We start from the raw sequence: 242,694 nt of genomic DNA on the forward strand, positions 1-242,694 counted from the left end.
GCAGGAACTTATTAGATTTTGAATTGAGCTGTTAAGCCACACAAAATTTTCTTAACTTCAGCATACATAAACAGTTACACATGTAAAATATTTACAACAACGATTGGCACATAGTAAGCACTTGATAAATGTCATCTATAATTTTTATTTTATTTTTAGGATAATTCTTTTAACTACAAACTTGCCATGAAGCCAGTTTTAATCCCCGTGATGTGCCAGGAACTAATTTTTAATAATGGCTATCTTACCGGTCTGATTCTTGGAGTCAGGAAAGAACACTTTAACAGGGATTGTTGGCGATCCCTAGCAGCATCTGACCAGATGGACAGGTGCTTGAATGAGCATAGGCCATCCTGTCTCTATAGCAATTCTGGGAAATCGTCACCAGTAACAGTTAGTGCACATGTGCTATGTGCTAAGAACTGTAGGTCAAAGGATTGGACTTCTTAGTTATATATAAAATGGTTATCAGCATTGTTTTTTAAAAGGTATTTTGGCAACAGCTTTATTGACATAGTTTGCATACAAAACCCATGTAAGATGTACAGTTAAATGGTTTTTAGTACACTCAAAGTTGTGCAGTCATCACTGCACTCAGTTTCAGAACATTTGTGTCACCTGAAAAAGGAAATTCTGTACTGTCTAGCTGTCACTCCCAATACCCTCCCCACCCCACACTATCAGAGTCCTAAACAAACACTAATCTACTTTGTGTCCCTATATTTGTCTATATTGCCCATTTCATATAAATGGAATCATATAATATGTGGTCTTTGATGACTGACTTATTTCAATTAGCATAATATTTCTAAGGTAGTACCATCATTTTGGGCTTCCTGATGGCTCAGACTGTAAAGAATCCGCCTGCAATGCAGGAAACCTGGGTTTGACCCCTGGGTAAGGAAGATGCCCTGGAGAAGGAAATGGCAGCCCACTCCAGTATTCCTGCCTGGAGAGTTCCATGGACAGAGGAGCCTGGTGGGCTATGGGGTCGCAAACAGTCAGACAGACTTGACTGAGCAACAAACAGACACACATTTTAAGAGAAGTGTTCCCATTATGGAATGGATACTAGCTGCTGCTGCTAAGTCGCTTCAGTCGTGTCCGACTCTGTGCGACCCCATGGATGGCAGCCCACCAGGTTCCGCCGTCCCTGGGATTCTCCAGGCAAGAACACTGGAGTGGGCTGCCATTGCCTTCAATGCATGAAAGTGAAAAGTGAAAGTGGAGTCACTCAGTCGTGTCCGACTCTTGGTGACCCCATGGACTGCAGCCTACCAGGCTCCTCCTTCCATGGGATTTTCCAAGCAAGAGTACTGGAGTGGGGTGCCATTGCCTTCTCTGGAATACTAGCTAATTGTATAAAATTTGGAAAATATAGAAAAATAGAGTGGTGACAGGAGAATCACTGTTAGACTCATCTCTGAAAATAATTATGTCAATATTTAATATATTTCTTCTTAGTAAACAGAAACTAAGAAAGAAACAGAAAATAAGAAGGGAGACACATAAAGTAGAAAGTGAAAGATTCCTTTTATCCTAAGCCAGTTCCATTCTTGGAGAGAAAATAACTGTTCACAATTTTATGTGTATCCTTCATGTCATTTTCTTATGTATTTACCCATGCTGTACACACACATACAGTGGAGGAGGGACTACATAAATGAAATTTGGTTATATTATTCTGTAACTTGCTTTTTACACATAATAAGGATCTTGGAAATCTCTTTCTGTTGACATACATTGATTTTTCTCTTTGACAGCTTCATAGGGTACCACAATATAAAGGGAAATACCATATCTACTCTTTTTTTTTTTTTTTTTATTAGTTGGAGGCTAATTACTTCACAACATTTCAGTGGGTTTTGTCATACATTGATATGAATCAGCCATAGATTTACACGTATTCCCCATCCCGATCCCCCCTCCCATCTCCCTCTCCACCCGATTCCTCTGGGTCTTCCCAGTGCACCGAGCACTTGTCTCATGCATCCCACCTGGGCTGGTGATCTGTTTCACCATAGATAGTATACATGCTGTTCTTTTGAAATATCCCACCCTCACCTTCTCCCACAGAGTTCAAAAGTCTGTTCTGTATTTCTGTGTCTCTTTTTCTGTTTTGCATATAGGGTTATCGTTACCATCTTTCTAAATTCCATATATATGTGTTAGTATGCTGTAATGTTCTTTATCTTCCTGGCTTACTTCACTCTGTATGAGGGGCTCCAGTTTCATCCATCTCATTAGGACTGGTTCAAATGAATTCTTTTTAACGGCTGAGTAATATTCCATGGTGTATATGTACCACAGCTTCCTTATCCATTCATCTGCTGATGGGCATCTAGGTTGCTTCCATGTCCTGGCTATTATAAACAGTGCTGAGATGAACATTGGGGTACACGTGTCTCTTTCAGATCTGGTTTCCTCAGTGTGTATGCCCAGAAGTGGGATTGCTGGGTCATATGGCAGTTTTATTTCCAGTTTTTTAAGAAATCTCCACACTGTTTTCCATAGTGGCTGTACTAGTTTGCATTCCCACCAACAGTGTAAGAGGGTTCCCTTTTCTCCACACCCTCTCCAGCATTTATTGCTTGTAGACTTTTGGATAGCAGCCATCCTGACTGGCGTGTAATGGTACCTCATTGTGGTTTTGATTTGCATTTCTCTAATAATGAGTGATGTTGAGCATCTTTTCATGTGTTTGTTAACCATCTGTATGTCTTCTTTGGAGAAATGTCTGTTTAGTTCTTTGGCCCATTTTTTGATTGGGTCATTTATTTTTCTGGAATTGAGCTGTAGGAGTTGCTTGTATATTTTTGAGATTAATCCTTTGTCTGTTTCTTCATTTGCTATTATTTTCTCCCAATCTGAGGGCTGTCTTTTCACCTTACTTAGAGTTTCCTTTGTAGTGCAAAAGCTTTTAAGTTTCATTAGGTCCCATTTGTCTAGTTTTGCTTTTATTTCCAATATTCTGGGAGGTGGGTCATAGAGGATCTTGCTGTGATTTATGTCGGAGAGTGTTTTGCCTATGTTCTCCTCTAGGAGTTTTATAGTTTCTGGTCTTACATTTAGATCTTTAATCCATTTTGAGTTTATTTTTGTGTATGGTGTTAGAAAGTGTTCTAGTTTCATTCTTTTACAAGTGGTTGACCAGTTTTCCCAGCACCACTTGTTAAAGAGGTTGTCTTCATATCTACTCTTAATAGTAGAAATTCATATTACTTCCAATTTTTCTACTGTAAATAATGTTACAATGAACATATTAGTGAACATATTTTAGTGCAAATGTGTGGATAATTTATATGATAGATTCCTGAAAGTGTCTTTGCTGGGTCAAAGGGCATTGCACATTTTTCAGTAACTTGCCAAATTTCATTTAAAAAGAAGTCAATGACAGTCTCAAAAAAGAAAATAAAACAACATCTGTTGGTAATTCCCTGGGAGCAGTGGTTCAGACTCAGCACTTCCACTGCAAGGGCTTGGGTTCAGTCCCTGGTTGGGGAACTAAGATCCCACAAGCTGCATGGCACAGCCAAAAAAATTTGTTCCCTTCACATCTTCATTAATACTAAATGCTGGAAAAAAATTTTTTTCTGATTTTAATTTGCATTTTTCTGTCCTGAGGCTGAGCAGCCTTCATAAATTTATTGATCATTGATTTTTTCTTTGGTGAATTTCCTACTGATAATCTTTTTCAACTGGATTTTTAGAATTTTTCTTACTGTTTTTTAAGTAAAGCTTTCTATCGTACAGATGGAAATTATTTGTTTTTAATTGATTTTGGCTGCTCTGGGTCTTCACTGTGGCACAGACTTCTCTAGTTGCAGGGCATGGGCTTAGCTACAGTATGTGGGATCTTAGTTCCTGAGCCAGGGATGGAACCTGAACCCCCTGCACTGGGAGCGCAGAGCCTAATCCTGGACCATCAGAGAAGTCCCTTGTTTTGCATGTTGAAGTTACCTTCTTCCAACCAGTTACTACTTGCTTATGGTATCTTTTGTTGTAAAATTTTTGTTTTCTTTTGTGTTTTCTAGGATTTCTGTCTTGGGTAGGAATTTCTTCCCTGACCCAAAATTATAAAATACTCTCCTACATTTTGCTTTTGATGTTTATTCTTTTACATATCAGAACTTACCTATACATGATAGTATGACATAGGAATTTATTTCTGTATATTTAGTCTAAATAATCCATTGTTCCAATGTCATTCCTTCCTTTGTCCAAACATTTGAATTGCCATCTTTATCACATAGATTTATATTTCTACATATTAGCACTGTCTGTGTCTATACAAAATTTGTTTCTAGACTTCAGTTCCATTGATTATTGTTCTATTGTTGAGCTAATACCACATTTTCACTTACTGAACTTTAAAAAGAATAGGTGTCACAATGACTAAATCAGTTGCTCTGTCCTTCCCACCTCCACCAACATCCAGACTCTGGTTACTGTTTTGCACTGAAAAGAACCAGGGCTCTTTTAGGACTCCAGACCTGATTCTTGGTCTGGAGTGTGAAATAAACAAAATGACCCTGGGTATCTTGTCACATCTTGTCACATCAGAAAGTAAAAAAGCTATCAAAAAATACTATGGACATAGCAAAAGGACTTAGAAGCAAATCTGAAGACTAAGCAAATCTTAGAAGCAAAACTGGGACAATATGAGCATCACGATGAATAATAGTGTAGTAAAATATTTTAAAATCTGTGAATTAAGTTGATAGAAAAACTCAATGTATAATGAAAGGAGTCACTCATACTTCTATTTTGTGACTCCCAGACCCATGTACTCAGGATATAGGGAAACTATGGCATATAATGATCCCTGATTTGGCATGCTGCAGTCCATGGGGTCGCAAAGAGTAGGACACAACTGAGCAACTGAACTGAACAGATTCAAAGCATATACTACATTCTTTAATATTGAACCTCATCCTTTTAGATTTTATCTACTGTATGACTCTGTAACTGAGTCTTCAGTAAAGCCATTTTACCTTTCAATTTGGCCAACTGCTTCTGGGTAATGAGGTAAGCAGGGAGACCAAATAATTCTATAAGCATGAACCCAGTTCTATACTTCCTTTGCTATGATGTTAGTTCCTTAATTAGACCCAAAGCTATAAGAGAATCTTTTGTGTTCAAGTATGGCCATGAAGCCAAAAGCATTGCAGACATTGAAGGTGAAACCATATCTAGAATATATACCTATTCTGATGTGAACGAATCTCCATACCTTTTATGACTGTAAAGTTCCGGTGTGATTATCCTTCAATGAGTGATCAGTCCCTGTCAAAGGGGACCTCCAAGGCCATACCCAGTTTCAGTAATTCACAGAAAGAGTCACAGAACTCAGCAGATAATCTACTCATGGCTGTGATTTATTATAGCAAAGGAGATAAAGCAAAATCAGCCAAGGGAAAAAGGTGCATGGAACAAAGTCTGGGGAAAAACAGTCACGAGACTCCACGGGTCTTTTCCAGGTAAAATCACATAGGATGTGCTTAATCCCCCCAGCAAAAATTTGTGACAACAATTACGAAATGTCCATGATGGGAGCTCATTGAGACTCGGCTCCCAGAGTTTTTATTGGGGCAGATCACATCGGCAGCCTCTGCCTGGCACATATTCAGCATAAACCACTTATTTGTACAGTTTTGGCATCATAAGCCACTCCTATCAGTTCTGGGGATAATGAGAACCTTCCTGAAATCCAAGTTTCCAGATGCTAACCAAGGCCAACCTTGTAAGCAGCTCTTCCAAAGCACAGTAGTCAAGCCTGCTATGTTACGTCCCCCATGGTCAATGGTCTTGAAATATATAAGTATGCCCTTTTCCCCAGGTTGTAGTCACCCAAACAAATAGCTGTATGTTTTGAGGAGGAAGGGATGGAGAAGCCATTACTGTGTACATTTGCTGAGATGTTGCAGAGTGTGATGTGGAAAACTGCCTCTGTGAATTTGTGCCAAATCAAATCTCAGGGACAGAGTTTTGGGTGAAGTAAAAAGAACAGCTTCATTGCTTTTTCAGGCAAAGGGGGACAGTGGTATACTATCATCCCTATTCCTGCTGGGAGCCCTAGTTCTGTAATGACCTCCCTACCATAAGCCCTGGCCTACAGAGAAGAGCTATAACTGAGCTTAGTGACGTAGGTGCCCTTCTTACCAGGACATTCATCTGGAGAACTTTCCCCTTTACAAAGTATATCCACTTCAGCATGCTCTTTTTTTCTGAGACTTTTATCCCTTTCTCTTCTATTAGCCATGGCAAGTGTTGGATGTTACTTTTTCTGTTTCTAGAAGGCATGCTGGGAGAAAGTTGGCACCACCTCCTGAGGTCTTTGCCAGAGTATTAAATACAATATCTGTGACAATGTTCCCAAATCAATAAAGTTTCCTCATCCAACCTTATATTCTGGCTTGCTGATCCAGCACCTTTAGACATCAATAGTATGTCTAATCCCTGAGACCCTGACAGCACATCCTGGAAGTCCTGCAGTTCCTTTTGGAATATAGTCTCTTTTTTCCATTATCAGACTCAGCACCTTCTTGACTAGGTTATATTGTGACTTAACCCTAGTTAAGGCCAAGAAGGACAGCACATGTTGCCTTATGAGGGGAAAAAAAAAATTGATATCATCAACAAGCCAAGGGAGATGTGTGAGTTCTTAATAGGGAAGTGTGGACTTCTCAGCCGCAGAAGGTTCAGGGGAATCTGGTAATTCAAGACGTTTTTAAGTCATCAAACTAGATGACTTCACTCCATGTGTCCATTCTTTCTCATTCAGGGCCTGACCTTGGCATAAAAGACCTGCCTTAGAGGGAGTTTAACTCTCTTGAAGCCCATTTAACCTAATGATTAAAGTCTTGGCTTTCTCTATCATCTGACTGTAGGAGATGAAAGCCTCTTTGTAACGTATCAGAGAACCTTCTAGATTTCACACTTACCTTCCAATTGGCAATTAATACTCTCAGCTTTGCATTTTCATACTCTTGTGCTAAATGATAGCCACCCAATGCCACTGTCCTTATACTTAACTATAATTACCCATATAGTTAACACATACTACTCAAGTGCCTTATATATCACACCAGCTGATGCATTCTCTTCTGGCATATATTCATCACTCAGGAAAGTTTTAACCTTTGATGGTGTACTTATCATACTAGTAAGAAGTGATTCCATTTCAAAACCTCATTTTAGTTGCTGTTCTATTGAAAACCTCCTGTAGCAACTATCACAGGATGTATGACTATGAAGCTGTCTGTGAGACAGAAAGGAAGCTGACTGTGAGACAGTTAAGCTGAGATGTTGAGGCCTTTATTCCTTTTTGTTGATAAGTTGCCAGAGATGGGCCCTCCAGAAGAGGTGTGGCCTTGGGTATGGCTTTGGGTGAGGTGGCTCTGCATCTGAGGCAATTCCTGAGGGAACTAATGACTGAATGTAGTCTGCTGAAATGTTGGACAGCAGAGCTGGTGCAATAAGTCCTTCACAAGAGGGGATCAGGATGGGATATCTCAATGTCCACCATAGAAACTTATAAGTTAAAAGAGATTTAAGGGATATATCAATCATATGTGTTATATTGATCATGTGAACCTGTTTTAACTGTAAAGAAGCATTTTGTGACAAAGGTGAATGTGAAACAGTGATATTAACACATTATGTTGAGTTTTAGGTGTGATAATGGTATTGTTAGTAGAACCACTGACTGAAACCACCCATCCTGGCCAGGCATCATAGTAACCACTTGCATGAGTTATCTTCTAATAGGAAGTCCTGGTAAGGAAGAGGAACTAACAAACTACCACCAACCAGAAGAATGTGGGAAAGATCCAAAGGAGAGAGGAATCTTCAGTCCATATGTCCTACCAACCTTCCAGAATCCTTCTCACTGGAATTCAACTTGGCTGAGAGATGCGTGCACCAGCAGGTAGGACCCTGAATGATTGGCCAGAGACAAACTGGAAACTAACCCCACTACCATAACACCTGGGACTGTGAGTCACGTGGCAGAGCAGTTCTCCTGCATTTCCTTGTCCTGCTGCTGTCTGCCTGGGCGCCTCTTCCCAACAAAGTCTCTGGCTTTGTCAGAATGGGTGTCTCCTCAAACAATTAATTTCTGAATATTAGACAAGAGCCCACTCTCGGGCCCTGGGCAGGGGTCCCCCTTCCTGCAACAGTATTATAATGGTTTTTAAATGGTGTCTTAATGTTTTAGAGATACATACTAAAATGCTTATGAGTGAGATAATAGGCTGTCGGGAATTTGCCTCAAAGTACTAGATTAGAAGTGGATTGGAGTATACATGGGGCAAGAGTGACTATGAGTTGTTGCTGTGAACTGAAGACAAAATAATGCCTCAGATGTTCATGTCCTAACTTTGATAGGGTTAGACTAAGATAGTTATACAGGTAGTTGTAGAAGTCCCAGTGGGGGACTGTGAATAGAGGGAAACAAGAAAATTTGGCAGACCACTGTAAGTTATGATTGCTGAAGAAAGCTATCAGAATATCATGGCACAAAACAGATTTGTTTAACTATAAAACCATAAATGAAAGTCCAAGATATTCTGTGGGTCATCAGGTGAAAGAAAAATGTTGCCACCCTTCAACTAATTTGAATAAGTACTATGATAATCCTAGTAACATCTACTCAAAGAAGGCCATCTTTTCCCCCTTTCCCACTTTCTGTTGATTATAAAATTCAGTTGTCTTCATTTCTTTTCATTCTTTTTTCTATATTTTGTTCTGCAGCAGTGATTTCCACCATTTTGTCCTCCAGGTCATTTCTTCATTCTTCTGCCTGCTATTGATTCCATCTAGTGTATTATTCATCTCTGTTTGTTCTTTAGTTCTTCTAGTTCTTTGGTAAACATTTCTTGCATCTTCTCTATCTTTGTCTCCATTCTTTTTCCAAGATCCTGAATCATCTTCACTATCATTATTCTGAGTTTTTCTCTGGAAGGTTGCCTATCTCTACTTCATTTAGTTGTTTTTCTTTTTTTTCATTTAGTTGTTTTTCTAGGGTTTTATCTTGTCCCTTCGTTTGGGACATAGCTTCCTCTTTTTTCATGCTGATTAACTCTCTGTAATGTGGTTTTTGTTTTAGTCACTATGGGACTGTGGTTCTTCTTGCTTCTGTCTGCCCTCTGATGGAGGAGGCTAAGAGGCTTGTGTAAGCTTCTTGATGGGAGGGACTGGTAGTAGGAAAAACAGGATCTTGCTCTGATGGGCAGGGCCTTGCTCAGTAAAGCTTTAATCCAATGATCTGTTGATGGCTCCATGGTGGGATTAATGTCAACCTCCAAGAGGGTTTATGCCAAGGGGGACCTTCCCAGACTGCTGCTGCCAGCGCCTCCATCCCCGTGGTGAGCCCCTGCAGACCCAGTCCTCCACAGGAGACCCTCCAACACTTGCAGGTAGTTTTAGTTCAGTCTCCCGTGGGGTCACTTCTGCTTTCCCCTGAGTCTTGGTGCATGCAAGGTTTTGTTTGTGCCCTCCAGGACTGGAATCTCTGTTTCCCCCGGTCCTGTGGAAGTTCTATAATCAAATCCCTCTTGGCCTTCAAGGTCAGATTCCCTGGGGATTCCCAGCCCTGTTGTCAGAACCCCAGGCTGGAAGCCTGATGTGGGGTTCAGATCTTCACAACAGTGGGAGAACTTTGGTATTATTGTTTTCCAGTTTGTGGGTCACCCACCTGGCAGGTATGGGATTTGTTTTTATCGTAATTGTGTCCCTCTTACCATCTTGCTGCGGCTTGTTCTTTGTCTTTGTATGGGAGCTATGTTGTTTTTTTGGTTTTTTTTTTTTTGGTGGGTTTCAGTGTCCTCCTGTTGATGGTTGTTCAACACCTAGTTGTGACTTTGGAGCTCTCACAGGAGAAGATGAGCGCACATCCTTCCACTCTGCCATCTTGAACAAGAAGCCCTTTTCTCCCCCTTTGTGCTTAGCCGGGTTTCATGTGCTCACAGGGGGCCACGTGCAGAGGCCTCACGCCCTGCTCTTCAGACTGGAGTTCTTCCCGTGGAATGGCTGCTCCAGCACCTCAGCTAAGTGGTTTGCCATCCAAGATGGCGGCCGGGGCTGTGCTGTTCCTCTGTGACAAGCGCTTTGGGCTGTAACACCTGGATGGGAGACTACATTGGAAGGGATAAATCTAAAGTCATAAGTGCAAATCTTGACCAAATTGTGTGGATTTTGAGTTAAGAGTGGAATTTTGGATAACATGGGAGTTAGAGACATCATCTCAGGTTTGGGTCTGAAGTGAGTCAGGCTGCATCAGCCCCAACCAATACCCCTCTGGGCTATATCCTCCAGATTGGGAGAAGTTCAGACAACAGAAATTAAAAAGAAAAAGAAAAGAAACGTATTAGGTTATGTAGGCTTCCCTGGTGGCTCAGATGGTAAAGAATCTGCCTGCAATGCGAGACCCAGGTTTGATCCCTGGGTCAGGATGATCCCCTGGAGAAGGGAATGGCTACCCACTCCAGTATTCTTGCCTGGAGAATTCCATGGGCAGAGGAGCCTGGCAGGCTATAGTGCATGAGGTTATGTAATCAGGTTTGGCCACAATGTGAGTTACGAAGCCAAGAAAAGTGGCCAGTAAACAGGTCCCTGAGTTATGATGCTGTATTGCAGTGGTGGCTCAGACAGTAAAGAATCTGCTTGCAATGCAGGAGACCTGGGTTCAACCCCTGGGTCAGGAAGGTCCCCTGGGTCAGGAAGACTCCCTGGAAAAGGAAACAGCAACCCACTCCAGTATTCTTGCCTGGAGAATCCCATGGACAGGCCACAGTCCGTGGGGTTGCAAAGAGTCAGACATGACAGCAACTCACACTTTCTTTCATATTGTAGAAGGAAATTTAAATGAAATGAGCTTCTGAGTGTTCAAATTTTCATGGCCTGTATTTAGACATTGAGACTGAAAAGGAATTTAAGGCGTATGTATCTTGGGGGATAATTCCAGTAAGGACACAGCAGACATTTTACCTGATCTACACCACAGGGCCATCAGATAATCAAACCGTCCACAAGGAGGCGCTGCTCCTCCAGCTAGAGCTACTCCGCAATCACCAGGTGGTGGCCGCTATACCAGAAGCAGCTGTGGCTCCAACAAGGGCCACACCTCAGGTGGGAGCCCCCATCTCCAGCCGAGGCTGTTTCCCCAGGGGAAGACACAGCTAGGAATGAAAAGATATCGCCCCATATTCAGGATCCTCTTCTTTTTACCCTGATTTTCCCAACGGGCCCATCCTTAGCCCAGCTAGCATTTGCAGCAGAGTAAGTTACCAACTGACTGCCCCTACAGTTATGCCTCTGAGAGCAGTTCCTGATGAAAATCAAGGAACAATAAGAATCCCCGTACCTTTCTCAATGCATGTTCTAAGTATGGCAGAGGACAGGTTGGGAAGTTTTTCTGAGGATCCTGAACCTCTTACAAAGGGGTTTACCTGACTAGTTAGATCTTTTGATCTCACCTTGGAGGACTTACAGATCTTACTATCCCACTGCTGCTCCCCTGAGGAAAAGCATCGTGTGATACTAGTGGCCAGATCCCATGCAGATCAACTGGCAGCTCAAACCCGATAAAACCATGCCGTGTGTCCAGTGGGAAATGATGCTGTCCCTGAGGCAGATCCCCAGTGGGATTACCAGGTGAGTTCTATTGATAGAGATAGACGGGACCATATGATTATCTGTTTAATAGAGAGCATGAAGAGACTTAGAGTAAAGTCTGTTAATGATGAAAAGCTGGAAGAGGTGCAACAGGGACAGGATGAAAGTCCTGCAGTCGTCCAAATGAGACTAGTAGAGGCTTTTAAGAAGTATATAAACCTGGATCCCTCCTCCCTCAAGGGGCAGGCCATTTTGGCTATGCATTTCATAGCCCAGTCTATCTGAGACATCAGATACAAAATTCAGAAAGCAACTGCTGGTCCTCAGATTCCAATGAACAATTTGCTCCAATGGACTTCTTTGGTTCTCAATAATAGGGATGTGGCCAAAAAGGTCTAATGCACCCAAAGAAATATGCAAAATGCCCAAACGATTGCAATGGCTTTGTCTGCTCAGAGACCACCAACTGGGAGGCTAGCTTTTCCAGGCCAGTCTAGCCGTGGCAGACCACAAGGCCCATGGGTACCTATACAAGGCCAGTGTACTCTGTATGGACAAAGGGGCACTGGAGGGAGGATTGTGACTGATGCATCCTTTGCAAATAGCTAGGGCATTGGCAGAGGGAAAGCCCCAGTTGCCAGAGAGTGACAGGGACCCCTCAGTCATTGATGGTTTTGCAATCAGAAGACTGACAGGGCCTATGGTTGAAAGTGGCTCTGTCTAGAGATACCATCTACATAACTAATGTCAAGCCTCAGGTGGTCATCGATGTGGCAGGCCACTTAATAGAATTTCTTATAGAGCCTGGTGCAACCTTCTCAGCCTTAACCCAAAGGATTGGAAACTTTAGCAGTCATAAGGAATACTTAATGGAGTTGTCAGGCAAGAGACAAGGGCACACTTTCCTAGAGCCCCTTATGTGTAACATCAATGGTTAGCTGTTTTTACACTCCTTTACGTTTGTGCCTGCTTGTCCCATCTCTTTAATTGAAAAAGATTTATTAACTAAGCTAGGGGCCACTCTGTTTCTCAAGGGGCAAAGGAACCACCCTCATCACCAAATCGTTCTAACAGAAAGCAGAAAGGAATAGATTGAATCTGAAGCTGAGCTAGAAGCCTTAGTAGACCCTGGAATGGTTTACTGGTTTTGCATATTTTATTGGTACTCTGTCAGTCACCAGGTAATACATTGATATTGTGTGTGTGTGCATGCACTTAGTCACTCAATCATGTCTGAGTGGACTGTACCCGTGGACTCTAACCTACCAGGCTCCTCTATCCATGGAATTTTCCAGCTAAGAATACTGGAATGGGTTGCCGCTTCCTTCTCCAGGGGATCTTCCTAACCCAGGGATCAAACCCACATCTCTTTCATCTCCTGCACTGGCAGGCAAATTCTTTACCTATGGGCCACCTGGGAAGCCCCAATACACTGATATTACCCATTCTTAGACCTACTGAGGAATATCTATTTGTAGAAGATCTAAGGTTGTTAATGAAGCAGTGGAATCCCTCTAACCTATTATGCCTAATTCTTATACTGTCCTGACTTAGATCCCAGGAGAAACCAATTACTTTACTGCACTAGACTTAAAGGATGCCTTCTGCATTCCATTATCCAAAGAATCTTAGTTTATTTTCACCCTCCAATGGACAGACCCAGATAAAAAGAAACCCAACAATATCCTTGGACTTGACTCCCCCAAGGATTTAGGGATAGCCCACATATTTTGGAGAATGCCTTGGCACAAGACCTGAGAGAATTAAAATTAACAGATGCTGTTATTCTGCAATATATAAATGATCTTCTTTTTTTGCTGACTATATTTTATTTGTCCTTTGTCTTCAAACAGGATAACCAAAGATGCAGACAGTATTCAATAAAATAAAACAGATGAAATATAGACTGTGATGCCACATGCTACAGTTAACCTAATTTTTTTTTTTTTAATGCTTTCCTTGGGATGGGGAATAGATCATTTGGTAAAAACACAGAGTAAAAACAAAATATGGCTTATCATGTACAACTTTGAGACTATAATAATGTTGTACCTTAATTACTTCCATGAACACAAGTCTAACATTACAGTTGTTTTTTGTTTTTTGTTTTTTTTAATAAACACAATTAAGGTTTCTAGGGTAAAGGTTTCCAGGAGCATTCTTTAACAAAGTAATTCCTAATTTTTCTTTGTAGATATATCAAGCACCTCCAAAATATGAATCCCTATACACCACGAGCACTTTACTTACAATGAATTCTTAAGTAAATTAAGGACAGCCTTAGGATAAGCTGACATTATATATTCAGCTAAGTAGGCAACAAAGCATAGGCCAAATGGAAAAAGTGTATTTGCAAATAAACTTCAAAAACTAAGTTAACATTTTATAATTAAATACAGAAAATATACTGATTTGCTAAAATAAATAAGATGTAATGTAGTAATACTTTACTATAAAGCATGCATACCTTTATTGTAAACTATTCTTAATAAGATTCACTCACCATTTATAAATGTTCTGTAGATGATATTTTAATAGCAAAGTTTTCAAAGAAGGCATTAGATGAGAACACTGTTAAGATTCTAACTCATTTATGGAAAAACGGTTATGGAGTATCTAAGATGCAAATTTCTAAACAGAGGGTTCATTATCTGGAATGCATGCTTACCCCAGGGAAGAGGTCTATATCTGCTGATAGAATGGTTTTAATTCAGAGATTAAGGTCACAAAAAACAGTAAAACCACTTAGGGCCTTTTTGAGGGGTAACTGGATATTGCTGGATTTGGATTGCTGGTTATGGACTAGACGCCAAACCATTATATGAGCTCCTAAACTATATGACCACTAAACTGGGGAGACATAGAAGAACAGGTCTTCTAAACTCTTAAAATGAAAATTATTAGATCCCTCTGCCCTGGGATTGTCTAATTTAGAAAAAAACATTTTTTCCCTTTGTGACTGAAGGAGGGGGTATGGCCCTTGGTGTGTTAACTCAGCATTTAGGACCCACATATCAGCCTGTTGCACATCTATGTAAGAGCCTGGACCATACAACAAGATGGCCACCTTGGCTTCGGGCAGTGGCAGCACCTGCCTTATCAGTTATTAGGGACTGCTAAGCTGATGCTGGGCCAAAGGACAACAGTGCTCACACCCCATCAGGTGGCTTCTGTTTTGCAAACAAAGGGAAACCACTGGATGACCAGAGGATTCATCACTAATATCAGGCCCTTCTTCTAGATACCCAGAAGTAGATTTGAATGTATATCAAGCCTTAAACCCTGCAACTTTTCTGCCCAATTTGCATGTATGAGGCGATCAGGAAGAGGAAGTTTTGCTTTGTGATTGTGTACAGGCTATCGAACAAGTATATTCTAGCAGGCCTGACTCAAAGGAGATTCCCCTTGAAAACCCTGATGTTGAATGGAATACAAGTGGAAATAGTTGCATAGGAGAAGGATAAAAGAAAGGCAGGATATGCCATAATAAGTGCTTATGATACCATAGACTCAGGACCTCTACCAATGGGACTTCAGCTCAAACGGCTGAGCTTATAGCATTGACCAGGGCACTTAAACTAGCAAAAGAAAATGAGCCATAATTTATACTAATTCTCAATATGCTTTCTTGATCCTCCATGCTCATGCCACCACCTGGAAAGAGAGAGGTATGCTGAGCTCAAAAAATTCCCTTATTAAATATGGCAGAGAGATTCTTGAATTGTTAGAGGTAGGACAAGATCCTCAAGAAATAGCTGTAGTTCACTGTGTGGTTCAGTTGGTAAAGAATCTGCCTGCAGGGTGGAAGACCTGGGTTCGATCCCTGGGTTGGGAAGATCCCCTGGAGAAGGGAAAGGCTACCCACTCCAGTATCTGGCCTAGAGAATTCCATGGACTAGTCCATGGGGTCACAAAGCGTTGGACACAACTGAGTGGCTTTCACTTTTTTCACTGTAGGGGACATCAGGCTCGGATTCTGGGTCTGAAATTAGAAAGGGAAATCCCCAAGTTGACCAAGAGGCAAAGAAAGCAGCTTGCATACCAGCAGATAAAATAGAGACAGTTTTTAAAGTCCCAGGCTTGATAGAGGAAATGCCACAAGCTTGCTATACCAAGGAAAAAGAGGATTGGGCTAAAAATAGAGGTTTAATAAATCAAAGGGGATGGTACATGTTAAATGAAAAAATTATGATTCCACAAGCTCAGCAATGAAAAGCAACCAAGGCTTTACAGGAAGGCATCCACTATGAATGTGAAGCTCATTGGAATTTACCGCAAAGCTTGTGGGTAATGGAATAAAAATGGTGGTGGCTCAGTTTACCAAATCATGTGACACATGTTTACAAAATATCCTAAAACAGCACCACTCTCTCCTCTATTGATTAAACCTATTCAGTGCCAGGTAAGCTACCCAGGAGAGAATTGGCAAATTTATTTTGTACAGATGCCCAAGTCCAGAGGATACAAATATTTATTTGTAATGGTAGACACATTCGCTGGATGGGTAGAGGCTTTCCCCATATGGACAGAAGAGGTAACAAAGAACTTGATTAAGGAGATAATCCCACATTTCAGAATATCTCAACCTATACAAAGTGATAATGGACCAGGCTTTACCTCTAAAATTACCCTTCAAGTAGCTAAAACCTTGGGCGTAAACTATTCCCTTCATGCAGCATGGAGACCCCAGTCCTCAGGGAAAGTGGAAAAATGAACGATACTTTGAAGCAAACTATAGTCATAATATGCCAACAGACTCAGGAAAACTGGGTCCAAATACTACCAACTGCTCTAATGAGAATAAGGGCATGCCCCCAAACAAAATCTAAGACTCAGTCCCTATGAATTAACGTATAGGAAATCCTTCTTAATGAATAACTTTTTATTAGATAAAGAAATAGCTGTTATTAGAGATTATGCTGAAAACTTAGGACAAGTACAACTGACTCTCATAGATTATGGGCAAAGCGACTCAACAAAATCCTGTTAGCAACAACCCCGGAGATTGTGTTTTAATCAAAAGCTGGAAAGAGGGGGGGTCACTAGATGATCAATTAGAACCAAGAAGGAACGGTTCTTACAAAGTGATATCAACTCCCACTACAATGAAAATAGAGGGACATCCCACTTGAATCCACATCTCAAGGGTTAAACTATGTAACTCTTTTGAAATAAACCTGCTTACTCTTGTAAACCTATCTAAGATTTAAATTCTTGTTCAAAGACAGCCTTAGATAAGATATGCAGATTACTTCTGGAATACCAATATGGATGGGAAAGATTCTCCTGCTCCTTGCTCTGCGATCCCTTCACTTACCTGGATATACTGATTTATTACAATTGCTGGAAGAGAACCAGAAGAGACCACGTTACCACCTCAAAACAGATAAGTGTTCAGCAAGAATTTCTATATCAAAAGCTATACCATGCTGCATGGTTGTTTATACAGTGTTCCTTTGGCGAGGGCCAAGGCATGTTCTATTTTCCTGACTCTGGCTAAAGCTTATGTGGATTTTACTAATAATTCCAGTTGTTGGCTATGTGGTCAACTTCCCCTCTCCAGTGCTTCTGGATTGCCACGGTGGATTTCCCCATTCCAGGGGGTTGATTGGCTGGGATTAAGAGATTTAATCATAGAAGAAAGAAACGCAAGCCTGACTTTGAAGGAGAGGTCCATTACTATACAGGACCCCCCTTAACTGGCATATAGCCTCTGTTGTACAAAATCATGGGCATTCTTTGAAATTCTCACATAATAAAATGGTCACCCAAGCCCATCAGATAGCATATTCCATGGTCAAGGATAAGAACACAAGACTGTGGGAATACAATTTGATTCAAATTTGGGATGGATTCATTTGGTTCACTCCAGGATATGGTCAACCAAGTAACTAGGTGCTCCCTTATGTTGGAACAGAGAAACCATTCTTGAGTGCTCTGGGAAAACAGGGCTAGAAACATGGGATGGTTATCTAGGGTCTCTTGTCACCACATTAGGATCCTTAGAGACATTGGTTAGGAATAGATTGAGAGAGGAGACCAGGAATATACTGGATAGCTCCTAATAGCACCCAATGAATATATGGCAGGAATATCTGGCTGTGGCTTCCACCAGGATGATTTATTCCAGATGAATCTGCTAATGTATCTCAATTACTGAGTCACATGCACAGATAGAAGCCCTAAATGACCCTCTCCCAGATTTAGGAACTATTTGGGGGAAATGGTTTGAGTCCCCAAGATCATGATTACAATCTCTCTTAATGACTCCTTTGATGTTCATTGTTGTATTTCTCTTGATCTGTTTTTTTATAGACTTATCCTACATTATTTAACCTCTATGATAGCTGTAAAAATAATGTTAACCAGAGCAACATTGCCTTGTTAGCAACATTGCTAACAACATTAGCCAGAGTGTGCTAAGTTGCCTCAGTCGTATCTGACTCTTTGCAACCTTATGGACTATAGCCCACCAGGCTCCTTTGTCCATGGGATTCTTCAGGCAAAAATACTGGAGTGGGTTGCCATGCCCTCCTCCAGGGAATCTTCCTGACCCATGGACGAGACCTGTATCTCTAATGTCTCCTGCATTGGCAGGCGGATTCTTTACCACTAGTGCCACCTACAGCCCTCCCAAAAGAGAAGGGACAGTTAGCCAAGTGTTTTTCTGCTTTCCTAGTCAGGCCAACGTCTAGTCACAGCAGAAAGTAGTTAATGAATGGTCATCACCCCATTTTCCCCTTTAAGCATAAAAGGGTAAAACATGGCAGGTGGGGAGGTGGGGAAATGATAGGGATAGAATAAGATAGGTATACAGGTAATTGTAGAAGTCCCAGTAGGGAACTGTGGATAGAGAGGGAAACCTAAGAAACTTTGGAAGACCACTGTAAGTTATGATTGCTCAAGAAAGCTCTCAAAACATTGTGGAACAAAGCAGGCTTGCTTAACTATAAAACCATAAATAAAAGCACAAGATATGCCCCAGGTCATTAGGTGAAAGAAAAATGTTACCACCCTTCTACTATAAGCACTGTGATAATCCTAGTTTGACCTCATAGGGTTAGACAGTTTCCTGCCCGATACAAAGGAGGAGCTAGTGATATAAGCCTGACATCTACCCAAAGAAGGTGGTCTTTTCCCTCTTCCCCACTTTCCTTTGATTATAGAATTGTAGCCACTTAATCCTCAGGGCAGAGCCCCTTCACCTGTCAGCTTGCATCTCTCACAAGTGTGTTCATCCCTCAGTCATGTCTGACTCTTTGCAACCTGATGGACTGCAGCCTGCCAGGCTGCTCTATCCACAGAATTCTCCAGGTAAAATACTGGAGTGGGTAGCCATTTCCTTCTCCAGGAGATCTTCCCGACCAAGGGATCAAACCTGGGTCTCCTGCATTGCAGGCAGATTATTTACCATCTGAACCACCGGGGAAGCCCATCTCTCACACATGTCCTATATTAAGAAATCTACTTCTTGCCTATCACTTTGCCTCTTGCTGAATTCCTTCTGTACCGAGACACGAAGAACCTGAACCTCAATAAGTCCAGGCACCAGGTGAGTGATTCTAATCAAGACTGGATTCAGGTCCCAATCAGAGTTTTGGCCAGATTCAAGTCCCAGCACATGGGTTCAAGTCCCAATCTGAGGTGCACGGTTTCAATCTCCAGAACCTGTGAATATACTATCTTACTTGGCAAGCAGAATTTTGCAGGCCAAGGATTAAGTTAAGGATCTTGAGAAGGAAAGATTGTCCTCCCACTATCCATGTAAGGCCCCATTATAATTACAAGAGTCATAAGAGGAAAGCGAGAGGGTCAAAGTCAAAACAAAAAGAGCATGTGGTCATGGAAGCAGAGAGAGCAGAGTCAAAGGGAGAAGATGCCATGTTGATGGCTTGGAAGATGGAGCAAAGAGCCACCAGCCAGGGAAGGCAAGCAGCCACTGGAAGATGGAAAAGCTAAGAGAAGCTGAGTACCTATGGTACCTATTTTTACCTATGGTACAAATGGTAGGACATCCCTGGTACGAATCCTTTCTGTGTCCCCCATTTCTTATTGTAAGAAATAGGCTTCATTCAGCTTCCTTGACCTTCTCTGAGTTCCAAAGGGCAGAGTCAAACAGTTGCCAATCAGGGAAGGGAGGGAATGCAGAAACAAGGAAAGAGTGGTCAAAAAACAATAGTGGTGGTTTAGTGGTTAGGAGTCCACCTTCCATTGCAGGGGACACAGGTTCAATCCCTGGATGGGGAACTAAGATCCCATATGCTACAGGACAACTAAGCCTGCACACCACAACTAGAGAAGCCCACACACTGCAATGACAGCTGTGAATGCTGCAGCTAGACCGAAACACAGCTAAGTAAATCAAATAAACACAAAAGTATTTTTTTAAAGACATTTATAAAAAAGAAACAATAATGCAACTTTGGGGAAAGGTCTAGGTTCCTCCTCAAGGAATACTGTATACATAACAATGTCTTTGAGTTCTTTTGCAGGAACTAATGCCCCCATCCAGGTGGAAGATGGCAACTTCAGACTGAGCAAAAGATTCCTAGAGCACTGCTCACCGCCAACCAATCAGAAGAAAGTCACATTCTCTGAAGCCTTCACTCCACATTTTGCCTATGAAAACTCTTCCCCTGAAAACCATCAGGGAGTTCGGGGCTTTTGAGCATGAACCACCTGTTCTCCTTGCTTGGCCTAGCAATGAACCTTTCTCTGCTCCAAATTCTGACATTTTGACTGGCCTCACTGTGTGTCAGGCACACAAACTTGTGTTCAGTAATATAAGGAACAGTTTCTTTCTTGAAAAATTTGGAAGAAATTCAGCCTTTCTAACACCTGGATTTTAGACTTCTGACCTCCAGAACTGTAAGAAAATAAATTTGCATTGTTTTAAGCCACTATAAGCCACTAAATTCATGGTAATTTGTTACAACAGCAACAGGAATCTAATAAAGTATACACATGGAGCTTCATTGTGCTTTTTCCTACTCTTCTGATATTTTCTATTTATTTATTTATTTGGCTGCACCAGGTCTTAGTTGTGGCACACAGGATCATCTGTCTTCATTGCAGCTTACAAAATCTTTAGTTGCATTATTCAGGATCTTTTAGTTGCAGCATGCAAACTCTTAGTTGCAGCATGTAGGATCTAGTTACCTGACCAAGGGTTGAATCTGCCCACCCCCGACTGGGCCCACGGAGTCTTAGTCACTGGACCACAAGGGGGAGTTCCTGAAATTTTCTTTAATAAAAAGTTTTTTTTAAAAAGGAAAACCAACATTGAAAAAGTAACATAGCATTTGATATATAGTTGGACAAGTCCTCCTTTGCTTTTTAAAATTATTTTTTGTTGTTCGTCCACATTTTTATCTCTCAAACCCATTTTAATTGGCTTGTCAAGTTTCTATAAAAATTATGTATTTTATTATAATTTTATTGAATATAGAAATTAACTTGTGGAAAATCACATAAAAGATAGATGTAGCAGGATGTCCCTGCTAGTACAAGCTGATTCTTGTATATTCAGGGCCATCATCGCTTCTAAGTTGCAAGAGTTAAGGGAGGCCTGGAGTTCTCTAACTGCCCCACCTACAACTAAGTGAGCAAGTTCTATTCAGAGGGGAGAGAGAGAGAGAGAGAGAGAGAGAATATAGTACTTAACTTCCTTTCAAGACTTATTTCCCAGTATAGCTTTACTGCCATAATTTAAATATTTTAAGATCTGTTTGTCTCCTTACATTTGTTCTCAATTGGCTCCTAATTAGCATTTCTAAGCACATATATTCTCTGAAGTCACCAATACATTGTAAGTAGTCAACTAAATGATGGACCTGAAGAACACAAGCAGAATTGATTCCGAACATTTTGAACCAAAACAAAATAAACAAACAAAAAACAACTGAGGGGGAAGAAGTGAAGGCCAGTGGAAGAAATGGCAAAATTTAGGTATTAAAGTTGATGTTCTCTCACTGCTTAGACTTGTGATGCCTGGGAATATTTTAGTTTTACAAGAAATAAGTTACTAACCAAAAATACAGCAGGACCCATCTATTGTACTGTAATTACTAGGTTGCTTTGGCACAGCAAAAATACTCTGACAATACACTTCATATATAATTCAATTAAAAATTTGAGTTTCATGTAGAAGGTAACTTTCTAATTTTGATTACTAAAATATTACTTTCATAGTCCATTCTTATCTTGTAAATTGTCTAAACTGAGAATTTAAAAATAAGGATTTTTAAAAGATAGTTGCTTGAATTAAAAATATTATATAATTAAAAAATAAAATTCTGGGACTTCCCTGGCAGTCCAGTGGTTGAGACTCCTGTGTAGAGGTTACAGGTTCAATCCCTGGTTAGGGAACTAGAATTCTGCATGCCACATGGCATGGTCAAAGGCATTTTTAAAATAAATAAAACTTTTAAAAATACAATTCAGGTTAGATTAAGTCTCCAAGTGATAGCATTAATAAAGTGTTAAAACTGGCCAACATCTGCTAATTTTTGTTCTACCTAGCATTTGACTAGACAACATAAAGTTCTTTCCCGGTATTGGTTAAGTGAATAACTGTGTAATGATAACTGTCTAATGAAACAAGTATTAGAAGTGCTGGGATGCCACCAAGTGTTTCTTCCAGTCTTTTACAAATCCCTTAAGATGAACAGTTAACGTGACCTCCTATGGCAGCTCCTGCCACTGTAGCTAGCTGACATACCACTAGCGGAGAGATAGTGAGATGCTGTTTCTTTTAGGTTTGTTTGTTTGTGCCACACCACATGGCATGTGGGATCTTAGTTCCCCACCCAGGGATGGAACACATGACCCCTGTATTGGAAGCATAAAGTCTTAACCACTGGAGCCCAGGGAAGCAGGAGATGCTGTTTTGAACACTTTCCATCACAGCTGCCACAAGCCCAACAGTGGTTTCTGGAGGACTCCAGAAGGCAAGGTTAGGCAAGGTTAAGGATCTCAGAGTTAAAATCTCTGACTTGTCTTCTCGTTTCATGGAGGAGAGCTTGCAACTACTGGTGCATCTTCTTATTGGGAGAATAAGAGAGATTGGATAAGCTTGACTTGTGCACTGGAGTAAAGAGGTCTAGAGGATAAGAAAACAGGTCCAGCAAAAAAGTTCAAAACCTTGCAGTCATCTCTGCAGTAGCCCCCCGTTTCCTATGTGAAGAGAGTTAGGGTACATCATTAGAGTAGGGCAGGGGAGGGTCACTGCTGTGGACAGAAGGCAAAGAGGAACTAGAGTTCGAGCCTTCTATGAAGCAACTGCACAGGAGCTAAGAATCAGGTCCAGGAGTGAACGTTCAGCCTCACAGGACAAGCAAAACATGCCTTGAGTATTTGTCTGTTTTTTTTTTGTTTTTTTTTTTTTTTACTGAAATCATCCTTCAGACAAGAAAAACATTAAATCACAGATCTGAAGACTTGGATCTAGTGCCAGTTCTGTCAGTCAACAAAACCAGCTGCTATTGGTGGTTCATGTGAAATGCCAGGCTGGATGAAGCACAAGCTGGAATCAAGATTGCCAGGGGAAATATCAATAACCTTAGATACATAGATGACACCACCCTTATGACAGAAAGTGAAGAACTAAAGAGCCTCTTGATGAAAGTGAAAGAGGAGAGTGAAAAAGTTGGCTTAAAACTCAACATTCAGAAAACTAAGATCATGGCATCTGGTCCCATCACTTCATGGCAAAAGATGGGGAAGCAATGGAAACAGTAAAAGACTTTATTTTGGGGGGTTCCAAAATCACTGCAGATGGTGACTGAAGCCATGAAATTAAAAGACACTTGCTCCTTGGAAGAAAAGTTATGACCAACCTAGACAGCATATTAAAAAGCAGAGACATTACTTTGCCGGCAAAGTCCATCTAGTCAAAGCTATGGTTTTTCCAGTAGTCACATATGGATGTGAGATTTGGACTATAAAGAAAGCTGAGAGCCGAAGAACTGATGCTTTTGAACTGTGGTATTGGAGAAGACTCTTGAGAGTCTGTTGGACTTCAAGGAGATCCAACCAGTCCATCCTGAAGAAAATCAGTCCTGAATATTCATTGGAAGGACTGATGCTGAAGCTGAAACTCCAATACTTTGGCCACCTGATGTGAAGAACCAACTCATTTGAAAAGACCCTGATTCTGGGAAAGATTGAAGGTGGGAAGAGAAGGGGACGACAGACAATAAGAAGGTTGGATGGCATCACTGGCTTGATGGACTTGAGTTTGAGTAAACTCTGGGCGTTGGTGATGGACAGGGAGGCCTGGCGGGCTGCAGTCCATGGGGTCACAAAGAGTCAGAAACAATTGAGTAACTGAAATGAACTGAACTGAACTGAATGTGACCCCAAGCAAGTACATAGCAAACAAGTTAGTCAACAGAACAAGTTGGTTAAAATATCTATTTATTCTAAAAATCATATATCTGACTGATGGTTTTTCAAGAATTGATCATTGTGAAGACTTACAGTATTTTTTAAACAATATTGTTAAACTTTGTATGCTTTTGCTCTTTTTCAACATTAGGTGAATATTGGTTCCATAAAGAGACTATTATAAACTCCATGTTATTTTTTAAACTTTTTATTTCATGTTGGAGTATAGCCAATTAACAATGTTGCAATAGTTTCAGGTGGACAGCCAAGGGACTCAGTCATACACATACATGTATCCATTCTCCCCCAAACTTCTCTCCCATCCAAGCTGCCACATAACATTAAGCAGAATTCTCTGTGCTATACAGTAGGTCCTTGTTGGTTTTTAAATGTAGAAGGGTGTATGTTTTCCATCCCAGATTCCCTAAATATCCCTTCCCCTCATTCTCCACCCCACCCCACCCCACCCCCGGCGACCATAATTTTGTTCTCTTAAGTCTGTGAGTCTCTTTCTGTTTTATGAACAAGTTCATTTGTATCATTTCTTTTTAGATTCCACATATAAGGGAGTTCATAGGATATTTCTCTTTCTCTGTCTGACTGACTTCAGTCAGTGTGAGGATCTCTATGTCCATCCATGTTGCTGAAAATGATAAACCCCAGATTATTTAATTATGAATATAATTGAGGCATAAGCTTTAGGCATTAGTTAGCAATTGTTAATGAAGGACCTTGAAAGAACAGGTGACTATTCACCAGTTGCTTTGAGAAAACTAGCCCCAAACTAGTTATTAAAATTTGTTCTTCAGGGATTTCCTTGGCCGTTCTGTGGTATTCATCTATGCAAAGTGCACAGAACAGTGTCTGACATATAGTAAGCATTATATATGTATTAGGTCTTATTACACTTATTGAGCACTTACATTATACTTTATACATATTATCATATTTGATCTCTGCAATAACTATGATGCAGATGCTACTATTTCTATCCTAATTTTACAGATAAGGAAACTAAGACTCAACAAGATTAGTAATGTACCCAAAGTCTCTCACAGCTCCTATTTGGTCAGACCTGTTGGGTTCTAAAGCACATGTTCTTGAGGGTTCTCATCATTAGTACATATGAAAATCACCTGGGATACTTGGAATAGGCAGATTTGGGGCCTCATTCCTGGCCTATGAAATCAGAAGCTTCACAGGATGAAGCCTGGAGGTCTGCCTTTTTAATAAACACTCTAGGTTATTTTCCAGCAAATTTGGAAAACTCAGCAGTGGCCACAGGGCTGGAAAAGGTCAGTTTTCATTCCAACCCCAAAGAAAGGCAATGCCAAAGAATGTTCAAACTACCACACAATTGCACTCATCTCACACGCTAGCAAAGTAATGCTCATAACTCTCCAAGCTAGGCTTCAACAATACGTGAACTAAGAACTTCCTGAACTGAGATGTTCAAGCTGGATTTAGAAAAGGCAGAGGAACCAGAGAGAGATCAAATTGCCAACATCCATTGGATCATAAAAAAGCAAGAGAATTCCAGAAAAACATCTACTTCTGCTTTATTGACTACTCCAAAGCCTTTGACTGTGTGGATCACAATAAACTCTGGAAAATTCTTCAAGAGATGGGAATACCAGACCTTACCTTCCTCCTGAGAAATCTGTATGCAGGTCAAGAAGCAAGTTAGAACCAGACATGGAACAACAGACTGGTTCCAAACTGGGAAAGGAATATGACAACGCTGTATATTGTCACCCTGCTTATTTAACTTATAGGCAGAGTACATCATGTGAAATGCCAGGCTGGATGAATCTGGAATCAAGATTGCCAGGAGAAATATCAATAACCTCAGATATGCAGATGACACCATCCTTATGGTAGAAAGCAAAGAGGAACTAAAAAACCTCTTGATGAAAGTGTAACAGGAGAGTGAAAAAGCTAGCTTAAAACTCAGCATTCAAAAAACAAAGATCATAGCATCTTTGGCACATAGATGGGGAAATAATGGAAACAGTGACAAACTTTATTTTCTTGGGCTCCAAAATCACTGCAGATTGTGCACTGCAGCCATGAAATTAATTAAAGATGCTTGCTCCTTGGAAGAAAAGCTATGACCAATCTAGACAGCATGTTAAAAAGCAAAGACTACTTTGCCGACAAAGGCCCATATAGTCAAAGCTATGGTTTTTTCAGTAGTCATGTATGGATGTGAGAGTTGGACCATAAAGAAAGCTGAGCACTGAAGAATTGATGGTTCTGAACTGTAGTATTGGAGAAGACTCTTGAGAGTCCCTCGAACTGCAAGGAGATCAAACCAGTCAATCCTAAAGGAAATCAGTCCTGAATATTCATTGGAAGGACTGATTCTGAAGCTCTAATACTTTGGCCTCCTGATGCAAAGAACTGACTCATTTGAAAAGACCCTGATGCTGGGAAGGATTGAGGGCACAAGGAGAAGGGGATGACAGAGGGTGAGATGGTTCGATGGCATCACCGACTCGATGGACATGAGTTTGAGCAAACTCTGAGAGTTGGTGATGGACAGGGAAGCCTGGCATGCTGCAGTCCATTGGGTCACAAAGAGTTGGACATGACTGAGCGACTGAACTGAACTAGGTTATTTTGATTGTAACTGATATATTCACCACATTTAAGAAACCCCTTCATATGAAAGAGTTAACTCTAATGAATACACAGAAAACAAATGAGAATAAAACAAAAAGTTGACAGTGGATTGATTTCTTAGGAGGTGGGAGAGAGAGGAGGTTATAAAAAAAACTTTCACTTTCTAACCTAGGCAGCATATCAAAAAGCAGAGACGTAATTTTGCTAACAAAGGTCTGTATAGTCAAAGCTATGATTTTTCCAGTAGTCATGTACAAATGTGAGAATTGGACCACAAAGAAAGCTGAACATTGAATAATTGATGCTTTTGAACAGTGGTACTGGAGAAGACTCTTAAGAGTCTGTTGGACTGCAAGGAGATCAAACCAGTCAATCTTAAAGGAAATCAACCCTGAATATTCACTGGAAGGACTGATGCTAAATATAAAGCGTTAATACACTGGCCACCTGATGCAAAGTGCCAACTCACTGGAAAAGACTATAATGCTGGGAAAGATTGAAGGCAAAAAGAGAAGGGGGTGGCAGAGAATGAGATGGTTAGATAACATCATTGACTCAATACATATGAGTTTGAGCAAACTCCAGGAAATAGTGAAGGACAGGGAAGCTTGGCAGTACTGCAGTTCACACGGTCACAAAGTGTTAAGACACGACTTAGTTACTGAACAACAACAACAACAACAATTAGATCTTCTTCAATGAGCAGGTTATTTTCAAGATATTTTAAATGAATAAAACGTAAAAATTTTTTCAGAAGATCTGAAATAATTTTTACGTTTTATTCATTCTTACAGTTTTCCCCTATTCAGAGTAGGAGATAAAATTATAGTTCTCTTTATGTTAGAATCATAGTACATATGTGGAATTTTGCATCTTCTATTTTCATGTATAGTTTGAGCATTTTCTCATGTAATTAGCCTTCTATGAGTTTTTAAATTTTATTTTTAATTAGAGTATAAATGCTTTACAATGTTCTATTGGTTTCGGCTGTACAACAAAGTGAATAAGCTCTATGTATACATGTATCTGCTCCCTCTTGGATGTCTTTCCCACCCCACCCCTCCATCCCCCCCATCTAAGTCATCACAGAGCACCAAGCTGAGCTACCTGTGCTATAAGCAGCTTCACACTAGCTGTCTTGTTTTGCACGTGGTGGTGTATAGGTGTCAATGCTATTCTCTCAGTTCATCCCACCCATTCCACAAGTCCATTCTCTGCATCTGTGCCTCCATTCCTGCCCTGGAATTAGGTTCATCAGTACCATTTTCCTAGATTACATATATCTGTGTGTGTGTGTGTATTAATATACCATATTTGTTTTTCTCTTTCTGATTTCACTCTGTAAAATAGACTCTAGGTTCATCCACATCACTACAAATGACACAATTTTTTAATATATACATACTACTTCTTCATCCATTCCTTTGTTGATGGACATCTAGGTTGCTTCCATGTCCTAATTATTATGATGAACATTGGGGTACATGTGTCTTTTTGAACTATCATTTTCTCAGAGTATAAAGATGACACAAACATTGAGAGATATACCATGTTCTTGGATTGGAAGATTCAATGTTGTGAAAAATGACTTCACTACCCAAAGCAATCTGCAGATTCAATGCAATCCTTATCAAATTACCAATGGCATTTTTCACAGAACTAGAACAAAAAAACTACAATTTGAATGGAAACACAAGAGATCCCAAATAGCCAATGCAATCTTAAGAAAGAAAAACGGAGTTAGGGGATCAATCTTCCTGACTTCAGACTATACTACAAAGCTACAGTTATCTCAACAGTATGGTACTGACACAAAAACAGAAATATAGATCAATATAATAGGATACAAAGCCCAAAGATAAACCCATGCACCCATGGGCATCTTATCTTTGAAAAAGGAGGCAAGAATATACAATGGAAAAAGACAGCAACTTCAGTAAGTGGTGCTAGAAAAACTGGACAGCTCTGTGTAAAAGAATGAAATTAGAACACTTCCTAACACCATACACCAAAATAAACTCAAAATGGATTAAATACCTAAATGTAAGACCAGACACTATAAAACTCTTAGAGGAGAACATTCTTTCACTTAAATCACAGCAAGATCCTCTTTGACCAACCTCTTAGAGTAATGGAAATAAAAACAAAAATAAACAAATGGGACCTAATTAAACCTAAAAGCTTTTGCACAGTGAAGGAAACTATAAACAAGATGAAAAGACAACCCTCAGAATGGGAGAAAATAATTGAAAATGGAGCAACTGACAAAGGATTAATCTCCAAAATACAGAAGCAGCTCATGTAGATCAATATCAGAAAAGCAAACAATCCAATCAGGAAATGGGTGGAAGACCTAAACAGACATTTCTCCAAGGAAGACATACAGATGGCCAATAAACACATGAAAAGATGCTCAACTTTGTTCATTATTAGAGAAAGCAAACCAAACTACAATGAGGTATCACTTCACACCAGTCAAAATGCCCATCATCAAAAAATCTGTAAACAATAAATCCTGATGAGGATGTGGAGAAAAGGGAATCTTCTTGCACTGTTGATGGGAATATGCCACTATGAAAAACAGTATGGAGATTCCTGAAAAAGCAAGGAATAAATCTGCCATATGACCCAGCAATCCCACTACTGGGTATATAACCTGGAAAATCATAATTCAAAAAAGACGCATGTACCCCCCAATGTTCATTGCAGCACTATTTACAGTAGTTAGGATTTGGAAGCAACCTAGGTGTCTATCAATAGATGAATAAAGAAGTTGTGGTACACATATACAATGGAATATTACTCAGCCATAAAAAGGAATGGATCTGTGTAAGTTGAACTGAGGTAGATGAACCTAGAGTCTATTTTACAGAGTGAAATAAGTCAGAAAGAGAAAAACAAATATTGCATATTATCACATATATATGGAATCTAGAAAAATGGTGCTGATGAACCTATTTCCAGGGCAGGAATAGAGGCACAGACATAGAGAATGGACTTGTGAATACAGCAGGGGAAGGATGGAGGGGATGAACTGAGAGAGTAACATTGACATATATACGCTACCATATGTAAAACAGCTAGCAGAAAGCAACTGTATAGCACAGGGAACTTAGCTCGGTGCTCTGTGATGGCCTAGGAGTGAGGTGGGCAGGTGGGAGGGAGATATGTATACTTACAGCTGATTCATGTTGTTGTACAACAGAAACCAATATAACATTGTAAAGCAATTATTCTTCAATTGAAAAAAAGTAAAAATAAATACATTGAGATGGGAAAGCCTTGGGGAGAAGAGAGAGAAACACAAACAGACCAGTAAAAGTTATAGTGATGGCTGTTAGAGAAGAAAGAAGATGAGAAGTTACGTTTTCTGTATTGTCAAGGTGAAAAGACCATGTGAGGTAGTTGATTTTACTGGGGCCACTGCAATGAGGGGAACACTGCAACCCCAAAGATTAAAGGTAGTTTCTTAGGTTGATTTTGCCTGGAGGAGCAGCCAAACTATAGGTGAGGTGATTTTGTAACTAAGCAGAACCCTATCAGACCTTCCCAGAAGAGACCTCTCCCCTACGTCCTCTGCTTTAGCTCCTCTCTGAAGTAAGTCGATAATAGTATCTGATGTATATTTCCTGAGTTGTTTAACAGATGCTAAACCATCACCACGTGGAAGAAGTTAACCGTTTGAGGACTAAGAGCCTGTAGCCTCCAGACCAACTGGTGGCTATGGATTGATAATATTAACCCCTGTGACACCACCCCATTACCATTAACCAATGAGAGAACTGTGCATAAGCTGATCACGTACCCTGGGATTCCCCTCCCTCGCTTTGTCTTTAAAAATGCTTTGCTGAAACTCATCCAGGAGTTTGGGCTTTTTGAGCACTAGCTGTCCCTAACATTTTGCTTGGTGCCCTGAAATACTGGGTTGGCCAAAAAGTTCTTTTGGAAAGCCCAAATGAATTTTTTTGGCCAACCCAATAAATGCTGCTCTTTCTTTCATCAGAACCTGGTATAAGTAGATCGTCTTTACTGTGTGCAAGTGAGCAGACCCAAGTTTGATTCAGTAACTATAGTTAGAGTTGTTTTTATAATCTGGGACTCTCTACTAGTTAGCTAAGCAAAAAATGTTTATCTCTGTGTCTAGAGACAGTTTCAACAGAGGACTAATAGTTCAGCTTATCATTTATGAGAACAAGAATGTGAACTTGGAGTGTCTATGTCTGGCCTTATCACAGGTAAATGAGACAGCCACTTGTGAGTCTTCAGGGAGTCATGAAAAAAGAATGGACCCTGCTGGTCCAGCAGTTAAGAATCCCCCTGCCAATGCAGGGGACAGGTCTTCTGTTACAGGGAAGAACAAAATCTGACTCCATGTTGGGTCTGTTTCCTTTACTTTAACCTTTACTCGCCATTGCTTTTGTTCACTAAAAGGATACGGTCCATACATAATGTCCTGCCTCAGAGGACCCTGCCCCTCTGCCTGAATGTTAAACCAAAGTGCCTTTGTTCAGGAACCTGTCCACCTGTGGATGGCTACAGGACGGAGGAAATTAACACATTCCCTCCCTGAGGCTGGTCATTCCAGGAGATATTCGCAAGACTTATGATCTTTTAGGGCTTCACCAGTGGCTCAACTGGTAAAGAATCTGCCTGCCAGTGCAGGAGGTGCAAGACACCTGGGTTTGATCCCTGGGACAGGAAGAGTCCCTGGAGAAGGAAATGGCAACCCACTCCAATATTCTTGCCTGGAAAATTCTATGGACAGAGGAGCATCTCCTCCCCTTCTCTGTTCTGTAAAAGAATCTGGCATCCAGACCCCAATAAGGTAGGTTTTTTTAGAGACACTAGTTGGCCATTCTCTCGTACTGCTGGCTTTCCAGATAAAGTTGTATTCCTTGCCACAACACCTCGTTTTTTATTCACTGGCCTGTCGTGCAGCAAGCAGAGCAAGTTTGAAATCGGTAACAAATCTGATGAGCCAACCAGGAGACTTGCTGCTTATGGCTAGCCAGCCCCAGTCAGGGAATATTAGGACAAGGCCCTAGTAGGTACTGGGACCATTTGTCCTGTGTATCTCCCCTTCAAAACTCCCTAAAGCAGCACTGTCTGCCCCAGAACTTGGCAGTTGAAGCAAAGAACTGACAAACTTCGGCAAGTTAATGGACTCGATTTTGTAGGGTATGTCTACCCAATTCAGCAACCAGTTTGTTGGTGTTATGTCTTGGTTTGTGAATCAATGGACCCAGTTTTGTAGCATAAGTCACTCCAGTGGATACCGGGAACATATTCGTCCCTCAGTTTGGACTTTTTCTTTATGGAACAAGGCAATTTAGTTGCAGTAATCTGTTGGAAAGGCTTCCCTTGTGGCTCAGCTGGTAAAGAGTCCACCTGCAATGCAGGAGACCTGGGTTCAATCCCTGGGTTGGGAAGATTCCCTGGAGAAGGAAAAGACTACCCACTCCAGTATTCCGGCCTGTATGGGGTCACGAAGAGTTGGACACGGCCGACTGAGTGACTTTCACTCACACACTCACTCACCCTGTTGGAGAGTGGAATTGTTGTTGGACTCTACCTGAGTTGGAACCAGTTCACTGGGAACTAATTCATTGGTTTTTATAGGGTAAGCCTACAAAATCAATCTGGGGACTAGTTCATTGGTTTTTGTCTTGGTTTTGTGTGCATCACTGCTGAAATTTGTGCCTTTTGTATTGGAATTTGTTTGTGTCTTTTGCATTTTGGTGTTACCAAACTTATAAAAATGGGAAATATTTCATCTCTTCTGAAGGAAAGCTCTTTGGGGCATATGTTAGAGATGTTAAGATCAGAAGAACAATGGCCCCTAACTGGCTTACTTAGTTATTATACAATCTTGCAGTTAGAAGTGTTGTGCAAAAGAACAGGAAAAGGAAATGAGATCTCATACATAGAAATATTTATGCTATTCCATCTGGAGGAAAAGAAGTCAGAGGGCACCCACTTGGGACCAGAAGCCACTTCCATGGCAGGACAATTTCTCTGTGCTAAAATCCTGCATGAGGCCGGGTGTCTCCCCTAGATGTGAGGTGTCTGATTCTAATTTCACCACAGGAGCCCTGGGTAACTTTGACAGTGGGGAATAAGATGACTGACTCTCTGACACCACTCTCCTTTGTAAATTAAATGCTCAAGTAACGTTTTTTGCCAGAAGAGTTTGACATCAGTGTCCCACCAGGGCATTTTTGACTTTTGCTCGAATATGGGGGAACTTCAGTTCCATTTGGGGAGCTTTGGTTCCAATTTGGGGAGTTCTCCTCTGAAGGGAAATCCTATTCGGCACTTTGGACAAAGGTCACAGGACTAATGTGATTGGGAAGTCATGTTTGAGGCCTTTTTGCCATTTGACTTTGAGTGTGACTTTTTGATGATGGGGTTTTAGTTTGATCTGGTTACTTTGGTAATGTACAGACATCTGGTACTAGCTGCTCAAGCCAAAATGGGAAGTGCTTCCTCTAAGATTCCACCCTGACCTGGGAGCCCCTTGGAAAATTTTAAATGACTGATTGCCTCAAAAGTATTTGTAAATAGTTTACCAAAATGGGCTAAATGAAGAAAAATAAAATTTTCCAACATAGGTAAATATGGCTGAGGTAGCCACTCAATTCTGTTTAAAAAAAGAAAAACAAAACTGTCCTTGTTTTATAGTTGTAGTCTTTACAGGACCAGAAGTATGGTTCCAAAATAATCCTAAACCCACCAATCCTTTTACCACTCCCAAAACCTTCCATGTTTATCTTAAAAGGCTTGTAAGTATTAAACAAAGGGGAAACAAAGTCATCCTAGGAGAAACTTGCCCATATTTTTGAGATGCAAATGTCCTATCTGGTCTTCTCAGGAACTCTTATTTGTCTGTCTTTTTAAAATGCAAATTTTAAAAGGAGGGTAAACTTGACTTGTTTTCCATAAATGTTAATAAAAAGGGGGGGGGGGAACCCTTAAAATTGCTTTCTCATTCCAACTGTTATTTATAAACTAGTGAGTTTCATATAAACTAGTGAGTTTATATGAATTCATGACTAAGTTTGGAAAATGAAGCTATGAGATCTCCCATGTCTGTATGGATATATGCATGGCTCAGTATGTGTCTTTGTCTTTGGATATTATCACTGAGGATAATTTGTTAAAGAGCTCTATTTAATTGGCTTAATGAAAAGTAAGTGCTTGACTGTTTCTGAAGACTGCCTGCTAGGGACCTGGAACTCAGCGGGGCCAGCAGAGAATGACGATTCCCTGGGCTCTTTCCTCTTTCCAGTCACATTTTACCATTCCTCAGCATCCCACCACCCTGCTTGTCCCTGCCAAAAACATCCCAGCCCCTCGCCTTCCCCAGAAAGCTTTGAGGTCTGCTCTGCAAGCTCCCTTCCCCAGGCAAACCTCAGTCTCAAAACGGGGCTCACAGCATGTGCAGCAGAAGGGTTGGTCACGTCAGTGCCACTCGATGTGGGGACGACCAGCCCCCACCAGGCAAGGGGAAGGCCGGCCACATGTGGACGGAGCTGCAAGTCCAGAGAGATGGAACCTGAGTGCTTCCCCTGCACTTGCTAGAGGGAGGCTGAATTCCTAACACCCACTGATGTGGAGCTCCTAAAGCATGAAATGCTGAGATCAAGCCCTGAACTTTGAAGTGGGAGCATTGACTCCAAGACCCTAGAGTACCAGAGAACTAACCCTAGGGAGTATCAAATAATGAGAATTCCCACAAATGAAACCACTTGACCCTGCATCACCCAACCACCCGTAGCACCCTGTGTAGGATGCCTCATCTAAACAACAAACAAAACAAAAATATAAACCCAGTCATCAGCAGACAGGATTGCCACCTCACTCAGCCTTGCCCATCTGAGGAAAAACAAACAAACAAACAAACAAACAAAAACTCAGCACAAATCTCACCCTATACAAAGCTTACACAAACCACTGGACCAACCTTAGGAGGGGAGAAACTAAAAGGAAGAAAGAATTCAACCTTGAAGCCTGGGAAAATGAGACCTCAAATACAATAAGTTAAAAAAAAATCATGAAAAGGCAGAGAAATACTACACAAATGAAGGAACAAACTGAAACACAGAAGTTCAAATAAATGAAGAGGAAACAGGCAAACTACCTGAAAAAGAATTCACAATAATGATAGTAAAGATGATCAAAAACCTTGAAAAAAAAATGAAGAAAAAGCAAGAATCAATTTACAAAGACCTAGAAGAATTAAAGAATAAACATACAGAGACAAACAATACAATTACTGAAATTAAAAATACTCTATAAGGAATCAATAGCAGAATATCTGAAACAGAAGAATGAACCAGTGAGCTGGAAGATAGAATGATGGATATAAGTTCTGAAGGGCAGAATAAAGTAAAAAGAATGAAAAGAATTGAGGATAGTCTCAGAGACCTCTGGGACAATATCAAATGCACCAACATTCAAATTATAGGGGCTCCAGAAGAAGAAGAGAAAAAGAGTATGAGAAAATTTTTGAAGAGATTATAGTTGAAAATTTCCCAAACATGAAAAAGGAAATAGTCAATCAAGTCTAAGAGGTGCAAAGAGTCCCATATAGGACAAACCCAAGGAGAAACACACCAAGACACATACTAATCAAACTAACAAAGACTAAACACAAAGAAAGAATATTAAAAGCAGAAAGGAAAAAGCAACAAGTAACATAAAGGAAAACACCATACATATAACAGTTGATTTTTCAGAAGAAACTCTGCAGGTCAGAAGGGAATGACAGGATACATTTAGAGTACTGAAAGAGAAAAATCTACAACCAAGATTACTGGGTACAGCAAGGATCTCATTCAAAACTGATGGAGAAATAAAAAGCTTTTCAGACAAGCAAAAGTTAAGAGAATTCAGTACCACCAAACCAGCTTTATAACAAATGTTAAAAGGACTTATATCGTCAAGAAATAAAGTGAAGAAAACGATCTACAAAAATCAACCCCAAACAATTACGAAAATGGCAATAAGAATATATATGTCAATATTTACTTTAAATGTAAATGGATTAAATGCTCCAACGCACCAAAAGACACAGACTGGCTGAATGGATACAAAAACAAGACCCATATATATGCTGTCTACAAGAAACCCACTTCAGACCTAAAGACACATATATCCTGAAAGTGAGAGAATGGAAAAATATATTCCATGCAAATGGCAAGCCAAAGAAAGCTGGAGTAGCAATCCTCATATCAGACAAGGTAGACCTTAAAATAAAGAATATTACAAGAGATAAAGATGGACACTACATAATGATCAAGGGATCAATCCAAGAGGAAGACATAGCAATTATAAATATCTATGCATGCAACATAGGAGCACCTCAATACATAAGACAAACACTAATAGACATAAAAGGAGAAATTGACAGTAACACAATAATAGTAGGAGACTTTAACACCCCACTCACACCAATGGACAGATCATCAAAACAGAAAATTAATAAGGAAACACAAGTCTTTAATGATACAGTAGATGAGATAGATCTCATTGACATCTTTAGGACATTCCATTCAAATGCAGACGCATACACCTTCTTCTCAAGTGCACATGGAACATTCTCCAGGATAGACCACATCTTGGGTCACAAATCAAACCTCAGTAAATTGAAAAAAATTGAAATCATGTCAAGCATCTTCTCTGACCACAATGCTATGAGACTAGATATCAATTACAAGAAAAAAAACTGTAAAAAACACAAACACATGGAGATTAAACAACACATTTCTAAATAACCAACAGGTTACTAAGAAATCAAACGGGAAATTAAAAATTTCTAAAAACAAATGACAATGAAAACATGACAACCCAAAACCTATGGGATGCAGCAACAGCAGTTCTAAGAGGGAAGTTTATAACAATGCAACCCTACCTCAAGAAACAAGAAAAACATCAAAAAGACATCCTAACTTTACACCTAAAACAACTGGAAAAAGAAGAAGAACAACAACAAAAAAACCCCAAAATTAGTAGAAGGAAGGAAATCATAAAGATAGGAGCAGAAATAAGTGAAAAAGAAATGAAAGAAACAATAGTAAAGATTAATAAGACTAAAAGCTGGTTCTTTGAGAGGATAAACAAAATCAACAAACATTTAGCCAGATTCATCATGAAAAAAAGAAAGAAGAATCAAATCAACAAAATTAGAAATGAAAAAGGAGAGGTTAGTTACAACAGACAATGCAAAGGATTATAAGAGACTATTATGAACAACTATATGGCAATAAAATGGATAACCTGGAAGAAATGGACAGATTCTTAGAAAAGATCAATCTCCCCAGACTGAACCAGGAAGAAATAGAAGTTATAAACAACCCAATTACAAGCACTGAAATTGAAGCTGTGATAAAAAAAAATCTCCCAAAAAACAAAAGCCCAGGACCAGATACTTCACAGGAGAATTCTGTCAAACATTTAGAGAAGAGTTAATGCCTATCCTTCTAAAAGTCTTTCAAAAATTACAGAGGAAGGAACACTTCCAAACTCATTCTACGAGACCACCATTACCCTGATACCAAAACCAAAGACAACACCAAAAAGAGAACTACAGGCCAATATCATTGGTGAATATAGATGCAAAAATCCTCAACAAAATTTTAGCAAACAGAATTCAGCAACACATCAAAAAGCTCACACACCATGATCAAACTGGGTTTATTCCAGGAATGCAAGCATTCTTCAGTATATGCAAATCAATCAATGTGATGCACTATATTAACCAACTGAAAGATAAAAACCATATGATACTATGGCTGATTCATATCAATGTATGACAAAAACCACTGAAATGTTGTGTAGTAATTAGCCTCCAACTAATAAAAAAATAAAAAATGTTTTAAAAAAAACATATGATAATCTCAATAGATGCAGAAAAAAACCTTTGACAAAATTCAGCACCCACTTATGATTAAAACTCTTCAAAAAAATGGGCATAGAAGGAACCTATGTCAACATAGTAAAAGCCATATATGATAAACCTACAGTAAACATTATTCTCAACAGTGAAAAACTGAAAGCATTCCCCCTAAGATCAGGAACAAGACAAGGGTGTTCACTCTCACCACTATTATTCAACAAAGTTTTGGAAGTCCTAGCTACAGCAATCAGAGGAGAAAAAGAAATAAAAGGAATCTAGATCAGAAAAAAAGAAGTAAAGCTCTCACTGTTTGCACATCACATGATATTGTACATAGAAAACCCTAAAGATAGTATCAGAAAATTACTAGAGCTAATCAGTGAATTTAGCAAAGTTGCGACTACAAAATCAATACACATAAACCACTTGCATTTCTATATACTACAATGAAAAACCAGAAAGAGAAATTAAGGAATCAATCCCATTCACCATTGTAACAAAAAGAATTAAATATCTAGGAATAAACTTACCTAAGGAGACAAAAGAACTGTACACAGAAAGTTGTAAGACACTAATGAAAGAAATCAAAGACAACATAAACAGATCGAGAGATATTCCATGTTCCTGGGGAGGAAGAATCAATATTGTGAAAATGACTACACTACAAAATGCAATCTACAGATTCAGTGTGATCCCTATCAAATTACCAATGGCATTTTTCACAGAACTAGAACAAAAATTTCACAATTCATATGAAAACACAAAAGTCCCCAAATAGCCAAAGCAGTCTTGAGAAAGAAGAATGGAGCTGGAGGAATCAACCTGCCTGACTTCAGATTATACTACAAAACTAAAGTCATCAAGACAGTATGGTCCTGGCACAAAAACAGAAATATAGACCAGTGGAATAAGATAGAAAACCCAGAAATAAACTCATACACCTATGGGTACCTTATTTTTGAGAAAGGAGGCAAGAATATAAAATGGGGCAAAGACAGTCTCTTCAATAACTGGTGCTGGGAAAACTGGACAGCTAGGTTAGAAGAATGAAATTTGAACACTCTAACACCATACACAAAGATAAACTCAAAATGGATTAAAGACATAAATGTAAGACCAGAAACTATAAAATTCTTAGAAGAAGACTTAGGCAGAGCACTCGACAACAAATCAAAGCAAGATCCTCTATGACCTACCTCCTAGAGTAACAGAAATAAAAACAAAAGTAAACAAGTGGGACCTGATTAAACTTAAAAGTTTTTGCACAGCTAAGGAAACTATAAGCAAGATGAAAAGGCAACCCTCAGAATGGGAGAAAATAATTGCAAATGAAACAACTGACAAAGGAATAATTTCCAAAATATACAAGCAGCTCATACAACTCAATACCAGGAAAACAAACAACCCAATCAAAAAGTAGGAAAAAGACCTAAACAGACATTTCTCCAAAGAAGACATACAGATGGCTAACAAACATATGAAAAGATGCTCAACATCACTCATTATTAGAGAAATGCAAATCAAAGCTATAAAGAGATATCACCTCACACTTGTCAGAATGGCCATCATCAAAAAGTCTACAAACAATAAACGTTGGCGAGGCTGTGGAGAAAAGGGGACACTCTTGCACTGTTGGTGGGAATGTAAATTGATACAGCCACTATGGAAGATGGTATGGAGATGCCTTAAAAAGCTAGGAATAAAACCACCATATGACCCAGCAATATACCCAGTATATCCCACTCCTAGGCATATATCCTGAAGAAACCAAAATTGAAAATGACACATGTACCCCACTGTTCATTGCAGCACTATTTACAATAGCTGGAACATAGAAGCATAGAAGCAACCTAAATGTCCATTGACAGATGAATGGAAAAGAAGTTGTGGTACATATGCACAATGGAATATTACTCAGTAATAAAATGGAATGCATCTGAGTCAGTTCTAATAAGGTGGATGAACCTAGAACCTATCATACAGACTAAAGTAACTCAGAAAGAGAAAGATAAATATCATATTCTAATCCATTTATATGGAATCTAGAAAAATGGTACTGAAGAATTTATTTACAGGGCAGCAACGAAGAAACCTATATGCAGGTCAGGAAGCAACAGTTAGAATTGGACATAGAACAACAGACTGGTTCCAAATAGGAAAAGGAGTAGGTCAAGGCTGTATATTGTCACCCTACTTATTTAACTTATATGCAGAATACATCATGAGAAATGCTGGGCTGGAGGAAGCACAAACTGGAATCAAGATTGCCAGGAGAAATATCAATAACCTCAGATATGCAGATGACACCACCCTTATGGCAAAAAGTGAAGAGGAACTAAAAAGCCTCTTGATGAAAGTGAAAGAGGAGAGTGAAAAAGTTGGCTTAAAGCTTAACATTCAGAAAACTAAGATCATGGCATCTGGTCCCATCACTTCATGGGAAATAGATGGGCAAACAGTGGAAACTGTCAGACTTTATTTTCTTGGGCTCCAAAATCACTGCAGATGGTGACTGCAGCCATGAAATTAAAAGATGCTTACTCCTTGGAAGGAAAGTTATGACCAACCTGGATAGCATAGTAAAAAGCAGAGATTACTTTGCCAACAAAGGTCCATCTGGTCAAGGCTATGGTTTTTCCAGTGTTCATGTATGGATTTGAGAGTTGGACTGTGAAGAAAGCTGAGCACTGAAAAATTGATGCTTTTGAACTGTGGTGTTGGAGAAGACTCTTGAGAGTCCCTTGGACTTCAAGGAGATCCAACCAGTCCATCCTAAAGGAGATTAGTCCTGGATGTTCATTGGAAGGACTGATGTTGAAGCTGAAACTCTAATACTTTGGCCACCTCAGGCGAAGAGTTGACTCATTGGAAAAGATCCCAATGCTGGGAGAGATTGGGGGCAGGAGGAGAAGGGGACAACAGAGGATGAGATGGCTGGATGGCATCACCGACCTGATGGACATGGGTTTGGGTAAACTCTGGGAGTTGGTGATGGACAGGGAAGCCTGGCGTGCTGCGATTCATGGGGTCGCAAAGAGTCGGACACGACTGAGTGACTGAACTGAACTGAACTGAACTGAATGAAAAAACAGACATAGAGAATAGACTTATGGACATGGGGAGAGGGGAGGAGCGGGTGAGATGTATGGAAAGAGTACCATGGAAACTTATATTACCATATGTAAAATAGATAGCCAACAGGAATTTTCTGTATGTCTCGGGAAATGCAAACAGGGGCTCTGTATCAACCAAGACGGGTGGGATTGGGAGGGAGATGGGAGGGAGATGGGAGGGAGGTTCAAAGGGGAGGAGATATATGTATATCTATGGCTGATTCATGTTGAGATTTGACAGAAAACAACACAATTCTGTAAAGCCATTATCCTTCAATTAAAATATAAATTTTTTTTAAAAAGTAACTGCTTGCAAACCAAACAATTCTAAACACAAGAGAAATTAAGCTAAATGAACTAGGAAATAATATTAATTTAATACCAGGTATTAATGTTTATTTATTGATACAAAGTTATCACAAGAAAAATAACTTGATGTGAAGAAACTTTTAATGAAAGAAAATGCAAATGAGATAAACAATTCAGGTGAACTTTTAGAAATAATTATATTTTAGGGTCTCTCCAGATATTTGACAACTTGAAAGTTAGAATTGCACTAAAGTAAGTTAAGTCATGGAAAGTTTACGGACCGTGGGCCTCAACAAAAGAGTTTTGTACATGATCAATCAGGACTAAGTTTAAAATAAGTTCAGTTGAGTAAATAAAATTTAAAAGTAAACTGGTGCAAAACTTGAATTTGGCTTTTCTCTCTGTTAAAAAGACAAGTTTTCTTAAGATATTGAACTGCCTTTGATAACAGATTTTAAATTTCTTTTCCTTTTAAGTGATTGCTTCTGTATTTGCCTTTTAAATCTTTATTATCACTTTGGCTAAGTAAACAATCATTGTTTCACAGTCACTTATCATCCTGTTGTGTTTTAAAACCCTTTTGATTTTTTTGAAGTCAAATTATAATGAAGCTCCTTTGACCTCTAGCTAATTTTGGGATGCTTCAAAGAGCCCCTAAAACACCCACAAAGGGAGATATTAAACTAATTAGGTCTACATGGTATGTTAAATTACATACCAAGTGTTGTCAAATGAGTAATAAATCTTTTTTGATTATATTGTATGGTAAATGTTAGCTATTCTTGAGGTTATATGGAGTTCCTAAAATCTGATATGCCCTAGTAAACTAATATTTGAAGTGTGTTGTATGTAACAGCAGTAACTGAGTTATTAATACTTTGTCAATTGTGTTGTATCAAATTTAAATATGACTTCTTAAGTCTTTTATCATTATAGACAGTTATGGTTTCACTTTGATGCCTTTGTAAAAATGCCTCCTGTTCCAGAAGATTTATAAAAAGGACTTTTGCATAATAGAAGTTTCTGACTTTCAGATCATAATGCTGAACTGGGTAAGAAACTGAAGAATTGTAATAGAAAAATCTGATGGCTTCATAAAGCTGTTAACAAAAGGGTCAGTTACATAGCACTTAGTCAACTGGTAAATATGGGTATAACTTTTATGATTTCTATATAAAAAAAAATTTACTGGTTTAAATCTGTGTTTTCCAAGTGTAAGGAAAACCTTCCCCTTTAATTATGACTTAACAGTAATTGAATAAATTATACCTTTGTAAGCACAATTGAAACATTTATATTTTTCTCTTCACCTGGTTGATTCTGCCAGTAGCACATGCTTACCTCAAAGATGAAGCCATACATATCTAAGTATGCACTGCCAGTACAGTGAAACTGTGGATAACTCATTACATCAGTTATGGCTCATTTGGTCAGTTGATTATTGCTACTGGATTACTACTAGTCATACTAATATACTAATCATTGTCTTAATTTGTTCTTTGTTTTCAAATTGTTTGTGCTTTTGTGTCTCCCTGCTGTACTGTCTTTGTCAATGTTACTAGCTACATTACTTGTATCCCCCTAATTTATGAGATCATTGTCTCTTATAGTACCCAGTATGTAATAAGGCCTCCAACAAAACTTTTATAGCTAAGAATTTTGAGGAAACGGATCACATTTATAACATAAAATAATGGTAATAGTGTGATTCTATGTATGGGAAGAAGCAACAAGAGAAAATGTTTTCCGGGTCATAATTAGACATAGGATCCAGAGGTGAAAGTGAAGTCGCTCAGTCATGTCCAACTCTTTGTCACCCCATGGACTGTAGCCTACCAGGCTCCTCTATCCATGGAATTTTCCAGGCAAGAATACTGGAGTGAGTTGCCATTTCCTTCTCCAAATCCAAAAATTAACACTTGGATTAATATATCAAGAATTTTCACCTGATCTGGGATGTGCTTCCCACTACCATGGGACAAAATTTGATCACAAAATATCTCCCAAATATTGGTCAAATTCCTTATCAAGAGGGGAGGATCTGAGAAATGGAATGTTTTCTGCCACTATAAGCCATCAGCAATTGCAGCCCTCCAATGTGAGCTGGTGAAACCCGAGGAAACTCAGGAAGGAGAATAATACCTGCCATCTAGCAGCCATCAGACTGCAGCCACTATGTATAGTGAACTCTGAAGAAACTCAGGATATGAGAATACAGGCCCCTAGATAGCTGAGGTGCATATCACGGGAATGATTTCAGTCATCCCTGACACTTGCTTCTGTATGGGATACAGAAAAGTGCTAAGTTCTTTAACTTGAAATGCTGCCTCCTGGGTCTGAAGTCCTCAAAAATTCCCACTGAATAAAACATTACTCTTAACTTTTAGGTTGTGAATATTTTTAAAGTCTACAGATGTAAAGTACATACTCTCCACATAGAAGCAAAAGAAGCAACATTTGGAACACTGGCATGGATGGTGGGACATTCCCAGAGAGATCCATCTGACAAGATACAACAGGAAGCAGTTAGAATGGTCATCTCCTGCTTTTCCACAAGATTGTAGAATGGACATTGACAGTGGGGAATTGTTACAGGGAAGAATTGACTCCATGTTTCTCTTACTTTAACTTTTGCCTCCCATTGGTTTTGTTCACTAAAAGGATACTGTCCATACATACGGACATGTGTCCATACTGTCCATGCTGTCCATAATGGCCTGCCTTGAGGAACCCTTAAAGTTAAACAAAAGTATGGTTTAGGACTCTGTCTTCTAGTAGATGGCTATAGGGTGGAAAAAATTAACACAGTCCCTCCCCAAGGCTGGTCATTCCAGGAAATATTTGCAAGACTTATGACCTTTTTACTTTCTCACCTCCTCTCCCTCTCTATTCTATAAAAGAACCTGGCATCCAGATCGCAATAAGATGGTTTTCTGGAAACACTAGCATGCCATCTTCTTAGGTCTGCTAGCTTTCCAAATAAAGTCATATTCCTTGCCTCAACACCTTGTGTCTGATTCACTGACCTGTTGTATGGTGAGCAGAGTGAGCTGGGACTCAGTAGCAGTTCAATCCCTAGTCCAGGAAGATTCCACATGCTTCAGGGCAACTAAGCACATGCTCCACAATTACTGAAGCCTCTACACCCTAGAGTCCATGCTCTGCAACAAGAGAACCCACCACACGAGAAGCCCACACACCACAGCTAGGGAGTAGCCCCTGCTCGTTGCAACTGGAGAAAAGCCACGTGTAGCAACAAAGACCCAGCACAACCAAAAATAAATAAATAAATAAAAGAAAAATAATTAGATAAACAAAAAGAAAGAATGGATAGTCTAAGCCATATGCAGATGGGTCTTTCTTTGGCATAAGCTGTCTCTGGAAAACAAAGTTTGGTAGGGAGATTACCTGCCATTGTTTTCTAGGAGCATAGGGCTCATGTAAAGATTAACAGTGTCAGCATGTTATACTTGGTATTTGTGAGATCCCAAGTAGAGAGGACAAGCATGTGACTGGGTATACGAGTCAGGAATCCAGGGGAGAAGTTCAAGTCTGGAAATACATATTTGAAAATTCTCAGTGTTACAGATGATATTTAATACTATGGGACTTGGTATGAAACTAAAGGAGAAATTGTATATAGAGAAAAGAAGGACCAAGATAGAGTTCCAAAGAACTATAACAATAAAGGTTAAGTAGAGGAGAAGGGCACAATATGAAAGAGACATAACCACAATGTAGGAAACAGGAGAGTTTGGTATCATGAAGGTCAAGAGAGGAAAGTGTTTCAGGAAAGGGAAAGTGGAAAACTGCACTAAAAGATGTTGAAAATTAAAATCAGGGCAGTGACAACTAGAATTGATGAGGGAGTTAAAGGAAGGATTCTTTTCTTTGGAGATGAAAGATGCTTCTAAACTTTAAATATACATATATATGAATGAAATAAAATAGGAGGCAGGGTGATAATACAAAAAAGGTGAGGGATGGATGGTTCTTGAAATAGGATCTCGGACACAAGTAGAAGTACTGGGCTGGAGGGGGGCCCTGGCCAATAGCACAGTAAGAGAAAGGGATTAGAAGCCCGAAGGACAGAAATTTTGATCTTGAAGAGACAGCAGTAAGCAGTGGTTTGAAGTGAGATCTTAGTTCTTTCCTGCCCAGGAGTAGGATCTAGGTAGCCTGGATAAAAACCAGGAATCCTAACTGCCAGTCTAGCAGGGGGTAGAGGCTGGAAGTAAAATTCCTCTGACCCTTGCCTCCATTGAAAAATGCATTTCTCAAGGAGGCAAGACTGTAAAAGTAGGTACAAAGTCATTACTAGAGACACAGCACAAGTGGCAAGCACACAGAGAAACAGTTCAGTTAAGACAGAAGCAAGGCAAAGAGCAGGGATGGGGCATCCTCCCTAATGAGAAGTGCAACTAACAGGCAGTTAAACCACTTACATAGGGCAGTTCTTCTGGGTCTTTGTTTACCTTTGGCCAATTGTCTGTTTCTTTTTTCCACACCTGACCCACCTTAGAAGAACCCTTCCCAACATGCACGCATAAATTTTTTCCAAGGATTCCAGCCCGGAGGTCTACTATGGGGGGCCTTCCTGGGCATGTGAAATGTCTCCCTTGCCTCAAGGAGGGGAAACAGGTGACCTCTTGATCTTTTACTCAAACAGGGATTAGCCCCTCTCTGTCCCTGCCATAACTATTATCTCAAAGTGTCCAAAGGAAACAAAGCCCGGTTTTTTACACTGTTTCTGTTGTTATTTCTATTTCAAAGTGCAAATAGGAGGCTGACTGTACATGCCTAACCTGGAGCTCACCTACCTCCTGTCTTAGGAAATGCAAACAGGGGGCTAGTTTTAAGCATCTTGCCCGAAGCCCATCTATCTCCTGCCTCAGACTGAAGATTTTGTAGGAGAAGAAAAGAAAGATGCCATTTATATTTGCAACACAGTAGAGATGGAGGTAATTCACTGAGGAGGAGGAAGGGGAGTAAGTGCTTATAAAATAAAGCAGGTGTACTAGGAAATGGAATGGAAGAGCAAGCCTACTAGAGAAAAATAGGATAGGACTGTTGGGTAGTGTTAAGTTCCCATTTGAGCTCTGAGTCTGAGTCCAAAGTAAAATCACTCAAGCCAGTTTTGAGCTTCTCTAGCAATGCTCAGCTACTTGGGTGTAGGCATGAAGAAGACAGAGAGGATTTATTGAAAGGTTCTGTTTTTACTACTTACGTATGACAGAGGAGAAAAGGGACTAGGCTGTTGCAGATATTTTTAAGAAAGTGACTATTTAACATGTATAAATTAGACTGGGAATTTCACTCCTGACCATTGTCACATGGGTGAAAATCTTAGGGTGGTTCTCTCCAGTTTCATAAGTTGCTAGTAGGGATTTCACTTCCTTACCTCTCTATTCTCCAGCCACCCATCTCGTCCAGGGTGTTTGGGGCCATGGAAGAGGAAGACATCCAAATAGAGTAGTCCTATGGGCTGAGCAGACTTAAGGTACAGGTGATTGCCAACAGGCAATATGGAGAAGGCTGCTGCCTCTGAGATAGTCTCCCCCAACAAATACAACTAATACACCTGTCCACACTGACAATGTGTGGCATCCTCTGGCACAGCAAAGAAGGAGTTTCTGGTTTAGGAATAAGGATAGAAATTGATAAAGGAATACAGTTAGATTCCAGTTACTGTTAGGCTTATGGCTGGGTTTAGGGTTGGCTTTGTGGGTCTTCCTGGTGCCAGGCAGTCATACAGTTTTTTGGGGTGAACTCTTCTTTTTCTCCATGTAGTACCCAGAGGGTCTAGGAAGCCCCAGTGGCTATCTTCCCCTCTCTCCCACTCCAAAATCTTGAAAAGCCTTGATGCTCCATCTAGTGTTTTACCAGTTATTTAATCAACAGGTTTTTTGTTGTTTTTTTTTTTAAATTATTTATTTCTTTTTGGCTGTGTTGGATCCTAGTTGTGGCATGCAGGATCTTCTTTGTGGCATGCGAGCTTCTCTCTAGTTGTGGCTCATGAGCTCCAAAGCAAGTGTACTCAGTAGTTGTAGCATGAGGGCTTAGTTGCCAGGCAGCATGTGTGATCTTAGTTCCCCAACTAGGGATTGAACCCACGTTGTCTGCACGGGAAGGTGGACTCACCACTGGACCATCAGGGAAGTCCTTAACTAATAGTTTGTTGATTAAGCTTCATACACCACCTTTATATGTACAAAGCTTTGTTTTTTCTTCTTACAAATGAAAAGCTTTGAATTTATTGTTGTGCTAAAAATGGACTTCAAGAGCCTATTTTGGGAGTAACAGTCCCAAACTTCCTGGTAGTAACAGGTGCTTTATGGTCTGCCAGTCTTGCTTGGATTTCTATAAGGAAGTGTGAAAAAAATAAACACAAATATATTTTTCAGATTTATATCATATAGCTGAGTGGGAAAAAAGATGTTAAGTGTATAATTGGTATGAATGTTTATATATGCAGCAAATGTCCTAGGGATTCACAAGAAATTTATAATTGTTATTTCTGAGTAAGGGACAACGGTTGCCTGAGGGACTGTGGAGGAAAGGAGGTCTATTAAAAAAATGTCCCACAACATTTAATTATGAAAAATGTTAAACATATAGACAAACTGAAAGATTTTACATAGAGAACACTAGTTAATCCATCTCAGATTCTGCCATTAACATTTTTTACTATAATTGCTTTGTCAACTTTTCTATGCAACCATCAATCCATCTTATTTTTTGATACATTTCAAAGCAAATGGTAAACATAACTTCAGTTATCCCTAAATTCTTCAGCCTGAATATCATTAACTAAACTCAAATGCTGTTTCTGCTTTTTCTTTTGAATGAGATGCAAAAATTTTAATGGTACACTGACTGGGTTTTGACAAATAAACAGTGGTAAAAATCTGCCTGCCAAGCAGGAAACATGGGTTTGATTCCTGGGTTGGGAAGATCCCCTGGAGGAGAAAGTGGCAATCCACTCCAGTATTCTTGCCTGGGAAATCCCATGGACAGAGGAGCCTAATAGGCTACAGACCATGGGGTCACAAAGAGTCAAACATGGCTTATTTCTTAAACAACAACACAATAACAATACACCTGAGTAAACCAAATACCTACCACAATATAGAACATTACGCTAGGAAAGGGAAGGAGGCTTACTTTTAACTGTAATCCTTTTAGCACCTTCTGAATTTTATGTTATGTGATTGTGTTCTCTATATTTAAATAAATAAAATATTTAAATATTTTAATAATGATGGTTTACAGAAGCTAAATTGGGTGAGAAAGAAAGTGAAAAAGGAGGGAATGATAGAGACCAAGGAAGTAGCGGGGTCAATGGAATGAAGAACTCATTTGAGGTCAGACTGTAGCAGTGGGGATTCCAGAGCAAGCAAGTTTGGAGAAAGGAATGTCTTGTTAGACAGTGGGATATATGAAACTGAAAATTCAGAAGTAGTCATAAGATTCAGAGTGTGATTGTAGGAATAGTACAGGATAGTAGTCCCTTCCAAACAACATGCTAGGAACAACACATTGTATTTTACCCTTGTGGTATTTATCACAACTCCATTTCAGCAACATTTGATTCATGTAACTATGCTTAATATCTAGCTCCCTTATTAGACTATAAGCTCCAAGAGGACAGAGGTCTTATCTGTCTCCTTTAATCCTAGATTTCCAGTGCTTAGTACATAACAAGACACTTGAACAGGCATTAGATACTTAACTACTTAATAATGAATTCTTTATTCAACTGCTCTATTACAGTATGTTGCCTAACTTTTTAATGGTACATAGTTATAAATTAATCAACTTACACTTTGCAAATAAAGCAGTAGAGTTGGACTAGGGTTGAAGACAACCCACTAATCACGTTTAAACGGGAGTCTGATCATACCACTCCTCTGTTCAAAAACCTGCAATGACTGCCCATCTCACTGAGAATAAGAGCCAGTCTTGGCTGTGGTCTACAAGGCCCTATAAGGCCTTCTGTTCTTCTTACTCTCTCTCCGCTCTAAACACACTAACCTTCTAACTGTCCCTCTGAAACTCTGGGCAACTTGCCACCTGTGCTCCCCCCTATAGGGAATGCACTCCTCCCAAATATGTCCTGGCATTCTCCCTCACCGCTTTCAAGTCTTTTTGCTCAAATGCCATCTTCTCAGTGAGACCTACTTGGATCCCTCTGTTTAAAACCGCAAACTGCATCCCTCTTCTCTGCTTTATTTTACTCTATAGCTCTAACTTCTCACATATTATGTATGAATGAACAGTTCGGAAACGTGTAGAATACAATACTAGGTATATTGCAGGTTCTACATATAAATTATATTCCCTTTATTTGGCCAGTGGTTTGAGGTCTGAAGGGATAAAGCTTAGGGGTCTTAGGGTATAGGATGTTCTGTTATACCTGATCAAGCTCTTAGAGGTTATTTCAGTGCCAGGCCCTCTTGAGTAGAAATATTAATAGTTAACACGTTCGTGCATGGATTCATTGATTCATGCAAACAAATATTTCTTGGGTCCCTTAATGCACCAGGTCTTGAAGACAGCTATTACAAGCATTTCATTCCAGATAATGTCTTTTCCGTAACCTCCCCCCAGCACACGGCAGCGGAGGGAGGAAGACATATACTCCTGCCAGCAGAGGGCGTGCCCCCGCCCTCGCGGCGGGATCTCGGCCCACGAAGCTTTCAGGCTCCCACGCTCGCTCCCGAGCGCGGCCCCGCCCGCCGCGTCACGTGACGCGGCCGCCGAACCAGAGCGGCCGGTCCCAAACCGAGCTAAATTCGTTGCCAGTGGTCTCTGCGGGTGCCACCACAGGGGCTCATCTGAAGGAGTGGGGAGGCTCGTGGAGCCGATGCTTCCTCTTCCGATTTCAGGTCGGCTCCTGTTCCCTCTCACCTTTCGCCGCTGCCGTCTCCCTGAGTGTTTGCATGAGCTCTCTCGTAAGGAGAGGCCCCGGTGACCATGTAGGGAGGGAAGAGCAAGGAAGCTCCGGGAGTGAGGGACGAGGTCAGCGCTGTGTGCACGCCGGCGCCCACCACATCCACAGTGCGGGCCCGGGGGCCCCTCGGCCCAGGTGGGAAACTCGGGCCTGCAGTAGTGTGGCCTGGCACCGAGCGCCACGAAATCTCGCGCGGTCTCGCGAGAGTCTAAGTTGAAGGAACATGGCGACGTCTAATCTGTTAAAGGTAAGACCCTTGGTCCGGCTTGGACTTCTACTCCGCGAGCGGTGGGTTCAGCTCTTGGGGAATGGCTCGGTTCTGGTTTAGCGGCGAAATGGGGGTGTGTTCAGGGGTTGTCTACCGAAAGAGAAGCCGGGGAGGCAGCCGCCGAGGAGCGGAATGCGGTTCTCCGGCCTTGGGGTCGAGAGGCCCTGGTTGTCCCTCCTGCCGGTTGCCCGGTGTGTGAAAGGCCCGGCCGAGGGCTGACGGCGGACAGTGGTCTCAAAGGGCCAGCGCTGATCCGGGACCCCAGAAGAAAGGTTGTCCCGCGTCCTGACGGATCGGTCAGTTAGTGTCCTTAGGGTCTCAGATTCTTCTGAAGCGCGAGTCTTGAGACGCAGAGACAGAAAATCCCAGAAAATGTTGCTAACAGGTTTTGGCGACCGGACCCCCACCTCAGTTTCTCTTCTGTCTGCGCAGAATTCCATGTCAGACGGCAGCGCCTGCCGCCCCACTCCCTCCCTTAACTGCATACTACACCTTCCCTTCTGTTCTTCCTTTCTTGAGTTCGTATTTTTACCCTTTTTTAACTTAGGAAACTGTTCCTCAACCCCATTACAGCACACAACCAGATGACGGCAGTGGAAGCACTGCTGTTGTTTTAGGGCTTAGGAAAGTTGCCTTATCAAAGAAAACCGTTAAAATTAGTTTTATGTATTTGGGATAGCAAGGGGGATCTAGGCCCAGAGAGGCAGATTCTCTACCATGAGTTACAAAGTTTAGAGGAGAAGGAGGAAGACATGCACTAGTTTCTTCTATGGTATGTTTGTAGTAGGCAATACTTTATACCTTAAAAGTATTACTGAAATGGGGGTAGTGGATGAACTACTTCTCCCTCAAAAACCCTGTCAATTAAGCCTTCAGACAGTGTTGATAGAGAATAGAAAATATGTTAAAACTTAGCTGTAACCTCTTGTCTTCTTTAGACTACTAATACTAACTGTATTAGTCCCTCTAATTTTACTAATTTTAGAGGCAGAATGTCGTCTTTTAGAGAAGGGAATGGCAACCCACTCCAGTGTCCTTGCCTGGAGAATTCCATGGATAGAGGACCCTGGTGGGCTACAGTCCACGGGGTCGCAGAGTGACACGACTGAGCAACTAACACACACATATACCTACCCCCACCCCCCCCCCAACCCGCAACTCCGCGTCTTCTTTTTAAAAGAGGGAGGGACCCAGAACTAGACCGAATTTCTGCTACTTAGGTTTTCTGCTCCATGACTTTGGGCAAGTTTCTAAATCTCTCCGTTACTGAGTTTCCTCATCAATATAATGAAACCATCAATAGCACTTGTTTCATAGGAGCTTTGTGAAGATTGAGTTGGTATATATATAATCTTAAAACAGCGACTGGATCGTAACTGGTATGCAATACACATTAATTACTACAGTTACTACTGATGTTTCTCTAAGAAAACAAGTTCATGGAAGTTGAGTAATTCTTTTATAGCAGTATAGCAAAGTTCTAATATATTAATTCAGAAAAAAACTTCAACTTGCAAAGACTCCTGTTAGGTGTATCCGTGCATTTACATAACCAATAGTGTATGTTATTAATTGAAATGTGTTTAAGAAGTAATTGTGAGTTTTTGACTACTTGATAACGTGGATATAAAGCAAAGTCTTTTTTCCTCCCAGATTTGTGTCTCAGAAAAGAGTGAGTCACTTTATTCTACTCCATACAAAGCCTTACAAAGCATTGTTTGAAGGAGATATAAGTCTGAAGCTCCTTCATTCAATACTCATAAGTCGTTACCTTGTAGAGATTATGAATCTATATGTATAGCACACACCCACCTATAAAATGAAAAAGATACCTGAATGGATAGAAATGGGTGTTTAAGACTTGGGTTAAAAAGATCGTAATTTGAGCATTTCTGTAACTCAAATAACTTTTACAAATAAAAGAAAAGTGATAATGTTTGACAAAACTGGTAAAAGTCACAGTCTCTAGTGAATATGAAAAGATGACAGATACACTGGAAAATTGTCAATAAAATTATTTAGTGAAATTTTGAAAAGGGGGAAAAAGAATTTCTCAATGTTTTATGTAGTATGATTTTAAATACAACTAACAAAATGGATATTATAAGTAGACATTTGATTCTTTTATCTGTATCACCAAAAGTTTCCTTATTCACATTGGTCAGAAAACTTTTTTTCCTTTTTTTCTCTCCTCATTGAAGTGTGTGTGTGGGGGGGGGGGACGGGGCGGGGATTGTCTTATATTTATGCCTTTAGAAGTAGTTAATGAAAAAGTAGGAAGTTTGTCTTGGAGAAATGGCAGGGAGACCCTTACCAGAATTCATAGGGTCATCTGAATTAAAGTCTGGAGGAGGTTGAAGGGAAGGGATGGACTGGGAGTTTGGGATGAGCAGATGCAAACTACTGTATATATAGAAAATAGAACAGATGAACAACAAGGTGCTACTTACTGTATGGCACAGGGAACTATATTTAATATGCTGTGCTAAACCACAGTGGAAAAGAACATTGAAAAGATTGTATGTATGTATAACTGAGTCACTTTGCTGTACAGCAGAAATTAACACAGCATTGTAAGTAAACTGTACTTCAATTAAAATATAAGTAGATCAATCAATAAATTCAGGTCTGGTAATACCTTGATAGTGATAGATCTGGCTAGGGAATGGCCACGTTAGCCTCATTTCCTTTTTTGACAGGTTTAATAGGCTGGTTCACTAGACAGATGCCTTGGACATGGTGCAATTAGATTTCATCAGAGCGCATTTGACAGAATTACCATGTCTTATGGTCAAAATTGAGAAGTGTGGCCTAGAAGAGAATACAGTTAGAATTTGACTATCAGGTAAGCAGGTGTATCTGAAGAATGATGAGTAATGTCATCAACCCTGAAGGGAGGCCTTTAGTGTTCTGCTGAAAAATAATGCCCTCTTCCTGTGTACCAGTAAGAAGTTAAGTTTATTGAATTTGTGGGTGAAGAGTTTGGAGGGATAGCTTATTTGTTATGAAAGATAACATGATTCAGAACTTTGTTATGAAACTTAAAAGTAAGAACCTAATGCAATAGAAACCACCTACTTTTTTCATGTTGGAATTTGATTGTATTAATAATGTATTCACTAAAGCAAGTAGACCTTTGCTGGATTTTAAAACTCTTTTGGATATACAAAGATTTTGTATATTTTATATGTATATGTATACAATATGTGTTGTATATTTTGACATATGCAATTACCAGTTGCTTGTGGGCTTGCCAGGTGGCTCAATGGTAAAGAATCCGCCTGCCAATGCAGAAGACACAAGTGCCTTGCGTTCAACCCCTGCGTTGGGAAGATCCTCTGGAGGAGGAAATGGCAACCCATTCCAGTATACTTTCCTGAACAATCCCATGAATGGAAGAGCCTGGCGGGCTACAGTCCATGGGGTCACAAAGAGTCAGACACTGACTGAAGCGACTGAGCATGCATCATGCATCTTACTCCAGATAGCCATTCAAATGTTTTTTGTTAACCCTGTTCAATTCTTAGCACATTATCTAGCTATTTGAATGCCCTTACTTTCCTTGGTCAGTATCACAGCGTTTTCTAGTTTCCCCTGTGTTCTCCTCTTTCCAGGGCACCTGCTCCATTGCGTCCTTCCGCTTGTTCTTATTCAGGTTTCATTTTCCCACCAGGACTTAGCAGCTGGTCCCCTGTTATTTTGTTTTAGTCTTCTTTATCCTCGACTCTCTTGTGTTTTTCACCAACCTCCCTTCTCTCCTTTCCCAATATAATTATTTCTCAGGGTTTAATCTTCATCATTTCTCTATTTTTGTACCTTCCTCCCTGGGCCCACCCCCCCCCCCCCCGAAGTCAAAACTCCCATGATTTCACTATTTTTATCTCTTAACTCTGATCTGAGAGCTAGACCAAAACACAGTGCTGACTGTATCAGTTTCTTGCTTATATACCTTTGATAGTTCAAATTCTTTGAGATCTTTCTAGTGAGGTCTTCTCCCTAATATCTCTCTCCTCCTCCTTCCCCTCTCTCCACCTTCCTCCCACATGTGCATGCACTTGCAGGTGCATACACATACATTCTTTCCCTCCCTCCTTGCTGCTTACTTTTTGGTTTATTATTGTGCCAGTCTTCAAGACTCTTTATGTTTGCTGTTTCTTGTGTTAGGAATATCTGCCCACCGCCACCCCCCACCCAACAACCTGTTAAAATCCTATTTAAGTCATCAAGACTCAGCCCAGATACCTCCTTTTTTTCTGAGAGCTCTCATTTGGAATTAGTTGTTGCCTACTCTGCATAGCACTGCATCAGTATCTTCGAGCACTTACATGTTGCCTTTTATGTTAGTTACAGGATCTCTTTGCATATCTTAACTCCCTTTCTGGATTGTAAGCACTACTAGTTTAGGGACTTTATAATTTGTTGATGCTTTAACCATTTAGTGTGGTGATTATTCATGGTTCAGTTCAGTTGCTCAGTTGTGTCTGACTCTTTGCAACTCCATGGACTGCAGCATACCAGGCCTCCCTGTCCATCACCAATTTCTGGAGTTTCCTCAAACTCATGTCCATTGAGTCGGTGATGCCATCCAACCATCTCATCCTCTGTTGTCCCCTTCTCCTCCTGCCTTCAATCTTTCCCAGCATCAAGGTCTTTTCAAATGAGTCAGCTCTTTGCATCAGGTGGCCAAAGTATTGGAGTTTCAGCTTCAGCATCAGTCCTTCCAATGAATAGTCAGGACTGATTTCCTTTAGGATGGACTAGTTGGATCTCCTTGCAGTCCAAGGGACTCTGAAGAGTCTTCTCCAACACCATAGTTCAAAAACATCAATTCTTCGGCGCTCAGCTTTCCTTATAGTCCAACTCTCACATACATATACGACTGCTGGAAAAACCAGTCTTGACTAGACAGACCTTTGTTGGCAAAGTAATGTCTCTGTTTTTTAACATGCTGTCTAGGTTGGTCATAACTTTCCTTCCAAGGAATAAGCTTCTTTTTTATTTCATGGCTGTAGTCACCATCTGCAGTGATTTTGGAGCCCAGAAAAATAAAGTTTGCCACTATTTCCACTGTTTCCTCATCTATTTGCCATGAAGTGATGGGACCGGATGCCATGATCTTAGTTTTCTGAATGTTAAGCTCTAAGCCAACTTAATCATGGAAGGTGCTCCATAAATGAGTTACAGTTGACTGAAAAGAGAAGTCCAGTGCAGTATCCATGCATTGTAGATGCTCAGTAAATGAGCGTTGGTTGGTTAAAGGGAGGAATTTCTGACTTTATTTCCTTCTAATTAGATCTGGAGAGAGGGGGAGAGAAGGGAGTAGAAGTGTAAAACCAACCCACAGGACAGTCCAAGCTTACAAGTGAAATGTGAAGCACTACTTTTTTCAGTGGAAACCTTTTTACTCTTTGAGAGGAAAGAAAATGGAAATACAAAAGAGTGGTTCAAAGTGTGTATAGAATTAATTTTTATTAAAATAATTTTATAGACTCATGTGCAAGGTGCCAGGATATAAAGAAAATGGAAAACAGTGTCCATGCTCTTAGGGAATTGACCAGATATTAAAGGTTTTAAGGCAAGAACTTTAGAAGTGTTACCATGTGTTCGATCAGTCTCTCATAGACAGAGGAGATCACTTCTGGTGTGATGATCAAGGAAAGTTTTATTTAGAAAGCATTGGAGCTGGATTTTGAAGAAGGGTAGACTTTTTGTTGGTGATGATTAGGGGAAACTTTGGTAGAACATGCTTGGCAAAGAATATGAGTGTGATACCCAGATTTGAATAATGTCAGTGAATGTGATTAAGATACACAACTGGAATTCTTTTTAATGTCTATTTAAACATAAATGAGAGCCTCATTTAGAACCTCACTTTTCATTGGGTTGATGGAAATTGCCCTTTTGAATGAGCATCTAAGGGGAATGTGATCCTTAGGGCCACGTCCTTCACTCCAGTGGCCTGACCTAGAGACCTGGTTACATTTGACACTCACAGCTGAGGGAGAAAACCAGTTCAAGGGTGCATATATTGGCCATGGGTAGGGGTGGGAGTGGGAATAGAGGACTAAATCATATACTTATTATATGTGATACTTACTATAAAACTGATAAATATAAGTGTGAAAATCTATCATGTTTTGTGAAAATAAGTGAGTGAGCAGTTACCGTAATCTGGAGGTGATATATTACTTAAAGCTACTCACGGGAAATGACAGTTTAAGATAAACTGTGAGAGATCCATCATTTATCAATGGATTAGAAGAGAGGAATTTTACATTGCAATGAGATTTCAAGAGGACACCAGGCATCCAGCTGGTGGACAGAGAAAAATGGAAAAGAGAGACAAAGACAGGTGTTTCTTATTAGGTATTTCGCAAGGGTCCTGGTGAACCTAGTTATATTATAGAAAGTCACGGCTCCTGCCTTGGTGTAGTGTATACAGTAAGTTGGTGCCTAATCAGTTCTGTTCACTTCAGTTCTTGTCTGACTCTTTGCGACCCCGTAGCCTGTAGCACTCCAGGCTTCCTTGTCCATCCCCACCTCTGGGAGTTTGCTCAGACTCATGTCCATTGAGTTAGTGGTGACATTCAAACCATCTCATCCTCTGTCGTCCCCTTCTTCTCCTGTCTTCAGTTTTTCCCAGCATCAGGGTCTTTTCCAATGAATCAGTTCTGTCTCTGCTTTTTAATATGCGTCTAGTTTGGTCATAACTTTTCTTCCAAGGAGCAAGCATCTTTTAATTTCATGGCTGCAGTCACCATCTGCAGTGATTTTGGAGCCCAAGAAGATAAAATCTGTCCCTGTTTCAATCATTTCCCCATCTATTTGCCATGAAGTGATGGGACTGGATGCCATGATCTTAGTTTTCTGAATGTTGAGTTTTAAGCCAGCTTTTTTCACTCTTCTCTTTCACTTTCATCAAGAGGCTCTTTATCTACTCTTCACTTTCTTCCATAAGGGTGGTGTCATCTGCATATCTGAGGTTATTTATATTTCTCCCAGCAATCTTGATTCCAGCTTGTGCTTCATCCAGGCTGGCATTTCTCATGATGTACTCTGCATATAAATTAAATAAGCAGAGCGATGATATACAGCTTTGTTGTGTATTCCTTGTCCAAATTCCGTTCGCAGCTTGGAACCAATCCATTGTTCCCTGTCTGGTTCTAACTTGCTTCTTGACCTGCATACAGATTTCTCAGGAGGTGGGTAAGGTGGTCTGGTATTCCCATCTCTTTAAGAATTTTCCACAGTTTGTGTGTTCTACACAAAGGTTTTGGCGTAGTCAGAGTTCTGACAAAACGTTGTCCACTGGAGAAGGGAATGGCAAACCACTTCAGTACTCTTGCCTTGAAAACCCCATGAACGGTATGAAAAGGCAAAAAGATATAACACTGAAAAATGAACTCCCCAGGTCAATAGGTGCCCAATATGCTACTGGAGAAGAGTGGAGAAATAATTCCAGAAAGAATGAAAGGACAGAGCCAAAGCAAAAGCAATGCCCAGTTGCGGTTGTGACTGGTGCCTAATAGGCTCTGTAAAGAAACAAGTTACAGCTCAGGTTAAAATATAGATCATTATACTTGGAGTACATAAAGGTAATATCAAGGATATTTGATCTGTATAACTGGGCTTGTTCATTCCACAAATACATTAGTATCCCCTCTCTGTTGGAATTTATTTTAAGTGTCAGTAATACAGTAGTGAATATGATAGACAAGGTCCCTAGTTCTTTGGAGCTTATATTTCTAATGTGTAAATACTGACACTAAAGGAATAAGTAACATATTGGGTAGTTTCTATAGTAATGAGGTCTGTGATAAAAACAGTGTAATCAAGAGTGCTCAGAAGATGGTGCCACTATTTTGCTTCCTTATTTACAACAGAAAGTCGTTTTTCCCATAAATATAGCTTTCAGTTACATAATATTGAATTGTCCTTCCCTGCTATTTGATGACATTTCAGCCAGATCCCAGAGCTTTCTGGGTTTTTTTTCCCCAAGTACTGTTTAGGGAATTCCCTGGTGGTCCAGTGGTTAGAACCCTGTGCTTCCACTGGGAGGGGACCCTGGGTTTGACACCTGGTCAGAGAACTAAGATCCCATAAGACGAGTATTGTGACCAAAAAAAAAAGTACTGTTTAGTCTGAATTAAAATTTCATTCTCATGGCCAATCAAAGTAGCTGTTTCACTGCCTTTAGATCTTGGCTCTGGATTTGCAGAAAGGAAAAGGGAAGGGCATTTTCCTTAGGTTGGCTTGAGAAGGCCTCTCTGAGGTGACACTGACCTTGAAACCTGAATGATCTGCTTTCTAGGAAAGGTCTGAGGTGCGGTGGTGAGCTTGGCATATTTGAATAACGCCTTTAAAAGGGTGGTGTGGCTGGAACATAGTGAGAATTGCCAGTATGCAAATATGTACTGTAGTTTTGTGGTTCTTTTGGTTAATGGGGATTGCAAATGTGGTTTCAAATCACATAACTGAGAGCAATAGTGGCTTATAGACGTTATGGGAACTCACACATTCAAATAGCTAGCCTCATAATTTACATAAAAGCCCTAAAATATACAGATTTGTTTCCTTTTGAAAGTTATTAGAATGCCATCATTGGATATAATCCACATTCAATAAACTAGGAACTTGTTTTTTTGCCACACTGCGTGGCATGCAGGATCTTAGTTCCCTGACCTGGGATCGAATCCATTGCCTTTTACAGTGGAAGCAGCGAGTCCTAACCACTGGACCACCAAGGAATTCTAAACTAGGAACTTCACAGAGGGAACAAATAAAAATATTAAACAACTAAGCTCCTTGTATTGTGGTAAAAATGTTACAGGCGTGAAAGAATACGGGTGACAAAAAATAATTGCTATCAGTTGTGTGAATGTTATAATTTCTTGACTTGCTTACAGCTTCTCCTTAACTTTTCTTATATTTTTGTCATCCATGAAGATGTAGCAAGAAGACCTATAGCAATAATAATTACATTCTTTGTTTCCTTCTAAATATGCAACACTTGACATCATTATAAAATACTGTTGTAAAATTGTTTGCACAATTTGGTGGGGGTATGTATGTTTTGTTTTATATGTTGTATAGGAATTTTTGTACATTTTCAGGGCAAACTGATAGGTCAGTGTTTGTATTATTTTATTGGAAAGTAAGTGAGTAATTTAAAAATGACTCTGTTGGGACTTTGCTGGTGATCCAGTGATTAAGACTGTGCTCCCAGTACAGGGGGCTTGAATTCAGTCCCTGGTTAGGGAACTAAATCCCATATGCTGCAGCTAAGACTTCGCATGCCACAACTAAGGAACCTGAACACCACAACAAAGATGGAAGATCCTGTGTGCCGCAACTAAAAACCTGGCATAGCCAACTAAATTTTTTAAAAAATGACTCTTACTTTTAAAACATTTTGCAAACCAGTGGGGTTTTCTGTTTTTCTTGTTTACTGAAGCACTCCTACTTCTTCAGTTCAGTTCAGGCGCTCAGTCGTGTCGAACTCTTTGCGACCCCATGAATCACAGCACGCCAGGCCTCCCTGTCCATCACCAACTCCCGGAGTTTATTCAAACTCATGTCCATCAAGTCGGTAATGCCATCCAGCCATCTCATCCTCTGTCGTCCCCTTCTCCTCCTGCCCCCAATCCCTCCCAGCATCAGGGCCTTTTCAAATGAGTCAACTCTTCGCATGAGGTGGCCAAAGTATTGGAGTTTCAGCTTCAGCATCAGTCCTTCCAATGAACATGCAGGACTGATCTCCTTTAGGATGGACTGGTTGGATCTCCTTGCAGTCCAAGGGACTCTTCAAGAGTCTTCTCCAACCCCACAGTTCAAAAGCATCAATTTTTTGGTGCTCAGCTTTCTTTTTTTTTTTCACTTTTTAATTCTTAATCTTTGATATTTTATTTATTTTTTTTCCATTTATTTTTATTAGTTGGAGGCTAATTACTTTACAATATTGTAGTGGTTTTTGTCATACATTGACATGAATCAGCCATGGATTTACATGTATTCCCCATCCCGATTCTCCCTCCCGCCTCCCTCTCCACCTGATCCCTCTGGGTCTTCCCAGTGCACCAGGCCTGAGCACTTGTCTCATGCATCCAACCTGGGCTGGTGATCTCTTTCACCCTAGATAATATACATGTTTCGATGCTGTTCTCTCGAAACATCCCACCCTCGCCTTCTCCCGGTGCTCAGCTTTCTTCACAGTCCAACTCATATCCATACATGACCACTGGAAAAACCATAGCCTTGACCAGATGGACCTTTGTTGGCAAAGTAATGTCTCTGCTTTTTAATATGCTATCCAGGTTGGTCATAACTTTCCTTCCAAGGAGTAAGCGTCTTTTAATTTCATGACTGCAGTCACCATCTGCACCGATTTTGGAGCCCAAAAAAATAAAGTCTGACACTGTTTCCACTGTCTCCCCATCTATTTCCCATGAGGTGATGGTTCTTAGCATGATACAAATTTTATATTTGTGCATAAGCAGTTACATATCTACTCTTTGTTGAGATTAAATAACATGGTATTGTAGTTAAACTCATTGCTTGAAAAAGCAGTTGTGAATTTCAGTAGGAGGTGTGCAGAGTTTTAAAGCGATGATATATTCTAGACAGATCTATAAAGCATCTTTCATTTCTGACCTGTAACACCTCCACCCACTCCAGGGCATTACAAAAGTTTATTTTTTCTGTAATTTATTTTCTAATGCTTGTTTGTTTGAAACAACCAACAGGGCTATAAATATGAGATTGTGGAACTTCATCGTCAGTCTGTTTTAGAACTGATTATTCTACTAGGCAGTGTTTTTCAGGTAAAGCTGAATGTATTTAGTTTGAGTCTGGACAGCCAACATGCTGTGTTAAGAGATCCTGATTCTGTGTACTGATTAGAGCTGGGAAAGGGAACTGAACCTTTGCTCACCTGTTTTTCTTTTCATCTTTGTTTTAGTGTTTTTATTCTCTGTCTTCTAATTGTTTGTGAGAAACTTTACACTGATTTTTTTCCCCCCTCAGCCCTCAGGGAGAGATCTTAAGTAAAAAGCAGTTCAGTAGTAGATAAGCTTTTATCTTATGTAAAATAAAGAAGGCAGAACACAGGAAAAAAGAATATGAAGAGTTATAACTTCAGTATTTGCTTTTATTGGACAACATCCAGAATGCATTGCCACTTAACAAACCTTCCAACTCAAATGCGTTATTCTCCTGCCATTTCTTCGGTGATGAGTGATCCCACCAGCCATTCATTAAAGTCAGAGACACTGTACTAGAAAGTGAATCACTTGAGAACCTTTCATTTATGTGTCCCAGTGACTAGCATAATTCTTCATGTACAGTAGGCACTCAGATGTTTGTTGAATGAATTAAGTGTAATAATAAATGATAAAGAACCCCAATAAGTTCAAACTCTTTCATTAGTAGTTATCTTTTCCTCCTTAAAATTAGTTGTTTGGGTTTTTAAAAATACAGGTAGCATCAGAATTTGTGTAAAAATTTTTTTTTACCTCTAAAAGAAACCTAAAAGCCTTTTTTTTCTTTTTTTTTTGGCTCCCCATTTATGGGTCAAAAGAAATGTAAAAGTTTTAAAGGGAAGCATAATGTGAAATTTTTCATTTCAGTGGAAAAAAATTAACTTTTTGGAAAATAGTGTCCTACTTCCCCACCAGGTTTAAAGAGAAATACGTCTTTTATGTATTGATGCTTTCACCTTGTGACTTCTAGATAATTGCCACTGAATTTTTATAATCATAGATTTTTTCCCCCTTCAATTTATAAGCCTGATGAGATGAAGCTAAGGGTTGAATCTGGCCCATAGTTTAGAAGTCCCACCAGTCCTCTTCCAGGAAGGATCCAGGGAGTGTTTAAGAATGTGACAGAACTAAACTGCTTGGACTTGACCCCTTGCTCTGCACTTGGTGCTTGTAACCTGAGGGAAGTGATCTAACCCAATCTCAGGTTACAGTGTATAGTTTTCTCACCTCTAAATGTCACCTAACACATAGGGTAGTTGTAAAAATTAAATGAATTAATATTTGTAAGTATTCAGAATCCAACACATGATTAGCAATCAGATATTTAAAGTAAAATGATCACAGTGATGGGAGTGATCTATATTGAAGTTAAATGATAGAGGGTAAAAATGGCTGAACTCATATTTTTTCCCACAGATCTTAGATAGATGGGGAAACAGTGGCTGACTTTATCTTTTTGGGCTCCTTAATCAGTGCAGATGGTGATTGCAGCCGTGAAATTAAAAGGTGCTTACTTCTTGGACGGAAAGTTATGACCAACCTAGACAGCATATTAAAAAGCAGAGACATTACTTTTGTCAACAAGGTCTGTCTAGTCAAGACTATGGTTTTTCCAGTAGTCATGTATGGATGTGAGAGTTGGACTATAAAGAAAGCTGAGTGCAGAAGAATTGATGCTTTTGAACTGTGGTGTTGGAGAAGACTCTTGAGAGTCCCTTGGACTGCAAAGAGATCCAACCAGTCCATCCTAAAGAAAATCAGTCCTGAATATTCATTGGAAGGACTGATGTTGAAGCTGAAACTCCAGTATTTTGACCTGATGGGAAGAACTGACTCATTTGAAAAGACCCTGATTTGGGAAAGATTGAAGGCAGGAAGAGAAGGGGACGACAGAGGATGAGTGGTTAGATGGCATCACTGACTCAATGGACATGAGTTTGGGCAAATTCCGGGAGTTGGTGATGGATAGGGAGGCCTGGCATACTGTGGTTCATGGGGTCGCAACGAGTCAGACACAACTGAGCGACTGAACTGAACTAAATGTTTGAGCTACCCGTGGAAATGTAAAGGAAACTATTTGAAGGTAAAAGGAAATGCTCGTTTGTACCACATTTATCACAAATACAAGATTTATTGGCTTGTATAGCCACATGCCTTATATTCGTTGTTTTATTTATTTGGTTGTGTGAAGTCTTAGTTGTGGCATGCGGGATCTAGATCCCTGAGCAGGGATCAAGCCCGGGCCCCTGCAACTGGGAGTATGGGGTCTTGGCTACTGGACCACCAGGGAAATTTTTTTCATTCCAGTTTCAAGCACCATACTGTTTTTCTAACTCAGTCTAGTGCCCCTGTTCTGATAATTCAACTCTACTACAGTCTCCAACTCACTGATTCTGCCTTATCGTTTAATGTCTTAAGTCTGTGGGTTTATAGTTTTCACCAAATTAGGAAACATTTTGCCCTTTATTTCTTCGAATATTCTCTGTACCCCAAGATTCCGGTTATATGTAGGTGAGGTCATTTGAGGTTGTCTCACAGCTCACTGATACTCTTTTCATTTTTAATTTTATTTATTTATTGAAGTATAGTTGATTTACCGTGTTGCTTTAGTTACAGGTGATTCAGTTACACACACACGCACACACACACACACACACATATATATTCTTTTTCAGATTCTTTTCCCTTATAGGTTACAAAATATTCAGTATAATTTCTTGTACTATAAAGTAGGTCCTTGTTGGTATCTGTTTTATTTATAGTAAGTGTGTATATGTTAATCCCAGATTCCTAATTTATCCTCCCTGATACTTTTTTGAATACATCTTTTGTTTCTGTGATGTTCATGCTTTCTACTATCTTATTGTAAATGTGTTGAGTACATGTATAATAGCTGGTTTAGCATCACTGTCTACTAAAACTGTCATCCACGCCATTTCAGGATCAGGTTCTGTGGTTTGGTTTTTCTCCTGATCATGGGTTTCTATTTCCCTGCTTCTTTGTCTGCTTGATAGTTTTTTTTAAACTTTTTTTTTATATCAGAGTAGGTGGCTCAGTGGTAAAGAATCGCCTGCCAGTGCAGGAGAAACAGGAGATGCATGTTCAGTTCCCGAGTTGGGAAGATCCCCTGGAGGAGGAAATGGCAACCCACTCCAGTATTCTTGCCTGGACAGTTCCATGGACAGAGGAGCCTGGAGGGCTACAGTCCGTCCATAGCCAGTTAACGATGTTGTGACAGTTACAGCAGCAAAGGGACTCAGATATATGTGTACATGTATCCATTCCCCCCCCATACTCCCCTCCCATCCAGGCTGCTACATAACATTGACCTGCTTAATTATTTTTGATTGGATTCCAGACATTGTGAGTTTTATGTTATAGGACCTGGAGTTTTAAAATTTCCTTTGAATATTTTTAGATTTGGCTGTGACATAGTTAAGTTACTTGAAATCAGTTTGATCTTTCTGAAGCTTGCTTTTATTGATGAGTTTTATTAGAGTGGGTCTGAACAACACTGAAGGTAGGGCTACGTTGGTATCATTATAGATGCAATACTTTTCTGAAGACTGTTGGATACCTCACATGTTAAGGAGTGTTTCCACTCTGGCTGATGGAAATGTGACCTATTACTAGGCCTGTGTGGACTCTGGCGATTGTTCTGTTTCTTTCAAACAGTTGTTTCCCCCGACTCCAATAGTTTTCTCACTCACATGTGTAGGTCAATATTTAATAGTCAGAGGCTTGAAGGGACTCCTCTACATATCTCCAGAGCCCCCTGTCTGTTCAGTTCTTTTTTCTCATACTCTGTACCACACATTTTCGTCACTTTGGCCTCCCCAAACTTCTGGACTCTGTCTCCTAATCTTAGTGAAACCGCCAGGCTATTTGGGTTCCCTCTGGTTATGCTCAGTCCTGAAAACTCTACTCATAGGTAGCATGCTTGGGCATTTGTAGGGCTCAGCCCCATTTGTGTACCTTTTTAGGAAATACTGTCCTGTATTGCCCTTTGGCTTTCCAGTCGTTTAGGCAGGAGGGGAAGTCTGGCATCCCAGACTTGTTATTGCATCCTGGTTGGAAACACACGTCTCTGTCTTTCATCATCTTGTTGTCCTTTCTCTTCCCCTTACCTTCCTAGTCTAAGTTTTTTATTCAGTCATTATAATCACTCCCTGAAATACACTTTGACTCCTTAGCTCCTCTCTCGTTTCACTGGGGAAAACCACACCCTGGTTCAATCCGTTTCTTCACCTTTCAGTGCCAGCCTCTATGCAGTTGAATGTTGCAGGAGTAAAAGATCTACACCTGCTACTTGCACTTTAAATTCGTAACCACAAACTATAATAGAGCCCAATCACACTACACTTCCATAGTCATTTATTCTTCCACTTCCCTAGATGTCTATTTCATGTCTTTCCTGTCAGGCCTTTGGCATCTCCCCCATCTTTCAAATTGTGGTGCTGGAAAAGTCTTGAGAGTTCCTTGGACTGCAAGATCAAAACTGTCAATCCTAAAGAAAACCAGCCCTGAATATTCATTGGAAGGGCTGTTGCTGAAGCTCAAGCTCCAGTACTTTGGCCACCAACTGCAAAGAGCCAACTCATTGGAAAAGACCATGATGCTGGGAAAGATTGAAGGCAAAAGGCGAGGGGGGTGGCAGAGGATGAGATGGTTATATAGCATCACTGACTCAATGGACATGAATTTGAGCAAACTCGGGGAGATAGTAGAGGACAGAGAAGCCTGGCATGCTGCAGTCCATGGGATCGCAAACAGTCAGACACAGCTTAATGACTGAACAACAAAAAGTCAGTTTACAGAGTACCACCCTCTTTATTTACTTGCCACCTCTCTTGTTGCTTTCTTTTTCCTTTCCTAGCTCTTACTCTTCTCCCCAACTCTTAATATTAGGTACATAAGGACTCAGGCCTGGTTCTTTATATTTATTCCCTTTGTGGTCTCATCCAGTAGCAAATTTTAAAAACCTTCTGTTTTTAAATGTACTCTGATGACTTTCAAATTTTTATTTGCTGGTTTGATCTTTCTTTTATTCTTTTTTTTTTTTAATTTTTTTATTTTTTATTAGTTGGAGGCTAATTACTTCACATGATCTTTCTTTTAAATTCTAGATTTGCTTATTGAGCTGCCTAGTCAGCATCTTCAAAAGACTGTTTGATAGACATGTCAAATGTAACTGTCTGAAGCTGAACTCCTGAGCTTTCCTTCTTAAGCCTGTTATATCTGCAGTCTTTTCCATTTCAGTTGATGGCAGTGCCATACTTCTTGGACATGTCAAACCACAAAACTAAAACAGTTTAGTAAAGAGTTTGATGTCCTTCAGTCAAAGGAAAATAATCAGTGGATTAGAATAGTAGAGTTCCTAACAAGCAGTGGAGTACTCTTCCTGAAGGATTTTTATGGAGTAGCAAGTTTTATATAACGTTAGAAGGGGTAGTACAGAAACAAGGCATGATTGACTAGGAGGTCAGGGATTTCATTTTGAGGTTAACTGGTGCTATTTTTTTTTACATAAGTTTAGCTAGATAAAGCTGAGTTGAAGGATTGTGATTGGCATTATGTTTTCTTGACTGTGAGATGTTTACCATATGTGCAGGCTGATTTAGGTTTAGATTTTTGATGTGGTCTAGGCCAATAGAGTGGCCTCCCATTTTGTGGGTCCCAATATACAAATTTATCAGACAAAAGCCTTAGTCATGCTTTCTTTCTTTCTCTCATCTCAGATATTTGCAGTCAGGAAATCTTGTTAGCACTACCTTTAAAACAGATACAGATCTAACTGCTACTCCCCACCTCCACTGCTGCCACCCTGGTCCGTATCACTGAGATTTCTAACCTTGCCTCCTACACACAGCTGTAACGCTTGCCCCTTATAATGTATTCTCAACATAGCAATCAGGAGATTTAAAAATATAAATCAATTTGTGTCACTTCTTGCTCAGAATCTTTAATGGCTCCCCATCTCACTTACAATAGAAGCCAAACTTTTTACAATGGCCTTCCAGACCCTATAAGATCCAGCTGTGTGTTGCTTCTCTGACTTCATCCACTCTCTCCTCTGTCCTTACTTTTCTCTACCTTGAATATATCAGACCTGCTTCTACTGTGGGATCCTTGCAATGGTTGCTTTCTCTGCCTGGAAAATTCTTCTAGTTATCCCCCATCGGCTTCTCCATGATCCATCTTTGTGTTTGAGAAGAAGAGTGCCTCTGAGGGAATTAGTTGTGTTGTAAGAAATGAAGGATAGAGGGACTGGGTTTTGGCAAATGTTGAAATCCTGTTGGTAAAAAAGAGCCAGTGGGTGAGAGAATCCTAGACTTAGTAGCTATTCTGAGTGTAATGAAGAATGAAAGCAGAAGAGACTTGTGGCACATCAGTAAAGGTGAGGCAGCCTTTCATTAGCCATTGGAAACATTCGTAAATCAGAGTTCATAGTTTGAAGGTGTCTTTGCTTATTAATATCTTTCATAGATAGTAGGTTTGGTGTCTGATGCTTAACTGTGATTTAATGATGTGCTCTTCAGTTTGACAGAGAATAGGTCAAGGAACTACTTGAGCATCATTTTTGGAATCTACTATAAAAGCTTGATAGGAAAATTCAATTATTTAATTCCTCCTTTAACTGGGTATTAGAGGAAAATGTTTCTGTAGTTAATCTTGTATGTTTCATCAAATAGGAGACTGTTTACTGTCTTTTTGCTGATAGATTTTCCTGTCATTTTGTGATAGCTGATAGATTTCAGAGCCTAACCAGTGTTTTATCTCAGATAGCTGTTTAGTCTTCTAAACCTTTTTGATGTTTAATTGCAGGATTTCTACTGTGTTTCATTTTATAAGTTGCCAGAATTGCCTATGAAAATAGACTTAGTTGACATTATAAAATACTCTCTTTAGGGTATAATGAGTCTTCACGTCATAGTCAAGAAAAGATTTACAGTCCTTTCTGTGGTTCTTCCATATTTGTTTATTTGCCCACCCTTCCCTCAGAGGGAAGAGTAAATGAAGAAAATGGTTATAGGAAACTAATAACAGAAAAAATGAAGCCAGCCATAAGATTGGTACACAAAATATATACCATAGAATCACAAATCTGACTGAATTTCTCATTAACCAGTACTAAGAAGAGCCATCTGGACATCACCAGATGGTCAACACCGAAATCAGATTGATTATATTCTTTCATGCCAAAGATGGAGAAGCTCTATACAGTTAGCAAAAACAAGACCGGGAGCTGACTGTGGCTCAGATCATGAACTCCTTATTGCCAAATTCAGACTTAAATTGAAGAAAGTAGGGAAAACCACAAGACCATTCAGTTATGACCTAAATCAAATCCCTTATGATTATACAGTGGAAGTGACAAATAGATTCAGGGGACTAGATCTGATAGAGTGCCTGATGAACTACGGACAGAGGTTCATGACATTATACAGGAGACAGGGAGCAAGACCATCCCCATGGAAAAGAAATGCAAAAAAGCAAAATGACTGTCTGAGGAAGCCTTACAAATAGCTGTGAAAAGAAGAGAAGCGAAAAGCAAAGGAGAAAAGGAAAGATATTCCCATTTGAATGCAGAGTTCCAAAGAATAGCAAGGAGAGATAAGAAAGCCTTCCTCAGTGATCAAAGAAATAGAGGAAAACAACAGAATGGGAAAGACTAGCGATCTCTTTAAGAAAATTAGAGATACCAAGGGAACATTTCATGCAAAGATGAGCACAATAAAGGACAGAAATGGTATGGACCTAACAGAAGCAGAAGATATTAAGAAGAGGTGGCAAGAATACACAGAAGAACTGTACAAAAAAGATCTTCATGACCCAGATAATCATGATGGTGTGATCACTCACCTAGAGCCAGACATCCTTGAATGTGAAGTCAAGTGGGCCTTAGGAAGCATCACTACAAACAAAGCTAGTGGAGGTGATGGAATTCCAGTTGAGCTATTTCAAATCCTGAAAGATGATGATGTGAAAGTGCTGCACTCAATATGCCAGCAAATTTGGAAAACTCAGCAGTGGCCACAGGACTGGAAAGGTCAGTTTCCATTCCAATCCCAAAGAAAGGCAATGCCAAAGAATGCTCAAACTACCGCACAATTGCATTCATCTCACACACTAGTAAAGTAATGCTGAAAATTCTCCAAGCCAGGCTTCAGCAATCATGAACTGCGAACTTCCAGATGTTCAAGGTGGTTTTAGAAAAGGTAGAGGAACCAGAGATCAAATTGCCAACATCCGCTGGATCATCAAAAAAGCAAGAGAGTTCCAGAAAAACATCTATCTCTGCTTTATTGACTATGCCAAAGCCTTTGACTGTGTGGATCACAATAAACTGTGGAAAATTCTGAAAGAGATGGGAATACCACACCACTTATCCTGCCTCTTGAGAAACCTATATGCAGATCAGGAAGCAACAGTTAGAACTGGACATGGAACAGCAGACTGGTTCCAAATAGGAAAAGGAGTACATCAAGGCTGTATATTGTCACCCTACTTATTTAACTTCTATGCAGAGTACATCATGAGAAATGCTGGGCTGGAAGAAGCACAAGCTGGAATCAAGACTGCCGGGAGAAATATCAATAACTTCAGATATGCAGATGACACCACCCTTATGGCAGAGAGTGAAGAGGAACTGAAAAGCCTCTTGATGAAAGTGAAAGAGGAGAGTGAAAAAGTTGGGTTAAAGCTTAACATTCAGAAAACTAAGATCATGGCATCTGGTCCCATCACCTCATGGCAAATAGATGGGGAGACAGTGGAAACAGTGTCAGACTTCTTTTTTTTGGTCTCCAAAATCACTGCAGATGGTGACTGCAGCCATGAAATTAAAAGATGCTTACTCCTTGGAAGGAAAGTTATGACCAACCTAGATAGAATATTAAAAAGCAGAGACATTACTTTGCCAACAAAGGTCCATCTGGTCAAGGCTATGGTTTTTCCAGTGTTCATGTATGGATGTGAGAGTTGGACTGTGAAGAAAGCTGAGCAATGAAGAATTGATGCTTTTGAACTGTGGTGTTGGAGAAGACTCTTGAGAGTCCCTTGGACTTCAAGGAGATCCAACCAGTCCATCCTAAAGGAGATTAGTCCTGGGTGTTCATTGGAAAGACTGATGCTGAAGCTGAAACTCCAGTACTTTGGCCACCTTATGCAAAGAGTTGACTCATTTGAAAAGGCCCTGATGTTGGGAGGGATTGGGGGTGGGAGGAGAAGGGGGACGACAGAGGATGAGATGGCTGGATGGCATCACCTATTCGATTGACATGAGTTTGGGTAAACTCCGGGAGTTGGTGATGGACAGGGAGGCCTGGTGTGCTGCGATTCATGGAGTCACAGAGAGTTGGACATGACTGAGCGACTGAGCTGAACTTAACTGAAGAAGAGCAAAGTTACCTACATGATTCACTTAATCCATAAGGTAAAAACAAAGTAGTTGTTCAGGGAAGCAAAGCTAATCCCAGTAGTAATTTTTGAGTATCTCCTGGGTCTTTATAAGATTACTTTGTGATAAAAGTAGGTACCTGGGGTGAGACAGTACAGTTACTTTTAGGATCAACTGTGTTGATGTAAGAAGTAGTATCATTTGCTTTCACAAAAGTTAAATGTTAGTAGTTCTTAATCTTTTTGGGGTCATAGACTTTGTAATGTTTTTATGTAGTTTTATCATGAATTTGGTAAACATGTAAATGCTAAACTCAAGAGATTTCTGATCCAGCAAGTCTGTAATAGGTTTTATAAATATTTGTGTAATCACCACTCTATATGATCCTGGTGTAAATTCTTTTCAGACCATATGTTTAAAAACTGCTTCTGAAATATAATTTCAGGGAGTTTGAAGATTCCATTCAGTGCATGGATCTTATCTGATACAAGGGAGCAACATTCTCAACAAATGTATAGTAAAATCAATAGTAAATTCATAAGGGTGTTTGGTGCTGCCATATTAGAAAAGTAATGATTTTTGTTGAAATTTATTGATTAAACCACATCATATGGGCATAGTTAACTTGAAAATGAAAATTATTCATTACTAACACATGTGGAGTGTCCCCCCCCCCGTTTTAATAATGAATTGATTTTTTTCCCCTTAATATTGAACCACTTTCACATTATTGGAATAAACATGTATGATTATGAGGTATTATTTCTTTCATATGCCACTTATTTAATTTACTAATATTTTTAAGAGTTTTGCATCTATATTTTTAAATTAGATTGGTGTAGAGTTACCATTTCTTGTTCTTGTCTCACAAGTTTAGTGTCAAGGTTTTGTAAGCATTATAGAATGAGATGGGTATCTTTCTGGGTTTTTTTTTTTCCTTCCTCAACTTTAAGAGTTTATTTGGATTTTCAGTGTACTTTTTGTGAGGAGTTTAGGGCACAGTCTCTAAACACAAGACCACCCTCGCTTATGACACTAGCTGCAAATTTGGGAGATTCCCAAAATACTGAGACTCAATAATTTGTTAGAGATATTCATAAATCTGTGAAAATACTCAGTAAGATATTACTGAAAATTGCTCTGCTGATGGTTATGGTTTATTAAGGGCCTTTTTTTCAGCTAAAGGAAGAAACATATAGGTTGGTGTCCAGGAGGGTCAAAAACAGAGCTTCCCTTGTCCTCTCTGGTGTTGTCAGGTCACATTTCTCTCCTTCCCTCATTAAATGCAGGGCATATAAGTACTGCCAGCAGAGAAGCTCACCTAAACTTTGGTGTCCAAAATTTTTATTAAGGCTTCATCATGTAGGCATTGCTCATGTGGGTAATCTCAGTCTCCAAGTTGACCCCAAATCGCAATGACCCCAAAATCTTATTGTTGGTGTTTCTGGATTGACCAGCTACAACCCTAAAACTATATGGGTTTACCAGTTCCCTCCCTAAATCACATTGCTAAATTATCCATTATGACTCAAGGCCCCCAGGGATTGTCTTATCACAACATTCCCAGGACTCAGGGTTGCTACTTACTAGAAGCCAAGGGCAAAGGCCAGACCTGCTCTTTGGAGAAGGCCAAATTCATCAATCACTATACCCTTTCTTGTAACCTTTTTAGTTTCCTCTTATGGTGAGTTCTTCAGTGATTCCTTGATAGCAGATTAAGTTATAGGGATTCCATTATGGAAATCTGATTCTTTTAAATTTCTCTGGTTGTCTCTTATGAGATAAAAATAACACACTTCTGATTTAACTGCCCTTGAACTATTCTGTCCTTTTTTTTTTCTTTTTAGAATAAAGGTTCTCTTCAATTTGAAGACAAATGGGATTTCATGCGTCCAATTGTTCTGAAGCTTTTACGCCAGGAATCTGTTACAAAACAGCAGTGGTTTGATCTGTTTTCGTAAGTAATTGATTCATTCTAACTTTTTGCTAACATTAAGGAAATTTTCGTGGCTATATTCAAATGGAATATTGGCACCAGATTGGACTGCTTACCTGTTTGAAGTAATTACTGGTATTGAAAGTGAAAATGTTAGTCACTAAGTCGAGTTCAACTCTTTGTGAGCTGTGGACTGTAGCCCACCAGGCTCCTCTGTCCATGGGTTTCCCAGGCAAGGATACTGGAGTGGGTTGCCATTTCCTTCTCCCGGGACCTTCCCGACCCAGGGATCCAACTTGCGTTTCCTGCCTTGGAGGCAGATTCTTGACTGTCTGAGCCACCAGGGAAGCCCATTACTGGTATTGGGGCACTCCCAGTCACTGAACCATTCCTAGGCTTCCTTGTGGCTCAGCTGGTAAAGAATCCACCTACAATGCAGGAGGCCCAGTTCAGTTCCTGGTTTGGGAAGATGCCCTGGAGAAGGGAAAGGCTACCCACTCCAGTATTCTGACCTGCGGAATTCCATGGACTGTATAGTCCATGGGGTCGCAAAGAGTCAGACTTTCTAAGTGACTTTCATTAATTAATATTTCATTGTATTTATGAATCACAACGTCTTTATTCATTCATCTGTCAGTGGACATCTGGGTTCCTTCTGTTTCCTGGCTAATGTAAATAGTGCTGCTTTGAAGGTTGGGGTACATGTGTCTTTGTGAATTACTGTTTTTTCAAGGTATATACCCAGAGTGGGGTGGCTGGGTCATTTGGTGGTGGTTTTATTCCTAGATTTTAAAGGAATCTCCATACTGTTTTTCATCGTGGTTATATCAATTTATATTCCCACAAACAGTGTAAGAGGGTTTCCTTCTCTTCACATCCTCTCCAGCATTTACTCTTTGTAGATTTTTTTAATGGCCGTTCTGACTTGTATGAGATGGTGCCTCATTATAGTTTAATTTGCATTTCTCTAATAATGAGAGATTTTGAGTATCTTTTCATGTATTTGTTGGCTATCTGTGTGTCGTCTTTGGAGAAATGTCTGTTTCGATCTTTCACCCATTTTTTTTTATTAGGTTGTTTGTTTTTCTGATATTGGCTAATGAACTACTTGTATATTTTGGGGATTAAGCTTTTGACAGTTGCTTCTTTTTTGATTATTTTCTCCCATTCTGAGGGTTGTCTTTTCATCTTGTTTAAAGTTTCCTTTGCTGTGCAAAAGCTTTTAAATTTAATTAGGTCCCATTTCTTTATTTTTGTTTTTATTTTCGTTACTCTAGGAGGTGGGTCCAAGAGGATCTTGCTGGGATTTATGTCAAAGAGTGTTTTGCCTGTATCTTCCTCTTAAGAGTTTTATAGTTTCTGGCCTTACATTTAAGTCTTTAATTTGTCTTGAGTTTATTTTTGTGTATGGTATTAGGAAGTGTTCTAATTTCATTCTTTTATGCATAGCTGTCCAGTTTTCCCAGCACTGCTTATTGAAATGGTTGTCTTCTCCATTGCCCTCTTTGTCAAAGATAAGGCATCCGTAGATGTGTGGGTTTATCTCTGGGCTTTCTATCTTGTTCCATTGGTCTATATTTCTGTCTTTGTGCCAGTACCATACTGTCTTGATTATTGCAGCTTTGTAGCATAGTCTGAAGTCAGGAAGGTTGATTTCTTCCAGTTTCATTTTTCTTTCTCAAGATTGCGTTGGCTATTTGGGGTCTTTGGTATTTCCATACAAATTGTAAAGTTTTTTGTTCTAGTTCTGTAAAAAATGCCATTGGTAATTTGATAGGGATTGCACTGAATCTGTAGATTGCTTTAGGCAGTATAGTAATTTTTACAATATTGATTCATCCAGTCCAACTTTGTGTCCTCTTTTATTTGTTTCATCAGTGTTCTATAGTTTTCTACATACCAGTCTTTTGTGTCTTTAGATATGTTTACTCCTAGGTATTTTATTCTTTTTGTTTCAGTGGTGAGTAGGATTGTTCCCTGCATTTCTCTTTCTGATTTTTCACTGTTAGTGTGTAGGAATGCAAGGGATTTCTGTGTATTGATTTTGTATCCTGTGACTTTACTAAATTCACCGATGAGCTCGAGTAATTTTCTGAGGGTATCTTTAGGGTTTTCTATGTATAGTATCATGTCATCTGCAGACAGTGAGAGTTTTAGGACTTGTTTTACACTCTTGATTCCTTTTATTTCTTTTTCTTCTCTGACTTCCATGGCTAGGACTTCCAAAACTGTTGAAATAATAGTGGCGAGTGTTATCTTTTTCCTAATCTTACAGGAAATGCTTTCAGTTTTTCACCATTAAGAAAAATGTTTGTTGTGGGTTTGTCATATATGACCTATGTTGATAGGTTCCTTCTATGCCCATTTTCCAGAGAGGTTGTCTTCATAAATTGGTGCTGAATTTTTTCAAAAGCCTTTTCTGCATCTATTGAGATTATCATATGATTTTTATCTTTTACTTTGTTAATGTGGTGTAACACCAAAAAAAGATGTCCTTTTCATCATAGGGGGCTGGAATGCAAAAGTAGGACGTCAAGAGATACCTGAAGTAACAGTCAAGTTTGGCCATGGAATACAAAATGAAGCAGGGCAGAGGTTAACACTTCTGCCAAGAGAACACCCTGGTCATAGTATACACCCTCTTCCAACAACACAAGAGACACCTCTACATGTGGACGTCACCAGATGGTAAATACTGGAATCCAATGAATTATATTCTTTGTAACCAAAGATGGAGAAACTCTATACAGTCAGCAGAAACAAGACCTGGAGCTGACTGTGGCTCAGAGCATCACCTCCTTATTGCAAAATTTAGACTTAAATTGAAAGTAGGGGAAACCATTAGGCCATTCAGGTATGACCTAAATCAAATCCCTTATGCTTATACAGTGGAAGTGACAAATAGATTCAAGGGATTAGATGTGATAAATGCCTGAAGAACCATGGACAGAGGTGTGTGACATTGTACAGGAGTTAGTGATCAAAACCATCCTCAAGAAAAAGAAATGCAGCAAGGCAAAATGGTTGTCTGAGGAGGCCTTACAAATAGCTGAGAAAAGAAGAAAAGAGAAAGGCAAAGGAGAAAAGGTAAGATACACCCATGTGAATGCAGAGTTCCAAAGAATAGCAAGGAGAGATAAGATGCCTTCTTAGGTGAACAATGCAAGGAAATAGAGGAAATCAATGGGAATAAGAGGAAGAATGGGAAAGACTAGTGATCTCTTCAAGAAAATTAGAGTTACCAAGGGAACATTTCATGCAAAGATGGGCACAGTAAAGGACAGAAACAGTGAGGCCCTAACAGAAGCAGAAAAGATTAAGAAGAGGTGGCAAGAATACACAGAAGAACTATACAAAAAGGCCCTGGATAACCACAATGGTGTAATCACTCCCCTAGAGCTAGACATCCTGGAGTGTGAAGGCAAGTGGTGCTTCAGAAGCATTACTCTGAACAAAGCTAGTGAAGGTGATGAAATTCCAGCTGAGCTATTTCAAATCCTAAAAGATGATACTGTTAAAGTGCTGCACTGAATATGCCAGAAAATTTGGAAAACTCAGCAGTGTCCATGGGACTGATAAAGGTTAGTTTTCATTCCAATCCCAAAGAAAGGTAATGCCAAAGAATGTTCAGACTACTGCATACTAGCGCTCATTTCACATGCTAGCAAGGTAATGTGCAAAATCCTTCAAGCTAGGCTTTAACAGTACATGAACTGAGAACTTGCAGATGTGCAAGCTGCATTTAGAAAAGGCAGAGGAACCAGAGATCAAATTGCCAACATCCACTGGATCATAGAAAAAGCAAGGGAATTCCAGAAAAACATCTACTCTCTGCTTCATTGACTATGCTAAAGCCTTTGTGTAGATCACAACAGACTGTGAAAAATTCTGAAAGAGGTGGGAATACCAGACCACCTAACCTGCCTCCTGAGAAACCTGTATGCAGGCCAAGAAGCAGCAGTTAGAACTGGACATGAACAATGGACTGGTTCAAAATTGGGAAATGAGTACTTCAGTGTATATTGTCACCCTGATTATTTAACTTATATGTAGAGTACATCATGTGAACTGTTGGGCTGGATGAATCACAAACTGGAATCAAGACTGCCAGGAAAAAGATCAGTAACCTCACATATGCAGATGACATCACCCTAATGGCAGAAAGTGAAGAGGAACTAAAGAGCCTCTTGATGAAGGTGAAAGAGGAGAGTGAAAAAGCTGGCTTAAAACTCAACATTCAGAAAACTAAGATCATGGCATTTGGTCCCATCACTTCATGACAGATAGATGGGATAAAATATGGAAATAGTGACAGACTTTATTTTCTTGGGCTCCAAAATCACTGTGTACAGTGACTCTAGCCATAAAATTAAAAGATGCTTGGTCCTTGAAAGAAATGTTGTGACAAACTTAGATAGCGTATTAAAGAGCAGAGACATTACTTTGGCAACAAAGGTCTGTATAGTCAAAGGTATGGTTTTTCCTATAGTTATGTATGAATGTGAGAGTAGGATCATAAAGAATGCTGAGTGTGGAAGAATTGATGCTTTCAAACTGTGGTGCTGGAAGAAGACTCTTGGGAGTCCCTTGGACAACAAGGAGATCCAACTAGTCATTCCTAAAGGAAGATTCATTGGAAGGACTGATGCTGAAGCTCCAATACATTGGCCTCCTAATGCAAAGAGCTGACTCATTGGGAAAAAACCCTGATGCTGGGAAAGATTGAGAGCAGGAAAAGGGGATGACAGAGGATGAGATGGTTTAATGGCATCACTGACTCAATGGACATGCACTCATGTCCACTCCGGACACTCTGGAAGATAGTGAAGGACAGGGAAGCCTGGCATGCTGCAGTCCATTTGGTCACAAACAGTTGGACATGATTGAGAGACTGAACAACAACAGATCACATTAATTTATGTATATTGAGGACTCCTTGCATGCTTGGGATAAATCCCACTTGATCATGGTGTATGATCGTTTTAACATGTTATTGGATTTGTTTGTTAGTGTTTTGTTGAGGATATTTGCATATGTACATCAGTGATACTGGCCCGTAATATTGTGTGTGTTGTAGACTAAAAAAAAAAATACCAGCAACCTGACCATTGAGAATTAGGTTTTGTTCGGTGGGCATGTTAGGATGGTGGGAGTCATCATCTCAAGTGACCCCAAGAGAGTTGACTCAGAGGAGGCAGGGGAGGAGCCAGGCTGTATATAAGTTTGCAGCAAGGGGCAGGTAATCTGAATATTAAAAGATTACTGTTAATTAAGAGAAAACTAAATTTATCACATGAAGAGATTTAGCGATCTTCTATGTATGGGAAAATACAAGCGTCTGGGCTTGCTGAAATCATTTCTTCCATAAGCATCTAGATATTTGGGGCCAATCCTGCTTCCTTTATCGTTCACATACTAATTCCTTGTTTATGGTAAGAAATAGCATATGTGATGGATGGCTGCCTCTCCCATTCCCCCAGCTCCTTAGTGCTCACAGGGGAGGAAGTAGCTGATGGCTTCCAAATAGCTGGCTTTGTTTCACTTGGGCTCAGAAATCTGTATTTGGGAAAGGCTTGTGTACTGGTAGAGAGTAGAACAGGAAACGTTTCATATCACTCTGTGTGTGTGTGTGTGTGTGTGTGTGTGTGTATAAGGTATCTTTGTCTGGTTTTGGTATCAAGGTGATGGTGGCCTTGTAGAATGAGTTTGGGAGTGTTTCTCCCCCTGCAGTGTTTTGGAAGAGTTTTAGAAAGATAGTTGTTATTTATTCTCTAAACATTTGATGGGATTCACCTGTGAAGCCATCTAGCCCTGGACTTTTGCTTTTTGGGAAGTTTTTTGCTCACAGATTTGATTTCAGTGCTGTACCTATTTTCAGTTGGTCTGTACATATTTTCAATTTCTTCTTGATTAAGTCTTAGAAGGATATACTTTTTTAAGAGGTTGTCCATTTTATTGGTATATATAGTTGCTCATAGTAGTCTCTTAATGATCCTTTTTATTTCTGCATTGTGTGTTGTAACATCTCCTATTTCTCATTTCTAATTTTATTGATTTGAGTCTTCTCCCTTTTTTTCCTTGAGGAGGCTGGCTAACGGTTTGTCAATTTTGTTTATCTTTTCAAAGAAGAAGGTTTTGGTTTTATTGATCTTTGCTATTGTTTTCTTCAAAGGCATAAATTTACCTAGTTAAAATTAATTCCTCCTAACCATGACATTTATCCTAGAAAAACAGCTGTCTTTCCCCCTCAGTTTCTGTTGTTTGTTGTATTGTTTAGTCACTAAGTTGTGTCTGACTCTTTGGGGACCCCATGGACTATTGCCCCTTAGGCAAAAACTTTGGAGTGGGTTGCCATTTCTTTCTCCAGGACATCTTACCTACCCAGGGATGGAACCCGCATCTCCTGCATTGGCAGGTGGATTCTTTACCACTGAGCCACCAGGGAAGCCCTGGACACTTTTTATATGCCTGAGGCATCAATTCAAGCAAAGCACAACTATGGCCATAAAGTTCAACTTGACCTGAAAATTTTTCAGGGTTGAAGTAGTGTCTTGATGGTCAAGGTACATATGAAAAGAAATACAGCTTCAGAGGACCCACATGGTACCCCTGGAAAGAAAGATTTTGCATTTCTGGGTACTCCAGGCAAGATATAAATTAGATATTGGATTGGCCAAAAATTTCCTCAGTTTTTAAAGTAAAAATTGTCATTCAGTCACTTAGTCATATCCAACTCTTTGCGACCCTATGGACTATAGTACGCTAAATTTCCCTGTCCTTCGCCATCTCCCAGAGCTTGCTCAAACTCATGTCCATTGAGTCAGTGATTCCATCCAACCATTTTGTCCTCTGTCATCCCCTTCTCCTGCCTTTAGTCTTTCCCAGCATCAGGGTCTTTTCAAATGAGTCAGCTCTTCGCATCACGTGGCCAAAGTATTGGAGCTTCAGCTTCAACATCAGTCCTTCCAGTGAATATTCAGGACTGATTTCCATTAGGATTGACTGGTTGGATCTCCTTGCATTCCAAGGGACTCTCAAGGGTCTTCTCCAACACCTCAATTCAAAAGCATCAATTATCTTCAGTGCTCAGCCTTCTTTATGGTCCAGCTCTCACAACCATACATGACTATTGGAAAAAACCATAGCTTTGATTCAGTGGACCTTTGTTGGCCAAGTAATGTCTCTGCTTTTTAATACACTGTCTAGGTTTGTCATAGCTTTTCTTTCAAGGAGCAAGCGTCATTAAACTTCATGGCTGCAGTCATCATCTGCAGTGATTTTGGAGCCCAAGAAAATAAAGCCTGTCACTGTTTCCATTTTTTCCCCATCTATTTGCCGTGAAGTGATGGGACCAGATGCCATGATCTTAGTTATTTGAATGTTGAATTTTAAGCCAGGTTTTCTCACTCTCCTCTTTCACTTTATCAAGAGGCTCTTTAGTTCCTCTTCACTTTCTGCCATAAGAGTGATATCATCTGCATATCTGAGGTTACTGATATTTCTTCCAGCAGTCTTGATTCCAGCTTGTGCTTCATCAGCCCAGCATTTTGCATGATGTACTCTGCATATAAATTAAATAAGCAGGGTGAGAATATACAGCCTTGAAGTACCGTTTTCCAGTTTTGAACCAGTTCATTGTCCCATGTCCAGTTCTAACTGTTGTTGCTCCTTGATCTGCATACAGATTTCTCAGGAAGCAGGTAAGGTGGTCTGGTATTCCCATCTCTTGAAGAATTTTCCACAGTTTGTTGTGATCCACACAGTCAAAAGCTTTAGTGTATCAATGAAGCAGAAAGTATATGTTTTTCCGGAATTCTCTTTCTTTTTCTATGATCTGATAAATGTTGGCAATTTGATCTCTGGTTCCTCTGCCTTTTCTAAATCCAGCTTGAAACAGTCAAAAGCTTTAGTGTATCAATGAAGCAGAAAGTATATGTTTTTCCAGAATTCTCTTTCTTTTTCTATGATCTGATAAATGTTGGCAATTTGATCTCTGGTTGCTCTGCCTTTTCTAAATCCAGCTTGAACATCTGCAAGTTCAGTCACAGCACTTTCTCCATATAATGCACAAGTCATTTTTTTCATTTCAGTTGTGTTTTTAACTTTCTTAAAATGTTAAAGCATGGTATCCTGAAAATGTAGCTTTTTCCTTCCATCTTCAATATTAAGATGGGTACACGAAAATTCACCAGTTTTGATGAATTTTTTAAAAAATCTGTGCTGAAATGACAGCTGTCACAAATTGTTTCAAATGAAGTTAAAGACAACTAAGCACTACTGAAGCCATCTTACAGAAAAAATGGAACGAATCTTTTGGCCAACTCGATAGTGTAAGCTAACAGGTCCCTCAGTATGTCATCCCACGGGGCCATTCACTTTAGCATTCTAAGTTTAGTCCATTTAATTTAGTTCATGACTTGTTTTCAGGTGGACTGCCTGAAGGCAATTAGTTCCAGTCAGTTTCTTTATCCATGACACCATCTCATTGGCTTCATAGTGTGAATGTCGATTAGAGGTGTTCATTGTGAAAGGTGTAGGAATTGGGGCTGCTTCCTGCTGTCTCAGAGCACTGGTAGGTGTGATTGAAGCGTGGCATTCAGTTTGAATTGAAAGGACTCAACAGTGTGGGAAGCCAACTGCCAGAGTTTTCCTTCAGGAAGAAGGGAAAACTTTCAAGAATACTTATGAAAAACAAACGTCAGTGTCCTCCTCTCTGTACTTTACCAGGTGCTGTGTTTTATTTTTTCCTCCCTTGTAGAATCTGTGTGTCCCATTCAGTAATGACTTTTCATTTTTCTCCCAATCACCCAGACCTGGAGGATGAACAGAAACATTTTTACAAAAAAAAATCATTTTTATACAACTTAACTAGAAAGACGTGTGATTTGGGATTAGTCTGGATGAATTCAAAAATTTTCAAAATAGGTTTATGTCACCTCCTACACCTTTTTTGTCCTGGTTATTTTCCTAATGCAGTGTGTGTGTTATGCTGGCTGAGTCACTTCAGTTGTATCCAGATTCTTTGCAATTCGATGACTGAAGCCTGCCAGGTTTCTCTGTCCATGGGATTCTCTAGGCAAGAATACTGGAGTGGGTTGCCATTTCCTTCTCCAGGGGATCTTCCTGACCCAGGGATCAAACCCAGGTCTCTTAGATCTCCTGCATTGGCAAGTGGGTTCTTTACCACTAGTGCCACCTGGGAAAAGATCAGTTCCTTTCTAGAGATAGCTGTGTTTAATAATGAAGCTGCATTAATAAGTGTGTGTGTGCAAGGAAGGGTAAGGTGAATGTGAGGGTAATAAAATCAGGTTATTAATTCATTCTTGAAAGCTGCAGCTAATCCAGAAAACTGGATACAAGTCCATAGCAATCAGACTTCCCTGAAAGGGAATCGTGACTCTAGTCTGTAACAAGCGAGTAGAGTGCATTCTCCCAACTTATAACTTTTGGCAGTAGTCATAAGTTAGGAATGTACTTTATTAGGCCTGTATAACTGACAGCTTGATGGAGATGGCCCTGTCAGAGAATGAGCCCTTTCCTATGGGCATCTTCAAGTGATTCAGATGGTCCAGCCAGAATCCATGATGTTTTCAATTTATGGCTTCAGAGAGGGTGTCTTAAATCTTCTACAGTCCTTAAGTCAAAGTCCTATTCACTGAGCATATGCTTGTTTTAGTTCAGCACAGCTTGTGTTGAGGTTTAAATAGCCAGTATCAGACTATTGTCAGTTTTTAGCTTAGAGTCAGATCCACGTAGTTAGGATTTGTGAATTCAGGATTCCGAAAAAGCCAGTGACTTTTCTTCAGCAGTGGCCAAGCCAAGATGTGGCAGAGCAGATAGTTATGTTCTAAGTGCAAGTGACAACCAAGACTTTTCTAATGCCTTTTCATTTTCTCAGTCTCAGAGTTCAAATTAATCACTCAAAAATAATGCATATTATGCTGGAAAATCATCAGACTTTCAGGATTAGATATCTGACTTCACAAGAGCTCAGTAGCAACCAAAAACTGCTTTTTAAAACTCCAAAGGTATATTTCTGTTTGGAAATTTCCTTTGTTTACATGTTGTCTCCCTTTTCTCTGAGATGGCAATAAATACAAATAATACTGGTTTGGCCAGAAGTTTGTTCGGTTTTTCTGTAAGGTGACTCTAGTAATGCTTATTTAGTTGTCTTTAATGTCATTTGAAACAATTTTGTTAAGATTGTATTCTAACAGCTGTCATTATCAGTGTGCATTTTAAAACACACTTATCAAAATTGATGAATTTTTGTATATCCATTTTATTATTGAAGAAGAAAGAAAAAATCAACATTTTCGGCATATTGTGCTTTATTATTTCAAGAAAAGTAAAAACACAACTGAAATCCTAAAAAAGATTTGTGTATTGAGAAGGTGCTGTGACTTATCCAACATGTCAGAAGTGGCTGGCAAAGTTTCATGCTGGAGATTACTCACTGGATGATGGTCCATGCTTGGGTAGGCCCATTGAAGTTGATAGTACTCAAATCAAGACATTAATTGAGAACAGACATGCTGTATGATGACAGAGATAGCTGGCATACTCAGAATACCCAAATGAAACATTGAAAATCATTTGCACCAGCTTGGTTTATGTTAATGACTTTGATATTTGGGTTCCACATAAGTTAAGCAAAAAAAACCCTTTTTCTTTTTTTTTTTTTTTCTACCTTGTTTCCACATGCAATTCTCTACTTAAATGTAACAAAAATGTTCCATTTTTAAAACAAACTGTGATGGGCAATGAAAAGTAAATAGTGTACAATAATGTGGAATGGAAGAGATCTTGGGGCAAAAGAAATAAACCATCACCAACCACACCAAAGGCAGATCTTCATCCAAGAAGGTGATTTTGTATATATGGAGAGATTGGAAGGGAGTCCTCTATTATGAGCTCCTTGAGGAAAACCAAATGATTTAATTCTAACAGGTATTGCTCCCATGAGACTAAAAAGCAGCACTTTAAAAAACGCATTCAGAATTAGTCAACAGAAAACTAATAATCTTCCATCAGGATAATGCAAGATGGCATGCTTGATGACTGAACAAAAGTTGCTACAGCTTGGCTGAAAAGTTCTGATTCATCTGCCGTATTCATCAGACATTGCACCTGTGGATGTCCATTTATTTTGTTGTTTTTGTTTTGTTTTCTGCTGTGCCACCTAGCTTGGGGGATCTTAGTTTCCTGACCAGGGATTGAACCCTGGCCCTCTGCAGTTAATGTGAAATCCTAACAAGTAGACTGCCAGGAAATGCCGTGTTTTGGTCTTTACAAAATTCTCTTAATGGAAAATATTTCAATTCTCTGTAAGACTGTAAAAGGCACCTGCAGCAGTTCTTTGCTCAAAAGATAAAAAGCTTTGGGAAGATGGAGTTATGAAGTTGCCTGAAAAGGGGCAGAAGGTAGTGAAACAAAACAGTGAATACAATATTCAATCAAGTTCTTGGTAAAAATAAAAATTTCATCTTTTATTTTTACTTAAAAAACTGAAGAAACTTTTTGTCCAATCTAATAGTATCCATTATGGAGATTTATTTATTCTGTTTCTTATACTCAAACAGTTTAATTTTCTATTCCACTCACCAGCAGTGTAAAGCAAGGAAGGTATGTCTCATATAACTTTTTGTTTTGCAACTTTTCCTGATTGATATGATCCATCTAAGCATTTATGAGAGTGCAAGCATATAATACTTTATATTTTTATTTTTCATACCTCCAGATGCAATAGCCACAAAATACAAAGGCATCTTTTAAACTTTCCCTGTCTCTTTTTTCTTACTGCATATTTATTCAAACTCCTAGTGATAAATTTAACATTTACAATATTAGCATTGCAGTTGTTGGAAGTTCCTGACTGGAAAGTAGGAGGCATGGAGGGGTTGCTGAAGCAGCAGTAGTTAGGCTGAAGAAACAGCTGAAATAGTTTCCTTTCCTTTTGTTAACTAAAGCTTTCTCCAGCCCTGAGACCTAATATAACTTTTAATTCCTCATGCTTGGGGGAGAGACCAACACAAGCATTTAACAATTTTGGTCCAGCCAGAGCTTACCTCTGTGAACTTTGGGCCTTTTCTCCTGCAGTTCAGAGGTGAGAACATAAACCAGAGGTATCACCTGTACTGTGCTTTTTCTCTTCTTACTTCAGTCATCATGGCCAAAGCAGATTGAAGATTGAATGAGCCAACTCTCTTAGAGTTAGGCTGTCATTTTCAAATTTCGTAGGTAACTTTTATCTCTCTCAACAGATAGCAACTCAGCTGCTGATTCATCATGGGTGATAGCCATGCAAGTAGCAAAGTTTCATCATCCTACCACTTCATCCTTCCTTTTCTCAAACAGTGCTTTCACCATATTTAATGAATCCCACTTCTGACATCAGCCCTGTCAGTGGTCTTTAAGACCACTCCCAGGTCCAGTGATTATTAGGAAGACTCATAGGACTCAGCGTATAGTTGTGTTCATGGCTGTCATTATACAGTAAAGGGTACAAAGCAAAGTGCAGCAAAGGTGCCTTTGGTAAAGGGCAGGAGAAACCAGGTGCAAGTTTCCAGGCATCTTCTTCCAGTGGAACATACCCACGTAATTCCTGTAGCAACTAATTGTGACAGCACATATGAAATGCTGTCTACCAGGGCAGCTTCTTAAAGATTCAGTGCCCAGGGCTTTTAATAGAGATGGTTACAAAGGCAGGTTCTGCCTAAGGTGAACCAAATTCTAGACTCCTAGACCAAAAGCAAGTGTTTGACCAAAATAAAATTTTTATGTAGCAGTTTAGGCACAGTGAGTGATTTTTATCAGGAAATGGTAAAAGCTCTTGCAAAACTCAAGTCCTGCCAGTCAAGAACTAATCTTGCAACCGTGTCTTCCTAAGGATAGTAGTTTCACACCTGGTATGACTTGTGTGTGTGTGTGTGTGTGTGTGCACTCACTAGTAAAATACTGTATCAGTGAGTTGTAGGTGCGTGACTGAATAATCTATACACATTAAGCTGTTCTCTTTTTTTTTTTCTTTCCCTCATGAGCAAATAGTCTAATCTTAAATAACATAGAACTTGTTGCATTATATTAACTTATATCCATGATTTGGCCTTTTGAGAAGTTAGAATTTAGTAAGAAGCATCTGAGACATTTTAAAAACTTCATAGCATTCCTGTATATGTGTATTTTTCTTAAATTATTTAATCAAATGTATTTTATGAACAATATATTGAATGTGGTGGGGTGTTCTATTTTGTTTTGTTTTTGCCACTTTGTTTGATAATATGATTTATCATGTAGAATAATGCTTGGTCTCTGAGCACTTCTGACTGGGAAAGTTAGCATGGTGTAGTGGTGTTTCCTGCTTAAACTATACATCTCAGCAGAAATAGTACTTGCTATAGTTAGTGACCTTAGCACATTGTTTTTATTTATTTATTTATTTATTTTTTTTTTTGAACAGTATACGCCTTTATTAGATGAGCTAAGACAGGAGGGAAGAGGGTTTATTTGCCTTTCTGGGCCTTGATCTTCCTCAGATAGAACTCGAGCTCTTTTCCCTCTAGCACATAGCCGTCTGCTCGGCCACACTGGCCTGGTCTTGAAGCGATGCATGCAAGAAGCTTGCCCTGCTGGAACTGCTCCTCTAGAAGACTGCTGATTTTCGCATTCTTTTTCCTCTCATCATATTTCTTCTGAATTTTCTTTGATCGTTTCTTTTTTAAAATCTCTCCCTCCTCAGGAGTCAGCTTGGGCCCTTCTTGCGGCCCAGGGGCAGTGCCTAGCGGGACTCGTACCACTGTCGGTACGGTGTGCTGTCAATGAGCACAGTGCAGTTCTTCACCAGGGTCTTGGTACGGACCAGTTCGTTGTTGGATGCATTATAGACAACATCGATTATTCTTGTCCTGCGTGTACAACACTCCAAGCCCCAGGAGAAGTTCCCCACGTCCAGCCTCAAGGCCCGGTACTTCTTGTTGCCTCCCCGCACATGGACTGTGTGTATGCAGCAGGGGCCAATCTTTGTGTTGGCAGCGGGCGTCCCAGCTCACGCTTCCGCTTCTTGTGGTAGGGCTTTCTCTTGCCCCCGGTCTTACGGCGCTTGTGCCAGTTGTTGCCCCCGGTCTTACGGCGCTTGTGCCAGTTGTCCCGAGAGATGCCCATCGCTCGGCGCTGGCTGGAAAGAGCAGCACATTGTTTTTAAAAACCCTTGGTATCCTTGGAGTTATCCAAGGCTGCTCAATATGTGTAATCCTTTTAGGTTAAAAGATTCTTGTAGGGGACTTCGCTGGTGGTCCAGCAGCTAAAACTCAGCGCTCCCAATGCAGGGAGCCTGGGCTGATCCCTGGTCAGGGAACTAGATCCTGCAAGCCACAACTAAAGATCACGCATGCTGCAAGGAAGATCGAAGGTCCCACATGCCATGACTAAGACCCTTTGCAGCCTCACAAATAAATAAATATTAAAAAAAAAAAAATTCCTCTATATCTTACCATGTCATCACCAACTGTAAGACCTACATTAGTTAAAACCTTTCCAAACTTTAGCCTATTTAGCCTTGTTAGTTAATAACCTTTAGGTTACTTATATCTTTCTAAATCTGAGGTACTAAAATAATATATTTGTATTGGACTGTATTGACTGTTTTCTCTCCTTTTCTCATAACTTGAATCATTTTTCAGTAGAGGTGCTTATTGGCATTCTGGGTGGTTATCAAAGATTGTTCTGCATATTGTGACATGTTTACCACCTCTGGCCTTCACCCTCACAAACTCTAGTACTTTTTGTGTACCCTTCTCCCCACCCCTCATTTATTGGAGCAAAAAAAAAGCTCTTATTTCCAAGCGTCTGAGGGTACAGTACCATCCTCAGTTGAGAGCTGCTGCTTTAGATATATATTGTTTGGTTTGACTCCGGTTTATGACATTGAGGCCAAAATTGAAAAATAACTTACTTTTAATTTGTGAGACTTTATTTTTAATATTTTTTTAAAAATTCATCTTTAAATAATTTTGAAATGTTTTTCTTGTTCCTAAGTTGGTTTTTATGACACCACTTTTTCCTGTCTTTCCTCCTGTCTCTTGTCTGCCTCATCTCAGCCATGTTAGCTGATTCATCCCTTTTGTGCCTCTTGAATGTTGGTTTTCTCCAGAGTTCTGCTTTTTCTTATTCTTTTACCTGAGTTCTCATATCCATATAAGCAATCCAGATCATCTTCAAAGTTGAACTTCCATATCCGTGTGGCCTGTTATTTCCTGCATATGTCTGTCCCTTAAGTTCTATAAGTACTCCAGATATAGAATGATGAAAATCTGTCATTTGTAGTCTGAAATAAAGAACCTGGAAGTTTCTGTCAACCTCCTGTTTTTTCTGTTTACTCCTTCATATCCATCTGATTACTAGATTTCATAGATTTTTATTATCTCTTGACTTTCTTTCCATCCCATTTGTCTTTTCCCCCCACTATCTTGCCTAAATGATTACAGTAGTCCCCTGCCTTCTTTGTTGTTTCTATTAGTTATCTACTGCCACAAAACAAATTACCCTGAAGTGTAGCAGCGTAAAATAACAAACAAACATTTATTATCCCACAGTTTCTGAGGGTCAGGAATCTGATTGCAGCCTAATTGAGTTACTCTAACTCAGGATCTCTTACGAGGTTGCAGTCAAGCTCCAGGAAAAGATCTAGGCCTATGTTCAGCTAGGAATGGATGATCTTCTTCAAAGCTTACCCACATGAGTATTGTCAGGCCTCAGTTCTTCACTAGCTGCTCAGTTTCTCACTGTGTGGAGCCCTCCATAGAGCTGTTTACTGTTGGGCAGCTTGCTTTCCCCAGAGCAGGAGTGTTCCTAAGACAGAAGTCATGGTGGTTTTTTCTTGGCCGTACTGGGTCTTCATTGCTGCTCGGTGTTTTTCTCTAGCTGCAGCGAGCGGGCTTTTCATTGTGGTGGCTTCTCTTTTAGTGGCGCATGGGCGCCGAGGCACTTGGGCTTCCGTAGTTGTGGCTCTTGGGCTCCAGAGCAGGGGCTCAGTACTTGTGGCGCACTGGCTTAGTTGCTTCGTGTCATGTGGAATCTTCCTGGACAGGGATCAAACCGGTGTCTTCTGCATTGTAGGGCAGATTCTTAACCGCTGAACCACCAGGGAAGCCCATTTTATAAATCTTGGAAATTACAAACCATCATCTCTCTCTCTCTCGCTCACTGTCTTTTAATTATAGCTGATCTACAATGTTGTGCTAGTTTCAGATGTATAGCACGGCGAATCATTTATATGTATACATATATCCACTCTTTTTTTTTTCTCCTTACAGTTCTTTTCCCATACAGGCAATTACAGAATATTGAGTAGAATTCCCTGTACTACACAGCAGGTTCTTTAGACCATCATATCTTTTGTATGCTATTGATCACACAGACAAATGCTTGTACACTGTTGGATGGAACTTATACATGGGTACAGATACCAACCAGGAGACAGGGAGCATTGGGGGCCATCCTCAAGACTGTACCAAGGAGTAAGTAGATGATGCAAGGTTTAGAAGATAGGTCAAAAAACATTCTAGTTTGTATCACTAGAGAGAAGTTAAATGAGAGAGACAACTTTGAAAATGAAATAGTCAAGATAAAGAAGAGATCTTTATAATAAAAAGTAAAAGTTTTTTAATTTAAAAATACAAAATTAGTAGAAAAAATCAAAGAGTTCTCTTTGAATGTAGACCAGAGTATGGAAAATTAAATAAAAATGAAGAAATACGAGAATGTCTTTAGAATTTGGCTAACTTATACTTAAAAGAGAAGGAGAAGGAAAGAGAAGAAAATGGCAGCCCACTCCAGTATTCTGGCCCGGGAAATTCCATGGACACAGGATCCTGGCAGGCTACAGTCCATGGGATCGCAAGAGTCAGACACTACTTAGCAACTAAGCCACCACATAATTAAAAGAGGTTCCAGGAGGGGAGGACAGAGATAGTAGAGGAGAGGATATAGTCCCAAAGGATAAGAAGAAAACTTCCTGGGGCTGAAATCTTGTATCTCCCCACCTAGCCCTGCAGATCTTCCTCCTCTTCTTATTTTTCTTCTCCTGTTTCTTCTCCTGTCTTTGTGACTGTTTTATATGTATAAGTGTGTATGTATGTACACACACACACACACACACACTCACACACACACACATTTACACAGCTTTCCAGGGCGGTGTTAGTTTCTGCTGTCCAGCGAAGTGCATCAGCCACACGTATGCAAACATCCCCTCTTGTTTGGTTTCCTTCCCATTTAGGTCACCTCAGAGCATTGCATAGAGTTTTCTGTGCTGTACAGTTGGTTCTCATTAGTTATTTATTTTATAAGTAGTGTAAATATTGCCAATCCCAATCTCCCAATTCATCCCACTCCCCATCTTCATATTGAAAATGCTAAAAAAAAATCATGCCTACACATGCCTTTAATTTCAGAATTCCAAGGATAAAGAAAATAATCTAATTCTTAGAAATAAAACAGTTAACCTCTCAAGCAAAACAGACTGTCTATGCACTTTGTTGGCCAAATTGAAAGCAGGAGGTTGACACATTTTTCTTTAAATATTTAAAGGGAAATTATTTTTAACTTAGTGTTCTTTACCTAGTTGAATTTTCAGTCATGTTCAAGGCAAGATGAACATATTTTCAGACAGCTAAGTATTTGGAAGATTTAAGGATTCTGCAGAAATGGAACCCTTTTCTCCACTATTATCAACACTGGCCATAAAAGAAACTGGGCTTTACTACACTAAACTGAAGAAGGTGCTCTTGAACTAGGAATCCTGACCATGAAAGTGAAAGTTGCTCAGTTTTGTCCGACTCTTTGCGACCCCATGGACAATACAGTCCATGGAATTCTTCAGGCCAGAATACTGGAGCGTGTAGCCTTTCCCTTCTCCAGAGGATCTTCCCAACCCAGGGATCGAACCTAGGTCTCCTGCATTGCAGGCGGATTCTTTACCAGCTGAGCCACAAGGAAAGCCCAAGAATACTAGAGTGGGTAGGCTATCCCTTCTCCAGCGGATCTTCCTGACCCAGGAATCAAACCGGGGTCTCCTGCACTGCAGGTGGATTCTTTACCAGCTGAGCCAGAAAGGAAGCCCAAGAATATTGGAGTGGGTAGCCTATCCCTTCTCCAGCAGATCTTCCCAACCCAGGAATCAACTGGGGTCTCCTGTGTTGCAGATGGATTCTTTACCAACTGAGCCATCAGGGAGGCCCTGACCATGAAATGAATGTAAATAGAAAAAAGCAGACATTACCTATCCAAAACTATTTTAAAAAGTACATAAATTATAACATTTTATGTGATAAAAATTGTCCCACAGAAACCAGCTATGAAGTAGAATACAAATACAGCTCTTCAGACTGAGTTCTTTGTTCTGACACAACCATGTGGGGTTATAAAACAAACTTGAACTGAAAATTTAAGAGCTGAGGAGAGAAATCAACAAAAGTTGAGGAAATAATGAAATGAAAATTGAACTCAGAAAACAAATAGAACAAGACAGAATCATATCAAAAATCAGTCATCTTAGTAGATGGAGAAAAGACATAGGATCTTTCCAAAATGAAATATAAAAAATGAAAATATTATGTAAACTGGTAGAGATCATCTGTAAGTCTCTTAGCAGCTATATCCCAGTAATAGTATGTTGGAAGCATTCTATTTAAAATTGGGAATAAGACAAAGTATCTGTTTGCACACCTCATTTCAGTTTCCAGTAGGTTTAGTAATTTGTTGCCTTAGAATTACAGGTAGTATACTTACATTGTATATGTGGTTATGTCTCACTTTTTATCCCCAGTCCTACATATTTTTCTTCCATATGGATATTAAGGAGTTGATCCATTTTATAGGTCTTTTCAAATAATCAAGCTATAAAAATTACTTTGATATGATTTATCAAAATATATTGGAACCAACTGTGCAATACAAATTCATGGCTTTTGATTCATATACACAGAAAACGCTAAAAGTGCACTGTTTAAGATTTTATTTCAAGAAATGAGGAAAAAACTGGCAAACTAAACTTAAAGAAAGTAGAAGGAAGGAAAGACAAAAGACAAAGTTAATGAAGTACAAAATAATTGTAAATAGAGAAAAGAAAAAAGGGAAAAATTATTCAGAAAAAATAGTATTTATTCCTTTTTTTTTTTCTTTTTGGTCTCCAGTTTATTTTGTTCTTTAGTTTCTTAGTTTTAAAATTCTTTTTAACATTTTTCTTTACAATCAAAGCTTTCAAGTCATATATTTTTTTCTTCAGTTCAGTCACTTAGTTGTGTCCAACTCTTTGCGACCCCATGGACTGCAGCATGCCAGGCTTCCCTGTCCGTCACCAGCTCCCAGAGTTTACTTAGACTCAGGTCCATTGAGTTGGTGATGCCATCCAACCATCTCATCCTCTGTCGTCCTCTTCTCCTCCTGCCTTCAGTCTTTCCCAGCATCAGGTCTTTTTGGATGAGTTGGCTCTTCGCATCACGTGGCCAAAGTATTTGAGTTTCAGCTGCAGCATCAATCCTTCCAATGAATATTCAGGACTGATTTCCTTTAGGATGGACTGGTTGGATCTCCTTGTAGTCCAAGGGACTCTCAAAAGTCTTCTCCAACACCACAGTTCAAAAGCATCAATTCTTTGGCGCTCAGCTTTCTTTATAGTCCAACTGTCACATCCATACATGACTACTGGAAAAACTGTAGCTTTGACTAGATGGACCTTTGTTGGTAAAGTAATGTCTCTGCTTTTTAATATGCTGTCTAGGTTAGTCATAACTTTTTTCCCATGGAGCAAGCATCTTTAATTAATTTCATGGCTGCAGTCACCATCTGCAGTGATTTAGGAGCCCAAGAAAATAAACTCAGCCACTGTTTCCCCATCTATTTGCCATGAAGTGATGGGATCAGATGCCATGATCTAAGTTTTTTGAATGTTGAGCTTTAAGCCAACTTTTTCACTCTCCTCTTTCACTTTCATCAAGAGGCTCTTTAGTTCTTCTTTACTTTCTGCCATAAGAGTGGTGTCATCTGCATATCTGAGGTTATTTGTATTTCTCCCGGCAATCTTGATTCCAGCTTGTGCTTTATCCAGCCCAGTGTTTCTCATGATGTACTCTGCATACAAGTTAAATAAGCAGTGTGACAATATACAACCTTGACGCACACCTTTTCCTATTTGGAACCAGTCTATTGTTCCATGTCCAGTTCTCACTGTTGGCCCCTGACCTGAATACAGATTTCTCAAGAGGCAGGTCAGGTGGTCTGGTATTCCCATCTCTTTCAGAATTTTCCACAGTTTATCGTGATCCACACAGTCAAAGGCTTTGGCACAGTCTTTCCCATTCTGTTGTTTTTCTCTATTTCTTTGCATTGATCGCCGAGGAAGGCTTTCTTGTCTCTGCTTGCTATTCTTTGGAACTCTACATTCAAATGGGTATATCTTTCCTTTTCTCCTTTGCCTTTTGCTTCTCTTCCATTCACAGCTATTTGTATGGCCTCCTCAGACAACCATTTTGCCTTTTTGCATTTCTTTTCTGTGGGGATGATCTTGATCCCTGCCTCCTGTATTTTTTTCTTAATACTACTTTTATGGTCACCATAGGTTTTGTGGTATGAAATGTTTTTCTTTCTTGATTGTTAGTAATTTTTGTTTTTTCTTTAATCCATGCATTATCTAGGAACTGAAATTTCTATATAGTTTTAATTTAGTTATTTATGGATTATAATCAGTGAAACAGCCTATAAAATTATTTTTTAAAAATTTTGTGTGTTTTCCTGTGCTATTAGGAAAACTTTATCTTTTTGTGAGTTGCAAGAATCTCTGCCTAGTAAATCATAGACATTAACTTTTTTTTTTGTCTGTGCCCCTTGGTTTATGGGATTTAATTTCCCCAACCAGGGATTGAACCCGAGGCTTCAGTAGTGAGAGCACAGAGACTTCCAGGGAATTCCTCCATTAATTGTATTTTTAAATTCCTGTGTGTCTTTAATTTTTTTCTTCTAGATTTTAAATGTTGAGAGATTCTCTGGGAGACACTGTTGATTGGCTGGGCCTTACACCTTTGCCTTGTGTTCCTCCCACTATAGAGGCTGGATAATGTAATGTTCACTTCTTGCTGCTAAGGTGGCTGGGCACATTACACATTCTGGCAAATACACCTGTGGGAGGGCATCTGGGAAGTTTTTTGCTTTCCAGATGAATTTAACTAATGTGCCCGGCACCCTACTCCCTTTCCGCCTTTGACCAGTCGTAGGCTAACATGCTAAAGTGACAAAGTGGAGAGAGAAAGGTCTTGATGAGTCTCTGAACAAAACACCAGCCTTTTCCTACTTCTAAACTTCTTGTTATATAAGAAAAAGAATCCAGTAATCTAAGCCATTGTTGACTGAGCTTAATGTTTTCATCCTCCTGATATAAGGATGTTTTATTAAAGTACTCAAATATGTCAAGTTTTTACAGTTCTGTTTGTTTTGTATTTTACTATGTATATTTTTGGTGTCAATAAATGGACATACATTAATAAATGATGCTTTTTTATCATTACATGATGTTCCTATCACTAATCCTATAACTTGAAATTCTTCTTTGGATGATGCTAATATTGCCACTCTACTTTCTTTCAATTTATACTTGCCTACACTGAGCGACTTCACTTTCATTTTTCACGTTCATGCATTCAAGAAGGAAATGGCAACCCACTCCAGTGTTCTTGCCTGGAGAATCCCAGGGACGGCAGAGCCTGGTGGGCTGCCTTCTATGGGGTCGCACAGAGTCATACACGACTGAAGTGACTTAGCAGTAGCAGTAGCAGTATCTCTTAAGCCATTAAATTTTTTTTTTTTGGTAAAATTGTACGTTGCATAAAATTTTATCATTTTAGCCATTTTCAAGTGTATGATTCAGTGGCATTGAGTTCATTCACAGTGTTGTACAAATACCAACACTCTCCATTTTTAAAACATTGACATCCCAAGCAGAGGCTCTGTAGCAATTAAACAATACCTGTACATCCTTCCCCCAGCCTCTGGTAACCTTTATTCTACTTTTTGTCTCTGTGAATTTATCTAGGTACCTCATAAAGCAGAATCATAGAATCTGTCCTTTTGAAAGGTATATTCTCTTCTAATGGGATGGTTTATTTAGATTTAATATTATAACTGATATACTTTCTATTCCTTCTATAAATTTACCACTTATTAAATACTATTGTTTCTTCACTTTTCTTTTCCTTTCTTTGTTAATCTGAAAGTTTGCTTCCATTAGTGTCTCCTCTCTGCTTTTTGCTGTCAGTCAGAAGTGTATGGTATTGGACCTCCCCTCGTGGTTAAGAGTCCATGCTTCTACTGCAGAAGACACCAGGTCAGTGGCTCAATCCCTGGTCAGAGAATAAGATCCCACATGTCCTGCCATGTGGAAAAAAAAAAAAGTAGTGTATGGTACTACTGTTAATTAAAAGCAGAATACCTATTTTTTGCATCATGGTCACACTATTTCTCTTTTCTTTTTAACCTAAGGAAGTTGAAACCTATGAAATACTTCTTACCTCTTGCTTCTTTTTTCATCCTTTCTGTCTCTCCACTTAAAACCTTAAAAAAAGTTTTTACTTCATCATTCTCCCATTTCCCAGCTCCTTGACTTTTTAAATATATCCTCAGATATGCAGATGACACCACCCTAATGGCAGAAAGTGAAGAGGAACTAAAAAGCCTCTTGATGAAAGTGAAAGAGGAGAGTGAAAAAGTTGGCTTAAAGCTCAACATTCAGAAAACTAAGATCATGGCATCCGGTCCCATCTCTTCATGGCAAATAGGTGGGGAAACAGTGGCTGACTTTATTTTCTTGGGCTCCTAAATCACTGCAGATGGTGACTGCAGCCATGAAATTAAAAGATGCTTACTCCTTGGAAGGAAAGTTATGACCAACCTAGACAGCATATTAAAAAGCAGAGACATTACTTTACCAACAAAGGTCCATCTAGTCAAGGCTATGGTTTTTCCAGTAGTGATGTATGGATGTGAGAGTTGGACTGTGAAGACGGCTGAGCACCGAAGAATTGATGCTTTTGAACTGTGGTGTTGGAGAAGACTCTTGAGAGTCCCTTGGACTGCAAGGAGATCCAACCAGTCCATCCTAAAGGAGATCAGTCCTGGGTATTCATTGAAAGGACTGATGCTGAAGCTGAAACTCCAGTACTTTGGCCACCTCATGCGAAGAGTTGACTCATTGGAAAAGACCCTGATGCTGGGAGGGATTGGGGGCGGAAGGAGAAGGGGGACGACAGAGGATGAGATGACTGGATGGCATCACCTACTTGATGGACATGAGTTTGAGTAAACTCCGGGAGTTGGTGATGGACAGGGAAGCCTGGCGTGCTGTGATTCATGGGGTCGCAAAGAGTCGGACACTACTGAGGACTGAACTGAAGTATTTATAAACAATTTCCTTTACTTTTAAGAAAATATTTATTTTTTGGTTGCATTGGGTCTTTGTTGCCGTGCATGCGCTTTCTCTAGTTGTGGCGAGTGGAGGATACTTTGTTGTGGTGCGGTGGCTTCTCTTGTTGTGGAGCATGAGCTCTAGGCACACAGGCTCATTAGTTACAGATCAAGGGATCATTAGTTGTGGATGGTGGGCTCTAGAGAATAGGCTCAGTGGTTGTGGCACATGGACTTAGTTGCTCTGCGGCAAGTGGGATCTTCCCAAGTCAGGTCTCCTGCATTCGCAGGTGGATTCTTAACCATTGGACCACCTGCGAAGACCAACAGGTCCCTTTTTAAAAGCACTTTGGTTATATGTTCCAAGAGAGTGTGTTCTTATTCATTCAGACTTAATTTCAGACATTTATTGCTCATCCATAATTCCTTCCCTTTTATGTTGAAGTGCCATTTGATGTAACAGATGAACCAGAACTACAGGCACTTATATGGGTAAATATCAGAAGCATGTTGAGTAAAAAAATTATTTGAAAATATTATCATTTGATATATTTCTGTAATCAGAAACCCTCATAGTATGTTGTAAAACTTGAAAACCCAAAACAGCAAATTCAGACTTAGTTACTTTTGGGGAGGAATGAGAGAGTAGGATTAGAGAGAGGAACATAAAGGACTTTAAGGGTATGATCATATACTGCTCAAGAATTGGATTAGCCAAAAATTCTTCTGGGTTTTTCCATAACATCTTACAGAAAAAACCCAATGAACTTCTTGGCCAGCACAGTATATATTATATTCTTCAAAATGTGTATGAGAATTTGCCAGGAGCCTCAACATATTCTGTCGTGTGGTGGTGAGAAGTATTGTGTTTCAAATAGGAAAGAGTGTATTAACGATCTTCTTCCATGATGTAACAACGTACAGAAGTACCTGGAAGTTGAGGAAAGGGAGCTGGAGAAGACATGTGGATCACAAGTTTGGCTCTTTCTTGGGTACCCAAAGCCATACCATTCTCTTTTGCCCTTAAGAGACGCAAGTCACATTTGAGCCTTTCCAGCATGTGCCAAGTGGGTCTGAGTAAGCAGGGATACTAAGGTAGTCCTATTTTAGAGAACTAGGGGACTCCTCTAATGGATGACTTGTGCTCCAAAACTCTTCAAAACTTTCTTTGCAAAATGTTCTTGCAACTGTAGTCTTAAGACTCTTGGTACTCAACCTCCTTTCTTCCTACTCTTTCCCACAGGGCTCAGGCTGGCACTGTGGGCTTTTCTCTTGCCCAGCTTCATGTAGCTCACTTCCCACCATCCCCCACAGACACTGCATGCATGCTTGGCCACTCAGTCGTGTCCTACTCTTTGTGACCCCATGGACTGTAGCCATTGCTGTCCATGGTCATGTCCAGGCAAGAGTACTGGCGTGAATTGTGATTTCTTTCTCCAGGGGATCCTCCCGAGCCAGGGATCAAGTCTGTGTCTCCTGCATTGGTAGGAGGATTGTTTACCACTAAGCCACCTGGGAAGCCCTCACAGGCATTACCTTCAAATCTTTTGCCATGTCTGATCCCGGCTGTTTCTCAGAAGACCTAAACTAATACATAGGTCAGTATGTGTAAAGTCCTTGGCAGTCAATACATGCAAGTTTGTGTTACAGTAAATTAAGTAAGAGAAGATGGTAATTTTGATTGTGGAGTGGTGATGGATGGAAATGTCCAAATTGCAGAGACACTTAGGTGATGGATACAATAACATTGATTGAATAAAAAAAAGTTTGCCCAGTTTCTTGTTTCACACTTGACATGCACATTGAGTGGTTAATAGTTCACTGTGTACACCCTAGTGATCTACAGTTCTTTACTCACATTATGACTTTTTCATAAAATAGCCTTCCTTCACCCTCTTACACGTTTGTCTGGCAAAATCCCACTTGTTCTTTGAGATAAACTTAGAAAACAACTCTTCCAGGGAGTCTGCCCCTTTTCTCTTTATCTCTCATTTCCACCCTTTCCTTTGCCTTGGGTTCCTAAACCATCTTGTGTTTATAGGCTTAGTAGTTGTAAACTTATTGAAATATAATCAATCTATTCTTGTATCAGTTTTTTCTTTTAAACTCTATATTTCTTTAGCCATGAAGGGAGACTGCAGAGGTATTACAGAGGTCAGTTAATTATTTTGTACTTTATTCAAAGAACAGTAGGAAACCATTGGAAGATTTTAAATATAGAGGTGGGCATGCGTCCTAAGCCACTTCAGTGTGTCTGACTCTTTGTGACCCCATGGACCGTAGCTTGACAGGCTCCTCTGTCCATGGAATTTTCCAGGCAAGAGTACTGGAGTGAGTTGCCATTTCCTCCTCCAGGGGATCTTCCTGACCCAGGGATCGAACTGTGAGTCTCTTAAGTCTCCTGGATTGGCAGGCAGGTTCTTTACCTCTGGCGCCTCCTAGAAAGCCACAAATACAGAGGCAATAAGATGTAATTTGAATTTTATGAAGATCACTTTAGCTACTGTTGGATGGATTGGAGAGGTGCAGGAATAAATTAAGGGGAACAGTTGGATGTGGGCTCTGGAGCCCAGTTGCCTGTGTTCACTGTATACTAGCTGTGTAATCTTGGGAATGTTTTATAACCTTTCTCTGCCTCAGTTTTCCCATCTCTAAGATAGCAATTAAAGTGTACTATATCAGAGTTGCTGTGAAGGTTGAGTTAAAACAACTTAGAATAGTATTTAGCATATCGTAAGCAGTTGGAGGGCTTTCCTTGGTGGTTCAGATGGTAAAGAATCTGCCTTCAATGCAGGAGGCCTGTGTTCAATCCCTGGGTCAGGAAGATCCCCTGGAAAAGGGAATGGCAACCCACTTGAGTATTCTTGCCTGGAAATCCCATGGACAGAGGAGCCTGGTGGGCCCCAATCCACGAGGTTGCGAAGAATCTGACACAGCTGAGCAGCTGACACACAAGCAGTTGGATGAGGCTTCCCAGGTGGCGCTAGTGGTGAAGAACCTGTCTGCCAGTGCAGGAGATGTGAGACGTGGGTTAGTCCTTGGGTTGGGAAGATCCCTTGGAGGAGGGCATGGCAACCCACTCCAGTGTTCTTGCCTAGAGAGTTCCATGGAAGAGGAGCCTGACTGGCTACAGTCCATAGGGTCGCAAAGAGTCAGACACGACTGAAGTGATTTAGCACAGCACAAGCAGTTGGATGTTACCTCTTATGTTGTTATTTAACAAATATTTGTGTGCTTAACTACATCTACTCTGGACCAGATGCCACTATTAAGCTGAATTTAACAAATGATGAAAGCAAGTTCAAATTAATATATAGACAAAACTTTGGGTTATGATTATACCCCTAAGAATCTGAATATAAAACAAACTATTTGGCTATTATTATATGTTAGAATTCTAGAGATAATTTTTTTGGCCTTTTTTTAATGCTTTTTTTTTAATCATAATGTAGGTTTTAAAATGTATATAGGGCTCTATAAAGTACTGGGGAACATTTTTTGAGTAAGAGAAGCCCCACTATAAGACTATATTCTCTGGTGGCTCAGCTGATAAAGAACCTGCCTGCCAATGCAGGAGACACAAGAGACTGGGGTTCAGTCCCTGGATGGGGAAGATCCCCTGAAGAAGGAAATGGCAACTTTTCTAGGGGATTTTTGCCTAGAAAATTCTGCAGAGGAGACTGTGGGGCCCCAGTCCATGGGGATGCAGAGAGTCGACTAAGTGCTCGTGTGAGCGCACACACACACCCACACACACACACAGTCTAAGACTCTAGCTTTTGTAACGTTTCCCTGCTCTACTAGGTAGTAATTAAAAAACTCATTCTGTGAACATGTATTAATATTAAATATGTTTCTGTAATGAATGACCTTTAGGGTCAAATATGTCAGCTTTAGTGTTTAAAGAGCTTTTGTTTCTGTTTATTTTGTTGTTGTTTAGTCGCTAAGTTATGTTTGACTCTTTTGTGACCCCACAGACTGTATCCCATCAGGCTCCTGTGCCCATAGGATTTCCCAGGCAAAAATACTGAAGTGGGTTGCCATTTCCTTCTCCAGGGGACTCTTCCCAATCCAGTGATCAAACACAGGCAGATTCTTTACCACCAACCTGCCAGAGAAGCCCTCTATTTATTTGAATCAATTATATTTTGTTTCTTTTTTTTTCCCAAAAAGTTAAATTTTGTATTTTATTGTATTAGAAAGTTGAAATAGTCATTCTTTTCTTTTTTTCTTCTTAATTGTTTTAGATTTATCTTTTAAATGGACTATAATTGCTTTACAATGTTGTATTAGTTTCTGCTGTACAGTAACGTGAATCAGCAGTGAGTATATGTGTATTCTAAGTAAAGGAGGCACGGTGATAATTGATGTGTAAATGTGATGAATATTTGGGAGAAATTTGGAGTTTTGTTGTAATAGTATTTAAATTACTAATTTTCTAAAAATGGATAGTTTATATGTATATATATATTGTGTTATATATTAAAGAATTTATACTTGTCTTTGCACAAGAAAATTTTGGTGGTATTTAACTTTGGAAGTTTGATTGGGGGATGCTTTTGTAATTTATGAATTTAATCAATAAAGTGGCAAAGATTTAAGGAAAACAGTAACAAAGAAAATAAAAATAGAAGCAAGTGTACCTGTATGAGAAAGCTTACAAAGAGTGCTTGGTTCTTATAAATGAATTCATGGTCCGTGGAAACCATATTGAAACAAAACAGTTTTGTGTTTGTTCTTGTTCCAGTGTTAATGTTTGTTTACCTGCTTTATTTTTTACAGGGATGTACATGCAGTCTGTCTCTGGGATGATAAAGGCCCAGCAAAAATTCATCAGGCTTTAAAAGAAGATATTCTTGAGTTTATTAAGCAAGCACAGGCAGTAAGTTTTGCGTCTATATATTGTTTAAGACTTTTACTCAGAGTATCATCCTGAAGTAATTTTAAAATATCACATGAACTTTTGACACACTTGCTAGTTAAAATTTTTTAATGAAATGAGAGTCATTTATTGTTTTCTCCTCCCACAGTGGCATTTCTTTCAAACGAATATTTAGTTACCTCAATTAAAAGATGCTATAAAGAATTTCATTCTTATACATACTTTAGAATCCCCCCACCATTGTTATTGGCCACACATCAGTCCACATAAATCTTTTTTCCCTCACAATTAATACCACTTTCCAGGCTGACAGTAGTTGTCTTCAACTCTGATTAATTGTCTGACTATAATCCTTGGGCCGTCCTTTGCATTGCTGCTGCTGAGCTGAATTCAGTACTCTTGGGCTGACACTGTGTACAAATGTGTAATATTAAAATGAAGGCAGAGCTCATTTAGGTATATTAGGTATTTGTTTTGTCTTTACTGACACTTTTGTCTTTTGGGAAAAATTAATGCAGAGGTAAAGTGTTACTTCAGATCAACTCTGGCATCACCGATGCATTGTTTATCACTTTGAAGAATGGCCTAAGAACATAAGGTTATTTTCCTTTCTATAAAATAAAGTTTGAAAAATAGAGTTAGAATTTCTTATTCTTTATTTGAATTTTTGCATCATTATCTTGTACAACATTAGTAAAAGTATGTTAGAAATTTTGTTGAATATTAATGTGTTAGCAGTTAGAAATTAAAAATGAATGTATGACTTGAAGGAAGATACTGAAATTGAATATATGATTGGTATGTATTTAATTCTGATAAAATAAGGATGATGTCACATTGGATATTACTTACAAAATGAAATGTCTTATTGTTGATACCATTAATTCTGCCATGTTGATCAGTAATTTTTTAAAAATTAGAGTTTTATGAGAAAATTATAAAATTATGAGAAAATTATCTTTTAATGAAAATAAATCATCTCAAGTTTGCTTAGAAAAATTAAATGTTTCAGTATCACAATTTAACCGAAACATAAATTTTTCTAGAACTGTTTAAGGAAAAACGGTTTCTGCTTGCATTGGAAAGCATATCAGTTTATCTGTTTATAACTTTTGATGAAGATAAATTATATGTTTATTTCAAAGCAATAAAGTATTATTCTTTAGTTTCTGGAAATAGGCTCAGAAAGAATCATCTTAGAAATATTTAGAAATATATTTCATACTAGAAAACAAAACATCTTCAGTGTTTCACTGTATCTTGATCTGAAAAAGTTTGGAATGTAGGCCTTAGCAAGAACTTGAAGCTAGGATTTAGCATCAGTAATTCAGAGCAGTTAAATTTCAGGACCAGCAGTGCCAGACATAAGTATATAATTTTAAAACATTTTTAAAACTTCTAAGAAGATCTAGCTTTGTGAGTTTAGTAAACTCAATTACTAGATTAATTGAGCTTATCTTGTTAGGAAGAACCAAATCTCCCAAATGGGACAGGTAGTGAGCAATAAAATGTTTTAAATGACATAAAAGGGAAGTAAAAATAAATGTGCAGTGCTTAGAAAGTTATTAGGATATTGAATTTTTTTCTTCTTAAAGATGAACATAACTCTTCTATTTGTACATAATTCTGTGGCTTAGGATTTTGGGCTAGGCTCAAAAACCAGATTTTGCCTGAGCTTATTAATGTGGCAGCAGTAAGGTGGTGGATCTGCACGGACTGGATGGTCTAAGAGAGCTTTTTTCGTGTTTCTGGTGTTTGGTACTGTACTGGCTTCCTTCTGGGGCTTTTTCCCCCTCATGTGGTTTCTCGTTCTCAAGGAAACCAGTCTTTGAGGTGATAGTGGAGTCTTGCAAACCTCTTGAGATCTTGGCTCAGAAGTATCAGAGTCACATCTGCAGCATTCTGTTGGTCATAGTTAATCACAGAACCTGCTGAAGTCCAGTAGTGGAGAAATAGATTAGCATCTTTTTTTTAAAAAATTGAGATAAATTTACATACCAGAAAATTCCTTTTAAAACTTGTATAATTTTGTGTGTTTTAGTATATTCATTAAGTTATATAACTATTGCCTGATTTTAGAATATTTTTATCAGCCCAGATTGGAGAAGGAAATGGTAACCCACTCCAGTATTCTTGCCTGGAGAATTCCATGGACGGAAGAGCCTGGTAGGCTACAGCCCGTGGGGTCACAGAGAGTCCAGGACTGAGTGACAAGCACATACATCAGCGCGGATGTTAGTAGAAATTCTGTACCCATTGGCAGTTACTCCCCCATGAACTCCCCCTTCCCTTTGGCAAACGTGATCTACTTTCTGTTCCTGGGATTCATTTATTCTAGACATTTCCTATGAATGGAATCCTATAATATTTAGCCTTTTATGACTGACATCTTTCACTTGGAGTAATGTTTTTCAGGTTTCATCTATGTTGTACGATTTAGCACTATTTCATTCAAGTGAAAGTGTTAGTCACTTAGTTGTGTGTCTGACTCTTTGTGATCCCATGGACTGTAGCCCACCAGGTTCCTCTGTCCATGGAATTCTCCAAGCAAGAATACTGGAGTGGGTTGCCATTTCCTTCTACAGGGGATCTTCCTGACCCAGGGACTGCACCCAGGTCTCCCACATTGCAGGCAGACTCTTTACCAACTGAGTCACCAGGAAAGACCTATTCCATTGTATGACTGTGCTGTATTTTGTTTACCTATTTGTCGTTGATAGACATTGGAGTATTACTATTTTTTGTCTATTTTGAATAATGGTGCTGTGAACATTTGTGCACGTTTTGTTTTATGTATGATTGACATATACTAGTTTTGGGTATAAAACATAGTTATTTGATATTTGTATATTTTGTAAAATGATATGTACATATTGCAAAATGATCACCATAATACGTCTACTTCATATCCATCACCACACATATTTTTTTCTTATGATGAGAACTTTTAAGATTTACTTTTCTTAGTAGCTTTCAAATGTGTGCTACTCTATTACTAACTGTAGGCACCATACTGTATTGTTAGCCAAAAGTTTCCTTTGGTTTTTAAGTAAAAATAAGAGACACATTTTTCATTTTCACCAAAAACTTTGTTGAACAACGTATTTACTTTGTTCCATTTGTTGTTGTTGTTGTTTAGTCGCTAAGTCATGTTCAACTCTGTAACACTGTGGACTGGCAGGAGAATTTTTATTGCTGAGCCAGCAGGGAAGACCCTTTTATGACAGTACCATCCTGTTTTAATTACTAGCTTTGTAAAATAGTTTGCAGTCAGGAAGCATGATGCCTCCAGCTTTGTTACTTCTCAGGACTACTTTGGCTGTTCAGGGTCTTTTATAGTTCCATACAAACTTTAGTATTCTTGGTTCTATTTCTGTGAAAAATGTCATTAGAATTCTGATAGGTATTATACCAAACCTATACTAATTTGAGTAGTGGGGACATTTTAACAATAGAATTTTAACAATCTGTAAGCACAGAATATCTTTTCATTTATTTGTGTCTTAGTTTCTTTTATCAGTGTTTCAGTGTAGGTCCTTTACCTCTTAAATTTATTAATATTCTTAGACATTTTGTTCTTTCAGATGAGATTTTAACTGGGATATTTTCCCCCTAATATATTTTGTTATTAGTGTATAAAAACTCAGGAGATTTTTATATATTGATTTTTCTATCCTGCAACTTTACTGAATTTATTTATTACTTTTTAATGAAGTCTCTAGTGTTTTCTATATATATATAGTATCATGTCATCTGCAAGTAGTGGTGGTTTTACTTCTTTCTTTCCAATTAGGGTGCCTTTTATTTCTTTTTCCTAACTAATTGCTCTGGATAAGACTTCCAGTAGTGTTGGACAGGACAGGTAAGAGTAGGCATCCTTGTCTTATTCCTGATCTTAGAAGAATAGCTTTCAACTTCTCACCGTTGAATATAATGTTAGCTGGGCTTGTCCTATACAGCCGTTATTAAGTTGAGGTACATTCCCTCTATACCCACTTTGTTGAAAGTTTTTAATCATTAATATGTGTTGAGTTTTGTCAAATGCTTTTTTCTGCATCCATTGAGATGATCATGGTTTTAATTCATTTTGTTAATGTGGTGTATCACATTCATTAATTTATAAGTGTGGACCCATTCTTGAATGCCTGAAATAAAATCCTACTTGATCATGGTGTATGATGCTGTGGAATTTGGCTTGCTGATTTTTTTTTCCAGAATTCCTTATATCGACATTCATCAGTGATTCTGATTTGTAATTTTCTTTTGGCATCCTTGTCTGATTTTGGCATCAGGGTAAATGCTAAGCTAATAAATGAGTTTGGAAGTGTTCCCTCCTATTCTGTTTTTGAAAGAGTTTGAAAAGGATTAGTATTAGTTCTTCTTTAAATGTTTGATAAATTCAGCAGTGAAACCATCTGATCCTAGACTTTATTTGTTGGAAATATTTTTTTCTACAAAACACATTTGTAATTAGTGCATTAGAATGAAAACTAAGTTTCCTTTTCCATTTGGATCTCTGTGTGTTTGTGAGGTTGTGTTTTTGTTTTTTTTTTAACTTTTTATTTTGTGTTGGGATATAGCCAGTTAACACTGTTATGATAGTTTCAGGGGAACAGCAGAGGGACTCAGCCATACATACACATGTATCTGTCTCCTGCAGAGTCCCCTCCTAGCCAGGCTGCCACATAACATTGAGGAGAATTATATAGTGATTTTTAGTAGGCCCTTGTTGGTTATCCATTTTATTATCTTTTAAATTGTATTTATTTTTAATTGAAAGATAATTGCTTTATAATATTATATGGGTTTCTACCATACATAAATACCATTTTAAATATAGCAGTGTGTATGTGTCAGTCCCAAACTACCTACTTATCCCTTCCCCACATTCTTCCCCTACCCCATTGCAACTTTAAGTTTGTTCTCTGTGAGTCTGTTTCTGTTTCGTAAGTAAGTTTATTTGTATCACTTCTTTTATTTTTTTTAACATTTAGATTCTAAGTCTTTATTAATCTTTTTAATAGTATCTTCCACCTTTCTTGTTTTGTTTGTAATAGATTTCTCCATCCAGAAACTGATTAGCCAGTTCTTTTTATTTTGGACACTTAGTTTATTTGGAATTGGAGTAAGGATCTAACTTCATTCTTTTTCCAAAGAGCTAGCCAGTTTTCTGAAGATCATTTTTTCAAACTTTTTATGTTGTATTGGAGTATAGCTGATTGACAGTGTTGCGGTAGTTTCAGGTGATCAGCAGAGGGACTCAGCCATAAACATGCATGAACCTGTTCTTCCCCAGACTCCCCTCCCATCCAGGCTGCTGCATAATATTGAGCAGAGTTCCGTGTGTTGTATAGTAGGTATTTTTTGGCTATCCATCTTAAATACAGCAGTGTGTACAGGTGACTGTAAGTTTGTTCTCTTAAGTCTGTGGGTCTTTCTGTTTTGTCAGTGAGTTCGTTCGTATCACTTCTCTCTAGAGTCCATGTAGAAGGGATGTGCTGTGATATTCCTCCTGTCTTCCACACTCAGTGTGGCAACTGCTGGGTCTGTGCATGTTGCTGCAAATGGCATCATTTCACTCCTTCCAACAGCTGAGTGATATTCCCGGGAATATATGGCCACATCTTCTTTATCCATTCCTCTGTTGACTGGCACTTAGGTTGGTTCCATGTCTTGGCTCTTGTAAACAGTGCTTCAGTGCACACAGGTGCATGTATCTTTATGAATCACGCTTTTCTCCAGATACATGCTCAGGAATGGGACTGCAGGGTCATATGCTAGCTTTATTTTTATTCTTTTTAAGGAACCTCCATACTGGTCTCTATAGTGTATCTACCTGTTTGCATTCCCACCAACAGTGTAGGAGGGTTACCTTCTCTCCACACCCTCTCCAGCATTTATGTTTATGGAATTTTTGATGGTAGCCATTTTGACTGGTGGTGAAGTGATATTTCATTATAGTCTGGTTTGCATTTCTCTGTAAATTAGCGATGTTGGACATCTTTTTATGTTCTCTTGGCCATCTGTATGTCTTCTTTGGAGAAATGCCTATTTAACTCTTCTGCCCACTATTTGATTGGGTTGTTTGTTTTGATGTTGCTAAGCGTCCTGAGCTACTTGTAAATTCTGGAGACTAATCCCTTGTATTTCACATCATTTGCAAATATTTTCTCCCAGTTTATGGACTCTCTTTTTGTTTTTTTGTGGTTCCCGTTGCTGTGTGAAGCCTTTTGATTTTAAGTACATCCTGTCTGTTTATTTTTGCTTTTATTTCCATTATTCTGTGAGATGGATCAAAAAAGATATTGCTGCCATTTGTGTCAGAGACTGTTCTGCCTGTTTTCCTCTAGGAGTTTTATAGTGTTCGGTCTCACATTTGGGTAATCCATCTTGAGCTTGTTTTTGTGTATGGTGTTGAAGAATTGTCTAATGTTTTGCACGTAGCTGTCCAGTCTTCCCAGCACCGTTTGTTGAACGGGGTCTTTCGGCATTGTGTAGTTGTGCCTCCTTTGCCATAGATTAGTTGGCCGTGAGTGCATGGCTTTATTTCTGGGTTTTCTATCCTGTTCCACTGATTTATGTTTCTGTTTTTTGTGCCAGTGCCATACTGTTTTGGTGACTGTAGCTTGTAGTATAGTTCAAAGTTAGGGAGTCTGATTTCCTCTAGCTCTGTTTTTCTTTCCCAAGGTTTCCTGACTGTTCCGTATCTTATATGTCTGTATAGATTTTAATATTTTTTTGTTCTAGTTCTATGAAAAATATTATTGGTAATTTGATAGGGATTGCATTGGATCTGTAGATTGCTTTAGGCAGAATAGTTATTATGACAATATTGATTCTTCTAACACATGAACATGGTATGACTTTCCATCTGTTTGTCTTTTTCTTTCAACAGTGTCTTGCAGTTTTTGGGGTACAAGTCTTTTGCCCCTTTAGGTAGGTTTATTCGTAGGTATTTTATTCTTTCTGATGTGATGGTAAATATAATTGTTTCTTGAATTTCTCTTTCCAGTCTTTCATTGTTAATGTATAGAAATGCAACAGATTACTTTGTATTAATTTTGTAACCTGCACTTTTACTAAACTCAGTGATGAGCCCTAGTAGCTTTTGCTGGCATCTTTAGGATCTTCTATGTATAGTATTACATCATCTGCAAACAGTGACAGTTTAACTTCTTTTCCAATTTAGATTCCCTTTACTTTCTTTTCTTCTCTGATTGCTGTAGCAAGGACTTTGAAAACTATGTTGAATAAAGGTGAAAGTGGACATCCTTGTCTTTTTCCTGATCTTAGAGGAAATGCTTTCAGCTTTTCACCATTGAATATGATGTTACTTATAGGTTTGTTGTATATGGCCTTTATTCTGTTCAGGTATGTTCCCTCTGTGCCCACTCTCTGGAGAGTTTTTATCATAAATGGGTTCTGAATTTTGTGAAAAATTTTCTGCATCTATTGAGATGATCATACTGTTTTTATTCTTCAACTTGTTGATGTGACGTGTCATATAGATTGATGTGCGGATATTGAAAAATCCTTGTATCCCTGGGATGAATCCCTCTTGATCATGGTGAATGATCTTTTTAATGTATTGTTGGATACGAATTGCTAGTGTTTTGTTGAGGGTTTTTGAATCTGTGTTTATCAGTGATATAGTGATATTAGCCTGTAATTTTCTTCTTGTGTGTGTGGTGTCTTTGTCTGATTTTGTATCAGGGCGATGGGGGCCTCATAGAATGAGTTTGGAAGTTTTCCTTCCTTAGCAATTTTTTGAAACAGTTTCAGAAGCATAGATGTGAACTCTTCTCTGAATGACAGTCACAGTTGCAATTTCAGTGCTCGTGATTGGTCTGTTCATATTTTCTGTTTCTTCCTGGTTCAGTCTAGGGATACTGTACCTTTCTAAGAATTTGACCATTTCTTCCAGGTTGTCCATTTTATTAGCATACAGTAGCTCATAGTAGTCTCATATGATCCTTGGTGTTTCTTTGGAGTCAGTTGTAACTTCTTTTTCATTTATAATTTTATTGCTTTGAGTCTTCACCCTTTTTATATTGCTGAGTCTGGCTAAAGTTTTATCAATTTTGTTTATTTTTTCAAAGAGCCAGCTTTTAGTTTCATTGATCTTTGTGATTGTTTTGTCTCTGTTTCTGTTTCTCTATTTTTGCCAAGATCTTTATAAATTGTTTTCTTCCACTAACTTTACATTTCGTTTGTCCTTCTTTCTCTAGTTTCTCTAGGTGTAAGCTTAGGTTCTTTATTTGAGATTTTTCTTGTTTCTTGATTGTATTGCTGTAAACTTCATTCTTAGAATTGTTTTTGCTTCATCGCTTAGGGTTTGGACCGTTGTGCTTTCATTATTATTGTCCCTAGGTATTTTTTAATTTTCTCTTTGATTTCTTCAGTGATCAATTGGTTGTTCAGTAACATATTGTTCAGCTGGCACATGTTTGTGTTTTTTACAGTTTCTTTTCCCTTGTTTATTTCTAGTCTCGGTGTTATGATCAGAATAGATACTGGATATGGTTTCAGTTTTCTTAAGTTTACCAAGGTTCGCCTTGTGGCCCAGCATGTGATCAGTTCTGGAGGATGTTCTGTGTGCACTGAGAAGAACCTATAGCCTGCTGCTTTTCGGTGGAATGCTCTATAAATATCACTTAGGTCTATCAGGTCTAATGTGTGATTCATTTAAGGCCCATGCTTCCTTATTAATTTTCTGTGGATGATCTGTGCATTGATGAAAGCGGGATGTTTAAGCCCCCCACTATTATTGTGTTGCTGTCAATTTCTTCCTTTATGGTTATTAGTATTTGCCTTACATGTTGAGTGCGCCTGTATTGGGTGCATATTTACTTATAATTGTTATATCTTCTTCTTGGATCGATCCCTTGATCATTATGTACTGTCCTACTTTGTCTCTTATAACAGGCTGTGTTTTAAACTCTGCTTTGTCTGATATGAATATTGCTACTCCGGCTTTCTTTTGATTTCCATTTGTATGGACTGCCTTCTCCCATGTGTTTACTTTCAGTCTGTAAGTATCCCTAGATCTGAGGTAGGTCTCTTGTAGATATGGGTCTTATTTTTCTATTCACCTAGCCAGTCTATGTCTTTTGCTTATGTATTTATACATTTACATTTAACATAATTGTGAATAGCTATGATCCTGTTGGGCTTCCTTGGTGGCACCACTTTCTTAACTGTCTTGGGCTTATTTTTGTGTGTTTTTTCTTTCTCTTGTGTTTCCTTCCTGGAGAAGTTCCTTTAGCATTTGTTGTAAAGCTGGTTTTGTGGTGCTGAATTCTCTTAACTTTTGCTTGTCTGTAAAGCTTTGGATTTTTCCATCACAGCTAAACAAGATCCTTGCTAGACAGAGTTTTCTTGGTTATAGGTTCTTTCCTTCCATCACTTTAAATGTACTGTGCCACTCCCTTCTGACTTGGAGAGTTTCTGTTGAGAAATCAGCTGATAATCATATGGGAGTTCCTTTGTATGTCTTGTGTGTGTGTATCATTTTTCCCTTATTGCTTTTAATATTTTATGTTTGTCTTTAATTTTTGGCAGTTTGATTGCTATGTGTCTCAGTGTCTTCATCCTTGGGTTTATCCTGTTTGGGACTCTCTGCTTCCTAGACTTTGTTGACTATTTCTTTTCCCATGTTAGGGAAGTTTTCATCTATTATCTCTTCAAATACTTTCCTGAGTCCTTTCTCTCTCTCTTCTCCTTCTGGGACCCCTATAATACAAGTGTTGGCGTGTTTAAGGTTGTCCCAGAGGTCTTTTATGCTGTCCTTTTTTTGTTTTGTTTTTTTGTTCTTTTTTTTTTTAATTTTTTTTTCATTTATTTTTATTTGTTGGAGGCTAATTACTTTACAATAATGTAGTGGTTTTTGTCATCCATTGACATGAATCAGCCATGGATTTACATGTATTCCCCATCCCGATCCCCCCTCCCACCTCCCTCCCCATCCCATCCCTTTGGGTCTTCCCAGTGCTCCAGCCCTGAGCACTTGTCTCATGCATCCAGCCTGGGCTGGTGATCTGTTTCACCATAGATAATATACATGTTTCGATGCTGTTCTCTCGAAACATCCCACCCTCGCCTTCTCCCACAGAGTCCAAAAGTCTGTTCTGTACATCTGTGTCTCTTTTTCTGTTTTGCATATAGGGTTATCATTACCTTCTTTCTAAATTCCATATATATGTGTTAGTATACTGTAATGGTCTTTATCTTTCTGGCTTACTTCACTCTGTATAATGGGCTCCAGTTTCATCCATCTCATTAGAACTGATTCAAATGAATTTTTTTGAATGGCTGTGTAATATTCCATGGTGTATATGTACCACAGCTTCCTTATCCATTCACCTGCTGATGGGCATCTAGGTTGCTTCCATGTCCTGGCTGTTATAAACAGTGCTATGATGAACATTGGGGTGCACGTGTCTCTTTCAGATCTGGTTTCCTCGGTGTGTATGCCCAGAAGTGGTATTGCTGGGTCATATGGCAGTTCTATTTCCAGATTTTTAAGAAATCTCCACACTGTTCCCCATAGTGGCTGTACTAGTTTGCATTCCCACCAACGGTGTAAGAGGGTTCCCTTTTCTCCACACCCTCTCCAGCATTTATTGCTTGTAGACTTTTGGATAGCAGCCATCCTGACTGGCGTGTAATGGTACCTCATTGAGGTTTTGATTTGCATTTCTCTGATAATGAGTGATATTGAGCATCTTTTCATGTGTTTGTTAGCCATCTGTATGTCTTCTTTGGAGAAATGTCTGTTTAGTTCTTTGGCCCATTTTTTGATTGGGTCATTTATTTTTCTAGAATTGAGCTGCAGGAGTTGCTTGTATATTTTTGAGATTAATCCTTTGTCTGTTGCTTCGTTTGCTATTATTTTCTCCCAATCTGAGGGCTGTCTTTTCACCTTACTTATAGTTTCCTTTGTTGTGCAAAAGCTTTTAAGTTTCATTAGGTCCCATTTATTTATTTTTGCTTTTATTTCCAATATTCTGGGAGGTGGGTCATAGAGGATCCTGCTGTGATTTATGTCGGAGAGTGTTTTGCCTATGTTCTCCTCTAGGAGTTTTATAGCTCTGGTCTTAACATTTCCATCTTTAATCCATTTTGAGTTTATTTTTGTGTATGGTGTTAGAAAGTGTTCTAGTTTCATTCTTTTACAAGTGGTTGACCAGTTTTCCCAGCACCACTTGTTAAAGAGGTTGTCTTTTTTCCATTGTATATTCTTGCCTCCTTTGTCGAAGATAAGGTGTCCATAGGTTCGTGGATTTATCTCTGCGCTTTCTATTCTGTTCCATTGATCTATATATCTGTCTTTGTGCCAGTACCATACTATCTTGATGACTGTGGCTTTGTAGTAGAGTCTGAAGTCAGGCAGGTTGATTCCTCCAGTTCCATTCTTCTTTCTCAAGATTACTTTGGCTGTTTGAGGTTTTTTGTATTTCCATACAAATTGTGAAATTATTTGTTCTAGTTCTGTGAAAAATATTGTTGGTTGCTTGATAGGGATTGCATTGAATCTATAGATTGCTTTGGGTAGTATACTCATTTTCACAATATTGATTCTTCCAATCCATGAACACAGTATGTTTCTCCATCTGTTTGTGTCCTCTTTGATTTCTTTCATCAGTGTTTTATAGTTTTCTATGTATAGGTGTTTTGTTTCTTTAGGTAGATATACTCCTAAGTATTTTATTCTTTTTGTTGCAATGGTGAATGGTATTGTTTCCTTAATTTCTCTTTCTGTTTTCTCGTTGTTAGTGTATAGGAATGCAAGGGATTTCTCTGTGTTAATTTTATATCCTGCAACTTTACTATATTCATTGATTAGCTCTAGTAATTTTCTGGTAGAGTCTTTAGGGTTTTCTATGTAGAGGATCATGTCATCTGCAAACAGCGAGAGTTTCACTTCTTCTTTTCCTATCTGTATTTCTTTTACTTCTTTTTCTGCTCTGATTGCTGTGGCCAAAACTTCCAAAACTATGTTGAATAGTAGTGGTGAGAGTGGGCACCCTTGTCTTGTTCCTGACTTTAGGGGAAATGCTTTTTCAATTTTTCACCATTGAGGATAATGTTTGCTGTGGGTTTGTCATATATAGCTTTTATTATGTTGAGGTATGTTCCTTCTATTCCTGCTTTCTGGAGAGTTTTAATCATAAATGGGTGTTGAATTTTGTCAAAGGCTTTCTCTGCATCTATTGAGATAATCATATGATTTTTGTTCTTCTTTTTATATTCTGTTTTGCAGCAGTGATTTCAGCCATTTGATCTTCCAGGTCACTTATCAGTCCTGTTACCACAATTATTTTGTGTTTTCTAGTGTGTTGTCTCTCTCTGTTGGTTCTTACTTTAGTTCTTCTATGTCTTTGGTGAACATTTCTTCCATACTCTCCATTCTTTTTCCAAGATCCTGGATCATCTTCACTGTCGTTATTCTGAATTCTTTTTCTGGAAGGTTGCTTATCTCCATATCACTGCTTTTCTGGGGTTTGATCTTATTCCTTCATCTGGGATGTAATCCTCTGCCTTTTCTTTTTATTTAACTTTTTATGATTGTTGTTCTTATTCTGGAGGCTGCAGGATTGTAGTTCTTCTTGCTTCTTCTGTCTGCCCTCTGGTGGATGAGGCTGTCTAAGAGGCTTGTGCAAGCTTTCTCATGGGAGGGACTGTCAGTGGGAAAAACTGGATCTTGCTCTGGTGGGCAGCACCATGATCAATAACACTTTAATCCCATTTTCTGCTAACGGATGGGCTGTGCTCCTTCCTTGTTAGTTGTTTAGCCTGAAGCGACCCAGCCCTGGCGTCTCCAGGACCTATGGTAGGGCACACCATCCTCCAGAGTCAGCGGCATTTCCTAGAGCTGTTGTTGTCAGTGCCGTGGTGGGCCACTGCCCCCGCACACGTCTGCAGGAGACCCTCCAACAGCAGCAGGTAAGCCTGGTTCCGTCTCCTTGGGATCACTGCTCCTTTATTGTGGTTCTTCATGCACACAAGATTTTGTGTATGCCCTCCAGGAGTGCAGAGTCTGTTTTCCACAGTCCTATGGAAGTTCTATAATCAAATCCCACTGGCCTTCAGTTTCCCTGGGAATTCCTGGTCCCTTTGCCAGAATCTCCAGGCTGGGAAGCTTGATGTGGGGCTCAGAACCTTTACAACAGTGGGAAAACTTTTTTGGTGTTATTGTTCTCCAGTTTGTGGGCTGCCCACCTTGTAGGTATGCGGTTTGATTTTATTGTGATTGTGCCCCTCCTGACATCTCGTTGCAACTTGTCCTTTGTCTTTTGTATCTTTTTTTGGTGGGTTCCAGCATCTTCCTCTTGATGGTTGTTCAACAGTTAGTTGTGATTTCAGTGCTCTTGCAGGAGGAGATGAGCACACATCCTACTCTACCGTCTTGAACCAATGTCCCTTGTTGGGAATTTTTAAATTGTGAATGAAATATTAATAACTTACCAGTAATATGTCTGTTTAGATTTCTTTTTCTTCACAAAACCGTTTGGTTTATTGTATGTTTCTAGGAATTTATCCACTTCTAGTAAGTTGTCAAATTTGTTGGCGTTCAGTAGTTCATAGTAGTCTCCTATGATCCTTTTTATATCTGTGATATCAGTTGTAGTATCTCCTCTTTCATCTCTGAATTGAGTTATTTGAATCCTCTCTCTTTTTTTGGTAAGTGTGCACAAGTTTTTTGTGAACATTTTCTTATTTTGGTAGACAGACATTTATAGTAGCATTATACATGAGAGCCAAAAGTTAGAAATGATCCACATGTTCACCAGTGAACAAGTAGATAAATAAAATATGTTATGTCCATAAAATGGAGTAGTATTTAGAAATAAAGTACTGACCTATAATACTACTTGGATGAGCCCTGAAAACACTGTAGTGTGTAAAAGAAGTCAGTCATAAAAGTCTACATATTATATAGTTTCATCCATATGAAAGCCCAGAACAGGCAAATATATAGACACAGAAAATAAATTAGTGATTACTTAAGGCTAGGTGAGGAGGGCGCAACCAAGAAAGGAGGAGGGTAGGAAGGTAACAGCTAAAGGACATAGGATTTTTTTTTAATTAGAATATAATTGACACATAGCATTTTATTAGTTTCAGGTATACAACGTAGTGATTCAACATCTGTATATATTGTAAAATGTTCATTATAGTAATGAACATTACTATATGTCCACTATATCTATGTGAACATGTTTTTTTTCTTGTGTATATATACATTATGTTTTAATTTCTTTTAGGTATAATTTAGAGTATACAATAAATTTATGGCATGAATATGTTTTGTTTTTCTTTTAGCAGTTTATTTAAAATTGATATGATTCTTTTTTTTTCAGCGAGTACTGAGCCATCAAGATGATACAGCTTTGCTAAAAGCTTATATTGTTGAATGGCGAAAATTCTTTACACAGTGTGATATTTTACCGAAGCCTTTCTGTCAACTAGAGATTACTTTAATGGGTAAACAGGGCAGCAATAAAAAATCAAATGTAGAAGACAGTATTGTTCGAAAGGTAAGTCAGTTTCCTCAGTTTTCCCCTAATATTCTTCAGAAATAGGGTGAGTTGAAGACTTTCGAAATAAATTTGCACTGAAATGGGTTTTTTTGCTTCACATATAAACTGTTGTTCAGCTTTTGCTGTGTTTTATTGAATAATACTGCTTTTCTTTCATCTACTTTTAGTTTTAGTTCTCTCTTCTTTTATGTGGTCTTAAGTTGTAGATCCGTGTTCAGACGTTACCTCCTTTGCTTTTCCTTTTCACTTTCTCCTTTTCCTAGTTTTATTTTCAGAATTTTATTTCCTTCTTTTTTATACTTTTACTTTTTTATAAGCTAAATTGTGTTTTTCTGTTAAAAATCCTTCCATTAATATGTTACCTTCTGGAATTTTTGTGTTTAATTGTGGCTAAACTGCTGTAAAAACTCTGTGCCCAGTGACAACTCATGAATTAATAGAAAGAACTTGGCTCTGAAATTGAAGAGTCCCAGATTTCCCTTTCAGTTCTACAATCAGTTACAACCTAACTTTGTTGTCCTTGTTTTTTATATGTATTTATTTATTTACTTATTTTTTTCCATTTATTTTTATTAGTTGGAGGCTAATTACTTCACAATATTGTAGTGGTTTTTGTCATACATTGACATGAATCAGCCATGGATTTACATGTGTTCCCCATCCTGATCCCCCCTCCCACCTCCCTCTCCACCTGATCCCTCTGGGTCTTCCCAGTGCACCGGGCCCGAGCACTTGTCTCATGCATCCAACCTGTTTCACCATAGATAATATACATGTTTCGATGCTGTTCTCTCGAAACATGCCACCCTCGCCTTCTCCCACAGCCATTAAAAAGAATTTATTTGAATCCGTTCTAATGAGATGGATGAAACTGGAGCCCATTATACAGAGTGAAGTAAGCCAGAAAGATAAAGACCAATACAGTATACTAACACATATATATGGAATTTAGAAAGATGGTAATGATAACCCTGTATGCAAAACAGAAAAAGAGACACAGATGTACAGAACAGACTTTTGGACTATATGTATTTAATACATATGTATTTCTACTTTTGAGAATCAAATGGAACCACAGATTTTAAAAGTAAAAAATTCCATTTGAACTTTGAACAACTCACTGATTATAGCAACCAACATAGGCATTCAAATAATGGCCTATACTTTGTTGCCTTTTCCCAGCCTTAAAGTTTGTGCTAATGCTGACAGCATATTCATGAGTATGTATGTGCTCTTTCCATAAATAGAAAATTTACAAGGTGAATTTTTATATTCTTTTGAGATTTATTATCAGACATATTTTCAATTTATCCTTTTCCCATTTATCATATATTTATACAGATATGCATATAAATGTCCCAAACACATATCATTATTTCTGAAATTCAACCTTCGAACTATATAGAAAAAGTAACATTTTCCATGTATTACCATGTTTAATTTTGCAACAACCACTTGAAATTTGTACTGTTATTTTCACTATTTTCCAGTTGAGAAAGCAGATATATAAGTAACAGCTGGAATTCAAATCCAGTTGTGTTTGACTCTAACAAACAGTTGTTCTTTGCTGTTGTTTACCAGATGATATTTACCAAATTTAAATACATTGGTTTCCTATAGTATTCAAGTGAATATAGGACTAAGAGTTTGCCTTCCTTTTTTAGCATTTGTAATTAAAATTTTTGTGTGTATGTATGGAACTTGGTATATTAATAATTCGAATGATTACCTATTTTGTTCTTTTTTTCCTAGCTCATGCTTGATACATGGAATGAATCAATCTTTTCAAATATAAAAAGCAGACTTCAAGATAGTGCAATGAAGCTGGTCCATGCTGAAAGATTAGGAGAAGCTTTTGATTCTCAGCTTGTCATTGGAGTAAGAGAATCCTATGGTATGTTCTGAACTTATGATCAAATATCCTTTTCATGGAAATTCTAAGACAATTATAGAATAGTACTATCACAGTTATGTTTGTTAGCATATAGTGACATCTGCTTTTAGTGTCCTATGCTTTAAGAGTACAGAAAAGATATTCTGCTTTAGTGAAACCTGGAAAAATTCGTATTCATGTAGTTAATATTTATTTTCTCCATTTCACTCATCTCTTAGCTAGTAAATCTTTTTAGCTACGTGAATTAGAGAAACATAGTCTTGAAACTCTAGCCTTTAAAAGGTAACCATTTTTTTAACTTAGGGCATCAGTTAATTTCATGTGTGTACATTCCTTTCCAGACTTTCCTTATTCATTTAGTCAAATCCTCTGTTTCCTCATGGAGGTCTTTCCTAATTCCCAGACTAGGTTAGGTGCTTCATAGTACCTGTGCTTTCCTGTCATAATGCTTTAGCATTTTTAACTGTGTTCTTGACACTGTGTCTTTACTGATCATAGAATGTCTGACACAAAATAGTTGTCAGTAAGAAGATTTTATATTAATGAACCTTTGGTTATCTTTGACTTGCTTTCTGTGTTGCCCTTGTATTTCTTCAGATACAAAGTCTAGATTTTCTTTAGTCATGTCCCTGAAATTTCTTCCTTTTTATTTCAATTGCCACCAGTTTAGACTTCTTTAATTTCTACTTCTAGACTTTTGAAACAGTCTTCTTATAGTGATACTGTTGCTATCATTTAACCCGTATACTTTCACAAGATGAATTTTTAAGTACTGTCGTATTTGGTATTCTTATCCATTTAGTGGTATGGCATGCTAAATTTAGGTTACTTAGCCAGAGAGTTGAGGGTCTCCATAACGATTTCCAGCTTGCCATTCTGCCTTATATTCTATTAACCTTACAATCCATTCAGACAACCTCATTGTTGTATCTTTATTTAATCTTGTATTGTTCTACTTCTGAGTATTTACTAACCAGTGTAATTTGTTCTGAAAGGCTGAATTCAAATCCCATCTTTTCTGTGAATGGTTTCTTGATCATCCAGTTATTCATCAATCTCGTTCCTATTCAAAAATAAAACAGTTCACATTTTCTGTATTATATGTCACTTTACTCCTTTGTGTTGTTACCTTTTCAAGTTTTTTATAGAGAAGGATTTTGTCTTATATGACTGTATGTTCTTATGGGCATTGTCACAGTCCCTTGAACATGACTCCTCAATATTTGTTTTTTATTTATTGTACTTAAAATACTGATTTGAATCATAATTAGAGTAAAATTTTATTTTCTGTTTTTCAGTTAACCTTTGTTCTAATCCAGAGGATAAGCTCCAAATTTATAGGGACAATTTTGAGAAGGCATACTTGGATTCAACAGAGAGATTTTATAGAACACAGGCACCCTCGTATTTACAACAAAATGGTGTACAGAATTATATGAAATATGTAAGTCAGAACCTAGTATATGTGATCATTTGAGCTGTTTTCTTGATGTTCTTAAAATGATTGCTATTTTGCTTCTGGACAGGCAGATGCTAAATTAAAAGAAGAAGAAAAACGAGCCCTACGTTATTTAGAAACAAGACGAGAATGTAACTCTGTTGAAGCAGTAAGTAATTTTGTAGTTGTTTGTTTTTTGAGATTATTTGAAGTGCAGTAGCACAAGGGTGGCAAATACATGATGCAAGTAACATTATTTATCATTTCTCAATTCTGTGACCAGTATTACTCATTGATTATAGTATTCTTTCCTGGTGAGCCAAAGCACAGTTTCAGAAGGCACCTTATTCAGAACTCTGTTTTTCCACAGAGGTGATGTGCAAGATAAAATCTGTCTGCCGTCCCTGCTCTAGACTTTTCTATGTTTACTTAGTTTTTAATCAGTCATCTTTTATTATGTTTTGTGCATACCTAAAGTTAAGCATATTATGGATTTTCAGGTGGCAAGTAAAATATGCTCCTGAGAGATACAGTTGGTTCTCACTATTCATGGTAATTACATTCTATAAAATAGTGGCTGCGAACATCAAATGAGTGAGCACCAAATCATTACTACAAGGGGATATTTCTTCTTACTATGGGAAGGTGTTTTCATACTTCTCTTGTATGAAATAAAATATTAATTACTTGATAAGAGAACATCAATCTTTTATATAGTTTTTGTTTTATGTTGTAAGTTCCTCATTTTAAAAAAATGACCAGAGGTAGCTGCCATGCTGCAGTGTATATTCTGGTGTTTTCTTTTACAGGGAGGGTGACTGTGTGCTTTGTTAAGGAATTTAAGAATTAAATTTAATGTAGAAGTAATATTTCCTCCAGTTCCTTTCAGTCTTTGGGGCCTACAAATTAGATTTAGATTTATTTTCAAAGATGTAACATTCAAGTTTGCTTACAACCAGACTTTTCAACTATGGTTGGGATTTCTTTTTTCTTACTTCGGATTTTTCTTTGGTTTCTTCCATTTTGAGTGATAGTGATGTTTATTTGTTCAGTAATTGGACTGAGTTGGACCTTTTTTCTCTTGTTTTTTTGTTTTGCTTCTTATTATGTGCAGTACATTTCCTCTTTCAAATAACTCTGATACTGGTAGACAAGGGAGCAAATGTAATGGTTGTTTTTAGAGGTTCTCTATAGAGATTTAAAAACAGTCTTGGTAGCTCCTGGTAGCTCAGCTGGTAAAGAATCCACCTGCAATGCAGGAGGCCTTGGTTTGATTCCCAGGTTGGGAAGATCTGCTGGAGAAGGAATAGGCTACCCACTCCAGTATTCTGGCCTGGAGATTTCCATGGGGTTGCAGAGTCAGACATGACTGAGTGACTTTCACTTGAGATTCATTCAGAAGATAGGGAAGCCCATTGAATATTTTTAAAACAAGTATGCCATGTTCAACGTTATCCCTCAGAAAGATTAATCTAGTGATAGTATGGAAGATTAATTGGAGTGGGTAATAGCTTGGGTTAGAAGTGGGAGGTTTTTGCAATAATTCAAGCAGGGTATTTGGAGTACCAAATAGGGTTATAGCAATAGGAATGGAATAGGAATGGAAAGAAAGAGGGTAGAAACAGACTTCCCAGAGGTGGAACATTATGTCTTATGAATGGGGATGATATAGTGAAAGTCAACAGTGTTTCTGAGGATTTAGCTTAGGAGAATTGTGCTGCTGCAGAGAGACTTGGTATAATAATATATCTTGGTAGTGAGGGAGAAAGATGAGTTTAGTTAGAGGGATTTGAATATTTTGGGTTGATTGGTCTGCATATATCACTTAATGGGGATGTTGTAATTTTCTAAGGTAGAACTGTTCTTATACTATAGTTTGTACATCTTAGTTGTATCATATTTATAGTAAGCTTAACAGAAATTAAACTATAGACGTCCAACTAATAGGGTGAATAAGAGAGAGGAAGAAAAAAAGAATAAGAAAGGTAGAGATAAACAAATACACATGAAAGCTTATATAGAACAGTTAAGTCTCCCTCTCGACTTTAAAATACACATGTATACGTTTTGGGGAAAAACTTGAAATAGAAGATGTGAACTTGCTCTTTGAAGGAATTCAAGTAGTATGAACATCTTATCACACTGAATGATTCTAGAGTTTAAAGATAAGTTTTTATTTTGTTTCAAGAAAGACCCTAAGTGCAACATAATATGATTGCAAAGAAATGGTGCTTTACTGGGGAGATGAGAAGTCTGTATGGTTTGTTTTTATTTTCTGTTTATTTTTATAAATTAGCTATTTTGATTGAAATATAACATACATACAGAAAAGTGTACAAAAGTCTCAAGTTAATAAATGAATTATCACAAAGTGAACGTACCTGTGAAATCACCAGAACAAGAATTATCAGCAATTAAGAGCCTTCCATCATGCTCCTCCAAATTATTAGTACCATCTTTTTTTCCCAAAGGTTGTTACTTTTCTAACTTTTAAGAACATAGATTAATATTAATCAGTGACCACTATATAGTTTGTACAGCAAAATTTGGTGCAGAGAAGACATTAAGCATGAAAACTGTGGACTTAACTATAACATTGGGAATTTAAGGCTTAATGCAGATACATGATTATATATCTCACTGAGCTAAGGCTGTTATACTACATACATAATATTTGTTATATATTTGTTAATTTACAGTTTCTGTTTCCAAGGAGAAATGATGTGTTAATAAGTTGTAATAGAAGGAATTAAGTTGTAATAGAAGGAACAGTAAACCAAAAAAATCACCAAGTCCTGGGTTCTAATTTAAAATTCCACAAAGTATGAACAGTATTATTTGAATAGTTACTAAGAAAAGAATTACTGCCATCCCTGAAAATTATTCAGACCAAATTTACTACCCTGAACTCTGTTTTAGAGGAATTATCAGTCACCAGAAAATGGTATGCTATATCTTAATGCTTTATTGATACTGGTTTTAATCAATACTTACCAGTTAGGCTATTCTTACTAGTGGAGGACCAAAAAATAAATAAATAAATAAAATAAAAAATAAATTAAAAAAAACTAGTGGAGGACAATTGCCTATCAGTTCATATGGAGATACACATATGCATGATGCATACACAACAGTGTATACCAAAGTTTAATTTTAAAGTATGTACATTTTTGACATTTGTGTTTTCTCTGAAAATTAGGAAATTATTGTATCAGTTACCTTGTTTGAAAGTTGTAAGACTTAATCTTCAAAACCTGATTACTTTCCAGTATATGCAAGAAAACAAATTTCTGGACTAGTATTCTATGTAATAGAGCAAGTCTTACCTAAGTAGTACCCAGTTATGAGGCCAGGCCTAATAAAGACCAAATACACATTTCAAGTAATCTTCATATAGTGCTTAGCGGTTTACTGAATTCTTTCCTTGTTTATAAGAGTTTTATTTTGTTCTTTGGGGTATTCCAAGCATCTGATTATATCTTTCTAGTATAAATATCTCATTTTTCCTTCAGTGGATTAAATCTGCTAATGGTTTATTTTAGAAAAATGTTAATAATATTGGGATCTTTGTCTTTCAGTCTTTGATAGGCGTGCTTCTATCATTAAGCATGATACTGCTTTTTGGCATGATGTATGCATTTTATGATGCTAATAAAGTATTCAGTTTATTTTTATTTTATTAAGAATATTATCAGGAATATATCTACCTTAGCACTAAAGCCAGTATCTTATTTTATAGAGAATCATAAGAGGCATTTCCATGAAGATCATGAACAAGGCAACTGTATCCATTATTTCTGTTGCTGTTTAACATTGCCTTAGAAGTATTAGCCCACGCAACTAAATTACAGAAATCAGTTAGAGGCAAAAGAATTGGTAAGCCAGAAGGAAAACTGTGTCACTTTGGAGATGATACTATAGTACTTTGGAAAAACTTTAGTTGATTATAAAACTAACTCAAATTGTAAAGTAATTCAGGAAAGTGATAGGATATAAAATTAACATACAGAGACTTAGAGCCCAAACGGAGGCGGCGCGGAGCGTTTCGGCTCTCAGCGGATCGAGAACCCGTGTGTAGTGCGAGGCTGCGGCGGAGCCTCTACACTGAAGGCTCGAGAGGTTGGCAGCTTCAATTGAAGCACATCGAGCGGTGACAGCCGTGGAAGTCATGAGCGACAGCGGCGAGCATAACTACGGCGAGCGGGAATCCCGTTCTGCTTCCAGAAGTGGAAGTGCTCATGGATCTGGGAAATCTGCAAGGCATACCCCTGCAAGGTCTCGCTCCAAGGAAGATTCCAGGTGTTCCAGATCAAAGTCCAGGTCCAGATCTGAATCTAGGTCTAGATCCAGAAGAAGTTCTCGGAGGCATTATACAAGGTCACGATCTCGGTCCCGGTCCCATAGACAATCTCGTAGCAGATCTTACAGCAGAGATTATCGAAGACGGCATAGCCACAGTCATTCTCCCACGTCTACTCGCCGGCGTCATGTTGGGAATCGGGCAAATCCTGATCCCAACTGTTGTCTTGGAGTATTTGGATTGAGCTTGTACTCTACAGAAAGAGATCTAAGAGAAGTGTTCTCTAAATATGGCCCAACTGCTGATATATTTATTGTATATGACCAGCAATCTAGACGTTCAAGAGGATTTGCCTTTGTATACTTTGAAAATGTAGATGATGCCAAGGAAGCATAAGAGCGTGCCAATAGAATGGAGCTTGATGGACGTAGGATCAGAGTTGACTTCTCCATAACGAAAAGACCACATACTCCAACACCAGGAAAATTTACATGGGGAGACCTACCTATGGCAGCTCACGCCATCGAGATTACTATGACAGAGGATGTGATGGAGGCTATGATGATCGGGACTATTACAGCAGATCGTACAGAGGTGGAGGAGGAGGAGGTTGGAGAGCTGCTTAAGACAGGGATCAGATATACAGAAGACAGACCTTCTCCCTACTGTAGTCGTGGAGGATACAGATCATGTTCCAGATCTCGATCATACTCACCTGGTGGCTATTAAAGCATGAAGTTGAAGACTTTCTGAAACCTGCCCTAGAGTTGGGATTTTGTTTGTGGACAATATTTTTTATTGTCTCCTGTTTAAAAAGTGAACAGTGCCTAGTGAAGTTAGGTGACTTTTACACCTTTTTTGATGACTACCTTTGGTGGAGTTGAAATGCTGTTTTCATTCTGCATTTGTGTAGTTCGGTGCTTTGTTCAAAGTTAAGTGTTTTCAGAAAAGTATGTTTTGCATGTATTTTTTTACAGTCTAAAATTTTGACTGCTGAGAAGTTTCTGTTGTACAAAACTTCATTTAAATGGTTTTTCTGCTGAATCCAGGGCATTCTGAAGATTGAAGCCTGTGTGTAAAATGCTACCAAATGGCAAAAAGCAACAATAAAGTTTGGTTTTTACTTAAAAAAAAAAAAATTAACATACAAATATCAGTCCTCATATACACAAATAATAAACAGAGGCTATAACATTAGGACAAACCTTACAGCAACAACAAAGAAAATTAAATACTTGTGAAAAATTTAATAAATTTGTGAAACCTGTAAGCAGAAAAGCTTAGACACTCCAAAGACACAAAAATAGATTTGAAAAAATGGAAAGATACCTCTTATTCTTAAATTCTGTTACTCAAAATGATATAGATGTCAGTTCTTTCTTAAAGTAATTTATATATTTCCTGTAATTCCAGTAGAATGCCGCAACTATTTCATGAAATTAGACAAGATAAGAAAATTCACATGGAAAAATAAACATGTAAGAATCGCCAGGAAAACACTGAGAAAGGAAAACTTTGAAGAGAACTAGCACTATCAGATATTAAAACATAAATTCTCTGCAGTTAAGTGGTGTGGCATTACAATGAAAGAAACAAAAGGGTGAACAGAGAAGAACTACAAAAACAACTGAAAAACAGGTAATAAAAGGTCAGTAAATACATGAAAGTGTTGGTGACTCTAGTCACGTCTGACTCTTTGCAGCCCCATGGACTGTATAGCCTTCCAGGCTCCTCTGTCTGTGGAATTCTGCAGGCAAGATGACTGGAATGGGTAGCCATTCCCTTCTGCACGGGATCTTCCTGACCTCAGGGTTGAATCCGGGTCTCCTGCATTACAGGCAGATTGTTTACCATATGAGCCACTAGGGAAGCCCCAATAAGTGTGTACATATCAATAATTACTTTATATGTCAGTGGACTAAATGCTCTGATCAAAAGACATAGGAGGCTGATTGGATAAAAAACAAGACCCATCAATATGCTGCCTTAAAAGACTCCCTTTTAAAGGACTCCTTTTGAAAGGGGACTGAAAGTGAGGGATTGGGTAAAGTATTTCATGCAAACAGAAATGACAAGAAAGCAAGAGTAGCAATACTCATTTCAGAAAAAATAAGCTTTATACCAAGGGCCATGATGAAAGACAGACAGGCATTATATAATGATAAAAGGTATGATACAAGAAGAGGATATTGTACTTGTTAACATATATGCACCCAATCCAGGAACATCTATATATAAAGCAAATAATAACAGATACAAAGGGAGAAATTGGCAATAATATAGTAATAGTAGGAGACTTTAACACCCCACTGACATGGGTGGATATGTCATCCAGACAGAAAATCAGTAAGGCAACAGAGATCCTGAAAAAGAATAGATGAGTTGGATTTGTTATCTATGGGACATTCCATGGTGGCTGGGGGGCGGGGGCGGGGAAAGCAGAATACATTTTTTTAAAGTGCACATGGAATGTTCTCTAGGACAGATCACATACTAGGTCACAAGACAAACCTTAATTTGAAAGGATAGAAATTGTATCAAGAGGTTTTTTTTTTTTTTTTTTTTGATGATAATAGTGTGTAACTAGTATAACTATAGAAAGAAAAATGGGAAAATAACAGATGTGAAGAATAAACAACATGCTCCTAAAACATCAAAAGAGTAAATGATGAAAATCAAAGAGGAAATCATAAAATACCTCTAGACAAATGAAAATGGAAACACAATTTTCCAGAATCTGTGGGGTGTGGCAAAAGCAGTTCTAAGAGGGAAGTTGATGGCGATTAAAGGCTTCCTCAAGAAATAAGAAAAATTTCAAACAGCCTGATCCACCACCTAAAAGAAATAAAGAACAAAGTCAAAAGTCAGAAGAAGGAAGGAAATGTAATAATAAAGATCATAGAGGAAATAAACAAGATCAAAAAAGTCAAAAGAAAAGATCATTGAATCCAAGAGCTAGTTTTTTGAAAAGAGAAGCATAATTGATAAATTTTTAACCATGTTCACAAAGAAGAAAAGAGATAGGGCCCAAATAAAATAATAAAAGAGGAGAAAGAACAGCTAAAACCATGGAAATAAAAATAAAATAAGTTGAATAGGAGGCAGTACTCCCACATTCATTCTGTGAGTCCTCATAGGAAAGACATTTCAAGAAAAGAAAATTATAGGCCAGTGTCTTTGATGAATACAAATGCAGAAATCCTCAGCAAAATATTAGTAAGCCAAATACAGTAATTCATAAAAAGGATCATATACCATGATCAAGTTGGATTTATTCCAGGATCACAGTGATGGTTCAGTGTATGCAAATCAATGTGATAAACCACATTAAAGAAAGGAAAGATGAAAATCACAGTATTATCTCCATAGATACAGAGAAGACATTTGAAAAAAATGAACATTTGTTCGTGGTAAAAACTCTTACCAAAAAGTGAGTATAGAGGGAGCATGACAAATGCCATTTACAGTAAACCCACAGACACCATAATAATTCATGGTTAAAGCTGACAGCCTTCCCATTAAATTTAGGAACAAGATAAGGATGCCCATTCTAGTTGTTTCTGTTTGATGTGGTATTGGAAGTCCTAGCCACAGCAGTAAGACAAGAAAAAGAAAAGATATTCTAATTGAAGGGAAGAGGTAAAACTGTCACTATTTGTATATGACATGATACTTGATATAGAGAACCCTAATGTCTCTACCCCAAAACTATTAGAACTAAGAAATGAATTCAGCAAGGTTGCAGAATACAAGGTTAATGTATAGAAATCTGTTCCTTTCCATACAGTAATAATGAAATATCAGAAAGAGAAAGTAAAAAAAAAAAAAATTGAAATTATCAAAGTTTTAATTATTAGGAATAAACTTAACCAAGGAAGTGAAAGACATATACTCTGAAAACTATAAGCCGTTGGTAAAGGAATTTGAAGATGATTCAAGGAAATGGAAAGATTTATCCCATTCTGGCTTGGGTTGGAAGAATTACTATTATGAAAATGGCCATACTACCCAAAGAAATCTGTGCGATCCCTATCAAAATACCCATGACATTTTTCTCAAAATTAGAATAAGTAATCCTAAAACTTATATAGAATTGCAAAAGACCCTGGATTTCCAAAGCAGTCTGACAATCTCTTTAACAAGTGATGTCTGGTGAAACTATGTTACCATGTTAAACCAATGAGATTAGAACATTCCCTCACACCACATACAAAAATAAACTCAAAGTCATTTTAAGATATAAATGTAATACCTGAAACCATAAAACTCTTAGAAGAGAATATATTCAAGACATTTTGTCATAAATCGTAGCAGTATTTTCTTGGATCAGTCTCCCAAGGCAAAAGAAATGAAAGCAAAAATAAACAAATAAGGCCTAATTAAACTTAAAAACTTTTGTACAGTAAAGGAAACCATCAACAAAACAAAAGCAACCTGGGAGAAAATATTTGCAAATGATGCAGCTGAGAATGTAATATCTGCAGTGTTGGAACAACTCATACAACTCAATATCAGAAAAACTACCAAATCAAGAAAATGGGCAGAAGACATGAATAGACATTTCTGCAAAGAAGACATACAGATGGCTGAAAGGCACACAAAAAGATGTTCAACCTATCTAATTATTAGAGAAATGCAAATCAAAATTACAGTGATGTACCACCTCACACCTATAAAAATGGCTACCATCAGACAGTTTACAGATCACGCATGTTGGCGAGTATGTGTAGAAAAAGATACTCTTATACATTGTTGGTGAGAATGCAAATTAATGCAGTTACTATGCAGAACACATGGAGGTTCCTTAAAAAACTGAAGTCACAGCACCATCTAGTAGCTCTGCTCCTGAGCATATGTCTGGAAAAGACAAAAACTTTATTTGAAAACATACGTGCATCCCAGTGTTCTTTATAGCATTATTTACAATAGCCAAATCATGGAAGCCATCCAGGTACCCATCAACAGCTGACTGGATTAAGAAGATATGGGAGGGAGGGTGTGTGTGTCTGAACGTACACACACACACACACACACACACACACACACAGTGGAATATTGCTCAGCCATAAAGGACAAAATATTGCTATTTGCAGCAACATGGATGGGCTTAGAGAGTATTAAGTGTTTGGTAAGGGAAAAATAGTTACTATGATGGGCTTCTCTGGTGGCTTAGACAGAAAGAATATGCCTGCAATGTAGGAGACCTGGGTTCAATCCCTGGGTCAGGAACATCTCCTAGCGAAGGGAATGACTTATCCATTCCAGTATTCTTGCCTGGAAATCCCGTGGACAGAGGAGCCTGGTGTCCATGGGGTCGCAATGAATTGGACATGACTGAGCGACTGTCACTTACTCAAGATGGAGAAACCCCCAAAACACTATCTTAACCAAGTGATCAAGATTAGCATCACAAGTAATAGGACATAGTGATATTATGTACCCCTTGATATACATTTAAGAAGAGTACAAAAATCATTTCTGTGGAATTCTTTTCAAAAATGAATAACTGAATAACTTATTCAAATGAAAAAATTCTAGACAATCCCTATTTGAGGGGCAGTCTACAAATAACTGACTACTATTCTTTAAAAGTATCAAGATCGTAGTACACACAATCACATGCACAGACCAAGGAATTGTCACAGATTGAAGGAGACTAGGAAAACTAACAACCAAAAACAGCTTGGGCTTGTAGATAAGATCCTGGAACAGGAAAGAGACATTAGTGGAAACACTGGTGAATTTCTAATAAGGTCTGTAGTTAATTCATAGTGGTAAGTCAGTATTATTTTCCTGGTTTTGATAGTTGTGCTATAGTTATGTAAAAAGTTACCATTATAGGAAATGGGGTGATGTATGTTTGGACATGCTCTGTTATATTTACTTTAATGTGGTAAATGAAAGTAAAATGTTAAAAAAGGATATTATGAAGAATGCCTTTGTTTTTATTTGGGAAGCATCAATGGAGATGATCATATGGCATTTTCCTCCACTGAACTAATCAGGAAATCAAATTAACAGGGTTCCTAACATTATACCATTTCATTTTAGGAATGAACATAAAGTCCCATTTTTAATGGATAAAAATTTATATCCCAAAGGGATTTTGACATGTATAAGCCAATAAAAGTTAATCTCAAGATTTTTCTCTAACAGTTTTTATATGTAAAATGTTTAAATTTTAGGTTTAGTACATAATCACAAAAATATTTTTAGGATCCCCTTATAGATTTATCCTAATGTAACTTTCATTTTAGTCTCCTCGTTATCAGTATAGCAGATTCTAATAGATGAATCAAAGAAAAGTGACTTATGCTGTGAATTGTTTAAATAGTTGTTTTAGATATTTTGAACTGAAATCTCTAGTCTAAAAGTTTTCAGTGAAGGTAGTATCTACCTCCAGCGAGTGTGAATTTGTAGAGACATTTTAATGTTCAGTGGTCCCACTGGCCACTCATGTAAGAGAAAATCTTTATACTTACTTGAATCTAGAATTTAATTTTATTTTAGTTATAAACCAAAACACTTTCGCATGATACTAGTAATACACTTCATTTTCTAGGTGTGATATTATTTTGTAACTTAAAGAGTGGTGATATATTTTTTGTTTGAAATCTTAAATTTTTTTCACTGTTGGATATTTATTTCATCTATAGTAATAGTGCTCATGCTATTTGAGTCACCAATGGACCTGTGTTGAATTGAAGTTGGGATCATGAATGCTGCCATTTTGTCCCTCCGGTTTGTGACCTGAGTGGAGTCTTGCCCCACTGGTTTTAATTAGCCTCACTCTAATTGTCCTAGTTTGGACTGCGTGCCCAAACTTGGATCATATGCTTTGTGTGTAAGTGTGTCTTTGTACACATGCTGCAAGCATGCTTGAGTCATCAGTATATATGTGTTTGTAATAGGTGTTACATAGTGATACTTGACTCATCTAGAAGATAACCCATTTAGTAACTTTAGTTACTTGCAGTTCAGTGGAGAACCTGGAAAGTAAGTTAGGCCAAGAGTTCTGAGCAGCTGCATTGTCTTAGATGTCTGATAGGCCTACTTCAACTTTTACTTATAGGAGAGCAACTTAGTCCCACCTAGATCCAATTATACACACAGTTCTGGTAAGATTGATGATCATTGGATGGGCCTGTGGCAGATGAGCAAAACCGGGTAAAAGGCTTCAGAACTCTGCTGCTTAAAAAGGCGCTATTGACCACAAAAAGGGACACTTAACAGTAAGAACAGAATGAGAAAAAAACAGCCCCTCTAAACTGATGTTGCCATTCTTTCAAAAAATTTTCACATTGTTATGCATTAAAAAGTTGAGAAAATTAACACTGTTGGATTAAAAGTGTGGCTAATATTGTGACATTTTACATTTTCTCCAAATTTAGGAATTTTATGGCAAATTTACTGATTATTAAGTAGATTAGAGGGCCTGGGACAAACTACTAACAGATGCATGGCATTGCCTACATTGTAGCAAATGTAGCAGTGAGATTATTCTCCTTTTATGTAAAGTATAGAAAGTATTTCCTTTTATATATTAATACCCCCCAAAATGAGAAAAAATATAAAAGAAAATAACTTGAAAAAATTTTTTTCTGAGGCTATTAGTATTTTAGGTGATAGTCTTATATACCTTGGTTTTACCTGAAGGCATCTGTTTATTATTTATTATGCACCTGAACTATGTCAGGCCTTGTGCTAGCAGGGATAAGAAGATAAGAACTGATTCTTGTCTTCAAAGTAACACTAGAATTAAATGGAATGATGGAATAGAGAGAGTGAAATGATGATGGTTAGTCTTCATTTCTTCACAGTGACCAAAGCTCTGATAGGGAGGCAGTGTGTTATACTGACTAGGGGCATACATGTTGCAAGAAGGTGAGGAGTTTAATTCCATTGTCATTTACCAGCTGTGTGCCTGTTATCAATTTCTTCAAATTGTAAAGTGAGGGTAATACCTACTTGTGTTTAATGCACTACCATATCAAAACATTTAAGTGCTGTGCCTAGCATGGTACTTTTTACTACTAGGGCTATGATTTACAGAAGTTGCTTACTTATTCTCAGACAGAAACTATTTTACTACATATGCAAAACATTGAGTAAAAAACTGAATTAGCAACAAGGTCACAAGTCATAAGTTATTAGCATTAAAGTACTTGTTAACCTTCAAGTATTTAAGTATATTAAGGGTGGTATTTAAAAAGTCAAGGTGAGTCTAATTGGCTTCATTGGTCTATAGAGAGTTACTTGTATAACTAGTTTAGAAATGAAGCAACTTAACACTGGTTATAAAGGTTTAAAAAAAAAGTTAATTTTGAGAATAGCCATACATGGAATAAATGAATTCTTGAATACATTATAGATATCTTTGTATGGTTAAAGACCTGATAATGATAAAGTAGAATCTTAAGGTGGAGTAATCTAGAATGATTTTTAATTTGATGACTCTATTTTATAGCTCAGGGAAAAGCAAATTATTACTTATATGGAATTACATAACAAAAATCAGAACTGTTCCTATTGCTTTCATTAAACTTCAGTGAAGTAGCATTAATTGTGCAAACTGAATACCACTGAAAAAGACTCTACTATGTCAGTTAGCCTACTATCCAAACTTGCATCTTCACAGACCTGTGCATTCATTCATTCAGCAAATACTGAGTGCCTGCTGTGTTTTATGGCAGGCGTCATCTTTGAAGAGCTTTGCTATAAAGGAAGGTAAAACATCAAGCACATTGATAGTTAAAGTGTTTCACCTTGCAGACCTCTGGGGAGATTGCTATGGATTTAGAAGTTGTGCTCATCTCAGGCAAAATACAGGAATTGATGACATATGGCAAAAAGTTTTTTTCTTCACGGAAGCTAGCAAAAGGAGACAGAAAGGGAATACAAGGTGAGAGAGATGGTTTATCACTATCCTTTCCATTCAAGATGTACTTTTCAAATAACCAGTATATACCTAGGGTTGACTCTGTTTGTAGGACTTTGGTAAATGATGGGGAGAAAAATACAAAAGAGCAATAACATGGCCCTTGCTCTGAAGGATCTGGCCCTCTTGTGATGACAAGACTCTTTGGAAATAAGCAACTGCCCTTTCTTCTTTTTGCCTATATAAAGTAGTTTTCTAAAGGATTTTTCAATACACAGGGATCTATACCATAATTCATCTCTCTCTCTTTTTAAATTATTTGCTATGAAACTTTTCAAATATTTACAAAAGTAGAGAAAATAGTGGAATGAACCCCACCCTCCAAACTCAGCCAGCAGATTCAACAGCGATCATCATTTTGTAATATTTGGTTAAGATTCCTTTTTTCATTTCTTTCCTTTTCTTTTTTCCTTTTCCTCCTTTCTTACTGTTTCTTTTCCTTCCCTTTTTTTTTTTTTTTTTTTAGCATGCAGGATCTTAGTTCCCTGATCAGGGATCAAACCCAGGCCCTCAGAGTGAAAGTGCAAAGTTCTAACCATTGGACCACCAGGGAATTCCCTTTTTGCTTTCTTCTCTTTTTTTCCAAAGTTTAAAAAAATTATGATGTACATTGCTACGCTAAACACATCTGTATTATAACATTATTTTTAATGCCTGTTTGTAGTTCATCATATATATGCACTATAGAAAGCAATTCTCTACTGATGGGAATTTTCTTTATTATTCATTATTATTATAGTTTATTTTTTATGAATAGTTCTTTCTGGAATATATTTACATGCTTATATCTTTATATCTTATATCCTTCTATATTTTTGACATCTTTATGCATACATCTTTCTTACATGTGGCATTCTTGGAATGGAATTTCCTGGAAATGAGATTGCTGAAGCAAAGAGCATGCACCTTTTACAGATTGCTATATAATACCAAACTGACTTTCAGAAATACTGTTGTTAATTCTTATTTCCATTAACAGTATGCTTGTTTATCTTTGCTGATCTGAGTTTTGTCAGTCTATTAATTTTACCAATTTCCTGGTATTAAAAGATTTTTTTATGTGCATTTAAAAATTACTGGGGGACTTCCCTGCCAGTCCAGTGGTTAAGACTCTGTGCATCCAGTGCAGAGGGCATGGGTTCCATCCCTGGTTGGGGAATTAAAATCCCACATGGTGTATGGCATGACCAAGAAAAGAAGAAGAAGAAAAATCACTAATGAGGCTGAGCGTGTTTATTCTTATTATGAACCATTTGTATTTCTTCTTTTGTGAGTTCAGGCTACTCTTTTATAAGCATTACTTTCATTATTTATTTATTTATTCAGAAATCATAATATCATTATTTTCAAGGTGCTTCATAATTTTGTCCTAAGTTCTTTTTCCAACTTAATAATGTCCAGTAAGAGTCATTCTACCCACTAACAAATAATTCCCAATTCATATACTTCATTCTGTTCATTTTTTTCTTGGATTCATGCTTTTAAGTATTGTTTTACTATTCTTTTCTGCCTATTCAAACCCTTCAGAATTCTTAAAGCCCATCTTGCAGTAGTCTCTCCAAATACTGTAGCCTTTACCCATTTTCTCTTATTTGAATTCCCACTGTATCTGTTGTTTCTACACCTTGATTTAGTAGCAGATTATAGGCTGCTTTATGTTATGTATCAAGCACTGTGTTGAGTCCATGAGTATATAGCTGCACAGAGCACAGTCTGTCCTTGTGAAGTTTATAGTGTAGTAATGGTTTGTTTATTCCCACTTCTTTGCTTTATGGTGATTGAACTTTTCATATACCTCTGTTATGTATGAAGAATACATACATGTTTAGATATACTATAGTTGCATAACCCCAACTATATTGTATTGAGAGTATTGAGCATATAAACCATGTTTTATCTTCTCTGTTTCTTATAACACTTAACTAATTTCTGAGCACATAGCCATTACTAAGTGTATACTTGCTCTCTTAGTATAGTATCAAAAGTCATAGGCTTGGAGTCACATACCTGACCTCATATTACAGCTCAAGATCTTATGAACTGTATAACATTTCAAAGTAGCTTAGCCTCTCTAAGCTTATTTGCTCATATATTAAATACCTGCTTCATAAGGCTGTCATGGGTTAAATGACATATTGATATTAATCAGATGATATATGTAAAGGATTTAGCACAATGTTTGGTACAGCATAGATTCTCATTAAAAGATATTAGTTATTGTAATAATTTGTGTAACCTTTCAAGCTACAAAGTGCTTCAGTAACCTTTCTTTTTTTCCCTCAGTAACCTATTACATCCCTAACTCCTTTCATCTAAGCAGTTACCAAATTCTACTCAATTTATTCAGCTATCTTGTCAATGTAGCCTCTCCTTTATTTTATTTATTTATTTATTTATTTGGTTGTACCACTTGGCTTGCAGGATCTTGGTTACCTGATTAGGAACTGAACCCAGGCCCTTGGCAGTGAATGGCTGAGTGGTAACCATTGGACCACCTAGCCTCCCTAGCCTCTCCTTTTAATCCTCACTGAAACCCACAATAAGAAATATATTTTTTATTGTAACTTAGTATGTTCTTAGTGTATTTACTCATATCTGAAACAAAATTCTATGAAATAATATTCATTGTTATTGTATGTGAAGCACTCTGATATTTTTGTTGTAGTTCTGTTCTATATTATTTTAAAAAGAAAAGTTGGAAAAAAAAAAAGAAAAGTTGGTCACAGCCATTAAAATATTTCACAACAAACAGGTTGAAACACACAACCCTAGATTTTTTGGAGTCTGCTGAATTTGGACTACTCCTGAGTTAGATTATGTTCAAGTGTAAATTTTCAGTGAAATAGAAAACAGATGATTTTAGAAAATAGAGCTTATTTTAGAAAACAGAGCTTATTCTGGTTGCATTTTGTTATTCATTAGTTATATATAGTTAGATTTACCTATTCTCTGTTGAAGGTGGGAGTGTTCTGTTGTGCATATTCCAGAGCCGGTATAGAATGAAATTACTAAGTAATTGGGTCAGAGCTTCCCACCTTGGCAGAAATTTCTCAACCACTTCATATATCTGTTGCTTTTCTTAGGACAGAATTGACGTACATGGACTTTAAAGTCATTAGCATAATTCTCAGAGAGGGACCTAAAAACTTTTATTGCAGTAATTTTTCTAACATTTTAAAAAACAGAAACAGTGGTATAATGAATCTCCATTCCTATATTCAACATCAGTAATTAGCATCATTAAGTCAGTTCTAAGAGGAATTTTTAGCAAAGAACTTGTAAGGCACATACAATTCCCTTTCCTTAATACAGATAGCTGATCTGTTTTAAGAAGAGAGATATCAGCCCTAGTGTACCTTGTGTAGGTAATCAGAACCTATTCATTTTGATACCTGCAAGGAGAGTAAAAATACACAGAGGAGTAGTGATGGAGTGGGGTAGATTTTCCTGAGGCCCAGCCAGAACGTTAGACCCTGACCATCTTACGTAGAACCTTTCAGCAGCCTTGTTTGCCAGTCTCCCTACTACCACTCGGTACTACCTACCTTGCTGCTGTTAGACTGATCTTTTAAAAATGACTTGGTGGGGGAATAGGTGGTCATTACATTTATCTTCTATTTAAAACCTTTGCTACCTATAGAATGGGCTTCCCTGGTGGCTCAGCGGTGAAGAATCTGCCTGGCAGTGCAGGAGACGTGGGTTCATTCCCTGGGTGGGAAAGATCCCCTGGAGAAGGAAATGGCAATTCACTCCAGCATTCTTGCCTGGAAAATCCCATGGACAGAGGCACCTGGAGGGCTACAGTCTGAGGGGTTGCAAGAGTCAGACGCAGCTTAGCAACTAAGCAGCAACAACAGCCTTTAAAGTCCCAAACCTTAGATCTTTATTTGAAATCTCACTCCAGTCTACCTTTCTAGCTTTCTCTCCTATTGTCTCTTTACTGCCATATTCAGTTTCATATTAGAATAACCAATCCATTTTAAGACTTGTATTCCCTTTTCAAGATCCAATTTAAATTTCATCAGGTGGATGAGACCTTTTTAACTACCCAGAAAAAAATGGTAGTTCCTTTGTTTGTATGTGTGTGTTTTGCCACTTAACTGAGTTTATTTATTAAAGTTTGCCCTTTATAAGGTAGTGATCTTCTCCAAAGCAGAGGTTATAGCTTTCTCTTCTTGGTATCCTAACACTTCTTTGGTGCCCACAACAGTGAAACCTACTATGAGTTTAATTGAATGTTCATACTTTTAGAATTTTAGCATCTAACTCCAACACAGGTTCTCTCCAGATAAGAGTTCACTACAGTTTTTTTTTTTTAATTTGATTTTGTAGATTAAAAATTTTTTCCTTCCCTCACTGGGGACTTTTACTGAAATTTCTATAGAGAACCTGAGTTCCTAGGCTTTTGCTTAGTGGGAAGTATATTTGGTAAACTAATATAGAGTATCCATCTTCATCAATTCTCTAATAAAGGTAAGAAAAATCTACTTTCAGTATACTTAGTTTTCTGCTGTTGTTAAACAATGTGGTTTTATGGAACTGTAAAGCAAAATGGAGTGGAGTACATTTGTGCCTTATTTGTGCTTATAATAGCCTTGACAAATTTTTGATATATTTCAGCTCATGGAATGCTGTGTAAATGCCCTGGTGACATCCTTTAAAGAGACTATCTTAGCAGAATGCCAAGGCATGATCAAGCGAAACGAAACTGAAAGTAGGTAAAACACTACATAAAGTTATCATACTCTTTTAATAGGATATCTTTGAAGCACATCACTTTTAATAAATTACTGTTAGATCATTCTTTTATACATATGTATTTTCATTATGGAAAACTGTGTAAAGAAAAGGCTCAAAGTATTTAGCATAGTTAGAAATGCTGTAAAGAAGATTATGAATTTGTATCTTAAGCATTTTTTTCTCCTTGGGTATCATTATGTTTGTATGTGCTCATGTCAATTTCAGTTTGTCCTCAAAAGTAAGACTGCTTTTATTTTTTTTTCCATTTATTTTTATTAGTTGGAGGCTAATTACTTTACAATATTGTAGTGGTTTTTGCCATACACTGACATGAATCAGCCATGGATTTACATGTGTTTCCCCATCCCGATCCCCCCTCCCACCTCCCTCCCCATCCCATCCCTTTGGGTCTTCCCAGTGCACCAGCCCTGAGCACTTGTCTCATGCATCCAACCTGGGCTGGTGATCTGTTTCACCCTTTATAGTATACTTGTTTCAGTGCTGTTCTCTTAGAACATCCCACCCTCGCCTTCTCCCACAGAGTCTAAAAGTCTGTTCTGTACATCTGTGTCTCTTTTTCTGTTTTGCATATAGTGTTATTGTTACCATCTTTTTAAATTCCATATATATCCGTTAGTATCCTGTATTGGTCTTTATCTTTCTGGCTTACTTCACTCTGTATAATGGGCTCCAGTTTCATCCATCTCATTAGAACTGATTCAAATGAATTCTTTTTAATGGCTGAGTAATATTCCATAGTGTATATGTACCACAGCTTCCTTATCCATTCACCTGCTGATGGGCATCTAGGTTGCTTCCATGTCCTGGCTATTATAAACAGTGCTGCGATGAAACATTGGGGTGCACGTGTCTCTTTCAGATCTGGTTTCCTCGTTGTGTATGCCTAGGACTGTGATCACTGGGTCACATGGCAGTTCTATTTCCAGTTTTTAAGGAATCTCCACACTGTTCTCCATAGCGGCTGTACTAGTTTGCATTCCCACCAACAGTGTAAGAGGGTTCCCTTTTCTCCACACCCTCTCCAGCATTTATTGCTTGTAGACTTTTGGATAGCAGCCATTCTGACTAGTGTGTAATGGTACCTCATTGAGGTTTTGATTTGCATTTCTCTGATAATGAGTGATGTTGAGCATCTTTTCATGTGTTTGTTAGCCATCTGTATGTCTTCTTTGGAGAAATGTCTGTTTAGTTCTTTGGCCCATTTTTTGATTGGGTCATTTATTTTTCTAGAATTGAGCTGCAGGATTTGCTTGTATATTTTTGAAATTAATCCTTTGTTTCTTCATTTGCTATTATTTTCACCCATTCTGAAGGCTGTCTTTTCACCTTGCTTATAGGTTCCTTTGTTGTGCAAAAGCTTTTAAGTTTCATTAGGTCCCATTTGTTTATTTTTGCTTTTATCCCCAATATTCTGGGAGGTGGGTCATAGAGGATCCTGCTGTGATTGATGTCAGAGAGTGTTTTGCCTATGTTCTCCTCTAGGAGTTTTATAGCTTCTGGTCTTACATTTAGATCTTTAATCCATTTTGAATTTATTTTTGTGTATGGTGTTAGAAGATGTTCTAGTTTGATTCTTTTACAAGTAAGTGGTTGACGAGTTTTCCCAGCACCACTTGTTAAAGAGGTTGTCTTTTTTCCATTGTATATTCTTGCCTCCTTTGTCGAAGATAAGGTGTCCATAGGTTCATGGATTTATCTCTGGGCTTTCTATTCTGTTCCATTGATCTATATTTCTGTCTTTGTGCCAGTACCATACTGTCTTGATGACTGTGGCTTTGTAGTAGAGTCTGAAGTCTGGCAGGTTGATTCCTCCAGTTCCATTCTTCTTTCTCAAGATTACTTTGGCTGTTTGAGGTTTTTTGTATTTCCATACAAATTGTGAAATTATTTGTTCTAGTTCTATGAAGAATACTGTTAGCTTGATAGGGATTGCATTGAATCTATAGATTGCTTTGGGTAGTATACTCATTTTCACAATATTGATTCTTCCAATCCATGAACACGGTATGTTTCTCCATCTGTTTGTGTCCTCTTTGATTTCTTTCATCAGTGTTTTATAGTTTTCTATGTATAGGTGTTTTGTTTCTTTAGGTAGATATACTCCTAAGTATTTTATTCTTTTTGTTGCAATGGTGAATGGTATTGTTTCCTTAATTTCTCTTTCTGTTTTCTCGTTGTTAGTGTATAGGAATGCAAGGGATTTCTCTGTGTTAATTTTATATCCTGCAACTTTACTATATTCATTGATTAGCTCTAGTAATTTTCTGGTAGAGTCTTTAGGGTTTTCTATGTAGAGGATCATGTCATCTGCAAACAGCGAGAGTTTCACTTCTTCTTTTCCTATCTGTATTTCTTTTACTTCTTTTTCTGCTCTGATTGCTGTGGCCAAAACTTCCAAAACTATGTTGAATAGTAGTGGTGAGAGTGGGCACCCTTGTCTTGTTCCTGACTTAAGGGGAAATGCTTATGCTTTTTCAATTTTTCACCATTGAGGATAATGTTTGCTGTGGGTTTGTCATATATAGCTTTTATTATGTTGAGGTATGTTCCTTCTATTCCTGCTTTCTGGAGAGTTTTAATAATTGGATGTTGAATTTTGTCAAAAGCTTTTTCTGCATCTATTGAGATAATCATATGGTTTTTCTTTCAATTTGTTAATGTGGTGTATTACATTGATTGATTTGTGGATATTAAAGAATCCTTGCATTCCTGGGATAAAGCCCACTTGGTCATGATGTATAATCTTTTTAATATGCTGTTGGATTCTGTTTGCTAGAATTTTGTTAACGATTTTTGCATCTATGTTTATCAGTGATATTGGCCTGTAGTTTTCTTTTTTTGTGGCGTCTTTGTCTGGTTTTGGAATTAAGGTGATGGTGGCCTCATAGAAGGAGTTTGAAAGTTTACCTTCTTCTGCAATTTTCTGGAAGAGTGTGAGTAAGATAAGTGTTAGCTCTTCTCTAAATTTTTGGTAGAATTCAGCTGTGAAGCCATCTGGTCCTGGGCTTTTGTTTGCTGGAGGGTTTCTGATTACAGTTTCGATTTCCATGCTTGTGATGGGTCTGTTAAGATCTTCTATTTCTTCCTGGTTCATTTTGGAAAGTTATACTTTTCTAGGAATTTGTCCATTTCTTCCAAGTTGTCCATTTATTGGCATAGAGCTGCTGGTAGTAATCTCTTATGATCGTTGTATTTCAGAGTTGTCTGTTGTGATCTCTCCATTTTCATTTCTAATTTTATTGATTTGGTTCTTCTTCCTTTGTTTCTTAGTGAGTCTTGCTAACGGTTTGTCGATTTTGTTTATCTTTTCAAAAAACCAGCTTTTAGCTTTGTTGATTTTTGCTATGGTCTCTTGTTTCTTTTGCATTTATTTCTGCCCTAATTTTTAAGATTTCTTTCCTTCTACTAACCCTGGGGTTCTTCATTTCTTCCTTCTCTAGTTGCTTTAGGTGTAGAGCTAGGTTATTTATTTGACTTTTTTCTTGTTTCTTGAGATAAGCCTGTAATGCTATGAACCTTCCCCTTAGCATTGCTTTTACAGTGTCCCATAGGTTTTGCGTTGTTGTGTTTTCATTTTCATTTGTTTCTATGCATATTTTAATTTCTTTTTTTATTTCTTCTGTGATTTGTTGGTTATTCAGAAGTGTGTTATTTAGCCTCCATATGCTTGAATTTTTAATAGTATTTTTCCTGTAATTGAGATCTAGTCTTACTGCATTGTGGTCAGAAAAGATGACTGGAATGATTTCAATTTTGTTGAATTTACCAAGGCTAGATTTATGGCCCAGGAAGTGATCTATTCTGGAGAGGGCTCTGTGTGCACTCGAGAAAAAGGTGAAATTGATTGTTTGGGGGTGAAATGTCCTATAGATATCAGTTGGGTCTAGCTGGTCCATTGTGTCATTTAAAGTTTGTGTTTCCTTGTTAATTTTCTGTTTAGTTGATCTATCCATAGGTGTGAGTTGGGTATTAAAGTCCCCCACTATTATTGTGTTACTGTTAATTTCCTCTTTCATACTCGTTAGCGTTTGCCTTACATATTTTGGTGCTCCTATGTTGGGTGCATATATATTTATAATTGTTAGATCTTCTTCTTGGATTGATCCTTTGATCATTATGTAGTGTCCTTCTTTGTCTCTTTTCACAGCCTTTATTTTAAAGTCTATTTTATCTGATATGAGTATTGCGACTCCTGCTTTCTTTTGGTCTCCATTTGTGTGAAATATTTTTTTCCAGCCCTTCACTTTCAGTCTGTATGTGTCCCTTGTTTTGAGGTGGTCTCTTGTATCCATTCAGCCAGTCTGCGTCTTTTGGTTGGGGCATTCAGCCCATTTACATTTAAGGTAATTATGGATAGGTATCGTCCCGTTGCCATTTGCTTTGTTGTTTTGGGTTCATGTTCATACAACCTTTCTGTGTTTCCTGTCTAGAGAAGATCCTTTAGCATTTGTTGAAGAACTGGTTTGGTGGTGCTGAATTCTCTCAGCTTTTGCTTGTCTGTAAAGCTTTGAATTCTCCTTCATATCTGAATGAGATCCTTGCTGGGTACAGTAATCTGGGTTGTAGGTTATTCTCTTTCATTACTTTAAATATGTCCTGCCATTCCCTTCTGGCCTGAAGGGTTTCTATTGATAGATCAGCTGTTATCCTGATGGGAATCCCTTTGTGTGTTATTTGTTGTTTCTCCCTTGCTGCTTTTAGTATTTGTTCTTTGTGTTTGATCTTTGTTAATTTGATTAATATGTGTCTTGGGGTGTTTCGCCTTGGGTTTATCCTGTTTGGGACTCTCTGGGTTTCTTGGACCTGTGTAACTATTTCCTTCCCCATTTTAGGGAAGTTTTCAGCTATTGTCTCCTCGAGTATTTTCTCATGGCCTTTCTTTTTGTCTTCTTCTTCTGGGACTCCTGTGATTCAAATGTTGGGGCATTTCACATTGTCCCAGAGGTCCCTGAGGTTGTCCTCATTTCTTTTGATTCTTTTTTCTTTTTTCCTCTCTGCTTCATTTATTTCCACCATTTTATCTTCTACCTCACTTATCCTATCTTCAAACTCCGTTATTCTACTCTTGGTTCCCTCCAGAGTGTTTTTGATCTCTTTTATTGCATTATTCATTTTTAATTGATTTTTTTATTTCTTCTAGGTCCTTGTTAAACATTTCTTGCATCTTCTCAATCTTGTCTCCAGGTTATTTATCTGTGACTCCATTTTGTTTTCAAGATTTTGGATCATTTTTATTATCATTATTCTAAATTCTTTTTCAGGTAGATTCCCTATCTCCTCCTCTTTTGTTTGGCTTGGTGGGCATTTTTCATGTTCCTTTACCTGTTCGGTATTTCTCTGCCTTTTCATCTTGTTTAGATTTCTGTGTCTGGAGTTGCCTTTCTCTATTCTGGTGGTCTGTGGTTCCTTTTTATTGTGGGGTTTTACCCAGTGGGTGGGGTTGGACGATTGGCTTGTCAAGGTTTCTTGGTTAGGGAAGCTTGCGTCGGTGTACTGGTGCGTGGAACTGGATTTCTTCTCTGTGGAGTGCAACGGAGTGTCCAGTAGTGAGTTTTGAGATGGGTCTATGTGTTAGGTGTGACTTTGGGCAGCCTGTATGTTGACACTCAGGGCTATGTTCCTGCATTGCTGGAGAATTTGCGTGGTATGTCTTGCTCTGGAACTTACTGGCTCTTGGGTGGTGGTTGGTTTGAGTGTAGGTATGGAGGCTTTTGGATGGTCTCTTATTACTTAATGTTCCATGTAGTCAGGAGTTTTCTGGTTTTCTCAGGTTTTGGGCTTAAGTCTCCTACCTCTGGATTTCAGTCTTATTCTTCCAGTAGCCTCAAGGCTTCTCCAACTATACAGCACTGATAATAAAACTTCTAGGTTAATGGTGAAAAGATTCTCCACAGTGAGGCACACCCAGAGAGGTTCACAGAGTTACATGAAGTAGAGGAGAGGGAGGAAGGAGATAGAGATGAGCAGGAGGAGAAAAAGGGGGACTCAAGAGGAGAGAGACAGATCTACACAGTACTCTGTTCCCTAAGTGTTCTCCATAGCCCAGAACACCCACAGAGATTCACAGAATTGGATTGGGAAGAGAAGGGGGAGGGAGGAAATAAGAAGTGATCTAGGGAGAAAAAGGTGAGTCAAAAGGGGGAGAGAGTAATCATCACACTCCTGAGTAAAAATGGGTACTGAATATTGGATTCTTAAGTGCCCAAAATTGATATCAGATACTGAAAAACAAAGATTAAGAATCTAGAGGTTAGACTCTTAAAAATACAATATTAAAAACAAAAACACAAAAAATTTAAGAAATATATATGAAGTTTGCTTTAAAAATAGGGTCCTTTTTTTTTTTTGCAAGGTTATAGTGAAATGAAAATGAAAATTAAGGGGTAATAGAGGACTTTAAAAGAAAATTAAAAAAAAGAAGAAAGGAAAAAAAATTTTTTAATTAAAAAAATTAGTAAAAATATATGAAAATGAAAAATAAGGAGTAATAGAGGACTTTAAAAGAAAATAAAAGAAAATGAAAATTAACAAGTAATAGAGGAGTAATAGGGAATTTTAAAAGAAAATAAAAGAAAAAATTAAAAAAAAAATTTTTTTTAATTAAAAAAAAAGTAAAAATATATCTAGGAATTTCTCTGGAGCTGTTGCGGGCAGTGTGGGTTCAGTTCAGTTTCAGATAGCTCCTTGTTCCAGCTTACACTTCTCGATATCTATAGGCCCCTTCCGGTGTAGTCAGTGTTAACTACAGGGATTTTAATCTGTTGCACTGGTCACTTCTGAAGCGGTTCCCTTTGTTTATCTGACTTCTGTTTGCCGGTCTCTTCAGTGTCTAATTTCCGCCGTGACACAGGCAGGTGGACGTGGTCTCTTGTTTAGGTTCACTTGTTCAGTTTTGCTGCGGGGAGGGAGGGGCACTGCAGACAAATATCACTGGCCTGTGTGGGGAGCACTCGGAGTGTTCTGGCCACCTGGGTTTGCACCTGCTCACGGCGTGTGTGCTTTCACTGTCTACACTGCTCAGGCTCCAGGCTGCTCTCCAGGGAGCGGGCCCTGAGTTGCGTGCACTTCCCAGGCCTAAGCCACTCAGGTTCCAGTTTTCGGGTACTCCACAAAAGCACAGATTCAGTTGGGCCTGCGTTTTGTGCCTTCCCCAGCTAGAGCAGCTCAGGCAGCCAGGAGCTTGAGGAGCGCACTCTCCCCAGGTGTTGTGCGCCTTCTCCCCTCCGCAGTCCCAGCCTCAGTTTCCACGCCCACTGGTTGGGCGCACCTTGTGTCTATTTTGGGGAGCTGGTCTCTAGCCGTGACCCTCCTGGCAGATGTCAACCATCCAGAATCTCAGGAAGTCTTTGGATAGAGACTGGAAGCCTGTTTGCCATTTGGTAGGGGTGCTGTCTCTGGGGTCGAGTTTGCCCCTTTCCCCTCCCCCCTGCCTCCTGCCTCCAGCGGGGATTGGGCCAGTCCACCGCCGGCTAGCTCTTCTCTGAAATTGCTCAGTCCTTCCCTTGTTCTGCGAACAGGCCGGCAATGTGTTCCGTTAGCGCTTTTCGCTGGTAATTCTCTCTTGCTATCCCACAGTTTAAGTTGCTATCTTACATTAGCTCCCTCCAATTGCCCTCAGGGCATTCAGGCTCCCGTCCTTACCCTAAGCAATGCCGCCTGCCCCTCTCGGTTCAGCCCCTACTTGCTGGTGGCGGATGCGAGCGTCTGGGGTACTTTTCTGCTGGGAGTTGCTTTTAGGCATGTAATCTGTGGGTTTTATTTATTTTTCCTCCCAGTTAGGGTGCCCTCCAAGATTCGAAAACTTCCCCCAGACCCGCCAGTGAGAGGGTTTCCTGGTGTCTGGAAACTTCCTCTATTATGACTCCCTTCCAGGGATGGGTCTCCGTCCCTAGCTCTTTTGTCTCTCTTTTTATCTTTTATATTTTGTCCTACCTCCTTTCGAAGACAATGGGCTGCTTTTCTGGGTGCCTGATGTCCTCTGCTAGTGATCAGAAGTTGTTTTGTGGAGTTTGCTCAGCGTTCAAATGTTCTTTCGATGAATTTGTAGGGGAGAAAGTGGTCTCCCTGGCCTATTCCTCTGCCGTCTTAGCTCCTCCTTTAAGACTCTGCTTTTAAAGGTTAATTTAAATGATAAACGTACAGTATAGGATAGAACTAGGTAATTTGACTTTTGTGTGGAACTTTATGACAAATATTTTTAGAAAGCAGTAAAACTCTCTGTGTTTGTAATCTTGATCCCTCTCCCCCATAAAGTTATATTTGGGGAAGTAGAAAGTACATTAATACCAAAAGAAATACATACCAAAAAGAAAATTTACCCATATCCTTACTACTCAGAGACAACCACTTTTAACATTTTGATGTATTGCTCTCTAGATTTCATGTTGTAAAATTGCAAGGTGTTATTTAATCTCTAGTTGTGTTTCAAGTATGTATTGCAGTTCACTTAAATCTATACATTCTTCAGAAGTATTTTTGTAATAAAAGCAAGTTTCTCTCTTAGTACAAATGAAATATTTGAATTTCTGTATGCAAAACTAAGTAGAGTCCACTGATCCAAGGTGGGGGTTAACAGAAGAAAGTTTTGTAAACTGAAAAATTCTTTATGAGTACAGTTTTATATTATTTCATTACTCTGAATAATCTGAGGACATGATTATTTTACCCCTTGATGTTGCTGTGTATTGTGTGTTTAATATTGCATCTACCTTATGAAAAGTACTTAACTTCTGTGTAAACTTTTGTGTTCCTTAGAATAAATATATTCCATTTCATTGAAAGTCAGGTGACTCACCTTTTAAGAGGAGTTGGGTTTTACAGTATGTGATCGCTTTATTTAGAGTTTTTTTTAAAAATAATTTTTGTCACACTGAGAAGGTAGATCAGGCAGTTATAGTATTTTGCTTATGCTTATTATAGCAACTCCTAAACTAATTGTACTCGCAGAATACTGTTAAAGCTGTCAACTTCCAACTAATATTTCCCCACACTCTTATTATCATAGGCATTCTAGATCCATGATACAAATCAAAGAGAAAATCTATTCTGATGGATGAAATGATTACATGAGTATGTCCTATCCTTTCAGAATTACATTTAATGTTTTCATTGATGGACAAAGTTCCTAATGGGATAGAGCCAATGTTAAAAGACTTGGAGGAGCATATCATCAGTGCGGGCCTGGCAGATATGGTAGCAGCTGCTGAAACTATTACTACTGTAAGTTTTCCTCAATGACAGTAGTAGGTGTATATCAAGGTTATTTTGTAAATGCAGGATCAGGTATTTAAACTAGTAATTGATGGTAAAATAGTGATGTTGGAACATCTTTCCTAAGAAAAAATATTTCAGAAAATTTTCCAAATTTTAAAGCTATAATTTATTAAAATTATGTTTATATTTTCTTTTTTTGTGTGTATTAGTCTCTTTTTTAAAACTCAATATAAAACACTTTATTTTTTAGGACTCTGAGAAGTATGTTGAGCAGTTACTTACACTATTTAATAGATTCAGTAAACTTGTCAAAGAAGCTTTTCAAGATGACCCACGATTTCTTACTGCAAGAGACAAGGTAATAGTCCTGTATATTAACACTGTTGTCATAATTTAATTGTAGTAAGAAACTTGCATCATTATGCTATTAAATTACAAAGTAAAAAACCTAGCAACTCTTATTTTTCAACAGTGGAGGGCAACCATATTGCATGTGATTTCTTATATGCTTTTGTAAGGATTGGGTATGCTTGTGAACCAGAATTTAGCTAGAAATTAGCTCTCTTCCTCATTTTTTCAAGAATGTTTTCCTCTTTAGAATATTACTGATTATTGAATTCCTACTCATCCTTCCTTAAGACTCAGCTCAAAGTATACTTCTCTTGGAATTTCCTTGATACTCTGCCTCCACCCACATCCTGTCCCAAGCAGAGTTGATTTCTTTGTCCTATTTCCTTTCCTACGGCTCTTATGAGAGTTATATCACATTTATCCCTGTTTTCCATACCTTATTTCCCACAATTATAGTCTAGGATAATGATAATGAAACATAATATTATCCTTAAAGTTGTATTTTTTTTAAATGTCATAAACCTATCACTAGAAATTACCATTAGTTTTCCCACTCTTAAACTACCTCTTCTTACTTCCCAAGTGAAATATTTTTCTAGATTCTAAAAAGACAATCAGCTTTCTCCAGTAGCTTTTTAAAAATCACTATTTTTAGATGGATAAATGGATAGAAAGGTACAGAGGTAAATAAAATATGAAAGGGATGTAAGGGAGTGTGGAGGTAATAAGGTGGTTGGAAATATTAAATTGAGTGGCCTGCAAAGGCTTTATTGAGGTGACATTCAGATTAAGATTGAAGTTGACTAAGAAACAAGTCACCTGGCTGTCTGAGGGAATAATGCTTTAGCCAGAAGGGACAGCACTTGTAAAGACTCTAAGGCAAGACTATACCTGTCATGTTCCAGAACCAGAGAAGAAAGAGATCACTGTGGCCAGAGTGGACTGAGTGAGGGGGAGAATAGTAAGAAATCAGAAATGGGTAGTCAGGGATAACAGGAGACCAGATCTTCGTAGGACTGTGAGAGCCATGGTAAGGAGTTTTATTTCTACTCTGAGTAGTATAGGAACTCATAGAAAGGTCTCAAACTAAATGACAGAATCTGACTTAACATTTTATCAGAATCACCTGTCTTACTACAAAAAGAACAGGCTGAAGGAGGCAAGAGAGGAAGCAAGAATATGGGTTAAGAACCTATTTAAGTAATTCAGTTAAGTAATGATGGAAGCACAGCCCAGAAGGATAGTAGGTGGAGTTGTTGGATTTTTAATGTGTTGTGAAAATAGAGTATGTAGGACTTGATACTAGAATCAGATGTGGAATGTGATCAAAAGAGATCAGTCAAGGATGACACTCACATTTTCTGATCAGTCAAAAGTATATGCTTGCTGAGGTGATGGAAGATGAAGACTTTGAAAGAAGCAGGTTTGGGGGAGACAGTTAAAGAGAGACTAGGAACTCGGTTCTGGACAAAGTTAACTTTGAAATGTTTATTAAACATCCATATGGCAACATCAGATCTGGAGCTTAATGGAGGGGGTGGGCCTTCAAAAATAAATTTGGGACCTTCAGCATATAGATGGTTTTTAAAGCTCTGACACTGGCTGTATAAAGTCTTCAAATTAAGAGTGAGGGTAGCAAAGAGAAGAAACCCAAGGATTGATCTGGGCCATTCTAAAGTTCGTTATTGGAAAAATAGGAACCATCTTTCCTGAGGAGAGAGGAGAATGCTGTGCTAGAAAACAAGTGGGAAACACTTTGCAGGAAGAGGACATGGTTTGCTGTTTTAAAATCCTGATTTTAAAGGTCAGGTAGGATGAGAGTCTAACCGACTGTGGTCTTCAGCTCCGTGGAGGTTGTGAGTGACTTTGACAAGAATGATTGATTGGAATAGAAGTGTGAAAGCCTGATTAAAACAGTTTCAAATAAGAATGGTTGTAGTGAAATTAGTGACAATGAGTTAGATAATTCTTCTAGAAGTTTAGCTTAATGAGAGACAGAGAAATATGGGGCAGTAGCCAAAGGTGGACAAAGCCAAGAGAGAATCTTTAAGATTTAAAATAATATATATGCATACTGAGGCTATAAAAATAATGGAGAAAGGGAAAATTGATGATGCTGGAGAAAGAGGAGGGAATTCTGATTACTTTGGTTTTCTCATTGAAATAGGAAGTCATATCATCAGCTGAGAATATGCATGAGGGAGGAAATACTGGAGATTTGAAGAGAAAGGAGGTGACATGAAAATATTTTCTAGGAGACTGCGTGGACAAGAGAAAATGTTATGGTTATCAAGCAGCATTAAGACCTCACTTGAGAATAATGATAATCATAACATGACAAGAGCATGTTGAAATCATTAACTTGAAAAATTCTATCAGGCCAGATAACCATATATGCAAAACAGAAAGAGAGACACAGATGTACAGAACAGACTTTGGGACTCTATGGGAGAAGGCAAGGGTGGGATATTCTGAGAGAATAGCATTGAAACAAGTATACTATCAAGGGTGAAACTGGTCACCAGCCCAGGTTGGATGCATGAGACAAGTGCTCAGGGCTGGTGCACTGGGAAGACCCAGAGGGATGGGATGGGGAGGGAGGCGGGAGGGGGAATCGGGGTGGGGAACACACATAAATCCATGGCTGATTCATGTCAGTGTATGGCAAAAACCACTACAATGTTGTAAAGTAATTAGCCTCCAACTAATAAAAATAAATGGAAAAAAAAATGTAAGGGAGAAAAAAAAAGGCTAATTTGTATTTTTTAGAATTACAGTAATTCCTCTAACTGTATTTTAAGTATTAAAAATAATGTTCATATCTTATTTTACATTATTTGCAGGCATATAAAGCAGTTGTTAATGATGCTACCATATTTAAACTTGAATTACCTTTGAAGCAGAAGGGGTAAGTGTTTTAAATCATATGTTTATAATTCTTAGATTTTACGGAGTGTATAATATGTTATTAGATATGCATATGCAAAGTGCCCTATTTCCCTAACCCTATGAGGTTTATTTTTTGTTTTTTAACTGTTACGATTTTGCTGCCTTTGATTATTAAAAACTGTCTTGATTTTAAATTTTATATTATCTCTTCTTGTGACCAAAGAATGTTGACCTTCTTTTTTTAAGTTAAAAAAGTTTTGTTCTAAATCTTTCAGAATCTTTGCTTGGTTTTTCTTCCTCATTGTTCACCAGTTACTTTATAACCTATAAAAGCATAGAATATGACTCTCTTCACCATGATGATTAAAAAAAGAGAAATTGGAACTATGCTGGTAGTCCCGTGGCTACGCCTCCACACTTCCAGTGCAGGGGACTCAGGTTTGATCCCCTGGTCAGGGAGCTAGATCCCACATGCTGAAACTGAGAGTTCGCATGCCACAACTAAAGATCCTGCATGCTGCAACTAAGACCTGGCACATCCAAATAAATAAAAAATTTTTTTCCAAAAGGATATAAATTTTAATGTGAATGTTTATGTTACTGTTTTTTTAAATTGATTTGTTGGTGAGTTTTCATCTCAAGTAAAGATCTGTTCATGCTAACTACTATTATAAAAAAATCTGAAAATGAAAATTTAATGATCTATTAATTAATCTGAGCTAGTTGTAGTATCTTCAGAGTAGTACTGAGTATCACTAAAAGTTAATTGGAAAAATGCTCTTTTGTAATTTTAAATAAATTATACATAATGTTAAAATACTTGAAAATAGGGCTTTATTTTTTGTTTTGTTTAAATCATTTTCATTTTGTCTTTTTTGAGCCATATAAATTATTTGAGTGCTAGTACAGTGGAAGACACCTGGGTCATACACTTTTATAGTAATTGGCATTGTTTGGAAGGGCATTTGTTGTGTTCTCTTTATAAATATGAAAAATATAACCCTGCATCTTGGAGATTTCTTCATATGAATACAGAAAGGTCTTCCTTATTCTCCAGTTTCCACCTTTTTTCAATGAAAATATTCAGACTTAAGAGTAAAGTCACCTTTGTTGCTTTATTAAATAATGTATCATCCTGTATGTCCGTCAGTTAACTTTTTAAGTGTATTTCAAAAGGAGTTGCAGGCATCAGTAACCGTTACTCCCCAAACATTTTATCATGCAGTCATTAATTGAATATCATGTTTGTTTTGAGATAAAATTGACCTACAGTCAAATCCATAAATCTTGTGTTTAATTTTGTGAGATATGACAAATGCCTCCATCCCTATTAAAATAAACATTGTTTTCATCATCCTTGAGAGTTACTTCATGTCCATTCCCAATTAGTCCCACCCCTATCCCCACCTTCTTCCAGAAGGCAACTATTGTTCTGATTATTTCAAGATAGGTTAGGTTTGCCTGATCTAGGACTGCATATAAATTGAATTCATAAAATAGTGTATTATTTGTGTAAAACTTTTTTTCAACTCACCATACTGTTTTTAAGATTTATGCATGTTTTTGTATATCACAGTGGTTTGTTTCCCAAAGTGATTGTACTGTTTTACACTCCCACTAGCATATGATTTTTTTCATGTATTTCCACCAGTTTTTCATGTATTTTTTTGGTATTCTTATATTTTTTGAGAATGAGGATTAAATGGTATTCTCACGCATCCAGAGTGACTGGATGTATGTTCCGTTGTCTCAGTATAGTTTTGTTTTATTAACTGCGTTGGGTCTCCGTTGTGGCCTGCGGAACTTTGTGCTGCAGTACACAGGCTCCAGTTGTGTGTGGGCCGCAGAGCGCACAGCCTTCAGTAGTTGCGGCCGTGGGCTTAGGTGCTCCGAGGCTTGTGGGACCTTCGTTCCCTGACCAAGGATCAAACCCAGGTCCCCTGCATCACAGGGCAGATACTTAACAACTGGACCACCAGGGAAGTCCCCTAAGTATATTTTTGATTCCCATTTCCCTCGTGACTATTGATATTGAACAGTTTTTCATGTACTTTTTTGGTATTCTTACATTTTTCTTTATAAAGTGTTCAGATTTTTTGCCTGTTCATTAGTGAACTATGAGTTCTTACATATTCTGTATATCGGTCCTTTGTTGTATGTGTGCTTTTCTTTTGTGGATTTTGCTATGTTTTATCTAGGAAACCTCTGTCTACATCTACCACTAGGACAAGAAGATAATCTTCTGTTTTGTTTTAGAAGCTTTGTAATTTGTAGCTTTCACATTTAAGTCTAAGAGCTGCCTTAAATTGATATTTGTATATAGTGTAAGGTAGGGGTTAAATTTCATTTTTTTCTTTTCTTTATGGTGGCCAGTGGTTTCATCACCATTTATTGGAAATACTTTCCATTCCCCACTGCATTGTTTTGGTGCCTTTTATGAAGAATCAAGTGACTTAAAAATATGCATGTTTTTCTGGACTTTCTATTCTATTCCAGTGAATTAAATGAATATCCTTAGGCCATTTCAAATAGTTATGATTAATAAAGTTCTGCAAGAAGTCAAAGTCCCCAACTAATAAAAATAAATGGAAAAAATAAATAAATAAATAAATAAAGTCGAAGTTAGCTGGTGTAACTTTGTTCTTTCTTTCTCTTGAGTGCTTTTGATACTCTAGTATTTTGCTAGTATATAGAAATATGGTTGTTTTTTGTAAATTGATCTTATACTGTTACCTTGTTAAAGTTATTAGTGCTAGTAGTTCTTTTATAGATTTCCTAAAATTTTCTATGTAAAAAAATCATGTAATCTCTGAATAAAAGAGTCATTTCTTTTTATAAGTACAGTGTTGAACAGAAATAGTGAGAGTGGGCGTCCTTACCTTTTTCGCCAAGCTTTGAGGAAAAGCCTTAATATTTTGTCTCTAAGTACAAAGTTAGGTAAGGATTTTTCATAGGGTTGCTTTTTATTTGTAATTTGCTGGAAAATTTTGGTGATAAATGAGTGTTGATTTACTATATGTTTTTTCTGTGTCAAATGACCGTAGGTTTTTCTTCCTTATTCTTTTATCTTTTAAGTACTTTATTTGGCTGTGTCAGGTCTTAGTTGCAGCGTGCAGTTTCTTTCATTGCAGCGCGCAGGCTCAGTAGCTGCAGCACGTAGGCTTAGTTCCCCACAGCATATGAGATCTTAGATCCCCAAACAGGGGTCGAACTGGAGTCCCCAGCATTGGAAGGCAGATTCTTAACCACCCGACTGCCGGGGAAGTCTCGTTCCTTACTCTTTTGATGTGATGACATACATTGACGGGGGTTGGATTGCTGAGGATTGTTGAAGAGGGGTTTATTTAAAGGAATTAGCTTATGTAATTGTGTTATCTTCTGCTTAGTCGCTCAGTCGTGCCAACTCTTTGCAACCCCATGGACTGCAGCTTGCCAGGCTCCTCTGTCAATGGGGATTCTCCAGGCAAGAATACTGGGGTGGGTTGCCTTGCCCTCCTCCAGGGGATCTTCCCAACCCAGGGATCAAACCCAGGTCTCCCACATTGCAGGTGAATTCTTTACCATTCGAACCACCAGGGAAGCCCCTCATTACTGTGTAATGGTAAAAATAAAAGTAAAGTATTAGTTGCTCAGTCGTGTCTGACTCTTTGAGACCCCATGGACTGTAGCCCACCAGGCTCCTCCATCCACAGGATTTTCCAGGTAAGAATACTGGAGTGGGTCACCATTTCCTTCTCCAGGGCATCTTCTCAACCCAGGGATTGAACCCTGGTTTCCTGCCTTGCAGGCAGACTCTTTGTCGTCTGGTAGTTGTGGGAGTTGGCAAATTTAAAGTTTGTTGGGCAGGCTAGCAGGCTGGAAATTGTTGGACAGGAGTTGACTCTACACTTGGGGCAGAATTTCTTCTTAGAAAGAAACCTCAATTCTGTTTTGTTTGGTTTTTTAATTTATATATAGGAATATAGTTGATTTACAATGTTGTGTTAGTTTCAGATGTACAGCAAACTGATTAACTTATATATATATATATCCGTTTTTCTGAGACTTTTTTCCCACTTTGCTTATTGCAGAATATTGAGTAGAGTTCCCTGTGCTTTAGAGTAGGTCCTTGTTGATTATCTATTTTATTTATGCATGTGTGCATGCTAAGTCATAACCAACTCTTTGCAACCCTATGGACTGTAGCCTGCCAGGCTTCTCTATCCGTGGGATTCTCCAGGCAAGTGGGTTGTTATTTCCTCCTCTAGACAATCTTCGTGACCCAGGGATCAAATCCACATCTCTTGTGTCTCTTGCATTGGCTGACGGGTTCTTTACCACTGTCACCACCTGGGAAGCCCCATTTTATGTGGAGCAGTGTGTATATGTTTGTTTGTTTTATAATTTTGCCTGGTTATTTCTGGCTGTGCTGGGTCTTTGCTGCTGTGTGGGCTTCCCTCTAGTTGCAGTGAGCGGAGGCTGCTCTCTAGTTGTGGTGCATGGGCTTCTCACTGCAGTGGCTGCTCTTGTAGGGAGGACGGGCTCTAGAGCGCGTGGGCTCAGTAGTTGTGGCTCTCAGGCTCTAGAGCGCATGCATGTGGTGCATGTGCGTGTGGGATCTTACCAGACCAGGAGTCAGACCCATGCCTCCTGCATTGGCAGGCGGATTCTTTACACCTGAGCCACTAGGAAAGCCCAGGAGTGTATATATATGTTAATTCTAAACTCTTGATTTATCCATCCCCACCCACTTTTCCCCATTCATAACCATGTTTGTTTTCAAAGTGTGATTCTGTTTCTGCTTTGTGAATAAGTTCATTTGTATCATTTTTTTTTTTTTAGATTTTACTTGTAAGTGGAATCATATATTTGTCTTTCTCTGACTTACTTCACTCATATGATAGATTCTAGGTCCATCCATGCTGCTGCAAATGGCATTATTTTGTTCTTTTTATGGTTGCGTGATATTCCATTGTATACTCGTACAACATCTTCTTTATCCATTCCTCTTGTCAGTTCAATTCAATTCAGTCCAGTCACTCAGTCATCTTGGACTCTTTGCGACCCCATGGACTGCGGCACGCCAGGCCTCCCTGTCCATCACCAACTCCCGGAGCCTACTCAAGCTCATGTCCATTGAGTCAGTGATGCCATCCAACTACCTTATCCTCTGTCATCCTCTTCTCCTCCTGCCTTCAATCTTTCTCAGCATCAGAGTCTTTTCAGATGAGTCAGTTCTTCACATCAGGTGGCCAAAGTATTGGAGTTTCAGCTTCAACATCAGTCCTTCCAGTGAATATTCAGGACTGATTTCCTTTAGGATGGACTGGGTTGGATCTTCTTGCTGTCCATTGCTCTGTCAGTGGCCATTTACTTAGGTTCCTTCCATGTCCTAGCTATTGTAAATAATGCTGCAGTGAACGTTGGGTTGCTTGTATCCTTTCGAATTATGTTTTTTTCTGGATATATGCCCAGGAGTGGGATTGCTGGATCATATAGTAGTTTTATTTTTAGTTTTTTAAGGACCCTCCATAACAGTTGTACCAACTTACATTCTCACCAACAGTGTAGGAGGGTTCTCCACAGCCTCTCCAGTATTTATTGTTTATAGACTTTTTAGACATTTTTAAAAAAATTATTTATTTGCTGTGCTGGATCTTAGTTGCTGCACAGACTTTCTCTAGTTGCAGCAAGCAGGGGCTGCTCTCTAGTTGCACTGCACAGGCTTCTCACTGTGGTGGCTTCTCTTGTTGCAGAGCACGGGCTCTAGGGTGCATGGGCTTCAGTAGTTGCAGCTTGTGGGTTCGGTAGTTGTGGCATCCAGGCTGTACGGCACAGGCTCAAAAGTTGTGGCCCATGGGCTTAGTTGCTCCATGGGATGTGGGATCGTCCCAGATCAGGGGTTGAATCCATGTCTCCTACAGTGGCAGACAGATCTTTACCAATGAGCCACCCGAGAAGCCCTATTTGTAGACTTTTTGATGCTAACCATTCTGACTGGTGGTGTGATACCTCATTGTATTTCGATTTGCATTTCTCTAATAATTGGCCATATTCAGCATCTTTTCATGTGCTTTTTGGCCATCTGTTGTCTTCCGAGAAATGTCTCTTTAGATCTTCTGCCCATTATTTGGGCTTCCTTGGTGGCTCAGACAGTAAAGAACCTGCCTGAAGTGCAGGAGACACAAGTTCGATCCCTGGATCAGGAGGATCCTCTGGAAAAGGGAATAACTACCCACTCCAGTATTCCTGCCTGTGAAATCCCATGGACAGACGAGCCTGGTGGGCTACAGTCAATCCATAGGGTCACAAAGAGTCAGACGCAAATAGATGACTTTCAGTTCACTTCACTTCACTCTTTGGCTTCCCAGGTGGTGCTAGTGGTAAAGAACCTGCCTGCCAATACAGGAGACATAAGAAACGTGGGTTTGATCCCTGGGTCGGGAAGATCCCATGGAGAGGGCGTGGCAACACACTCCAGTATTCTTGCCTGGAGAATCCCATGGACAGAGGAGCCTGGTGGGCTATAGTCCATAGGGTCACAGAGAGTCGGACACAACTGAAGCAACTTAGTACACACGCATGCCCATCATTTGATTAGGTTGTTTGTTGTTTTGATATTGAGCTGCATGAGCTATTTGTATATTTTGGAGATTAACCCTTTGTCAGTCACTTCATTTGCAAATATTTTCTCCCATTTTGTAGGTTGTCTTCACTTTGTTTATAGTTTCCTTTGCTATGCAAAAGTTTTTAAGTTTAATTAGGTCCCTTTTTTTTTGTTTGTTTTACTATTCTGTGAGGTAGATCCAGAAAGATCTTACTGCAGTTTATGTCAAAGGAGTGGTTCTGCCTGTGTTTACCTCTACGAGTTTTATAGTGTGCAGTCTTACATTTAGGTCTTTAATCCATTTGAGTTTATTTTTGTGTATAATGTTAGGAAGTGTTCTAATTTCATTCATTTGCATGTATTTGTCCAGTTTTTCTGGCATCATTTATTGAAGAGACTGTCTTTTCTCCATTGTGTATTCTTGCCCCCTGTGTCACAGATTAATCGACCATAGATGCATGGGTATATTTCTAGGCTTTCTGCCCTGTTCCATTGATGCATATTTCCATGTGTGTGTGTGTTTTATAGCAGTACCGTGCCAGTACAGTGTTGTGTGATGACTGAACTTTGTAGTGTGGTCTGCAGGTAGACAGCAGGGAGCCCGATTCCTTCAGCTGCACTCTTCTTCCTCAGGAAACATTGAATTTTTTTAAGGAAACATTTAACCAAGGTTGAATTCTTGGCATAAATTCTACTTGGTGATGATGTATTAATTCTTTTTGTATATTCCTGGATTTAATTTGCTTATGTTCTGTTAAATATTTTTGTTTATTTTGGGGAATGATTTACCTCTTTCTGGCCTCTGTGCCTTGTATAATTTTCAGTTTTGTGATATTTTTATTGTTTTCTGATTTTAGGATTATGTTGGCCTCATAAAAAGGTTTGAGAGTTATTCTCTCCTTTTGTATGGTTTTAAACGAAATACGTTAATTGGTATTACTTCTTCCTTAAATGTTTGGTAGAATTCATTGGTAAAACCATTTGGGCTGGGAGTTTTCTCTGTGGGCAGATACTGATTACAAGTTCAATTTCTTTAATAGATACAGGGCTCTTCAAATTTTTTAATTTAATCTTGTTTTAGTTTTGGTTAAATTGTGCTTTTTAAGGTATCTTTTTTTCTCAGTTGTCAAAATAATATACACAAAGTTGGAAGTTTCATTATCTTTTTCTCTCTGAAAATATATTAAAACTTTTTTTATAGAACTATTTGAGAGTAAGTTGTTCATTATTCCAAGTACAGTTGTGTATATTTTCTACAAATATAATCCCAGTACAACTCTCAAAATAATTAAAATTGACTTTGATTTATAATAACCATCTACTCAGATCACTTTAAGCTTATTGACTATATTGTATTCTTTGTAGCAGAAGGATCCAGTACAGAATCGTGTTTTACGTTTAGTTGTTATATACCTTTTTCTTTGGTCTGGAACCATCTCTCCTTTGACTCTTGTTACCTTGACATTTTTGAAGATTACAGTCCAGATTTTTTGTGGGATATTCCTTAGTTTGAGTTAATCTGATGGGTTGTTTTTTTTTAAGATTCAGGTTTGCATCTTTGGCAGAAGTGAAAGTCTATTATTCTTACTGCATTTTTTGTTTTTGTTTTGGCCATGCCACATAGCTTATGGAATCCTAGTTCCTCAACCTGGAATTGACACTTGTCAGTGAAAGGGTGGAGTCCTGACCACTGGGCCACCAGGGAGTTCCCTTACTGCAGCTTATCTAAATGAGGGTGCATGATTTTGATTTATTGCAGTATCAATTTTATTTAGTTTGGTCACCTGATTAAGTTAGTGCATGCCACACTTCTCCACTCAGTTATTCCTTTTCTTTTTGTAATTAGGTATTTGTTGACACGTACTTTAAAACTATGTAAAGATTCCATCAGTTCAGTTCAGTTCAGTCACTCAGTCGTGTCTGACTGTTTGCGACCCCATGGATTGCAGCCAGCCAGGCTTCCATGTCCATCACCAACTCCCGGAGCTTGCTCAAACTCATGTCCATTGAGTCAGTGATGCCATCCAACCATCTCATCCTCTGTCGTCCCCTTCTCCTCCTGCCTTCAATCTTTCCCAGCATCAGGGTCTTTTCAAATGAGTCAGTTTGTCACATCAGGTGGCCAAAGTGTTTGAGCTTCAGCATCAGTCCTTCCAATGAATATTCAGGACTGATTTCCTTTAGATCCCATCATTGCTTGTTAAATTTTCAGTTCATACATTGATTTATCATCTCAGTATGGATTCAGTTTACTATTACTGTATTTATTCAGTGGGTTCTCTGGTTTTTTTGGGGGCAGGGTGGTGTGCCACACGGCTTACAGGATCTCAGTTCCCAGGCCATGGCAGTTAAAACCCTGAATCCTAACCACTAGACCACCAAGGAACTCTCATTTTGTTGTTGTTATTGTTCAGTTGCTAAGTCGTGTCAACTCTCTACAACTCCATGGACTGAAGGATGCCAGGTTCCTCTGTTCTCCACTATCTGCCAGAATTTGCTCAAATTCATGTCCATTGAGTTGATGATGCAGTCTAACCATTTCATTCTCTGCCACCCTCTTCTCCTTTTGCCTTCAATCATTCCCAGCATCAGGGTCTTTTCTAGTGAGTCAGGTCTTCACATCAGGTGGCCAAAGGATTGGGGCTTCAGCTTCAGCCTCAATCCCTCCAATGAATTATTCAGGTTTGGTTTTCTTTAGGATTGACTGGTTTGGTCTCCTTGCAGTCCAAGGGACTCTCAACAGTCTTCTCCACACCGTAATTCAAAAGTATCAATTCATCAGTGATCAGCCTTCTTTTTTGTGGTCCAGCTCTCACATCTGTACATGACTGCTGGAAGAACCATAGTCTTGAGCGTACTGACCTTTGTCAGCAGTAATGTCTATGCTTTTTAATATGCTGTCTAGATTTGTCATAGCTTTACTCCCAGGCAGCAAGTGTCTTTTAAATTTATGGCTAGAGTCAGTGTCCGCAGTGATTTTGGGACCCAAGAAAACAAAATCTGTCACTGCTTCCACTTTTTCTCCATCTATTTGCCATGAAGTGGTGGGACCAGATGCCATGATCTTAATTTTATTCATGTTGAGTTTCAGGCCAGCATTTTCACTCTCCTCTTTAACCCTCAACAAGAGACTCTTTAATTCCTCTTCCCTTTCTGATTTTAGAGTGGTATCATCTGCCTATGTGAGATTGTTGATATTTCTCCCAGTAGTCTTAATTTCAGCTTGTGATTCATCCAGCCTGACATTTTGCATGATGTACTCTGCATTGAAGTTAAATAAGTAGGGTGACAATATGCAGCCTTGCCATACTCCCTTCCCAATTTTGAACTAGTCAGTTATTCCATATCTGGTTCTAACTGTTGCTTCTGACCCTTAAACAGGTTTCTCAGAAAATGGGTGAGGTGCTCTGGTACTCCTATCTCTTTAAGAATTTTCCACAGTTTTTTGAGATCCACACAGTCAAAGGCTTTAGCATAGAAGTAGATGTTTTTCTGGAACTCCCATAATTTACTTTTATTTTTTATTTTCCTTTTTAAAATTATCCTAGGTTTCACAGTGGCAACTGGTTGCTGAGTCCTTTTAACAGTAAAATCTTCCTTTCTTTTTGGCACGTGAGGTTTCCAGATTCATTTTGCAATTTACCTTGCCTGGCCTCAGGATTAGCCGTTTTGACAACTTTGACAAAGTCCTAGTTGATTTTAGTGGATGTTGGTATTTAGTGAGCAAAGTCTGGTGCTGGGTGTATTCATTGGTACCATGGCATCACTGGTCTAGTCCCCCTCTGTTGGCAAATTAGGGTGGGGATACACAAAGGCATTTAACGCTACAGTACCTGTCCTGCTTTCTTTGTGGGTACACACCCCACCCTGCTAAGGCTCTGACTCCCCCAACTGGGCCATCCCTTATGTACATGCCTTCCTCATCCAACTGGAGCCTTAACACTTCCCCTTTTACCTTCCCTTTGCATGGACACCCTCCTTGCCTATTTGTTCTCTCATACTCCATGCCTGGCCACTCCTTCTCATCGATATACCCCTTGTCTGTTTGGTCTTTGAAGCCTGGATGCTAGTCGTTTCTAGTGGACGTCTAATTTGCCGAGCTTAGGCTCTGACACTCCATGCAAGGCTCCACCCTGCAAAGACGGCTCTTCTACTCTGCTTGGGCTTTCATGTTCTTGGTTAGGTTTATTTCTAGGTATGTTTTTCTTTTGGATGTTACTATAAATGAAATTGCTCATTTAATTTCCTTTGGATTGTTCACTGCTGGTGAATGAAAGCACAACTGATTCTTGTGTGTCAGTCTTGTACCCTGCAACTTTGCTGATAAATTCATTCATTGGCTTTAAGTAGCTCTTTTGTGGGCTCTTTAATAACTTTGTATATAGAAAGTCAAGATCTGTTACTAAAGATACTTTTATTTTTCTTTCTTTCTAATTTGGAAGACTTTGTTTGTTTGTCTATTTATTTATTTTTGCCTAATTGCTCTAAATGGAACTTCTAGCTCTAGATGGTGATGAACAGTGATGAACAGCAGTGGTGACAGTGAACATCTTTCTCATTTTTGCTTAGCATGTTATCTGTAGTTTTCTTTTTTTATAACTTTGTTATTCTTAATAAAAAGCATGGTGTTATGACTGGTAGATATAGCATGTGCATGCTAAGTTGCTTCAGGCATGTCTGACTCTGCAACCCTATGGACCATAGCCTGCCAGACTCCTCTGTCCATGGGATTATCCAGACAAGGCTACTAGACTGGCTTGCCATGCTCTTTTCCAGGGGATCTTCCCAACCCACGGATTGAACCCACGTCTCTTTTCTCTGCATTGGCAGGCAGGTTCTTTACCTCTAGCGCCACCTGGAAAGCCCAGATACAGCATAGTTTATTTAACTTATTATTTATTTATACACTAAGTAGTTTCTGATACTTTGCTATTTATTAATAGTGTTCCAGAGAATAATATTGTATATATGCCATTTTTTGTTTCTATACTCTAAATTCCCAGAAGTGGGGATTACTGGGTTCCTCTTTATTTTTTTTATTCTAAGGTGACCATGTCCTATCTTTAGCTCCACATTAAGGAGAAAATTTCTCTGGAATAAAATGAGTATTGTTAGCTTATTCAGGCAGCAGAACATGAGTGTTGGGGCTATTGGAGATGCTTACAGTAACTAATGTTCTAGAAGAATAAAGCTGCTTGAAGCATCCAGGTTATTTGGAAGACTGACTTCTGAGAAAGAGTATAGTAGTCATGGTGTGGCAGTGCTTCCACTGAGAACAAACAGGAGAATCAGGTAAACTTAGAAAATATTATTTTAATATAATATTATCAAAGAGCTCCAGAAGCAGCTAGAACAAAATACTCAAAAGTTATAGAAATGAGGGATAACCTTTCAGAAACTAGCTGAGTCTGTGTAGCTGTGTTTCACAGAAGTGACTGAGAGTCTAGACTTAGCTTCGCCTGAGCAGTACTGCAAGGGGACAGGAGAGCTTTTGTTGTCACACGGTATTGAGTGACAGAACCCACTAGGCTCTCAACTGAAGGCCCGGAAGGAACATTCCTTAGATTCATTGGCTAACCAAATGTAGACCGATTCTTACCAAAGCTACAAGTCGTCATCCTCGAACCAAAGTAGTTTGAGTGGGTTAAAGTCATCAACCTCTTCCATAGCAGAACAAAGGGTGAACACACTCTTAATGGAAGATAAACATCATCTGGTGCCCTGGCGTGCTGCAGTCCATGGGGTCCCAAAGAGTTGGACGCGACTGAGCGACTGGACTGAACTGGTGGTGCCTCTGTGATTATTATTTTTTTTTTAGTTGAAATACAGTTGATTTACAATGTTGTGTAAATTTCAGGTGTACAACAAAGTGATTGTTACACATATATTTTTTTTTTCAGATTCTTTTCCCTTACAGGTTGCTACAAAATATTGTGTATGGTTCCCTGTGCTGTATAGTAGGTCTTTGTTGGTTATCTGTTTTATATATGATAGTATGTATATGTTAATCCCAAACTCCTCATTTACCCCTCAGCCCCTCCCCCCCACCCCCACCGTGATTCTTTATATGCAGTGCCTAGTATTCAGTGCGACATTACTACTCCTATGATGGCAGAGAAATTTATGGTCAAATAAAAGAAAAATAATTTTAGATGCAGACTCTCAGATGACCCGATATTAGAGTTAGCAGATAAGCACTTTAAAATAATTAAGATCAGGACTTCCCTGGTCATCCAGTGATTGAGATTTCGCCTGCCATGTAGGTGACTTGGGTTCAGTTTCTGATCTGGGAAGACTGAAGATTTTACATGTCGTGGGGCAACTAAGCCTGTGTGCCATAACTACTGAGCCCATTCTCTAGGGCCCACAAGCCGCACCTACTGAAACCCATGCACCTAGAGCCTTTGCTCCAGAACAAGAGAAACCACCCCTTTGAGTAGCCCGTATATTGCAACTAGAGAGTAGCCCCAACTTGCTGCAACTAGAGAAAGCCACAGACAGCAACAAAAACTCAACACAGCCAAAAATAAATAAACAAATAGATAAATAAAAAATATTTTTAAAAAATAATTAAGATTGATAGCTTAACCACAGTGATATATACCACTAACACCCACTAGGATGACTGAAGTTAAAAAGACGTTAACAAGTGTTGGTGAAGATGTGGAGAGAAATTGAAATCATATATAGTTGGTGTGTAGCTACTATGGAAACAGTTTTGTAGTTCCTCAAGAAGTTTAACATAAAGTTAACATGTGACCCACAGTTCCACTCCTGGATATATACCCAAGAGAAAAGAAATTGTGCGTCTGCTAGAAATCTTGGAGATAAATGTTCATAGCAGCATTATTCTTTTTTTTTTTTTTTTTTTTTTTAGTTGAAGGCTAATTACTTTGCAGTATTGTAGTGGTTTTTGCCATACATTGACATGAATCAGCCATGGATTTACATGTATTCCCCATCCCGATCCCCTCTCCCACCTCCCTCCCCACCCCATCACTCTGGGTCTTCCCAGTGCACCAGCCTCGAGCACTTGTCTCATGCATCCAGCCTGGGCTGGTGATCTGTTTCACCCTTGATAATATACATGTTTTGACGCTGTTCTCTGAAAACATCCCACCCTCGCATTATTCTTAATAGCCAAAAAATGGAAAGAAACCAAGTTCCCATTATCTGATGAAAGGATAAGTAGAATGTGATTTGTCTATGCCATGGAAATATTATACAGTTATAAAAGGAAAGAGATTCTGGTACATGCTACAATGTGAGTGAAACCTTGAAAATATTGTACTAAGTGAAATGAGCCAGTCGCAAAAAGAAACATTTTCTATGATTCCACTTACACAAGGTATCTAGGATAGGAAAAGTTATTGATACAGAAAGTAGAATAGATGTTACCAGGGACTGGGGATAAGAAGGAATGGAAGATTATTATTTACAGGGCTTCTGTTTGGGATAATGAAAACGTTCTGGACATAGTGATGATATTTGCAGAACATTGTGAATATGCTTAATACCCCTAAATTGTACACTTAAAATGGTTAATGTTAAATCTTTTGACCATGTTTAAAAGTAGAATTTTTTTGAAGGAATGAACAGACATGTGCTATCATCTGAATGAATCATAAAAACATCATCCTAAGTAAGATATCAGTCACAAAATGGCACATATTATATGATTCCATTTATAGATGTCCAGAAGATACAAAAAGTAGATTAATAATAACCATGGACTGAGAGGCAGGCATCGCTGGAGAATGAGATTTGACTACTAATAAGTATGGGGTTTCTTTTTGGAGTAATGAAAATGTTTAAAATTTTATTTTAATAATAGTTGTACAACATTGTGAACATACTTTTAACAAACATTGTATTGCACACTTTAAATGGATAAATTGTGTCATATGTGAACTATATCTTTAATCTTAAATAGATCATAAATAATAAAAAGTAAATAATATATACAGATAATTAATAGACAAATAGATGGAAATTGTTACCTGAGTAAAGGTGAAATATCTATAACAAAATAAAAGACTGACAGCTGTTTTCTCAACCTGTTGAACTGAAAGAAGGGAGATAGACCACTCAGCTATTACAGTAGTTCACACAAAAGCTAGGCATTGGCAGTGCAAAGAGATCAGAGAAGATGCATAGATTCTTGTGAAGTAAGTTAGTGGCCTTCAGACTGGCTGTTTCTCCCTCAAGAGATGCAGAAGGAATTTCCAAAAGTATGCCAGTGTAGATACTTTTCAGTAAATCACTTTCTGAAATTGAGCCCTTTGGTGGAGGTATCATTGCAGTTTCTCCTTTCCACTTCTTTCTAGAATTACTCGTCCCTGTTTTGTAAAGAAAGGAATATTTTGAAGTATTGGTATTATTGTACAGAAAATGAATTTCTGATGACTAGGTATTATATCCTTTTGCAAGATGACTTCTAATTGTTTGCTTTCAACACAACTGATGACTAATTTGATCCATTATTAAAAGTATTGTTTTTTTTTGTTAGATCAGTATGTGTTTTTTTTAACAATTCAGGAAATGGTCAATGAATTGAGTAACATTGTAAGAAAAAATTCTTCTAGTACTATGTACTTACTTATGTGAATATGATTTTTTAGGGAAAAGACATTAATTTATAAATATAAATTTAGAAGTAAGGAACTTCCCTAGTGGTCCAATGGTTAAGAATCCGCCTTGCAATGCTGAGGAAGTGGGTTTGATCCCTGGTTGTGGAACTAAGGTCCTACAAACAGAGCAACTAAGTCCACATGCCATAACTAGAGTCTGTGCACTGCGAGGAAAGATCCCACATGACACAAGAAAAATCCCACATACTTCAACTGAGACTTGAAGCAACAAAATAAACATTAAATATTTATATATTTTTTAAAGTAGAAGTAGGACTACCAGGTGGTCCATTGGTTAAGAATCTGCCTGCCAATGCAGAGAGCATAGGTTCGATCCCTGATCCAGGAAGATTTCCACATGCCATGGGGCAACTAAGCCAGTGCAGAACAACTACTGATAGAGAGCCCGTGCTCCACAACAAGAGAAGCCACCGCAGTGAGATCCCTCATGCAGCAGTTGGATAGTAGCACCCACTCCTTGCAACTAGAGAAACCTGTGTGCAGCGGCAAAGACCCAGCACAGCCATAAATAATTATTTTTTAAGTAGAAGTAAAATTGATCATTCCTGAGTTTATAATTGGAAGGGGAAAAAAGTTTCATCTACTTCATTAGACAAAAAAATTTTGCACATGCATGTTTTATATACATACACAATATAATTATGTTGTTTTGTTATGTTGTGTGCTTATAATTTCTGATAATGGTTGAATTTTATATATACACAATCTTAAAATGTTGAATTTAAATTTATTTACATATATAGCTTAGAGAAGTAGGGTAAAGAATAAAAGACTTTCAAGCATAAAATACAATACACTGGTTTTAAAGTTTTGTTGGGAAAGTGAGATAGTGATATAAGTTCATTGTTTAAGGAAAGTTTGTTTATAGTTTGTTTTTATTTTAAATGGATAATGATAGATATATCACTGTGAAGTTTAGGTTACATTTTATATGTTTCAAAGAGTGAAGTAACAGTTTTATTTTTACCTATTTTTAATTGATGCTCTGAATCAGTTTAGTGAAAAGCAGAAGAGGATGTTGTGTGACATCTTGCAAATAAATTGAACACTGAGTGCTTTTAAAAAAAAGTTTTAATTGTTAACTTATAAATATACAAGGCTTCCCTGATAGCTCAGTTGGTAAAGAATCCGCCTGCAATGCAGGAGACCTCGGTTCTATTCCTGGATCAGGAAGATCTGCTGGAGATGGGATAGGCTACCCACTCCAGTCTTTTGGGGCTTCCCCTGTGGCTCAGCTGGTAAAGAATCTGCCTGCAATGTGGGAGACTTGGGTTTGATCCCTGGGCTGGGAAGATCCCCTGGAGAAGGCAAAGGCTACCCACTCCAGTATTCTGGCCTGGAGAATTCCATGGACTATAGGGGTTGCAAAGAGGTGGACATGACTGAGCGACTTTTGCTGTAAGTGTACACGGATTTACAGTTTTCAATACTATTTTAGCAGCATCTGAATAAAGCTTTTAAAGATTATTGGCACAGCTGCCTCTAGAATGAGACTAGGAAGCATGTAGGTCACAAAATTCAAGGAGGTCTCTCTCAGTGTAAGTGTACTTACAGGAACCCAAGAGTGAGCGCCTTCTTGAGCTATGCAACCTCAGTGTAGACTTCCTCACCCTAGTCCCATTGGATTTATACAACATAACAAATCTGTGAAAAATTGGCTTTAGAAAAAATATTTGCAGATTCAATCATTTTTAATCAACTGCTTTTAATTTGTTTTTTAGGGTGGGATTAAAAACTCAGCCCGAATCAAAATGCCCTGAGCTGCTTGCCAATTACTGTGACATGTTGCTAAGAAAAACGCCATTAAGCAAAAAGCTAACCTCTGAAGAGATTGAAGCAAAGCTTAAAGAAGTGGTACATAATTTTTTCTAACTTCAAATTTGTAATTATCTTTGAATTTGTGTTTTGATTATAAAACTTTCTGTGATAGCATCAGTTTTTCTTTAAAGTATATACCTGTAGCAACTAACATTATGAAATTTTGCCAGTAAAGACCTCTTTGTTTTTTTTTTTACTGAAAATTTTTACACTATAGCTGCCAGAAAAAGAAATAGCATTTAGTTCTTCCCCTTTCTTGATTCTTTTTTAAAAGTCAATTAAATTCTAACTCCTATTAAAGCACCGCAAAAGCAAAAACAGAGCTAGCTGGTGGTGTTTGGATTCCTAATTGAGAGACTGGGAGTTTTTCACTTCTTTTTGTGAGGGCCCAAAATAGATAACCATGGATAAATGAGTACAGATAAAAAGTTAGTTGCTTTCATATTTTTTTATCTCTGCTTGTTACTGTAATATGATATAAGCCAAGGACATCAAAGAGGAAAAAATTAGTAAGTGAAGATGTAGAGAAAGTATAGACAAAAAGGGTTAGAAAGGGAATACCCTGGTGGTTCAGTGGTTAGGACTTGCTGTTTTCACTGTCTGGGCCCAGGTTCAGTCCCTGGTCAGGGAATTAAGACCCCCCCCCCCCCCCAAGCTGACAGCACAGCCAAAAGGTGGGGTGGAGTGGTGGTTATAGGGAAGATTAGTGTCAGAATAAAATGAAGAAGAAACATAGAAGAAAAAAATATAGGGGGGGACCACTGATCATATAAAGTTTTGTCACATTTTATATAAAATCTCAAAAATTGATGTTTCTAGGAACTAAAAGGTTATTTGGTTATAGTGTCAAGTTTGCTAACTTCTTAAGTATTAAAGTAGTCTATCAGGACTGGTTGTTTTTCAGAGATGGGCAGTTTAGTAGGCCTTTATCTGTATATGCTTATATAAATTTCTGAATTTTGACAACAGGGAATATAGAAAGGTCCAGCTGAGAGGAATGGCTAAGAGTATAAGTAAATTGAAAATAACTTTGTTTTCTATACAGCTCTTGGTACTTAAATACGTACAAAACAAAGATGTTTTTATGAGATATCACAAAGCTCATTTGACACGACGTCTTATATTAGACATCTCTGCTGATAGTGAAATTGAAGAGAATATGGTAGAGTGGCTAAGAGTAAGTAAAAATTTTAAAACTATTTGGTTTTCTTAAGATAGTACATGGTTCATATGTATTCTTAAGTTACAAATTTTGGTAATATTGTTAATATTGATGAAATAGGGAACATTTTGTAAGAATATAGCATCAATTATATAAAATAAAATACAAAGCACCTTTGCTCTTCCTTTGCTTCTGTTGTTTCACTCTGGTGGAGAAGGCAATGGCAGCCCGCTCCAGTACTCTTGCCGCCACAGTCCGTGGGGTCGCAAAGAGTCGGACACAACTGAGCCACTTCACTTCACTTCCTCATTGAACTGACCTTATTAAATAAGCTAAAGGACAAATCATTTCATTTTTAAGATGTGTTTAGTACTAAATATTTAGCTGTAGAGATGTTTGTAAATAAATACACCTATAAAGGAAAAAGAACCAATTCATAAAAGGTGACGGCTTATTTATGTTAATCAGTACTGCTGCTGCTGCTGCTGCTAAGTCACTTCAGTCATGTCCGACTCTGTGACCCCATAGATGGCAGCCCAACAGGCTCCCCCGCCCTGGGATTCTCCAGGCAAGAACTCTGGAGTGACTTGCCATTTCCTTCTCCAATGCATGAAAGTGAAAAGTGAAAGTGAAGTCGCTCAGTTGTGTCCGACTCTTAGCAGGACCCCATGGACCACAGCCTACCAGGCTCCTCTGTCCATGGGATTTTCCAGGCAAGAGTACTGGAGTGGGGTGCCATTGCCTTCTCCATAATCAGTACTAATTATGGTCAAATTCCACTATTAAAATACTTTAAATCTGTTCCTTTCAGTTCATTTTAGTGGAATTTGAGTTATATTAGCATACCATAAGTGAATGTCTTTCATTATACACATGGTGATATATAATATTATATTGATATATGATAATAAAATATGTGTATAATTGTATGTATGTATTATATATATATGCTTTTCATTTATATGTGTATTTCACATTAAAGATTTGCAGATAGCCCTGCTTTGCATGGCAGTATGGAATAGTAAAAATTACTGTGCAGGTTATCTTAATATTAACAATCACTGGAGAATTATTGTTCCCAGTGTTTTATGACTTAGAAATTTTTGTCGAAATGTTGGAAACTCTTACTATCTGTTATAAATTATAGGAAAAAGAAAAATTAGTACATTAGTAAAATTAACATGAATTTAGTACACCATGTAAATATTTAAAACAAACTTTCAAATTTAAAGTGATATTGTATCTAGAATATATAAAGAACTCTTAAAACCCAACAGTGAAGACAACTCAGTTAAAAATGGACAGTGTTAGAATAGACATTTCCTCACAAAGATATGCAAATGTCTAATAAGTGCATGCAAAGATATTCAATATCATTAACCAGTAGAGAAATGCAAATCAAAGCCACAGTAAGATGCCACTTTACTTCCACTGGGATAGCTGAAAATTCAGACCATAACAAATATTAGTGAGGAAGAGAAGAAATTGGAACCCTCACGCATTGCTGATAGGAGTGTAAAATGGTGCAGCCACTTTGGAAAACTGACAGTTGCTCAGAAAGCCAAACATAGTGTTGACCTGGCAATTCTACTCCTAGATAATTCCACTTATGAGAAATAAAAACATATGAACATATAAAAACTTGTATATGAATGTTCATAGCATCATTATTCATAACAGCTAAAAAGTGAAAATAACCCAAAGGTCAATCAGCTGATAAATAAATAAAATATGGTTTAGTCTAATATAGTTGAATATCTTTGGCAATAAAAAGAAATTAAGTACTGATAGATGCAGCATTGATGAACTTTGAAAATACTATGCTAAGCAAAAGAAGCCACTCACAAAACACCACATACAGTTGTTGTTCCTTCACCTAGTCATGTCTGACTCTGCAACACCATGGACTGCTGCATCCGAGGCTTCCCTCACTATCTCCCAGAGTTTGCCCAAGTTCGTGTCCACTGCATTGGTGATTTCCATCTGGCCATCTCATCTTCTGTCACCCTCTTCTCCTTCTTCCTTTCCCAACGTCAGTCTTTTCCAGTGAGTCCGCTGTTCACATGAGGTGGCCAAAGTGTTGGAACTTCAGCTTCAGTATCAGTCATTCCAATGAGTATTCAGGATTGATTTCACATACAGTATGATTCCCCTAATACAAAGTAGCCAAATCTGTAGAGACAAAAAATAAACAATTTCCAGAAATGGAAGAGTGGAGGAATACGGTAGTGATTGCTAGTAAGTACGGAGTTTCTTTTGGCAATGATGAAAATGTTCTAAAGTTAGATACTGGTGATAGTTGCATAACTCTGTCAGTATACTAAAACCTGATTAATTGTATACTTTAAAAGGGTGAATTTTGAGATAGATGATTTATATCTCAATAGCACTCTTACTAAAATGAAGAGTAGTTTGACTAGTCCTTGCTTTCTTGTCATGTGAGTGACAAGTTACTTAGTGAGCACCTTTTTTTTATTTTGAAAAGTTGTCATACTCTTTGTAAGTTTGAGTCATCTTCCGAACTTTTGGTTTTACGAAGTTTTTGCTGGCATCACTTCCTCATCTATTTTTTTTTAGTCAATACCACTTTTCTCATTTATGTTGATTATTTGCCTTCATTAAGTTTCTATACCTGCATAGTTAGAGTCTTTTGCATTGGCATTATCAACAGACATTACAATCACCATCAGCTCTTTCTTCTAAAGCTCCATTTATGTTCTGCTTTATTTTCATTCCAACATTATTTTCTCTCTTTTTGTCTGTATTTTTATCATCTTTCTTGACTTCTTTCAGTTACCCATTTTTGTAAAATGTCATGTGATTTTTCAGTTGAGGACATGGATGTAACAAAGCTACATGCTTTGCTGTCTGTGGGTGAACTGAATGAACAATTGAATAACAGATTTTGAAAGAAATACTGTATTGGTCATTGATGGATTGGTTATTTGTTAGTGGTTTGTATGATGAAGAGCTAGAAGTAAAGTTTGAGCTTTATGCATAATTCACATTTAATGTGTAATGGTAATTGAAAGTTGAACAGTGTTGTTGAGGTACTGGTATTATTTCACTATACTGTGGTACCTGAAATTCATGCATTTTAGAATGGTGCACAAAAAGCCAGAATTGCCTGTATATTCTGTGTAGTCTCAAAGAATCACTTTTAATAGGTATTAGATTATACACACTCTATAAATATAAGAGAAGAAGAATTTTGTATTACAGCATATAAAATTGTTTTCCATTAAAATTTTTCCTATTAGTATATTATTTATTACTTCTTCTGTCTTTGGTTTTCATAGGAAGTTGGTATGCCAGCAGATTATGTAAACAAGCTTGCTAGAATGTTTCAGGACATAAAGGTATCTGAAGATTTGAACCAAGCTTTTAAGGAAATGCACAAAAACAATAAATTGGCATTACCAGGTATTATTTTATAATTACATACATTTTAAAAACTTAAAAACTTTGTTTTCTAGTAAATTAAAAATAGACCTAAGCAGTAATCGATACAAATATGTTTTAAAGTCCATATTCCTTGAAGATATCCTGCAAAGCAGAATTTAGATTTACTCTTACTTTGAAACAAAAAGACACTTTTAGCAAAATCTGTAGAGTATTATTTTTCATCAAAGTTTACCTACTGTCTATGTATTTTAAATTTTATCCATTGTTAAATTTGCTTTATATTTTCTGACATACATTCCTATAGCTGATTCAGTTAATATAAAAATTCTGAATGCTGGTGCCTGGTCAAGAAGCTCTGAAAAAGTCTTTGTCTCACTTCCTACTGAACTGGAGGATTTGATACCTGAAGTAGAAGAATTCTACAAAAAAAACCATAGTGGTAGAAAATTACATTGGCATCATCTCATGTCAAATGGAATTGTAAGTAGATGGTGTGTTAGTTCAGATATTGGTTTGGTTGTAGCAAGACTCCAAATAAGATTTGTTTAAACAAGGTAGATCTTTCCCTCGCTTGCAAGTGAAAGTTTGATCAGATATAGTGGATCTGTTCCATGAATTTGTTAGGGATATAAACTATTGGTTATAGCACCATCCTTAAGGTATTCCCTTGCCTGCCGAATCCAGTATGATCCTCTCACTATGTCTGTGTTCCAGCCCAACAGGAGAGGAAAGATGTAATGGTATAATATCCTTTAATAGCAACTCCTGGAAGAGTCTCCTGTTATTTCTACTCAAATCTCATTGGCCAGGGCTTAGTCACATGGCCACATTTTGCTCAGGAAAGATGAGAGATGAGCCTTTATTTTGAATAGTCATTAAGGTCTGCTGAAATTTTTATTACCATGTAAGAAAGGAAGAACGGATATTGGAAGATAACTACCAGTCTTTTATATATAATCTCATATAAGAGATATTATAGTAGATAAATGATAATCCTCATAAAGAGATTCTTATTTTTAAAATTATTTTATCTATTATAGATAACATTTAAGAATGAAGTAGGCCAATATGATTTGGAGGTAACAACGTTTCAGCTGGCTGTATTGTTTGCATGGAACCAAAGACCCAGAGAGAAAATCAGCTTTGAAAATCTAAAACTTGCAACTGAACTTCCTGATGCTGAGCTTAGGAGGACTTTATGGGTTGGTTTGTTTTTATGTTTTGTTGTTTTTTTTTCAGTTGTGTCCTTTCACATAGCAGGAAATACGTGTTGGCTTGTATTATAATAAATTTATGAATTCATAACACTCAAATGACTTAACCAAGAAAAGCACACTGGTGAGGTACTTACGGAACAATAAGAAATTGAAAACATGAAAGTTACTATGACAGAATGGCAAAAAAGAGAGAGAAAGATTTAAATGTTACGTGTGAAGAGTATGACCAAAGATTTCATATTGAGAATGTTGTTAAGTGATTTTTATGATAATCAAAACTCTAAAAATTAGAAAACTTTGGTTCTTTTGAGGCCCTGTAAAATGTACTTATTAGCCCTCCTGTTCAAAACTAAATTTTACCCCTACTCCATATGCCTCTTAATAGTTGCAAAATAAATTACTACCTAGAGAGAAACAGCTGGTTTATAACTGACAGTTGTGTTTGCTGTGGTCACATATGATCAATCCCTTTAGTTTTGTTTTTGTTTTTGTTTGTCTTATTGTAAAGAGAGCATTTATTGTTTCCTCATAACCAACTCTTATTCTCCTCATTCTCTCTCCTCATTATGCATGTACATGGTTATGTTTATGAAATAAAAGTTTGAATTCTGAATTTGTGCTCATAATTTTTCTCATCTATATTGGTCATGTTGGAGAATTGATCTTGGTATTCTGTAGTGTTTATAGAAGCTAATTTTTTTTCCTTTATTCTTTACAGTCTTTAGTAGCTTTCCCAAAGCTCAAACGGCAAGTTTTATTGTATGAACCTCAAGTCAACTCACCCAAAGACTTTACAGAAGGTACCCTCTTCTCAGTGAACCAGGAGTTCAGTTTAATGTAAGGTTTATGTTGGTTGATCTAAAATAAAAATACCATGTTTGAATTTTGATATTTTATTGTTAGGAAAATAATTTCTTTACATGATATTTAAAGCATATCTGTGTGCTGCCTTCACTTTAGATTTATGCCATTTAGTTGAATGAACTGGATACTTTATTGGTGTCTGACTTTATACCATATTGCTTTTCATCTTTAAAATAAACATCTTTTTGTACTCTAAAGCAACTTTATCCACACACAGAACTGTTTCCTTGAGATCCCAACTAGAAGATAATGCTGGGGATCGAGATGGGGAATACATGTAAACCCATGGCTAATTCATGTCAATGTATAACAAAAACCACTACAATATTGTAAAGTAATTAACCTCCAACTAATAAAAATAAATAAAAAAAAAATAATGCTGAATTACAACCGACATATCTTCAACTATCTAATGACTTTCATGACAATATAAATTATATTTGCTTTGTTATTATAGGGAGTGTAGTCATACTTATGTATTAACAGAGCTTTTATCATGTTTGAGGGAAAACATAGGGTTCATTTTAATAAAGCTGTATGTTAGTTGTTATTTTTCCCTTAAGCAATGCTGAATATTAATTTTTAGAATACATCTAAATATTTTCTCTTAGACATTGTTGCTATAAAATGATGTTTAAAAAACCTTTCACCATAAAATATTTTATTTAATTTTTTTATAGAAAAAATGCAAAAGTTCAGAAAAGGGGTAAAATCAACTTGATTGGACGCTTGCAGCTCACTACAGAAAGAATGAGAGAGGAAGAGAATGAAGGAATAGTTCAACTAAGAATACTGAGAACCCAGGTTTGTAATGTTAAGACAGAATGTCTAAATTTTGAAAAAGTTGGTTGTGGTTTTTTGTTAATCATCAAATCTTTTTTTTTTTAATTAAAGAAATGTAAGTACTCAAACCTTTTATAACCTGTCACCATTGCTTAGTTTTGCTTGTTCTTGGTCTTCATACACATGAAGCAGACAGCATACTCTTTGTATTTGGCTTTTGTTTAACGTGAAATACCATATTTTTTAATGATAAGGCTGAATAACCCCATACTAGTAATGAGTCTGCTGAATATCATATAAAAATTCAGCTGGGGTCTTCCTGGTAGCTCAGTGGTAAAGAAGACGCCTGCCAGTGCAGGAAAGACAGGTTTGATCTCTGGTCCAGGAAGACCCCACGTGCCATGGGACTGCTTAGTCTGTGCACGACAACTATTGAGCCTGTGTCTAGAGCTTGGGAGCCACGACTGCTGAGCTCATGTGCAACAGCTACTGGGGCTCACGTGCCTGGAGCCTGTGCTTGGAAACAGGAGAAGCCACTTCAGTGGGAAGTCTGCACGCTGCAGCTGGAGAGAACCCGCACAGTAATCCAGCAAAGCCAAAAATAAATAAACTGATTAAATTCTAAAAATTTTCAACCAGAAATATTTTTGTAATTTTAAAAATTGATTCACAGTTTTACCAGAATAAATAGATGAGAGTGATTAAGAGCCTTAAAGTATAAAGTGTTGGTGGTGGAACACTTGCCAAATATTAAAACTTGTTAAAGTATCTACAAATATGAAACAGTATAACAAACAGAGTAACTGAATAAAATAACTCAGAATTAAACCTCCTATATAAGTGTAGATGAACTTTGCAATAAAGGAAATGATTTCTATGGCCTGTGTAAAGGGAGTGTATTATTCAGTAAGAGATTTTCGAAAATTTGACTTCTGGAAGGAAAAAATATGACATAGTCCTAGTTTATGGCTACACCAGGATAAATCCAGATGGATTCTGTTGAGATATGAAACAGAATGGGCATCCATTAATATCAGATGTGCAGAGAAAATGAAGGTTTTTTGTTTTGTCTAAAACTGATTCATAATTATGCTCAGTCTACTAATCCAAGCTGTCCCTTTAAATTATGGTTGGACTTTCTTATTTCTCCCTGATTCTGCTCCACCCATCCCCATTCTTTGCTATTTTCACAGAGGCATCTGGATGTGCTAAAGTTGAGAAATTCACTTGAACTCATAGTGACAATGAAGGGATGGTCGTATCTATATGGTTGTGACAGTGTTCTATCAGCTATAGAGGGCTTTATCTGTCACCTATGGAAGTTTAACTTTTTGTTACTATATATTGCTGATATCTGTAGCAAATGAACTATGGTTCACTTTCTTTTCCAGCAATAAGACCGCATGGCCTCTTCCCTGGCCTGGTTGCCTGCTGTCTGCCCTTGCTGAGCTCCTGCGCCCTCTAAAGCTCTGCTACATACTCCGTGTGGCCTTTGGTCCACATGGCCCACTGTTACTATCATCTGCTGCCACAGGGTCAGGTTTTCCTGCCACTGAAGGCCCTGTGACAGGTCCATGAGCTCTCAACTCTCTCTGCACCATATGGGAACTGAGAAATTCAGAGTTGCAAATTATTTCCATTATATCATGCCACTTTTCAAGTGACCTCCAACATATTAAATGAGACCAGGGCCAGAACCCCTGTGATCTCTGTTTTTCTCTTAACATCTCTAACACAGCCATCACTTTCACCTCTATCAAAGCTAGAATATTTACAACTGTTCTTTCCTCCTTACTGGTTTCTGTAATGTACAAGTGCCTGAAGGAAGACAGACTTTTCCCCTCTTCCTTCTTTCTCTCTGGACCCTTGACATAAACCCCTGTGATCCAGAGTGTGGATGTGGGCATACTGTTAGGAGTAATTCTTCTGACCTGCTAGTGGCAGAGTAGGAATTCTCATGTCTGTACAGAGGAAGTTGACGGTATGCTTTTCTCATACTGAATAGTGCCTGACTCCCAAGCCTATAGCCTTGTAGCAAATCTCCGTTTTCAGTGTTTAAAAGCAAATATTAACACATTTTCTGTTTTCACACTTCTTTTATAATGAATTCTAATCTCCAGTAAGGCAGATGGATGCCTTTTGTTGACTAAGAAGAGACCTTGTACTGGAAAAGACAAAAGAGAAAATATTTAGTAATTTTCTAATTATCTATATTATATAGATTAGTAGTAATTAAATCATCAAGGAAATTGTTAATAAAATTGACTTAGATGAAAAATGCTTACTCCTCCAGAAAGTTGAACCATTTAGTTGAGTCATTATAAACTGAAGATACTTGATAATAAATACAGCTTATTAATCTGATAAGTATATAAAGAGTAGTGATTATTAGTTTTTAAAACAGAGAGCAACTGAAGCAACTGACTGCTACTACTATACAAAGAAGTAACTGTAAATACAAGGGGGAAAGTATGTAAAAAGGGATATGAGTAATTTTGCTTTTCCTTATTTTTCAGAATATCCATAATATGCAGATTTTGTTTTTCAGAGTGAAAAGAAGATACTTTTGTTTGTTGTGGGTCTCAAGGTTAATCCAGTGATTGCTAATCATTTGGATAGATGTTGGATAGAGGATAAAAACATTAAAAGTCATTTTTTGTTTTGTTTTACTTAAAATAATTTAATACTTTTTATTTTTTTCTTTTAGGAAGCTATCATACAAATAATGAAGATGAGAAAGAAAATTAGTAATGCTCAGCTGCAGACTGAATTAGTAGAAATTTTGAAAAACATGTTCCTGCCACAAAAGAAAATGATAAAAGAGCAAATAGAATGGCTAATAGAGCACAAATACATCAGAAGAGATGAATCTGATATCAACACTTTCATATATATGGCATAATTTTGAATATCATGGACAATATTAAGAACCCAAATTTTGGAGTGCTTGGGCAGAAAGTTCTTACTGTTTGTGCTAGGGGAAGGTTTAGTTGGACTTTGATTACATAAATATTAAAATCTCTGCCTTACCTAAAACAACTATATTTTGCCAATCACATTAGTTAGCATGGTGGCATTCCTTTCATGTTGCACCACTCTGTTTTAACAGCATGCTGTTTTGTGGAGAAACTTGCATTCACAAAGAGCCCATTATGAGCTTTTAAAAACCTGATTTATACCCACCAGAAGAAATAACAGTTGGGAGGGTGAAAGTGGGGTTCTTGTTGCTTTTTTTTCTTTTTTTTCCTCTCTTAGAAAAATGTATTTGCACAAGGAAGGATATTCGGATGTTTGTGCACTGAAAAATGCTGTTATGTTTTGTTTTTTTAAAAATGCAATTAAAACTAGAAATAGCATTCTTGATTTCTTTTTATCAAAAGAGTGAACTGGTCTACACAACATTGGGACAGGGCAGATATAGGTGAAAAGATAAGTATTTAGTATTATCATATGTTCAAACACTGCTTCAGTATAACAACTGGGTTTAAGTGGTGACTTCAAAGTGATAGTAAATTTTTCCAACTAAAAAATGTTGGCTTTCGTTAAGCAGGAGACTACTGTTTTAGTTGTTCATTGTTAAATGGGAGGTTTTTTTTTTTATCTTATATGGCCAGAGAGTTTGTTTTGAAAAAGTGAAGCTCATATTGTTATTTTAGTTGTTTAAAAAAATGTATGGAAATAGAGCATTTCAACTTCAGAGTCAAAAATAGCAAAACTTGCATATTAAGTGTTTACTAAGACACTTAATATTATATACCTAATATTTATTATGCTACACTCAAATTCATTAAAAAAACAAGGCAGAAATCTCCTGCTTTAATATAATACAATTATATAACTGACCTCTTGATCTGTAGCATAGAAATACTTTGAAGTTTTAAAGTCTCATTATTAGGGGTTTGTAGCCTCAAGTTTCTGGAAAGGAAGACATTCTGTTTTAAAAAGTAATAAGTATCAGTCACCTAGGAGGAAAAGAAAAACCACAACATAGACCGGAAAAGCATAAGCAGAATTGTTGCAATCTTAATATGAACAATAAACTTGCCAAATAATATGTATATATTTATATATTTTAAAAGTAAACATTTAAATAATGTTCAGAAGGCAACAGTTAACCTTGTTTCTTTCAGTCAATCCAAAGTAGCAACTTACTAGTTGCTGGCAACTGAATACCCAGAGTAATGGAGATTTTAGAACTTGAGGACGTGAACTTAAAAGAGGAAAACTTATTCCCCACTGGGAAAGAATGGCTCGACATGGATTTTATTCATTGTGGTGCCCATTTCAAAACTTTTCTTGCAAATTATATTTTATTTGATATTAAGTAATATTTTAAATGATTTTGATGATAGTAGATAGTGCCGGAGTGTTGATCAGCATACAGTATTATTGCAGAGTGCTTTTAACAGCATTTCATGGAATCTGTCCCCAGTCCCAAGAGGCTTTGGAGATGGCCTGATGAAGGAAAGCAAATTTAAAACATTTAATTGCTGGTTATAGTCAAAGACCTATTCTGAAATTCACAGGAAAATCTTACACTTGAGCTCTTAGGTAGCATATGGCAATTATTAGACTAAGAATATTGTGAAGATTAGTCTAAATCAGTGCTTACGGTTTTCTTTGACTAGATGACTGTTAACAACGGAATAAATTTGAAATTTAAAAAAACTGATAATTTGGTGATAATTGCGGCCTTTATGTTTAACAGATAGTTTGGGATCGGCATGTTTGCTTGTCCAGTACAGGAACGCCAAAGGAGGAAGCAATGGAGTGAAAAATTAGAGTCCATTTCTTAAAGTTTAAGATTTGTTGATGTTTTAAACCGGAATTGTTCTCAAAACTTGTTTGGAATTTCTAATCTTTTTCAGTCATTTAAGAATGAGAGCCATGATGTTTTGATTTATAACGGTAAACTTAATGCAAAAGTGGGTAACTCTAAATCCATAGCAAAGTTTTCTATAAAATTTTATAAATTTTTTAATAGCTTATTATGTCCTAGTTGTATATTGGGGAATAGAACAGCAGCAGATACTGTAGACTTACAGTTTTCATCATTTTTTTCTTTATGTATACAGAAGTTTATCTAACTACAATTTGGTGTTCATGAAAATCATTTAGTTGACAAGGTGCCTATTCCATTGTTGAATTTTCTTTAAATATATTTTGACAATAAATTTACTAATTAAAAATTTAAAAAAAAAAAGAATCTGGAAACAAAAACCTACCAGCAATTTGCTAAAGGTACAGAATCACTGTTAGTATCCTTTATTAATAAGTCCCTTTTCTCTAATGTGAGCTAAAAATTAGTGCTATCTGAGCAGGGATGAAATCTGCCATAGTTAAGGGAAAATGTATACAAATATATGTATATATTTTTTTCATGAGCAGTATGGCAATAGGACACTTCAGAGGTTAATTTAAGATTTGAGCATTCATCTTCTAATATAAAGGTGAAGCCATCTTGGAAGTGCTAACCTTTATTACCATCTCATTGCCAGAGTGAGCAGATACAAAGCAAAACTTTCACAGTGAAAATATAGGACAATTTTAATGCTTACAATGAGTTAAATATTTAGAATATTACTGTTCCAGTGATTTAATGAGGATCTTGAAATAAATTCTGAAGTCTTCCAATTTTTACACTTATTGGAGGGATCCCTGCATTCTGGCAAACTTTATTTAAATCTCTTAACTCTTATTTTGTGCATAAATGTTAAAATTTCCAAAAAGGAAATGTTAGCTTTCTTAAATTACCTTTTATTAAATTTAATACAAAATATGACTGGAGTAGTTTAAAAGTATTTTGCATTATTTGCAGTAGGCTGTCATTGGCCCTGCTCAAAGGGCAAATTTTAAAAATTCAATTTGTGTGAAAGATCTGCTAGTTTTCCAGAAAGATTTGCTATCTTAAACTCAAGCTTGTTTTTTCTATTTTCATGTAAATGACTGGGATGCTGTCTTATAAACTCTTCCAATGTTATGTTGGTGAAATAAACATTACAATGAGAGCTTTCCTGTCATCTACACTATATATGTTGTCTGGAGTGTTGAACAAATTTGAGTTCCTAAGTTGTAATCTATCCTCGTATGGTATATACGATTTTGAATGTGTGCCACTACATACTGAGATGATAATGCTGTACAATTTTAAATGGTAGCAGTTTCTGTATGTAGTAGGCTGAAATATTTTGATGAACTGCTTAATTTTTGGATTTTATTTTTTAAGTTGTATAATTTATTTTCTTGCAAAATAAAAATGTAATATAAAAGCTTTCACCTATCAAGAAAATGTTGATGTTCTACCTTAGAGTAGTTTCTCAGAGTTTAATTAAAATTTTTATAAGTGTATTTACATATTTCATGGTGAAATGGTAAATTTTAGCCAGCCTTAGGAACCAGAAATACAAAAAGTAACCCACTTATTTCTTTTCAGTTTCAAATTCAAGTTCAAAAGGAAAGCTAACAGGAATATATCTTTTCTGTTGATGATAGCACAGGGCTGTCATGCCTGGAAGAGGTCAGAATTTTAAACCTGAAACTTCATTCATTCATCTGTTTAGATATGCTGTGTCATTACCAAAATTTAAATCTTACATCAAAGTAAAAAAATATAAAACAAATTATTTCATGTTTTGTATGTATTTTGAAATTTTTGAACTATTTAAATTTCAAAGCTAGAGATAGTTTAGTAATAAGTTCATGAAGATGGACTGTGTCTTAGTCTTGGTGGTTATAAAAAAGTACTGTGAACTGGATGACTTATAAATCAATACAGATGTATTTCTCATAGTTCTGGAGGTTCAAAGTCTGAGATCAGGGTGCCAGCACGGTCGGTTCTGGTGAGGAACTGCTTTCACTGCAGACTGCTGATATCTCACTGTGTCCTCACATGCAGAAAGTTTAAAGGGCTTCGGGTCTCCTTTATAAAGGCACTAATCCCATTCATAAGGGTTCTACTCTCATGACCTAATTACCTCCCAAAGTTAAAGGCCCCACCTACCAGTAATGGCACATTGAGTGTTAGGTTTCAACATGTGACCTTTGGAGAGAAGCATTGTGACATTCAGTCTTTAGCACTTCATAATGACCCTAAATGGAGAAGGAAATGGCAACCCACTCTAGTAATCTTGCCTAGAGAATCCTGTGGATGGAGGAGCCTGGTGGGCTGCTGTCTGTAGGGTCGCTCAGAGTCGGACATGACTGATGCGACTTAGCATGCATGCATGCATTAGAGAAGGAAATGGCAACCCACTCCAGTATTCTTGCCTGGAGAATCCCAGGGACAGAGGAACCTCATGGGCTGCTGTCTGTGGGGCCACACAGAGTCAGACACAACTGAAGCGACTTAGCAGCAGCAGCAGCAGCAATGACCCTAAAATCAACTTTGGACTTTTAACTGGGATTTAGGCAGTGAGGGGAAATTGACTTGAAAATGAAAGCAGCAAAAACTGTGACCTCAGTTTAAGATTCACCAGAACCTACAAACAGATAAGGCATAAGCTTCTGGGCCCCTTAGGCCTCCCAAGGCCCTGGGAAGGGCCCTAAGAGCTTTGTTACTTGTAATTTATATTTTTCTGAAAGAGATACCCCTAACTATCCAGAGTTGTAGCCACTTGCTAAAACAATGCATAAAGAAACAGTCTGGCATTGAGATGTGAATTGAACGAATGAATGAGAGCATCTGTGCTTGAGAACAAAGTACAGTTCAATACTTTAAAGTTTTAAACGAGAAGACTTTTTTCTAATTGCTTATTCTAGACAATAAAATCAAATATGGCCTTTGCGTGTCACTAAACTTCTATTTTTAACTAATGGACCGTCTGAAACAGGTGTCTTAAACTGTCAAAGAATTACAGACTTTGGTGAGCATCTGATTAAAGAAAAAGACATAAAGATACAAACAATTCTGTGTAAATTTTAAGTATTCCAGATTAAAACATCTTTGATAGTGAGATCCATAGCTGGTAAAGAGAGTTAAGTAACAGCCTGCTGTCTCAATTGGTAACATCCTAATGTCACAAGTGCTAATCCAAACTTAGGTCTACATTAGCTTTTGACTGTTTTTATCTAGAGAACGACTCTACACATGGACATCACCAGATGGTTACTACTGAAATCAGACTGATTATATTCTTTGCAGCTGAAGATGGAGAAGATCTATACAGTCAGCAAAAACAAGACTGGGAGCTGACTGTGGCTCAGATTGTGAACTCTTTATTGCAAAAATCAGGCTTAAATTGCAAAGGGGAAACCACTAGGCCATTCAGATATAACCTAAATCAAATTCAAATCCTTTATGATTATACAGTGGAGGTGACCAATAGATTCAAGGGATTAGATCTGGTAGACAGAGTGCCTGAACAACTATGGTCTAATTGTCATGGATCTGGTACCACCTCTATGAACTGTAGACAGAGGTTCATAATACTGTACAGGAGATGGTGACCAAAACCACCTCCAAGAAAAATAAAGAAGGCAAAGTTGTCTGAGGTTGTCTGAGGCCTTACAAATAGCTGAGGAAAGAGAAGTGAAAGGCAAGAGAAAAAGGGAAAGATAGACCCAAATGAATGCAGAGTTGCAGAGAATAGCAAGGAGAGATAAAGCCTTACGTGAACAATACAAAGAAATAGAGGAAAACAACAGAATGGAAATGAATAGAGATCTCTTCAAGAAAATTGGAGATACCAAGGGAACATTTCATACAAAGATGGACACAATAAAGGAGAGAAACGGCAAGGACCTAACAGATTAAGAAGAAGTGGCAAGAATACACAGAACTGTGTAAAAACTGTCTAAATGGCCCATATAACAACAGTGGTGTGGTAATTGACCTAAAGCCAGACATCCTGGACCTTAGGAAGCATTACTATGAATGAAGCTAATGGAGGTGACAGAATTCCAGCTAAACTGTTTAAAATCCTAAAAGGTGATGTTGCACTCAATATGCCAACAAATTTGGAAAACTCTGTGGTGGCCACAGGATTGGAAAAGATTAGTTTTCATTCCATTCTCAAAGAAAGAAAATGCCAAAGAATGTTCAAATTACTGTACAATTGCACTCATTTCACATGCTAGCAAGATTATGCTCAAAATCCTTCAAGTTAGACTTCAGCAGTACGTGAACCAAGAACTTTAAGATGTACAAGCTAGATTCAGAAAAGGCAGAGGAACCAGAGATCAAATTGCCAACATCCACTGGATCATAGATAAAGCAAGGGGATTCCAAAAAATATCTGCTTCATTGACTACACTAAAGCCTTTGACTGTGGATCACAACAAACAAAAATTCTTAAAGAGTTGGGAATACCAGACCACCTTACCTGTCTCCTGAGAAACCTATATGCAAGTCAAGAAGCAATAGTTAGAACCTGACATGGAACAATGGACTGGTTCAAAATTGGGAAAGGAGTACGTCAAGACTGTATTTTCACCCTGCTTATTTAACTTATCATGCAAAATGTGGGGCTTATTGACTCACAAGCTGGAATCAAGATTGCCTAGAGAAATAACAACCTCCGATATGCAGATGATACCACTTTAATGGCAGAAAGCAAAGAGACACTAAAGAACCTCTTGATGGAGGTGAAAGAGTAAAAACTGGCTTCAAACTCAACATTCAAACAACTGAGATCATAGCATCTGGTCCCATCATTTCATGGCAAATAGATGGGGAAAAAAATGGAAACTGTAACAGACATTTTCTTGGGCTCCAAAACTCTGGACAGTTACTGCAGGCATGAAATTAAAGGGCTCTTGCTCCTCAGAAGAAAAGCTGTGACAAACCCAGACAGGGTATGTTGGCAAAGGTCCATATTGTCAAAGCTGTGGTTTTTCCAGTAGTCATATACAGATGTGAGAGTTGGACCATAAAGAAGGCTGAATGCTGAAGAATTGATGCTTTCAAAATTTCGAATTTGATGCTTTTGAAGATTCTTGAGAGTCCCTTGGACAGCAAGGAAATCAGACCAGTCAATCCTTAAGGAAATCAACCCTGAATATTCATTGGAAAGACTGATGCTGAAGTTCCAATACTTTGGCCACCTGGTGCAAAGTGCCGACTCCTTGGAAAAGACTCTGATGCTGAGAGAGATTGAGGGCAAGAGAAGAAGGGAGGATGAGAGGTTGGATGGCATCCCTGACTCAATGGACATGAATTTGAGCAAACTCTGGGAGGTAGTGAAGGACTGGGAAGTATGGCATACTGCAGTTCACGGGGTTGCAAAGAGTCAGACAGGACTTAGAGATTGAACAATAGCAATCTAAAAGAATGACAGGAAGTTTCTAAAAGAAACTTCCCTGGGTGTACTGAGGTTTGCTATTTTCACTTAATGATAAATGAGGGTTTTTTTTTTTGTTATTGTGGTTGCTGAAACAGACTGATACTACTTACAAGTTCCTTCAACAGTGTTTGATGTTTGAAGGGTAGCAGTGGGAACTAGGAAGGCAGAGATTAAAAGAGCCAACTTTCAATGAGCCAGATTTGAAAATTAACACTCCTGGTTAAGAGACTGTCATTCTCGTACCTCTAAGAAAAGGTGGGGCATGGGACTATTTTTACAAGACCTTTTCCTATGGCTGCTAAGTGTAATTATCCTTCCCCCTACTCTACCTTGGCTCAGTGGTAAAGAATCTGCCTGCAGTGCAGGAGACACAGGTTTGATCCCTGCATCGGGAAGATCACCTGGAGAAGAAAATGGCATCCTACCCCAATATTCTTACCTGGAGAATCCCATAGACACAGGAGCTCAGCGGGCTGCAGTGCTTGGGGTCACTAAGAGTCGGACACGACTGAGCAGCTGAGCATGCACACACCCTACCTTACCTCCTCCGTTCTCAGCAGATGACTTTACTTTGAGAAAATAAGAAAAGAAAAGAAGACTTTCAAACACGCACTTTCATAACCTGCTTCTCTACTTCTAAACTTTACCTCTGGTAATGCACATCTTCATCAGCCTACCTATCTCAGAGGAAGGACTGCCTCACTTCCTACTCAAGACCAACTGTTTTTATGCTTTCACTGAAGTGCTTCTGTGTTTTGCTCCAAAATACTTAACATTTCCTATATCTTCCAAATATCCTTCTATTGATTATTTCCTCCTTAGCCTACAACAGGGGTTCTCAAAGTTTTAGTCCACAGACCAACAGCGTTATCATCACTTAAGAATTTGTTGGAAAAGCGAAGTTTTTGAGCTCCACCCCAGACCTACCATTCAGTGTATGGGGGGCCAGGGAGCAATCTGAATTTTAATAAGCCTTCCAGGTGAGAGGGTGATGTACTAAAGTTTGTGAATCACTGGCTTACAAACATATTCAAGTATCCACCATCCTTAAAAAAAATTTCTCCCACTACCTTGGTCATGTTATGACCTTGTTTTCCTCCTTCCTCCATTTTCTGCTAAATGTCTTGAAAGAATAGTACAGTCTGTCTCTATTTCTTCCACTTATTACTCATTGGCTTAGGTCCCACTGGTCCTCTTGCCAAGGTCATCAGTGATCTCCTTTTGCTTAGTCAGAAGTTCATTTTCAATCTTCCCTTTACTTGATCTCCTTACAGCATATGCACCTTGAACACTCCTGGTTGTTCAATTTCTTTCATCTCTTGACTTCAAAAGATTCCATTCTCTCCTGGTCCCACATTTATCTCGCTTAGCTTTCTTATTCTCTGGCTCTTCCTGCACACCCCAGAATTTCATTTCCATTTCTACTCTTCCTGAGCTACATGCTCTTCCTGTGTGATTTTATCTACCGCTGTGGCTTCAACCTCTATCTGAATGTTGATACGCCAGACTGTCTCCAATCGCTCCCAACCCATCAACATGTATTTCCAGCTATTTCTTAAACATCTCATCATTTGTCACAGACTTGCTCCATTTAATAACTGTCCCCATCTCCCAGGTTAGCAACCATCATGTAACTGATTATTGCTTCCCTCTCTGTACCATATTATTGGTTCTACTTATGTAGTATTTCTAGAACCTGACCTCTGTTTGTGTTCACTTCTACTGTATTCACTGAATGAATAGGAACATTTCATAGTATGCGTATACCAGGCGAAGTTAAGTGGGGACTAGCTGTTGGGTTGCTTCTTGGCCTATGTTTGGAAGTAGACTAAATGTACAGAGTGTAAGTATTGGTCAGCAAGATGGTTTGCTTTAAATCCATGGCATTTCTGGACCACTGGCCTAGGTCTAATTTTTCTCTTGAGTTCATACCTCAATGGCTGAGGCCTAAGATGCCAGCAGATGTGAATTGAGTTATTCCTTTTAGCCTATGGCTGAGGAGCTACCCCAATCTAAAACATAAAAGATTTTCATCATTTAAAAAATTTCCCACATTTTTAGTGCAGTTCCTTGTTCAATGGGGACCCACTGCTTGTAAAATTGAAAGGCTTGGGAGCCACTGTTGAGCAGACCAAACCATCCTCAAAGGTGGAGGAATATGGAACAAGCTCAAAAGTCATTCTTGGGACAAGTAGGATTTCTGTCTTTAACTCATTAAGAATTTTCTAAAATATCTTATTTTGTATCTTTTCTAAATTCCAAGATAAATCATATGAAAGTTACTTCTGGGAACTCGCTACTATTCTGCATCTTCCTATTGTAATCATTTTCTTACTCAAATACATGTCAAATGACAAAAATAAACTTAATAACAAGTTTGATATCCTTTATTCAAGAGAAAACTTGCAGTTGCTATGGATTAGGGGAGTAGAGTGCCTCACAAGCAGTGGACCACTCTTGCTGAGGGATTTGGGGCAGGAGCAAGTTTTATAGAGCTTTGGAAGTGGCAACGTGGAAACCACATGATTGGCTTGGTGGTCAGAGATTTCCTTATAAGGCTATTAGGTCAATCAGGTAATAAGGAAAGAGTATTTGACTTAATTGTCTGAGGTTGCATATCTGTTCTTACTTAGAAGAAAGAAGTTATCAAAAATTCTCGGCAATTGGGAATTTGCTGGCTTGATATACTCTATTTCTGGGCAAGTGGAGCATTTATAGGGACATGAATATTATCTAAGTTTCAGTTCGCTGATTTGGCACCCAAGGCAGGAGTAGCTTCCAGAGAAGGCAATGACAACCCACTTCAGTATTCTTGCCTGGAAAATCCCATGGACAGAGGAGCCTGGTAGGCTACAGTCCATGGGGTCACTAGGAGTCGGACACAACTGAGCAACTTCACTTTCCCTTTTCACTTTCATGCATTGGAGAAGGAAATGGCAACCCACTCCAGTGTTCTTGCCTGGAGAATCCCAGGGATGGGGGAGCCTGGTGGGCTGCCATCTATGGGGTCACACGGTCAGACACAACTGAAGTGACTTAGCAGCAGCAGCAGCAGCAGCAGGAATTGCCTCACACTGGGCTTAGAAAATTGTTTCAACAATGGGGTACAAACATTTCCAGAGGTCTGATGAAGCTTTTGACTCTGTCCTTCCCAGGATTTCACAAAATGTGGGTTATGGGCTATATAAATAGAAATGATAAGGATTGGTTTCCTATGGCAGCCATAACTAAGTACCACAAACAGAGTAACTTAAAACAACAGAAATGTGTTTTTTCAGAGTTCTGGAGTCTGGAAGTCTGAAATCCAGGTGTTGGCAGAGGTGGCTCTTTCTGTAGGTTCTAAGGGAGAATCTATATTCCTTGCTTCTCTCCTAGCTTCTGGTGGTGGTTGGAACTCCTTGGTGTTTCATTTTTTGTAGGTGAATCACTCCAATCTGTCTCCTCCACATGGCCCTCTCATTTGTGTGTGTCCTCTCTTGTTATAAGGACATCAGTCATTGTATTTAGGACTATGACCTCATCTTTATTACATCTGCAAAAACCTTATTTCTGAATAAAGTCATTCACAGGCAGGATTTGTGGGGGACACTGGCCAACCTAGTACAATGAGTTATTCCAACAGACTAAGTATAATAGAAGTTACTTGTTTGACTGCACTGGGTCCTCCTTGGGCATGCAGCCTCACTAGCTGTGGCGCCTAGGGGCTCTAGAGCATGTGGGCTCAGTAGTGGCGATGCCTGGGCTTAGTTGCCGTATGTGGGATCTTAATTCCCTGACTAGGGATCTGCACTGGGAGTACAAAGTCTCAGCCACTGGGCAACTAGGAAAGTCCCAGAGGTTACTGGTTATAGAAGAATTTAATTAGAAATGAATAGCAAACATCCTTGCATTGTGAATCTAGCACTCACATTTTTCTAAACTCTTAAATTTTTGTTACTTTCCGCTTTGTTTCCTGTTATGGAACTATTGTTCTGATGTTTCTAAAACCAACTTATACTTCTACAAAAGCACCCTGGGTCTTATGACTATAGTTATGGATGTTTGCAAAGAGGAAGAGGCCAAAAAATTTATTTTATCAATACTGATAGTATACTTTCTAAGACATAAGCCTCCACTTAACTTTTTGGCTAGATTAACAACTGTAGTTAACTTAGAATCTAAGATGAGGTACATTTCAAAAGATGTAGCTCTTTATTAGTGACTCTCTGTCCAAACACTATGTTATCCACTGTGACAGGAATAACTCAAAGTTATAAGTTCATATATGCAAAAAAAAATGCTTTAATTCTCTCTAAACTGAATTTCGTTGTTTTATTTTTTAATTATCAAAAGCTTTGTTTGTTGTAAAGCAATTATCCTTCAATAAAAAATAAATTTTAAAAAAAAAGCTTTATTTGTGCAGTTAAGGGGTAATGCCCAATGAAAACAAACCAGGGCCTTGGCTCAAATCTTAAAACTGCAGAACGGAACAGATTCACATTGTGCAAGCTGTAGATCAGTCTGTGATTCAGAGGCTCTTACTGTGCCAAAGGCAACATCGGATAGGTGTGAAAAGTAACTTGTCCAAAGGTTACTATGGATCAAAACACAAAGAAAACCAAAGCTCCAGTCTTGAAAATTCTTGTCACTTGCCTTTCCATGTTTTATTTTGGCTTCTTTGTTATTGTTTAGTTGCCAAGTCTTGCCCAACTCTTTGTGATCCTATGGATTGTAGAGGAGCCCTCTATAGAGGGCTCTATAGAGGACTATAGAGGAGCCCACCAGGCCCCTCTGTCCATGGGATTTCCCAGACAAGAATACTGGACTGGGTTGCCATTTCCTTCTCCATTGACTTAATCGTTTTTATTTAAGCACTTCATTTCTATCTCATGGAAGGAATGTTAATCTAGTCATTTTCACTTAAACTCAGTCAAATTCAGTTGTCTTTTAATAAATTCTAGGTTAAAGGTCGCTTTGAAGATTTTGGTTTGCTTCACCTCTTCTATCCTGGGCATCATACCATCCCAGTCTGTCTCATATCCAGCATGGTAATGGCTCCAGACTTGCAGGGTGAGACCCAGTTTCCCAGTAGTGGAGCCTCTTGAGGACCATCAGCTCCAGTTCAGCTAACTTCTGTACTCTTCACAGCTATAACAGAAAAATCATCCATTTAGCTGTTTGGGGGGCTTTTGGTGTCATGAGGACTTTCTGTAAGGCTACCTTAGGCTCCTCATATCCAAACAGCCAAGGCAACCACCTCAATCTTCCATTTAACCTTGAGTGCTCATGTGGGCTACTTTTTCAGATAAGCCTGTTTGAATCAGGGAACAGATCTCCTCTCCCTCATAATCCTGAATGTATCGTGTGTGTGTGTGTGTGTGTGTGTGTATGTGTGTGTGTAGAGGGGATGGTTCTGTCGCATTCCCCAGTGGCTGGACTTTAGGAGGAGACAGGGATCATGGCCTTTTCTTGGGATACTCATCAGTGGCTGATCCTCCCTCTGGCTTCCTCTCCAGCTCTAGCCTTTCTGTCCTGAATTCTACTTAACTAGTATTGGGTAGGGGTAGGAAAAATGGATTTTCAAATATTTCTTGTCTTCTACCTGAACTGTGACTTCAGAATTTTGGAATAAAAAATTTAGCGTCCTGGTGTCTGTTTTCTTCGATTCCGCTTCCCCCTCAGGGCGGTTATTGCTTCACATTCAAGGTGTGAGTGAGGGATTATCACAGGTGTGTAAAGAAGTGGACATGGAGAGTGCAGCATGACTTAGCTCACAGAGTAATCTGGTTCTCTGACGCCTTTCTTTTTATAATTCTTGCTCCATCTACTCTGGTAAGTCCTCTTCCGCCACCTAAAAGTAGGTGTACCCCAGGTTTTTTCTCTGTAGACTCTTTGGATAATTTCATCTACCTGATACCTTCAGTAATTACCTCTATGCCCTAAGTCCCAATTTTATGCTTTAATCCTGAATTGGTTCCCAGTGAATTTTTTTTGATTAAATAAATAAAGATCAGAATTAGTTTTTATTTACCTAGGTTCTAAGTGTAAAGCACTCAAGTGCTTACACTTGTGTTGCAGTGATTTTCCCCCTTTTCTTACAAAAAAATCTGACTTTTCAAAATCCTAGACTTAAATGAAATTGTTAACTACATTTTGGCCTTCTGCTCATATTTGTGTGGAATCTGCTCATATTTTGAAGTTTGAAGGAGTTATCTACTGTAGTTCAGGAGTATATTTGCTATCTTTCTCTCCCCACTGCCCCTAAGTCTCTCTGCTCTAGAAGTCATCCTGCCCAACATAGAGGCAATATTTCCTGATAGTGCTTTTGATAACAGAATTGCCAAGTCAAAGCTGACCCTCTGTGCTTCTAAGGGAATTCTCCTAAGGCACAGCTAATGTAGAGATTAAGAGTCTAGTCCTGGCAACCAAACAGTCTGGGTTCAGATTGTAGCTCTGTTACTAATTACTAGCTCTGTGACCTTGGACAATTTATATAACTTATCTGTTTCTTTATAGAAATGTGAGCAATAAAACTCCCTAATTAATGGAATTTTTGTGAGGATTAAGTGAATTATCTGGTGAAAGAAATGCCCCATACTTAGAAATAATAAGGAGCTATTATTATAATCAGTCATTTTTTGCTATTTTCCCATGTCTAGTTATCAGCCTTGGCCTTTGTTTATTAGGCCAGACTAGCTGTTTAATTTTCTGAGTTCTTTAAAAATTCAACTTTTTCAGATAAATATCAGATATATCTTTTACATTTCACACACACACACAAACACAATTAAAGAACTGATACACATTGTAATGATTTCCTTTCAACAGGTATTAAAGCAATAGGTATGAAAATGTTTGTGCTTGGCCTAGAGTAGGGTCAGCAAGAGAGGAGACTTGAGTGTAACATTCAAAGGAAGGAAGCAGGATTTGATGGCCTATTGATACACAGAGGCATCACACCTCACTCTAAGGGACCAACCTTGGGTGATTGGGGAAGTTAGGAGTGCTGTATTTATCTATTACTATATAAAAATGACCCCAAAATGTACCGGCTTAAAACATTAGGCATTTATTTTCTATCTTTGTTCCTGTGGATCACGAATTCAGACAGGGCACAGGAAGTGATGGCTGGTCTCTGCTCCATGATGTCTAGGGTCTCAGCTGGGAGGGTGGGAGTTTGAGGACTGGAATCATTAGACAAACTTCTTTATCCATATTTCTGTCTAGACCTAGCCTGGAAGGAGAGAACACAGACCCCACCTCTACTTGGAGGAGTGAGCATAAGTCATATTGAAAGCAGAACTTGTAGGGTGAGCTAATTGTATGCTTAGGCCACCCAAGATGGCTGCTCTTTTGCTGGCTGTACATCCCCTTCACCATCGGACCCTGCTTCAGCTACATCCTATCACCTGACTGATCTTGCCTCTTAATCATAGAACCTGATCAGTGAACGCCTACAGAGTTGCCCCCACCGCAGCTACTGACTGTTGTAATCTTAAAATCAGAACAACTTCACAAAGATGGTTTATCAAAGGGGCAGTGAGAGTTGTGCTCCTCTGCTGGTTTCCCCGGTAACCAATGAGCCATCCTGATATCAATTTCCTCTGTAACAATTCCCTCTTCTGACAGGGAAGACTCTTGCCACGGCCAGCCTGCCACCTGCCACCCAAAAGAGTCTGTCTGTGTAGAACCCTCTTGCTTCTGGTGTTAAGTAAGATCCCCTATCCAATAAACCATTGATGTCTCTCTTGCTAACTCTGTGTTCCTTGCATCTTGAGGCTGGGCAATTAAAAGGCTTGCAGCCCTGCCAGGTGCAGGTCAACCTTATCTTTAAGTGTGGCCAATTTTGAAAACTACTATCTCCCACTTGTTACAAAACATAGTTAAGGGTGGGGATTTTACTTTAGGAAAAACGTGGGTTTGCCTTGAGGTAAGTAAAGTCCTCTTGTCACTCCTGTCTTCTGTGTAAAATAAATATAGACAATTCCTTGGTCTGCCAGTGGTTAGGACTCTGCACTTTCACTACGAAAGGTCTGGCTGGCTTCAATTCCTGGTTGGTGAACAAAGATCTCACAAAAGGCACAGACCACGCTACCCCCCCGCCCCGAAAAAAACCCAGACAACAACGACAACAACAAAAGAAATAGAAAAAAAATTTAATAAAGGAAAATAATGTTACAAAGAAACAAAGTTTTGCTTTCTCCAGTTGAAGATCCAAAATTAAGCAATGGGTTCCCCAAATGTCAGAATAATCATAGTTAACACTATTATCATTCTCTGGAAATATGTATAAGAAAGCAACATCATGTAATGATTCCAGTCCAGACCCCAGCTCTACCACTTTCCATGCAATCATGGACAAAAAAAAATTAACTTCTTTGTATCTCAGCGATCTCATTAGTTAAAGAGTAGATAATAACATGTAATTTATGGAGTTTTGATGAAGGTTAATATAATCTTGCTAATTGTTCAAAGTTAGACATTCATGTTTTCTATTCCTCTTCGTCCTCCTATTAAGAAGCAATTGAAAAATTATAAGTGAAAAGCTAAACTGGATTGCTTAAAAATATTTTCATAAATTTCCTTTGTGCTTTGCGTGTATAAGTGAGAAAAACAGGCCCAGGTTACACATAAACCACTGGCCTCAGAAAGTCAGAGTGGCGGGGAAGCGACCCAGCGCCACGTCAAGAGGCTTCTGCAGTAGCTCCTCCGGCCGAGGGCCGCTCGGCGGCTCCGGCGCCAAGCCCCGCCCGACCCCTCCTCCGCTGCCGGCCAATGGCCGCCGGCCGTCGCGGTCCGAGGCTGCTATTGGAAGAGGCGGCGCGGTGGGAGGAGCTGAGTCGGGGTCTCGCCGCGCCTCGCCGCGCCAGCCCGCACTTCTCAGCCGGAGAGAGAGGTCGGAGATCATGCCTGTGTTAGCGGCCCTTCTGCGGCGCGGCGCGCGCGGGCGCGGCCCCCTGCTTCAGAGGCGGGTGCAGGTGAGAGGGGCTGGGTCTCGCCTCGCGAGGCCTTGGCCGCGGCCGCGCGGCCGGAAGGAGCCCTCAGTGCGGGCCTCGGAAAGACCCCCGCCCCGCGCCCAGACGCGCAGGCTCCTACGCAGCGTTTCCGTTCGCCGCGGCCCTGTCGGCGTGTAGCCGCCGCTTTCCGGTGTCAAAGCGGGCAGGTGTTCTGACGCGCAGAAAGGCCCGGGGCGTGGTTTCGACCTTGCCCCACGGGTAGGGAAGTCCTGTAAAACTGTTTCCCAGCTTTTCTTCGAAACATATTTGTGAACGTTACTGTCAGGAGGTTTTAATTTCATGCCGTAGGTAATCATTTTGGGCTTACAGAGTGATGATAAATCGATGTGCCAACTCGGAGCAACTTCAGACCTATTAGGGAAAATAAATGGCTCCTCGATTTCTTGATGCGTGGCGCTTACGTACCAAGGGCGTCCAGAGCCTTGTTTGTGTTGTGAACACAGGAGCGACAGCCTTGGAAGAATCTACTATTTTCCATCCATCAGGGCAAGCTAGCTTGCACCGCAGGTTTAGGGTCTGGCAAAAGCCAAGGAGTAGGTCGAGAGTTTCAGGGTGTGGTGGGGAGGCGTTACTTTTCTAGTTTGGGTGGAGCAATAAAGTTTGAAATCTAGTTCTGTTGTTAAGAGTTTAAATTTGACTTAAGTCATTGAGGACCGTTTATATTTTTGTTATTGTTATAATTAGAGGTCTAGGACTATTGAAGTGGGGGGGGGGAAATCTCTTGCATTATGCAAGAGATTGTGAAGGAATAAATGTAGAACTTGTCAAATGCAGAGTGAGGATGGAGAACCAAGGGAAAAGTCTAAAATTAATCCTGGGGGACTGAGATAATGAGAGTCAGGAGGAGTGGGTTTCCAGGAATCGTGAGTTCTTAGTGTATTTGTTAGTTTGTGGTAAATCACAAAAATGTGATTAGGACATCCTGAATTTCAAACCAGAGTTTACTAGGTGAATTAGGTGAAAACTAGGTACTTAAGTTTGTAAAAAAACAAAACATAAACGAAGTGCAGAACCCTCTTAATTTAGTTTAATTAACAGTTCAAAATCAAACACAAATGTTGCTGATGAGAAGAATGAAGCTGTATAGCGTGTGATTTGTGGTGTTCCTTTGTTACTTAAATTAAGTGGTCATTTACTGAAGCATGGAGATACAGTTGGTTTTAACAGGATTTTCAGTGTTCAGTGCCCCTTTGTGGAATGAAACGTAATCTCTAACCTATTAAACTGGCTTTTTCTCGTTTTCCTTCAAAAACACTCAGGTCTCCCTTAATTGGCAACAAACTTATGGCCATAATCAGAGCTTTTTGCTTTTCAACTGGAGTTGCTTTTTTCTTATGGTCAACAGAGTAGTCCTCCTTGTCACCCTTGTTTACATCCATTTCTCTTGAAACCTCTGCAGTTCGATGTCTATACTACTCAACTGAAGGATACCAGTGCTTTTCATTTCCTGTGTTTCTTCTTCTTGACCTTTCTTTATACTGTGTTTGACGATGTTGATGGGGCTTCCTTGGTAGCTCTGTGGGACTTCCCTGGTAGTTCAGTCCATAAAGAATCTGCCTGCAGTGCAGGAGATGTGTTCTATCCGTGGGTCAGGAAGATCCCCTGGAGAAGGAAATGGCAACCTACTCAAGTATTCTTGACACTGTTGATTATTCCCTCCTTTAAACTCCTGTCTTGCTGTTTTGAAACAAGTTAATTTTCTTTTCTTTTCTTTTTTTTGTAACTTTAAGCTTTTTATTTTGTATTGAGGTATAGCCAGTTAACAATGTTGTGGTAGTTTCAGGTGAAGAGCAAAGGAACTCAACATTGCATATAGGTGTATCCATTCTCCCCCAAAGCCCAGTCTATCCAGGCTGGCACATAACGTTGAGCAGACTTCCATGTGCTACACAATAGGTCTTTGCTGGTTATCCATTTTAAATACAGCAGTATGTACATGATCTTCCCAAAGTCCCTATCTGTCTTCTCCCGCCCTCCCCTCCACAACTGTAAGTTCGTTTGCTGTCTCTTGAGTCTCTTTCTGTTTTGTAAGTAAGTTCATTTGTATAGTTTATTTTTGGATTCCATGTATAAAGGATGTCATATGATATTTCTCCTTCTCTGTCTGACTGACTTTTAGGTCTATCCATGTTGCTGCAAATGGCATTATTTCATTCTTTTTAATGGCTGAGTAATATTCCATTGTACCACAATGTACAATGATATATGTACCACGTATATGTATATGTGTACCACATCATCTTTGTTCATTCCTTTGTTGACAGACATTTAGATTTCTTCCCTGTCTTGACTGTTGTAAACAGTGCTTCAATGAACACTGGGGTACGCGTATCCTTTTGGATCATGTTTTTCTCCAGATATATGCCCAGGAGTAGAATCAGAGGCGCATATGGTAGTTCTATCTTTAGTTGTTTAAGGAACCTCCATACTGTTCTCCATAGTGGCTGTACCAATTTACATTCCCACCAACAGTGGAATCGGAGGGGTCCCTTCTCTCCATAACCTTTCCAACATTTGTTCTTTGTGGATTTTTTGATGATAGCCATTTTGACTGGTGTGAAGTGATATCTCATTGTAGTACTGATTTGCATTTCTCTAATAACTAGCAATGTTAAACATCTTTTCATGTGCCTATTGGCCATCTTTATATCCTCTTTGGAGAAATGTTTATTCAGGTTGTCTCCCATTTTTTGAGTGAGTTGTTTTTTTGAAGCTTTTAAGCATCCTAGACAGTTTGTAAATTTTGGAGACTAATCTCTTAAAGATCACATCACTTGCTCATGTTTTCTCCCAGTCTGTGAGTTGTATGTTCATTTTGTTTATTGTTTCCTTTGCTGTGCAAAAGCTTTTGAGTTTAAGTAGGTCCCATTTGTTTATTTTTGTTTTTTTCCCCCATTTTATGGGAGATGGATCAAAAAAGATGTTGCTGTGAGTTGTTGGACAGTGTTCTGCCTATGTTTTCCTCTAGGGGTTTTATAGTGTCCAGTCTCACATTTAGCTCTTCAATCCATTTTGAGCCTATTTTTGTGTATGGAGTTAAGGAATGATCTAATTTCATTTTTTTACATGTGACTGTCCAGTTTTCCCAGCACCATTTGTTGAAGAGATTCTTTCCAACATTGTGTAGAATTGTCTTTGTCATAGATAAATTGACCACAGGTGCATGGGCTTATTTCTGGGTTTTCTATCCTGTTCCATTGGTCTATATTTCTGTTTTTATGCCAGTGCCATACTGTTGTGATGACTGTAGCTTTGTAGTATAGTCTGATGTTATGAGTCTGAGTCCTCCAGCTCCCTTTTTCTTTTTCAACATTGCTTTGACTATTTGGGGTCTTTTATGTCTCCATACAGGTTTTGAGATTTTTTTTTCTAGGTCTGTGGAAAATGTCATTGGTAATTTGTTAGGGATCTCATTGATTGACTTGGGCATTAGTCATTTTGACAGTATTGATTCTTCCTATCCACTAAAAGGGTATATATTTCCATCTGTGTATATCTTCTTTAATTTCTTTCATCAGCATCATATAGTTTTCAGAGTACAGGTCTTTTGTCTCCTTAGGTAGCTTTATTCCTAGGTATTTTATTCTTTTTGATGCAATGGTAAATGGAATTGCTTCTTGAATTTCTCTTTCTGATCTTTTGTTGTTAGTATATAGAAATGCAACAGTTTTCTGTGTATTAATTTTGTAACCTGCAATTACCAAATTCATTGATGAGTTCTAGTAGTTTTCTGGTAGCATCTGTAGGATCTTCTATGTATAGTATTCTGTCATCTGCAAGCAGTGACAGTTTAACTTCTTTTCCAATTTGGATTCCCTTTACCTCTTTTTCTTCTCTGATTGCTCTAGCTAGGATGTCCAAAATTGTGTTGAGTAAAAGTGGTCCTTTTCATGTTTGTCTTGTTCTTGGTCTTGGAATGTGTTCAGCTTTTCACCACTGAGTATGGTGCTAGCTGTAGATTTGTCATATCTGGCCTTTATTATGTTGAGGTATATAGCCTCTATGCCCACTTTCTGGAGAGTTTTTATAATAAATGGGTGGTGAATTTTATCAAAAACTTTTTCTGCATCTACTGAATGATCATATGGTTTTCATTCTTCAATTTGTTGATGTGGTGTATCACATTTATTGATCTGGGGATGTTGAAAAATCCTTACGTCTCTTGGATGTAAGATCATCAGAGGTGATGATCTCTGATCATGGTGTATGACCTTTTTAATGTATTTTTGGATATGAATTGCTAGTATTTTGTTGAGGACTTTGGACTCTATGTTCATCAGTGGTCCTGGCCTGTAAATTACTTTTTCGTGGTATCTTTGTCTGGTTTTGGTTTTGGGGTGATGGTGGCCTAATGAAATGAGTTTGGAAGTTTTCCTTCCCCTGCAGCTTTTTGGAACAGTTTCAGAAGGATAGGTGTTAACTCTTCTCTAAATATTTGATAAAAATTCACCTGTGAAGCTGTAGGGTCCTGGACTTTTGTTTGTTGGGAGGTTTTTAATCATCGTTTCAATTTTAGTGCTTCTGATTGGCCTGTTTATATTTTCTATTTCTTCCTGGTTCATCCTAGGGAGACTGTACCTTTCTAGGAATTTGTCCATTTCTTCCAGGGGTCCATTTTATTGGCATACAGTGTTCACAGTGGTGTTTGTGTGGAGTCAGCTGTAGCTTCATTTTCATTTACTGATTTGAGTCCTCTCCCTTTTTTTGTTGATGAGTCTGGCTAATGGTTTATAAATTTTCTTTTTCTTTTCAAAGAACCAGCTTTTAGTTTTATTGATCTCTGAGATTTTTTTCTTTGTCTCTATTTTATTTAATTCTGCTCTGATCTTCATGATTTCCTTCTTTCTAACTTTATGTTTTGTTTGTTCTTCTTTCTCTAGTTGTTTTAGGTATAAGGGTAGATTGTTTAGTTGAGATTTATCTTGTTTCTTGCAGTAAGATTTTATTGCTGTAAACTTCGCTCATAGAACTGCTTTAGCTGCATGCCATAAGTTTTGGACCATTGTGCTTTCATTTTCATTTGTCTCTAGGTTTTTTTTTTTCTCCTTCTTTGATTTCTTCAGTGATCCAGTGGCAGTTTAGTAGCATACTGCTTAGCTGCCAAGCGTTTGTGTTTCTTAGAGTTTTTTTTCTTGTTTATTTTTAATCTCATAGTGTTGTCATCAGAAAAGATGCTTGATATGATTTCAGTTTTCTTAAATTTACTAAGGCTTGCCTTGTGGCCCAGCATGTGGTCAATCCTCGAGAATGTTCCTTGTGCACTTGAGAAGAATGAGTAGTCTGCTGCTTTTTCATGGAATGCTCTATAAATATCAATTAAGTTTAATTCATCTAAAGTATCAATTAAGGCCTGCATTTCCTTATTGATTTTCTCTCTGGATCATCTGCCCATTGATGAAATTGGGGTATTAAAGCCCACCCCATTATCATGTTACTGTTGATCTGTGCCTTTATGTTTGTTGTATTTACCTTATATATTGAGGTGCTCCTATGTTGGGTGTATCTATAATTGTTATATCTTCTTCTTAGGAGGAACCCTTGATAATTATGTGCTGTCCTTCTTTGTCTCTTGTAACAGTCTTTGTTTGAAAGTCTGTTTTGTCAGGTATGAATATTGCTGCTCTAGCTTTCTTATGATTTCCATTTGCATGAAATACCTTCTCCCATCCCCTTACTTTCAATCTGAAAGTGTCCATAGGTTTGAGGTGGGTCTCTTGTAGACAGCATATACATATATTTTTTTTATCCACCCAGCCAGTCTATGTGCATTTAATCCATTTACACTTAAGGTAATTATTGATGTGTATGATCCTGCATAATAGGACTTCCCAGGTGGCTCAGTCAGTAAAGAATCTGCCTGCAATATGGGAGACCTGGGTTCAATCCCTGGGTCGGGAAGATTCCCTGGAGGAGGGCATGGCAACCCACTCCAGTATTCTTGCTTGGAGAATCCCCATGGACAGAGGAGCCTGGCGGGCTGCAGCCCATAGGGTCGCAAAGTGTCAGACGTGACTGAGTGACTAAGCACACATAGCATGTGATCCTGTTCAGTTCAGTCGTGTCTGACTCTTTGCAGCCCCATGGTCTGCGCACGCCAGGCTTCCCTGTCCATCACCAACACCCAGAGTTTGCTCAAACTCATGTCTATCGAGTCAGTGCTGCCATCCAACCATCTCATCCTCTGTCCCCTTCTCCTCCTGCCTTCAATCTTTCCCAGCATCAGGGTCTTGTCCAATGAGTCAGTTCTTCACATCAGGTGTCCAGAGTATTGGAGCTTCAGCTTCAGCATCAGTCCTTCCAGTGAGTGTTCAGGACCGATTTCCTTTAGGATGGACAGGATTAATTTCTTTGCAATTGAGGGGACTCTGAAAGGTCTTTTCAAACACTGCAGCCCAAAGGCATCAATTCTTTGGAGCTCAGCTTTCTTTATGGTCCAACTCTTGCATCCATACATGACTACTGGGAAAACCATAGCTTTGACTATATGGAACTTTGTTGGCAAAGTGATGTCGCTGCTTTTTAATACGCTATAGGTTGGTCATAGCTTTTCTTTCAAGGAGCATGTGTCTTTAATTAATTTCATGGCTGCAGTCACCATCTGCAGTGATTTTGGAGCTCAAGAAAATAAAGTCTGTCACTGTTTCCATTGTTTCCCCATCTATTTGCCATGAAGTGATGGGACAGAATGCCATGATCTTAGTTTTTTGAATGTTGAGTTTTAAGCCAACTTTTTCACTCTCTTCTTTCACTTTCATCAAGAGGCTCTTTAGTTCTTTTTCGCTTCCTGCCATTAAAGTGTTCTCGTTGCATATCTGAGGTTATTGATATTTCTCCTGGCAACCTTGATTCCAGCTTGTGCTTCATCCAGCCTGGCATTTCACACGATGTACTCTGCATATATGTGAAAAAAGCACGGTGACAATATACAACCTTGATGTAAACCTTTCCCAATTTGGAACCAGTCCATTGGTCCATGTCCAGGTAGAACTGTTGCTTTCTGACCTGCATACAGATTTCTCAGGAGGCAGGTAAGGTGGTCTGGTATTCCCATCTCTTGAAGAATTTTCCACAATTTCATGTGATCCACAAAGGCCTGGTGTGCTGCGGTTCATGGGGTCACAAAGAGTCGGACACAACTGAGCGACTGAACTGAACTGAACAAAGTCAAAGGCTTTAGCCTAGTCAATAAAGGAGAAGTAGATGTGTTTCTGTAAGTCCCTTGCTTTTTCTGTGATTTAGCGGATGTTGGCAATTTGATCTCTGGTTCATCTGCCTTTTCTAAATCCAGCTTGAACATCTGGCATTTTTGGTTTATGTACTGTTGAAGCCTATCTTGGATAATTTTGAGCATGAATTTGCTATCGTGTGAGGTGAGTGCAGTTGTGCTGTAGTTTGAACATTCTTTGGCATTCCCCTTCTTTGGGACTGGAATAAAAACTGACTTTTTCCAGTCCTGTGGCTACTGCTGAGTTTTCCAAATTTGCTGGCACATTGAGTGCAGCACTTTAACAGCATCATCTTTTAGGATTTGAAATAGCTCAGGTGGAATTCCATGACTTCCACTAGCTTTGTTCCTAGTGATGCTTCCTAAGGCCCGCTTGATGTCACACTTTGAGATGACTAGCTTTTGGTGAGTGATCACACAGTTGTGGTTTTCTGGGTCATTAAGGGATAAGGCAATGGCAACCCACTCCAGTCCTCTTGCCTGGACAATCCCATGGACGGAGGAGCCTGGTAGGCTGCAGTCCATGGGGTCACTAGGAGTCAGACATGACTGAGCGACTTCACTTTCACTTTTCACTTTCATGCATTGGAGAAGGAAATGGCAACCCACTCCAGTGTTCTTGCCTGGAGAATCCCAGGGATGGGGGATCCTGGTGGGCTGCCGTCTATGGGGTCGCACAGAGTTGGACACGACTGGAGCGACTTAGCAGCAGCAGCAGCAGGGTCATTAAGACCTTTTTTGTATAGTTCTTCTATGTATTATTGCCACCTTTTTAAAATATCTTCTGCTTCTGTTAGGTCTCGTACGCAATTTCTGTCTTCTATGTGCCCATCTTTGCATAACAGTTTTTCTTGGTATTTCTTAATTTTCTTGACGAGATCTCTGGTCTTTCCCATCCTACTGTTTTCCTCTGTTTCTTTGCATTGTTCACTTAGGAATGCTTACTTGTATCTCTTTGCTATTCTTTGGAACTCTGCAATTAAATCGATATATCTTTACTTTTCTCCGTTTCCTTTCACTTTTCTTTCTTTTTTTTTTTTTCAGCTATTTGTAAAGCCTCAGACAACCATTTTGCCTTTTTGCATTTCTTTTTTTGGGGTGGGTTTTGATCACCTCCTCTTGTACAGTGTCAGGAACCTCGTCCATAGTTCTTCAGGCACTCTGTCTATCAGATCTAATCCCTTGAATCTATTTGTCACTTCCACTGTATAATCGTAAGGGATTTGACTTAGGCCTTAATGGCCTAGTGGTTTTCCCTATTTTCTTCCATTTAGATCTGAATTTTGCAATAAGGAGTTTATGATCTGAGCCACAGTCAGCTCCCAGTCTTGTTTTTGCTGACTGTATAGAGCTACTCCATCTTTGACTGCAAGGAATATAATCAATCTGAATTTGGTATTGACCATCTGGTGATGTCCATGTATAGAGTTGTCTCTTGTGTTGTTGGAAGAGGGTGTTTCCTATGACCAGCACATTCTCTTGGCAAAACTCTGTTAGCCTTTGCCCTACTTCATTCTGTATACTCCAAGGCCAAATTTGCTTGTTACCTTAGGTATCTCTTGACTTTGTACTTTTGTATTCAGTCCCTTATGATGGAAAGGACATCTTTTGTTATTGTTGTTATTTCTAGAAAATCTTGTAGGTTTTCGTGGAAGACCTTCAGCTTCTTCAGCATTAGTGGTTGGGGCATAGACTTAGATTACTGTGATATTGAATGTTTTACCTTGGAAGTGAACAGAGATCGTTCTGTCATTTTTAAGATTGCACCCAAGTACTGCATTTAGGACTCTTGTTGACTATGAGGGCTACTCCATTTCCTCTAATGGATTCTTGCCCATGGTAGTAGATATAATGGTCATCTGAATTAAATTCTCCCATTCTGGTCTATTTTAGTTCACTGATTCCTAAAATCTTGATGTTTGCTGTTGCCATCTCCTGTTTGACCACTTCCAATTTACACCGATTCATGGACCCAGCGTTCCAGGTTCCTACGCGATATTGTTCTTCACAGCATCACACTTTAATTTCACCACCAGACACATCCACAACTGGGTGTTGTTTCTGCTTTGGCTCAGCCTCTTCATTCTTTCTGGGGCTATTTCTCTGCTGTTTTTCAGTAGCATATTGGGCACCTCCCAGCCTGGGGAGTTCCTCTTTCAGTGTCCTATCTTTTTGCCTTTTCATACTGTTCATGGGGTTCTCAAGGCAAGAGTGCTGTAGTGGTTTGCCATCCCTTCTCCAGTGGACCATGTTCTGTCATATGTATATATATGTAGACTATATCTATTCGTAATAGGGCGATGCTGCTTGGGTTTGAAATCCCATGTCTGCACCTTGTTGGCTCTGGGACTCTGGGCAGGTTGCCTGACTTGCCAGTGCTTAAGTTTCTTCACCTGTAAGATAAGAATAGTGATACCCACCCATTAGCTTGTTCTAGATATAAAACATGCTCCGTATCCATCTGTTTGTATCCGCCCCACTTGTGACCTCCCTAACATTTGCCACGTGAGCTCTCGGCCAGTCTCCTTCCCCTTCTTACTCTTGCTCATACAGTTGTTCTGTCCACTTCAGCCAGAGTGGTCTTTTTATAATAGTAAAGCCTTCAGTGGCTTCTCGTTATACAGACTGGAATCCAGACTCCTTCTCAGGCCCTGTTTGGCCACTCCTTGCTTTTTTAGTCTCAGCCAGACTGTGTGTTCTCTTGAGTATGTGGCTTCCGCTACACTAGTCCACTTTTTCTACTTGGCATGTGTTAAGTTTGTTCCTAATTCACGGCCTTGTCCTAGTTCTTCCTAATGCCTCAGATGCTCTTTCCCTAGACTTTTCCCAGGCCGACTCTCTTAATATTCACTTTCTCAGCTCCAGTGACATCTCCAGAGAGCCCTTTGCTGAACATCCTATGTGAATCAGGCCCTCGTTCTGTAACTCATTATCCCATTTTGTTGACTTCAAAATGTACTTACCTACCTGAAATGTTTTTCAGAGGTGCTAGTAAGACCAGACTTTGTTTATTTGCTAAGTGTTCCTTGCCATCATTGGGATCAAAAAATAAAATTAGTCTCTTCTTGAAACTCACAGTCTGATAGGGAGACAGTGAGGCCAGTGAGGGAATTCTATGTTTTGGAAAAATAGAGCATGCATAGGTGTGCTGCAGAAGCTAAGATTGAAGTGCCTGCCTGCATTGTCAGGGGTGGTCTCTAGAGTGCTTGGAGCAGATGGGCTGTCCTTGAAAGATGATTGCGACATGCAAATAAAATTTAAGTGGCCATGTTCATTCATCACATGTCTTGATCCTACTATAATTTTGCCATTCCTGGCAAAATTTAATGAGCTCTAGGCATTACGCCAAGTGACAAGGATATAGTGGTGAACCAGGAAGGAGGAAGGTGAAAGAGAGGATTGCTCACAGGAAGCTTGTATTATATGGAGAGAGAATAAATATGTATACCTTGTATTTACACAGTGTGAGAGGTGCCTGGAAGGAAATAATCATGTTGAAATAGAAGCTGACTTAAAAGTAGCCAGGGAGAGGTGCTGTGCGGTTGTGTTGTTTGAGCCGAATCCTGAAGAACAAAAAGGAACCAGTCAAGTTAAGCTGGAGAAGGACTATTAACTGGTAGAGGCACACGGTAAAGAGCTTGAGGTGGAAATGGGTCCAGAACAAAGAGGAGGCCGGTGTGGCTGGCACAGAATAAGAGTCGTATGAATGGAAAGAAAATCAGGAGCCAGATCATACCATCCAGGTCATCAGGAGCTACAGTTCCAAGAGCCAGGAATTTGTAGGGTAAGGGATAAACTTTGGATATCATTCCAAGAGCAGTGGAAAGCCATCACAGGATTTTAACCAGGGGAGTGATACAATCTGATTTATGTTTTGCGTGCATGTGTAAGTGTGTGTTTTGATTTTGTTTTTTTGGTCCGTACCATGCAGCTTATGGGATCTTAGTTCCCCTGGGATCTCAATTTCCTGATCAAGGATTGAACCTGAGCCACAGCAATGAAAGTGCCAAATTCTAACCATTGGACCTCTAGGAAGCTCCCTGATTTACGTTTTAAAAACGAGATAAGTTGGGGATGCAGGAAGTGAAGTAGAGGCTGTTACAGTGGCAAGAAACGGTGGCGGTGCAGATGAAGTAAAGTGGAAGAATTCAGGTATATTTTAGACACAGTATTTCAGTACCTGTGATAGAATATCTCTGGGTATTAGGCAAAGATGGAAGGTGAGTCCTTAGATTTTTGGCTTAGCTTCTGGGCTGATTGTGATGTGATGTCCTGAGGTGGGAAATACTGGAAAGAAACTAGTGTTCTAGGGTGGCAATTGAGAGCCCTGTGTTGGAGAGTAAAATCAGGCTAATCAAGTTGGCACTTGAATATAAGAGTCTAGAGGTCAATTGAGTGGTCAAAGCTAGAGATAGAAATATGGAAATCATCAGGACATAATTGCTGTTTAAAGCCATGGGGCTAGATATGATTATGGAGACAGTGAAGTTTGAAAATTAAAAGGGGCCTGGAACAAAGTCTTGGGACATTCCAGCAGTTAGAGGTCGGAAAGGGAATGATAGGGAGGCTGAGAAAAATAACTAGAGAGATAAGAGGTGGACCACAAGATTGTGTTAAGATGGAAGCCAAGAAAAAGGGTTTGGATAATGGTGTATACATATTGCCTCATTTCATCCTCATAACAACTTGTGCAGAGTATTTTAGAAAACCAAGGTTAACATTCAAGAATACTCAAGTTTCTCAGTCTGTTGAAGGATGGGACAAGGGCGGGGGGAGGGAGATTCAAGGGAGGGAGCATCACTACGAACAAAGCTGGTGGAGGTGAGGGAATTCCAGCTGAGCTATTTCAAATCCTAAAAGATGATGCTGTTAAAATGCTGCACTCAATGTGCCAACAAATTTGGAAAACTCAGCAGTGGCTACAGGACTGGAAAAGTTCAGTTTTCATTCCAGTCCCAAAGAAGGTGAATGCCAAAGAATGTTCAAACTACAGCACAGTTGAACCCATCTCACACGATAGCAAAGTCATGCTCAAAATTATCCAAGATAGGCTTCAACAGTACGTGAACCGGAAAATGCCAGGTGTTCAAGCTGGATTTAGAAAAGACAGAGGAACCAGAGATCAAATTGCCAGCATCTACTGGATCATAGAATAAGCAAGAGAATTCCAGAAACACATCTACTTCTGCTTTATTGATTATGCCAAAGTGTTTGATTGTGTAGATCACAGCAATCTGTGGAAAATTCTTCAAGAGATGGAAATACCAGACCACCTTACCTGCCTTCTGAGAAATCTGTACGCAGGTGAAGAAGCAACAGTTGTAACTGGACATGGAACAATGGTTCCGAATTGGGAAAGGAGTACGTCAAGGCTGTATATTGTCATCCTGCTCTTTTAACTTATATGTAGAGTACATCATGCAAAATGCCGGGCTGGATGAAGCACAAGCTGGAATCAAGGTTGCCGGGAGAAATATCAATAACCTCAGATACGCAGATGACACTGCCCTTATGGCAGAAAGTGAAGAGGAACTGAAGAGCCTTTTGATGAAAGTGAAAGAGGAGAGTGAAAAAGTTGGCTTAAAGCTTAACATTCAAAAAACTAAGATCATGGCATTCTGTCCCATCACTTCATGGCGAATAGATGGGGAAACAATGGAAAGAGTGACAGACTTTATTTTTTGGGGCTCCAAAATCACTGCAGATGGTGACTGCAGCCATGAAACTAAAACACTTTTGCTCCTTGGAAGAAAAGCTATGACAAATCTAGCCAGCATATTAAAAAGCAGAGACATTACTTTGCCATCAAAGATCTGTCTAGTCAAAGCTATGGTTTTTCCCGTAGTTATGTATGGATGTGAGAGTTGGAGTATAAAGAAAGCTGAACGCTGAAGAATTGATGCTTTTCAGCTGTGGTGTTGGAGAAGACTCTTGAGAGTCCCTTGGACTGCAAGGAGATCCAACCAGTCATTCCTAAAGGAAATCAGTCCTGAATATTCATTGGAAGGACTGATCCTGAAGCTAAAACTTCATTACTTTGGCCACCTGATACGAAGAACTAATTCATTGGAAAAGACCTTGATGCTAGAAAAGGTTGAAGATGGGAGGAGAACGGGACAACAGAGGATGAGATGGTTGGATTGCATCACTGACTTGATGGATATGAGTTTGAGCAAGTTCCAGGAGTTGGTGATGGACAGGGAAGCCTGGTGTGCTGTAGTCCGTGGGGTCGCAGAGTCAGACACGACTGAGCGACTGAAGTGAGGGAGACTTAAGAGACTCACTCACATATATGTAATTGTGACTGATTTGCATTGTTATATGACAGTAACCATCACATATCTTTAAGTGATTTTCTACCAATTAAAAAAAAGGAAAACTCAGCTGGTAAACCGAGGCTCTTAACCACTGTGGGTGTTTCCCCAAAAAGAAAAGTGAGTCCCAGGTTGCCAAGAGGATGAGATGAACATAGCGAGGTCTTTATTGGACTTTGCTATTCAGATATTGTTAATCTTGCTCAAAGCCAACAGTAGGATAGATAAAAGCCAGATTGAGTAGGTTGAATAGTAAATAGGAGGTGATGACAGGAGACAAATTCTAGGTAACTTGGAGAACTTCTTGTACGGAGGAGCTAAGAAATGGGTTGAAAGCTCAGTGGGACTCCGGGTTAAGAGAAGTTCGTTTGTTTTTAATTCTTTTAGGTGGGAGGAGCCGGAGCCTATTCCTGTGCTTGCAGAATAGTTGAGGAGTAAAGGGGATGAGAGTCGGACACGACTGAGTGACTGAACTGAACTGAAAGGGGATGAATGATGAAGAGGGAACAGTTAACTGAAGATGTGGCACCTTTGAAAAAGCAACTGAAATGGGATCCAGGGCAAAGTGGGGAGGCCCAGGGAACCTTCAGTTAAACAGAACCAGAAACTTCACAGTGGTTTAGAAAAGGCTCTTTGATTGCGAGGAAAAATATCCACAATAGCTAAGTAGAAAGTGGCTTTTTTGAAGATACACACTAGGTAAGCTCTTGGACATCCAAAGTTAGGAAATAAAGTGAAGCTGGCTTTGGTGTGGAAGCCTATCTAGAAAATCATTAACTAGGTTACCTTGTTTTGTCTCTTGTCGTATGCCATGGTCTTTCCTTCCTTTCTGAGTGTATATGTTACATTCCCTTGCTTCTCTGCTTTCTCATGGCTTTTCTCTTTGCTGTAACCTCTGCTTTTACGTGGCATTGCTGACGAACTCCAGCCGCGTGGCCCTTTCACTTCCAGTGCCCATCATCCAGTTGATCAGGTTTCTCAGAGTGCTAGCTTAGTTCATTCCATATTTGAAATGGGGCATAGTTCATTCCGTTTTTGTTCCATCAGCTCTGGCCAGTGGGAGGAGGATGGGAGTCACCTGGTAGGTACTTAGGGTTGTCCCTCTCAGACTCTGAGTAAGGGGTGTAGTTGGAAAGACAATGACTGGCATGTTTACAAGTAGAAACTTTTAATTCAGAGTTGGGTCACAGATAATATGCTCAAATCTTTTCGTATAAGTAGGTTATATAAGCAGCAGCCCAGTTTGGGCTTACTTAATTTAGAACTCAGATTTAATTTAAAATTACATTTTATAAAGTTTATACTTAAAAAGGATTAGAAGCTTTAAGATGATAAACTTATCAGAAGTTAAAACATACATTTCCAATGAATAGTTAATCAGGTAAGAGTATTGCAAAAGTAATATTTAAATTTCAACAGTAATATATGCTAACTGGAAAATTTGGAAATAAAGGTATAATGCAGAAAAAAGAAATTCCCATATTCCCATTGCTGAGAAATATAAAGTGATATAGATTAATATTTTTTACATCATAACATATTTATATTACAGGAAATAAGGTATGCAGAGCGAAGTTATGTATCAAAACCCACTTTGAATGTAAGTATAAATTTAAATGTGCTTTAAAGGAAATGTAGTCAATTAAAAACTGCATATTCTTACTGCATGTATAGGTGAGTGCCAACTTGATAGTTAATTATTGAAACATTAAGTCAAACACCCTTATTACCATGAAATTTTTTAGACCTAGTGCCCTGCATAATTTCTGCTTCTTCCCTGATCACTGTCTACTGTAAACAGCCGTCTCTAAAATTAGACAGTGTTCTTCCTTTATTCTCAGGGACCCCCGGTATATTGTGCTGGTACATTGCAGAGGCCACATGGAAGATACTAGAAGAAAGAGGCTGAATGAGCTGGAGATTAGACAGAAGAACCTTTACTTGATCACCTAATGCTTTCTGAGGGATCCTCTCTGTTTCATAAGAATTCCTAAAAAGACTTAGTAATAGCCTCCAACCAGAGTCTACGAAATGGTTCTCTTATTATCTATGAGAAATTATGTATGTATGTATGTATTTAAGAGAAAGTAGAAAGCAAGTGTAAGGAGAGAATTGTTAAAATAGTGTTTTGCAGTGTTTAAGAGAGCTTTTATCTTTTTTTCCTTCAATTTTATGTTGTTTTATTAATAGTTTAAGAAATTATGGCTGTTGTTTTGTTAATAGTTTAAGAAATTATGGCTGTCCAGTGGTTAAGAATCACCTGCCAATGCAGGGAATAAGGGTTTGATCCCTGGTCTGGGAAGATTCCACATGCCACGGGGCCACTAAGCCCGTGTGCCGGAACTGCTGAAGCTCGCATGCACTAGAGTGCATGCTCTGCAACAGGAGAAGCCGCTGCGGTGGGGAACCTGGCCCCGCAGCTCGAGGGCATCCCCCATTCACCACAACTAGAGCAAGCCTGCGTGCAGCAGCAAAGACCCAGTGCGGCCAAGTAACAAAGAAAATAAAAAGAAATTATGGCTCTGGCTGTGTCCTAGTGAAGCGGTGTGGCCCCTACTAGCATGTAGGTTCTTAATTCCTAGCCTAAAGTTTCCTTTCAGTAAGGAAGCCCTTTAATTAGGATTGTTTATTATGCAGTTAACAAGGGTAAAGTATTCATTTCTTAAATTTTGACTGAGGAATAGAAACTTAAGCTTCTGGTCTATGCCTATTTTAGTACTGGTTTGTCTTAGTTTTCTATTAGGTTTTAAGTCATAAAGTACTAGCATTATACTGGTTTTAGTGCTGTTCAAATACTGAGATTATTTTCACCTTTGATGAGTAATTAGTCACTCATAAAAAGTCTGTTTCTTGAATAATATATCTATGAATTATGCTTATTTATGAAAGATGATTTTGATAAAATATTTACATGTAATAATTTTTACCATCTTCTGTCTTGCCAGGAAGTGGTCATAGTAAGTGCTACAAGAACACCCATTGGATCCTTTCTAGGCGGTCTTTCGTCTCTGCCAGCCACTAAACTTGGTTCCATTGCGATTCAGGGAGCCATTGAAAAGGCAGGTCAGTAGTTGCTTTGCTTTTTGTGTTGAGGGGATAGTGATTCATTGGAGCAAATGTTTATTTTGCACTTCCTATATACATAACACTTAGAAATGAATTAATGAATGCATTTTTGAATTCTCTTGAAGTCCTTGGACTATAGTGTTAGTAATAAAGCTCAAAACTGACAAAAACCATTCCTGCTATATAATTAGTCAGGTACTTTACTAGGTAATTACTAATTGTTGAGTTGAATAAAATATGGAAATGTTTCTTGATTTTTTAAAAAAAGGGATTCCAAAAGAAGAAGTGAAAGAAGCATACATGGGCAATGTTCTACAAGGAGGTGAAGGACAGGCCCCTACAAGGCAAGCAGTACTGGGTGCAGGTACTAGGAATGCATTTTTGCTTTTATATTTGAATGTTTGACATGGCGAAATGGAGGTCATTTCAGCTTAAATAGAATATAAATACATAATAGACTTACATTGACTAAAGAAATGTTTCAGATTACGGTTTAACATGCTCTATTTTATTACAGTTGTGTTTGAAAAGAATCTGTTTTTTTCAAAAGTATGATTTATATTGGTTTTAGGCTTACCTATTTCTACTCCATGTACCACTATAAACAAAGTTTGTGCCTCAGGAATGAAAGCCATCATGATGGCCTCTCAGAATCTTATGTGTGGACATCAGGTAAGAAGTACCTTCTTTTCCACTTTATAATTAAAATAATATGCGGTGCTAAGAAAACACTTAAAGCCTAAACATATTCATACTTTAGAAGTGAAATTCTTTCTCGTAAGTGCAGTTGCTGTGTTGTTTCAGACACAGGTGTGTCTGAATGTGTGTTTGGAGGTGTGTTTGGATTTGCCAGTTCCATTTGAAGTAGAGGTTAGAATGATAGCTGAAGTGTCTTGTATTACAAGTAGTTTCCGGCTAGGATGTTTTAGTGCCCCTTCCACTTAGAGATTCTGGGGGATTTAAGACATCGTAAATGTTGTATTTGCTAGATTGAGAAGGGCTTTCATTATAAGTGAGAATAAGGTGCTGACCCTGGGGATCAAATCATTGACTGAGCCCAGAATTGATGACTGATTTGTTGTGCCTCATGTCCAGATTTGGCTGTAAAATTGTGCGGCATTCTATTGGCCTTGATGATTTTGATCTTGTTTGAGACTGGGCAAGAGACAGGCTGCTCAGCAAATTATATGTTGTGTTAGGAGACTAGACCTGGACTCAGAACTAAGAGTTTATCAGATCCAAGCCCTTTTATCAGTTGAAGAAAGAGGTTGAGATGACTACAAACATAGTTACAGGGCTTAAATTAGAAAACAGGTGTCTCTGTCCCTGTGTAGTGCATTCTGGCCTATCAGGGCCCGGTACACCAAGATAAAAACCAGTTGTGAGGTGTTTGCAGATTGTTTCTTATATATACATAAGAATCACAATTTTGCATACCCTTGCTATTACTCGTCCCTTGCCTTGTTTCCAGGCAAGGCAAAGAGGAAAGAAAAAAAAGAGTGATACCTGATACATATGCTAAAAACTGAAACAGTATAGAAAATTATAAAATGAAAAATCTTTCTTCTTACCCTGCTTTAAGTGTCTAATTTATTCATCACTTTCTTGTATATTCTGCCACCTAAGAGCAGAGAAACTTTGGGCAAGTTGCTTAACTTCTGTGCCTCATGTAATGTATTGGAGATCTTTCTGTATTAGCACCTGAGATAGTATTCTATTGAACTGAACAAGTATAATGTATTTTGGGGGTCCTTATTGAATGGATATCTAGGTTGTCTCCAGTTCTTCTCTCTTTTAAAGAATGCTCCAGAGAGTACCCCTATGTGTGTATCTTTGTCTACTTATAAATAATTAGATCAACTCTTAATTCACTATACTAAGCATTATAATGTAGTGGTTAAGAACAGAAAGTCTGGAGCCAGACTAATTTCAAATCCTAGCATTGCATGTCATTTGCTGAGGAACATTCACCAGAGACAGGTGAATAAAACATTAAAAAACAGGTGAATAAAACATTAAAAAAATCTTATCATGTGTAGGTCTTTCTTTTGGAAAAATTCCTAAGAGGAGAATTTCAGAGTCACAGATTTAAAAATTTGGATATTTTCAAATACTTTCCATAAAAAAGTTATACCAGTTACATATTTCCCAAAGATTGTGAGAACTTGTTTGCTTATACATAAGGTAACACTGACATCAGGTATTACCAAACCAAATCCTAGTCAAACCAGTGGGTGAAAAATGGTCATGAGATCGTTAGGTGTTTGAAAACTGAATGACAAGGATAATTTTGTCTCAGTTGATTCTTTTGTGGTTCTCTATAAAATGCTTTTAGTTAATATTCTTTGATTCATGTCTGTATTTTTAAAATTATCTGACTTAGACGAATACTAGGAATTGCCTTTGGAGAAGGGAATGGCACCCCACTCCAGTACTCTTGCTGGGAAAATCCCATGGACAGAGAAGCCTGGTAGGCTACAGTTCATGGGGTCGTGAAGAGTTGGACATGACTGAGTGACTTCACTTTCACTTTTCACTTTCATGCATTGGAGAAGGAAATGGCAGCCCACTCCAGTATTCTTGCCTGGAGAATCCCAGGGACGGGAGCCTGGTGGGCTGCCGTCTATGGGGTCACACAGAGTTGGACACGACTGATGTGACTTAGCAGCAGCAGCAGGAATTGCCTTATTTTGAATATTACCTAATGATCAATTTTATTTAATACTGTAGAATTGATAATGATTTCTGTCCCTTATTTTCATCATCCTCAGGAAATACTCAGTATTTCAGGATAACAGAATAAAACTTATATAAGAACTATTTGATACTCTCCATATTTCATAATAGGCTAAGTATTTAGGTTTCTTTGGTATGGAATTTCTGTTTGTCTTTATTCCTGATTAAAGATTGTGGTACTATAACGTTAGTTTTAATTTTGTTTACATTAATCTTTTATATTAAACTTTGTTTCAAATTAGCCTTTATAATGCAAATGAATTTTCTCTTGTTGCTCTGTAATTACAGGTTAGTTGATTAATATTTACTAAACTTCTACTATATATGCCAGGCACTAATTACATAAAAATAGATTTGACAAAGTTTCTGGCCTCAAAGGAGCCAGAAAGGCCTCATGAGTTCAGTGAAAAGGGTTGACATATAAATATAGCTACATTACTGTGTAATATTATTAATAAAAGGAATACACAGTAATTGGGGAACACAAAAGAAGGAAGGGAGACTGTTCCAAAAACGGATAGGGGAAAAAAAAGGGATAGAAGTAGGTAGTCAGGGAAAGTGGCTGACAACCAATTTGTTGGGTTGAAGGGGCTGTGTCTCGATTAGTTTTAAAGGAAATGACGGTATTTTCCTTGTTGGTGAATAGGTCAGAAGTGCAGAGGTGTGTGAATTAGCATGGTATCTTTGAAGACCTTGATTTTTTTTTTTCCTTCTTGGCCTTACGGCATGTGAGATCTTAGTTCCACAGCCAGGGATTGAGCCCATTCTCCCTACCGTGGAAGTGCAGAGTCTTACGTGCTGGGCCACAGGGAAGTCTGTTTGAAGACCTTTAAACAATTCTGTGTGACCTCCACTCGTGTAGGTCCAGGCATGAGACTGCGAAGGGAGTGAAAAGCCAGACTGTAAAGAGCCTTGTATACTGTGCTGGGGAGTCCTTTACGGAGAGGAATGACCAGACTTAGTCTAGCCAGAATGACTCAGATGAGTGTAGATGACACTTGGATGGAAGGAAAGGCTTTCTGTCAGATGACCAAGTTAGAAAGTTATTATAGCTGTTTGGGAAGAGTTGATGAGGAGGATCACAATCAAGGAACTAGGATTATTTCTGAGAACTGAGATTATATTTTTGGCAGTGTCAGTGAAATGAAGGATTTAGAAGAATTTCAGAAGATGGTTTTACATTAAAGATTCCTCTTACTGTCTGATTCTGATCTTAATTACCATTACACATTTCAGACCATTTCCTTTTACCAGCATCAAGAGGGTACTTCTTATATTGACTGTATAGCGATGTTTCATTAAGTTCGGATACAATCCTTGTTGCTGTGTAAAGGGTATAATGGATTTGCACCTACAGTTGACCCATGAACATAGATTTGAAGTGCCTGGGTCCACTTAATGCACAATTTTTTTTTCAATAAATACGTACTACAGTTGAGTCTGTGGATCTAGAAACATGGATAGGAAGGGCCAACTGTGAAGTTGCGCCCAAATTATCAGGTGTGGAGGATTGATGTTCCTAACTATGGTGTTCAAAAGTCAGTGGTACCATTTGAATTGACGCTGGGTTTTTATGTGTTGCTGAGCAGGATGTGATGGTGGCAGGTGGGATGGAGAGCATGTCCAATGTCCCCTATGTAATGAACAGAGGGACAACACCGTATGGTGGGGTAAAGCTTGAAGATTTGATTGTAAAAGATGGACTAACTGATGTCTACAATAAAATTCATATGGTAAGTATTGCTTTTTTAATGGAGAAATGCCATCTGCTTGATTAAAAAATATGTATTTTTTTCCCAGAAACTGAAGGATATAAATATTGATTTAGCCATTCATTTTAGGAAAATGTTTTCTATGCTCATCGTATCAGCTTGGCTCAGTTTTGGAATAGATTGCCCCACATTGACATGGTGCGTTTTCTGACTTCTAATAATGGATACCATAACTGTTTAATTATTTGTCCTCAAAATAGCAACTTCTGGGCTAATTCATGTAGCTGAGATGTGAGTGAATTACTGAGTACAGAAAGAAGTATATTTCAAGAACTAAATTTAACTGCTAACCACTGTTTTATGTTATAAAAAGCTAATATTTTATAAGTTTTGCAGAGTTACGTAGATTTTTTAAAAATTCCAACTTTTATCAGGGCAACTGTGCTGAAAATACCGCAAAGAAGCTGAGCATTGCACGAGAGGAACAGGATGCTTATGCTCTTAATTCCTACACCAGAAGCAAAGCGGCATGGGAAGCTGGAAGATTTGGAAATGAAGTTGTTCCTGTCACAATTACAGTAAAAGGTTGAAGGATTGTGTTCCAAAATAGATTTTAATTTTTAATAGACTTCACATGTTGCTAAACTTTTTATGTTTAAGTTTTAAATTGGTACTCTTAAAATTTCAACTGAAGATGCTGACACTGCTGCTAATGGTTAGTAAAGGGAATGTTGCTAGTTCAGAGATAATTCAACCCAATTTAATATCTGATTCCAACTCAATTGCAAATTCCACTATGCATATTTTTTTTGAGAAATGTATTTATTAGAACTCTTTCTAATATAACTGATAGACTGTTGAACACGTTAAGTGAAAAGGGGGTGTTTACTAGAAGGCTAGTTGGGGGTCTGTCCCAGAACTGAAAGATGTACGGCAGCAGCCAGTCAGCGCTGGGAGCTGCAGGGATTGGAAGAGTGGGCAGTGCCGTTAGGACATGCTGTCTTGGCTTCTCAGCTTCCTACACTGCTGCCGCCATCTCCAGAGTCCATCTGTAGGGCTCTCAGTCACAGAGGAAAGACACCTTCTCACCAACTGCAGCAGAATGAATCCACAGTAAAGACTCATTAACTTGGTTTGGGTTACATTTCCATTCTAGAAATAATTACTGTGATGAGAATGATGGAATACCCGAACTTAACCAAACTTACCCAGCCTATGTCTACATTGGACATCTTCCCGTGGGGTTAGAAGAATGTCTTGTGATCATAGAATGAGCTCAAGAGAGAAGACAGTGGGATGTGGCTGAATAGATTTAAATTGCATCACGCTACTTAATAAACTCTTCTTTAAGACACTAACAAATTACAGGTGGTAGATTCTTGAGTGGAATTTACTTGGGATGGTATAAGGTATGTGGGCACACAAAGGGAAGCAGAGACTATCAGGCACCTTTTGCACTGTTTCTTACTGAGCAAGTAACTATTGTCTTTACTGCAAAGATTACTTAATTTAAGATTTTTGTTTTAGGTAAACCAGATGTAGTGGTAAAGGAAGATGAAGAATATAAACGTGTTGATTTTAGCAAAATTCCAAAGCTGAAGACAGTTTTCCAAAGAGAAAATGGTTAGTATTAAGAAATGAAGCATATGAAAAAAAGACAGTCAGTATACCATATCTAGTTGTAGAACTGCCTAAGGACTTTTTTTCTTTTTTCTTTTCTTTTTTTTTTGCCTAAGGATTTTAAAAAAGTAATTCTAGAAAACATCTTGATGTTATTTAACATTTTCAGTGTATTAGGCTCAAATGAAATTAACAAAACATTTATCCAAAGTATATTTAAAATTGTATAATTATTCTTTGTTTTTGTATAAATCTGTTTGAAGTTTTTTAAAATTATTTTTTAATTGGAGTATAGTTGATTTACAGTGTCAGAGTAGTTTCTGCTGTGCAGCAAAGTGAATCAGTTTTATATATATATGTATTTATATATATATATTCATTTTTAGATTCTATTCCCATTTATGTCATTACAGAGTATTAGATAGAGTTTCCTGTGCAATACAGTAGGTTCTTACTAGTTATCTATTTTATATACAGTTAGTACTTTTAATAATGAATATATATAGCCTCTGAAACAGATTGTAGAATGACTATATAATTCAGTTTTTCATGTGCATTTCATCTTGAAGTTTTTTTGTGATATGAAAGCCAAGTTTACATGTTATGTTAAATATCTGTAAGCCTCTGGAGGACTAAGCTGATAGCTCTTTTTTTAGTGTTGTATCTCTGGTCCTTAATAAATAAATGTATCTAAATGGGGTTCCAGGGTTCTAAATCCTTTGAGGAGAAAAGGTCACTTCTGCTTTTAACATTGGCTGTATATAGTTGTGATAATAATCTGAAATAACCTTTTTCCCCTTTTCTGACTGAATTTCTCAATACGAGCTATAGGAGTGGATCAATGTTTTTTTTTTTTAATATTGTAAGGAATTTTCTTACAAGTTTATATTATAAGGAATTTTCTGGCAGTACAGTAGTTAGGACTCTGTGCTTCCACTGCAGGGGACGTGGGTTCAATCCCTGGTCAGGAACTAAGATCCCACAAGTCTCGTGGCTTGGCCAAAAAAAAATTATATTGCCAAAGTATATTTTTATAATTTTGACAGCAGTCTATAATAGTATCTTCATTGGTATTTATAAGGAAACAGCTTAATTGACATATGATTTGTATACCATAAAATTCTCCTGTTTAAAGTGTATAGTTTAGTGATTTTTTAGTATTCATTTAACTTCACGTGATTGTAGAGAAGTAGTAGTATGATTTTGACACCGATTTGCAAAATGTATGCGTGTCTGCTGTGTTGTGGATAAGGGAAGATGTAGAGTTAGGAGAAACGTGAAGAGGTCCTTATCTTTGATGAATTATAAACCAGAATCTGTGCAGTGCCATTATGCATGCATTTTGAGCTGGCTTAGAATAAACACAAAAAACTAACATAAAAAGACATACATACCTTAACTGTGTTATACACTTACACGTTGAGTTATGTATATGTCCTGAAGGCAGGGCTTACTTCCATCCATATCTTCATGCATCTAGCAACCCAGGCAGCGTTCTGTGGGAATTTGTTAAATTGACCCCAGTGAATTCAGAGTGAAAGAATGTCCTGATGTCATGCTCACTGACACTTTCAGGTACAGTAACAGCTGCGAATGCCAGCACGCTGAATGATGGAGCAGCCGCTGTGGTTCTGATGACCGCAGATGCAGCAAAGAGGCTCGGTGTTAAACCACTGGCAAGAATAGCAGGTAGAAAGTGTTCTGAACTGGTTTATTCCTAAACCCCTGTGAACTCTTCTTGATATTGAGATTCTTTGTCAGTAATACATAGAAGTTGGTGATTTTTATCTGTCTTACGTTGTGACATAATTTAGTACATGTTTTAATTGGGATAGAATCTCCTTTAATATTTTCATTATGATTTGATTTATATAAGGGAAAGTTTTCAAAAATCTTTTCCTATTCTGGATGGTGGGAGAGTACAAGGTACAGGTTTTCCTCTGGCATTGTCAGGTAGAATAGAAAGGATATGAGCTTAGGAGTATGAAAAATGTAACAGTACTGGCATTTATTATTAACTACGTGGTCTCAGAAAATCCTTCCCTGGTGGCTCAGAGGATAAAGCATCTGCCTACAATACGGGAGACCCAGGTTTGATGCTTGGGTCGGGAAGATCCCCTGGAGAAGGAAATGGCAACCTACTCCAGTACTCTTGGCTGGAAAATCCCATGGACGGAGAAGTCTGGTAGGCTACAGTCCATGGGTCGCAAATAGTCGGACACGACTGGGCGACTTCACTTGATGTGGTCTCAGCATTTCCTCAGTCTCTTGAAGCATATTTGTAGCTGTAAAGTCTGCCTTGCCTTCTTCATAAGGAGTTAAACAGTTACCGTTTTGTTTAGATCGTGGTTTCTTAACCTCAGCAAAACAAATAATTGTGTTGTAGGGCCTGTTCTATGCATTGTAGGATTTTTAACAGCATCCGTGGCTTCTGCCCATTAGATACTATAATAAGTGGCATTCTACCTGTTGCAAAAACCAAAAATACTTCTAGATAATGCCATTGTTCCGGGAGGCAATTCCTTCTAACTCCCTATCTGTGAAAATCAATGGCTTAGATGATTGGTATAATTTTATAAAGTACAGAATCTTAGAAAAGGCACAAACACATTTAAATATTTTACAATTGAATTTTTGCATATTATATAAGTTGTTAGATATAGCTTTGGGTATTTGTAAAAAAAGATTTTAATGACCTATTTCTTTTTTATATAAAGCATTTGCTGATGCTGCTGTAGAACCTATTGATTTTCCAGTTGCACCTGCATATGCTGTTCCTAAGGTGAGAACAAAATAATATAGATCATATCTCATTCTGCCAGTTTCTGGTTTTGCTTATACCAAGGTTGCATGTTTTAGATTTTAAATGTTATTCATCTGCCAAAGCATAGCAGTAGCTTAGTTTCAAATCTCACTTCTCCTGAAAACAATGAAAGCAACAGGATAACAACAAAAGTAAAAGAGCAGCACACAAACTATATCTTCAGTGGAGCAGATAAAAACTGTGTAATTGAATTCCTTGTGCTGAACTCACACACAGAGAACGGTAACCACAAAGTAGGAAGTTGGTATGGCAGAGAAAGGGGAATGCTGACAGTCCAGGGTTCTAGAATTCAAAGCGGATATTCATTACTTAGAAGGAGCAGTCTTCTAAGAGGGGAACTGCTGGTAGCTGGTGTTAGAGTAAAACTAGAGATGGCGAGAACTCTACTCCAAACTGTCAGTTTGAGTCTGTGGGAAGTAACTAAGGGGTCACATGAAAAGACACAGTGTTGTGTTGGTTTAGGGGTTAAGGGATTTCAGAAGACTGCAGCACATATTCCTTTTCAGAAGTAGAAGGCCACACCCCGAGAGAGAACTTCTGGGGGTAACATCCAGATTTAAAGAAAAAAAAAAAAACCAGAGGGGAGTAGGATAGTGAAGCATCAGGAACAGGGAGTGATGACGCTCTGTTCAGAGGTGGCAGATCTCAGAAAACAACACAGTTATACAGCTTCTGAAAGTGAACGCATCACACTGGAAAGGAGGGTGATGAACATTTCTCAGCTAGATTCTGAGAGAGAGAAAAGTGGCTACACGTAGCTACTTGTTTTATCTCATGTTGTTGGAACTAGAGGAGGCTGTTTGAGCTTTACAGCTTAGAAAGCTACCTGAACCTGCTGTTGAAGAAAGCAAGGAGGAGGGAAAGTTTCATGTTAATTTTTCTGTTGCTCAGAACAAAAAATGTTCTAAAGATAAAGGACTCTAGCAATATTTTATAAAGATAAAAGCATAAAGATAACATCTGTAATAGCTGAGGAACTATCAGAACAAGAAATCATAATAAGACTTTAAATAAATCATTCACAATGAAGACGCAATCACTCTGAATGACTGTGCCCCAAATAACCCCATGGCACCTTTTATAAAGCAGAAACTCTAGGGGATACAATGAAAAATTATTAGAGATTAATGTAATTCTTTGACAGATAAGGGCTTCACAGGTGGTACAGTGGTAAAGAATCCTCCTGTCAGTTCAGGAGACACAAGAGTCATAGGTTTGATCCCTGGGTTGGGAAGATCCCCTGGAGTAGGAAATGGCAACCCACTCAGTATTCCTGCCTGGAGAATCCCATGGACAGAGGAGTCTGGTGGGCTGCAGTCCATGGGGTCACAGAGTTGGACACGACTGGGTGGCTGAGCATACACACACACAGAGTACACCTCTTTCTTTGACAGATAAAGAATCTAGAACTAAGCAGCATATAATCAGTAAAGTAGATCTTAAGAGTATATGTCAAGTATGTATCCCCAAATAAAGAGTATGTGTTCTTTTCCATGGAATGTTCAAGATCCATGGAATGTTCAAGAAAATCAAGTTTTCTCTTTTCAAAATAGAAATATGATAATGCAAACAAAGATGAGAAATTAAGGAATTTCCTGGTGATCCAGTGGTCAGGATTCCACACTTCTGCTGGGAACAGGGGAGACACAAACAAAAACTGCAGAATTTTGAGAAGATAAAGTAAGTTTTGAATTAATTATCTGAACATAATCTTTATTTTTTTTAATTTAGGTTCTTAAAGATGCAGGTTTGAAAAAAGAAGATATTAGTATGTGGGAAGTAAATGAAGCCTTCAGTCTGGTCGTACTGGCAAACATTAAAATGCTAGAGATTGATCCCCAAAAAGTGAATATCAATGGAGGAGCTGTTTCTCTTGGACATCCGATTGGGTAGGTAAAAGCATAAAGAAAAAGAAAGCTAGATTAATGGCTATCTTTGTATTTCTCTCTAAATTTAAACTGCTTCATGATAATTCCTGTTGGCCTTGTTTACCATTTTTTCTTCCTACCCGTCCTTCATAAGGCAAACACCATTTCTGATAGAATCCCCACTGAACACAGAGATCTACCACTCTTGTTGCTTGAAAACTAATGTTGTTTTATGATGAAGATAATTTAAGATTCAAGTCTATGTTCGGGCTTTTGTGGGGCTTCCCTGGCTGTCCAATGTTTAAGACTCTGCACTCCCACTGCAGTGGGTGGGGCTCAGTCCCTGATTGGGAAACCACGGTCCCACATGCTGCTCAGAGTGGCCAAAAAAAAAAGCTGTAACCATTCTTGAAACAAGGCTCCGCAGTTAAAGTAGTTAACTTCAGCTGCAAGTCATGGCTCATTTGGTTATTCACACAGTCTATAAACCATTAAAGTACCACAATGCTTTCTTGATCCTAGGATGTCTGGAGCCAGAATCATTGTCCATTTGGCTCATGCGTTGAAGCAAGGAGAATATGGTCTTGCCAGTATCTGCAACGGAGGAGGAGGTGCTTCCGCCATGCTGATCCAGAAGCTGTAGACGACGGCTGCGGTCTAACGCGACAGCCCTATGTGGCCAGAAAGGCCTGCTGTAATCAGGGTGACTTGTGTCAGAATAATCGCGTCCACCAGGATCAGAACAATCTATTTAAATTTTTATTATTTTCAACTCTTTTTAAAAAATAAGATAAAAAGATCAAATCCCCAAACCTTTGAGATTATAGAAGTTTTTTCTTCTTCTTTACATTTTTCATAATGTTGAACAGATTTTTATTATAAAGCTATACTGTTTGAAATACAATAGTGCATAATTATATTAGTGACTTACAAGTAGAAGCTTCCATGTTAGAGAATAAATCTTAATTTACATTTTTGAGGATTGTTAAAGATTAAGTGAATATTACCTGTCACTAATTTAGACTTAATAGACTCTTCAAAGTGAGAGTAGTTATTCTGTGCAAACCAGGAATGCCTTATATTATTAGTCAAGAAGCCAAAGACATTGTGTGTAGTGTTGCTAGAAATAAGAGGAATCCATGTGCTCAGGTCTGAAGTGGGTGCAACTTCTCATAAGCTCATCATTCAGAGTTTGTTGGGGGTGAGGTTAGGGATTTTGTTTTCATTATTACAGCAGCACAGAGAGTAGGAAAGAAGGTGGAAACTAAACTGATCAACTGAATGGATTTATGGAGAGAAGAGATTGTCATATTCAGTATGCTACAATGCCTGTTCTTAAGCAGATAAAAATGCAGCATAAGTGTCCCGAGTTGCATCCTATCTAGAAAAAAAAAAAACAAAAAACCACATTGTAGGCAGGGTCAATGCACACCAACCTCAGCTGTAGTTCAGAGAAGGGAAAGCTTCTGTCCAAGATCATACTGACAATAGTGGGGGATTGAGGGGACAGAAATGTGGCATTACAGATCTCGTGTGGCAAGTAATTAACAGTGAATCCTTATCTTTGAAGGAAAAAAAGTTAACATATGGAAAAAAACTGTTCTGAGGACTATGACAAAGGCTACTTTAAAAAATTTCTGTATAGTAGTTAACAGCTAGCTCCCTTTTGCACAGACTGATGTTGCAGCTGGAACTCCAATACTTTGGCCTCCTGATGCGAAGAGCTGACTCATTTGAAAAGACCCTGATGCTGGGAAAGATTGAAGGCCAAAGGAGAAGGGATTGGCAGAGGATGAGATAGTTAGATAGCACCACTGACTCAATGGATATGAACCTGAGCAAACGCCGGGAGATGGTGAAGGACATGGGAGCCTGGTGTGCTGCAGTCAGTGGGGTCACAAAGAGTCAGACGTGACTTAGTGACTGAACAAGTTAACAGAAATGTTAATGTTCTGGGGAAACATAGTAAAGAAAAAATTCTTCAAACATCTAGGTAGAAAAATTGGAAGGCTTACTCCTTGTTTCTGTTATAAAAACTGTCAGAAGACAAGTGAACAACGTCTACATATTTTTAATGGAATAAGAGTGATGAAGATGCCAGAAGGAGTATCAAGGCATGCAGCAGCTTAGAAAATATAGTACTCTGCTGTTGCCTTCAAAAATGCCAAAGGTTTATACCAGCACATGGAGAGAGTAATCATGAATTTTGTAATACGAAAGTTAAATTTTTTAAAAATGATTAAGGACTGACTAGGCAGCAAGGGAAGGTAATGGTAAAACAGGGGTAAAAAATACGCTAGATCAAATGCCAGTGAAAGGAAAAAAGGAGTTCCACATTTTAAATTACTGTGGATGATAAAAGCTGAAAAACCCAGTAAGTAAGAGAAGACTGGCATACATCATCAATTATTAGACAGCAATGCAGAAAGTGTTAGAATAGGACAAGAACTAGTCTGTATAAGGACAATTACTCAAAATGAAGTTAGGGAGAAACCAAAGATGGTCACAGAAGAATTGGCTTTTATGAAGGATGACACGAGAATTTAGAATGCATTTAGGAGCTGATGGGGACCCTCCCTGGAGACTGGGGAAGCCAGCCGATAACATACCATCTATACCTTCTCACTTAAACCCACTCAACTTACTGTTAGTCACTCAGTTGTGTCCAACTCTTTGTGACCCCCATGGACTGTAGCCCACCGGGTTCTTCTGTTAATGGAATTCTCCAGGCAATAATACTGGAGTGGGTAGCCTTTCCCTCATCCAGGGATTGAACCTGAGTCTCCTGCATTGCAGGCAAATTCCTTACCATCTGAGCCATCAGGGAAGCCCTTTAGCCCACTTGCTGTTGTTCAGTCACTCAGTTGTGTCTGACTCTTCGCAACCCCATGGTCTGCAGCATGCAAGGCCTCCCTGTCCCTCACTAGCTCCTGGAGTTTACCCAAGTTCATGTCCTTTGCATTGGTGATGCTGTCCAGCCAGCTCATCCCCTGATGCCCTCTTCTCCTTCTGTCCTCAGTCTTTCGCAGTGTCAGGACTTTTCCAGTGAGTTGTCTGCCCACTGCACATTGACAGTATCTCACTAAAAGAAGCTTACACACGTCTGCTGCTTCCACTTCTGTAGCTGCCATGAAGGGAGAGGCCCCTGGATCACCTGGCTCTAATAGCCAGCAGGATTTATGCTTACAGTGCCATGGGTCTGTAGCAAACAATCAGTTATAAATGGGTATAGCAGTCCTGCCCACACCTCACAAGGGTCTATACCTGGGCTCAGTGTAGAGGGAACATGCAAAAAAGCCCATCACCCTGATTTCTCCTTGGGAGAGCCCTGACTACTTTCTCTGTTGCTGCCTCCAGTACAGCTTTCAGTCAGCTTGCATCCAAGTACTAACTGCAGTCTTCCTCTTTAGGATGCTGACAGGTCTTAAACACTCTCAACTACTGCGAGCCACTAAGAACAAAGAAGGCAGCATGGAAAATCACAAAAGTTTAAGACAGGAAGGAGCTCTGGCCAAGCTGATGTATAAGATTCCCTTACACAAGATCACTCTGTCAAGACTGAGAGAGTAGCTCTTTCATCTAAGAAGAAGACAACATAAAGAGTCGGTGAAAATGAAAAATGAGGATATGTTTCAAACAGAAGAATGAGATGAAACTCCAGAAACACACCTTAATGAAACAGAGATAAGTGATTTATTTACTAAAGAATTAAAAATAATGGTCATAAAGATGCTCACTGAGAGAACAATGTTTAAACAAAGTGAGAATTTTTTAACAAGGTAGAAACTATAAGGAAGTATCAGACAGGAATCACAGAGCTGAAGATAAAATAACTGAAATGGAAAACTCAGGAGAGGAGTTCAGCAGCAGACAAGTAGAAGAACGGATCAGTGAACTCACAAGGCAGTGAAAATTCATCCTATCAGAGGAACAAAGGGAAAAAAATGAGTAAAAACACCTTAAAGGACTTAGGTGGCACCATCAAGTGAACAAACATGTGCGTTATAGGGGGTCCCAGAAGTAGAAGAAAAAGAGAAAGGGGCAGAAAGCGTAGTCAAAGAAATATCACTGACAATTTTCCTAACCTGGTGAAAGAAACAGATACCAAAATTTAGGAAGCATAGAGAAATCCCCAAAAGATAAACCTAAACAGCCCCACATTGAGACACATGATAATTGTGAAATGTTACAGGAGAAAACCTTAAAAGCAGCAGGAAAAAACGTGTTATTTACAAAGGAACCCCCATAAGACTATCAGCAGATTTTTCAGCAGAAATGTTGTAGGCCAGAGGGGCGTGACGTGATACATTCAAAAGGACGGAAATATTAAAAAAAACAAACGAAAACTGGCAATCAAGAATACCTAGCAAAGCTGTCCTTCAGAACTGAAGGAGGTGATTTCCCAGACAAGCAACAGCTGGGGGAGTTCATTACCACCGGAGTAGCCTTACAAAAATGTTAAAAGGGACTTCATCCACCTGAACCAAAGGATGCTAGCTAGTGACAAAGAAACCTTTGAAAGTATGTCTCACTGATAAATATATAGTTAAATTCTGAATTCTCTACTATTGTAATAGTGGCGGGTAAGTCCTTGTAACTCTAGTATGAAGGTTAAAAGACAAAAGCATATTAAAAATGTGCATAGCTTAGAATTTTTAATGTATACACAAGGTTAAAGTATGTAAATTGTGACACCAAAAACATAAAATGGAGGGAGGAATAGAGTGTAGAAATTAAGTATCTGAAGTTGTTATAGCTTAAAATACATTGTTATAAATATGAGATATTTTATATAAGCCTCCTGGTAACCACGAAGCAAACACCTATACTAGATACACAAAAGATAAAGGAATCTAAGCACACCCCTACCAAAAAAACCCAAAAAAACAAAAACCATCAAATCACAAAGAGAGCAAGACATGAAGGAACAAAGGAATTACAATGCAGCCAGAGAATTATGAACAAAATGGCAATAATAAGTCCATATCTATCCATAGGAACTTTATTTATTTTTTTTTTAAGTCTTCCTAAATTTTATTGGCACTGAAATAGAACATGGGTTAAGCATAAACCCCTCCAAAAACAAATTTAAAAAACCCCCAAAAGATGCACCAAAAAAACCCTGAATATAAAATCTAATCTTTCTCCCCAGCTTCCCCTGGCGGGGAGTGGGGTGGTGGTGGGGTGGATACTACCTTTAAGGCAGCTGGATTGCCCCATAATTCCAGGTTTGAATTTAGCAAATATAGGGCACATCACCAACAGAGTGTCAATATAATACACAGCAATGCACATAAGACTTCCCAAGGTCAAGCAGAAGGCAAGGGGATGGAGTGATCAAAGCCACGGGCTCTGGGCTAGGGGCACTGCATGGAAGGACAGTAGGGCCCCTCTGTGGAATGAACTTTGAGAATAAGGCAGGAAAAAAAGGGGGAACAATAAAACCAAATACCAAGTACTTTAAAAAAGGATTGTATGACCTACAGTGACAGATGATATCACTAATACTGAAAGCTTCTTACATTAATTTTTCTGGCAAAATATGCTTCCTAGATGTAGGGGTGGTAAAGGAATGAGGCCAAAATGATCCTGTCCCAAGACTAGTATCTTCTAAGGGTGCATTAGCAAGAAATGCAGAAATCAATGTTGAATTAGATGCCGCTAAAATATATAACACTGGTAGAAAGAAAAAGAGCACACATGAGACAGAGAGGAAGAGGATGCTGCTCCTGGGTTGAGAGAAAGAGGTGGGGGCGTGAAAGGGACCAGACCAGAACCCCTAATGGCTCTCTGGTTTACAGCTCCAAGGGATAGCATAACTGGTGGCAAGATCTGGGTTAAAGGTTTATTAAACAGAGGCAGGACCCAATCATCACCTTAGAGAGGGGTGATGGGAAGGGGCTGTTAGGCACCTTGTAGGGCTCAAAGTAAACTGTAGGATCTGGGCCACGAGCTTCTCTCACCACACTTGGCTTCTTCCACACACTCACCAATTGAGCCAACTGACATCAAGATCCAGGACTCACCAAACCAAGGCCCTAATGACCCTAAAGCAGAAGTTGTGGCTCAACTAGCCCTGAAGGGAGAAGTGGTTTGGGACCCCTAGAGGTGAAAATACTGAAGCCACATGTGAATATTTCCTCCTCTTGGCAAGAGTCCTAGATGTGGCTGGCTGGGTTTGGAAATAACCATCCCTATTCTTCTACCTGAGGGGATTTGTGGATTGGAGTGGGGAAGGGCAGGTCCCAAGAAGGGAAGAGGAACACAGAATAATAAGTAAGAGATATTTCTGCCCATAGAGCTCACCTAAAATAAGCCTAGGCTCCCATAAAACATAGAGGCATATTCTCTACCCAATCATGTCTGAACAGAAGGGCTAACAGTCTTCCAGGATGTTGGGGAAGCCTCTTGAAGGCATATTCTCCCCCATATCACGCTGAAGAGAAGAATGAGTGTCTGAACTCAGGGACAAGGTTTATTGGGACTGAGTTTGTAACAGGCCCAATCTGGGAGGTAGAGAGAAGAATGACTGCACTTCTTTTTAGCCTCCAATCATTAAAAAGCCTAAGTAACTCTAGAAGGAATGGACATTGGGAGGCCTAATCCTAGGGCAGTTGACATTCTAGAGCATGTAGCCAGGGCCCTGCCTTCATCTCTAAACCTGTGATGCTTCAGTTCTGCAAATCACAAGACCATGACGATGAAGGCTGTGGTGGGGCAGGGGTGAGGGCCAGTTTTCAACCTACTCCACACTTGACTCCTGCAGAGCAGCATTAAATGTGAGGGTATTTCCCAAACCAAGCGGGAAGTGCCTCTGAGCTGAGAAAGTGTTCTCTTCTAGCAAGCCAGATCATCCAGGACAGAGGAAAAAGAGGATCTCATTGGCACCATAGTGCCCATCTCTCTGCCTAGGGAAGTGAGTAAGGATTGAGGGGCTAGGTTTGGTCCCATGGCTGCACTGAATGCTTGGCGTGACTTCAGGGCTGCTCTAGTTAATGGCTCCAGCACAGTGTGAGTTAGGCAAGAGTATAAGAGTGTGAGCAAGGAAGAAGGGAGGAGGGGTCCCTAGGGGCTAGGTGCCCTTTACATAGACTCAAACTCATCAATGCGCTGCTTAGTATTGCCCTGCCGGATCTGGCGCAGGGTCTTGTATTTGTCTCGACCCAGTCGCATGTTCTCAGCATGAATCATGTCATTAGCAGTCTTCTTGGACTCATCACGGGCATTGGCCAGCTCTGAACTGAGGGCCTTCAGGTGCTTCTGCACACGCTCATTCTTTTCCGCCTCAGTGGTGCGTTCCTCTTCACTGCGATCCTTGGCCATGGCATCAGCTCGCAGTTCGGCACTGGCCTCTGCCCCATTCTCATCCTGCTCATTTTCAGCAGGCTCTGCCACATGAGGCGTGCTCATGGCAGTCTTCAGCTCTGCACGGGTCTTCTCCAAGTCTTCTTGTACCATCTGAGCCTTCTGCTGCCATTCCACAGCCTCGCTCTCCTTCTTTTGTCGGGCCATCTCCAGTTGGGAGATCCGAGCTGTCAGCTCTGCCATTTCCAAGGCCAATTGTTCCTGGGTCTTCTTCTGGTCCTGGGAGGCCTGCAACAGGGCCTCCTTGGCCTCTTCAGCTTCTTGACGCTCTTTGGCCAGTTTTTCAGCCTCACTCTGGGCACGCTTTCGCTCCTGTTCAAGTTCCAGAGCCCTGCGGGTCTGTTCTTCCAGTTCTTGTTGAGCCTTCTTAGTCTGTTCCTCGATTTGCTTCAGCTTTTCCATCAGTTCCTCCTTTTCCCATTCAATCTTCTCTTTCTCCTTTTCTGCCATCTCACGTTTCTTCTTTTCATTTTCCAGCAGAGCACACTCCATCTGCTTCTGGTGCTTCTCCTCCCGAGCCTGTGCCTTCATCTGCTGTACTTCAATGGTGTCGGGCTTGCGACGGCGCATGTATAGCTCATGGTTCTCCATGCACAGAGCCAAGATCCGTTTGTTAATCCGCAGCCGGGGAGCATAGAAAACAAAGTCCGGGGCTTTTTTGTCAATGGGCTTGATGACAAATTTCTTGTCATTGAAAGAGATGTTCCTGATTTCACTCCAGGGGAAGCCTATCTTGGGAGTCAGCCTGTCATTCTGCTCATAGATGTTGAGACCCAGGGCATCCACCCCCAGCCACAGCTCTGAGCCTTTCTTGTTCTTGATGTTGAAGTAGTTCACACCATACATCTCCAGATCCTGGGCAATCTTCAGATACTCCAGGACAGCATCCTCCCTCAGCATGCCCCGGTGCTCCTCATGCCACACCTGGATCCTTTCCTCCCACTGGTCCTTGTTAAGCTTGTGCTGCTCCAGGACCCTCTGTGGCAGCAACTTGTCCCCAGCCAAGTAGCCAGACTTGTGGACTTCCTTATTGAAGTCACCATACTTGGACTGGACAGCATAGGAGGCCAGCAACACAGCAGTCTCAGGTGGGCAGTAAATATCATCATTGAGAATGCCTTCCTTCACTTGCAGGAAGAATAGTCGCTGTGTGATATCCTGGATCAACTCTTCAGATACATCCTCAGGGTAGAACTTGGCCCGGAACTTGAAAAGCAGAGGGCTTTCCTTCCGCACATCCTGGGCAGTCACCTTCTTATTGAGTTTCAACCAAGTAGAGAAACCCTTAGTGTCCTGGTACTGCAGACCAAAAAACCAAACTTCCCTCAGGCCGATAGTTTTCACCACCTGGTCAAACAGCTGCTTGCCGGTGGTGTTGGGCTGGATGGCAAACTCCAGCTCAGCGTCCATGGTGGTCACACGCACATTGATCGTCTTGGGCATGGTGGCGACAAAGGCAGCAGAGTTGGCGAAGTTTGGCCAGGAGCTGTCAGACGGCGCTGAGCACGCAGTACACACGGCTGACTCCGGGGACTGGGGGCTCGGATTGGGTCTCTCTCTAGCGTCGGGACGACTCCATAGGAACTTTAAATGAACTAAATTCTCAAAAGACAGACTGGGGGGGGAGGCGGCGGCGGGGAAGAACTGAACTGACTTGGTAGTGCAGTGGGTAGGGATCTGCCTGCCAGTGCGGAGGACATGAGTTTGATCCCTGGCCTGGGAAGATTCCACACGCAACTAAGCCCATGTGCCACGACTGCTGAACCTAGGGCCCACATGCAGCAACTGCTGAAGCCTACAGGCCTAGAGCCCGTGCTCCACAACAGACGCCCCCACAGTGAGGAGCCCACGCACTGCAGCAGGGAGTAGTCCTGCTTGCCATAACCAGAGAAAGCCTGCACAAAGCAAGTAAGACTGAGCACAGCCAGAAACAAAAGACCCAATTATATGCTGCCTACGTGAGGCTCACTTAGGCTTTAAGGACATGTACAGACTGAAAGTTGAAGGAATGGAAAAAGAGATCTCATGAATGGAAACCAGAAGAAAGCAAGGTAGCTCTATTTATATTGGACAAAATAGACACAGAATGTAATAATCTATAAAGGTCATAATTAAGGGGTCAGTCCAACAAGAGAATAAACAATTGTAAATATTTATTCACCTAACATTCAGTTCAGTTCAGTTCAGTCACTCAGTCGTGTCCAACTCTTTGCAACCCCATGAATCACAGCACGCCAGGCCTCCCTGTCCATCACAAACTCCTGGAGTTTACTCAAACTCATGCCCATTGAGTCGGTGATGCCATCTAGCCATCTCATTCTCTGTCGTCCCTTTCTCCTCCTGCCCCCAATCCCTCCCAGCATCAGGGTCTTTTCCAACGAGTCAACTCTTCGCATGAGATGGCCAAAGTATTGGAGTTTCAGCTTCAGCATCAATCCTTCCAATGAACACCCAGGACTTAATCTCCATCAGGATGGACTGGTTGGATCTCCTCGAAGTCCAAGGGTCTCTCAAGAGTCTTCTCCAACACCACAGTTCAAAAGCATCAATTTATCGGTGCTCAGCTTTCTTCACAGTCCAACTCTCACATCCATACATGACCACTGGAAAAACCATAGCCTTGACCAGACAGACCTTTGTTGGCAAAGTAATGTCTGCTTTTTAATATGCTATCTAGGTTGGTCATAACTTTCCTTCCAAGGAGTAAACGTCTTAATTTCATGGCTGCAATCACCATCTGCAGTGATTTTGGAGCCCCAAAAAAATAAAGTCTGACACTGTTTCCACTGTCTCCCCATCTATTTCCCATGAGGTAATGGGACCAGATGCCATGATCTTAGGTTTCTGAAAGTTAAGCTTTAAGCCAACTTTTTCACTGTCCTCTTTCACTTTCATCAAGAGGCTTTTTAGTTCCTCTTCACTTTCTGCCATAAGGGTGGTGTCATCTGCATATCTGAGGTTATTGATATTTCTCCCAGCAATCTTGATTCCAGCTTGTGCTTCTTCCAGCCCAGTGTTTCTCATGATGTACTCTGCATATAAGTTAAATAAGCAGGGTGACAATATACAGCCTTGATGTACTCCTTTTCCTATTTGGAACCAGTCTGTTGTTCCATGTCCAGTTCTAACTGTTGCTTCCTGACCTGCATACAGGTTTTTCAAGAGGCAGGTCAGGTGGTCTGGTATTCCCATCTCCTTCAGAATTTTCCACAGTTTATTGTGATCCACACAGTCGAAGGCTTTGGTGTAGTCAATAAAGCAGAAATAGATGTTTTTCTGGAACTCTCTTGCTTTTTCGATGATCCAGTGGATATTGGCAATTTGATCTCTGGTTCCTCTGCCTTTTCTAAAACCACCTTGAACATCTGGAAGTTCTCAGTTCACGTATTGCTGAAGCCTGGCTTGGAGAATTTTGAGCATTACCTTACTAGCGTGTGAGATGAGTGCAATTGTGCGGCAGTTTGACCATTCTTTTTCTTAGGGATGGGAATGAAAACAGACCTTTTCCAGTCCTGTGGCCACTGCTGAGTTTTCCAAATTTGCTGGCATATTAAGTGCAGCACTTTGACAGCATCATCTTTCAGGATTTGAAATAGCTCAACTGGAATTCCATCACATCCACTAGCTTTGTTCATAGTAATGCTTTCTAAGGCCCACTTGACTTCACATTCAAGGATGTCTGGCACTAGGTGAGTGATCACACCGTGTGATTATCTGGGTCCTGAAGATCTTTTTTGAGTTCTTCTGTGTGTTCTTGCCACCTCTTCTTAATATCTTCTGTTTCAGGAGTACCTAAATCTATAAAGCATATATTAACAGACCGAAGGGAATTCCTTGGTGGTCTAGTGGTTAGAAACACTCGGTGCTTTTTTGAAAAAAACCTGGTGCTTTTAAAAAAAATTTAGTTATTTGGCTGCCTGGGCTCTTAGTTGTGGCATGCAGGATCTTCTGTTGGGTGCGTGGGCTCTCTAGCTGTGGTGCACTGGCTTAGTTGCTCTGTGGCACTTGGGACTCAGTTCTCTGGCCAGGGGTTGAACTTGCATCCCCTGCATTGCAAGGCAGATTCTTAACCACTGGACCACCAGGGAAATCCCAAGGCTTGGTGCTTCACTGCTGGAGCCTGAGTTCAATCTCTGGTTGAAGAACTGAGATCCTGCAAGCTGTGTGGTGCTGGCAAGAGAAAAAACAAAAACAAAAAAACAGACCTAAGGAAGGAATAGATAGTAATCCAATAATAGGGGACTTCAACATCCCACTTTCAACAATGGATATTTCATCCAGATTGAAAATCAGGAAAAATTGTATTTAAATGATATGTTAGACAGGTTGGACTCAGATACATTAGAACATTCTAACAGAATACATGTTCTTCTCAAGTGCATATGGATCACTCTCCAGGATAGAGCATACGTTAGGCCACAAAAGAGGTCTTAATAAATTTAAGGAGACTGAAATTGCATCAGGCATCTCTTCTGACCACAAAGGTATGAAGCTAGAAATCAATTATAAGAAAAGTGGAAAAATCCACAAATATGTGGAGATTAAAAACCATGCTACTGAATAACCAATGGGTCAAAGAAAAGCAAACAGAAATAAAAAAATATTCTGACACAAATGAAACAGAAATGCAACGCACAAAAATATACAGTGCAGCAAAGCAGCTCTAATAGGAAGTCAAGAAAGGTCTCACACAACCTAAATTCACACCCCAAGGAACTAGTGAAAGAACAAACTAAGCCCAAAGTTAGGAGAAGGAAGGGAATGATAAAGATCAGATCGGGAAGAAATGAAACATAGATTGAAAAGATAATAGAAAAGTGAAGAGCTGATTTTTTAAAAAAAGAAAACAAATTAGATACAATGGAAAGGAGAAGGCTCAAAATTACAAATGAGATATAACAACTATTAATAGTACCACACAATGAATTGCAAGAGAGTATGCTGAACAATTATACACTAAAAGACTGCACAAACTAGAAGAGATGGAGAAATTTCTAGAGCCATATAGCCTAGCAAGACTGAAGCATGAAACAGAAGAACATCTGAATATACTAATTACTAGTGAGGAGATTGAATCTGTCATCAAAAACCTTCCAGTTAAGAAAAGTCTGGGACCAGACAGCTTCATTGATGGATTCAACCAAGCGTTTAAAGAATTAATACTAATTCTCAAATTCTTCCAACAAATAAAAGAGGTAGGAATCCTTCCAAACAATTTTATGAGAACATCATTTGCTTTTGATACCAAAAGCAAAAAATCCACTAAACAGAAAACCACATGCCAATATCCCTGATGAATATAGATACAAATATCCTGAGCAACATATTAGCAAACCAAAATCTACAGCACATTAAAAGAATTATGCACCATAATTAAGTGGAACTTATTCCAGGGATGCAATGATGGCTCAGTATCCATAAATCAATGTTATTAACCAGTTAACAAAATGAAGGATAAAAATCATAAGATCTCTCAAGATGCAGAAAAAGCATTTCAGCCTTTGATAAAATTCAACATTCATTCATGATAAAAGAAGAAAAACTTCCAATGTATGAGGTGTAGAAATAATGAGATTCAAAAAAAAATAATAAAAAAAAAAAGAATGAGATTCAACATAATATATGTATGACAAGCCCACAGCTAACTTCATACTGATGAAAAGCTGAAAGTTTTTCCTCTTAAGATCAGGAATATGCACTGGGAAACAAATTTGCATGTAGTGGTTTGCTTTTTTGCAGTGTCTGGAACTGAACCTTCGGTATCTGAGCTATGCTTGTATTGAGATTTTATTCTTTTTTTTTTTTTTTTAAACAAATTGAAGCTTTACGGTAACACTGTATTGAATATTAAGCAAGTCTATCAGCATCATTTCTCCCACAGCATTTGTTCACTGTGTGTCTCTGTGTCCCATTTTTAATTCTTACAATGTTTCAAACTTTTCATTATTGTTATATTTCTTATAGTGATCTGTGACCAGTGATCTCTGATGTTATTATTGTAATTGTTGTGGGGCACTACAAACCTCACTGATAGGAAGATCAGTGTGTGTGCTCAGTCGTGTCCAACTTTTTGGAACCCCATGGACTGTAGCCTGCCAGGCTCCTCTGTCCATGGGATTCTCCAGGCAGTAATACTGGAGTGGGTTGCTGTGCCCGCCTCCAGGGGATCTTTCCAACCCAGGGATCAAACTCACATCTCTTATGTCTCCTGCATTGGCAGTCTGGTTCTTTATCGCTAGCACTACCTGGGAAGCCCTCTGATTGCTCCACCAACCAGAAAGTTTTCTATCTCTCTCCTCCTGGAGGGGAGAAAATACGCCTCCTTATTCCCTGAAACAACAATATTAAAAGGAAGCCAATTAATAATCCCACATGACCTCTAAGTGTTAGAGTGAAAGGAAGAGTCACATGTCTCACTTTAAATCAAAAGCCTGGAACGGTTAATCTTAGGAAGTCATGTAGAAAGCCAAGACAGTCTGACAGCTAGGCCTTTTGTGCCAGTTAGCAAGCACTGCTCCAGTGAACACAGGCATGTGAAGAGTGAAACAGCCTCGTTGCTAACAAGCGGCAAGTCTGGGTAGAAGATCAAACCAGCCATGACATTCCCTTAAGCCAACTGCCAATCCAGAGCAAGGCCCTAGCTCTCTCAAGTTCTATGAAGGAAGAGACAGGTCAGGAAGCTGCAGAGGAAAAGTTTGAAGCTAGCAGAGATGGATTCATGAGGTTTAAGGTAAGAAGCCATCTCTATGGCATCAAAGTACAAGGGTATTAAGTCAGTAATTGCTGAGGTAGAGGCTGCAGTAAGTTATCCAAAAGATAAGTCATGAAGGTGGTTCCACTAAATGACAGATTTGCAATCTAGAAGAAACAGGATTCTATTGAAAGAAGATGCCATCCAGGACTTCTATAGCTCGAGTGGAGAAGTCAATGCCTGGATTCAAAGCTTCAAAGGACAGGCTGACCATCTTGTTAGGGGCCAGTGCAGCTGGTGACTTTAACTTGAAGTCAGTGCTCATTTACTGTTCTGAAAAGTTAAGACCTTTAAGAATTATGTTAAATCTGCCTATGCTTACATATGGAACAACAAAGTCTAGATGACAGCACATCTGTTTACAACATGACTACCAAATATTTTAAGCCCAGTATTGAGAAATGCTCGAAAACAAAATTCCTTTCAAAATATTATTGCTCATTGACAATACGCTTGGTCACCCCAAAACTCTGATGGAGATGTACATTGAGATTAATATGGTTTTAAAGTCTGCAGACAGCATCCATTCTGCAGTCCATGGTCAAAGAGTACTTTCAACTTTTAAGTCTTATTTAAAAAGTATATTTTGTAAAGCTATAGTTGTCATTGTGATTCCTCTAATGAATCAGGGCAAAGTCAGTTGAAAATTTTTTGAAAAGCACTCTCTATTCTAGATACCACTAAGAGCATTCTTGATTCATGCCTTTAGGTCAAAACATCAACATTAACAGAAATTTGGAAGAAGTTGATTTTAACTCTCATGGATGACTTGAAGAGTTCAACATGTTAGTGGAGGAAGTAACTGCAGATATGGTAGAAATAGCAAGACAACTAAAAGTGAGGCCTTAAGATATGACTGAATTGCTGCAATCTCAAGATGAAACTTGGGCAAATGATGAGTTGCTTGATACGGATGAGAAAAGGACGTGGTTTCTTGAGATGGAATCTACTTCTGGTAAAGATGCTGTAAAGACTGTTAAAATACAATTAAAGATTTAGACTATAACATAAACATAGTTGATAAAGAAGTGCCAGGGTTTGACAGGATTGACTCCAATTTTGAAAGAAGTTCTACTGTGGGTAAAATGCTACAGAGAAATTGTTTATAAGAGCAAGAGTCAAGTGAGGTAGCAAACTTCACTGTTGCCTTAGAAATGGTCACAGCCACCCCAGCCTCAGCAACCATCATCCTGATCAGTTAGCAGCCACCAATATAGAGGAAAGACCCTCCACCAGCAAAAAGATTACAACTTGCTGAAGGGTCAGTTTTTTAAATGAATATTTATTATTTATTTTAGATTATTGCATCTACCTTTTTCCTTTTTTTTTGGCTAAGTAGCATGGTTTCCAAGATCTCAGTTCCTCAACTAGGGACTGAACCTGGGCTATGGTAGAGAAAGCCTGGAATCCTAACTACTAGGCCACCTGGGTGTGTGTGCATGCTAAATCACTTCAATCATGTCTGACTCTTTGTGACCCTATGGACTGTAGTCTGCCAGGCTCTGTCCATGGGATTCTCAAGGCAAGAATAATGGAGTGGGTTGCCAGGGGATATTCCCAACCCAGGCATCGAACCTTCATCTCTTCTGTCTCCTGCATTGGCAGGTAGGTTCTTTACCACTAGCTCTACCTGAGAAGTCCTGGCCACTGGGGGCTCCCAGCAAAAAACTATTTTTATTTTTTAAGAAATATTTTGTTTACTTTGTCTTCATAGCTGCATGTGGGCTTTCCCTAGTTGCAGTGAGCAGGGGCTACTCTAAGTTGCTGCTCAGAGGCTCCAGAGCACAGGCTCAACAGTTGTGGCACAAGGGCTTAGCTGCCCTCGGAATCTTAGCTGCATGTGGAATCTTCCCAGACCGGGGATCAAACCCACGTCCCCTGCATTGGCAGGTAGATTCTTAACCAGTGAACCACCAAGGAATTTCAAGTATTTTTAAATTAAGGGATGTACATTTCTTTTTTAAGACATGATATTTTGTTATAGGCTACAGTATAGTCTGAAGATAACTTTCATATGACTGGGAAACCAAAAAAATTTGTGTGACTTGTGTTATTGTGATATTTGCTTAACTAGGGTCATCTGTAACTGAACCTGTAATATTCCAAGGTATGCCTGGTACAAAAACCTTTTGCATTTATATACACTAACAATGAACTATCAGAAAGAGAAATTAGGAAAACAATCCCAATTGCAGCTGCATCAAAAATAATACACCCTAGGAATAAATTTAACCAGGGAGATGACAGATCTGGACACTGAAATGTATGACACTGATAAAATAAATTGAAAACATAAATAAATACAAAGATATTTTGTGCTCATGGGCAGGAAGATTATTGTTAAAATGTCCATACTATTCAAAGTCACCTGTAGAGTCAATGCAATTCCTACCAAAATGCCAATGGCACTTTCTCAAAGAAATAGAAGACTAATTCTAAAATTTGTATGGACACAGAAGACTCTGAATTGATGAAGTAATCTTGAGAAAGAACAAAGCTGGAGAAATCATGCTTGTTGATTTCAAATTATGTTATAAAGCTACAGTAATTAAAACAGTATGGTATTTGCATAAAAACACAGATCAGTGGAACAGAATAGAAAGCCCAGAAATAAATCTATGCATATATGACTAATTAATTTACAACAAAGGAGCCTAGAATATACAGCGGGGGAAAGGACATGCTCTTCAACAAGTGGTGCTGGAAAAACTGGGCAGCCATTTGCAAAATAATTAAACTGGATCCCTATCTTACATGATTCACAAAATCAATTCAAAATGGATTAAATACTGAAGTTTAAGACCTGAAATCGTGAAACTTCAGAAGAATACATAGGAGGTAATGTCCTTGAGATGCATCTTCATTTTTTTAAAAATATTTTACACCAAAAGCAAAAATAAGTACAACTAGATCAAACTAAAAAACTTCTACACAACCAAGGTAATCATAACAATGAAAAGGCAACCTCTGGAATGGGGAAAAATATTTGTAAACTATCTATAGACAGGAGGTTAATGTCCAAAATATGTATTAGAACATATTGATATAATTCAATAGCAAAAAAGCAAACTGATGAGAAAATGATCAGAACATGAGAATAACTTTCCAAGGAAGACATACAAATGACCAGAAGGTACATGAACAAGCAAGTACATAAAAATTCTTTGAGCTAGGCTTCAGTGGTACGTGACCCAAGAGCTTCCAGATGTACAAGCTGGTTTTAGAAAAGGCAGAGGAACCAGAGATCAAATTGCCAACATCTCCTGGATCATCGAAAAAGCAAGGGAATTAAAAAAAAAAAAAAAAATCTGCTTCAAAAGCCTTTGTCGGCCGTGGCTCGGGCTCGATCACTTCAACAAAGCCCCGAAGAGGAGTCGCTACACATACCTTGAAAAGGCCATCAAAATCCATAACTGACTTCCTCCCCGGCAGGCGGGCGAGGCGGACTGCGGTGGGTGTGCCCCTTACCAACAGCCAAGAACTCTGGTGCACGAGCACCACCCCACGTCTTCAGCAAGAGGATTTGCTGCTGGTGTTAATTTTATTTTGTTGAGGCTGTTCAGTTTGGCTTCTCTGTATCTATTGATTGCCCTTTTTGAGAAAAATGAAGGTGTTTTTATAAAAAAAAAAAAAAAAAAAGCCTTTGATGGTGTGGTCACAACAAACTGTGGAAAATTCTTAAAGAAATGGAAATACCAGACCACCTTACCTGTCTCCTGAGAAACTTGTATGCAGGCCAAGAAGCAACAGTTAGAACTGGACATGGAACAATGGACTAGTTCAAAATTGGGAAAGGAGTACGTCAAGTCTGTATATTGTCACTCTGCTTATTTTACTTCTATGCATCATGCCAAATGCCATGCTGGATGACTCACAAGCTGGAATCAAAATTGCTGGGAGAAATATAAAAAACCTAAGATATGCAGATGATTTCACTTTAATGGCAGAAAGCAAAGAAGAACTAAGCCTCTTGATGAATGTGAAAGAGGAGAGTGAGAAAGCTGGCTTAAAAACTCAACATTAAAAAATGAAGATCTCAGCATCTGGTCCCATCACTTCATGGTAAATAGATGGGGAAAAAGAGGAAACAGTAACAGATTTTATTTTCTTGGACTCCAGAATCACTGTGGATGGTGACTGCAGCCACGAAATTCAAAGACTCTCTCTTGTTCCTTGGGAAAAAAGACAAGACAAACCTGAACAGCGTATTAAAGAGCAGAGACATCACTTTGCCGACAAAGGTCTGTATAGTCAAAGCTGTGGTTTTTCCAGTATGTATGTATGTGATGTATGGATGTGAGAGATGGACCATAAAGAAAGCTGAGCACTGAAGAATTGATGCTTTTGAACTGTGGTGCTGGAGAAGACTTTTGAGAGTCCCTTGGACAAATCAGACAATCCTAAAGGAAATCAACCCTGAATATTTATTGGAAGGACTGATGCTGAAGGTAAAACTCCAATACTTTGGCCACCTGATGCAGAGAGTCAATCATTGGAAAAGACCCTGATGCTGAGAAAGACTGAGGGCAAGAGAAGGAGGCAACAGTGGATGAAATGGTTGGATGGCATCACTGACTCAATGGACATGAGTTTGAGCAAACTCCGGGAGATAGTGAAGGATGGGGAAGCCTAGAGTCCTGCAGTTCGGGGGGTCTCAAAGACGCAGACATGACTGAGCAACTGAACAACATGAAAAGGTGTTCACATCAGTAGTCATCAGAGAAATGCAAACCTAAACCAGAATAAGATATCACCTCACACAAACTAGAATGGCTATCATCAAAACGACAAAAGGTTAAGTGTTGAAGATGTGAAAAAAGAATCCTTATGCATTGTTGGTGGAAATGTAAATTGGTGCACAAAGTATGGAAAACAGTATGGAGATTCCTCAAAAAATGAAAAATTGAGGGATTTCCCTGCTGGTCACTGGTTAAGACTTTGCCTTCCATTGCAGGGGGTGGGTTTGATCCTTGGTCGGGGAGCTAAGATCCCCCATGCTTTGAGTCCAAAAAACCAAAACATAAAACAGAAGCAATGTTGTAACAAATTCAATAAAGACTTTTAAAAAATGGTCCACCTAAAAAACTTTTTTAAAAAATTGAAAAAATATGATTCAGCAATCCCAGCTCTGGGTATACAGCAAAGGAAATTTTATGTGTGTGTGTGTATATATATATATATATATATATATATATATATATATATATATATATATAAATCTACATGTCCATGTTCATTCCAGCATTATTTGCCATAGCCAAGATATGAGAACACTTAAGTGGTAGTCAACAGATGAATCAGTAAAAGATAGTGTAAATATATACAATAGAATATTACTTCACCAATGAGAAAGAAGGAAATCTTGCCATTTGTGACAACATATATGGATCTTGACCGAATGATGCTAAGTGAAATAGGCCAGGCAGAAAGACACATATTGCATGGTAATTACTTACACATGGAATCTGCGAAAACAAAACAAAACAAAACAAAAAGAAGCCTCAAAACCAAATCAGTAGGAAAACTAGGGGATGGGGGTATACAAAAAAAAAAAAAATAGGAAGAGGTCAAAATATACAAAATTTCAGTTATAATATGAATAAAGTCTGAGGATTTAATGTATATCATGGTGACTGTAGATGATAATGGGCTTCCCTGATAGCTCAGTTGGTAAAAAATCTGCCTGCAATGCAGGAGACCCCGGTTCAATTCCTGGGTCATGAAGATCCTCTGGAGAAGGGATAGACTACCCACTCCACTATTTTTGGGCTTCCCTTGTGGCTCAGCTGGTAAAGAATCTGTCTACAATGCAGGAGACCTGGGTTTGATCCCTGGGTTGGGAAGATGCCCTGGAGAAGGGGAAGGCTACCCACTCCAGTATTCTGGCCTGGAAAATTCCAAAGAGTGGGACACGACTAAGTGATTTTCACTTTCACAGATGATAATACTGTATTATGAAACTGAAATTTGCTGAGAGTAGAACTCAAATATTATCCCCCTCCCAAAATTAAAGATGAATATGTGAGGTGACTGGGTGTGACAAATAACTAGATGGGCCTTTCACAATGCATATGTAGATCAAATCATGATATACAGTACACTTCAAATATCTTACAGTTTTGCCATTTGTATCTCAGTAAAGGTAAAAAAAATGAAGTTATGCTACTAACAGGCTACACACTAATATCAAACAACTTAAAACTATATCCAAGATAATTATAATGGGAAATTCTTTATATCAAGTGTTAAAAGCAAAGTTAAATGGGATTTGATAGTAAACAATTAAATATCAAACTGTGTACATTTATAAACATAATACTTGTTTTTAAGCACCCATAAAACACTTTAACCTATCTTTTAGCCACAACAATAAAAATACTATAATGTTTAAATAAAAAAGCATGCTACCTTATTCTAAGTAAAGATAGAAAAAAAATTAAAATACAATGAAAGTAACTTATTTTTCAATTTTGATATATAAAGTTGAAATCAGAACTAAATGCTTAGTGTTTGTTGACTAAATGCTTAGGAAAAATAGGAAACAATAAGCAGTTAGTGAATCAGAAAAACACATTATTTTTAAATGTCAAGAGGTGATTCTGTTAGAAAAAAATAACATGTAATTTAAAGAGAACAAAAGCAAAAATTAGAAAATATAATTTAATTCCGTAAGAAACTCATAAATCTGACAACAACAATCAGATTGAAAAAAAATTTGGGGAAAATAAACTGAACTGAGTCTGCAGAAGCCTTCAGGCTTAGATGATTTATTGGTGATTTAGTTTCAATTTTGTATTCCATTCTAAATAAACTGTTACACCAAAATATGGAAGCAACCTAAATGTCCTTCTACAGATGGATAAAGAAAATATGATATATATATACATTAGTTATTAAAAAGAATGAAATCATGTTGTTTTCAGCAACATGCATGGACCTAGAAATTATTATACTAAGAGAACTAAGCTGAGAAAGAGAAAGACAATTATATGATATTGTTTATATGTGAAATCTAAAAAAAGAAACACTAATGAACTATAAAACAGAAATAGACCCACAAACATACAAAACAAATTTATGGTTACCATAGGGGAGATTGTGGGGGAGGGATAAATTAGGAGTATAGGATTAACATATACACACAACTACTAATAAAAGAGATAACAAACAAGGATCTTCTATATAGCCCAGGGACCTATACTCAATATATTTTAATAACCTGTAAGGGAAAAGAATCTGAAAAAAATATATATTCACACACACATATAATATATATATGACTGAATATTTTGCTGTACACCAAAACTAACATAACATGGTAAACCAATTATCCATTAAAAAAAAAAGTTGCAGAAAATAAAAATCAGCATCAGCTAGAGTAGCGGCTAGATGTTAAAATGCTTATTATGTTCCAGTGACCTATGCTTTACATATATTGTCTTCTTTAAGTATTACATTAAAAATAGGTACTCTTTATTATTCCAATATTCAGATAAACTAGAAAGTTTCAAGTTCATGTAAATTATTGGAATAAGCTTGAAACCAACATCACTAAATATCTAAATAAAAATTGGTCAAATCAAATTTAGTTCTGTGTGAAGAAACACTAAGATTGCAAAGTATACAATATTAGGGTTAGAAATATAAAAAGAAATTCTGGACTTAATTTTTAGTTAATAAAAATAATTGATATTAGAAGAGCATCCAGCTAGGTTGAACAGATAATCCTGATTTAATTTTTTTTTTCTTGGCTGGTGGCTCATAGGATCTCAGTTCTCTGACCAGGGATTGAAACCAGGCCATGGCAATGAAAGCCCAAAATCATAACCACTGGGCTACTAGGGAACTCCCCTGATATAAATTCTTAAAACACTACAAACAAAAGCCAAAATTATACTCAGCATTCATATTAAAGAATAAGACAAGAAAGCCTACTTTGATCATTATTGTTGTAACAGAAATAACTATCAGTGTTGTAAGAAGAAATTGAAGCTGAAAAGAAAGGAAGCTGAAGTCGATCAGTTCTATGAAGACCTACAAGACCGCCTAGAACACCAAAAAAAGATGTCCTATTATCATAGGGGACTGGAAGATAAAAGTAGGAAGTCAAGAGATACCTGCAGTTAACAGGCAAGTTTGGCCTTGGAGTACAAAATGAAGAAGGGCAAAGATTAACTGAGTTTTGTCAAGGGAACACACTGGTCGTAGCAAACACCCTCTTCCAGCAACACAAGAGATGACTGTATACATGGACATCAGAAGTAGTCAATACGGAAATCAGATTGATTACATTCATTCTTTGTAGCCAAAGATGGAGAGGCTCTATACAGTCAGCAAAAAGACCTGCAGCTGACTGTGGCTCAGATCATCAGCTCCTTATAGCAAAATTAAGGTTTAACCTAAAGAAAGTGGGGAAAACCACTAAGGCAGTCAGGTACGACTTAAATCAAATCCCCTATGAATATTAAGTAGAGATGACAGATAGATTCAAGGGATTAGATCTAGTAAACAGAATGCCTGAAGAACTATGGAC

The 242,694-nt window shown here is 38.6% G+C and overlaps 3 protein-coding genes and 1 pseudogene across 4 annotated transcripts; 3 read left to right on the forward strand and 1 right to left on the reverse strand.

The window, feature by feature from the left end:
• Window positions 1–50,015: 50,015 nt before the first annotated feature.
• CUL5 (cullin 5) lies at window positions 50,016–179,680 on the forward strand. 2 transcript variants are annotated; one of them, XM_043898309.1, is made up of 19 exons: window positions 50,016–50,147; window positions 72,173–72,282; window positions 100,492–100,591; window positions 114,955–115,131; window positions 116,887–117,028; window positions 118,327–118,472; window positions 118,555–118,635; window positions 136,325–136,418; window positions 145,554–145,684; window positions 145,929–146,036; window positions 148,873–148,937; window positions 165,877–166,009; window positions 167,019–167,150; window positions 170,435–170,558; window positions 170,845–171,020; window positions 171,581–171,742; window positions 172,476–172,594; window positions 173,302–173,425; window positions 176,112–179,680. In XM_043898309.1, exons 1-19 carry the CDS (start codon window positions 50,124–50,126, stop codon window positions 176,304–176,306), a joined length of 2,343 nt encoding a protein of 780 aa, XP_043754244.1. In that variant the 5' UTR covers window positions 50,016–50,123; the 3' UTR covers window positions 176,307–179,680. The 2 variants fall into 2 exon arrangements, with proteins under 2 accessions (XP_043754244.1, XP_043754253.1); XM_043898318.1 differs by lacking the exon at window positions 72,173–72,282 and having other exon boundaries at window positions 50,026–50,147.
• Window positions 118,648–131,453, forward strand: LOC122691657 (annotated as a pseudogene).
• A 12,810-nt stretch (window positions 179,681–192,490) lies between the features above and the next one.
• Window positions 192,491–221,022, forward strand: ACAT1 (acetyl-CoA acetyltransferase 1). Its single transcript, XM_043898359.1, has 12 exons — window positions 192,491–192,641; window positions 207,772–207,819; window positions 209,165–209,282; window positions 209,554–209,649; window positions 209,857–209,957; window positions 213,611–213,754; window positions 214,168–214,318; window positions 215,261–215,356; window positions 216,929–217,042; window positions 218,071–218,135; window positions 219,909–220,066; window positions 220,568–221,022. Exons 1-12 carry the CDS (start codon window positions 192,570–192,572, stop codon window positions 220,686–220,688), a joined length of 1,284 nt encoding a protein of 427 aa, XP_043754294.1. The 5' UTR covers window positions 192,491–192,569; the 3' UTR covers window positions 220,689–221,022.
• Window positions 221,023–225,054: 4,032 nt separating this feature from the next.
• LOC122691663 (moesin-like) lies at window positions 225,055–229,001 on the reverse strand. Its single transcript, XM_043898345.1, has one exon. The coding sequence runs from the start codon at window positions 228,851–228,853 to the stop codon at window positions 227,129–227,131; it is 1,725 nt and encodes a 574-aa protein (XP_043754280.1). The 5' UTR covers window positions 228,854–229,001; the 3' UTR covers window positions 225,055–227,128.
• Window positions 229,002–242,694: the final 13,693 nt, after the last annotated feature.

The sequence above is a fragment of the Cervus elaphus genome, chromosome 1, assembly GCF_910594005.1.
Source record: "Cervus elaphus chromosome 1, mCerEla1.1, whole genome shotgun sequence".
In the NCBI taxonomy this organism is placed as follows: Eukaryota; Metazoa; Chordata; class Mammalia; order Artiodactyla; family Cervidae; genus Cervus; species Cervus elaphus.

What these genes read in the sequence shown, in the direction of transcription:
- CUL5 (XM_043898309.1), top strand. Translation starts at nt 50,124, where the DNA reads ATGGCGACGTCTAATCTGTTAAAG. An exon ending in TTACCTTTGAAGCAGAAGGG is followed by an intron (nt 148,938 to 165,876) that starts GTAAGTGTTTTA and finishes TTTGTTTTTTAG; the next exon opens with GGTGGGATTAAAAACTCAGC. An exon ending in AGCTTAGGAGGACTTTATGG is followed by an intron (nt 171,743 to 172,475) that starts GTTGGTTTGTTT and finishes TATTCTTTACAG; the next exon opens with TCTTTAGTAGCTTTCCCAAA.
- ACAT1 (XM_043898359.1), top strand. Translation starts at nt 192,570, where the DNA reads ATGCCTGTGTTAGCGGCCCTTCTGCGGCGCGGCGCGCGCGGGCGCGGC. An exon ending in TATCAAAACCCACTTTGAAT is followed by an intron (nt 207,820 to 209,164) that starts GTAAGTATAAAT and finishes CTGTCTTGCCAG; the next exon opens with GAAGTGGTCATAGTAAGTGC. An exon ending in CTGCATATGCTGTTCCTAAG is followed by an intron (nt 218,136 to 219,908) that starts GTGAGAACAAAA and finishes TTTTTAATTTAG; the next exon opens with GTTCTTAAAGATGCAGGTTT.
- LOC122691663 (XM_043898345.1), bottom strand. Translation starts at nt 228,853, where the DNA reads ATGCCCAAGACGATCAATGTGCGTGTGACCACCATGGACGCTGAGCTG.